At 38.5% G+C, this 253,475-nt stretch overlaps 3 protein-coding genes and 2 pseudogenes across 8 annotated transcripts; 2 read left to right on the top strand and 3 right to left on the bottom strand.

Moving 5' to 3' along the window:
- Positions 1-10,629: 10,629 nt before the first annotated feature.
- Positions 10,630-220,619, top strand: Ralgps2 (Ral GEF with PH domain and SH3 binding motif 2). Of its 5 annotated transcripts, none has more exons than XM_090340356.1 (20): positions 10,630-10,719; positions 137,123-137,258; positions 139,748-139,852; positions 141,880-141,930; positions 151,298-151,381; positions 151,718-151,807; positions 153,829-153,921; positions 160,303-160,429; positions 194,242-194,379; positions 196,040-196,130; positions 201,338-201,405; positions 203,769-203,904; positions 204,891-205,042; positions 206,119-206,173; positions 209,242-209,319; positions 210,911-211,016; positions 212,402-212,494; positions 213,420-213,525; positions 218,010-218,101; positions 220,304-220,619. In XM_090340356.1, the coding sequence occupies exons 2-20, from the start codon at positions 137,202-137,204 to the stop codon at positions 220,331-220,333; spliced, it is 1,752 nt and encodes a 583-aa protein (XP_090196482.1). In that variant the 5' UTR covers positions 10,630-10,719; positions 137,123-137,201; the 3' UTR covers positions 220,334-220,619. The 5 variants fall into 5 exon arrangements, with proteins under 5 accessions (XP_090196482.1, XP_090196483.1, XP_090196479.1 ...); XM_090340353.1 differs by lacking the exon at positions 10,630-10,719 and adding an exon at positions 96,482-96,624; XM_090340354.1 differs by lacking the exon at positions 10,630-10,719 and adding an exon at positions 96,482-96,662.
- LOC150057709 (small integral membrane protein 8 pseudogene) lies at positions 101,126-105,627 on the bottom strand (annotated as a pseudogene).
- Positions 105,626-106,823, top strand: LOC150057708 (protein mago nashi homolog). Its single transcript, XM_090341602.1, is given in 2 exon segments — positions 105,626-105,644; positions 106,603-106,823. Coding segments are annotated over 2 exon segments (240 nt in total).
- Positions 159,772-160,082, bottom strand: LOC150057707 (cytochrome c, somatic pseudogene; annotated as a pseudogene).
- Angptl1 (angiopoietin like 1) lies at positions 168,764-188,747 on the bottom strand. 2 transcript variants are annotated; one of them, XM_090340351.1, is made up of 6 exons: positions 188,424-188,747; positions 185,064-185,183; positions 183,177-184,025; positions 175,181-175,374; positions 172,168-172,438; positions 168,764-170,054 (listed from the first exon to the last, which is right to left on the bottom strand). In XM_090340351.1, the coding sequence occupies exons 2-6, from the start codon at positions 185,071-185,073 to the stop codon at positions 169,867-169,869; spliced, it is 1,512 nt and encodes a 503-aa protein (XP_090196477.1). In that variant the 5' UTR covers positions 185,074-185,183; positions 188,424-188,747; the 3' UTR covers positions 168,764-169,866. The 2 variants fall into 2 exon arrangements, with proteins under 2 accessions (XP_090196477.1, XP_090196478.1); XM_090340352.1 differs by lacking the exon at positions 185,064-185,183.
- Positions 220,620-253,475: the final 32,856 nt, after the last annotated feature.

Raw genomic sequence — 253,475 nt, 5'->3', positions numbered from 1 at the left:
GGAGGTGACCATTTCTGCAAAGGCCAGGGGCTGGCAACTGGTGTCCTAGAATATGACTCAGGCTGTCATGTGCAGCAACAGATGACCAAGGACACCAGGATAGCAATTTATCTCTCCCTTGAGCAAGGCAGATAAGGACAGCTGTAGAGCAGAGGGGCCGTTTGTGCTTATTTGTTTGTTTGTTTAACCAGGAGAGAGAAAATATCTTCCACCCTGAGTTCCTTGCTTATGAAAAAGTTGTTTCCAGAAAAAGAAGAAGAAATATCTCCTTTGGCTGTGGCTGAGGCTGACTTTTGCACCATCTCCCAAGTCATGGCAGGCTAATGACACATCCTTCCTCCCTGGGGCACTGGGTGTCATTCATGAGGTCCTTAGGTCAACCATCAACCCCCACCCCCAGCAGTGCCATCTTGCCCAGTTGTCTACAATGACTCCTACAATGTTGTCTTGTTTGTTTTTAAGTGTTCAGCTCACCAAGGATACATTATTTAAAAGAAAAACAAAGAACTGAGCATTTCAACTTTGAGTCCATAGAGGTAAATGTTCAAACTTGGAAGAAGAGAAAGGAAAGGAATTGCAGAGGTAAATAGTAGGATATTAGTATCTTTCCAAGTGTTCTGATGAATATTTTCCCCTGGTAGCTGGCAGAAACACACACACACACACACACACACACACACACACACACACACACACACCTTAAATTGATGTCCAAAACAACATACAAAGCCAAATGTCTGGGGTGAGATTAGAGAGATGATCATGCTCCAGGGAAATGTACACACATATAAATGTTTTCAGTTCAGTTGTCCATCCCACACATGGGCAACCAGGCATTAGACGTCCAAGAGGGGAAACTTGCATTGAGAACTAGCATTGTTTAGCGATCAGTATTTATTATGAAGGGCCTTTACACTGTGGTGTGCTCACTATCCAGCTCGACTAAATCAACTCAGAGCGCTACAACAGCAGTCATTTGGCTAGTAATCATTTACGACAAAAACTCAGGGCCTGGGTGCTATCCCTGGGCTTTTTTTGCTCAAGGCTATTGCTCTACAATAGGCATAAGCTACTACTGCCTGGCTTAGTAATCCTTTTGTACTAGAAATAGAACCCCAGGCCTTCCACATGCTAGGCAAGAGTTCTACCACAAGCTACATCTCCCACCCTTTTTATTTTGAGACACTATCTCCCTGTGGTGCACAGACTGACCTCCAAATTGTAGGCCTGGTACTTCAGGCTCTCAAAGTGCTGGCATTATGAGTATGTACCACCACACCCAGCTTGATTGGTACTCTTTAATCATAGCATACAACTGGTTGCCTACTCACAGAGACTGCCATCAGTCTCTCGTCTCTGTGTTGGAATAATGCAGTTAAGTTGTAGTTTTAGAGTTAAATCCTTTTCAGTGTAGTTCCTCATCCTGATAGAAGCATTGTTCTGAGATACCATCTTTCCTTATGGTTCCACATATTTTTAAAAGTTAACTATCTTTCCTCATATGGCTCGGAACATTGTAATTCCTTGGGTTGTCTGAAAGAATATCTTGGGGACAAAGGTGATTAGAACAGCTGCATTCTTTTCAAGGGACTTTCAGGCTACATACCCACTTTGTGCCCCTTCCTCTGCCTTTGCCATCCCTCTCCCCGTAAAAACACCCTTGTATTAGTGCAGCCCTCTAACTCAAGCACTTGTCTCCTCAATTCCCACAGAGGGAGAGACTTGGGAAATGAGAGCAAAAATCACCTGCTCTAGATTACAGAGCAAAATAGTAATTAAACTAAAGCAGAAACTGGAATTTTTACTGGTTCCAAGTAATCATTTACAGAAATATATTTTCAAATGCAATTAGAACCCACTGAGCTGCTGTCCGTGGGGACTGGGTTTAGTGTACTGCTAGTTATGGTGTGATCCTATCAGGGGTACATTTCAAAAACAGTGAAGGGAATCCAACTCATCCATTTAACTAAGGAAGTTCACTGGACTAGCTAATAACTTGGCTGGGCCTATGAATGAAAGATGACTCCTCTGATGGATCTTCTGTATGACATTCTCTCAGGCACCTCATCACAGCTCCCCTCCTTTGTGTCCAGATGAGCTGCATGCTCAGCAGCAGCTCTCCTATTAGAATTCAGCTATTTTATTTCTACTTTAATCAGAACAGATTATTTCTGACCAAACTAACACCTCCGGACATAATCTACATTGCACGACCTCTTTCAGTTAATGAGAAATGCTTCCCTCTGTTCATTTTATGTTTGTGCAAAGCACATTTATCCTGACCAACATTGTTATGCTAATTATATAAGTGCAGTTGGCTCTTTCAGGCAATTTCTATTATGAGAGCTCTTGAAAATGCAATGGAAAAAAGAGTAAAATGGTTCAGACATGTAATTAGAGAGATTCGGAAAGCCTTTTCCAGGTATTAAAAAATGTGTTTTAAGCTCAGGAATTTGGGTCTTTGTATCACAATGTTCACTATCCATATCTGAGCCAAAGAAACTCTTGAGTTCTACAGAGTGAAATCTCAGATGACTACAGGGGCCAGAAAGATATAAAACAGGAAGGGTTCAAGTTCTTGTGTATCTGCATGTTTGATATGTGATAACTTTGGAGACTTGGGCCTATAAGGAATACTTTCTCATTGAAGGAGCTGTTGGCTTCAGTTCAGGCATTTGATATCATAGGCAATGAGGCTCAAAGTGGCCTGAATGCTGGTCTATGTGAAGTATTTTAACTTTTAAGTATCATTAATTTTTTCAAAGGTACGGTTATAGTTTGGATATGAATTGTAATATCCCAAATTCCCATTTGTTGAAGGCTTTGTCCTTAGCTGATAGATCCAATCATTGAAAGGTAACTGGATCATGAGAGTTTTGACCTAATCAATCGACTAATCCATTGATGGATGCCTCCTTTGATGGCATTTGAGAGAGGTAGTGAGAGATAGGAGCCTGGTTGGAGGAGGAGGTCTCCTTGGGAGGGTATGGGTCCCTGTCTCTTCCTGCCTGGCTCTCTCTGCTTTGTGGCTTCTATGAGGAAACAGCTCTGCTCCTCTCTACCATGATGCTCTGTCTCACCACAGGCCTGTAGTGATGGACCAAGAGACCTCAGACTGAAGCCTCTGAAACCAAGAGCCAAAAAGAAACATTTCCTCATTCTAAATTGCTTTTCTCATTTTGTCATAGCAGCAACAAAAGCTGAATGGCATGAGCTGGGTCAAAGAATTTTATGCAGTGGTGGGTTTCCTAAAGAGATGGAAAAAGCTGGTGTTTTACTCCTCCATTCTCCGCCCTCATCCTAACGATTCTGAGAATAGACCGGGTAGGGAAGAGGGTGCAGATCCCCACCTGTTAAACAAATCTCTGACAGATACCAGGTCAATTCAATTCTGACCCTTACTACCTTTAGATAGTATCAGACCCCACAAGTTGAGGACACAAGGCCCCCAGGTGGTGACCTGTACCTCTGACCAACTGGCCATAAATTAGGGTACCTTTCACCTCCTCGTTATGTTGATTAATTTGCTCAGATGGTTCAGAGAACTGAAAGAAACACTACTTATGTCTTCCCATTTATTACAAAAGATCAACAGCCTGATGAAAAAGATGCCCAGGGAAAAGAATGGGACAAAGGGTTTCCATGCCCTTTTCATTGCACTCTTCTGTATTCTCTACCTGTTCCACTCTTAGAACTAATGCTTTAAAAAAAAATAGAAACATCTTATTTAGGCATGATTACTTACACCTTGGTCATTAGAAATCAACTCAACCTTTAGCCCTTCACACTTTCCCAGTGACTGAGGCCCAGGACTAGAACTCTCAAGCCTGTAATCCTAGAACACTCCAGTGACCAGCTCCCATTCTAGAGTAGTCTAGGGCTTTCTCAGTGCCAATCATCTCCTTGGCATGCTAAAGACCCACTTATCATTTGGAGAGTCCAAGTGATTTTAGGGGTTCAAATGCTAATCTATTTTTATAAAACCACACTGCCATTTTATGAACTCTGCTCTGTTCCCACAGGAGTCATTTCATAAAAAGGTTTGAAAATGGCCTACAAGTTAGGTGGAATCAGATATAGGTATCAGATATAGATAACCTTTCAGGCTTGCTAAGAACTCCAAGATTAAAAGAATCTGGGTGGAGTGCTCTGCAATCTTAAGGAGTTACTGTCTTCTTGGTCCCTTTTGGTGCTTCAAATCCTGAAGCAAACAAACAATATGATGATCCCTTTTCTTTCCTTGTCACTATCAGACAGAGATAGGTGACCACACCCACTACTACTCCAGCCTGGTGTCCAATCCTCACCCTGGAGTCACAGAGGAGTCAGTTTGTGGAGCCTGAGAAACAAACAAACAAAACCAAAAAACAACTCTGCTTCCTCTTTTCTGGATGTGAGGATACTTGATAGGAGCTAAAAAGTCACTAGGATTGGTTCTGTAACCAAACATAATGGATTTCCACCTTGGTAAGTATAAAGCCAAAATAAGCATGGCCAAGAAGTAATAGAGTGCTAGGTGCTGGTGGCCCACACCTGTAATTACCTAGCTACTCAGGAGGCCAGGCAGGAAAGTCCATGAGACTCTTCTCTCTAATTAACCACCGGAAAACAAGAAGTGGGTGCCGTGGCTCAAGTGGTAGAGCACTACTAGCCTTGAGTTGAAGAGCTCAGGGAAAGCGCCAAGGCCAAACAAAAACAACAACAAAAAAACCTGCAGCAGATAGGGAGAGCAGCACAGGAGTTATTTCCAAAACAATGTTCTCCCCCAAAAGAGAAGCACAGTAATTTCATTCAGGGAACATATGTGTAGTCAAGTGGGAAAGTGCTTTGGGGTGGGTACATTCCCAAACACACTAGGTTCAAAATGTGCATTACTGAGCATGCCCAGTTTAAGGTCATAATTGAAGAAGAAGAGATGGCAGATAGAAGTGCTTCTGTGAACTCTTGAGTTGCAGCCAAAGGAAATGACACCTCGACAGTGCATTAATGAAGGGGTTTTGCTTCTTTGACAATTGCTTCATTTAGCTTCTAAAAGCAAACAGGCTACCTGAGTAGTTTATTATCAAGCCCTACGTGATGTTGCTATTTATGTTTCTAAATCCCTGATTTCCAGCCTAGCCTCTCTCTTGTTAAATGCTAGAATCCTGCCTTCCAAGCTGCAAACAGCTCTCAATCTAGTTTCAACCTCTAAACAGTTGTTTTTGCCCACAGTTCATAACTGCAACCTTGCCTCTTATCCAACAGACTCCTTGTTTGTCTTTATGTCTGCCCAGGTCTTAGTCTTCCCTCAGCCCATGTTACTCGAGGCCTGGTCTTGCCCTCTATTTACCACAGGCTTCCCGGCTTACCCTATCCCGTCCTCAGTCCAATCAATGAAAACTGTATTTCTAGGACTATCTTCTTCCTGGCAGATTTACCTCCTCATCCTCTCCTCAGAAGGTTTTGGGTGGAAGGGAAGCAGACAGTATAGATGCATGACCCAAGAGAACAAGGAGGGGGAGAAGTTGTTGCTGACATGATAGTTCTTAACTGCAGCAGAAAATAGAAAGTCTATAAAGTACTCAAATCCATTGTCTGAGGAGATCGGGCAATTTCAAAGCTTTTCAGAGAAGAAAACCAAAGCTCAGAACTGAAATGAGAAGAGATGTTCTGTCTGTGGAGGGGAAGGAGGGACCAATTAGCTTCAAGATCAACCCTCCAGACTCTGCTCTGCCTTCTGCCAGGCAAGCCAAAAATGGAGACCATCTGTTAGGAAAAACTGGGGTCTAATGGGAATTTAAACAGGCCAGACAAATGCCAAATTACAGGAGGATATTGTAAATAGGTAGGGGAGTTCCCTGGGAGCTCAGGGGCTGGGCTTCTGTTTGAAGGCTCAGAAAAAGGATCAATACTGTTAAGGCTTCCATCAGCTCATTGAGAATAAAGAAATTGGGCTGGATAAACGATTAGTGATTTAAAGAAGCATGACAAATGTTCTCAGATTTAACAATTGAGAATGAGGACTTTTCATTATCTTATAGGTAAGTGATCCAGAGCTTGAGGTGTCAAGCCAAGGCCACAGTTGATGGTCAACTTGGCCTGCATTCATCTCAAGAATCTGGGTTACTTCCAGAGTCTACTCCCTCTCTGAATCCTAGAGTAGAGTCACAATTGGAAGAAAAGATTCAGATTCCTTTGGGTTATTGCCTAGAAGCCACTATCAGAGATATGCTGTGTGGCTCTTTCTAAAAGTTAGCTCATGCCAGGAGCCGATGGCTCACACCTATCTCACGAAGCTGAGATCTGAGGATCATGGTTTAAAGGCAGTCAGGGAATAAAATCCATGAGGCTCTCATTTGCAATTAACCACGAAAAAGCTGAAAGTGGAGCTATAGCTTAAGTAGTAGAGAGCTAGCCTGGAGCACAAAAGCTCAGTCAGGGAGCAGTGACTATGCAATGGGTGCAAGCCTCAGTGCCAGCAAACAACACACACACACACACACACACACACACACACACACACACACACACACACACACACTCTAGGCCATTACATGAAGACAGGCCTCAGTAAGGCTAGCAAAGTAGACTTCTGGCTTTCAGTTCCCTATATAACACATTTCCTAGTGAGAGAACAGCTTTAGTGTTGGTCTATTCCTAGTATATGGCACTCAAAAACTTTTCAGGTCACGTAATATCTATTTTTCAAGTTTTGGTTTCTGGTTTCCTTGTTCCTTAATCTGGTTTAATATTTTAGATTTCTTTTTATTACTCATTATTTCCATGAATTAGAGAGACACATAGGTAGATATAGTGAACCAGTGCTACCTATTGGAACAGAAACCAATTACTAGAAGCTTCCATGGGAATGAATGCTCAAAAGTCTAAACTATAGTTGATGAATTGCTGGAGGCTCAGTGTGAACAAATCTGAGAGTTAAAAATTCCATGGGACTCACCCATAAGGAAGCCTCCATTCTCTGAGATTTGTATGCAAGAACTTAACCAGATTTCTCATTAAACATCAGAGGAAAAAAATCTCTCACACTTCCAAAAGATAGAAAAGGTTACAATTTTTGAAATATGCCCAGAGAATTTCCTCAGGGGAATCTATTTAACCAGAACCTAACTTCATGTACTTTTATAAAAATTGACGTGGGGAAGAGAGAGAAATACTCCAGAAATCCTAGCCACCCTGTAACATCCTAATGTGAGAGGCAGATGACTGAGAGGCACTTGTGAAATTTATACAAGGAAGAAATGGAGTCCTTGAATCTAGATAGTCTGATTCCACCTACATTGTAGCCTCCTCACTCATTCCTCCTGCAAGTTATCACTCAAACATCCAAGTTCCACACTTTAACCAGCTTTGTAAACTGTGCCTGAAATGCCACAAAGACACATGCCATTCCTGTGCCCTAAAATAAGTAGTGTGGGTAACAGCTGTAGAAACATTCATATGCCCCTATCATAGGGTTTTGTGTCTTAGCTTTTGCACCTCTAAAAATGAGCAATACCTTGTCTGTAGAGACGCCCAATCAACAGCTCCCCTAGACATTTCTCAAAGATAGCTAAGCGCTTGGAAATTCCACTCCTATACCTACTGAGCTGCTTATTATTGTTGCTATTATGTTATTATTTTCTAATAGTTGTGCAAAGAGGTTTCAATTTAACATGTCTATTTATGTGTACAATGTATCCTGATCAGGGTCACCCTTCCATTATTCTCCCTTCCTCCCATCTTTAAAGATGTCATTTCTTCAGTGAGCTTTTTTGAATCAATACTGTGTGTGTGTGTGTGTGTGTGTGTGTGTGTGTGTGTGTTGCCAGTTCTGGGGCTTGAACTCAGTAACTGAGCATTTTTGCTCAATAATAGCACTCTACCACTGGATCCATAGCTCCACTTCTCGCTCTTTGCTAGTGAATTGGAAAGAAGAGTCTCATGGACTTTCCTATCCCAGCTGGTTTTAAACTTCTATCCTTAGCTCTCAGTCTCCTGAGTTGCTAGGATTTTAGGCCTGAACCACCAATGTCCAGAGAATCAGGCCTTCTATAAAGCTCCTTTCCAGTATATCCTTCCCTATCTATCTTTTCCACCTGGCAACAGAGGACATTTTCTCTCCTCTTGGAGCACACTGGGATGACATATAGCTTCTGGGGAAATTCTTCAAAGAAACACATTCTGCTTGATCTTTGACCTACACACACAAACAGAGCCCTGGGCAGGAAGGCCCTGTTCTTGGCCAAGTGAGCCGCAGCATCACCACCCACCACGCACAGCTGCTCTGCTAATTTTAGATTTCTGAGAAGCCACCTGTTTTCAAGGAGCTTGGGTGTACACAACACACCCAGTCTCACAAGGTGATCTAGGGTGGGGATCCACTCTTTCTTTTAACACTCATAACACCTTTGTAACCTACCAGAGTGACTTTTTTGGAGGCCACCCTCAATAAGTGATTAAAAAAAAAAGTAACAACACACTGAACCGCTTAAACTGCCAGGTTTCTCACCTGCTTTAGCCCTGAAGCCTGGACAGGTCTATCCAGGTGCCTGATTTCTACCTGGTGATCCAGGCACCAACTCACATCACTACAAAGCAGAGCACACCATCTTCCCCTATACTTTGGTCTTTGTCTAATTGTCTGTTTGCCTGCCTGCCTGCCTGCCTGCCTGCCTGTGTGACTACTTGAGACATACCCAAGTGTTACTTGACGTAGCAATACCAAGCTAACTCCAACTACCTTCATTCCCTCAACAAGTACTAAATCTTGAAGCTGCTTTTTCTTCTCCACAGTTTTTGTTGTTGTTGTTCTGGTCTTGGAGTTTGAACTTAAGGCTTAGGTGCTATCCCAGGGCTTCTTTTCTCAAGGCTAGCGCTCTACCCTTGAGCCACATCTCCACTTCGGGTTTTTTGGTAGTTTATTGGACTGGTTTCAAACCTCCATCCTCAGATCTTAGCCTCCAGAGTAGCTAGGATTACAGACGTGAGCCACCCTTGCCTGGCCTCCAGAGTGTTTTTTGAAAACATCCTCTCTATTCTGTAGCTTCTATCCTGTTCCAGATGCTCCCCAGTGCTCTCCTGAACATCTTTGTGGTTTGTTTACTGAAGCCATGCCTTCTGCCCAAACTGAGTATTCTCCTATCCTTCAGTGCCAATCTCTAACATAAAAGCATTCCAGTTCTGTCAGATTCTCCTTGATTCTTCATCTGCATATGACAGTCACCTGAGTATAGCATAAAACAAGATTGGAGCTCAGCTTCTTGCCCTAAATATTCTGACTTCATTAGGCAGAATGTAAACAGCATCCATCTATCCAGCAGCCCTCCCTCTTAATCCATGGTTTTACCTTCTGCTATTCCTGTTTCCCACAAACAACCATGGTTTGAAAATATGAAATGGAAAATTCCAGAAGTAAAACAACTGGCAAATTTTAAATTTCATGCCATTCTGAAGAGATAAAATCTCCAGCTATCCTGTTCCATCCTGTCGCAGGATATCACCCCTGAATCACCCCTTTGCAACATGGTTAAGCTGTCTACATGGCCCACCCACTCATTACTCAGTGCCCATCTGGCTGATCAGATCAGCTGTCAGGTATCGGAGTGCACTTATTACCGTGACTCTTATTTTCCTTAGTAATAAGGAAGCTTGAGAGCAAAGATGCCAAGAGGGCATCCGATCATGAGGCACGAAAGACACTTGACTCTAGAAGTTTGTGGCAATTGTGCTACAGGGATAGAGAGAGGCGAGGGAGAGACAGAACGAGACAGAAAGGGAGAAGTTCAGTTGTTCCCTCGGCACTTGCAGGCACTCCCTGGTGAGTGACCATGGACGATATTTCTTCACGAGTAAGAGATGGGTGCATTTCCTTTTTCAACTTCCCTAGGAAGTTCCAATGTTGAGAGTTGAGAGCCACTGGGTGGCAAGATCAAGTCCAAGCTCCTTCCTGTAGCATCCAAGATGTTCCCTGGCTGGGCCTGTCAACTTCCCCAGCCTGGCCGTGCCATTCCTTCCAATGACCAGCTTGCCATTCCCCGGCACCGCGCCCACGTATGCTCCGCCCACCCCCGGAAACGCCCCCTCCGCCCACCCCCGGAAACGCCCCCCAACATCCGGTGAAGCCATCTTGAGGATCTTCCTCGGCGCGTTCCCTCACCCCCTGTAAACTTCTCAAACGTGAGTGTGTGTTGATTACTGAGCAAACGTCCTGGGTCTCGGTGGTTTCTCCACATCCCTCTTCCTCAATACACACACACACATATATATATTATATATGTATTCATATATTATAAATATACAGGTATATTTTCATCCATGAGGCCCAAAGCTGCTGAACGTACAGCTGAGCCTCCCAAGTGCTTAACCCTGCCAGGTTCCAGGTGCCTCCTCTTGTTACTCTTTCCAGCTGAGGTTACCTGGCTTCTGGTCTCATTACTTTGGAATTTATTTTTATTATTTATCTATTATCGTCGGGATAATATATAGAGGGGTTATAGTTATATTCGCCACGTAGTAGGTGCATTACTTCTCACACATTGATATCCCTTCTCGTGGTTTTTGTCTTTACAGACATTATCTGTTCGACGCACCACCAGGTGGGCATTCCCCAGAAGGCAGACTCAACCCCTGAGGTACATGTCCTCACTTCTACCAATACTGATGGAGCCTTTCAACTTGTCAGTTTCAAAGTCCCTAAGAAGAGAATCCCATGGTCTTCCTCTGTTTATCAGCAATGGCCATGTATAGTTGTAGCATCTAAAGTCAAGATTTGTTGGTAGGTTTAGAAATGTGGGGCTGCTCCAGTCTGGACATCTGTTAAATGCCATTTAAAAATGTGAGGTTCTCACTGCTCAGGATAATGTTTCTTTAGAAGATCTCAGTTCCTGGGCAGGAGAAGTTGGCATTAGCATCAGTACAGGAGAGGTACTGAAGGTCTGAGTTAGAACCCTGAGCAGACTTTTATGCCTTCACAATTCATATAGCACCTGCCTGCAGTACCTTATCTAATAGTCACAGAATCACTGCCATGCAGATCAGGCTAGCTTTTATTTTGCCCAGCAATCCGAAGAAAACATGACTTAGTTCAGTGAGTAACTTGCCTGACCTTCTAACTGGCAAAAGTGATAGAAGAGAGGTCTTCTGATTCCAAAATCTGTGCTTGTTCCTCTTTACCAGGACACTAAAATTGCCTTAAGGAGCTTGCCAATGGAATTTGTGTGCTAGACCTCTTTTCTTTATTAACCATTGCCAACCAGGTCACTGCCACTGTGACCTGGGCAGCAGACTCCACCTATCAGTGCCTGCCTGCCGACAGTCACATTTAGTGCTCATAAATAGCAATGGGAGGGCAACACTGACTTGGCCATTGTGATTTCATAGACTCTCTCCTGGTCTCTCAGCCTTGCCACTTTTGGGCTATCCTCTTCCTTGTACAGAAGACAATGAGCACCCTGACTCTAACACAGTGACTGAATAAAACAGTTCACTTCTCTCAGACCCTCCTCCTCTGTTCTTTGCTTGTACGCTTGCCTAGGGCTTCATGCATGCTAGGTAAACACTTTACCACTGGGCCATGCTCTGGCACCCCTGGTCATATTTTCTTTTTTTTACATTGCATCTAATTGCTTTTTTAAAAATATTTTTTATTGTATTTAATAAAAGGGTTGCATGATATTTGCCAGATAGAAGGTGCATTAATTCACATACATTGATACCCTTCCACATGTCCTGGTCATATTTTCTTATAGGACCTATCCCATTCTTTTTCTGGGAGGGTACTAACATTTTTTTTATTATTATCCTTAAGTGTTGTACAAAGGAATTGCCATTTAACAAAGAAGTCTATGAATACAATATATCTTGATCGGTGTTACCCCTTCCAACATTCTCACCCACATCTACCCATTCTTAATAGCAATGACCAGATTCCATTGAATAGCTTTATCATCACTTAGTCACTCTACATATTTAACCTGATTCTACAGTTTCTAATGTTATAAATTATAAATACACTATATATCATTATACATCACACAAATTTTGCTATATATGAATAATAACTACCTAGCCATAGAAATACTGAATAGAAGGGAGTGCACATTCATAATTTTTGATAATTTGTCAACTAGCATCATTATCTATGTGTTTATAAATTAAAACCTTTTTTTTGTCAGTTATGTGGCTTGAACTCTGGGCCTTTGAACTCTTCAGCTCAAGGCTAGCACTCTAACAGTTGAGCCACATCACCACTTCCAGTTTTCTGGAAGTTAATTGGAGATGAGTCTCATAAACTTCTGTGCCTGGGCTGGCTTTGAACCATGATCCTAATATCTCAGCCTCCAGAGTAGCTAGGATTACAGGCATGAACCACCAGTGCCTGGCAGGTTAGAACTTTGAGAATGTGATATAAGGAAGCAAAGGAGAAGCTTTTAAAAAGAGAAGTTTTTTTTAAAAAAAAAAAACTAAATATTTATAAAGAAAAAATTCCATTACTGGGCTGGGAGTGTGGCCTAGGGGTAGAATGTTTGCCTAACATGCATGAAGCTGTGGGTTCAATTCCTCAGTACCACATACACAGGGAAAAAAAACTGGAAGTGGGGCTGTGGCTCAAGTAGAAAGAGCACCAGTCTTGAGAAAGCTCAAAGTCCTGAGTTCAAGCCCTCGGACAGGCAAAAAAAAAAATCACTACTGACCAACATAGAAAGTACCCAACGCAGTGACTGCCTGTATTCCTAGCCAGTGGGAGGCCAAGACAGGAAGATTGCTTGAGTCCAGGACTTCTGGGCTATAGTAGACTATGCTATGATGTTCTATACTAGGTTCAGCACCAGTGTGGTAACTCTAGGGAGAAAGGGACCACCAGGCTGCCTAAGGAGAGGTCATAAACTGAGAAAGTCCAAACTCATGTTTATAGAAGTAATTGTTTTAACAGGCCAAAATATATCAGATAATTATGCAGTTTTTAAACCAAGATCGTGTAACTCAGAGTTGTAATATTTTTTTCTTGATATCCACTTAGGAAAAATGATGGTTTATTGTTAATTGTCAGTATACATCTAGTAAAAAAAATGCCCAACCCTGTTATACTAGGACATACTAGTTATCTTGTGACATATAATTACTGGGATCATGAGGCAGTGACTAAAATTTTCATCCTCACAATTGAATGACCAAAAGAAATGCATCACACTGTAAAGTTTAGTAGAAAAGAAGGAGCATTTTTTCAGAGAGGGAAATTCTCAGGGATGGTGCAGAGCCTTTAGGGCAAGAGACAGGGCTGACAGGTCTGCACATCACGGATTTTGTGTCACAGGACCACCAGTTTGGGTGCTTGGGAAAGAAGCTTTCATGTCCTCTGTGATTAAGAAGCTCAGATTTTCTGAGTGGCTGGTGGGTGGGTTTGATGCTTGCTTCCTTGTTTCCAAGCTCTGAATTCTGATTTACCGCCAGATATTACTGCATTGCCCACATGTCCACTCAAGTGACAGGTTTTAGTTATTGCACTGATATTAAAAATTATAAAATGACTTCATTATATCAATAAGTGCCAAGAAATAAATCAATATTCCTTTTGAAATATTGCTTTAAAAATATTTTGAGCCTGGCACTGGTGGCTCAAGCCTGTAATCCTACTTACTCAGGAGACTGAGATCTGAGGATCCGGGTTCAAAGCCCATCTTGGCAGAAAGTCTGTGAGACATATCTCCAATTAATCACCAGGAAATGAGAAGTGGCGCTATGACTCAGTGGTAGAGCAGTAGCCTTGAGCTGAAGAGCTCAGGGATAGCACCCAGACCCAGAGTTCAAGCCCTACAACCCACTCCCCCCAAAAAACCCAGACATATTTTGAATGAGATTTTTCTGTATTAAGTTTATTTCTAAAAGAAATAAAAACTAGGGCCAGGAGTGTGGCCTAGTGGTAGAGTGCTTGCCTACCATACACAAAGACTTGGGTTCATTCCTTGGTACCACATACACAGAAAAAAGCTGGAAGTGGTGCTGTGGCTCAAGTGCTAGAGCACCATCCTTGAGAAAGCCCAAGGACAGTGCCCAGGCCCTGGGTTCAAGCCCTGGACTGGCAAAAAAACCCCCAGCAAACAAAACCCCAAAGCCTATATTATATTATTTTAAATGGAGAATGCTTCAAGACAGAAACAAAGGTAGTATGTTTCTATCATCATTTCTAGTTGACCTCATGGTATTGAAGTGCTGATCATTAGGTCAATAAGAGAAAGGAATAGGGGCATGGAAATAGGAAGATGATATTAACTTGTAAAACCCAAGAGATGAGCCTGGCACCAGTGGCACCTGACTGTAATCCTAGCTGCTCAGGAGGCTGAGATCTGAGGATCATAGTTCAAAGCCAGCCTGAGCAAGAAGGAGTCCATGAGACTCCTATCTCCAATTTATCACCAGAAAACTGAAAGTGGTGCTATGGCTTAAAGTGGTAAAGCTTTGTGCAAAAGAACTCAGGGACAGTGCCTGAACCCTGAGTTCAAACCACAGTGAGGGGGAGATAGAGATAGATAGATAGATAGATAGATAGATAGATAGATAGATAGATAGATAGAGAGACAGAGACAGAGAGACAGAGAGGGGGTGGGGGAGAGAGGGGCAGACAACACACAGAGACACAGATTGGAGAGAGACTTAGAGTCATGGAAAACAGCATAAATCCAGTGTGTGGTGGTGTTCTTTATATTGGTAGACACTTAGAAAAAGAGATTCCATTCTAGAACAGTAATGAAAAACATAAATTTTTTGGGTACTGACTCAACTGGGAATAAAAAAAATCTTATTCAAAGATATAAAATGCATAAGGGGAAAATTAGAGACTTTTTAAATGACAAATTTTATTGTGCTTCTGATTAAGAAAGTGGGAGAAAAAACATGGGAAGGGGTACCAATGTTCAAGAAGTAATGTGTCTACTACCTGATGAATGTAACTGTAATCCCTCTGTTTTATCACCCAACAATAAAATAAAATTTAAAAAAATAGGCAATTCATCCAATAGAGCATTCAAGAATAACAAAATCTTTAAAAAATGGTTATTGATACACTATTAATTTTGAAACTTATAACAGCTAAGTCTTCATAAAACTTATATAGTTTTGACTTGAAAACAGACAGAAGGGGGAAAAGCCACTAATTAAAATGGATATGCCAGAAATAGATTGAACCACATTGGTGAAAAATATATTTGGACAGGAAAGGCAGGAATGCTACCAGTATAACAAGAGAAAAGAAACATTATTTCAATAAAACTGTAAAAAAAACTTAACAGGAATTATATATCTTATATCTATACATATATTGTAAAATATTTAAATAATACAGATATAAATCTCAGACTGAATTATTGAGAAATTAGTAAAAGCTACCTGTGTGTGTGTGTGTATGTGTGTGTGTGTGTGTGTGTGTGTTATTTGTGTGGTTTTTGTTGCTGTTGCTGCTGCTTTATGGAGTCAGAGGGGAATTTTCCCCTCCTGTCATAACAGGTCTCAACCTTTATGTTCCTGTGTTCCTGGCTTTACCACTAGGCCAAACTCCTGTCACCTTTTATGTTTTAGGATCAAGTGTTTGTTGAAGAGCACTGGTTCCAGTTAATGGGGATGAGGTAGAGGTGATAGAAGCTAGACTACGGATGGGGTGAGGTATCTAGAGTTGGACAGAAGCTTTATTCCAAGAAAAAGACAGTTTATCCTCTGGTTTGAGGGAACTTTAGAGAGAAGGAGCTGACAGAGTTTAGGCCACAGTGGGGACTTGAATGGAGATGGCTATTGAGGTTAGAAAACTGGAAACCAAATTAGTGAATTTAGGGCCTCTTACCATTTTGTCTGGTCTGATGATGAGGAATGAAATGGCAGAGCCCTAGGAAGTCCATGTGGGCTGGGCACCATGCAGCCTTCTGGTACAGAAGTAGTGACCAAATTGATGGCAGAGGCCTTTCTCTGTCCCTCTAAGCAGTGAGCCCAGAGATCCAGGTATCTCTGTGTACCTTCTAAGGGCTAAGACTAAAGGCATGAGCTTCATTTTCTAGGATTACCACACTTAGGTCATTCTCTTTCTTTAGACAATGCCTCAAATCTGGTTTCTTATTTAGATAAATGATACTACTGTCCAGGATAATGGTGGAACTCAGTGATGCCAGGTCTGAATTGCAGTCAGGACTACTTGATTACATGTTGCTTTCTAGCCTGTACATCTATGGTCTTTCATAAAGAGGATATGCTGTTACTTGTTGATATTCTTCCCTGGGCCTTATGAGAAGCTCAAATGAGATATGACACAAAAGTCTCTGTGAAGCATAGAGCCTGATAAGCCCTAAGGTCTTGTTTTGGCACTCTTAAAAATCAACACACTTAAATCCTACAATGCATTAAAATCACATGACTTACTAGTTTAAAATGCTTACTTATATGCTCTACTCCATGGTTTAATTGAGATTGAGAAGCCCAGAGATGATGTGTGTGGGATGTGTGTGTGTGTATGTTAACAAGATTTGAACACAGGCCTTAGTCTTGTTAGGCAGGTGCTGTTCTGCTATGCCACATCTTCTTCTCTTTTTGTTGTTGTTGTTGTTGGTTGTAGAGCTTGAACTCTGGGTCTGGGTACTGTCCTGAGCAGCTAGGATTACAGACATGAGCCACCAGCACCCAATCTTCAACCTTTTTGCCCTAGTTATTGTTATTTTTAAGATAAGATCAACACAAGTATACCTATACGAGGAACTGCCTATTGGAAATTTTCTAATGTAATTTGGATATCAGGTTTCCTGCTTCTTCTGTTGAGATTAGATTTTTCTGTCTAGGGCTGGCTTGGTACTACAATCCAGCAGATCAAGCAAACCAAATACCATAAAACTCCAATACCATAAAAAAAATTTTGAAGGCAGCGGTTGAGCTGAGCACCTATAATCCTAGCCACTCAGGGGGCTAAGAGCTAAAGATTGTGGTTCAAAGCCAGCTGAGGGAGGAAAGTTCTTGAGACTTTTATCTCCAGTAAACTACCCAAAATAATGCTGGAAGTGGATCTGTGTCTCAAGTAGTGGAACACTGGTTCTGAGCAAAAAGAAGAAAAAAAAAGAATCTCAAAGACAGAGTCTAGGCCCTTACTTCAAGCCCCAGGATCAGCACACACATAAAATGAAGAAGTTGTTGAGAGATAGTGGATTTTCTAGCTGGTAATCTTGGTACTTCTTGCATCATACCTAAATCTAGTTAGTAAAGAGGAGAAAAGGGACTATCTCAGAAGAGATACAGAATACTTCTCTGCACATGTTAGAATTTAAGTAGATAGCCAAACCAACTTAGACATATACCAGCTAGAAATGGGGTATTCTGCTCCAGAAAGTGGCAGGAAAAGGGAATTTGATGAGTGTGTGTGTGTGTGCATGTGTGTATGGGTTTCCTCTTGCATGCAATCACATTCTAATTGATGCTAGCTTGTAAATGCCATTTTACCCAGCATCCCCAGTACATGCTGAGTGCTAAAAAGGAGAAACCTCCCCTGAGAGCATCTCAAGGTCTTTCCTTATCTCTATCTCTTCAAGCTTAGGCCACCACCTGGTACAAACATTTGACAAATATTTGCTGAATTGACCAAAATTAAGAGTTCAGTAGACACTTGGCTTTTTGACTTGTCATCTGTGGCCTTGGGCAAGTCATAAAAGCTGCTGAGCTTTCGTCTGTAAATGAGAGAAGTAACACACCTCTGAATGTTGTTTATCATTTTAGTAGCAGTGTAAGAAGCCTAGCATATATAATCTCTCTACTCTTTTTCAGTATAATACTAGAATTCCTAACAAGAACAAGAAGGCAAGAAAAAAAAATAAGATCCAAATAGGGAAAGAAGAAGTAAAACTCTCCCTCTTTGAAGATGACATGATCTTGTATTTAACGAACCACTAGAAAACCAGAAGTGGCGCTGTGCAAGTGATAGAGTGCTGTCCTTGAGAAAGCTCATGGACAGTGCCCAGGCCCTGAGTTTAAGCCCCAGGACTGGACAAAAAGAAAACAATTAAAGGAATCTACAAGTAAACATAACAGATGGTAACAGATCAAAAATTACAGTTAGACATGATGAATTAAACAAGACTATAAACATTCACGCAGTGAGACCAGAGGAGGATAGTCTTAGGAGAGGATCACAAGAGTTCAATATGTATTTACATGTGATCGTATAAAATAATGTTTATCAAAATGAACTCCCAAGAAATGGAAACAAGAGATTTTTTTATTTTACTTTTAGTGAGTTGTTTTTTGTTTTTCCCCTTTTGTCACTGTTATATTTCCATACTTTTTGTCTTGTATGTAAGTTTATTTAATTGGGGGGAGGTAAGGGGAAGCACAGAAACAGTGGGACAAAGGGTAAACTAGTTCAGCAGTGATACTCACCAGACACTGTGTTGAAAACAGAACTGTACAACTTCACAAGGAGGAGACTCGGGAGGAAAAATTGAGAGAAAATGAAGGAAGAGGTGACACTGTTTAAAAAGAAATGGACTCATTGCCTGAGCTATGTAGCTGTAACCCCTTTGTACATCACATTTACAATAATTATAAATCAAAACAAACAAAAAATGGCTGCATATGGTGGCTTATTCCCATAATCTCAATTGCTTAGGAGGCAGAGATCTTGAGGATAGTCATTTCAGGCCAATCTGGGAAAAAAGGTGGTGAGACACCCTCATTCCAAAGAACAAGTAGATGTAGTAGTATATGCTTGTAATCCCTGCTATATAGGAGGCACAGGTAGGAGGATCTCAGTCTGAGGCTAGCTCCAGGCAAAAGTGAGACCCTATATGAAAAATAACAAAAATATAAAGGACTGGAGGGCTTGGTGCAAGTGGTAGGGGGGCATGCCTGGTAAGTGTGAAGGTGCTAATAAGAGATTTTAAAATGTTAATAAGAGTCAACTGGAGGCTAGGAATGTGTCTTAGTGGTAGAGTGCTTGCTTAGCATACATGAAGCCCTGGGTTGGATTCCTTAGTACCACACAAACAAAAAGCTGGAAGTGGCACTGTGGCCTTGAGCAAAAAGAAGCTTAGAGACAGTGCCCAGGCCCTGAATTCAAGCCCTAGGACTGTCCCCCCCCCCAAAAAAAAGAGCCAACTGGCCCAGCCTTCTAGTTTGAATTTGAGGACAATATCCTAGAAGTGCGGGCTGTATTTAGGAGGGGGCAGAGGCAGCTGAAAGTAACTGCCAAGAAGTAAGTTCATAGTCCAGTATGCACTGGCAAAAATGGTGCTTCACATAGCAAGGACAAAATTATTTGCAATGTGGGGGTAGGGAAATGGGGAGCAAAACATGAGAAAGGGTATCAGTGTTTGTGAAGTAATGCACCTTCTATCTGGTGAATATAATGTAACCCTTCTATTAATTATAACAAAAATATATGAAAAAAATTATTTGCAGGGGCCGGGAGTTTGGCCTAGTGGTTAAAGTGCTTGCCTAGCATGCACGAAGACCCGGGTTTGATTCCTTGATACCACATACATACAAAAACGCTGGAAGTGGTGCTGAGGCTCAAGTGGTAGAGCTCTAGCCTTGAGAAAGTCCAAGGACAGTGCTCAGGCCCTGAGCTCAAGCCCAGGACTGGCAAAAAAAAAAAATTATTTGCAATGGCAACATACTAGCTTCAAAAGGCTGCTAGTGCCCTTGTGGTTGAGGTTTTATGACATGTTTCCCTCTCATTGTCGCACTTTTCCTGCATGCAGGATAGATCTTACGCCCAGAGGAAAATTACCTAAGGTGGCAAAGCTGCTCAGAAAATCTAAACATCTCTTCCTTCTTCCTCTTTTGGGGTTTGAACTCTGGTCCTTGTGCTCATTCACAGCTGGTGCTTTACCACTTAAGTCATGCCTCTAGTCCATGCCTCTAGCATGGACCTTTCTGCCCTGACTGAATTTGAACCTCTGTCCTCCACGTGTCAATCTCCAGAGTAGCTAAGGGTTGTAGGCATGAGCCCCCTGAACCTAACCTAATACCCCTTCACTTACATATAGACATGTCAGAGTTAATATCATTTGGTTACTTTTCTTCAAACAAAGAAAAGTCAAACTTGCTGAACTACCATGTCCTCTTGCTGAAAATGTTTGAAAGAAAAAGTCTTCTTTTCAAATTAGATTTGGAGTGTTTCCAGTGGTTTTGCTGATGATTTGTGGTGCTGGAGATCAAATCTGGGTCCTTGTGTAGTCAAGGCATGTACTCTTCCAGTGAGTTACAATCCTTAGTCCCATTTCTAGAGTTTTCTTGCCTTGGCCACAGGTCTGAGAGACGGTGTGTGAGGCTGTGTACACACACACACACACACACACACACACACACACAAATCATATATATCTCCCTCTGCTCTCATCACCTCCCACATAGTAGCTCTTCTGTGGCCCCTTCAGCCACAGTTCCCTGTGTGTGTAACTGCATAAAGTTCAAGGCTCACTTTGACATCAAAATGTCAAAAGTTTTGTCATCAAAATTGTTAGAATTTTCTAACAGATAGGGTCAGTCCCCTGTCAAATTGTTCTCCTTCTGGGACAATGAGGGGAGCACATCTCCTCATTTTAAAAATGAATCTAATTGTTTTCAAAGGGCAAATTTGCTCTATTCTCTTGAAATTGTAGACCTATTGATTTTGCTGTGGTTAATCAACACAGTAATTCAAGCTCTTATCCTAAAAAATGACTGGGCTCTGTCCAACACTGAGCAATATTCACAGTGCTTTTAGCCTCATGGAGAAATTGACTTCTTTACCTTCATCTATGTCAGCCTGAACCATAATATGTGGTTGCCTAGCAAGTTGGAGGCCCTGACCTGAAACTCCAGTCTCTCTCCCTCCCCCCTCTCTCTTTTTCTCTCTTCCTCCCCCCTCTATCACACACACACTCACACACACACACACACACACACACACACACACACACACACACAATTAAACTCTTAAAACTTTTTTTTCCAACTTTTTTTTTTTTGAACTCAGGTCCTGGGCCCTGTTTGTGAGCTTTCTCAAAGCTAGCACTCTACCACTTGAACCACAGCACCACTTCTGGCTTTTCTGTGTATGTTGTACCAAGGAATCAAACCCAGGTCTTCCTGCATGCTAGGTGAGCACTCTTATCATTAGGCCATGCTTCTGGCCCTCCTCAGCTTTTTTTTTTTTTTTTTTTTTGCCAGTCCTGGGCTTGAGCTCAGGGCCTGAGCACTGTCCTTGGACTTTCTCAAGGCTAGAGCTCTACCACTTGAGCCTCAGCACCACTTCCGGCTTTTTTTCTATGTATGTGGTACCAAGGAATCGAACCTGAGTCTTCATGCATGCTAGGCAAGCACTTTAACCACTAGGCCAAACTCCCGGCCCCCAGCCTCCTCAGCTTTTATGAAGCACTTACGGTAGTATTGTGCTGGCAGTATGGTTCAAGTAACTTAAGATGTGCCTCGCAAGTGCAAGGCCCTGAGTTCAAACTCCAGTCTGACATAAATAAATAAATAATTTATTTTTATTTTATTGTTATTGTAAAAGTGGTGTACAGAGGGGTTACAATTATATAAATCAGGTAATGAGTACATTTGTTCATGAATAGTATCCCCTCTTCCCTCATTTTCTCCCAGTTTTTTTCCCTCCCAACACATGCCTCCCCAACTAGTTGTATAATTCGTTTTCAACATAGTGTCTAGTGAATATCACTGCTGCATTTGTTTACCCTTTTCCTTCCCTTTTCTATGTCCCCCCTTACCATCTTCAAAGCAGATAAACTTACATGCAAGACAGAAGGTATAGAAATCAAAAATAGCAGCAAGGAAGGAAAAAAAGGCAAAATAACATAAAACTGCTTGTTTACATTTCTTGGAGTTCATTTCGATGAACATCATTTTATATGATCATATGCCCATAGCTATTGAATTTTTGTGATGCTGTCGTAGGAATATCCACCTTTGGTCTCACTGTGTGAGTGTCTGGAATCCTGTAAAATTTATCATGAGTTTTCCTTACCCCTTTGGAATCATGGATCTGTTGGAGACCATGTGTTTTCAGCTCCTCTTTGTCCTACAGACCTGTTTTGCTGAGGTATTACCTATGATGAAATGGGAAATACTGTCAATTATGAGCCTCAGGCCCAGAAACTGCACTTGCCCACAGAACCACATTCCCCAGTTACAGATGCACTTTTGTCCTATGTGTCTTAGCAATTTGTCTTATTTCTTTATTGATTTGAGACGGCTAGGGATACAGCTTAGTAGCAGAGCATGCCTAGTATGCACAAGACCCTGAATTTTAGCCCCAGCATTGGGGATAACAAAGTCAGATAGAGTAACCACATGAGATTAACCATAAGGGGAAAAAAGAGGAAAGAAATAACTGCACATAGACATTGAGAACAACAATCACAAAGATAAACCTCGTTTCCATATCCTAGAGTTCATTTTATTTAGTCTCATCCTACATGATGATATGTACATAGCTACTGTGATCCTCTGCTAGGAGAGTCCTAGATGTGTAATGATTATTACAAATGATGGAAACCATTGAGCCTATGTTCCTTTGGGTCTGGCTTACTTCACTTAATATGATTTTTTCCCAAGTCTTTCCATTTCTTTATGAATAGAATAATGTCATTCATTCTGATGGCAGCATGGAATTCCATTGTGTATAAGTGCTTCCATCTTCTTGATCCATTCATCTACTAAGGGGCATCTGAGTTGGTTCCATATCTTAGCTATGGTAAATAATGCTGCAATGAACATCATTGTCCTAGTAAGTTTAGTATGCCCTGTTTCTGGACATTTGGGCAAATACAAAGGAGTGGAATTGCTGGGTCATAGGGGAGCTCTATATCTAGTCTTTTGAGGAATCACCATACTGCTTTCCAGAGTAGTTGAAGGAGTTTATACTCCTACCCCCAGTGTAGTAGTAGCGTTCCCTCCTGGATGCATACCCTCCAGCATCTGTTGATTAAAATTCTTGATAATGGTTATTCTAACTGGAGTGAGGTGGAATCTCAAAGCTGTTCTGATTTGCATTTCTTTTATGGACAGGAATGTTGAGCATTTCTTCAGGTGTCTATAGGTCATTCTTATTTCCTCTTTAGAGAAGTCTCCCTTTAAGTCTTTAGTCCATCTTTTAATGGGTGGCTGCTTCTTTGAAGATTTGTTTTAGAGAGTATCAATTTCTTTTTTCATTTTTTCTTTTTTTTGGGGGGGGGGGCAAGTCTGGGGCTTGAGTTCTGGGCCTGAGCACTGTCCTTGGGCTTTCTCAAGGCTAGTGCTCTACCACTTGAGCCCCAGCACCACTTCTGGCATATTTTTCCCTATGTATGTGGTACCGAGAGTTGAACCCGGGTCTTTGTGCATGCTAGGCAAGCACTGTATCGCTAGGCCAAACTTCCAGCTCCGAGAGTCAATTTTTTTTAGCTGTAGATATATTTTAGATATGAAGCCTTTGTCTGTTGAATGGCTAGTGAAGATCCTCTCCCATTCTGTGGGCTTTCTGTTTAACTTGCTAGCTATGTCCTTGGCCATCTAGAAGTTCTACAGTTTAATGCAGTCCCATTTGTCCAAACTTTCTTTAATTTGTTGTATTTCTGGGTCTTTATTTAAAAAGTTTTGACCTGGGGCCGGGAGTTTGGCCTAGTGGTTAAAGTGCTTGCCTAGCATGCATGCAGACCCGTGTTCGATTCCTCAAGTGGTAGAGCTCTAGCCTTGAGAAAATCCAAGGACAGTGCTCAGGCCCCGAGCTCAAATCCAGGATTGGCAAAAAAAATAAAATAAAATAAAAAGTTTTGACCTGTGCCAAGGAGTCTTAGTGTATCTCCTACTCCCTCCTGTAAAGTTTTCAGGGTATCTGCTTTTACCTGAAGGTCTTTGATCCATTTGGAATTAATTCTGGTGCAGGGTGGCATATAAAGATCCAAATTTAGTTTTCCACAGATGCTTAACCAATTCTGCCAGCACCATTTGTTGAAAGGATGTATTCCTTCCATCCTATTTTTTTTTGGCTTAGATTAGGTTGACATAGGTCTGTGGGTTGATTTCTGGGTCTTGAGTTCTATTCCATTGGTCCTCCGGCCTGTTCTTGTGCCAGTACCAAGCTGTTTTGGTTACTATAGCTCTGTAATAGAGTATAAAGTTTGGTATTGATATTCCTCCAGCACTCTTCTTTCTGCTAAGGATTGCTTTTTTACTATATGGGGTCTTTTATTATTCCATATGAATTTTTGGATTGCTACCTCTATTTATTTAAAGAATGACATTGGGATATTGATGGGTATTGCATTGACTTAGCCCTTGGCAGGATTGCCATTTTCATGGTATTAATTCGTACAATCCAGGAGCATGGGAAGTTTTTTCACTTCCTCAGTTCTGCTTTAAATTCCTTTTTCAGGTTTTTAAAGTTTTCATCACATAAAGGTCCTTTACATTCTTAGTAAGATTAATGCCTAAGTATTTGATTTTCTTTGAGGCTATTGCAAAAGCGCTTTCCTGATTTCAGCCTCACTCTTCTCATTTTTGGCATATAGGAAAGCAATTGATTTTTTTTTTTTTGCCAGTCCTGGGCTTGAGCTCAGGGCCTGAGCACTGTCCTTGGACTTTCTCAAGGCTTGAGCTCTACCACTTGAGCCTCAGCACCACTTCTGGCTTTTTTCTACGTATGTGGTACCGAGGAATCGAATCCGGGTCTTCACGCATGCTAGGCAAGCACTTTAACCACTAGGCCAAACTCCCGGCCTGAAAGCAATTGATTTTTGAGGATTAATTTTATACTCTTCTAACCTGCCAAAGTTTTGAATCAGCTCAAGCAACTTGGGAGTGGAGTCTATAGGGTTCTTTAAATACAGAATCATGTCATCTGCAAGAGGGAAAGTTTCACTTCCTCTTTCCCTATTTGGATCCTCTTTATGTTTGCATCTTGCCTTATTGCTTTGTCTAAGAATTCTAACACTATGTTGACAAGCAGTGGAGAGAGTCGACATCCTTGTCTTGTTCCCGATTTAGAAGAAATGGCTTTAGCTTTTCGTTATTAAGTATAATGCTAGCTTTATGGTTTTGACTTCTTAAAACCTGAACACTAGATACAGTTTTGAATAAGTTGAGTTTCAAGGAAGTCTTTTCTAAAGCCTACAGTCCTGCATTCAGAGATGTACACCTGAGAAGTCTCTAGCCATCGGTGAGTGGCTAAGTGCCAGGATAGGAGCTGTAGTGGGAAGTGCTGGTAAGCCCCACATTCAAGGAAAGCAAGATTGGAATGAAAGATGTGCAAGGAAAACCTGGATACCATGCCACAAGTCACATGCAGACTTGGGATGACCAGGATGATCACTCACCACACCCACCACATGGTGTCCTTCCCAATCCAGGCTTCAACCCAGTTTGGCAGGTGAAAATGCCCACCACCTCTTCTGAGGACATTTCTCTGTCATGGTTAAATGATTTGCTGGCTAGCAAAACCAGTCTTTAATCTCCCTTTTCAGCTAAGGAAGCCAGAGTCTTTAATCTCCCCTTTCAGTTAAGGAAACTACAGCCATGCAATTAAGCACCAGCCCACAGAAATCTACCACTAAACCACCATTTGCTACACTGTCTCCTCAAGTTCCAGTAGGAATTAAACCTCTCACCTTCAACACAAACTTCAGTATTCTGCTCATTCAGATTAAGAGCTAATAATGAAAGTAAGGTTGCTCTTGTGAGACATGTTTTCCCTTGAGTGTTAAGACTTGTGGAAGAGGAAGGAGTGGACCAAAGGGGTTTTGAACCCAAAGCCTCATACTTGCTAGGCAGGTGTTCTAGCATGAGCTATGCCTCCAGTCCTTTATCAGACAGAGTTTTGTACTTTTGTCCAAGCACATGTCTCTCAAATAGCTGGGATTGCAGCTGTGCACAACCCTACCCAGAAGGATTTTTTTTTTGTTTTTGTTGTTGATAATGGGGCTTGAACTCTGGGCTTAGGCACTGTCCCTGAGCTCTTCAGCTCAAGGCTAGCTTTCTACTATGTTGAACCACAGCACCACTTCTGATTTTCTGGTGGTTAATTCGAGATGATTCTCACTGATTTTTATGTGCCTGGGCTGGCTTTGAACTGTGATCCTCAGATCTTAGCTTCCTGAGTACAGGCATGAGCCACCAGAGCCCGGCTGGTTTTTTGTTTTGTTTTGTTTTTGTTTTTCTTTTTTCTTTTTTTTTCTTTTTACCAGTGCTCGGAGCCTGAGCACTGTCCTTGGACTTTCTCAAGGCTAGAGCTCTACCACTTCAGCCTCAGCATCACTTCTGGCTTTTTACTATATATGTAGTACTGAGGAATTGAACCCAGGCATGCTAGGGAAGCACTCTACCACTAGGCCAAACTCTCGGTCCTTATTTTTCTTTTTAAGATAGTGACTATATTTTTCAGCTTGTAGATATTTTCTTAACTGACCTCAGTTCTAGAGTTGCACCCTAGGCTGCAGAGTCTATGTTCAATCTTTTTCATTCCTGCCCTCAGTGAAAAGTTCAGGTTAGGCAACTTCAGACTCATGCAGTCCTTATCCTACAAGGCATAAACACAGTTCCCAGCTCAGTCTTGTCTGGCCTTCCAGCTGGAGATGCAATGGATTCTTTATTATCTGATGTCCAGAAGCGCCTCTGCTTCTTGTTCACTCTTAAACTAGCTCTCTCTGTTGCTCAGTTCAAGTGGCAGAAGATAGTAGGGCAGAAGTTATCTGTCCAAAGTTCAGCCTGTTGTTTGCAAGCAACCGGGTGTCACAATCCCACATCAAAGTTGTGGGTGGGCTTTAGGTGTTACATGAGTAGGGAGCTTGAGTATTTGGCAAAAGCTTCATTCTGTCACTGTTCCCTATTTCTTCTTCAATATCTGCAGTAGTCTTCTCTCAGTACAGACTAGTTCTCTCTAATTCCAACTCCCAAATTAAATAATTCCCACAACCCACCATGTCTAGAGATAAGACTCTTCAGTTCAATAGAACAGTTATATCAAGCTTGCATATTAGAGTAGTTCTAAATTCCCAAAGAGATCCCCATTTGATGGTTTCCAGATAGGATGTCAGCCGTTTCCTGCATGGGGCAGGTAATGATGTATGGGCTATCCTATGCATAACAGGACATTTAACATACCGACCTTGTCCACTAACTACCTGTCACCCTACTGATTTCACAACTGTAAAAACACCCTAACCTCCTACCAAATGCCCCTTTAAGGTACATTGTTACCAAAGTTTGAGAACCACTGTGTTAAATATCCCAACTCTGAATTTGATGTCTGATTGCCAAAGAATTCTGATCCATGTTGTCATAAGTCAAAGACTGGAAATATTAGAGTGATGCTATGACTCATGCCTGTGTTCCTGCAGTCTCAGGAGGTTGAGGTATGAGGATCATGGTTGAAAAGCAACCCAGACTTCTCTCCAATTAATCACCAAAACCCCATAAGTGGATCAATATGTAGTTCAAGTGATAGAGTTCCATCCTTGAGCAAGAAAACTAAAGGACAATTCCTAGGCCCTGAGTTCAAGCTCCAGTACTGGTGTGGGCGCACACACACATATACACACTGACATACCTACAATTACAATTGTTACAAATATTATAACTATTTCCTTCACAATATATCCTAGAGGACAGATGTATGTCGAAGTCAAAACAATATTTCATTTCTTTATGATTTAGTCACCTATGTTTGTTCCTGAACACAAAATGTTTTTTAAGTCCCATTGCTTTGGATAAATAACTGCTTTTTTTTCCCTGCACAGTGTCACAATGATGAAATCAAGGATGCAGTAAATGTTTATTTCTTTTTCATCAGCTAACGTAATTAGTAGTCAAATGACAAATATTTACTTGTGAGTTGGCATGCTCCTTTGGACTCATAAAACCAAACACCAAATGCTCTTCCCTCAGTGCCCCAGGAACAACAAGGTAAGAGTATAAGAGTATGCAGCAGGGGGGGGGGTGTTGGGCGGGAGGGGAGGCTGCGGTTATAGGTAGAGAAAGAGAAAAACACTCCCCTACAAGTCAGGGTTTTCTCTCACAGATCTCTGCTTGGTCCCATCTGTCTGCTGTTTATTTTGAGATGAGATTCTTCCTTGGATGAAGGATGATAGTATGGGTGGCCAAATCTTGTATCGCCTGTACAGAAGAGCACTAGAGCACTGTGGTATTGGAAATAATGAAGATGTTAGTTCTAAGGCTTTTTTTTTTGCCAGTCCTGGGGATTGAAGTCTGGGCGTGGGTACCCTCCTTAAGCTTTTGTTTTCAAGGCTAGGTGTCTACCACTTGTGCCATAGTTCCACTTCCAGCTTTCTAAGGTTTTGTGGTTTTTTTGGTGGTGGTGGGACTTGAACTCTGGGCCTGGGCGCTGTCCCTGATCTCTTCAGCTCAAGGCTACCACACTATTCCTTGAGCCACTTCCGGTTTTCTAGTGATTAATTGGGGATAATAGTCTCATGGACCTTTGTGCCCGGGCTGGCTTTGAGCCACAAATCCTCAGATCTCAGACTCCAGAGTAGCTAGGATTACAGGAGTTAGCCACTGGTGCCTGGCGCTAAGCCTTTTGTTGTTATTGTTGTTTAGAATCGCTATTATGACACTTCAGTTTCAGCACCCCACATGATTGCTGGTTTCATGACTGCTGATATCTTTGATGTCAGCTTAGACCATATACTGCTAAGAAAGAAAAAAAACTGGAAAGGGTTTTTGTTTTGTTTTGGGGCGTGAGGGTGTGTGTGTGTGTGTGTGTGTGTGTGTGTGTGTGTGTGTGTGTGTGTGTGTGTGTGTGTGTGTGTGTGTGTTGTCCTGCAGCTTGAATTTAGGGACTGTGTGCTGTCTTGAGTTGTTTTTTTTGCGTTGTTTGTTTTTTGTTTTTGGCTCAAGGCTGACACTGTATCACATGAGTTACAGTTCAACTTCTGGCTTTTGGTTGGTTCCTTGGAGTTTCACACTTTCCTGCCCAGGCTGGCTTTGAACAGTAATCCTCAGATCTAAGCCTTCTGAGTAGCTAGGGTTGCCAGATTGATCCACCAGCACCAAACAGAGCCAGAAAGTGTGTGAGCTAATTTTCAAAATTTCTGTTTGTTCTGTGGAGGTTTTGTCTTTTATTCTTTTTTTAATATTGTCCCAAATTTAAAATTTCACATATGGCATTCATTTGCAACTCACTTGATGTTTCTATTATATACTTGTGTTATAGTATTTTTACTTTCTTAATTAAGATTTAATTGAACCTTACATTTTCCATGTATACTATGTTTCAAAATACAGTAATGGGATGTATAGCAATGTTTCAGTCAATAATTGACCACATATATGATGATAGTCCTGTCACCTAGTGTCATTTGTTGCCATGGTAGCATAGCACAACTCATTACTCACCTATTTGTGGTAATGCTAGTATAAACAAAACTGCTATACTACCAGTCACATAGAAGTATAGCATGCGTGATTACGAATGGCACATAATACCATAATGATAATAAATGATTATATTATTTGTTTATGTAGTGACTACCCTATATTTGTGTGTGTGTGTGTGTGTGTGTGTGTGTGTGTGTGTGTGTGTGTGTGTGTATGTTTGCAGTACTGGGGACTTACTTTAGGGTCTAGAGCTTGCTAGGCAGGAGCTCTACCACTTAAGCCATAACTCTAGGCCCTTTGTACTTTGGCTATTTTTGAAATAGGGGGTCTTACTTTATGTGCAGACAAGCTTGAGTTGTGATTACTTTATGTGCTTCTTTGTATTGTTGAGAATAACAGGTGCATACCATCTCCTCACCATTGATTTGGGATGGAGTCTCTCAAACTTCTTTTTTTTTTAATTTTTTACTCAAACTGGGCTTGAATTTCAGTTCCCCAATTGCCACTTCCCAAGAAGCTTGAATTTCCCACATGAGCCACCACACCTGTCTTGTATCATCATTTAATGCATATTTTTATAACAAACTACTGTAAGATAATATGCCAGGAGGTAGTGGTTCTCACCTTTAATATTAGCTAATTAGGAGGTTGAGATCGGATGATTAAGGTTCAAAGTCATTCTGGGCAGGAAAGTCCAAGAGACTCTTTTATCTCCAATTAATCACTAAAAGCCAGAAATGGAGCTATGGTTCAATGGTAGGGTGCTGACTTTGAATAAATAAGTTACAGGACAGTTCCCAGGCACTGAGTTCAAGCCTCAGGACTGGCACTGGCACACACACACACACACACACACACACACACACACACACACACACACACTATGTCATGTAACTCGGAGCATCCAAGTCTTATGTTTATAGCATCCCTTGATTGCATGAAAAGATGAATTCTAGTGATTGAACTAGACTTTTTCTGTTTGTGTAAGTACATTCTGTGGTGTTCATACAATGATGAAATTGTTTAATGAAGCATCTCAAAATGTGTCCCTGCCACATGTAACTCTTAGTCAATTTTTATTTTGAAAGAAGGTGATAAGTAAATAAATCATTCTGAATTAATAGTGCAAGTGATAGGGCTACATAGTAGAGACTGGAGGTTGATATGAATTATAGACTTAAAAGTAAGAATGTATGAGGCCATGCTGATAGAAGTAAATGAAGAACCAGGTGTGGTGGCTCATGTCTGTAATCCTAGCTACTCAGGCAAATTCTGAGGATCGTGGTTCATAGATAGCCTTGGCACTAAAGTCTGTGAGATTCTTTTCTCCATTTAACCACCAGAAAACTGGAAGTGGAACTGTGGCTCAAGGGATAGAGTGGTAGCCTTGAGCTGAATTGTTCAGGGACAGCATCCAAGCCCAGAGTTCAAGTCCCACGACCGAAAAAAAAGTAAATGAAGAGCTAACTAATTAGTGGGAGAAAAGAGAAAAATTTTCCTTATAGTAGAATTTCAATGGATAAGTGTAAACAAAATGATGGAACTTGAGAATTGCTACTTGGCAACCACTATATTAGTGATTACTTCTGTCAAAAATTATTGATGGCTGGACGCAGTGGCTCATACCTGTAATCCTAGCTACTCAGGAGGCTGAGATCTGAGGATCACAGTTCAAAACCAGCCTGGGCACTAAAGTCTGTGAGACTCTTATCTCCAATTAACCACCAGAAAACTGGAAGTGGGGCTGTGGCTCAAGGGGTAGGGTGGTAGCCTTGAACTGAAGAGCTCAGGGACTGTGCCTAGGACCAGAGTTCAAGTCCCACTACCGACAAAAAAAAATTATTGATGAATGCCAAAGCTAATGAGTGAAGTGTGATAAGAGGCTGGTATGGTTATATAAAACTATAACCCCAGCAGTTGGGAAGCTAGGAGAAGAGGATCTTGAATATAAAGTAAATCTAGGCTACATAGTGAAACTAAAAACTAAAAGAAAAAGAAAAGAAAATGAAAATGGAAAGAAAAAGAAAAAATGGATCTGCATAATTTCAAGGTAACTTTTTATAAGATGTTCATTGATAGGGGGTGGGGGGAGGGTAATGGGGACCAAGACATGTGAAAGGGTATCAATGTATGTGAATTAATGCACCTTCTATCTGACAAATATCACGTAACCCTTTTATTAATTACAATAAAAATACTAAAAAAATATGTTCATTGATGACAAGGGTGAAAAAAACCCTTATTTTGAGAATCTCAACAGACACCATCTTAACCATGTGATGAACATTTACATGACATCAAACAGGATACCTGAAGTCCATGTGCCTTCTGCTATTTTCACCTTCACATGGACATTATTCCACCAGGAACCTTCCAGAAGCTGTAGTGCAAGCTCAAACTTGATAAACACTACCTTTGTTGATCCCTAAGGTCCCTGTAACTTTAATACTCCATGTTTCTCATTTGTTACTCCTACTCCCTACAGCCCTGAGTCCAAAAGGCATTCCTCCCTCAATCTACTTATCATTAATCTGTTGCTGACAAAAGGCTGGCCAGCACCTACGTCGGTATGCAGAAACTTGGGAAGTATGGTTCTCCTCTTGGGCATACAGACTGAATCTCTGCCCACAACAGGTACAGATTAAATGAAAAACATTTAATAACCCCAGCTGGCTTAGGAAATGTTAAACAAGCCAAGTAATACATAATTAAGTTCCACACACTGCCTTGTGAAAAGACTTGAGCCAGTAGTTCCATGAGGAATGTGGCTATGACTCATTCTTGTATAACTTAATTACCAATGAGAGGAGAGTTCACCCTAGCCTTCTCCAAAGGATAGTTTCCTGGATTACTCAGGTAGTGTGACTGCCTTCATACCTAGTAAGTACTTTCACTAGTGCAGAGTTCACTGTTTGTTAAAGCTGTTGCTCAAGAGACTAGTAAGTTTGCTTAAAATTGGCAGATGTGAGCCAGTCACTTGTGAGGCTCATGCCTGTAATCCCAACTACTCAGGAAACTGAGATCTGAGGGTTGGAGTATGAAAGTTCATTAAGACTTTGCTCTCCAATTAACTACCAAAAAGCCTGAAATAGAGATGTGACTCAAGTGAGAGCAGCAGCCTTGAGCATAAAAGCTCAGAGTCAATGTTCAGGCCCTGAGTTCAAGCCCAAGGACACACACAAAAATTGGCTAATGTAAATAAAACCAAAAAAGATTTAAGATTTCTCTTGCTGTAGTTTTAGTTTTGATACTTCTTGATTGGTGCCAAACTCTGTCTGCTTGAATTTGTCCAGTTCACTCTTGAGCTGGGTTTCCTTTGTACAACAGCTTTAAAAAAAATAGTAAAGGCTGGGAGTTTGGCCTAGCGGTAGAGTGCTTGCCTAGCATGCACGAAGACCCAGGTTCAATTCCTCAGTACCACATACATAGAAAAAAGCCAGAAGTGGTGCTGAGGCTCAAGTGGTAGAGCTCTAGCCTTGAGAAAACCCAAGGACAGTGGTAAATTTTCTATCTTTGGTTGATTGGATTGGCACTATGCTCATATCTGGAAGTTTCCCACCCATACTCGGGTGTGAATCTCTTCAAGGCACCACTCCCAAAGCCACTTACTCAGTCCTGAAAATTATAATATGTATTACTATATACTTACTTTATGTATTATATGTTTTATGTAAGTTAAAAATATAATTCATTTATATTTTGTTCTAAAGTCAAAGATACAAAAGACTCTATATTGGAAATCTGTGTCCTGTCATTTTACTTTTACTTCAAGTTTTTATTCTGATTTGGTTTTTAAGTGGGATCTCACTTTGTTACTCAGACTTACATTGAATTCATGGGTCCAAATGAGCATCTTACCTCAGCCTCCTGAGAAACTAGGATTATAAGCAAGCACCATAGTACCCACTACTGTTTTGTTTGTTTGTTTGTTTTTTTACCACTTCTGGTCTTTTCTGTGTATGTAGAACCAAGGAATTGAACCCATGGTTTTGTGCATGCTAGGCAAACACTCTACCACTAGGCTATGCCCCCGACCTCCACTAACTTTTTTTTTTTTTTCCAGTCCTGGGCTCAGGGCTTGAGCACTGTCCTTGAACTTTTTCAAGGCTAGCACTCTACCACTTGAGCCTCAGCACCACTTCCGGCTCTTTGCTATGTATGTGGTACCGAGGAATCGAACCCGGGTCTTCATGCATGCTAGGCAAGCTCTCTACCATTAGGCCAAACTCCCGGCCCTCCACTAACTTTTTATGTTTGACCATATTCAGGATTTCTTTTAGAAATGATATAATCTATATTCAAAACATTTTCCCTTAACACCCTGAACCCAACCTCTTTTTTTCCACACCTATATTTTTGTTTATCTTTTAAATTGGTTCATGTGAACCAGCCTTTTTAAGCCTGTATGTCTTTATCTGTAATATGGCCAGTGGCAGCACTTTGCACATAGGGCTATACTTGCCAGCTTTAGCAGCACCCTTAGGCATACAGTGACAGTAGACATTCACTATTGATGACAGTTGCAATAATAGGAAATGCTCCTTACATTCAATATCTATATATAGTTTTGCCCCACCCCCACTTTTCCTAGTTCCCTGGTCTTTCAGAATGTCCAGTTCATTTTCTCCTTGACCTCTTTTCTAGATATTTGACCTCAGCTCTCTTTATACAGTCCCTTTTGAGGGAGATTTAGATGGAGCAAGAAGAACTAGGAGGAAATTCCCAGAGGATGGGCGAGCTGCTTTGTTCTTGCAAGGGTTCATGGACTAGGCTATAGAGAACATTAAGCTTATGGGTCAATTGCCAAGCTCCCATATCTCTCCCAACAAAAACTCTCTCAGTCTCTTCCAGCAATTAGTAGTTCATTTCCCTTGGGCCAAATGACAGAGATGGATATATTTAAACTTGCAGTTTCCCAGCTGTTTTCAGTGCAGTTAATTTTTCCATCACATTTTACATTTCAGTCCTTGGATTTCCACAGATAAATGGACAACTCTCATTTTCACAGTATAAACATTTGTATGAACACATCCCTCCATATTGTATCAGTTCTTAAACAAAAAAGATGGCTGTCTTGGAAAAGATTGTACCAAGGTTCAAATTTCTGCATTATAGTCTACAATCTTTCAACTGTGTTGTACCCTCCCCATCCTTAGAAAATGTGTACTCCACACCCAAGACAGCATTTAAGTCAAATTGTATGAGTAATTAAATTTTTTCACTATTAAGCCCCTTAAATTAAGAAAATCTAAAATAGGGCTCTGATGGCTTATACCAGTAATACCAACTGCTGAAGAGGATAAACATTAGATTTTTTTGTTCCATGTGCTTCAGTTCTTCTGCAGAAGCCTCCTCTGCAAAAATATATTGGGTTTTAGATTTTTTTTTCTCCTCCAGGTAGCAATTCCCAGACTTTGCCTTCCCTTTCCTGGCTTCAGTTCTTTGCCCTGGATTCCCAGAACTCATAGCCAGAGATATTGCCGTGAGCAAAACTGTTTTCAGTTCTTCTCTGACCCTATGCCTTTGGCCATACCTTCCTTATAGGACACATAGCTACAGGGCTGGGCCATTCCAGAGCCTTTTCCTGTTCATTAGACTATAATTTTCACATTCAGGATCCCAGAATGCGCTGGGGGCAGTGGCTCACACCTGTAATCTTAGCTACTCAGGATGCTGAGATCTGAGGATCGCCAGCTTTGGCACTAAAGACCGGCCTGAGACTCTTATCTCCAATTAACCGCTAGAAAACCGAAAGTGGGGCTGCAGCTCCAGGGGTAGGGCAGTAGCCTTGAGATGAAGAGGTCAGGGACAGTGCCCAGGCCCAGAGTTTAAGCCCCATGACTACCAAAAAAAAAAAAAAAAATCCCAGAGTGCTCTTCTTGAATATCCCAGAGCCCCGTTTCCTAGATTATTCTAGAAAGTGATCACACAGCTGCTGAAGGCTCTCTCTCCTAAAGGTTCTACTACCTCCAAGAACATCACTTTGGGGACCAAGTCTTCAAATTATGGGCATTTGGAAGACATTTAACATCCAAACGACAGCAGTAAGGTATCTCCTGAATTTTAAGACCAAAATTCCCCAAATTCTGAAAACAATGATAAAAACAAATATACACACGAAATGGACACACACACACACACACACACACACACACACACACACACACACCACTTAATCTGGAACTGAAAAACATTTCCTAATACTAGAAACTAGGCATAATGTGAGGAAATTAGCATACCTAGTTGTGGCTCTAAGTTTGACAAGAATGATAACAAAACGGGTTCAGTATTTGCTGGATTTGTAACCAGAGAATTTAAACACCAAGAATTTCTACAAGAGAAGGTCTGGTCTGGCCATTCTAGTTAGCATCCTTGGAAGGAACTACTTCCCCAGGGGAAATAGATGCATCAGACTATCATAGCCTGGCGACTGGAGTCATTAAGACCATACTCCAATTCCCTTTGCTAAAATTCCATACTGACTTTAAATTGTGCTTTCACTGTGTGTGTGTGTGTGTGTGTGTGTGTGTGTGTGTGTGTGTGTGTAGTTTTTGTGTAGCAAGATAATGAGCTGATTGGCCAGTGTGACATAATTTCTTCTTCATAAATTAGTAAATTGGCATTCTGGTTTGTGTATTGACATCTTGCAGGTTTTATAAGTGAGTGAGCAGCTAGAGCAGGCATTCTTAACCTGGAAACCAAGGATGGGCTTCAAGAGATCCATTAGGCTCTGAGTTGAATGCAAAAGTGTGTGTGTGTGTGTGTGTGTGTGTGTGTGCAGCATGCATCTATCAAGGAGAGAAGTCAATAGCTTTCACCATGTTCTCATAAAGATTTTCAAATACATTGGCAAAAAAAAATTTCTGAAGTGACCACAATAAGATACTGCTCTAAAGCAACAATATATAATAAACAGGACTCCCTTTTATTTTTATTTTACAAGAATATCTTATATTAAAATTTATTTAATAACATGGTTTTTATATTTCTTTTATTTTCACAGGACATATTGGGGACATTTTTAAACTATTTTTTCTTATGACACTGTTTTTTTTTTGTTTTTTTTTGTTTTTTTTGCCAGTCCTGGGTTTGAGCTCAGAGTCTGGGCACTGTCCTTGGACTTTCTCAAGGTGAGCCTCAGCACCACTTCTGGCTTTTTTTTCTATGTATGTGGCACCAAGGAATTGAACCCAGGTCTTCACGCATGCAAGGCAAGCAATCTACCTCTAGGCCAAACTCCCAGCCGGCATTGCTTTTTAAAACAACTTCATAGAGTATTCAATTGCTGAAACCTATTACCTAAGAAAGGCTTTAGTTTTTACCTTTTTTAGGGTAGGTACAGATATCTTATAAGTCTAGCTGAGCAAGAGCCCTGAATTCAAACCCCAGTGTTGGCACAAGAAAGCTTTTCTATTTATAATCTCTACGAGTCTTAAATTGTAGGTGAAATGGATAGTTTTACTAATAGTGTTCCAAATGTGTCAATGACTTCAAATTACTGTGATTGACAACTGAAGCTTATGAGGTAATAGCTTTGTAAAAGCAATACGTTATTTTGAATATAATATCTTACTAGAATTTTAACATAGCACCCTGGGAAATAGGGATAATTTCTATTTAATAGCTGAGGAAACTGAAGCACAGAAAAAGTAATCATCTTGGTGGGATCACATTCCTCTTAGTGAGGGAGCCAAACTGACAAGTTATATCTGCTGGCTTCTTCCAATAACCCTGGCACCCAATATCTTCTTTTTTCTTTAAGTAGTTGTACAAAAGGGTTTCAACTCAGCATGTCAGTGTGTGTGTACAATGCATCTTAATCAATGTCACCCTACCCAATGTCTTTATCCTTTCAGCTCCTCATGAGTACACTGCTTCCTTAAAGCCTTTTTTCTACCAAAAGTCAATTTAACCTTCTTGGAATTTCTTTGGCTCTGCAGCCAGCTCTAATTCCCATCCCAATACCTTTAGAGTATCTAACTTAAGCACATCACACTTTCCCCTTACTTTTTCCAAGGACCAAATACTAAATATTTTTGGTTTAGTAATCCATCTGGTCTACATCACAATTACTCAGTTCTGCTGTGCACTGTAGCATGAATGTGAGCATAGACAAATACTTGAATTAGTGAGAGTGGTTGCATTCCAATTCTTACTTAGAGACACTGAAATTCAAATCACATATAATTTTCTCACACTATAACATATTAGTCTTCCTTAGATTTTTCCAACTATTTAAAAATAAATCAGCTTTAACCCATGAGCTCTACAATAGCAGGTGACCCATGGGCCACAGTCTGCTGTTTGCACTGCATCCTATGTGTTCTCTACGACCAAATAGGAAAACCATTGAGCTTAACGCCTCTACTTAAGCTTTTTCTCCTTTGTCACAGAATCACATACTGGACTGCTGAAGAAATGACTCAGTGATAAAGAGTATAAGGTCCTGAGTTCAATCCTTAGTACAGCAAAATACAAAATTTATAAAGATATACATATAGGGCTGCACATAATGTAAGTGCTCAACAAATATTTGATTCATGCTATTGATACTTTCTTGCTCTCAGAGCCAGAAGAAGAAATAAATGCATTTAAAACCATATTTATTATGTTTATTCTTTTCTTTCCCTAATGAAATTCTGTATCTAAAATATCACAGCACTTTTACAGTTCTGAGTAGATAAGAAAGAGCCATGTGGTCGGCCAGCTTTGAGGTCAGATGGCATCTTGGCTGAAGGCCAACAAATACAGCTGGTGAAAATTCAAACTGTCATACACTAGTTGCTAGCCCTGGTTTTCTAGTTCCTTCCTAGTGAATTATTAGATTGTTTATCACAGTCATTTGCTGCATGAACAATCAGTTTTAAAAGTATAATCCAGAACAGAAGAGATGTCATGATTCAATGGGCTAAATTTAGTACTGTGAGAACCAGGCTTCAAGACCTGCTACCCTGCATCTTCTTGAGTCTCCTCTGTGAGTGGAGAGCACTAACACCACTGTCTTTCTGTGGGCAATTCTGTGACAGCTGTCAGCGTCTCCATTTACTTTGGCTCAATCTGATGAAAGAGCTCTGGTTATGGTATTATAAAACAGAAGCATGCTGTGCTCTTGTATATATAGGAATGAAAGCTGTTTTGTTTTTTAGTTTGCTTTAGGGCCATATCAACATATTATGATATTTACTACCAAGTACACATTTAGAAGTGATATAACATATGCCAATGAGCTTTTTTCTTTTTCCATTTCAGAGCAAAATATCTGAAGCTGAAACTATATAATATTTGGGTTTTTGCTTTTTGTTTTTGTCCTCCTTCCATTGGTCACTCTGCTGAACATGTAAAAATGGAAGAATTGTGTCATTTTTTTTGTTAAGGCTAGACATATGACATGGGTTTCAGGACAAGGTCTAGCAAATCCTTCTGGGAACCAAATGTAATTTTCTATGTTTGGGGGTAGCCAGCTGTTCTGCAGGGATTTGTTACTATCCTGATTTATTTCAAAACTTGGTAATTTTTAAAGAATTTTTTCACTACAGTTAGTTTTCACCCACTGTTCAGATGCCTTAAAATAACTTGGTGTTGAAAGTAGCTGCCACCTGCCTAGGAGGTGAGGACACCCCCCTCCCCCCCCCCCCCCCCCCCCGCATACACACACCCCAGGGCAAACAACACATGGTAAGAACAAGTGTTTAAAACTGGTAACACAGAAGACAAAAGGCAGCTTTATCACTACTTGTTAACTCCAGCAAGGACAAATATTTTTGCTTATAAATCCTTCTCTATTCTCCAGCAGATTAATGACTTATGGTTTCTAAGAAGACCGCCATCTTATACTTGGTATATAAGAAGAAGTGGAAGTAAATAGATATCCAAAAGATGTTCTTTCTAACTCTAACTGCAATTACCATGGGAGGGGGAAATAGCATTTGGCTTTGCTACTGAGCCTCAGTAACAACAGTGGAGGGCTAGGGATGGCTGCATACAAGGTAGCAGCTGCTTTGTGCCCAGAGATGCTACCTCAAGCCACAGATGGGCCAGGTAGCATTTGTGTACATAGTCCGTGACATTTGCTTATGCTCCAGGTGCCTGGATAAAATGTGCTTACAGGAATATTGACAAATTATTATTATTATTATTATTATTATTATTATTATTATGTAAATAGAAGATAGATGAAATACCTGCTGTGTTGTAAGAAGCTTCCAAGCACCAGTGATGACCATAATTTTGGTTAGCTATTAAAATCAGCAGTGACTATTATGGTGCTTCTCCTAATATAACCCAAAAAACAGTTCACATATATCTATGTGCATTAGTCACTGAATCCTTATTCAGTGAATCAGAATTGAAGCCATTAATATGCCAGATTGTATTGTTGTTAGTCCTCTGCTAGACATCTCTCTAGCTTCCTCTGGCAGTTTTAGAATAGAAAAGAAAATCCTTCAGAATTTAGATTCATATTGCTTGAAATTGAAAAGGCTGAAAAACCTATAGTTAGCCTACAAGTAAAAAAAGGAAATGAGGCTGGGCGTGGTGGCTCATGCCTGTAATCCTACCTACTGAGGAGACTGAGATCAGAGGATTGTGGTTCAAAGCCAGCCCAGGAACTAAAGACTGTGAGACTTTTATCTCCAATTAATCACTAGAAAACCTGTAAGTAGGATTGTGGCTCAAGGGGTAGGGTGGTAGCCTTGGGCTGAAGAGCTCAGGGACAGCGCTCAGGCCCCAGGATGGAAAAAAATGGTGGGAGGAATGAAGGGCAGAAAGCTTGGTTTGGAGCAGATTAGGTTGGCTTGCTTATTTTAACCATTTTTTGAGCCCTTACTATGGCCAGACACTAGAGATAGAAAATCCAAAGCTACTGAAAAAATTGAGTTCAGTTTAGGAGAGCATACACACTGATTAGAGCTACAAAAAAAACCACATTTGAGCCAGGCACCAAGGATTCTGGGCATAGTTGTTCAAGCTTGTCATCCTAAGCTGTATGGGAGGCTGAGATTGGGAGGGTTCAGTCCAACTGCAGCAGAAAGTCATAAGATTCATCTCTACAGAAAGAAGCTAGATGCAGTGGTTAGTGACTACCATCCCAGTGATGATGAGTAGCCCAAGGGAAGCAGATCTCAGCTCAAGCACGGCCTTGATAAAGAAAACCCTATCATAAAAATAACCAGTCAAGGGGCCAGGAGTGTGGCCTAATGTTGCAGTGCTTGCCTAGCATGCACAAAGTCCTGGGTTTGATTCTTCAGTATCACATACATAGAAAAGCCAGAAGTGGTGCCATGGCTCAAGTGGTAGAGTGCTAACCTGGAGAAAACTCAAGGACAGTGTCCAGGCCCTGAGTTTAGGCTCAGGACTGGCAAAAACAGTAAAAATTGGGGTGGAAGTTCAGTAAATAGAGGTCCTGAGTTCAAACCATAGTATCTCCAAAAGGAGCCACATGTGTAGGGAAGCACCTACTAAGAATGGTAGAGATACAAAGGAAAAAAGGATTTTTCTGTCTTAAGGAAAGGGACATAAGCAAAGTCTTAAAAAAATACATATGGCTCTTCTAAACTCACAGTATCCACATTCTAGTCAGACACAGCAATAGGAACAATATGTGGGCATGAAAAACAGACAAGCCCAAGTGGTAGTTGACAAGAAAAAAGCTAAGTAGGGTGGAATATACCACTTATACTTAGGAGGTGGAGGTAGGAAGCTCACAACTTGAGTGTGTCACCCATGTAAAGTCAGTGGGACACTATTTCACAAACATACAAATGAAAGGTGTGGGGACCTAGTTCAAATGGCAGAAAACTTGCCTTGGGTGTAAAGGGCCCAGATGCAAATTTTCTCAGATATGCTAAGTCCTATGTTTGTAGGCTGAGGATACTCACCAGTATCACATCTAAAACACTGCTCTTCTCTAAAACCTGGCTCCTTTCACTCTTGTAGCCATTTGACTATGCATCATTTACCTGGCTCTGTCACACCAGTTCCTACCCCATGTCACTGTACCTTCAGGCAGGAACCAGATTTTCATGGGGAGGGGTGGGGGAGGGGGGTACCTTCACTGACAGCAACCCACAATCCCTGCTCTCCATGTGAATTGACCTGGTCAGAATATCACTGACACAGATGCATAGTAGATTTTTCCCCCTGTTTTATGTTTTTTTTTTTCATTTTGAAGTTTAAAATTCATAGAAAAAATAAAATAATAGTGCTTAGAACTCAAATACTCTCCGAACATTCAAGTACTCAAGGTTCTCATAGCTGGTAGATTACTACATTTGCTTTAGTTTCTTTATTCTTTCTATACATATGAACAGACTCATACATGTATACATGAAAATTATTTTTTTCCTAAATAGCTCTAAATGTGACCTCAGTGGTAGAGCACCTGCCCAGCAAGCCTGAGGCCTTGAATTCAAACTCTGATATTGCAGAAAGGAAGGAAGTTGCTTTTTCCTGAATCATTTGACGAAAGGGTGTAGACATGAGGCCTCCTTACCACTTAACCCTTCTATGTGTATTTCCTAACAACAAGGACATTCTCTCTTATATGATAGAACCATCAACCTACATTATCAAATAACTAATCAGATAATTATATCCATCCAATGCAAATGATTCACCAATCCCATTCAAATTTCCCTACTGTCCCAATAATGCCTTGGGTAGGTCCAGGCATTCTCTTTCATTTTGTAATAAATCTTCAGTTTTTCTCTCTTCAAGTTATTAACTTTTTTGAGGCATGCACATACTTTTAGGATGCTTTGCAGAGTGGGTTTATGTGATGTATCTGTAGCAAGAATCCCTCAAGAGCAATGCTTTCTTTTCTTTCTGCATCATACCAGGAGGCACATGATATTGTTTTGTACTATTTTTCTTGATGGTTTGTAGATATGGTACCTTACAGATATCTCAGTTGAATCACTTTTCAGTATTTGGCAAGGAGATACTTTAAGGCCTCTATTGTAAGATGAAGCTTTTCTTTCTCCTCTCTAGATTTAACTTTTTATTAATGTAGACTTAGGTATTCCTATTTTACTCAAAGCATTTCAATCAGTGATTATTGCTGGGCATGGTAGTGCTTGGTAGTACTTGCCTATAGTCCAAGCTACTTGTGAGGCCAAGCCAGGAGGATCATTTGAGCCCTCAAGTTCCAAACCAGCCTAGATCTCAACATAATGAGACCCCATTTTAGCAACAATAAAATATAAAAAATAAAAATGAAAACCGGTAACAGTTTACTGTGATACTCAGATTACCCAAAGTTGATCAGTAAGAGCTCCTTTATACCCACTCTTCTGTCATTCTGATGTCTTTATCATGCTTTGAATATTCCTTTATGAACTTATTCCCTACAACAAGATGTCCCTATCCCATCTTTATAGTCTCTGCTAAAGCCCTAGAGTCAACTATTTCTCGGGTTCCTTTAAAAGAAAAATAGTATTTAGAAGCTAAGACTTGCAAGGCAGTTGTGTGCCTTGCTCCTAGCCATCTCAGTGGATGAACTAGGAAGTATAAGCATGTATCTGTATTGCCTATGTGTGCATATATATCCACATATATATACGTGTATATTATAAGTTTGCACACACATGTGAACACAGGTGAAGAACTACATATATTTATACTCTCACTATCTGTATCTGTGTTACCTGAAATTCTGAATTCACACTTGCTCCTCTACTTCAATCAAACACCAAGGATTTGTTTTAGCTTTTTCCCTTTCTCTATTTGTAATTCCCACTAACAGCAAGAAACCCAACACTTACCATTCCTGGATGTCCCTAGTACAATGACCAAAAATGTGTTCACTCACCCCAGATCCTCTAAACAGGTAACTCCTTTCCCTACTATGGAGGAATAATAAATAGTAAATAATGACTTGCAGGGTTCAGAAGGAATGCTCTGAGTGCATTCTACCTGCTTCTGCCATGGTCTGGACTCTTTTTAAGTATCAGGAGAGTCGAATCATAAGGTTTGCTTTTCTGGTGATTGCTTAGCAGAGTGAATGTTATTTTCTTCTTTGCCATGGTAGTGACCCATTGAAATGGAGAATATTTTTCCTGTTTGCTCCTCTCTATGTCTCTGATTACTCATGGGACAGTAAAAGGTTTAACTAGCTCTATTCAAACGTGTAGTGCTCCAAGCTTCTCCCAGGAAGAGTGCACTATATATATTACATAGCTGTAAAAACCCCAGCTGGAGGGCAGAGGTCAGCTGATCCCCCCATGCAGCTGCCAGATGGTTGGTTCTTCTAGGACATTCTCAGAGCCATAAGTTCACTTCCTAGATAAATGTCTTTAAGTCATCTTGGACTCTTCTACCCTTTGCCCCCATTGCATGTCATCATAATCTTGAAAGCCTCAAGTTTCCTCACATTGCAACTGTTTCAGGGTTTTTCCTTGACCTTGATACTGTGGCAGAAGGGGCTGTTCCCTCACAATGTCTTCACCATTTCCAAGAACAAGGGAAACCCTTTTCTCAACTCTAAATCCTCCGAAATCATTTATGTTTCCTTAATGAATTTTAAAAACCAGATAGTTATGTCACACCATGTTTACCAAATGAAGTTGAAAACTTAATTTCTAAAATTGCTTTCAACTTAAATTGTTAAGGAATGGAGAATAATGAAACCCACAGACTTTACACTCCAGAACTGACTCCCTTCAGAGCAGTGCAGAGAGCTGCCTGGCAACACAATACATCGTTGTGCATAGACTTTATTTACAGCCAAGGCTGGAGTAAAGGAACAGATGGTGAGAAAATCAGATTTAAAGAAGGGACAGATGCGCCTGCATGGCGAGCTCAGTAAATCTCTTGGCTTCTGGCTTGCACGTAAGGGTGAAGTCTAGCTACCATGCAATCAAGTCCCACTTTGCTATTGATTTGGACATATTTGGATCTTGTCTCTGAGGATGATTAATACATCCCATTAGAAGTGTTTAGCTCATCCCTCCCAGGGGGATGTGTTTTCCCAGGAATCTGTGTGTATCCTATCCTTTTATGGAAAGTAGTTTCTTGGTAGTGGTGTGATTAAAATTTCAAGAATATTTAAGTTGTTAGCTCTGCTTGTCTATAGAGGATGAGACCGCATTTCTGTGATCATGGAGACATTTATAATGAGCATGCATAAGAAAGAAAAACAAGCATAGACATTCCCTGTCTGACATATTTGTAAGTGTGCATACCTCTTCATGCTTCATCAACTCTGACACTTTTCTCTATGAAGACAAATTCATTTTAAGATGCTGAGTCCATAGTGAATATCCAGTCGCATGTAGGTAATAAGGCTGCTCAGGTTTACTTCTAAAAGTATATATTACTCTTCAGTTAAAATGTACAGTTCTTTCCTGGGGAGTAGGGAGGGGAAAATGCATAATTCTCCCCCAATGACATATGGTTATGCTCTTCTTTAGTTGTTCAATGCTGGTTTAAGTTATAAACATTTTTACTATGAAATGACCCCATTTGCATTTATAGCAATTCTGGGACCTTCAGAGCTACCCACTATCATTTCCCTACACCATGCCAGGGCAAGAAATTCCACCACTCCTGTATGCTAATGATTTGTCATTTCTAAGCAACAGCAGATTCTGTAAAAGTCCCTCTCAATTTGATTCTAAGTGAATAATGGAGTATGAAAATAGCCATGAGCTTAAAAAAAACAGTCAAAGTACCATACTACAAAGTGCTGTGAGACATAGTTTGAATGATACCATCAGAACTGGTTTGACTTGACTCCATGTGTCTCAGCCCAGCTGTTGCTGTTTAACATGAAGAATAATTTGGATGGCACTCAGATTATCTCTTGAAACCCAGGCTACCGATCGGCCTTCTGGAGCTACCTGGGGGTTCCAGGCAGCTCTGATGTCTGGTGCAATCCTCATAGCCAGTTGTTGCCTCATAACCAGGCAGTGTTGGTTGGGATCAGAGGCCTGGACTTGCTGGTACCTCACACCTCACAGCATTTGGGTTCTGAGCTACAACAATGTGATAGGCTAAGGACAGGGAGGGCTCCTGGCAGTACACGAAGGCCAAGCTGGGTATGAGGTGCCTCCATGACAATTTAAGTAAGTGCTGCTGTTTTGCTAGTCTCTTACTCTGAATTGGCCATCATCTTCAGTCACTCCAATTAACTAAGGAAACAGTCCTACCATGATATCCCTAGGAATCCTGTTCTCATGTGTACAATCCCAGTATACTCGGTTAGTTTTAAAGAGTTCAATGCAGAACCAAAACTGTGGCCAGCTCCATTAAATGTCTCTAATTCATTTTTTTGCGTGTGTGTGGCAATACTGGGGTTTGAACTTAGGGCCACTGGACCCATGCCCCCAGCCCTTTTTGCTTTAGTTTCTTAGATATGATCACATGCTCTTTTGCTGGACTGTATTTGTTGAGATGAGGGTCTCATTAACTTTTTGCTCAGGTTTTCGCTGAACTTCAATCTTTCCTATCTCTACCTCCCAAATAGATGGAATTATAAGCATATCACACTGTGCATAGCCCTTGAACTTACTTTTGCTGATCAAAGTTCATGCCTGGTTTCAAGACTGTCAGTTTTGAGTCCTGTATTCCAGGAACTGATAACTGATGTGAAATTGTAGCTACAGTCATCTGGCAGGAGACAACCTGCCTCCTTTTTAAGCATCATTTTCTCTGCCTGACACAAGTATCTCCTCTGTTCTGTGGAATGCAAACTATTATTCACATAAGGATCCTACCAGATATGGGAGTCCTCCTTGCCTCCATGATATAATTGGCGGGACCAATGGGAGGGTGCTGATGGAAGGCCTTAGATAGTAACCTTTCTTCTCTTGTCTTTTCAGTTTGCCCAAGCCTCTTTTTTGTTTTTCTGTTTGTTTTTTTTGTTTTTTGGGGTTTTTTTTTTTTTGCCAATCTTGGGCCTGGGTGCTGTCCTGAGCTCTTTTTGCTCAAGGCTAATGCTCTACCACTTAAGTGATACCACCAATTCTGGCTTTTTCTATGATCAATTGGAGATAAGAGTCTCATAGACTTTCCTGCCTGGTTTTATGTTTTTTTATTTTTAAATAAACAATTTCATTGTTCATCACATAAATGAAAGACATCATTACAGCATTCATTATTCTTGAGTTACAAAGTTATAAAACAAGATTTTAAAACTTAATATTGTGATAAGGTACTTCTAAACAAGGACAGATTTTAGAAACTTATTGTATAATTATGCATCAAATGTAAGTTTTATCCAAAAGTAAATATAACATGATATTTCCCTAATACAATAATCTACAGTTTGTAATCTGAAAATGAGGTTTAAGACCACTGAATTTGAATCTTGTAAAAAAAAAATCCTAGCAGAGGATCACAATAATTCAATAGCTATGTACACATGACCATATAAAATGATGCTAGTCAAAATGAACTATAAGATATGGAAACAAGAGGGTGTATATAGATATATAATATATTATATATATATATATTTGGTCGATTGTGGGGCTTGAACTCTGGGCCTGGGCACTATCCCTGAGCATTTCAGCTCAAGGCTACCACCCTACCCCCTGAGCCACAGCAACACTTCTGGTTTTCTAGTGGTTAATTGGAGATGAGAGCCTCATGGACTTTAGTGCCCGGGCTAGCTTTGAACTATTATCCTTAGATCTCAGCCTCCTGAGTAGCTAGGATTACAGGCATAAGCCACTGCACCCGGCTAATATATATTAAAATTTTTGTATTGTATTTTATTGTTGGGGTGATGTATAGAGGGGTTATAGTTACATTTGTCAGGTAATGGGTATATTACTTCTTGAACATTGATACCCCTTCCCAAGTTTCTCTAATGTACTATGTGAAGTGGGACAAAATGAGGGAGTGTGTAACAATGTTCGACAAGAAATCTCACGTTGTTACTGTATCTGACTTTGTTATCTAGTATATTTTATATACGTTTATTTGTTTATTTGAATAAGGGAAGGGAAGGGGGAAACAAGATGATTGGGAGGGGATGGGGGAGAGAAATGGGGACAAAAACATGAGAAGGGGGGCCGGGAGTTTGACCTAGTGGTAGAGTGCTTGCCTAGCATGCACAAAGACCAGGGTTCAATTCCTTGGTACCACATACATAAAAAAAAGCCAGAAGTGGTGCTGAGGCTCAGGTGGTAGAGCTATAACCTTGAGAAAGTCCAAGGACAGTGCTCAGGCCCAGGACTGGCACCAAAAAAACAAAAAACAAAACAAAACAAAACAAAAAAACAAAACCATGAGAAGGGGTATCAATGAGGGAGAAGTAATGTACCCACTACCTGACCAATGTAACTGTAACCTCTGCATACATTATCCCTACAGTAAAATAAAAAATAAGAAATGTATTCATTACCTTACTTATGTAACTGTAATCCATCTGTTGTAATCTTTACAATAAAATAAAATACAAAAAACCTAAAACTATCAATAAAAGAAATCCATTAGCACTGTTTTAATTATCACTAAATCTAGACCATTGCCCTAACCTTTCTCTAGAATACTAGGTTTAAATCTCCATGCCAGCAAATCTCCATGCCCTAAAAAGACTTTCAAAATATAGGTGTGAAAAGTTATTTCCTCCCAAGACATTTGACATTAAAGATCATTCTTTGAGGTTCTCTTAGATCATGAAAAACCAGTATTGGCAAAATGTGGAATTTACTCAGGGTAAAGAAAATCTTAATTGTTTAAGTTTCATTTTAAAAATGTAAAAAAAATTATTTTAAATTTTAAAAATTCTTAAATTTTAAAAATGCTGCTAATGGCTGCTTAACCCCTACCATTCAGACCCAAAAGAAATTTGTGTCTAATAGATTCAAATGCTTTGTTGACATTTTATTTGTTTTTGTTTGTTTCTCTAAGACAATGGATAGCTCTACAAGGTAGTAGTTGATATATCTACTTATTATCTGACAGCATTCTTTTTCCTTTTTGCATCACTTGGAAAGCTGCTCCATCCAGAGGCCTCCTGCATGCTAGACAAGTGTTCTGCCTTGAGTTATACCCTAGCCCATTTCTTCGTTTTTTTTTTTTCAAATCAATGTGATGAGGATTCCAACTGGATAATCCAGTTCTATTTACCTTGGGTCTACATCTGCAGTACTTAAGCTCTATTTGTTGCAAAGAGTAGAAACCCATTCATTTATCTCAGGTGCAGGATTTTATTGCAAGGCTTGATGCTATGAGGAGGACAGGAAGAGTGACTGTGGAGGGGAAATGGATGTCTCTTTAGACTCCAGTAAGCACTTCTGTAATAAGGCTCTCAAATCTGCAAACTGCCCATTTTGAGCCTTACTTTTATCCCTGTTAAGCACATAAGAAACTGAGGCTTAGGGCAATCAGAGGATGACTTGCCTGGTCTGACTCCAGATCCATATTCCTCCCCATTTTGATAAAGCAATGTCCCAGGGAGCAGGCTCTCTTGAGTTGCTCTGGCTGCTGCCTGCCACCTCCACATCCTCTCCCTGAAGATTTTCACCCACTATGCAGTTTGAATGCAAATTCAGGATGGTGTTGGCTAAGGCACATTTGGAAAAGGTAGTACTTGTGCTATCGATGGTTAACTTACTGGGGCCAAAAGATGAAAGTAGATAAAAGACTTTAAATTTCCTTTCATCTGTCAGGCCTTCTGTTATTTTCTACTCATTTTCATACTTTTCTCTCCAACTCTTGCCCACTCCCCTCTTTCCTTTCCAGTCCAGGGCTGGGCTCCATTCCTCCTCCCCATCCCCCTCTTTCTCTCTTTGTGTTGGTACTGTGACTTGAACTCAGGGCCTGACACTAACCTTTAGCATTTTTGCTCAAGGCCATCACTCTACCACTTGAGCCACTGCTCCACTTCTGGCTTTTGTTGTTGTTGTTAGAGATAAGAGTCTCATGGACTTTCCTCCTAAGGCTGGCTTTGAACTGAGATCCTTAGTAGCTGGTATTACAGGCTTGAGCTCCTGGCACAAGACTTTCTTTTTCTGCTGTTTTCTACCTTACTTCCTTCAGCCTCACACTTGGGCACCTGGGGACTGTTAAATGTAGACTATTTCTTCTTCAGGTTATGCCATCTCTTTCCTTCTACTGCCAACCTCTAAGCATGCAGTTGAATCTCTGTGTTTGTTTATGCCACCCTGGACAAATTGGAATGGGACAGATTGTTATGACAGTCACAGGTTGTGGCAGGTCTGCTTTTTCTTTGGGGTTTGGTTTGTCTATGTCTGTGTTAATTCTTTTTTAAATTTACATTATTATTATTATTATTATTATTATTATTATTATTATTTGCCAGTCCTATGCTTGAACTCAGGGCCTGGGCTTTCTCAAGGCTAGTATTCTACCACAATATCACTTCCTGCTTTTTTTGTATATGTAATACCAAGGAATTGAACCCAGGGCTTCTTGCATGCTAGACAAGCACTGTACCATTAGGCCATATTCCTGGCTCTAAGTTTACATTATTAGCATGTAGAATTATATAAGAAGCTGAAGTAGAGAATCTATATGTAGTAATTATTTTGATTGCTAAAGTAAATTTCAATAAAATACACGAGCAAGCTCTTTTGCAGAAGAAGAGTAAGCTGGAAGGACTGCCTGACACTCCTTTCCCACAAGCCTCAGTGGCAGTGTGCTCTACTTTTACTTTATACCAACTTTTACCAAACAAGAATGGATTTTTTGCAAACCAAAGTAACCAAATTGCATATCTTTATTGTAAATGTATTAATAGTAAATAAATATATAATCCCATCACACTGATCCATAATTAGTATTTGTATTTTTGGAGCCATGGCCCAGTTTTCTGAAGACATCTGTTTTCTAAAAGGCCTTCTTTTTCCAACTGAGATTATAAGGCAGTACACAATTAGGTTTGCCACATAAAAGACATGACTTTCAGGGCTGGGAGTTTAGCCTAGTGGTAGAGTGATTACCTAGCATGCATGAAGACCAGGGTTTGATTCCTCAGTACCATATACATAGAAAAAAGCCAGAAATGGTGCTGAGGCTCAAGTGGTAGAGCTCTAGCCTTGAGAAAGTCCAAAGACAGTGCTCAGGCCCTGAGCTCAAGCCCAGGACTGGCAAATAAATAAATAAATAAATAAATAAATAAATAAATAAATAAAGACATGACTTTCATTGAAATTTAAATTTCAGATAAAAATTAATTTATTTTGTAGTATAAGTATGTCTCAGGCATTGCATGAGCTTTACCTACACTAAAAATAAAGCATCTATCTGATATTAAAATTCAGTTGAACATTCTGTATTTGTATTCCTGCATGCTTTTCTTTCTTTCTTCTTTCTCTTATTTTTCTTTCTACCTATTTCCTCTTCAACCTCTCTTCTTCCTTTTCCTTTTCTCTTCTTGTTTCACCCCTTTTGCTTTCCCAAATTTGACAGTTACCCAAGATTTAAAACTTAGTACATTATCCTGATCTCTCCTTCTGCTCCTCCTCCTCCTCCTCCTCCTCCTCCTCCTCCTCCTCCTCCTACTCCTCCTCCTCCTCCTCCTACTCCTCTTCTCCTCCTGTCCTGGAGCTTGAACTCAGGGCCAGAGCACTTTTTGCTCAAGGCTAGCACTCTGCCACTTGAACCACAGTGCCACTTCTGGCTTTTTCTGAGTATGTAGTACCAAGGAATTGAACCTGGGGCTTCTTGCATGCTAGGTGAGCACTCTATCACTGGGATACACTTCTGGCCCTTGATCTCCATTCTTACATTAACTTTTCTCTCCCCTGCCTTTTCTCCCCCTCCTTTCCCCCTTCCCCTTCCTTTTTTATACTTCTTCTTCTTCTTCCCTCCCTCTTGTCCCCTCTCTTGCTTACTTTCTTCTTTCTTTTTTTCCCCTCCATTTCCCTCTCCATTCCAGAAAACATTTCCTGATTTGAATGATCTCCCTAGTATGGCTGTTCAGTCTCTGTGCTTAGTGAATGGTCTCACTTTTATTGCAAATTGCTTTCAGATTTGTTTCCACTGACACTGGCCAAGTATATGTAGATTTTGTGGGATTTAAAACTGTATATAAGATAAACTGTAGGGAAACCTGCTTAAACAGCCTCTGAACTGATGACTAATAGCTTAACAGTTGCAAACAGGAGAAACCAGTCTCACTGTGCACGTGATGTGAACTGCAGTGTCATCTGGGTAGAGATTGGTGACCACTCACAATCCTTTGTCAACAGAAAAAAGCCAGTGCTGAATGTTATTACCAGGGATCTTAAGGCCTACATACTTAACAAGTCCCTTCTTTTCACCTGATAAAGATTTTTTTTTTAACAACCACTGTGATTCCCATTTCCCTTTCACCACATACATTTTTGAATGCACTCACAAAGGTTAGAAGATAATTCATGATTGGTTTCTCTGAAGGCACTGAGTCATCCTTTCATGGGAAGGCTTTATTTCTCCTAGCCTGACAAGTATAGAGCTGAGGCTTGCGTGGGCTACTCCTTCAAGTCACTAAGACAAGCAACCACTATGGAGTCATTTATGTTATTGCGCTGGCCAAAGGATTTGCTGATTTATTTCACAGTAAGTTTTTTATTCCAGTTGGTTTTGCATTTTCTTTTTGTTTTATTTTGGTTTGCTTATTTGTTCATTTGTTTTTTGAGACACAGTTTCACTATCTGGCCCAAGCTGGTCTTGAACTCAGTATGTAGCCCATGTAGCTGGCCTGAGAACTCATGAGTCTCTTGCTTCTCCCTGCCTGGTGCTGAGATCACAGATCACAGATACCATACTCCCTCATGACTCTGTGTAGGTCTGTGGGTGTGGATGTGTTATTGTTGTAAGTTAAACTCTTGGCTTTGCATATGCTACGTAATTGCTCTTTTGCTGAACTATATTTCCAATCCCTATTTCATTACTATTTCTGGGTCAGTATGTAAAGTATAAACAGAGAAACAGAAGAAATATTATACTTGTCAGAGAACATTGTGCCTATGTTGGTGTGAGGATTTAAATTGCTAGGTACTTATGGTCAGCATCTTAGACAATGAAAGCTGGTTCAGGGCTGAGGGAAATGAGGACAAAAACATGAGAAGGGGTATCAGTGTGTGAGAAGTAATGCACCTACTATCTAACGAATGTAACTGTATCCCCTCTATACATTATCCCAACAATCAGACTTTTGACAAATATTTGATGAAAGCCTAGTATAGCAAGCATTGTGTCAGGTTCTTGTTTTATAAATATGAATGAAGCAGAATTTGCTAGCAATTAGTATGTAATTAAAATAAGCTATATAGTGGACTTACATCTCTTTTTAAGACTGAATAATATTTTATTGTATGTATATATCAAATTTTATTTATGCATTCATACTTTATTGTGTGTGCTGGCACGATGGGACTTGAACTCAGGGCCTCTTACACTCACTTAGTTTTTTTTATTAAAGAATTTATTAACATTGATTTTTACATCATATTTCAAATGACATGTTTAACAAACACGTGTTCAAGAAAGGAATCTCTATACAATCACTGGCACTTAGTTTTTAGAACATAATCAAAATTAGGCTGAGGGTTTGTATATTACAGATACATATTAATTTATGAAATAAAACATTATGTCTATAGAGTCATAGGTTTTTATGTCTATGTAGTTGTGTTTATATTTCCAATACCATGTCCATAGCATTGGCAGATATTGAGTCCTGGCTCTTGTACTCTTTGGATTTCATAGCCACATATTAAGGATACCATGCGCCTTTTGTTCCTTAGGTCTTGACTTGTCTCACTCAACATGATTTGCTCTAGATTCATCCACTTCCCTGCGAATGCCATTATTTTATCCTGTCTGTTAGCTATGTAGAATTCCATTGTGTATATATATATATATATATATATATATATATATATATACCACATTTTCTGTATCCATTCGTCTGCAGTAAGGCATCTGGATTGTTTCCATCGCCTGGCTATTGTGAAGAATGCAGAGATGAACATAGCTGAGCAGGTGTCCTTATCATATCTTGGGTCATGATGTTCAGGGTAGATGCCCAGAAGTGGTATGGTGGGATCGTAGGGAAGGTCTATTTTCAGTTCTTTAAGAAACCTCCACACTGCTTTCCAGAGTGGCTAAACTAGTTTACATTCCCACCAGCAGTGTAGTAGGGTTCCTTTTTCTCCACAACCCTGCCAGCAACTGTCACTGTCTGAGTTCAAAATCTTGGCCATTCTTTATGGGGTAAGGTATCTTAGGGTTGTTTTTATTTGCATTTCCTTTATGACCATAGATGATGAACATTTTCTCATATGCTTTTCTGTCATTTTAATCTCTTCTTCTAATAAGTCTCTCTTTAGTTCCCTTGCCCATTTAGTGAATGGTTTATTGGGTTTGGGGGGGATTAGTTTCTTGAGTTCCCTGTAGATACTGGATATTAAGCATTTGTCAGATGTATTATTGGTGAATATCTTTTCCCAGTTGGTTGGCTGTCTCTCTACTTTTGTGACTATGTTTTTATCTGTACAGAAACTTTTTATTTTTAGGTAGTCCCATTTATCGAGTCTTTCTCCAATCTGTTGTGACCCTGGGATTCTGTTCAGGAATCTTTTGCCCATGCCTATGAGTTCTAGTGTCTCTCCTACTCTATCATGTAGCAGTTTCACAGTTTCCGGTCTGACATTGAGGTCTTGGTCCATTTTGAGTTAATGCTTGTGCATGGTGAAAGACTAGGGTCAATTTTTAGTTTTCTGCATGTGGCTGCCTAGTTTTGCCAGCACCAATAATTGAATAGACTATGTTTGTTCCACTGTATATCTTTGGCTCCTTTGTCAAATACAAGTTGACTATAGGTACGTGGTTCTATTTCTGGGTCTTCTGTTCTGTTCCACTGTCTGTTTTTGTGCCAATATCATGCAGTTTTTTTTTTTATTATTATGGCTCTATAGTAGAGTTTGAAGTCTGGTATTGTAATACCACCAGCATTGCTCTTTTTGCCTAGAATTGTTTTGGCTATTTTAGGTCTTTTCTTGTTCCATATGAACCTTTGGATTGTATCTTCTATTTCAGTAAAGAATGTCTTTGGCAGGTCGGGAGTTTGGCCTAGTGGTTAAAGTATTTGCCTAGCATGTACGAAGATCCGGGTTCGATTCCTCGGTACCACATACATAGAAAAAAAAAAAGCCGGAAGTGGTGCTGAGGCTCAAGTGGTAGAGCTCTAGCTTTGAGAAAGTCCAAGGACAGTGCTCAGGCCCTGAGCTCAAGCCCAGGACTGGCAAAAAAAAAAAAGAATGTCTTTGGGATTTTGATGGGGATTGCATTGAATTTGTATATCAATTTTGGCAGTATAGCCATTTTCACTATGTTGGTTTTCCCTAGCCATGAGCATGGGATGTCTTTCCATTTCCTAGTGTCCTCTTTAATTTCTTTTATAGTTTCATTAAATAATTCCTTTACATCTTTGGTTAAGTTAATTCCTAAGTATTTTATTGTTTTGGACGCTATTGCGAATGGGATCATTTTCTTGATTTGCACTCAGGGCCTCTCACATTCACTTAGTTTTTATTTGTTTGTTTATTTATTTATTTATTTATTTATTTATTGCCAGTCCTGGGCCTTGCACTCAGGGTCTGAGCACTGTACTTGGGTTTTCTCAAGACTAGAGCTTGAGCCACAGCACCATTTCTGGTTTTTTTCTATGTATATGTGGTACTGAGGAATCGAACCCAGGTCTTCGTGCATGCTAGGCAAGCACTCTACCACTAGGCTAAACTCCTAGCCTCTTGTTTAGCTTTTTACTCATTCCTGGTACCTACCACTTGAGCCACACCTGCTTTGGCTGGTTAATTGGAGGTAAGAATCTCTCATATTTGTCTGCCTGGACTGGCTTCAAACTATAATCCTAAATCTCAGCCTCATGAGTAGGTTCTTGTTTTTGTTTTTGTTTTTTGTTTTTTGCCAGTCCTGGGCTTGAGCTCAGGGCCTGAGCACTGTCCTTGGACTTTCTCAAGGCTAGAGCTCTACCACTTGAGCCTCAGCACCACTTCTGGCTTTTTTCTATCGATGTGGCACCAAGGAATTGAACCTGGGTCTTCATGCATGCTAGGCAAGCATTCTGCCACTAGGCCAAACTCCCGGCCCCCTCATGAGTAGTTTTGCTTTGTTGTTGTTTACTTTTTACAGTATTGAAGGTTGAACGGAGAAGCCTCTTGTAGGCCAGTCAAGCATCCTACCACTAGGCTACATTCTCAGCCTTTTAAATTTCTGACACAAGGCCTGGGCCCTGATGGCTCACACCTGTAATCATAGATACTTAGGAGGCTGAGATTTGAAGATTGGCTGGGCAGAAAAGACCATGAGACTCTTATCTCCAGTTAATCACCAGAAAACTAGAAGAGGCTCTGTGGCTCAAAGTGGTAGAATAATAGCCTTGAGCAAAAAAGCTCAGGAACAGTACCCAGGCCCTGAGTTAAAGCCCTACAACCAAAAAAAATTTTTCTGAGACAAAATCTCACAAAGAGACCTGAATTGTGTCCTAGCAGTAGAGTGCTTCCCTAGCATACACAAAGCCCTGAGGTTGATTCCTCAGTACCACATACACAGAAAAAGTTGGAACTGGTGTTGCAGCTCAAGTGGTAGAGCACTAGCCATCAGAAATCTCAAGGACAGGACAATACCCAGGCCCTGAATTCTAGCCCCAGGGCTAGCAAAAAAATATTAATAATCTCATTAAGTTGCTGTGCTAGTCTTGAATGTGTGGAATTATAGGTATTTAGCACCATGTCGGACTATATCTCTGATGTATATTAATTTGCTACTATCTTTTGACTATTGCAAATAGTGCTCTTCTAAACAGTGGTGTATAAATGTAGACTTTAAATTAATCACCCAAAATTTATTGAATTTGATACCTGTACTAATACTAAGTTAGAAAGAAGTCTAAAGAAATGTGTATTGATATATTAAGAGGCAAAGATGCCTGATACATGTTATTCTTAAATGCTTCAGAAAAAATTGAGAGAAAAGAAAAATGAGAAAATATTTGAATACTATAATCCTAAAAATGGTTATGATGGCAGATGGTGTTTTATGTACTTTATATTTTTGAATTTTTATATTATAATTCTGTACATGTTACAATAATATCTCATTTTTGTTTTTGTTTTTTGCCATTCCTGGGGCTTGGACTCAGGGTCTGAGCACTGTCTTGGGGCTGTCTCCAGCTTTTTCTGTATACATTGTACTAGGAATTGAAACCAGGGCTTCATGCATGCTAGGCAAGCACTCTACTACTAGGCCACACTCCTGGCCCTTGTTTTCATTTTAATAAATATTATTTTATATGATCAGATGCACCTAGGCATTATGCCTTTGTATTCCTCTACTAAGAATATCTTCTTTTGGTTTCACTGTATGTGAATGTCTAGAATACAATAATGTCTTTTATACCATTTCCTCACCCACTCTATTATTCACTCCAGTATTGTTAGTTTATGAGTTATTATGTGTGATGGTACTGTGGATTGAACTCAAAGTCTGGATACTGTCCCTTAGATTTTCTGCTCAATGCCAGTGCTCTACCACTTGAGCCACAGCTCCACTTCAGCTTTTTGGTGGTTAAAGAAATAAGAATCTTACAGGCTTTCTGGTCTAGGCTGCTTTGAACAAGAATCCTCAGATCTCAGCCTCCTACATATCTAGGATTAAAGGTGTGAGCTGCCAGCACTTGACATATGTCTTTTATATAATTTCCCCCTTCAATGCAGTATGTGTTCCAATATTGTACATTTTACATATTATAATTGATTATTATATTTTACAGTAGGGTTACCAACTCATCCCTGTTTGTCTGGCCTTTCTCAGATAGTATGGCACTCCAAGTCCTGTATCCTAGGAAACCATTCAGTCCCAAGCAAACAAGGGTAGTTATTGGCCTTACCTGTTTTGATCTAGAACAATTCCTCAGCCTTTCATTGTCTTCTGTCTATGGTTCATTGTCTGTCTGCTATGGTTTAAGTCAGTTATTTTATAGTATGCCCCTCAGTCTGATTTTGCCTAATGCTTCCCCAGGTCCTGCATATCAGGCTGGACTATACGTAAAAATGTGTGCTTTTTCAAAGGCTCACAATAAGAGCCATGGGAATCCATCTGCCAACACTGGTAATGTTACTTTAGTCAGGGTCAATGTGTGGGCCAGTTCCACAATCATGTACTTAGTACTTCTCTGCCCTTCTGTGCTTATAGTCAGCTTCTATTACATTGTATATGCCCTTGAAAACTTTTGAAAGAGCCTAAGCAGAAGCTCAGCATTTTATAGGAAACATTTGACAGCATCCTTGAAGTAGGATTTCACACTCCCTTTTCCATTATCATTGTAGAGCATAATAAATCATTTCATCCTCTTTCTCTCTTTTTGGTCACCTTAAGTTTTTGAGATGAAATAATTTCTAAAATGCAAATCTTTTTATGAAGCCTTTCCTTTTTAGAGGGGAAAAAACTCTATCACATTAATAGTGAAGAAGGCACTTCTTTTTATTTGACTCTGTCTTGACACTTATTTTTGAAGTGAAAATTATTTGGGAAGAGCAAACTATTTATACGTGGCTAAGACCTTTACACTTTATTGACAGTCCCAACTGCCATCAGAATAATTGGGTATTTAGTAACCAGTGAACTCTCATATTCACAGAAGTCATTGTAGGTGGAGTTTAGTGGGGAAGAGGCAGTAAACAAGCAAAGGTCTCTGAGTATTTGAATGGCACAAAGGCTTGATGTTGGGCACATTGTGCTCAGGTACTAATCATAGCTTTTATCACCTAATAACATGCCACATAATCTATTTAGTTCTTCTGACTGTTTTTCATTTTCTGCCTTTGCCAGAATGAAGAAAACACCACAAAGCCAGGGGGCTTTGTTTTGTTCATAGACAATAGTACCTGCTTCAAAGTATTCATTCAGCTCTAATTTGCTGAATGAATGACTAAATGAACTTATTCATGAAATATCACTAATCTAATAAATGTCAGTGGCTTATGTACTTAACACAATTAAACTGGGAAATCTTGTATTTGTTTTACTACACAAAATTTTTGTTTTGTTTTGTTTTTGCCAGTCCTGGGCTTGAGCTCAGGGCCTGAGCACTGTCCTTGGGCTTTCTCAAGGCTAGAATTCTACCACTTGAGCCTCAGCACCACTTCCAGCTTTTTTATAAATATGTGGTACCAAGGAATTGAACCCGGGTCTTCGTGCATGCTAGGCAAGCACTCTACCCCTAGGCCAAACTCCTGGCCCATCACACAAAATTTTTTAATAGAATCTTATTTTTAAGGTGTTATACAGAGAGGTTACCATTTCATAATAAATATATTTCTTTTTTGGACAATGTCATCCCTTCCTTTGTTCTTTTCTAGTCCTGTCCTTGTGCACAAGTTGCATAGTTCATTTTCCATATAGTGTCATATGGAAAAATGACATATATATATATATATTTTTTTTTTGTGGGTCATGGGGCTTGAACTCTGGGCCTGGGCGTTGTCTCAGAACTCTTCAGCTCAAGGCTACCGCCCTACCCCTGAGCTATAGCCTCCCTTCCCCTTTTTTTGTGATTAACTGGAGATAAGAGTCTCATGGTCTTTAGTGCCCAGGCTGGCTTTGAACCATGATCCTCAGATCTCAGCCTCCTGAGCAGCTAGGATTACAGTCCTGAGCCACCTTGCCTGGCTTCCTCCCTTCATTTCTGTGCTCCCTTTTGCCCCACTATAAGTAAGAAAAAAGAACAAGCAAAAGAAAACCAAAAAACAAAACAAAACCACCACCACTATCTCCAACAACAAAAAAATCCCATGTTTCCACTTCCTGAATTTTATTTCACTTTATTATTTTATTTATTTATTTTTTGTCAGTTGTGGGACTTGAACTCTGGGCCTGGATATTGTCCCTAAACTCTTCAGCTCAAGGCTACCACCCCACCACTTGAGCCACAGAGCCACTTCTGGTTTCCTGGTGGTTAATTTTGAAGATAAGTGTCTCATGGACTTTAATGCCCAGGCTGGCTCTGAACCTCCATCCTCAGATCTCAGCCACCTGAGTAGCTAGGATTTCAGGCATGAGCCACGGCACCTGGCTATAATGTAAATAACATTTGAAATGTTGAGAGGCACTACTTCATTGGGTTCCTCCCCTGAGATTATCATCCTCTAGTCTCACTGCATGTGAATGCCTAAAGTCCTATATAATTTATCATGCCCCAGTGTAGTTTAGATCTATCTTTCACAGGTGAGAGAAAACTTGCACCATTTGTCTTTTGTTCTTGGTTTACCTCACTTAACATGATTTGTTCTAGGTACATCCATTTCTCTGCAAATGATATAACCTTATTCTTTCTAGTGGGCAAGTAAAATTTCATCGTGTATAAATATTACATTTTTTCAATCTATTCATATGAGCTGTTATAATTTAGAAATTGTGACAAGTGCAGCAATAAACATGAATGTGCAAGTGTCTTTACCATATCCTTACTTGTAATGTTCTGGGTAAATGCTTGAGTGGTATGGCTGGGTCATAGGGAAGTTCTATGTTTAGTTTATTGAAGAAACTTAAAACTGCCATCCAGATTGGTTGTACTAGTTTACATTCCCCACAGCAATGCAGTAGGGTCCCTTTTCCTCATATTTCCCACCAGCGTTTGTTATTGTTTAAGCTCTCACTGTTGGCCAGTCTAACTAGGGTGAGCTGGATCTCAGAGTTGCTTTGATTTACATTTTCTTTATGGCCAGGGACGTTTAATATTTTCTCATATGTTTACTTGCCATTCTTACTTCTTCCTCTGAGAAGTCACTCTTCAGTTCCTTTACGCATTTAGTAACTGGTCCACTGGTTTAGGAAAGGGTTAATTTTTTTTGAGCTCCTTGTATATTTTGGATACTTGGCCTTTGTCAGATGTATTGCTGCAATACAAGATCTCCCAGTCTGTAGGCTGCCCTTCTAGTTTAGTAACTATGTCTTTAGCTGTGCAGAAGCTTTTAATCTTAATGTAATCCCATTTGTCAAGTCTCTTTTCTTTCTGATTGGAGTTGTTTTTTTTTTTTTTAAGTTTCTGTTTATGCCTGTGAGTTCTCATGTTGCTCCTACTTCCTCTTGCAGTGTGCCAGGTTTCAGGTCTGACTTTGAGGTCATTGATCCACTTTAAATTGATATTAGTGTATGGTGATAAACAGAGATCCACTTTTAGTTTTCTGCATATGTTATTGAAGAGACTAGCATTTTTTCACTCCATATCTTTGGATCCCTTATCGCATATCAGGTTGCTGTAAGCATATGACTTTATTTCTGGGAATCGGTTCCACTGATCTTGGGACCTGATTTTGTGCTGGTACCAGGCTGTTTTTGTTGTTATAACTCTAGTAGAGCTTGAGTTCAAGCCCCAGGACTAGCAAAAAATAAAGTGTTATTGGAATTTTGATAAATCTGTAGATCACCTTTGACAATATAGCCATTTCACAATATTAATTTTACCTATTCATGAATATTGAAGATCTTTCCATTACTGATATCTTCTATTTCTTTCTTCAGATTTTTAGTTTTTACTATAGAGGTTTGCTTCTTTTGTTAGGTTCATTCCTAAATTTTTTGAAGCTATTGCGAATGGAATTGTCTAATTTCTCTCTGTGTTTGTACATTGTTGGTATATAGAAAGGCATTTTTTTTCCTTTTACCAATCCTGGATCTAGAACTCAGGGCCTGGGAGCACTCTCCTTGAGCTTTCTCAAGGCTAGTGCTCTACCACTTGAGCCACTGTAGCACTTCTGGCTTTTTCTGTTTTTCTGTGTATGTAGTACTGAGAAATTGAACACAGGGCTTCGTGTATGCTAGGCAAGCACTCTACCACTAGGTCATATTCCCGGCCCCAGAAGGGCAATTTTTATGGGTTGATTTTGTATCCTACTACGTTGCCAAAGTTACTGAGTCTTTTGAGTCCTTTAGCTATAAAATAATATCTGCAAATAGGAGTGGTTTGACTTATTTCCTTGTGTATATCCCTTTCGTGCCTTTCTCTTACCTATTTCCTTTTGGTAGAAGTTCCAGAATTATATTGAAAAGGAATGGAAAGAATGGACATCTTCGTCTTGTTTCTGATTTTAGAGGAAATGGCTTAGTTTTCCACCTGTTAGTATGAAGTTAGCTGTTGGTCTGTCATATGTGTATATATATATATATACAGCCTTTATTATTTAAGTTATAATCATTCATTGCAAAGATTCATGGAGCACTTTCTATGCAGCAGGCATTGCTAGGTTCTGGAGACACTCTCTTGTTCCTTTAGTTAGGCAGCAATTATTTATTCAGAGCCTCTGTCCTATGTCCACACTAAATTCCTTGGGACACAACAGCAAGGAAGACAGATAGTGACTTTGCACTCAAAGAATTTTGTCATGTAAGAACATCAGCCAGTAAAAGAGATGGGAGGGGGAGAAAGAGAGTGGGGGGAGAGAGAAATGAAGGAGGTGCTGAACTAAGAGAATGAGAGCCAGCCTCTTGATTCATGCCTGTAATCTTAGCTACTCAGAAGGCTGAGATTTGAAGATCATAGTTCAAAGTCAGCCTGGGTAGGAAAGTCTCAAACTCTTATATCCATTAAACTAACAAAAAAAAATCCAAAAGTAAAAAAAAAAAATCCAAAAGTATAGCTGTGGCTCAAGTGGTAGGACGCTAGCTTTGAGCAAAAGCTCAGGAAACAGCACTCAGGCCCTGAGTTCAAGCCCCAGGACTGGCACAGAGAGGGAGGGGGGGGCAAGGGGAAGAGGAGGGTGTTTGGTCAGAGAGGTTAAGACCAGGAACCCCAAAGAGCTGATCATAGAAAAATTACCCAACCTCCTATGACCATCGTCAGGACCCCTTACGGCCTCAGCTCAGAGCTTGAGCACATGAACACTTGCTAAGTGAAAAAGGAAGAGGAAAAACAAAAGGAAATACCTAGTTTAGTAAAAAAAAAAATTCATTTCTTGGGAAATTGAGACCGGCTGGTTAAAAGAGGCTATAGTCCTTAAAAATTTAAATACAACCTATCCTGTAACATCATTAAGAAAAAGTATGAGACTATAGTAATGACTAAGTTCACAAGGCTTCAATACATGATTCAAAACAAGCCTCAGAAATAGCAATCAAATGTGTCACTGCTATGCAACTTATTCGAAAGAACCTACAACAGAAGAAAAAAGAAAGGCTGTTTTGTAGTCTATGTATCTAAGCACCAAAGAATTTCAAGGCTCCTCTGAAAATCTAATAGTCATGTCTATTTGTTTATGATAATTTCTTCCCTGGAGAAATTGGTTTTTATGAGCAATAAATAAGTAAAGAAAATAAAAACAGCTACATGAGATTGCTATTTTGCATGCATACATGGTATTTAACCACACAGTCATGAACATGTATCTACTCCCACATCTATACACGCCGCCATATTTATATATACAAAATCAGGAACATTTACATATATTAAAGCTTGGATTTGGTCACATGCAGCTACCTCCCAATTCTGATTCTATTACTTTTACCTTTCCAGACCTAATTTTCATATATAAAAGGGAGGCAATTTCAACAACTTCAAAGTTTTTCATTAAATGAGACATGCTAAATGCGGAATAAAATAAACATTCAATAGATTGTATTTTTTGTGTTTTTACTTACTTTAAGATTTAGAGAGACTCAGGAATTCTCAGTGTTTGGACTATAATTGACCTGAGAAGTCAATCTCAAAAAAGCAATTGGAGAGGTGAAAAGAAAACTGTAGTCCTTGTTAAGCAGGGGAACTCATAGCAGTTTTATTTAAAAGAAATTCTGCCTCTGAATTATGTGATTTCACTTATGGGTCACTAAGTTTTTCTTAGCCCCAATTAATCATAGAATTCTGTTACTTGCAAGTTAATTTAGTCTAACTCATAAAAAGATGTTTCTATCCCATCGTTGTCCTTCCTTTGGACAAACTGTACTTTGTTCATAATCACCCTCCAAGTTCTCAGAACACAGCCTGCTATTCTGCATGGTGACTGACCACTGCTGGTCACAGAAGGCCTCCCGTGAGCCTAGATTTGAGTGTAGTGTTATTCTTGACCCTAATGTTGCTTTCTCATAAAATCATAAACCCTAAGCATCTAGGACTTGGAGAAAAGGAAAAATATATTTCAGGATATACATGCATGGACTGGAGGCATAGGTCAAGTGATAGAACCCACGATAGAACTTGCATAATAAACCCAAGACACTGGATTCAATCCCAGCTATGGAGAGAAAGAAAAAAAGAAATATGCCTTAAACTTGTTTCTTTCTTATGCAAAAACTCAGTGTCCCTTCCATTTCTAATTTAGCTTTCAAAAACAGAATCACAAACACCTTTCTTGTTTCAATGCTCTTCCATGTATTTAACAAACTTCACTTTTTGAAATGTATACACATGTTAAAAAATAAACACAACATTTTGCTAAGCACAGAGACCACTGTGCTTTGCAATCCAGGTTGAATGGTTTCTATATACCATGAAGTAAAAGCATGGTATCTTGACCTTGAGTTCAAGCCCCAGGGCCGGCAAGAAAAAAAAAGTTACATTTAGATATATATGCACATATATAGAACACACAGCTATAACTTTGAAATATATATGCATATAGAATAATGTGTATATATGTGTGTATGCAGTAATCCCTTGGTATCTGTCAGTATATAGTTCCAAGGAAACCTCCATTGGAGAGAGAAACAAACATGCTCAGGATGCTAGAGTTTGGTACTCTAAAATTCCTCAAATTTTCCTTATGCATATAGTAGGTTTAGGCATCTATACATTGAAATTTCTCACAAAACAACTGTGGTACACATAAATACTGCTCATCTAAAACTCTGTCTTGAGTACTGAAAATGCCAGATTCATTTTCCCCATACCAGCAGCCAACTCCTGCTAAGGACATGTTATTGCCTTTCTACATATCTAAAATTTTACTTTATTGCCAGACACCAGTGGCTCATACCTGTAATCCTAGCTACTCAGGAGTGGCTCAAATGGTAGAGTACTAGCCTTTATCCTCCAATTCAACCTTATTGCTTCAGCCTAGTAATCTCCCTTCCCTCCCTATCCCCCTCCCCCATCCTGGGGCTTGAACTAAGAGCCTGGTCATTGTCCCCATGCTTCTTTTGCTCAGGTTAACACTTGGCCACTTGAGCCACAGTGCCACTTCTGGCTTTTTCTGTTTAATGTGGTATACTAGGAATCAAAACCAGGGTTCATGCATGGTAGGCAAGCACATTCCCAGCCAAGCCTATTAACTTCTACCTTGATCTAGAGACCCTGTTTGCTTTTCTGGGAGTCAAACCATTGCCCCCAAATTCTCTGATGGCAGGGAAACACTTAATACATCATACACGATTTAAACACACGTTATGATCACACAAGACTGAGAGCAGCTCTACATTATCTGGGTTATGTAATATACATGCAGGATTTAAATTTTTTGGTTTTTAAAAAAATTTGTACTTTTAAATTTATTTTTGACCATATTTGATCAAAAATACATGAAATAAACCTCCAAATAAGGTAGGTTTAGTTGAACCTCTTTTGTTGTTAACCTCCATACATATCAAAATATACACCAGCAAATATAAACAAAACCATACATGTGTGAGCTGCCAGCCAGGAGAGACCATTGTGATACTAAACTGGACAGTGTGGTGATAGCTGGTAAAACAGGATCCTGGCTATACTTAGTCCTTCTCCAAAAAAGGAAATATTTAGTTTCAGAGGGATGTTTAGTAGTTAGCACAAGAAAGGTTAGAGAAGAAGGAGAAGCCTGCATTGGCCTGATGCTCTGCTCCAGCTGGCAGCTCCCACCCTTGCCATTCTGTCCTGCTTCTCTGTAAAAGGCCCAGATCTAGAGATTATTAAACCGATCAAATCTTCATTTCCTAAGGCTTGTTTGTAAAACTGCTATAATCTCATGGAAATTATTTTCTTTTTAAAACTATAATTTTAAAAAGATAGAGCCTCATGTGATTCATTTGCCTCAAAAAATACATGCAAGTTGCTACAGTAGCCTTCAACATTTGGTTCCCTCTTCTGGGAGGCAACTATCAGTTCCTTCTATATCCTTCCAGAGATGTTTTATTATTATTTCTTTCTCTCACATTTCCTCTCTTGGAGATACAAATGTGTGGTTGGGTCTTTTAAAAAAATCTTATTTTGGCTAGCACAGAGGCTTCACAGCCAGTACTCCTTGTGGTTCAAAGACAGTCGTAAGACTCTTATCTCCAATTAATCACTAGAAAAGGGGAGGTGGGGGCTGTGACTCCAAGGGTAGGGCGGTAGCCTTGAGCTGAAAAGCTCAGGGACATCACCCAGGCCCAGAGTTCAAGCCCCATGACCCACCAACTTCAATTTCAGCTTGATGAAGGTTGATACCAGCTTTGTCCCTTTTCCAATTCATTTTTTGTTCTGGCTAGGATGAAGCTTTTCCATGACAGCTGCTAGTCCCTGTCACCTTCTGATACATGATGGATGGGAGCAGGAGGAGCAACTGTTAAAATCAGTAATTGCAAGATTTTTTTTTCAGGCTTAAAATGCTAAGAACTGACCGTTGCTTTCAACTGTTCCCAGCTGTTAACTTGGTTGAAGTGGTAGGGGTATGAGTGTCCTTTAACAAATGATCTGGAACAGCAGCTCACTCGCTGTGCATCTTCTTCTACAGCCTTTGTGATGCTCCATTTTGAAATTCTTTGCCCTGAAAGTAATAGTCCAAGTCCATTCTAGTGTCTGCTGTCTATGGCTAGCCATATGATTGAGAGGAGTAACTTATCCTTAGTACTACATTCACATCTGCAAGATGAGGTTACCAGCTTCTTCCAGCTGCTGACACCAAAAATTCCATAAGGAAAATGGGATCTGTTGTAAATGTAATGAATCCTAGTCCTCTTTTTCCCCCCAAAGCTCCTAAGGCCTGAAGGAGTGAAAATAATCTGGCTAGGATCCTGAAGCTAATCTGCTCCTGGGAAGTTTGAGAGCAACTGCTGAAACATTGAAGTGTTTGCTGTCTTTAGGCTTTGAGTTTTTAAGAACTGCATGCTCCCCAAACTGCAAAAAAAAAAAAAAAAGAAGCTATTATTCTATTATTCCATGTCATCTTAACCAAAAATCTGTTGAAGTTTTGTCACCATTTTAAGGTGTTCAGAGATATAACCAGGTAGAACCTTCAAAGGTGATTAGATCATTGAATGGATGAGCTGACTTATGGCTGAATGGGTTACCTGGAAAGTAGATCTGTTATAAAAGGCACTCTGGCTTTTGTCTCTTCTTACCACATGATGACTTGTGCTACCTCAGGACTTTGCAGAGTCCCTACTAACTAGAAAGCATTTACTTGATGTGATACCTCAACCTTAGACTACCATGTCTCCAAAATCATTAGCTGGATAAACCTTTATCCCTTATAAATCACCTCGTCTGTGGTATTCACAACAGAAATGAACTAAGATATGTGAAATCTTAGACAGGAACATACTTTATCATTTTAAGTTATTATGAATAGTGTAAATTTTATAACAGTGTTAAGTTGTATAATATCCAGTCAATCTGTAATTCTTACCCAATTTGAACATTGTTTCTGAGCTATTAGAATGGCAATATTTCAAACCCGGTGCTGGTGGCTCACACATGTAATTCTACCTACTCAGGAGGCTAGGATCTGAAAACCATAGTTCAGAGCCAGCCCAGGCTCTGAAAGTCTGTGGTATTCTAATCTCCAATAAACCACCAAAAAGCTGAAAGTGGAGCTGTGGCTCAAGAGTTAGAGTGTAGCTTTGAGCAAAAACTGCTCAAAAACAATGCCCAGGCCCTAAATTCAAACCCCAGTAGCAAAATATACTCATACAAAATCCAGAATAATGTGATATATATGTTATTACATTTATTTGTATAAACCTCTGTTTGTTTGTTTGTGGGTCCTGGGACTTTAACTCAGGGTCTGGGCACTGTCCCTGAACTTTTTTGCTCAAGAGTAGCACTCTACCACTTGAGCCATAGCACCTCTTGAGGCTTTTTCTGTTTATGTGGTAGTGAGGAATTGAACATATGCTAGTCAAGCACTGACCTACTAAGCCACATTCTCAGCCTTAAACCTGTGTTTCTAAAATTATACTTTAAATTTTGCATTTTCTAACTGCTACATATGGTGTACTGTAATTGATTTCTTAAAACCAACAGCCATCTTAAATACTCTTTGCAACTCCATCAGTTTACCTATAGATTCTTTGCATTTTTTTTGCCAGTCCTGGGGCTTGAATTCAGGGCCTGGGCACTGTCTTTGGGCTTTCTCAAGGTTAGCACTCTACCCTTGAGCCCAGCACCACTTCCATCTTTTTCTGTGTATGTGGTACCAAGGAATCGAACCTAGGGCTTCATGCATGCGAGGTGAGCACTCTACCACTAGGCCACACTACTGGCCCATTCTTTGCATTTTTACTAGTTTCTTTTCTTCCAGTCTGTATACTGTATACATTTTCTTCCTATTGCCCTATGAAATAGAGGTGGTGAGAGAGATATCTCTTGGTTTTGTCTGGATCTTAAAGAGAATGCTTTTACAACTATAAAATATGGACCCTTACCCAGTCTGTCTCCCTTTTAGCCAGAGTCATTTGGGGGGAAATGATAGATGAAGAGACATGGAAATTATATCAAAAGGGCCAGACTCAGAAATTGAAATCAGGAAGTAACTGAAAAATCAGATAAGCTCTCCTCCTGCCATTCCTCCAGCTTTATTTTATCTTGCTAAGTGATGTTAATTTATTAAATTCATTAACGTTAATATTTGAAGATGTGGAAGGGGCTATACAAATCTACCTTTTCCATTAAAATATAGGAGGGGCCAGCTAACTCTACCTAATTCTTTGAAATGGTCAAAATTCAGGGTATCAATGTATGTGAAGTAATGCACCATCTGGCGAATATAATGTAACCCTTCTATTAATTACAATAAATAATATGAAAAAATTCAGTTAACTCTGGGTAAAGACAGAGTGAAAGGTAAGTCTGGTAAAAAGAAGTTCTGAAGGTTACCTGTGTTTTGAGTTGGCTTCACCCATTTGACCTACCTGGAACCATTGTGTAGTGGTTGAGAAAACCACATGTATTCCCTCCAGCCCAGAAAGAATGAAAACAGCAGATAACAGCTCCCATTTTGAGTCTTTAATTCTATATCCTGCTTAGGGAATAGGAAATGTTTCTCTTTCTCTATTTCTCTCTACCACTGTGATACTAAAATACATTCTTGCTAAAATGGAGAAAGAGAGAATGCTTTGAGCTGGACATGGTGGCTCACGCCTGTAATCCTAACTACTCAGGCGACTGAGATCTGAGGATCAAGGTTCAAAGCCTGCCCGGGAACAAAAGGACCTGAGACTTCTATCTCCATTTAACCTACAGAAATGGGAAGGGAGGCTTGGCTCAGGGGTAGGGTGAGCTGAAGAGCTCAGGGACAACACCCAGGCCCAGAGTTCAAGCCTCATGACCCACAAAAAAAAAAAAAAAAAAAAAGAGAGAGAGAAAGAGGGAATGCTTTGAGTGTTTTATTTCATCACTAAGTATGACAATTACCGCAGGTTTTTGTAAACACTGTATCGTGGTATTTATTGCTATATAACAAACCATTCCAAAACATAATAGTTTCAAATGACAAGCGTTTTATTATGTTTTATAATTTCGTGAGTTAGCTGAAGGGCTGAATTGAGAGTAACTGGCACCAGCAGAGCTAACTGCAGTTTGCATGGGAGAATCCAATGTGCCTCACTGCAGCTGAGCTTTCAGAAATACTGGGTCTTTTCCCTCCTCATGGTATGACTTCCTGCAGGATTTCTTTCTCTACACCAGAAGAAGCAGCTGGACTTTCTTGAATGATAGTTAACTCTTTCCAAATAGATGAAGGCAGAAACTATAGGCTTCAAAGCTTAGATGCAGAGTTATAACATTATGTTGGTCAATACTCAGGTTTCTCTTCAGATCATATAAATCTTTCACATTATACATTATATGTTCAAAGTGAGTCATTAAGAAATCTCACTTTCCTGCCAGGAGTTTGGCCTAGTGGTAGAGTGCTTGCCTGGCATGCACAAAGACCCAGGTTTGAGTCCTTAGTACCACATACATAGAAAAGGCTGGAAGTGGTGCTGTGGCTCAAGTGGTAGAGCACCAGCTTTGACGCAAGCCTAAGGACAGTGCTCAGGCTCTGAGTTCAAGCCCCAGGACTAGAAAAAAAAAGAAGGAAATAGAGTGGACTACTTGATGGGAGAGCAAAATACTATAAATCCATGCTTTACCATGCTAACCTATAGCCTATCTCTGGATGACTTGCTTGGAATTGTGACCATAAATTGCACTTCAGGCAACTCTTACCTCTTGGAATAATCATATGAGTATTCTTTAATCCGTTAAGGTGATAAACTATACCAATTAATTTTTTATATTAGTTTTGGAGATTGAGTGCAAGACCTCATTCATAAGCAGACAGTCTTTCACTAAGCCACACCCCCAGCCTGCTAATAGATTTTCTAAATCAATGAAGCTATCTTATATTTCAAGGATAAATCTCAAATATTTGCTCAGTTACAAGTGCAGACTTTTTTTTGGTGTTTTGTTTTGTTGCTGATCCTTGGTCTTGAACTCAGGCCCTGGACTGTGTAAGATAAAGTTTTGTGCTCCTGTCAGATGATCTGTCACTTGAACCATACCTCTACTTCCAGCTATTTTTGGTAGTTATTGGAGATAAGAGTCTCCTTGACTTTTCTGCCCAGGCTAGCTTCAAATCAAGAACCTCAGATCTCAATCTCCTGAGTAGTTAGGATTACAGGGTGAGCCCCTAGATTTCCTTAGTGTTTTTGACTTCATGTCTAAGAGACTGAGATTTTGTTTTTGTTTTTTGCTTTTCTAGTCCTGGGGCTTGAATTCTGGGCCCAGGCACTGACCACGAGCTTCTTTTTGCTCAATGCTAACACTCTATCACTTGATTCACAAAGCCACTTTTGGCTTTTTCTGTTTATGTGGTACTGAGGAATTAATCCCAAGGCTTCATACATTGCTAAGCAAGCACTCTACCTCTAAGCCACATTCCGAGCCCAAGATTGAGTTTGTTTTTCTTTTTACCAGTCCTGGGTCTTGAACTCGGGGCCTGAACATTGTCCCTGGGCTTTCTCAAGGCTAGGGTCTACCACTTAAGCCACAGCACCATTTCTAGCTTTTTCTATGTATATGGTACTGAGGAGTCTAACCTGAATCTTTGTGCATACTAGGCAAGCACTCTACCACCAGGCCAAACTCCCAGCCCCCCTGTTTGTTTTTTATTAGTATACTTCTGCTGGACACTGCTGTAATCCTAGCTACAGTCCAAAGCCACTCCTAGCAGGAAAGCCTGTAAGATACTTATCTCTAACTATCAAACAGATGAAAGTAGAGTTGTGGTCCGAGTGGTAAAGCACTAGCCTTGAGCAGAAAATCTCAGGGATGGCACCTAAGGCTTCAGTGCAAGCCTCAGAACCAACACACACACACACACACACACACACACACACACACACACACACACACACACAGCACACAGATACTTTATTTTCTTTTATCTTTTTGAGGCAGTTTTGTGAAGTTATGTTCTCTTAAGAGTTTTTCCATTAGCCTGTGATTTCAAAGCCATTGTGTATGCTATTGTTTATGGTCTTCTCTAAACTTTCTTTTTTCTCTTTCTAAACTTTTAATGTCTATAGAACCCATAATGTGGCCTCCCTGTCTCCTCTTCCTCCTCCTTCTCCTCTTCCTCTTCCTTTCTTCTTTCCTCCTCCTCCTCCTCTTCCTCCTCCTCCTCCTCCTCCTCCTCCTCTTCCTCCTCCTCCTCCTCCTCCTCCTCCTCCTCCTCCTCCTCCTCCTCCTCTTCTTCTTCTTCTTCTTCTTCTTCTTCTTCTTCTTCTTCTTCTTCTTCTTCTTCTTCTAAATCAATCTCAGTATTTAACACTTTTTCTCATTGGCTAGCACTCTGCCCTCTGCTAACTGAGCCATACCTCCAACCCCCAAGGATTGGTTATTTCTGTTTCTTTTCTTTTTTTCTCCCTTTCATTCTTAATGCTACTAATTGATGTTCTTTTTCTTCTGTTTTTCTTTTCTGATTCCTTCCTCCACTGTACCTTGTTCTGGGGATTTAACCCACGGTCCTATACATTTTAGGCAGAGCCACATGCTCTGTTTCCTTTTTTTCTTGATAATTCAACAAGAATTTTGTCAATTTTATTCATTTTTTCAAAACCTCAACTTTTGTTTTTATTAATTTTATCAAATGTATTTTTGTCCATAGGTTTCTGTGTTTCTAATTGAATTATTCTTTATCTCTTGTTTGTATTTATTCTACTTGAGTATTTCACTAATTTTCAAACTTTCTTCTTTTCTTGCTTTTGAATACTGCTACAATATTGCCATTATGATTCAGTTATAAATATTTTTATTATCACTACCATTCTTCCTTGGTCAATGAGCTATTTCAAATGCTCTTCCTCCCTCTTTTTTTTTTTGGAGGGGGTCATAGGGCTTGAACTCTGGATTGATCGATCATACAATTTGTCCCTTGTATCGCATATTAGTTTAAGATAAACTTTGGTTTCAGTTTAGCTGATTGAGAATAAGCATGAGAGGAAAGACAGACAAATGTTTTTTAAAATAGACTGTTTTTATTTTTCAATAATTTTATCATGATTTAAATGTACATATTTTAGAGTCTAAATAGCATTTAACTGGAGTTAAATCGCATTAAGCATCCAAGTAGAGTCACAAGACACTAAAATAAATATTTTGAAGCTGTTATAAGACCAAATGAAGTTTTTACTTTTTATTTAACATTGGTCATAATCCTGAAAACAAACAGTAAAATATATAAAGTATTCATCCTAAAAGGTGGTACCAATTTTTTTTGAGGGGGGGGTGTTTTTTTTGTCCTTTATGGGGCTTGAACTCTGTGCCTACAGGCACTGTCTCTGAGCTCTTCAGCTCAACTTCTGGTTTTCCAGTGGTTAACTGGAGATGAAAGTCTCACGGAGTTTCATGGCCAGGCTGGCTTTGAACCTCAATCCTCAGGTCTCAACTTCCTGAATAGCTAGGGTACAGGCCTGAGCCACTGGCCCCCAGTTTGGTCCTAATTTTTTAAATGTCTAATGTCTCTAGCCTTCAAACTAGAGATAACATGACACATTACAGCAGATGATTGTCTAGTCTCCCTTTATTAAGAGAACGTCCCTTCCCCTTTTATGAGAGCTTGGTGGGGCAGTTACTTACAGCACTCCTGCACTCCCCCACATCATGGTAACAAACAAACTTGGCCAACGGATCTAAGTAACCCAGCTCCTCTGATAATTGGGGAAATCTGCCCTCAAGACTTATGGGCAGGAAAGATATGCATCTGGAGTATCTTCTTATCTACAAAATAGATGAGGGGGGCTGGGAGCATAGCCTGGTGATAGAATGCTCACCTAGCTTACGAAGTCCTGGCTTCCATTCCATGGTACCACATACACAGAAAAAGCTGGAAGTGGTGCTGTGGTGGCACTGGTGGCAGAGCACTATCCTTGAGCAAAAAGTGTCTAGAGACAGCGCCCAGGCCCTGAGTTCAGGCCCTAGGACTGGCAAAAAAATAGGGCTGGGAGTTTAGACTAGTGATAAAGTGCTTGCCTGTCATGCACGAAGACCCCGGTTCGATTCCTTGGTACCACATATATAGAAAAGCCAGAAGCTGTGCTGTAGCTCAAGAGGAAGAGCTCTAGCCTTTAGGAAAGCCCAAGGAGAGTGCTCAGGCCCTGAGTTCAAGCTCCAGGACTGGTAAAAAACAAAACAAAAAAAAACAGATGAAGTTCACTCAGCAACAGAAGACCCAAAGAAAGGAGTCTGATGAGGTTGCTTGGGCTTCTAGATTTGGTATATGTCTTCCACTATGTCTTTGCACCCTGGCACACATCCGTAAGTTTGGTGTTTGTTTGTTTTTGTTTTTGTCCAAGACAGGAGCTTGAGGTCAGTATCTGATGCATTTGCTTATTGGCTGGCACTCTACCACTTGAACCATGCTTCCAACCCCACGTGGTATTTTAAAAATAATTTGGGTTGGATTTCTGGCACTTGAACTGAAAGATTCCTGATAAGTACAGATAACTTTCTAATTTATTTATAGATGCAGCCATTAACTCTGAAAGTGAATGTATTACAATAAAGTACATTAAAAGCATAGTTTGAGTATCACTTGAACCCAAACAATATATCATAGCAATTAAGAAGTAGCTTTTGGAGTCAAACTGTCTGACTGCAGACCAAAAGTCACCTGGGACCGAGAAACAATTGCCACTGCAGAGGGATGCATGCTCTCTGGTTGCCGTAGAGAAGGCCTAAGCACACCATGGACCAATGCTGACTTCCATACTAAAGCCTCTCTCATAGGCATCTTATGGGAAACATCAACCATATCATATATATAGGTTATAAAACTGGAAAGAGAGACCTTTTTTTGCCAGTCCTGGGGCTTAACCCAGGGCCTGGGCACTGTCTTTGATTGTTTGTGCTCAAGGTTAGTGCTCTGCCAGTTGAGCCACAGAACTTTTTTTTTTTCTGGTGTATATGGTACACCAGAATGGAACCTAGGCCTTCATGCATGCTAGATGAGTACTCTACCATTAGGCAAAACTGCCAGCCCTGGAGAGAGCCTTTTTTTGTGTGCCAATGCTGGGTCTTGAACTCAGGGCCTGGTTGCTGTCCCTGAGCTTTTTGCTCAAGACTATACTCTACCACTTGAGCCACAACTCTACTTCTGACATTTCAGTGGTAAATTGGTGATATGATCTTCAAATCTCAGTTTTCTGAGTAGTTAAATTAAATGTGTGGGCCATGGGCATCCAACTGGAAGAGAGCCTTTTTCTTCTCTATACACAGGAAGAAAATTCTCATAGAATATGTGAGGAAAGATGCCAATCTAAGCTTCACGGTGAAGTCACCATTTCAGTCATTTCCAATGCCAACATGGGTCCTGCAGACATTTGTAGTTTCCATCCTGGCTTGGTAATTGCCCAAACCTACTGACTGGCTCCTAAACTGCCTAAAGTAGAGAAACTCATTTGTGTTAGATGTAGATTTATTTCATTTGAAAGGCACAAATCCCTTGGAGATTAGCATGAGAACATAGACTTCTTCAGACAGTCTGTTCAGATGGTTGGCATAATGACCCTGGGCAAGTCATTTCATTTTTCTGTGTCTTAAGTTCCTCTTTTTGGAATCCAGTAATAATATCAATAATATCACCTCCCTCACTGAGCTTCCCAGTATCTAAAGAGTTGATTCATGTGCCACACACCCAGGAAATTCTCTCTGTCAGCTTTTAAGTTTAGGTGTTTAAAGGCCACTTAAGTAAGGTTTCTTTGTCACTTATTTAGCGGGACAGCTAGATAGTAGGACAGGTAGGGGCAGGGTATGATTAGAGGGGGAATAGAGTGAAGGAGGAGGAGGGAAGAGTAGGGTGGATGGAAAGGAAAGAGAAAACTAAGAATTTTGCAGGGGGAAACAGGTCTACTGCAGCAGACCTTGAATAAATGACATTTCTAAGGTTGAAAAGAAGACTTGGACAGGAAATGGAAAGGTGCCAGGAAAAATAACATGTATTTTTCAAGCTCTGTCTAGTGCGAACTTGCATCCAGAAAAGGAAGAAGGAATTCTTTTTCTTCTCTTTTACTTTTGGATTGGTATCATGGTTTAACTATATTATGAATGAAATGGATTGCTGTGGGCAAACCTGAAGTTCTAACCATTATTTATAATGTTGTTTCAACAGGAAACATTTTCTGAGTTCTAAATAATAAGCTTCAGTGGTCTTTTGGAATGGAACCTATTTGTAAGTTGGGGCCTGACTATTTAATAAGGGGAGGTTGCAGTTGGGCAGGTCATAATCAAATACTCAGGAGCTTACGGTTGGTAGACTTGTCTAGACAAGTGACATAGTTGGAACTAGAGCTCAGGATCAATGTCTCCACATTTCTAGTTCGGTAGTTTTATCTTCATAACAAAAAAGAAAAATGCGTTTTTGAACATACACTTCATGTACCAAATGGCACAATATGCCACCAAAAATGCTTAATTTTTTTAAGGTAACAGAATCTGAATTTCTGAACAGTATTGGCCACCTAGAGATTGGTAACAGGAGAGCTGTCTTGTCATTACATGAGCTGCAGGTAGGCATGAAGCAGAGGCTGGATGACATTTTGCCATTCTTTGTAGAGCAATCCAAATATCAAGTAAGAGGAGGTAAAAATGGGGAGGAAAGCAGGGAGACCCTCACTTCTCCAAAGGCAAAATTCTTTCATTCTACACTGCCTAATTTTAGAATTATAGTAAGAATCATCACTTCTTTTTCCCCTTGGTTACTTTTTCCCCTTGGTATTAGAATAGATCATGTTTTTCCTCACTGACCAAGATCAGCTTGTATAATCTGACCTAATTTGTTGGGAGTATGTAGGACCTAGAAACCACTGCATTAGGAGAGATAGGGATATGTCCATGGATTCTTTACTAGGAAGAAAGATCCTAAGATCAATATTATATTGTTTACTTTGCTTGACAGCTATGGGGCTACCCAAGGAAGGTGAAAAAATCATGATAGATCCACAGAAAATTCACTGGAGAGACTTGAGTGCTTGACTGATGATATAGAGCTCCATCAGGGAACTATCTTCAATGATTAATGGGGTACAAGTATCAGTGTAGTTAATAATCTGATCAGTTTTAATAACAGCACAAGAAGCCAGCATCATTGGTAGTTTTAGTGACAGGACAAGCCTTTCAGAATAATTGTTTCAGCAATAACAATGCAAACTACTAGCAAAATAATACTATTAATTAATCATATACTATGTGCCAGACACTGTGCTAATTACTTTATCTACATTTCCTCTGAACTTCACACTAACCTATTCATGGTGATTTTATCTACCTTTTTGAGAGAAAACAACATAGCCAGGCATGATGGTGCACAACTATAATCCTAACTACTCAGAAGGCAGAGACAAGAGGATCATAGTTCAGTGTCAGCATGAGAAAAGTTAGCAAGGCCCTATCTCAACAAAGTAGTACATACCTGTAGTTCCAGCTACTCTGGAGGAGAAGGTAGGAAGAGCTCAGTCCTGAGGCTGATCAATGCAAAAGTGTAGGACCCTATCTGAAAAACAAACTAAAGTGAAAAGGGAAGGTTAGCATGACTCAAGTAGAGTATAACATGAAACCCTGAGTTCAGACTACATTGCGAAGACAAAGTTGGGGGTGGGAGATGAAGGTAGAAAGTGTCATGGAAATGAAATATGAGCTATGAAAATAGCACATCTTTTTTTTTTTGCCAATCCTGGGCCTTGAACTCAGGGCTTGGGCACTGTCCTTGGGCTTTCTCAATGCCAGTGCTCTACCACTTGAGCCTCAGCACCATTTCTGGCTTTTTCTATGTATGTGGTACTAAGGAATTGAACCCAGGTCTTCGAGCACACTAGGCAAGCACTCTACCACTAGGCCAAACTCCCAGCTCAAAACAGCACATCTTTTAAAAATAGATTTTTTTGGGGGTGTGGGGGGAGGGTAATGGGTACCAAGAAATGTGAAAGGGTATCAATGTATGTGAATTAATGCACCTTCTAGCTGGCAAATATCATATAACCCTTTTATTAATTACAATAAAAATATATTTAAAAATAGATTTTTTTTGTCCACCTGCCAAATATGATTATGGATGAATATGAAGGAAACTTACCTTTTTTTTGGAAGGGCCTCTTGGGGTATGATAGTATTGGAACTATCTAGTTCTTTATTGAGTTTGCTGGGTGAGAAATTTAATTAGTATACTCAGAAGCTGACAAGACCTCCAATAAATGATCAAGAGGTGAATCAGAATGAGAATTTATTAGACTACCTAAACAATAGGACAGAACCTTATTCAGTCCTTGATTCTCCTTTCTCCACCTCTACCTCTCATCAGGGTAATAAATTACATTCCAAGAAATTTATGAATGTAAGATCAATATTTTCCAATCTAAGGATATTTGTTTTAACACCATGACTTCTCTTCAGCCGCGTAATTATTTTTACATACTCCTCTTTCTATGCTGTTTCTATTATGATACATTTCTGGATAATGGAGGTGGAGTCTCTTGGATTTATCAGCCCATACTAGCTCTAAGTTGCTAAATCCTATTATAGGATGAGGTAGATTGGAAGGCTTTTTATAGAAAGCAAATACTAATCTACTAGCTTAATTGTTTTTCCTAAGGAGTCCATCATCGGATTTCTTTTCTACTTCTTGTCCTAGATCTTGAATACTATTTTTAAAAGTTGACCTCTGCTTGCAAATTATATAACAAATTTTATGTGGTTAATTGACTAGACTAGGATACCTTATTTGAAGCCTAACTCCTTTGTTGCTTAGCATCCATTTGGCTGTCCCTAGGGGACTGGCTTCCTGCCTATTGGAAATAGTTGGATGCAGGTGACATCAAATTGAAAATATCAAAGGGAAAGAAGTTGAGATAAATACACATTTGTGAGAAGGATGAGAGAGAGCTTTATCCTTTGGGAAGCAGGAGGGTGTGAAAGATGATTAATTCTTCTGACACCATCAGGTGTCAGAGACAGTGCAGAAATGTCGCAGAAGAGTGAGATTTTACAAAATGCATTTGGAGTCTAACATGGGTTTATATTACAACCCTAGAAACAGTGAGGAGGGAATTTTGACTAAATACTATCCTGGTAAGTTTATTTGAATTATCTTGCTAGGCAAAGTGGACTCATTTTAGTTTCTAGCTTGGACATGGATAGGGCAGGGCTAGCTGCAGAGAAGTAGAAGGCATCTGAAGGATCTAGTCAAGGGATAAATCTGGACAAACACAGACCAGACAAAGCAGTAGTCTCATTGTCTTAGACAAAAAGAAGAAAGAAAAAAAAGAAAATGGAGACACTAACTTCACATTAGTATGTTAGTTTGAAATTAGGGCCCTGAGCTCACTGGGAGTTTCTTGATTTATCTGCCCAGGCTGGCTTCAAATCTTGATTCTTAAAACTCAGCCTCCTTAATAGCTAGGGTATATGGCCCACTAATGCCAAAATACCTAGCAAAAAGGGGGCTGGAGGTATGGTTCAAGTGATGAGTATCCGCTTAACACGCTGAGCAAGCATAAGGCCCAGAGTTCAAACTTCAATACCAGAAAAAATAAAAGGAAGGAAAAAAGGAGAAGGAGGAGGAAGAGGAGGAGGAGAAAGGAGGAAGAGGAGGAAAAAGGAGGAAGAGGAGGAGGAGGTGGTAGAGGTAGAGGAGGAGTAAGAAAGGAAGGTTGAGTTGTTTATTGTGGTGTACTAAGAGAATTATGAATTATGACCAACTCCCAGATCACCATGTTTCTACCATATGATTTCCACTGGTATAAATAATGGAGAATTAATAAAGGATCTTGGGGCTGGAAGTGTGGCCTAGTGGTAGAATGCTTGCGTAGCATACATGAAGCCCTGGGCTCGATTCCTTGGTACCACATACACAGAAAAAAAACAGAAATGTTCCTGTAGCTCAAGGGTAGAGCGCTAGCCTTGAGAAAGCCCAAGGACAGTGTCTAGGCCCTAACTTCAAGCCCTTGGACTGGCAAAAAAATAAAGGATCCCTTGATAATAAAAGTAGCATTGCTTAGAAGTAGTATAAACATCACAGTTGATACTCCAGGAAATAGTTTGATGGAAGGAGTAGTAAACTAGTCATCAAAGCTTAACAAACAGGCATGGCTGACAACCATCAGGATATAAAAGCAAGGGAGGCCAATGGTCCTGGAATGGGAAGCCTGAACTACTCTCTCGTGGCCTCTGTCTTGCTTAGTCTTGTACTCAGCAAGAAGTTTGCAAATAGCCTCAGGCATCACTCCTGAGAATGGGGGAGGAATGTTTACAGGCTCAATTACTTCAGGCCATCATTTTATCAAGAGCTGAAGGTAGTGAGCAAAATAAGGCTAAGTGGCATGTGGTCCAGCTGGAGATGGAGCTCAGTAATGCAGTATTTACCTAGCATTCATAGTTGTGAATCAAGACCATATTTAAAAATAAAAAACTATGTGCACAATAATTAAGATAATAAATTGCCAGTTTTGCTCTGTAATTAAAAACTGAAAAAAGCAAGTTTATCTTCATTGATCATAATAAAATGCCCCACTCAACTCAATAACATTTCTTTATTATAATTCTTTGTATAATAGGGATTTATGAGGGCGCCGAATTTCAGAACAAAGGAATGCAACCCTTATTCACCAAAATCATAGCAGAGAATTTCCCCAACCTCAAAAGGGAAAATACTCACATTATTGAAGGATTCAGGACTCCAAATAGGCAAGATCCTAAAAGGAACTCATCTAGACATATCATAGTAAAGACACTAGATCCGAATACTAAGGAATTGATCTTAAATGCTGCAAAAACAAAGAAAGAGCTATACTACAATGGGAAAAAATTCGAATTACAGCAGATCTCTCCATGCAAACCCTAAATGCAAGAAAAACTTGGAAAAACATCATTGATGTCCTGAAGACCAACAACTGCCAACCCAGACTGATATATCCAGCAAAACTAGCATTTACATTTGACGGAGAAATAAGAATATTTCACTCCAAAGAGAAGCTTTATGAATACGTGCACACTAAACCAGTGATACAAAAAATATTAATTAATGGAGAACAAATTGTAGAACATCAAGAAACAAATATCTATAATTCACTAAACACAAAAGAGGGAAAAAAGAGAAAGAAAGAAACTTAGAAGTAAAAATAAATAATGACAATGGACACTGACCATTTCTCCATAATTTCCCTAAATGTGAACGGGCTGAACAATCCAATCAAAAGACACAGAGCAGAAGACTGGATTAAGAAACACCACCCATTCATATATTGCCTCCAAGAGACAGAAACAAATTCCAAGTGAAAGGATGGAAACGAATTTTCCACTCCAATGCACCATGCAAAAAATTAGGAGTAGCAATCTTAATCTCCGACAAAATTAACTTTTCAGTAAAATCAGTACATAAAGATAGAGACAGCCATTACATATTAGTAAAGGGTACAATCCATGCCCATAATATTACAGTTATAAACATTTACTCCCCCAACACGGGAGCACCCAAATTCGTCAAACTCTCTTAGAATTACAGAACAAGATAGACTCAAACACAATCATAGTGGGAGACCTCAGTACACCACTCTCAACAAACAACAGGTCAACTCAACAAAAGTTAAGCAAAGACACCATCGACTTAACCAACACCATAGCCCAGCTAGGATTAACAGATATAAACAGAGTCTTCCACCCAACTGCGAAACTTTTTACATTTTTCTCAGCAGCACATGGAACACACTCCAAAATAGATCATATAATAGTTCATACAGAAAACTTAAGCAATACAAGAGGACTGATACAATCCCATGCATTCTATCAGACCACAGTGGAGTCAGACTAATTCTGAATAATGCAGTCAAAGTCAAAAAAACATTCAATCACTTGGAAGCTGAACCACACACTTCTGAATAACTCCTGGGTAACAGATCAGATCAGAAAAGAAATTAAAAACTTCCTTGAATGTAATGACAATCAAGAAACATCACAAAGGAACTTATGGGACACAGCAAAGTCAGTTCTAAGAGGCAAATTTATCGCACTAGGACCGCATATTAAAAAGACAGAAGAAGAGCACGTAAATAATCTAAAAAAAAAAAAACACCAAACATCTAGAGGAGCAAGAAAAAGTTAATTCTAAAACAACTAGAAGGATAGAAATAACAAAAATAAAATCAGAAATATCAGAGATTGAAATAAGATCTACTATACACAAAATTGATAAATAAAAAAGTTGGTTCTTTGAAAGAGTCAACAAAATAGACAGACCCCTGACAAGATTAATCAAAAACAGGAGAAGGGAGACTCAAATAAACAAGATTAAAGACCCCACGGGAACAATCACAACTGATTTCCAAGAAATTCAGTCCATAATGAATAAGTACTACCAGGGCCTATATTCAAAGAAACAAGAAAATCTAGTAGAAATGGATGATTTCTTAAATAAATATAGGCTACCCACACTGAACAATGTTGAGGTAAACAAATTTAACAAAACAATCTCTTACAATGAAATTGTGGAAGCAATCAGGGAAATGCCAACCAAAAAGAGCCCAGGTCCAGATGGTTTCACTGCAGAATTCTACAAGACGTTTAACGTTGAAATAACACCTATACTCTTGAAACTCTTCCGAGAAATAGAAACAGAAGGAGCAATACCAAACTCATTTTATGAAGCTAATATTACTTTCATCCCCAAACCAGGGAAAGACCCAACACAAAAAAGAAAACTACAGACCTATCTCTCTAATGAACACAGACGCAAAACTCCTCAAGAAAATATTAGCCAACAGAATCCAGAAACAAATTTAAAAAATCTTACACTATGATCAAGTAGGCTTCATCCCACAGATGCAAGGCTAGTTTAACATTTGCAAATCAATCAATGTAATACATCACATCAATACAGCTAAGGATAAGAATCATATAATTTCTCTGGATGCAGAGAAGGCATTTGACAAAATACAACATCCATTCATGTTGAAAGCACTAGAAAAAATAGGAATAAGAGGTACATTCCTTAAAATAGTTAAAGCCATATATGAAAAACCTACAGCCAGTATTATACTAAATGGTGAAAGACTGGAACCATTCACCTTAAAATCAGGAACTAGACAGGGATGCCCACTCTCTCCACTTCTCTACAATATAGTGCTGGAACCCTTAGCCAGAGCAATAAGGTAAGAAAAGGACATAAAAGGGATCCACATAGGGAAAGAAGAAATTAAACTATCCCTATTCGCAGATGACATCATCCTCTACTTGAGTGACCCAACAAACTCCACTCCCAAACTTCTAGAATTAATAAACCACTTTAGCAAAGTGGCAGGATACAAAATTAACCTTCAGAAGTCAGTAGCCTTCTTGTATACCAACAATACACAAACAGAAGGCCAAATCAAGAAAATGATCCCATTTGCAATAGCCCCCAAAAGAATAAAATGGCTATACTGCCAAAATTGATATACAAATTCAATGCAATCTCCATCAAAATCCCAAAGACATTCTTTACTGAAATAGAAGATATAACCCAAAGATTCATATGGAACAAGAAAAGACCTAGAATAGCCAAAACAGTTCTAGGCAAAAGAGCAATGCTAGTGGTATTACAATACCAGACTTCAAACTCTACTATAGAGCCATAATAACAAAAACCACTTGGTATTGGCACAAAAACAGACCAGAAGATCAGTGGAACAGAATAGAAGACCCAGAAATAGAACCACGTACCTATAGACAACTTGTACTTGACAAAGGAGCCAAAGATATACAGTGGAACAAACATAGTCTATTCAATTATTGGTGCTGGCAAAACTAGGCAGCCACATGCAGAAAACTAAAAATTGACCCTAGTCTTTCACCATGCACAAGCATTAACTCAAAGTGGATCAAAGACCTCAATGTCAGACCGGAAACCGTGAAACTACTACATGATAAAATAGGAGAGACACTGGAACTCCCAGGCACAAGCAAAAGATTCCTGAACAGAATCCCAGGGTCACAATAGATTGGAGAAAGACTCCATAAATGGGACTACCTAAAAATAAAAAGTTTCTGTACAGATAAAAACATAGTCGCAAAAGTAGAGAGACAGCCAACCAACTGGGAAAAGATATTCACCAATAATACATCTGACAAATGCTTAATATCCAGTATCTACAGGGAACTCAAGAAACTAATCCCCCCCAAACCCAATAAACCATTCACTAAATGGGCAAGGGAACTAAAGAGAGACTTATTAGAAGAAGAGATTAAAATGACAGAAAAGCATATGAGAAAATGTTCATCATCTATGGTCATAAAGGAAATGCAAATAAAAACAACACTCAGATACCACCTTACCCCAAAAAGAATGACCAAGATTTTGAACTCAGACAGTGACAGTTGCTGGCAGGGTTGTAGAGAAAAAGGAACCCTATTACACTGCTGGTGGGAATGTAAATTAGTTTAGCCACTCTGGAAAGAAGTGTGGAGGTTTCTTAAAGAACTGAAAATAGACCTTCCCTACGATCCCACCATACCACTTCTGGGCATCTACCCTGAACATCATGACCCAAGATATGATAAGGACACCTGCTCAGCTATGTTCATCTCTGCATTCTTCACAATAGCCAGGCGATGGAAACAATCCAGATGCCTTACTGCAGACGAATGGATACAGAAAATGTGGTATATATATATATATATATATATATATATATATATATATATATATACACAATGGAATTCTACATAGCTAACAGACAAGATAAAATAATGGCGTTCGCAGGGAAGTGGATGAATCTAGAGCAAATCATGTTGAGTGAGACAAGTCAAGACCTAAGGAACAAAAGGTGCATGGTATCCTTAATATGTGGCTATTAAATCCAAAGAGTACAAGAGCCAGGACTCAATATCTGCCAATGCTATGGACATGGTATTGGAAATATAAACATAACTATATAGACATAAAAACCTATGACTCTATAGACATAATGTTTTATTTCATAAATTAATATGTTTCTATGACATACAAACCCTTAGCCTAATTTTGATTAAGTTTTAAATACTAAGTCCTAAGCCTACAGAGTGGGAGAAGATCTTCACCAACCAAACAATGGACAAAGGCCTCATATCTAAAATATATCAACAACTCAAAAAATTGAATCACTCCAAAACTAATCTCCAAAGTAACAACCATCCCATTAAAAAATGGGCCAAAGACTTAAAGAGAGTCTTCTCTGAAGAAGAAACAAAAATGGCCTATAGACACATGAAGAAATGCTCAACATGAAGAAATGGTCATAAAAGAAATGCAAATCAAAACAACTCTAAGATTCCACCTCACTCCAGTTAGAATGGCCAGGATCAGGAAAACGAATAACAACAGATGCTGGAGGGGATGTGGCCAGGAGGGATCACTACTACACTGTTGGTGGGAGTGCAAACTCGTTTAACCACTATGGAAAGCAGTATGGCAGTGCCTCAAAAGGCTAAACATAGAGCTCCCCTATGACCCAGCAATTCCACTACTTGGCATTTACCCAACCATCCAGAAACAAGGGCATACTAAACCCACTAGCACAACAATGTTCATTGCAGCACTATTCACCATAGCAAAGATATGGAACCAACCTAGATGTCCCTCAGTTGATGAGTGGATCAACAAGATGTGGTATTTGTACACAATGGAATTCTATGCTGCTGTCAGAAAAAACGACATCGCCCCATTTGTTAGGAAATGGAAAGACTTAGAAAAAATCATATTAAGTGAAGTAAGCCAGACTCAGAGGAACTTAGGCTCAATGGTTTCCCTCATTCGTCATAATCAGTAGAAACCTTGGGCTCTACTAGCAGAGATCTGCAATAGAGCAAAATCTTGATACCTAAGGCCATATAGTATGAAGCTAATTGAAAGCACCTCCAGGATATTGAAACAAAAGCCATATAACAAATGATTGTTGTCCTTAATGTACTATGTTGTCTCTCATCTCCTTTGCTGTCCCTTGGTTATCTCATATTGTTATAGTATCTCACTTTGTTACCTGATATATTGAATTTATTTGTATTTGGTTATTTGAAATTTGATAGGGAAGGGGGGAAAACCAAGATGGGTGGGAGGTGTGGGGGGGAGGGTAATGGGTACCAAGACATGTGAAAGGGTATCAATGTATGTGAATTAATGCACCTTCTATCTGGCAAATATCGTGTAACCCTTTTACTAATTACAATAAAAAAATAAATAAATACTAAGTCCTAGTGATTATAAATAGATATTCCCTTCTTGAACACTTGTTTGTTAAACTTGTCATTTAAAATATGATGTAAAAATCAACATTAATAAATTCTTTAATAAAAAGCAAGTTTATCTTCATTGATCATAATAAAATGCCCCATTTAACTCAATAACATTCTTTATTATAATTCAGAATCCAATTTTGGATATTTCAAAATGGACTTGGGAATAATTCAGAGGAGAGTTACAAACTTAATTTTGGTTAGAAATTAGGACATTTTAAATAGGAATAAATGGAAGCATTAACTCAGTGATAATGAATGAATTCTAAGTGCTGGGTGTAATGCAGTGGCTCATGCCTATAATCCTAGCACTCAGGAGGTTGAGATATGATGAATGTGGTTCAAAGCCAGCCTGGACAGTTAAGTGGGTGAAACTCTTACCTCCAAATAACCACCAGAAAACTGGAAGTGGTGCTATGACTCAAGTGGTAGAGCACTAGCCTTGAGTAAAACATGCTCAGGAACAGTGCCCAGGCTCTGCATTCAAGCCCTAGAAGCAAGTCATACATTGGGAAGTCTCTCAGCTACCCCTTCTTATTGGAAGTAATCACCACTATTAGTTCTATTCACCTAAAAATGTGCTCTCTAAATAAAACATAGTTCCACATCTTGCTTTTCTAAGTACCCATTAGACATCTTCTATATGAGGGAATATAGCTCAAATAGTAGAGTGCCTGCCTAGCAAATGAAATGACCTGAATTCAAATCCCTGCTCCCACTCCCCAACCACTCCCCCAAAAGGAAAAGGCTATTAGAAATCTAGCTCAGCAGTAATGCACTTGCCTAGAAATCATTCCACGTCAAGTACAACTAGAGACACTTCATTCTAGTGTCTGTACTGTTCCATTGTATGGATGTAATTTGGGGACCTGTTTCCTATTAATAACATTATCTTCTTTTTTTCTTTTTCCCCCATACTGGGGTTTAAACTTGTAATCTTACACTTACTCGGCCAGCTTGCTCAGCTTTGGCTCTATCACTTGAACCACTTCCAGACTGACTTTTTGCTAGTTATTTTGAAGATGGGGTCTCTTGGACTTTTCTTCCCTGGGCTGGCCTGGAATTGTAATCATCTGGATCACAGCCTCCTGAGTAGTTAGGATTATAGGTGTGAATCACCAGTGTCTAAATGACATTTGGCATATTTCTAATCTTCTGCTATATCTATCTTTTTATATACAAGTGAGTTTATCGGTATGATAAAATTGCTATAGATGGAATTTTAAACATTCTTTGTTTCAAAAAAATTGTCAATCTTCCTGTTGGTGGAATTTTTACCAAAATCTTTCCAGTCACTTATTTATAATGCCAGTGGTTTAATCCCATATTTAGCTTATGAAAGAGTTATAGTAAAAGTCTAGAGTCTGAGAATGTGCTGTTTTGTTTTCTAACCTCCTATTGGCATTTGTGGGTTGGTTTTATGTTTTTAATTTATAAGGTTTTGTCTGTTGGAAACATTTCCATAATATTCTAGTCTTACTTAATGAATGCATTATTATATCTTTCTATGGATATTAAACTTTTTTTTATTTTGTGCCAGTCCTGGGGCTTGAACCCAGGGCCTTGGCACTGTCCTTGAGATTTTTTTTTTTTGCCAGTCCTGGGCTTGAGCTTAGGGCCTGAGCACTGTCCTTGGACTTTCTCAAGGCTAGAGCTCTACCACTTGAGCCTCAGCACCACTTCCGGCTTTTTTCTATATATGTGGTACCGAGGAATCGAACCCGGGTCTTCATGCATGCTAGGCAAGCACTTTAACCACTAGGCCAAACTCCCGGCCCCTGTCCTTGAGATTTTTTTGTTCAAGACTAGCACTCTACCACTTGAGCTACAGCTCCACTTCTGGCTTTTTTCTAGTTAATTGGAGATGAGTCTTAAAGGCTTTCCTGCCCAGGCTGGCTTCAGACTGTGACCCTCAGCTTTCTGAGTAGCTAGAATTACAGGTGTGAGACTTAAGCATCCAGCTTGGATACTGAACTTTTAGGTCCTCTTTGTTCCTGCAGGTTTAAGAAGATGGTGCAAGATGAGTATAAGGTGCTTTATCTATCACATTAGACATTTTCCCAAAGTGCTTGGTAGTCCTTAGCAGCCATTCATAATTAAGAGTAAGGTAGCTTTCCGTATTCTTCCTGGCTTATATTCCATTAAACAAAAGTCTGTTATCTGAGTAGGAGTGGGGTGATAGCTTGAAGTGAGAGAGAAGCTGAGTGGCCCATTGATGGTCTATATAGTTTTAGTTAATCTGCTTTAGAGGAATTTCTCTTTCCTACTTTCCTTGGGACTTGGGGTATCCAGTTCCTAACTTACCTAGAGTTCTTTTGTGCAAATAGCTGACTTATTTTCACCTCTGAGAAAGAGTGGTTTATCTCATTTATCTTTTCTTAGCCAAATCAATTACTATTTACCTTTCCTCATCTTCTAAAATCTCTCATTTGTTATCTCCTCATTTGTTTTGTTCTTTATTGTAATTTAGGGAAGTTTTGAAAGTATAGGTAATATGTATATTCAATTCATCAGAGAAAGTTTTCCATATATTTTTTTTAATTTTGGGATAGGATTTCAATATGTAGTACAAGCAGGACTTTAGCCCACGATCTTCCTGCATCTGCCTCCTGATTGCTGAAATAAAGTTGTTTTTAATATGTCAGAATCATACCAGTTTGTGGGTAAGCTTTAAAATTAATAATATTGATTGAAAGAAAAGTACTAAAGCATAAGTAAGTTTTTGCAAATATTTATGTTTTGTTGTAACTCAGCCCAAGGATGTTAGTTTTAAAATGGTATTATTTCAGGTTCAGTGTGTGTGCTGGTAAGATTTATGTTACAGTATACATAGGTGATAATAATTTTTTGAAAAATTAACATATACCAGGTTGTTTTCATTTCTGAATTCATTATGTTCCCTTACCTTGTCTTCCCCTGAAGTTGTTTTATAACTGGAGTCACAGTTTGAAAATCAATTGTAACTAAAAGATAATTGTAACTAATTTTATATCACTTAGGGTTCCCCAAAGACAATACTTTTAAGTAATAATACAGGTTCTAACTATATTTACTTCAAAAAATATACTTATTCAGAGTTTAGTTTTTCTTTCATTTTTATATTGTTATAACAGTGATATACAGAGGGGTTACAGTTATATGTCATGTAATTTGCTTTTAATGACAAATACAATTATCAGTAATCAGCAATGAAGAGCAAAACAGTGATAAGATTATATAGTAATTACAAAAATTTCTTTTGCTAATCAAAGACTTAGTGATACTCTGTTATACTCAATGCTTACTTCTTATTCAAAATAACAACAATTGAAATATTCCAAGTAAGAAGTTACATGAAACATATTGGTTGATCTAAAGCAGTACTTTAAAATGCTTATGTCACTATTTCCAGAAGGATTAAGAACATTCCTTTCTGGAATGTAAAACCACAGATAGAATTGCATCCCTCCAGGGAAATGGGCTCAGTGGTTATGTAGTAAGACTTTCCCATCTGTAATGTGATCACCAACCTTAATACTGTGCTACTTTGCTAGAAAATTATCTCCTGCAATATATTTTCAACACAGGTGGGGAAAATAAGAAATTGGACCTCAAGTCATGTTTTTTTTAACTTAATTTTTATGTGTTTAGATTTTGAAAACAGTTCAACTCTTTGGAACTCGTAAATAAGTTTCTATAACAGAAACAAATTATAGAAATTACTAGTTCCAAATTAAACATATTAGGGGTCCTATTGTAGACTGTTTATTGTTAGCATACTGTAGACTATATTTAATAAGTTCTACAAAACTAGTTTATGTAAAAGTCTGCTCTTTATTGACAACTCCTGAAAGACCTAGGGTTTTTGTTTCATCTTTGTGCATGTCCTGGAGCTTGAACTCAGAGCCTGGGCACTGTCCCTGAGCTTTTGTGCTCAAGGTTACAGTTATACATCTCTTGAGCCAAGCTTCACATCTAGCTTTTGGTGTTAATTGGAGATAAGAATCTCATGGACCTAGTGATCCAGACTTGCTTCCTACTGTGATCCTCAGATCTCAGCCTCCTGAGTAAGTAGGATTATAGCTGTGAGCCTTCTACCCCCACCCCAGCTCAGCTAAAGCCCAGTTTTATAAGGAGGCAATAAAGCATGCAGACTATGAGTCAGACAATGAAATCCTACTAGGCATACTTTTCTTTACCTTTTTTTGTGTGTTCCTGGAGGTTTTTGTGCTTGCAAGGTAGGTACTCTTGAGCCATACCCCTTAGCTCTGTTTGCTTTGGTTATTTTTGAGACAGAATCTCGTGTGTGTGTGTGTGTGTGTGTGTGTGTGTGTGTGTGTGTGTGTGTGTGACACACACCAGTCCTGGGGCTTCAACTCAGGCCTGGGCACTGTCCTTGAGCTTTCTCAAGGCTAGTGCTTACCACTTGAGCCACAGCACCAATTCCGGCCTTTTCTGTTTATTTGTTACTGAGGCATTGAACCTGGGCTTCATGCATGCAAGGTAAGCACTTTACCACTGAGCCATATTCCCCACCCCAGGATCTAATATTTTTGACTGGGTGGGCTGAGATTTTGATCTTCCCACATAGTTGAGATCACAGATAACCACTAATACACCCAACTCTTTTTCTGTTGAGATATAGCTTTGCTGGGGCTGGGGCTGGGCCCTAGGCCTCAGTCTTCCCACTGTTTCCTGAGTCAGGGGGGAATTACAAAGGTATCTTTGTAAGATATTATAATAGTGTTTACTTTTTCCCACATCGATGGACAAACAAGATTCCAAATTTTGCTATTATAAAATTCAGTGAGGGCTGAGAATGTGGCTTAGTGGTAGAATGCTTGCCTACCATGCATGAAGCCCCAGTTTCAATTCCTTAGTATCAAACAGAAAAAGTCTGAAGTGGTTCTGTGGCTTAAATGGTAGAGTGCTAGCCTTGAGCAAAAAAAGCTCAGAGATAGTACCCAGGCCCTGAGTTCAAGTCACAGGACTGGAAAAAAAATCGAGGAGTCTTGTATATCTTGTCAAATATTACATAGTACCTTTGTAAGGAAAAATATCCGTGTGTGGAATGTCTAAACCAAAGAAAATGTCCATTTAAACATTTTCTCTGCTCTGGCAAAGTGTCTGTTAAAGAAATATGCTCATTTATACTCTCAAGGTTTGAGAAGCTGTTACTCACATATAAATCTTACTAATTGAGTTGCCTGCTATGCAAATTGTAGCTTGTTTCAATGTGCATTTCTTAGATTATCAGTAGTAATGAATGTATTTTCATAGATTCTTTTTGTTGGATGTTGAAATTTTTTCCCTGGGTGGGAATTCCAGTAGAGCAGTGATGGTTGAAGCAGTAAACTCATGAGTTCTATATGCTAACTTAGATAAGAATGCAGGAGGTGAGATTAGTTGGGATACATTGCCATGAAGTGTCATGAGGAAATCCCACAATGTATAATGTTGGAAGAGGAGCCAGATGGAAGAAGAGAGAAGGTAGGCATTGGAAAGATAAGAGGAAGAGGGAGAAAGGATGAGGAGAAAAAGCTGTTAGGAAACTCAGAAGAGGGAGATATTGCAGGGCATGGTGGCTGAGACGTGATGCTCACAGTTTGAAGGCAGCCCAGGCAGGGAAGTCTATGGGACTCTTAGCTCCAGTTAACTAATACAAAGCTAGAAGTAGAGGTATAAGTGTGTCTCAAGTTGTAAAGCAGTGAAAAAGCCAAGTGAGGGAATGAGGCCCTGGGTTCCAAAACTTTAAAACAGAGAGAGGAGCTGATAGAAACTAAGCAATAGCTGCTTAGCAGCTGTAGTGTGTTCTCAGTTTATTTTGTTTGGTGCTAGTCCTGGGGCTTGAACTCAAGGCCTGACACTGTCCTTGAGCTTTATCAAGGCTAGTGCTCTACCACTTGAGCCACAATGCCACTTTCAGCTTTTTCTGTGTATGTGGTACCAAGGAATCCAATGGGGCTTTGTGCATGTTGATAGGCAAACACTCTACCACTAGGCCAGAGTCCCAGCCTTCTGTTTTGATAACTAGTGAAATAAACTCCTTTAATCTCTAAACCTCAGTGTCTTTGTTTATAAAGTGAAAAATTAAAGTGACTCTTCAATTATACGTTTCCTTATTTCTATAATTTTTGACCAAGAGATAAAATAATTTCATAGACATAGTAAACAGGTTGCTGGGAATGTGGCCTAGTGGTAGAGTGCTTGCCTAGCATGCATGAAGCCATGGGTTTGAAGCCTCAGAAGGCCAGAAGTGGTGCTGTGACTTAATTGGTAGAGCATTAGCTTTGAGCTGAAGAGCTCAGGTATAATGCCCAGGCCCAGAGATCAAGCCCCAGAACGAACAACAACAAAAAGAAATAGTAAACAATTTCAGAAAGTCTGTGGGATTTGACAGTAATTTAAAATTATGATGTTGGGATGTAGCTTAGTGGTAGAGTGCTTGCTTAGTACACACAAACCTTTGAGTTTGATCCCCAGAATCACCAAAAAAATTAAATTGTGATATTATAGTCTATGAATTACTTTGGCTGTTTCTTTAAAATTTTAAGATTATTTATCTTATTTTTGAGACAGAACCTTGTTTTGTAGTCCAGACTGGCCTTGAACTTAGTATGTAGCCTAACTTTGCCTAGAAGCCACAATCTACCCCGTTTCAGTCTTCCAAGTGCATACATTACCATTGTATACCACCAGTACCTGGTTCACATTCTAATCTGTTTCTCTGGTACTAGTATTTGAACTCAGGGCTTTATACTTGCTAGGAAAGTGCACCATCACAACAGCCACACTGTAGTCCTTTCTCCTTTACCTAGTTCTCTAATAAGATCACTGTATTTGGCCAAGGCTGTCTTTGGACCCTATTTTTCCTATCTCAAATTTCTCTGGAACATCATGTGAACTTCTCACTTGGTCACTGTTTGTTGAGACTGGGTCTTTATATCTTTTGCCTCTGGCTAGTCTTGAACCATGATCTTCTGATTCCCATCTCCCAAATAGCTAAGATTAAAAATGTGAGCTACCCTGCCCATCTCTAATTCAAATATATATATTTTTTAATTTTAAACTTTCATTGAAATAGATTCAAATTTATATAAAGATTACAGGGAATACATACTCTTTACCCAGGCATATACTGTTAATATATTATCATTTACATTTTCAACAAATACTAATATTATGATTACATTTGTGTATTTTTTCTGAGCCATATATATATCCTAACCTTTTGCAAGTAAATACTTCCATGTATATTTCCTAATTCCAGTGTTTACCAAGTCCTATGGGGTTTTTTTTTGTTGTTGTTGTTTGTTTGTTTTGTTTTTCCCAGTCCTGGGGTTTGAATTCAGGGCCTGAGCACTGTCCTTGGACTTTCTCAAGGTAGCTCCCTACCACTTAAACCACAGCACCACTTCCAGCTTTTTTCTATGTATGTGGTACTGAGGAATCGAACCCAGGTCTTTGTGCATGCTAGGCAAGCACTCTGCCACTAGGCCAAACTCCCAGCCCCGCTTTAGTGATTTTTAACATTGATGAAATACTTCTTTTTTGTTTTTTACCAGGCCTGGGGCTTGAACTCAGGTGTTAGGCACTGCCCCTGAGCTTCTTTTGCTCAAGGCTAGCACTCTGCCACTTGAGCCACAGTGCCATGTCCAGCCTTTTCTGTTTATCTGATGCTGAGGAATTGAATGCAGGGCCTCATGCATACCAGGTAAGCACTCTACCACTAAGACACATTTCCAGCCCTATGAAGTATGAATCAGTTCCCTATCTGTCTTCCCATTAATCCAATAATATTTTTCAGAGCATTCTTTTTCCTTTTCCAGAAAAAGATCCAGTCTAGTATTTTATATTACATTTGTTGTCAAGGTTTTTCAGCTGGGATATTTTCACATCCTTTGTCTAATTGATATCTTTCAAGAAAATAGCTCCTATTAGAAAAACAAAACATAACATTCTTCATTGGGGATCCATCTGACATTTCTCCATTTAGACTATGTGCTTGGAGAATCATGTCTGGAAACAACTAATGTCCTTTTGTTCCTTATCTATGATGTTAAGTTTGATTACATAGTCAGAGTTTTGTCTAATTTCTCCAATATTCCTTCCTTCCTTAAGCTAGTAAGAAGTATATGTGTGAAAACTCACTGTGACAATAACAAATATTTGCCACATTCTTCCTATATTTGGATCCTTTAATGGTTCTTACTTTACCCATTCTTAGCCATAATGGTCACAAAATGACTACTGTTTCCAACTCCATCAGTCTGTCATCTTTCTTCCTTGAAAACATTTCCAGCCTGGTGTGGGTGGATCACACCATAATTCTAGATGCTCAGGAGGCTGAGTTCTGAGGATGGTGGTCCTAGGGCAGCCTGAAAAAGAAAATATGTGAGACTTGTATCTTCAAATCACCAAAAAGTCCAAAGTGCAGCTCTTGGTTTTTTTGCATTTCTTTTATTTATTTATTTTTTAAAATAATTTTATTGTAATTAATAAAAGGGTTACATGATATTTGCCAGATAGAAGGTGCATTAATTCACATACATTGATACCCTTTCACATGTCTTGGTACCCATCACCCTCCCCCCCACCCACTACCCACTGCTCTTGGTTTTTTGACAGCTATGATGAACTGAAATTTGTTTCTTACAGTGGTGGTCTGTCTTTGAACTGCTATTCTAAATAGTTCTTTAGCTTGCCACTCAGAAATAATTTGATATTAATAAAATTATTACATAGTGGTGATTTCTCTGAAGTGACTTTTGGGCATATTGAATTTTTATTGATTTGTATTTTATTATAATGGTAGAAACTTCTCTATTTTATACATTAGCTTGTTACAATAAGACTTTACCTATTGCTTGTCTTTTGCCAAAAACAGATTGATTCCATAAAGTGACATACAGAATTTAACTGCTCTAAGTGCTCGGGTAAAGAAAATTTAGTGCTAGTAGTCTTTGCTTTCATTTACATAAAGGGCACTGAAATGAACATGTTTCTATATTTTTTGTATACAAATTCTTAATTAGGAGCGGAAATTTGAACTTAACAAAACTCAAGGTTAATAAACAAATTTGGAGTAATTATTCCAAGCTCAGAAATAAAGTAGGCACAAGAAATTAGTGTATCTGTGGCTGAACTCTTGAATCAAATGGCTTCTCTTCAAAGTCCAAAGGAAAACTTCACTGCTTTTACAGTAAACTGTGAACTTATTGGAAGCTGTAGGAACACAGGCACATCTGTTTTTATAAAACCCTAATTCAAGTTGAATTGCAAGACTTTTGTACAGATATAACTTTTATGTTCCTAAGCTTTCTATTTTAAATATAATTTTATCATTATTATTAAGGTCCTATACAGAGGAGCTACATTTTATAAGTCAGGTAAAGTGTTCTATTTCTTAAGAGCAGTTAATTATTTGTGGTAACAGTATCTATATGTACATATAAATCGCTGTAGGTATTATTGCTGGTATGCAGCCAACTGCCTATTCCTTAATCTCTTACTAACATTATAAAAAGAGTAAACATTTGCCAAACTCAATAACCCTAACTAAGGGGGCTTTTTCTAACTGCTTATTCATTTTGCTTTTTAAAAAAAATCAATTGTTTACTCCTTCCTTTTTTTTTCTTAATTTGCACTTGACATCTTTCTTTTTCTTTTTGGCCAGGCCTGGGGCTTAAACACAGGGCCTGAGCATTGTCCTTGAGCTTGCCTTCTCAAGGCTAGCACTCTACTACTTGAGCCACAGTACCATTTTTGGCTTTTTCTGTTTATGTGGTATTGAGGAATTGAACCCAGGGCTTCATGCATGCTAGGAAAGCACTCTACCACTAGGTTACACTCCTGGCCCCTAGTGTTTTTTGTTTTTTAGTAAAAGTGAATTTAAAAAAATGAAACATATGGCAGGTTCTGGTAGCTCACCTATAATGCCAGCTACTGGGGGGGGGGCAGAGATCTGAGAATTAACCATTGAAGGCCCTGGAAGACACTTGAGAAAAGTCCCTGAGACTCTTATTATCAGTTAATCATTGAAAAGCCAGAAGTGGAAGTATGATTCAAGTGGTAGAGCACCATCCTTGAGTGAAAAAAGACAAGGCCCTGAATTCAAGCTTCTGTACTGGCTCTTGCAAACAAATGAAACATTGAATAGTTAACCTATTCTTGTTTTGTGGCTGTTAACTTACATTTGGATGAGGTGAGTTAAAGAACTAACTGAGAGAAGGGGGCTGAAAGGGTATGGTAGCTTTCTCAACTGGAGTAAGACTATGGCAGAAAGTACCAACGATAAAATAGCTCTCTTATACATGATGGGTTCAGTAGTTAGTAAAGGGAGGAACAAAACCCAATGGGATTTTAATAAAAATAAAACCCAAAAGGGTTCTCGTTCTACCTTCTACTACCTGCTGCCTAGAGAACGAGAGAAAAAAAAAAAAAGGCCCGCAGATCATCAAATAACCAAATGGTCTAAAGACTGCTAGCATACACAAAGGTGGCTGCACAGAAAGCTTTCCACATAGCCACACTGCATCAAATGATTTTAAGTAGGCCACCCCTAAGTCCTCCCACCGCTTATATCAAATTCATCCCGCTTTCATTGTAGGAATTATTTAATAGTTTTTTTTTTTTAAGTCGTGTGTTTTGCAGTGATGTGAAACTACTGATCTTCTGGAACTCATTAACCTTGAGGCAGGCGGATGCCAAATTGCTGTCATTTGTTCAGTAAGCCAGCTCTAGTACCCAGCCTAACACCCACAGAGGCGTCCTTCCAGCACTTCCGGAACCTTAATGTGGGAGAGAACTGACCCCCGTGATTTACGACCCTGTGTTAGGGAGGGGTCACATTTGGAGCTGGATATCGGGTCCCGGGGCCAAGCGTGGGCTCCCGACTTTGCTCTTCAGCCTTCAAGGTGGGGTGCAGGGAGGCCAGAAACCCCAGGGGGTTGCACCGCGGAGGTCCGGCGTGGGAGCGGGGGTCGGACCGCCGCCCACCTGTCCGTCCCCGAGGGTGGAGCCTCTCCCCGCGGCAGGCGCTGTGCGGTGGGGCTGCGGCTGGAGGCGCGGGCGGAGGCAGTTGGTCTCGGCCTGGCGGCCGCGCGACCACTACAAAGCGGCGGGGAGAGCCCCTGAGCTGGCCCAGCGTTCGGGGTCGCGCGCGGCCGCGCTCGGTCGGTGCGCGCGCGCCCCCGCCCCGCCCCGCCCCGCCGACGCGCGCCCCCGCTAGGCTCGCTCTCCTCCCCCACCCCCGCGCGGACGGGGTGGATCCCGCGCACTTCCCTCCCCCGAGCGCCAGCGGCGGGCGCTGAATGAGAGGCGCCGGCTGCTCGGCTCGCCGGGCGCTACCCTCGGCGGTTGCGGTGGTGGAACGCGAGGCCGGCGTCGCCCTTCCATCTTCAGAGGTGGCGGCCGCGGCCGTACAGGTCGGTGCTGAGGCGGCGGGCGGTGCGGGGGAAGGAAGGTGAGCGCGCTGCGACCCCCCGAGCGGGCTGCGCGGGGAATGGCGGCGGCTCGGACGATGCGGCGCTGTGCGGTGCTGCTCTGCTGGTTGCGGGGCCCCTCCGGCGCGGGAGGGCTGCGGAGGTCAGGCGGCGGGGGCCGCGCCTCCCCCTCCCAGTCCCGGGCGGCTGTGGGGAGCCGCGGCCCGGGGCGCAGGAGACCTTCGGAGCCCGCCTGGCTCCGTCTTCTCCGAAGTGGCGGAGGCTCTCGGACGCCTCCCGCGCGGTGCTGACGGCGGCTGTGCCTGCCTTCAGGTGAGCCCGACCTCGGCAGCCCCGCGGGGACCCGCCGAGCCGGCCACACCCCCTCCCCTGGCCCGGGCGGCTGGCACCCTGGAGGCCTGGCCGCGGAGGGTGGCCGCCGGCGGTCGTCGTGACCTGTTGCGGGGCGCCGCCGCCGCCCTGCGGACGCAGCCGGAGGTCGGCTTGTCGGCCGCCGCGAGCGCGGCGTGCGGACACCGGAGGAGATGCCGGACGTGTCTGGCCAAACACTCGCGAAGCCGCGCTATCTGGGTGTAAATATCCGGAATTCCAGCGCCGTGTCGGGCTGGGCACGCTCGTAAACGCCGCGCTTCGGGGGCGATTTGGGAGAAGGTCGGGCCTCCGAGTAGGGCGGTGGAGAAGAGCCTGAGCCCGTGCGGAGCGGACCCCCGCCTCCCCACCTGCTCCCCGCGAAGCTGCTCCCCGGTGGCTGCGCGCTGCAGACGCAGGCCGGTTTCAGGGTACGTGGGCGTGTTTGGGAGACGCTGCGGGCCGGTAGGAGGTACCTTAGTACAAACGTTAATTCGTGTGAGCTGGGAGGGGTGAGGGCGGTGGAAGAAAGAAAGGACGCTGGTGGCTGCCCAGGAGGAGGAGCAGTTGACATGCAAAATTTCAGATCTGAAAGCGCTCAGAAAGAAGTACCTTACGCCCATTGTTTTAAGATCCTGGAGTGAAAAAACGAGTGGGAGCAGTTAATTGAGCTTTATCTTGTATTTTTGCCCTGGGTTCCGCCTACTTCCCCTTACTCCTTAGTTGCCATAGAGAGCTTTGTTTTCGTACCAGTGTTTGTGCTTGTTTATGTATGGACTTAAAAAAAATGTTCACCAGCAGATGGACTCACGGTCAAGTCTTTGAAGATGACCATAAGAATTTCGTAATCTGTACATGTAGAGTATTGCTGTGATACATAGATCATAGCTTGCGACCCATGAAGGAAGTCTGTTCCACCCAGATAATTATGCTTGTGAAGGCTCTAGAATCAAATATAATAAGTGTATTAGTTATTGCTGAATATCTTGTCCTAGTCATTAGAATTGTGAGGGAACTCATTATTTTAATAAAAATAACCTCTAAGCTTTGTAGTCAAGAAGTTGATCATGTAGCCCTTAGACTGGAAAATAACTTTTAGCCAGGTCTGTAAATCAAGTGTAAGGAAATTCATTAGATGGCATTTTTGAACACATAATTTAAATGTAATTTTTAACTTACTATTGTTTTCAAATAATGTTGAAATGGTAGGTCTATCCTTTCCCATTATAGTCCACCATTCTCTGATTTAAGAAATTTTATATTTCAAAATACTGTGCCTCTTTATATCGGATTGCAACAAAAATTTGAAGATAGCTGCTTGTTTCTCAAAATTGTAATGCACGTTTGGATGTTGATTTGTAATATTAGAATACATCTAAATTTTCTAAGATAATGCAATTGTAAAATTGGCTTTGAATCAGATAGATGTGAGTAATGCATTTATGTGTATTTAAATACCTAATAAATCCTTTTCAGCTTACTATGTTACTAGTTGAGTAATTCATTTTCTACAGTTACTCCCTCAACTGGAATGATGGCAATAAGTGAAATTGTTCTGTTAAACAGAGGTACAGCATATTCATTTATTCATTCTGTGTGTGTGTGTGTGTGTATATGTGTGTGTATATGCGCACGTGTACTCTTGTGGCATTTTGGTGTCCTTCACTCTTTTGATGCTTTATCACCTTGGCCACTTACCTTCTCTTCTAGCTTCTGAATTGCTAAAATTGGCGATAAGAGACTCTTGGTTTCTCTGCTTGGCTGACTTTGAACCTTGATATTCAGATGCCAGCCTTCTGGGTGGCTAGGATTGCAGCCATGAACCACCAGCTCCCTGCATTCAGTTCTTCATTTTGTTCATATACATACTAAGTACCTACTTGGTGTCAATCCTTAGATGTTGCCGTATACAGTGGGGGAAGAAAACTGTGCCTTCATGGAGCTTAGATATCAAGTTGACAAATCTGTTTGAAAATTTAAGTAGGAACTCTTCTGATGTCTTTTTTTTTTTGGCCAATGAAATAGGGTTTGGGCCCTGTCCCTGAGCTCCTTTTGCTCAAGACTAGCACTCTACCGTGAACCACAGTGCCACTTCTGGCTTTTTCTGTTTAGGTGGTACTGAGGAATCGAACCCAGGGCTTCATGCATGCTAGGCAAGTGCTTTACAACTAAGCCACATTTCTAGCCCTCTTCTGATGTCTTTTGATGAAGGAAGGACATTAGAATAGAAAGAAGAACAGAAGCAATAAGACAGTTTAAAAAATATGCTTCTTGGGGCTTGGAGTATGGCATAGTGGTGGAGTATTTGCCTGGCACACGTGAAGCCCTATGTTTGACTTTTGGGTACCACAAACACAGGAAAAACCGGAAGTGGTGCTGACGCTGAAGTGGTAGAGTGCTATCTTTGAGAAAGCCTAAGGTTCAGGCTCTGAGTTCTAGCCCCAGCACTGGCCCAAAATATGTATGTAAATGTGTGTGTATTTGTGTGTGTGTGTGTGTGTGTGTGTGTGTGTGTGTGTATGCTTCTGTTTATACCCACTATATTTGGTTTCCAAGCATACAAAATAAATGTTCTACCTGAAATCAGATGGTGCATAGCTTACATTGTCATTAAATTGTATTCTATGTGTTTTATATAGGTGTATATTGAAAATGTTCTTCTGGAAGATATAAGGCAAATTTTTTTTTTAATTTGACTTTTTTTTTTTTTTTTTTTTGGTCAGTCTTGGGCTTGAGCTCAGGGCCTGAGCACTGTCCTTGGACTTTCTCAAGGCTAGAGCTCTACCACCTGAGCCTCAGCACCACTTGGCTTTTTTATGTATGTGGTACCGAGGAATCAAACCCTGGTCTTCGTGCATGCAAGGCAAGTACTCTACCACTAGGCCAAACTCTTGGCCCCTAAGTTTCACTTTTTAAGAAGTGAATTGGTGCTCCATTGTTTCACAGGATTGAATAATCATTGTTAAAATTAGAAAAAAATGTCTGAAAGTGATTGTTTTTCCATTGTGGTTAATATATAACACACATAATAGGTCTTGGCTGATTTGAAAGCTTTTTAAAATGTTATTCCACTTGGCAGGACTGTCAGTAAATAACAGTGAAACTAAGCATTATTATCTCTGTGTTAGATGAGAAACTAGAGTTCAGAAATGGTAAGCAAGCTGCTTGTAAGCAACCCCAAATTTTTGTAGTTCTTTCAAGAATGTGATCTCCAGTTCAAGTCATCTGTGACATATATGATTTCAGCATTTAGTACACCTTCAGTGTTTTCTTCCAGAAAAAATTTTTTTTGCTACTCCTGGGATTTGAACCCAGGACTTGGGCACTGTCCTTGGGCTTTTGGGCACTGTCCTTGGGCTTTCTCAAGGCTAGAGCTCCAGTACTTGAGCCACAGCACCACTTTGGGCTTTTTCTATGTATGTGGTATCAAGGAATCGAACCTGGGCCTTTGTGTGTGCTAGGTGAGCACTCTATCACTAGGCCAAACTCCTGGCCCTTTTTCCAGAAGTTTTTCTTACCAGTCCTGGGGCTTGAACTCAGGGCCTGAACACTGTCCTTTGGCTTTTTCAAGGCTAGAGCTCTACCACTTGAGCCACAGCACCACTTCCACTCCCCCCCCCCCCATGTATGTGGTACCAAGGAATCAAACCTTGGTCTTCATGCATGCTAGGCAAGCACTCTACCACTAGGCCAAACTCCCAGCCTTTTCCCAGAAATTGCTAAATAGCTTTTAAACCTTAAACTATCAGTTGAAATTGAGCTTATTTTCTCAAAGTACTGCCTTCTTTTACTATATAAAATAAACATAAGTAGTTTGAGTTCATTTTTAACGGTACAAGTTTTGTTGTTTTTTTTTAACAGTGCTAGATATTTTTATTTTGCAGAACACAACAATTAACAAGAATAATTTCTATCCTTAAGGCACTTTTACAAGAGGATGGGAATAGGGAATACTGGCAGAATCTGTGGGGAAAGAGTGAGGTAGCAATTGCTAGCTGTAGCAGGACATATTTCTACAGTAGACTGGTGGCAACTGCATTTTAACATTTTATATAACACAAAATATGATTGTGTTCAATCACAACGCCTTCCAGTGGAAGGTTCTAATGAAGTTCTATCTGCAGGGATCAGTACTTCAATCCCCTTTAGACGTTTTCCTTCTCATATAACTATGTCCTTCACTGTTAATAGCTTCGTAGAGGCCCTTCTTATTGTCTTGTATTGCATGTAGTTAACCAAGGTAAGCCACGCAGAGTGAAAGGATTACCAACCCGAAAGCTATTACTGGTTTGTTAGGTTTAATGAAGAGTTCTGGATTCACACCTCGAAATAAGGTTGTTGTGCAAACTCCTCTGAGCCCTGCGTTTGGAAAGTCTTTCTCTTTGGTTGTTCCTTTTTAGATGATGGAGGCTCAGGAGCTGAAGAAAGACATTTTGACTGTCAATGACTTATTATCTTCTTCAGGGTCAACTCCTTTGCACGCTGGCTGGTACAAGTTTTTGAGAATAAGATTTATGAACATGAATCCTATTATTATTATTAATTTTTTTGTTTGAACTCAGAGCCTGGGCACTGTCCTGGAGCTTCTTTTGCTCAAGGCTAGCACTTTTATCAATTGAGCCACAGTGCCACTTTGGGCTTTTTTGTTGGTGTGGTAAAGGAATCTTAACTCAGGGCTTCATGCATGATAGGTAAGCATTCTACCACTAAGCCACATTCCTAGGCCCTAGCATATCCTTTTTTTTTTTAATAGAGAGTTATTACAGAAATAGGAGATTTGGGACAATGAATATATGATTAAAAATATGATGGTGCTGGTTTGATGGTTTCTATTCTAGTTATAGATAATCAGGGTCATCAATTGAGAGTACAGAGGAATGGGAGTAACACATTTGAGAAAAGAACAGACAATAGTATGAAAGAGAGGATTGAAATAGGGTTGTATATTGTGATTATCATGCAACACTAGTTTCATCAGAGAGAAGAAACTGAAATTTCTGTTCATGACTTTTAATAATGACTACTTCTGAAAACTTTATGAAGTATAATGTTTTACTATTGGTTTTTATCATGTAACTGAAGGCAACTTTAAGGTTCTTTAAAACTTAAGGCTTTTATGAATTAATAAATACTTTCTAGTGTTTTCTGAGGTTTTAAAGCAATAAAATAAGTGAATTCAATTTTTGTTTGAATTTCAATTTTTCTGTTGGTAGACATGATCATATGTATTTTCTCCATTAATCTGCTAATAGGATTTGCTATATTAATAGAGGTCTTCTGAGTTAAACCCTACTTAGCTATGATGCAGCTCTCCCTCCACTGATCAGTTTGATTTGCCAGTTTCTTTTTGTTTTGTTGTCATGGGGCTTGAACTTAGGGCCTGGGTCCTGGGTCCTGGAGTCCTGTGCTCTGTGCCCTGTCCCCTGTCCCCTGTCTCCTGTCTCTCAGTTCTTTAGCTAAGACTAGTGATCTACCACTTTGAGCCATAGCATCACTTCTGGTTTTTGAGAGGTTAATTGGAGATAAGGATCTCATGGTACCGAGGCTGCCTTTGAACCAGGATCTCAGATTCAGCCTCCTGAGTAGCTAGGATTACAGGCATGAGCCATTGGCACCTGGCTTTTCCCCTTGCCCCCATACCCCAGTCCCCTTTTTAAAAAAGTTATAATAAACATAGGGATTACAGTTATATAAGTCAGGTAATAAGCACATTTCTTTTTGGACAATGTCACTTTCTCTCTCTCTCTATCCCAGTTTTGCCCTCCTGTCTCCACCTGAAAGTTGTGTAGCTTTATTTTCAACATAGTGTCTACTGAGTACCACTGCTGCATTTGTTCACCCCTTTTCCATTCTGTGCCCCCTCTTTACCCTTCCAAAGACAGATTAGCGAACAAACAAAACAAAAAGAAAAGAAAAATAGCAATGAAAAAAATAAACTTGTTTCCATTTCTTGTAGTTGATTCCAATAAATATTATTTTATATGATGAGATGTATATATGCTTTTGTGTTTTTTTTTCCTGGGAATATCCTCCTTTGGTCTTACTGTGTCAGTGTCTAGAGTCCTGCATAATTTATCATGTTCCAGTGTGTATTAGACCTATCTTCTGCATATGAGAGAAAATTTGTGCCATTTGTATTTCTGAGCTTGTCTTCACTTAATATGATTTGTTCTAGGTCCATCCATTCCTTGAAAATAACATTGTTTATAATCACTGTGTACAATTCCATTGTGTTATAGGTAACACATTTTTTGGATCTACTCATCTGTTGTTGGGCATCTGAGCTGTTTCCATAGCTTAGCTATTGTGAATAGTGGAGTAAGGAACCTGGATGTGCAGGTGCCTTTATGGTATCCTGACATGTAATGTTTTGAGTAAATGCCCAGGAGTGGAATGACTGGGTCATAGGAAATATCTGTTTATGATTTTTTTTTGTTGTTTTTTGGTGGCAGGGCTTGAACTCTGGGCCTGGATGCTGTCCCTGAGCTCCACCACTTTGAGCCACAGTGCTGCTCCTAGTTTTCTAGTGGTTAATTGAAGAGTCTCACAGAAGCTGTTTTTTTGGTGGTTACCTGGAGATGAGAGCCTCAAAAAGCTGGTGGAGGTTCAAAGACAACCTAGGCACTAAAGTCCTTGAGACTCTTATCTCCAAGTAACCACTAGAAAACTGGAAGTAGTACTGTGGTTTAAGTGGTAGAGTGCCAGCCTTGAGCTGAAGAGCTCAGGGACAGAGTTCAGGCCCATAGTTCAATCCCCACAACTGACCAAACCAAAAAAAAAAAAAAAGTCTCACAGACTTTCATGCCCTAGCTGGCTTTGAACCATGATCCTCAGATTTTAGCCTCCTGGGTAGCTAAGATTACAAGCTTGAGCCATTGGTGCCCAGCTCTATGTTTAGGTTTTTAAGGAATCTCTAGACTTATTGACCAGATGGGTTGTACAGGTTAATATTCCCACCAACCTTTTTTTCTATAATCCTACTGGCCTTTGTCATTTTTTGAGTTCTCAATGTTGGCCAACCTAACTGGGGTGTGATGAACTCTCAAGCTTTTGACTTCCACTCTCCTTATGGCTAAGGATGTTGACCATTTTCTCATGTTTATTTGCCATTCTTTCTTATTCTGAAAAGTCTCTGTTTAGCTCCTTTGCCCATTTAGTAATTGGTTTATTAGTTTTAGGAAAGATTAACTTCTTGAGCTCTTCGTATATTTTGGATATTTGGCTTTGCCAGATATATTGTTGATAAAGATATTCTCCTAGGTTGTATGCTACCTTTTTTTTTTTTTTTGCCAGTCCTGGGCTTGAGCTCAGAGCCTAAGCACTGTCCTTGGACTTTCTTAAGGCTAGAGCTCTACCACTTGAGCCTCAGCCCACTTCTGGCTTTTTTCTATGTATGTAGTACCGAGGAATCGAACCTGGTCGTCATGCATGCTGGGCAAGCACTCTACCACTAGGCCAAACTCCCAGCCCCAGCTTGCTTCCTTTCTAGTTTAAATAACCATGTCCTTCACTGTGTAGAATCTTTTTTATTTTGCTGTAGTCCCATTTGTCAAATCTCCTATCTGCCGTGCCCCTGGGAATCTTTTCAGAAAGTTTCTGCCCATGCTTCTGAGTTCTAGTGTTTTTCCTACTCCCTCTTTCACTAATTTCAAAGTTTCAAGGCTGACATTGAGGTCTTTGATCCACTTTGAGTTGATATTCATGCATGGTGACAGAGATCCGCTTTTAGTTTTCTGCATATGGATGCCCAGTTTTCCTACCAATAATTATTGAAGAGACTATCTTCTTTCCACTCTGTCTTTGGCTCCTATCAGATACCAGATAACAGTAAGTATATAGCTTTATTTCCAGGTCTTCTAGTCTGTTTCATTGATCTTCAGGTCTATTTCTGTGCCAGTACCAAGGTATTTTTATTATTACAATTCTGTAGTAGAGCTTGAAATCTGAGAATGTGATACCACCAGCATTATGAAATCTGAGAATGTGATACCACCAGCATTATGGGTTGTTGGTTTTTTTTTTTTTTTTTTTTTTGCCTAGAATTGCTCTGGCTAGTCAACCTTTTTGTTTTTCCATATGTATTTTTGGATTGTTTTCTCTATCTCAGCAAAGAACTTTATTGCATTAAATTTGTAGAACATTTTTGGCATTATGGCCATTTTATAAATATTAGTTTTACCTATCCATGATTGTCTTTGATTTCTTTCTTCAAATTGTATAGTCTTTTTTTTTTTTTATTTTTGTCAGTCCTGGTGCTTGAACTTAGTGGTGGTGGGGGGGGGCTGGGCACTGCCCTTGAGCATTCTCAAGGCTAGCACTCTACTTCCAGCTTTTCTGTGTTTGTGGTATTAAGGAATCAAATCCAGAGTTTGGTGCATGCTAGGCAGACACTACCATTAGGCTACACTCTAATTTGTATAGTCTTCATAGGTTTTGTTTATTCACAGATACATTTTTTGAGGCTATTGACAATGGATTTGTTTTCCTCATGTCCCTCTCTGCTTGTATATTGTTCATGAACAGGGAGGCTACTAATTTTTGTTGGTTTATTTTGTATCCTGCTGCTTTGCCAAAGTTATCAATCAGCTCTAGGAGCTTGGGGATGGAGTCTTTTGGGTCCTTTAGATTTAAGATCATGTCATCCACAAAGAGGGGTAGTTTGACTTTTTCTTTTCCTGTGTGTATGCCTTTTATGTCTTAGCCTTCTTGTCTTACTGTTCTGGCTAGGAATTCTAGGAGTTGATTGTAGAGTGGAAAGGGGACATACTTGCCTTGTTCCTGATTTTAGAGAAAATGGTTTTACTTTTTCACCATTCAGTATGGTATTGGCTGTTGACCTGTCATATATAGTCTGTGTTATTATTGTTCTTTCTATTCCTAACTTCTTTTGACATGAATGGATGTTGGATTTTGTTGAAGGTTTTTTTTTCTTCATATATTGAGATGACCACGTAGTTCTTGTCTTTGGCTCTGCGAATGTGATGAATTAGGTTCACTGGTTATTTTTAGGATGGGGTCTCACTTCTACCTGGCTGCCTACTTAGAGGCTTTATGTCAATGGTGGGATTACAGGTGCTTGTCACCATGGCCAGCTTTTTCCCATAGAGATGAAGTCATGTAAACTTTTATGTCTGGGCTAGCCTTTTATATCCTTTCCCTCCCAATTTAGATAGGATTAGCTTGAGATGACAGGCATGTACCACTGTACTCTACTATGAGTTGAGAAAAATGTGGCCTTAAACTGTGATACTCTTTGTTCTTAGTCTTCCAAGTTTTAGGATTATATATTTGAGCAACTGGCACATAACTAAAGAATACAGTTAAAAGAACAAAAAGACAAACTATATTGGAAAGGTGCAGTACTTAAATCTGACATTGGACTTGTATTGAGAGAGTATATATATAATATATATATTATATATATACCTCTCATCAGTACCAGGTATGGTGCTGGCCACCATGAGCTAAAGTTTGGTTCTAGTTGCTTTTGGCAGACCATGGAAGTGACTTTTTGTTAATACATAGGCCAAAAAGGCAAGTTCTGTTTTGAGTGCTGGCTCAACGGGGAAGTTGAGATATGCTGACAATAGCAGTTACAAAAATTATCTGAAGAGGTTTATGTACACAAAAATGTGATTGAGGAACTGAAGAGAATAATTGATGATAGTGATCCAAAGAGGATGAAACTTTATGACCTCCCCATGACTGAGTAGTGTGGAAATAATCTAGAATTCTTATGAGTATTTTATTATTGTGTTCAGGACCTGAAGTGTTTAGTGTTCAGTCTTACTGGATTACACTTCAAAATTAAGCCAATCTGGACTGAATATTAGTTTGGACCTGGTGGCGGAGGGAAGTAGTTCACCATTATCAGGAAATTTTGTGTATATTGGGCAAAATGACTATAATACAAAATGATTGTAAATGACTGTCTTTAATAAGTAAGTACTTTTTCACCTTAATCATTTAGAGAATTCATTTTGGCAAATTCCTGGTCCAGTCTTTCACCCACTGGTTTAAAACAGAGTTGCCTGTAATTTTTCATATTGATTTGTATATTTTTTAAAAGACTGGATCAAATGGTCAAGGGGAAAAAGTACTTACAATGCCAAATTAAAATTACAGTGTAACCTTACTACATACTTATCAAAGTAGTATCAATGAAGAAGTCTGAAATACAAAGTTGAGAGCACTTGGAACTCTCAGATATTACCACTAGGTTTAAAGATAAATATAACAATTTTGGAAAATTCTTTCTTAGTATCTGCTAAAGGTGTGTATAGTATTTGATCCAGCAATTTCACTTCAAGGTATGTATGTACCAATCAGCTGTCTGTTGTCCTTTTTTCACTCAGTATAGAAATCGTTAGGCAAGAAGTTACTGTATTTAGCATTGGCAGTGCTAAGCCCTTGAGTGCCCAAAGCCTAGGGGGCTGAATTGGCAGACTCTAAGCCTTCAGTCCTAAGCCCTGAATGTAAAGGCTCTATTGTGCAAGGCCCCCATTGGTAGCTATTGAGATCCTTGGAATCTAGCATCTTTGATTTGAGTTCATGGCTCCTAGACATGCCTTAGGTGTTGGGATCCTCTGCTCCTACAGCCTCTAAATATTATAGCTGTTCACCATAGGGTGATAGGGCTCTCGGTCTTTAAAGCTTGGCAGCTTCCTAGAGACTAGGGCCCATCATCTTTGTATCTGTTCCACCACTTCTGCTTGCTTACTGTCATTTTTTGGACAGTTCTCTGGATCTCTTCTGCCACTTCTTGCTATACCGATGGTACTGATGCTGCTATTGCTGCCTCTGCTGCTACCACTTTTTGCCTTTGGTGCTTCTGTAAGTATTCCACTACTTCTCTTATCTGTTCTTTATGTTACCAGCTCAGCCTGTTTTACCAATGATAAAGATCAAAAGTAGGCAAGAAAAGACCACTTTAGAAAAGCCTTTTCTTGGGCCAAATATTGCAACACAGCCGCATTATTCCTAGTTGATTTGAAGTGAACAGCCTGCTTATAGCAGGAAGAGGATGTGTGTGAAGGAGTATTTCCCACCAGTCACAACACAATAAAGGGATTGGGTTTGTATCCATCATAGACCTTCTGCTAGGCCACCAGGGGAGGTGCTTTCCCTATGGCCTGAGTGAAAAAGGCCACTAGAGTTCTCCAAAGTTTATGATGGCATAAAGTGTGGCACAATCTGCTTTAAACAGTTGTGGCTCAAAAAAGGTCCTCTGGAGCTGAAGTTGTGCTTCTGTAGTAAGCAGCTGTGAGCAGTTGCTGTATAGCTTCCTCAGGCTGTCTGTGGAATATTCACAGCAGCTGGGCTTCCATGAAAGCATTTGAGCTACCTGTCAAATAGGGGTTACTTGGCTGATAACTCTTTTCAAGGCAACTGGGCACAAGGATGAAGGCCTAACACCTGTCAATTAGGGCACTAAATCACCTAGACTCCAACATTTTAGCTCATTTAGAGGAAAAATTAACATTAAAAGGGATGCTTATACCAGAAGACTGCCATTAACTTGAAGTACTTTAACAGTGCTCTACTTTTAGGTAAATTGAGTCATCTTATTTGTCTCATATATATGTATATATGTCTCAACTGAAACACATATACAAGAAAGTGGCTAAATTTTCATGATTTTGGAATAATCATAGTGAGACCCCACCCCCAAAAAAAGACAAGTTGGACTTTATCAAAAGTAAAAACTAGATTGTCACCTGTGCCTACTACTTAGGAGGCTGAGATCTGAGGATTCTTGCTATTCAAAGCTAGTCTTGGCAGGGAAGTCCATGAGACTCTTATCTCCAATTAATCACAGAAAAAGCTAGAAGTGTGGCACTGTGGCTCAAGTGGTAGAGCATTAGACTTGAGCAAAAGGAACTCAGAGACAATGCTTAGGCCAGAGTTCAAGCCTTCAGTGAGATTCTATATATATATATATATTTATTGTAATTAATAAAAAGGTTACATGATATTTGCCAGATACATTCACATACATTGATACCCTTTCACATTGGTCCCCATTACCCTCCCCCCACCCCCACCCCTCAACTTGTTTTCCCCCCTTCCCTATCCAATTTTAAATAACCAAATACAAATATATCCAATATATCAGATAACAAAGTGAGATACTGTAACAATATGATGTAACCAAGGGACAGCAAAAGAGATGAGAGATAACATAGTACATTAAGGAAAACAAACATTCATTATATGGCTTTTGTTTCAATATCCTGGAGGTCCTTTCAATTAGCTTCATACTATATGGCCTTATATATCAAGGTTTTGCTGTATTGCAAATCTCTGCTAGTAGAGCCCAAGGTTTCTACTGATTATGACAAATGAGGGAAACTATTGAGCTTAGGTTCCTTTGAGTCTGGCTTACTTCACTTAATATGATTTTTTCTAAGTCTTTCCATTTCCTAACAAATGGGGCGATGTCGTTTTTTCTGACAGCAGCATAGAATTCCATTGTGTACAAATACCACATCTTGTTGATCCACTCATCAACTGAGGGACATCTAGGTTGGTTCCATATCTTTGCTATGGTGAATAATGCTGCAATGAACATTGTTGTGCTAGTGGATTTAGTATGCCCTAGTTTCTGGATGGTTGGATAAATGTCAAGTAGTGGAATTGCTGGATCATAGGGGAGCTCTATGTTTAGCCTTTTGAGGCACTGCCATACTGCTTTCCATAGTGGTTGAATGAGTTGGCACTCCCACCAACAGTGTAGTAGTGATCCCTCCTGGCCACATCCCCTCCAGCATCTGTTGTTATTCGTTTTCCGGATCCTGGCCATTCTAACTGGAGTGAGGTGGAATCTTAGCGTCATTTTGATTTGCATTTCTTTTATGACCAGAGATGTTGAGCATTTCTTCATGTGTCTATAGGCCATTTTTGTTTCTTCTTCAAAGAAGTCTCTCTTTAAGTCTTTGGCCCATTTTTTAATGGGGTGGTTGTTACTTTGGAGATTAGTTTTGGAGTGATTCAATTTTTTGAGCTGTTGATATATTTTAGATATGAGGCCTTTGTCTGTTGTATGGTTGGTGAAGATCTTCTCCCACTCTGTAGGTTTCCTAATTAATTTATTAGTTATGTCCTTTGCCATACAAAGGCTCTGCAGTTTAATGCAGTCCCACTTATCCAGCCTTTCTCTGATTTGTTGTGATTCTTGGTCCTTGTTAAGAAAGTTTCTACCTGTGCCAAGGAGGCCTAGTGTATCTCCTATTCCTTCTTGTAAAGTTTTCAGTGTGTCAGCTTTTACCTCCAGGTCTTTGATCCATTTGGAGTTAATTCTAGTGCAGGGTGACAAAGAAGGATCCAACTTTGATTTTCTGCAGGTGCTTAACCAGTTCTGCCAGCACAACTTGTTGAAGAGGCTATCTTTCTTCCCTTCTATTTTTTTGGCTCTCTTGTCAAAGATTAGGTGGCCATAGGTCTGTGAAGCCAGTATAACCCTCATCCCCAAACCAGACAGAGATTCATCAAAGAAAGAGAACTATAGACCTATTTCTTTGATGAACATCAATGCAAAACTTCTCAACAAAATACTGGCCAACCGTCTACAACAGTTATCAAAAAAATTATACACTATGATCAAACAGGATTTATCACAGGGTGGCAAAGCTCGTTCAACATACGCAAATCAATTAATATAATTCAACACATCAACAGGAGCAAGGACAAAAATCACATGATTGTCTCAATAGATGTGGAAAAGGCATTTGACAAGATCCAACACCCCTTTATGTTAAAAGCTCTGGAGAAACTAGGAATCCATGGAACATTCCTCAATATAATAAAGGCTGTGTATGACAAACCCACAGCTAATACTATACTTAATGGCGAAAAGCTAAAGCCATTCCCTCTAAAATCAGGAATGAGACAAGGATGCCCACTCTCTCCACTCCTCTTTAACATAGTATTAGAATTCCTAGCCAGTGCAATAAGGCAAGAAGCAAGCATAAAGGGGATCCAAGTAGGGAAAGAGGAAGTAAAATTATCCCTCTTTGCAGATGACATGATTCTGTATTTAAAGAATCCTATAGTCTCTACTCCCAAGCTCCTTGAGCTGATTCAAAACTTTGGAAGGGTAGCAGGCTATAAAATTAACCCTCAAAAATCAACTGCCTTCCTCTACGCCAACAGTGAGAGGAACGAGGCAACAATCAGGAAAGCAACTCCCTTCACAATAGCCTCAAAGAAAATAAAGTACCTAGGAAATACCTTAACTAAGAATGTAAAGGACCTTTTTGATGAAAACTTTAAAACACTGAAAAAGGAAATTAAAGCAGAACTAAGGAAATGGAAAAACCTTCCATGCTCCTGAATTGGAAGCATCAACATTGTGAAAATGACAATCTTGCCAAGGGCTATTTACAAATTCAACGCAATACCCATGAATATCTCAATGTCATTCTTTAAAGAAATAGAAGAGGCAATCCAATATTTCATATGGAATAATAAAAGACCCCATATAGCAAAAACACTTCTTAGCAGAAAGAACAGGAGGAATTTCAATTCCAAACTTTAGACTCTTATTACAGAGCTATAATTCTCAAAACAGCTTGGTACTGGCACAAGAACAGGCCTGAAGACCAATGGAATAGAACTGAGGACCCAGATATTAAACCACAGACCTGTGGCCGCCTAATCTTCAATGAGATTCTTAACTCCAATAAACTACTCAGAAAAAGCTGTAAGTGCCACAGTGGCTTAAGTGTAGAGGGTTAACCTTGAGCAAAAGAAGCTTAGGGACAGCATCCAGACCTAGTGTTCAAGCCCCAGGACTGTAGGGAAAAATCTCAAGGTGAGCATCTAGGCTCCTGACTTCAGGCTCTAGGAATAGCGCACTGGCCCATGTGTGGGCATGTGTATGATGTATGTGCCCACACAAACACTTGTGCTTTAGAGGGCACTATCAAGAAAATGAGAAGCTCCAGATGTGGTAGCTGACATCTGAAATCATAAGCTACCTGGAGACAGATGTCAGGAGAAACAGCCTTGGCAAAACATTTGAGATTCTTCCCCCACCCCCTCACACACACCCGATCTCAGTCAATAAAATGTTAGGATGACCCTTGCCTTGTCCTCACAGCTACATGGGAAGTAGGAGGATCATTGTTCTGGCTGCTCAGGCAAAATGTGAAATCCTATTAAAAGAATAATAAAAGCAGAAAGGGTTGGAGGAAAGTGGTAGGAGGGAGAGATGGAGGGAAAGGGAGAAGAGAAAAGGACAGAGTAAACAAAAGAAATAGGGGAGAGAGAGAGGCTGTAAAATGGGGAAAAATACAAGCAATCTGATGGTACACATATTTAGACTATATAAAATATCAAAATATTTCTCCAGAGAAAGACATAAAAATAGTAAGCATATAGAAATTTGTTTATGATTGCTGTTATCAGGGAAATGAAATAAAATATGGATGAGATACCAAATTATGTCACTAAGATAGCTAAAAAATCTTAAGTAATAATATAGCAAGCATGTTAAGAAATTGATATCTTCATATATCAGTGGGAATGTAAAATGATGCACCTCATTTGGCATATGATCTACCTCTTCTTCAGACGATTAAACACACAGATACCACATGGTGCAGCAGTTCCTTTCCTAGATTTATAACCAAGAGAAATCATGTCATGTCACCTCAAAAACTCATACTTCAGTGTATTTAGAAGCATTACTCATAATAGACAAAAATGAGAAATAACCCAGATGTTCATCAGCTGATGAATGGGCAAACAAAACATGGAATACTCATACAATGAAACAATTAGCTATAGAAAAGAATAAAAAGAGCCTAGAGTGTGCCTAGTGGTAGAGTACTTGTCTAGCATGCACAAAGCCCTGAGTTGATTATTCAGCACCACATACATAGAAAAAGCTAGAAGTGGTGCTTTGGCTCAAGTGGTAGAGCGCTAGCTTTGAGAAAGCCCAAGAACAGTGTCCAGGCCCTGAGATCAAGCTCCAGGATTGGCAAAAAAAGAGGGAAAAGGAAATGGAGAGGGATAAATGAGCTGTGGAAATATTATACTAGATGAAAGAAGCCAATTAAAGAAGACCATATATTGTATAATTGTTTTTATAGAAAATATATATAGATTGGGGCCTGGAGTTTGGCCTAGTGGTTAAAGTGCTTGCCTAGCATGCACGAAGACCCAGGTTCGATTCCACGGTACCACATTCATAGAAAAAAGCCGGAAGTGGTGCTGAGGCTCAAGTGGTAGAGCTCTAGCCTTGAGAGAGTCCAAGGACAGTGCTCAGGCCCTGAGCTCAAGCCCAGGACTGGCAAAAAAAAAAGAAATATATATATATATATATATATATATATATATATATATATAGAGAGAGAGAGAGAGAGAGAGAGAGAATGGAAGTCTTACAGAGTCAGAAAGTAGTGTAGTTGTAGCTAGCTTAAGGCTATGCAGAGGGTATGGGACTAATAAAGGATTTCTTTTTGAGACAATGAAATGTACTAAATTAACTTTGGTTATAGTTATACATATTTGAATATTCTATAAATCATTGAATTGTATAAACTGTCAGATTACATGATATGAATGAGATCTTATAAAATAAAAAAATTGAATAATTGTGAGTTGCTCAAGTCCCTTATAAAACGGTATAGTAGTTGCATGTAATTTATGTAAATCCTCCTATATTTGTTTAAATAATCTATGGTTACTTATAATACCTAATAGTAAGTAGATACTGTGTAAGTAGTTATATTGTGTTAACAGTATAATAAAAAAATTTGGACATATTCAGTATAAAAAATAACCACAAGACTTAAGAACTGAAGATTTGTGACAGGACAGGATAGGAGGCTATATAGCAAGACATGCCAGTAGATCAGTTTATCTACATGGACTTGCATGTGCTCTCTATGCAGGAAATGTATGGATTTTTGGAACTTCTAGAATTTTTCAAATACTTTACACCTTGGTGGGTGATTGTACAAAGGCAGAACCTACAGGTATGAAGGCTTGATTATATTAAAGAAAAGAATCTTGATTTTATCTGGTTGCCAGTGGCTCACATCTGTAACCTAGCTATCAGGAGTCTGAGATCTGAAGAAGATGGTGGCTCTGGACCAGCCTGGCAGAAAGTCCCAGAGACTTTTATCTCCTACTTCACCACACACATACCAAAAAAAGCTTGAAGTGGAGCTGTGGCTCAGGTGGTAGATAGTACCCAGGCTCTGAGTTTCAGCTCTGAGCCCCAGCACATGTGTGCTTCCCAAATCCTTATTGTGTAGAAAGATGTGTTATAACAAAAATTTTAGTGCAAGGTAAGTTTGCCTATTGGACTAGATTTGATCCTCTGAATCTTCCCTCCTGAGTAGTTAGGATTACAAATGTGGGCCCCCAGCAACTTACTTGACATGATGCAAGTATTTGTTGTTTTGGGTGATTTTTTTTTTTTGCCGGTCTTGGGGCTTAAACTCAGGGCCTGAGTGTTATCCTTGGGTTTTCTCAAGGTTAGAGATCTACCACTTGAGCCACAGCACCATTTCCGGCTTTTTCTATGTATGTAGTACTGAGGAATTGAACCCAAGTCAGTGGCATGCTAGGCAAGCACTCTGCCACTAGGCCATACTCTTGGCCCCACAGTATTTTTGTTTACATTAGTGTGTTAGTTGTACAGGGATACTTTGTTGTAACCATTTTTCAGTCAGCTTCCTCTCATCTGTCACTCTCTCACATTTACCCTACCCCTTTAAAATAATTTTAACAGGTTTTAGGGCCCAGAGTTTGGCCTAGTGGTTGAGTGCTTGCCTAGCATGCACAAAGACCCAAGTTTGGTTCCTCAGTACCACATACATAGAAAAAAAAAAAGCCGAAAGTGGTGCTGTGGCTCAAGTGGTAGAGCCCTAGCCTTGAGAACGCCCAAGGACAGTGCTCAGGCACTGAGTTCAAGCCCCAAGACTGGCAAAAAAAAATAATTTTAACAGGTTTGATTGTTCTGTTTTCATAAATGCACATAAACTATGTCAATCATATTTATTTTTATGATTAGCTATTAAGTCATAGATTAAACCTAAAAAGGTGATACATGCTTGTAAATACCAGCATTTGTAAGACTGAGTCAAGATTGTAAATTTCGCTGGGTGTGTTAGCTCATGCCTGTAATCCTAGCTACTCAGGAGGCTGAAATCTGAGAATCGAGGTTCAAAGCCAGCCAGGGCACTAAAAAGCTGGTGAGACTTATCTCCAATTAACCACCAGAAAATTGGAAGTGTCACTGTGGCTCAAGATTGTGTGTTTCAGGCCTATTATAAAGCATCTGTGCTATAGCAACAACAATATAAATATGTAACTTACCTCTTATGTAACAATTGTTCTCTAAGTGTTCACTTCGCATTGGAAATCAGAATGAGCAGAATTAGAACTTTCTTTTATTATGAATATTTATTATTTACTTATATAAACTTTGTGATAGGGTCTCTCTGTGTGCAGTTCAAGCTGACCTCCTGCCTCTTGAGTGCTAGGATCACAGTTAGGTCTTTTTTTTTTTTGTTTTTGGTAGGTCATGGGGCTTGAACTCTTTGCCTGGGTGATTTCCCTGAGCTCTTCAGCTCAAGACTAGCACTCAACACTTTGAGACACAGTGCCACTTCCAGTTTTCTGGTAGTTTATTGGTGATAAGAGTATCATGGACTTTTTTTGTCTGGGCTGAATTTGAACCGTGATCCTCAGATTTCAGCCTCCTGAGTAGCTAGGATTACAGGTTTGAGCCATCAGCCCCTGGCCACAGTCATATCTTAACACACTTGGCTCACTATTTTTAAATTAGTTTACATTAGTTATACAAGGAGTTTTATTGTCATATTTGTATACATTCCTACCTGATCAGACTTGCATTAGTTAACATTAATTGTACATATCAATGAGTTGTTCAATTGATATTTTAGTACATGCAAATAGCATGCACTTATCAAATCCAGCCTTCTATTATCTGCCATCTCTGCTTTCCAATCTCCAGTAATCACTGTTCTTCATGCTAAGTTGGCTTTTTAAAACTCATGCATATTAGAAAAGGCACATTGTGAAAATGTCTGTACTATTCTGATTTACAGATTCAATGCATATCTCATTAAAACTCCACAGACATTTATTTCTTCACAGACCTAGAAAAATCCTAAAATTTATATGGGTGGGTACCCCCAAAGACCCTGAGCAGCCAGTGTAATAACGGACACACAATTTAGTTAGATATAAATCTATTTGCCTAGATATAAATCTATTTGTCACTGCTTTTATTGCCTATACTTTTGGAATCACATTAAAAGCTCATTACTTATCTCAGTGTCTTGAAGTATTTCCCCTTTGTTGTAGTAGTTTCTGAATTTCAAATCTTACATTTAGGCCTTTGATCCATTTTGAGTTCATTTTTGTGGACAAGAGATAGGGGTCAAATGTCAGTATTCTGTATGTAGCTACCCAATTTTCCCAACATTATTCAAGAGGTTCTTATTTCTCCAGTGCAGGTTTTGTGTGTGTGTGTGTGTGTGTGTGTGTCAGTCTTGGGACTTAAACTCAGGGTCTGAGTACTGTCCTTGGGCTTTCTCAAGGCTAGAGCTCTACTACTTGAGCCACAGCACCACTTCTGGCTTTTTCTGTGTATGTGGTATCAAGGAATTGAACCCAGGTCTTTGTGCATTTTAGGCAAGCAGTCTACCACTAGGCCAAACTCCTGGCCTGTATCTTTTGTTGTTGAAAATCATTAGGCTGTAGATTATACATTTATTTCTGGATTCTCTGTTCTATTCTTTTGGTCTGTAGGTCTTTTTCTGACAGTGTGGTAATTTGATTACTTAGACTCTGCTATTGTTTTGAAACCAGGTGCTGTGGTGCCTCCAACATTTCTCTTCTTACTCAGGATTGTTTTATCTGTTCATAGTCTTTTGTACTTCTCCATGAACTTTTGGTTGTTTTTCTAGGTCTTTGAAATTTTGCTGAGACTTGTACTGAGTCTATAATCTGGGTAATGTGGATTATTTTCATGATAATTCCTTCAGTTCAAGATCCTTCTGCTTCTTAGACTGCTCTTTGATTTCTTTCAATCCTTTTGTTTTCATTGAATAAGTTTATTACTAGGTATCTTTTTTTGTAGCTTTTCTGAATGAACTTGCTTTTATGATTTCATTTCAACTGTATTGTTATTGATGTGTAAAAGGTACTGAGGGGGAAGACCAATGAAATTATCACAGCTTTACCTAGGCTGGTTATCAGGAATGACAGAGGTGATAGCATCCAAGAGGGTACAGATAGTGAAGGATATACATGGGAGAATTAATACACTAATGCCTCCAAATTTTTAACAGAGATAAAATGGAATACATTCTTTGAAACACGTACTACAAAACTTCAAGAAGAAATAGACAACCTGAATAACTTGACATGTTTAAGAAAATCAGTTTGTGATTAAAGTATTTTCCCCAAACACAAGCTATAAAAAGCACTTTGGGGACATATGACTTCATAATTAAATCGTGCTAAGCAGTTAAGAAAAAAAAGCCCATTCTATAAAAACACTTCAAGAAAGATGTAAAGGAGAGAATATTTCCTACCATATTTTGTTAAGCTAAGCTAGTTTTTTTCTTTCATCATTTTTTATTAAAAGATTTTTTTTAATTAAAGAATTTATTAACATTGATTTTTACATCATATTTCAAATGATGTATCTAACAAACAAGTATTCAAGAAGGGAATCTCTATACAATCACTGGCACTTAGATTTTAGAATATAGTTGAAATTAGACTAAGGGTTTGTATGTCATAGATACATGTTATCCTGTGTATTAAAACATGTCTATGGAATCACAAATTTTTATGTCTATGTAGTTGTGTTTATATTTCCAATAGCATGTCCATTGGGTACATGAATAATGAGTCCTCGCTCTTTTACTGTTTGGATCTAATAGCTACATATTAAGAATGCCATGCGCCTTTTGTTCCTTTGGTCTTGACTTGTCTCACGCAACATGATTCGCTCTAGATTCATCCACTTCCCTGCGAATGCCATTATTTTATCTTGTCTGTTGGCTATGTAGAATTCCATTGTATATATGTACACACCACATTTTCTGTATCCATTCATCTGCAGTAGGGCAAGCTAAGCTAGTTTTATACTCTTAAACTCAAACAGAAAACTCTGAGAAAACATTTTACAGAAATAATCAATATGAACAAAGGTGCAAGTTTTAAAAGCATATTTTAACAAATTTATTGCAGCTTATCAAAAGAATAATGGATCATGACAACTGAGTATTATTTCAGGAAAGTAAGGATAAATTAATATTTTAAAACATTCATTATCAGAGGTGGGAATGGGGAAACTGGGGAAAGCAAAGGAAGGGTGACATTATCCCAAACAAGAAATGTATGCATTACTTGACTTATGAAATGGTAACCCTTCTATACAACACTTTAATAATAACAACAATAAAACATTATTTTAAAAAGAAAACTTTCATTGTGCCAGGTATCAGTGACTCATACCTGTAATCCTAGCTACTCATGAGACTGACATGTGAAGATTGCAGTTAAAAGCCAGGTAGGGCAGGAAAGCCTGAGACTCTTATCTACAGTTAACTGCCAAAGAAGCCAGAAATGATAGTAGAATGCTAGCATTAATCAAAAATGCTCAGACTGCCCTGACTTCAAGCCATCCCCCATATCCCCAAGGCGGGAATCGAGCACCACATACAAGTAAGTATGTGTTTTGGTACTGGTGTTTAAACTCCGGGAATTAGTATTATTAGGAAGGCACTTTCCCACTTCACCTAGTTCTTCAGTCTTGTTGACTGAATAAAACCGTACAAACATTTCAGTAAATGATACAAACCATATTTGACAATTTAACCTTCATTCTAGATAATATCTTTGCAAAACTAGGATTAGGAAAGAAGTTCATAAAATGGCATATTTAGCACTACAAAATTGTACTTAATAGTGGAAGATAGAATTCATTCTGTCTAAGATGAAGAACAAGATAGAGATGTCTACTCTTACCACATTTGTTCCATGATTTGGTGGATTTGCTTGCCAATATAGGCAAGCAAATCAGGTAGTAAGTACATTTCTTCTTTTGGGCAGTGTCACCCCTTCCTTTGCTTTCCCCCAGCAAGATATAGAGATAAAAGGTAACCATATTGGAAAGAAAGAATTAAAATTTGTCATTTTAATGGATAATACAATTACATATGTAGAAAATCTGATGGAAATTACAGAATTTCTGAAATAAAAGAGTAGAGAGTTGTACTTTATAGTCAGTATGTCAATTGCTGGGGCTGAGTGTGTGGCCTAGTGGTAGTGTGTTTGCTTAGCATGCAGGAAGCCCTGGGTTTGATTCCTCAGTGCCACATACACAGAAAAAGTTGGAAGTGGTGCTGTGGCTCAAGTGGCAGAGTGCTAGCCTTGAGCAAAACATGTCCAAGGACAGTGCCCAGGCACTGAGTTCAAGCCCAGGACTGACAAAAAAAAAATCAATTGTATTTCTTTAGCAATAACAAATTTAATTAAGTTGAAATTAATAAAACCTATGCCATTAATAATAACATAAGAATAGGGGTAGGGGCTTGGCTCAGCGGAAGCGCCCTTGCCTGGCAAGCGCAAGGCCCTGGGTTCAGGCCCCGGCTCTGGGGGGAAAAAAAAAGCTATACAAAAAAAAAGCTAATAACATAAGATACTCAGAATGATACAGCAGTGCAGAAAGATATCAAAGAAATGGGAAGATATTTCTTATTCATGAGTCAGAAGATTCATTGTTGGCTCAGATGGAAGAATTCATGTGGAAATGTAAAGAATCTAGAATTGAGAAAATTTGAAAAAGAAGAAAATTGGAGGGCAATTACTGTCTGATTTCTCATTCTTCTTTATTATAAAACATTAACCAAAACAATGTGTATATTGCTCTAAAAATGGAGAAATAGACTAATGGAACAGAGAAGCTTGTCTCTCCTTCTATCCATCCATTCATCCTGAATTTTGATAAGATGCAAAAACAGTGAAGAAATATTTGTTAAATAACAGTAGTACAATTGATTATGCACATGTGAGGAAACAAATGTCAATCTGTGTCTTGTCCTGTATACAAAACAAAATCAAAATGAATTATAGAAATGCCAAAGTGAAACTTACTGAACCTATAGAAAGGAGATTGTTTCTATTTCCCTGGCTCAGACAAAAGGATTCTTAGGTATGACACCTGAAACAGGACCCACAAAACTGCACTGTGCTAAAATGATGCCTATAAAGTTTAAAAAATAATGTTAGCTGGGCACTGGAGGTGTACTTCTATAACCTTAGGTACTCAGGAGGCTGAGATCTGAGGATCAAGGTTCAAGCCTATCCTGGGCAAGATTCTGTGAGACTCTTATACAGTGAACTTATGGCTCAAATGGTAGAGTCTTAGTATTGATAAAAACAAAACAAAACGAGACAATAACCTAGAGACAGTGCCAGGCCCTGAGTTAAAGCCCCCAATACCCTTACTCTCCCCAAAAGATTATCTTGAAATACAGGTTGCAGAATAGGAAGTAAATGTTTTTAAATCAACTGATTAGGGATATATAAAGAACCACCAAGCTCTTGGTACCAACCAACAACTTATAAAAATGTGAAAGGTTCAATAAACATTTGATCATATATATATATATGTAGTATGTGTATATATACATACACACATACTAAATATATAAAATGTTTAGTTTTATATAGTATTATCCACTGAAGAAATATAAAATCACATTGTGTACCACTGCATAACTAAAAGGCCATAATAACATACTGAATATTGCCAAAGATGTAAAAGAACTGGAATTATTTTTCATGCTAATAATGGAACTTAAGATTTCATGCTCTTCCTCTGCTTTTTTTTGTTGTTGTTTTTTTGGCCCATCCTGGGGCTTGAACTCAGGGCCTGGACATTGTCCCTGAGTGTCTTTTGCTCAAGGCTTGTGTTCTGCCACTTGAGCCTAGCACCACTTTTGACTTTTTTCCGCATTTGTGGTATTGAGGAATCAACCCCAGGGCTTCATGCATGCTAAGCAAGCATTCTACCACTAGTCCACACTCCTGGCCCCTCCATCTGCTTTTTTGCTCACTGCTAGTACTCTACCACTCGAGCCATATGTCTAGTCCAGGAACTGGAATTCTATACTTGACTGTTGGACTGTACAATAGTACAACCTCTTCAAGAGATAATTTGGTTGTTCTTAAAGTGTTGCAGCTGTTACATTCCTAGTCTTTGCTGAAGTAACAAGACTTGCATACTGATGTTCACAGCAGCCTTTTTTATGATAGCCCCCAAGTGCCCATGAACAGATAGGTAGATGATGATCTATCACAAATTTGAAGTATCATAGGACTTAGCAAGGTAAAAAGCATGATCTATTTATAGCCAAAGCAACAGATGAATCTCAGATATGCTGAGTGTAAGAAGCCATGTGGTTGCAGCTAAATAAACCCATTATCTTTATTAACATTCTTCATGGTTGTATGCTTAGAACAATTTATTATAGGTCATCCGTATATAAAGCTTTTGTAAAAGATGTTTTAAGAAGTTATACATGCAGGTGTTGGTAGCTCATGTAATCTTAGCTACTCAGAAGGCTGAAATCTGAGGATTGCAGTTCGAAGTCCACATATGCAGGGAAGTCTGTAGGAGTCCATTTCCAATTAACTAGCAAAAAAGCTGTGCTGGAGACAGGGCTCAAAATTCTAATCCAAAAAGTATATCCCTGAGTTAAAACCCTGGTAATAAAAACAAAGACATTCTTTTGTGCTGGTTCTGAGGCTTGAACTCAGGGCCTGGGCACTGTCTTTGAGGGTTTTTTTTGTTTGTTTCTTCCTCACAGCTGGCACTTTTGAGTGACAGTTCCATTTTCAGCTTTTTTTGGTGGATAGCTGTAAATAAGAGTTTCAAAGACTATTGACCATTTTGGCTTTAAACCATGATCCCTAGATTGAAGCCTCCTGAGTAGCTAAGGATTACAAGTCACCAACACCCTGCTCAACAACCTGTGTAACATGTGTCATTACTATACTTTTTTTTTTTTTTTTTTGCCAGTCCTTGAAGTCAGGACCTAGCACTGTCCTTGAATACTTTTTGCTCAAGACTAGTGTTTTGCCACTTCAGCCACAGCGCCACTTCTGGCTTTTTCTGTGTACGTAACATGGAGGAATTGAACCCAGGGCTTTGTACATGCTAGGCAAGCACTCTACCACTAGGCTATGCACCCAACCCCATTACTATAGCTTTTATTGAATAAAATTTTGTTTTTAGAAACTATCAAGAAATAGAATTCATTTGGAGAATAGAATTTTAACTGGGAGCGATTTGTCTCCATTGGAGACATTTATATATATATAGGTATATAGATATATATAGATATATATATAGATATCTCCATTACTGGCATCTAGTGAATGGATAGAAGTCTAGTGTCCTGCCCACATTACACAGCAAAGTTCTTCTTAATAAAGAATAAGCCACTAACTGTCAGTGTTGAAATGCCATTGTTGAAAAACAAAGACAGTTTAGCTGTTTATCATTTGACTCCTATTATACATTCCTGTGTTGAGTATGTTACTGGCAAAATACTAAATAAAAACCTTTGTTAAAATTGTCTTATGCTTTTGGGAATATGTAGATGATGTGTTGTTAATTCCTTTAGAAAAATCAGTTTATAGCTGAGCAACCAGAGACACAAATGTTTAAAAGTATATGCTCATATATGTAATTTTTATAATTTGGAGAGTTGGAAAATTCATGGCCCTGGAGTTTCACTTATAGTCTCTCAGTTAGAAAATCTTAATTTAGGAGCTCCAGTGGCGCAATCGGTTAGTGCGTGGTGCTTATAAGGAAATCTTAATTTCAGGAATGATGTCCATGCTTTTTCCTATGTTTTTGTTTTTTTGTTTTTGCCAGTCTTGGGGCTTGAACTCAGGGCCTGAGCACTGTCCTTGGGCTTTTCCCTCAAGGCTAGCGCTCTACCACTTGAGCCAGAGCACCACTTCTGGCTTTTTTTGTATGTGGTATCAAGGAATCGAACCTGGGTCTTTGTGCCTGCTAGGCAAACACCTTACTAGGCCCAGCCCCTCTTCCTATGTTCTTGTTAGGTGTTTTATGATCTTGAGATTACCATGCAGTTTTATCTTTTCTTTACATGCTTTGCTTTTTCTGCAACTAATGAATTAACACTTGGCATGCCACTTTCTTCAACCTTATGGCTTTTCAGAGCGTTTTCCTTTCTGTAAATTATATTTCCACTTACTTGAGCTGCCCTTAAATGTAACTTTCATCCCTATTTAGTTTCTATTTGTTAAAAGTGACTTTGGATATAAATTCCCTGTGAAGATATTCCTGATATCTCATTGGCCAGCAAATATGAAGGAATTCTTAGCAAATGAGATAAGTAAGGGATGCCTTCCTTTTTGGATAATAGGAAGAGAATAAAAGAAAGAAGTTTTTAGGAAATAGATCTTTGTATGTGTCTTGTTCTTGGGTCGGGGGGGGGGGGAGAGTGTATATTCATGTGTGTACCTAGGTACATAAGGCTATATAGGATGAGGCTAAATGAAAGGACTTCTAGGATATGGAAACAAGAACCATATAATGTGTGATTGTTGTTGTTATTCTCATCTCTTTCATTGTCCCTTTTGTTGTTATCTCATATTGTTACAGTGTCTTGTTATCTGGTATATTGTATATATGTTTATTTGAAATAGGATAGGGAAGGGAGGAAAATGGGGGGGGGGTAGAGGGAGGGAAATGGGGACAAAAACATGAGAAGAGGGATATCAATGTTTGTGAAGTAATGCACTTTCTATTTGGTGAATATAATTGTAACCCTTCCATTTACAATAAAAATGTTTAATAAAATAAAAACAAAACAAAACTTGATATTCTCAGCTCCCAATTATTTAAAGCATTTTATTATAAAGGTGATGTTCAGAGGGACTACCTTTTCATAAGTCAGGCAATGAATATTTCTTTTTAGACACTGTCATCCCTTCATTTGCTTTCTCCCCAATTAAAATGTTCTAATAGAGCTGGACACCAATGGGTGACTGATGTTTGTAAGCTACTCAGGAGCCTTTGAGACTTAGAAAATGCTAGTTAAAAGTCATCTCAGGCAGGTAAGTCCATGAGACTCCCATCTTGCAAAAATGTTGTTCTGGAGGGGTTTGTTTTTTGTGTGTATGTTTTGTGTTTTTTTGTTTGTTTGTTTTTTGCCAGTCGGGGCTTAAACTCAGTGCCTGAGCACTGTCCTTGGGCATTCTCAAGGTTAGAGCTTTACCACTTGAGCCACAGCAACATTTCCAGCTTTTTTCTATGTATTTGGTACCCAGGAATCGAACCTAGTTCTTTGCGCTTGCTAGACAAGCACTACCACTAGGCCAAATTCCCCAGCCCCTGGAGTTGAGGTATCGCAGCCTAGCAATTGAGAAACCTTGAATTAAAACTCATTACTACACAAAATAACTAAATAACATTTAAATGTCATATTTTCAAATAACTTATGCAAATCTTCCTGCATACTTTAAACCTTCTCTAGATTACTCTTTAATGCAATATAAATGTTGTTTAAATAGTTACTCTGTTACACTGTGTTTACAGAACAATGACAAAGCTGTAAATGTTTTAAGTACAGTCACAGTTTCCCTCCAAATTTTTATTTACAGTTAGTTGAATTTGAAGATGTAAAATGCAGTTATATTGATACATGCATTGTTACTTTGAAGGTCTTTAATATTAGCTAGTGGAATCTTTTTCTTTTCCCTTTTCTTTTTTTTCCCCTGTGTATGTACCAGTAATAGGACTTGAATTGAAGGTCTGAAGTTCTCCCTTGGCTTTGTCACTCAAGGCTCGTGCTCTGGCACATGAACCGTACCTCCACTTTTGGCTTCTTGCTGGTTTATGGGCATTAGTTCTTACTATGGATTTTTCTGTCCAGGCTGGCTTTGAATCACGATCCTTAGATCTCAGCCTTCTGAGTTAGAGAAATATAGCCTTCTGTCAGCTAGTGGAATCTTTAATATTATGAGTATGTAATATTTTGGCTAGTCAGTGCTGATTAGATTAGAGCATTGGTTTTCAAAAATTAGCACTTGTGTTTTTCACTAGTCTAAATGTCTGGAAGGGTGCATAACCTATGACAGTATAATTGTGCTAAGCACAGATTTGATCCTAGTCTACAATCTAGTAGGCTTATTTTAATGTGATTTGTTAGTCTCTACTATTCTGTGAGGTAACTTTGTTTCCAGCACTGTGTTCCTGCTGATGGAGGTAACTTCTGGTGACCAAAAAGAGGAAGGTTGCAATAGATCTAGAAGGAGAAATTTAGAGTAAAGACAAAAGTGAAGGATTTATGTCAGTTTAAATTGATGAAACAGTAAGTCTGTTTAATAATGTAAATGATAGTATGAACTATAAGTTCAGAATTTTAGGATCATTAAATATATGTAGGAGTAATTATACCTTAATGTTTTACATGTCATGGTAGTCTCAGATTTTAGTGTGTACAGGTTGTCTTGGAACATATCCTTTACAGTATCAAAGATTGGTTGTGCTTGAAGTTATCACATAGGTATACATTTGTTGAAACTTCAGGATTCAGTACAAATGAGTAATACTGTCTTAAATGTGTTTATCTCTTCTTTCATTCTGATGAACAAAACTTGGAAGATACTTATGATTTAGTCATCCATTAATAAGACTTCATATATTTTATTGTATATAGGATAAAGTATAGGCTTTTCTTTTTATTGATGACAGACATAACCCTTTGTGCCTATTTTCCCAGACTCAGTTCCTGATTATTTCTGTTAAAATTTTCCCTCCATAATGTATTCAAACTGTTGGTGCACATCTAATGGGAGGAGGAGTCCATCAATCCTGCCTAGCCTTTGTAAAAATTACTTTGTCATTTTGTCCACCTATTAAAACTGCTAAAAGTATAGAGAAAGAAACTAGTTATTTTACCTCTGCCACACCCTCATTTCCCTAATATTTAAACACTGAAATAAAGGTTGCTAGGGAAAGGTAGTTTGACTTTGCAGAGTGTGCCAAGGATTAGCAAACAGAACAATTAAGAACTATTTCTAAGAGCTGGGCACGGTGGCCTCACGCCTGTAATCCTAGCTACTCTGGAGGCTAAGATCTGAGGTTCTCCATTCAAAGTCAACCCAGGTAATAAAGACCTTGAGACTCTTTATCTCCAATTAACCACTAGAAAATGGGAAGTGGGGCTGTGGCTCATGGGATGGGGCGGTAGTCTTGAGCTGAAGAACTCAGAGACAACGCCCAGGCTCTGAGTACAAGCTCCATGACCACAAAAAAGAACAAACAAAGCTATCTCTGCTATTAACTGATTATGTGAGTTTTGCCAGATCACATGACTTCAGCTTTGGATAAGTGTTTTTATGTAAAACCTGGAGATTGGGATAAAATAGTAAATTCGCAACTTTGCCTCTTATCCTTTCTCTCCTTTCCCCTGTTATGGAGGCAGGAAGTGGGGATTCCACAATCTTTCCAGGTAGAGATTCCACGTCCCACCAGAGTCCACCACACAGAGACAGTCTCATATAAAAAGCAGAATTTATTGGGGAAATAGATGTTGAACTGACTGGCCAGGGACACAGTGCAGACTCAGGAACTGACACTGTGACCCCCGAGCGGCTCACGCTGGGTTTTTTAAGGGCCAAAGCCATGCCGTCAAGCCTAGCTGGATATAGGTGGCTGATGGGATTGTTACATATACAGAAGGGCCATATAGCCAGCTCCAGGTCTCCACACAAAGCATGCTCCCCCCCCCCCCCCAGTGGATATCCCTCCTCATGGGGGGTGGGGATAAGGTCAAGGTTGCCCCTCCCTAGAAGGGTAAAGGTGGCTGGGCTGCTTTACCATTGTTGACCTTCCACAATGGGTTGGGGAACTCTTAGTACATTCATGATGGTACCAGTCCCTGCTCCCCTTAGTACCATTTACTCTCTTCTTTCTTCCTCCTTCATTTTTTCATATGGCCAATGTGAAAGCTATACTTTCTCATTACTTTACAGTAAATTACTACAGTTTCTTGAAGATTAAGGGTAGAAGAGAAGTAGTAGTTAATGCCTTAAGGTGAAGGGGCAGTTATCTAAGCAAGGAAAGACCAGAGATTTGAAATAATCCTAATTTGAGATCTTGAAAGTACATTCTGTCTCTTAAGTAATAATCTTTTATATTATTTTCTATTGGCATGATAAAAAATACTTGTATGCTTGTAGTTTAATTCCAAAAAGGCTGTACTGGAGCCCAGTTTGGCTCTCTAGTCCAATGTCTTTATACTAGTGATCACTATTGCCATCTGTTGGTAAGAGTTGTACTTAATAAGTACATCTAATAGATGTATGCCATTTTCAGTTCTTGTGAAATTTTGCAAGTTTTGGAATACATGTGTACTTTAGAAGAACATAGAAACCCTTCTTCAATACTTACTTTAAAATAATTTCAAACTAGTAATAAAGTTATGAGAACTGCACAATAGGGTTCTCTACAGAAACAACTAATAGGATACACTCATATCTATGTGTATATATCATTTGGATGTCATATACATAAATTAGTTTTATTTTCTACTTTTATATATATATATATACATTATACCTGTATGTATATATGTTTATAAAGAATTGGTTTATATAGAGGCCAAGAAGTTGCAAGATATGCACTTGTCAAGCTGGAGAAGATCTGATGTGTAGTTCAGCTCTGCTAACAATTGGTTCCATTCTCTGACACTTCCATAAGATATTTAAAACTTGCTGATTTAATTGAATTTTCGTGTTTTGTTTATATAAGCATATTGGGATTTTTGTTTTATTTCAGGTAAGTAGTATAATGAATAAAATGTATGGCTCCCCCTCACCTCTTTCTGGAATGGGGGCCTGAGTTCAGGATTTTGGACTCTTGGTATACTTAAGTTGCCACTGCTGCCACACAGACCTTTTTTTTTTTAACTTTGATATGGAAACCTTTAAGATGTATTTTTTTAAATTGTTATTCTAAAGATGATCCACAGAGGGGTTACAGTTACATAAGTTAGGTAAAAAGTGCATTGCTTTTTGGACATTGTCACCCCCTTCCCTCACTTTCTCATAGTTTTTCCCTCCTGTCCCTAGACTTCTGGCTTATTGCTGTCTATTGGAGATATATCTTCTGGTAGACTTTAAATCTCAGCCTCCTGGGTTGGTAAGATTACAGACTCTGGGCTGGGAATGTGGCTCAAGTAGTAGAGTGTGAGCCTTGAGCAAAAGAAGCTCAGAGACAGTGCCTAGGCCCTGAATTCAGCCCCAGGACTGGCAATTAAAAAAAAAAATTTACAGGCCATCCTGAGCTTCCAAGTTTTTTAAGGTCAGTGATTTTAATCCTCTTTTTCTGCCTGTCCAATAATTTTTCTTATGAAGTTCTTGGAAAATAATCTTAGTAATTATTTCTATCTTTTATTTACACTTGGGTGTTTGATTACAAAGTTAGTAGTTTGTTTATTCTACTGGTGTTGGGGCTTAAACTCATGGCCTGGGCTCTGTCTCTGAGCCTCTCTGTGCTTAGGGTTATAGCACTCTAGGACTTGAACTTAGAGCTTTTTAAAAGCAGTTTATTAGAGATAAGAGTCTCACTGACTTTTCTGCCTGGGCTGTCTTGAACTGCAATCTTCAGATTTCAGCCTCCTGAGTAGCTAGGATTTACAGGTGTGAGCCACTGGTGCCCTGTTGGTAATTTTTTTTTTGTCAGTTATGATACTTGAACTCTGGACCTGGGCGCTGTCCCTGAGCTTTTCCACTCAAGGCCTACCCTTGAGCCAAGCCCCACTTCCCATTTTCTAGAGGTTAATTGGAGATAAGAGTCTCACGAACTTTTTAGTGCCTGGGTTGACTTTGATCCGAGATCCTCAGATCTCAGCTTTTTGAGTAGCTAGGTCCCTATAGGCATGAGCCACTGTGTGTGGCTTGGTGATAATTTTTTATATGGAATTTGTTGTTAGAACTTTATTTGTGGGATTCTCATATTACCTATTCATTTCAAATTTTTATTTTTTACCATCTGCTTTAGGTTCTAGGAATCTTGCTTGTAAATGTATTTTATGTGAATTTCTTGTTTTGAGGGCCTTGGGCCATGCATTAGCATATTATACATTCAAATTTTGTATCTGTGCGGGAACATACATGGTACTATAAATTTTGGTGTTATACATATAATTTTTCAGCCTCAACATTAAATCCAAGCCAATACAGACTAGTTTTCTCACCTTCTTGCATTCCAAGTGGCTTCATTTCTTTTACCTCTCACAAGAATATTTTATCACTGATTATATTTATCACTGATTAGGCTCTGACATCTCTTTTCTTTTTTTGGTTGTTATTGGTCATGGGACTTGAACTCTGGGCCTGGGCGTTGGCCCTCAGCTCTTCAGCTCAAAGGCTCCCGCCCTACCCTTTGAGCCACAGCGCTACTTCCAGTTTTCTGGTGATTAATTGGAGATAAGAGTCTGGACTTTAGTGCCCGGGCTGACTTTGAACCCACTATCCTCAGATCTCAGCCTCGAGAACAGCTCAGATTATAGGCATGAACCATCAAACCTGGCTTAATGACTTCTTTTTTTTTTAAGTCAGATATTGAGGTGTGTGTGTGTGTGTGTGTGTGTTTGTGTTTGCTTTTTTGCTTTTCGTTTTTGGTTCGTGGGGCTTGAACTCTGGGCCTGAGCTCTTCAGCTCAAGGCTAGTCCTCTACCACTTTGAGCCACACACAGCACCACTTCTGGTTTTCTGGTGGAACTTTCCTGCCCAGGATTGGCTTTGAACTGTGATCTCGATTTTAGCCTCCTGAGTAACTAGGATTACAAGTGTGAGCCACTGGTTCCTGGCTGAATATATATATATATTTTTTGAACAGTGTTACCCACCTTCCTCATTTTCTCCCAGTATTTTCCCTCCCTACCCCACCTTACCCAAGTTGTAAAGATCATTTCCAACATAGTGTCTAATGAGTATCACTGTTGAATAAGGTCACCCTTTGTCTCACCATTTCTGTGCTTCCCCCTTCTCTCCCCAAATCAGATAAACAATACAAAAGGACCAGAAATAAAAAACAGGGAAGAAGGGGGGGGGAAAGAACACAGAAAAAAGAACCACAAAAAACCTTGTTTCCATCTCTTTGAGTTCATTTTGTTAAGCATAGTTTTATATATTCATATGCAAATTGGTCTCACAATGTGTGTGTTTATAGTCCTATATTATCATGTCCAAGTAGGCAAAAAAAGTTACGCTAGGCTCTGCCCTCCCTTGACTTAACTTGAAGTAGATATGTATGAGAATGGGGTGGAAAGGAGAGCAAGAGTGTGCTTCTGTCTTAGAGGCCTTGTCTTTTCCTTCCATCAGTTATCAGAATTCAAGTTACTGTTCTAGACTTTGTTAGAACACAAAGATTATTTTGTAGGTCTTATTGCTAGAAGTAAGTAGAAAGCCTCATCATACTGTTAAGTCAGATAACTGTGAATTTGACCATCATTCTTCTGTCTTTGAGTTTCTAAAGTTTGTTTTTTTCTTGTATTTTATTGTTAGTCTAATACTCATTTTCAACAAATGCTAAGTAATTAAGGGTCAACTGTTATGCTTTATATGCCTGAATATAAAGATGAAAGCATATTTTTATTGTTTCATTTTTAAACTATAGTCATTAACATTAAGGAACTTATAAAAAATCAGAGCAGGTAGGTACCAGTAGCTCACACTTGTAGTCCTAGCTACTCAGGAAACTGAGATCTGAGGATTGCAGTTCAAAGCGAGCCTGGGCAGAAAAGTCATTTGAGACTTACCTAGTGATAAGAGTGCTAGCCTTGAGCAAAAACAAAAAAACAAAACGCTAATGGACAATACCCTAAGTTCAAGCACCTGGACTGACATTTTAAAAAGAAAAAAGAAACCGGAAAGAGAAATGAGAAAAGTGTACTGTAAATTTACAATGCTTGTTAACGGTGAAACACAAAGGCCAGAGATTAGTAAACTCCATGGAAGGCTTTGGGATGGGAACCCTTGTATAACTTCTTCTCCCATCCCCACCCCTCAGTAGTTTATTAGAGAGATGAATCTCTTGAACTTTCTTGCCCTGGCTGGCCTCAAGACTTGATTGCTAGATATCAGCCTCCTAAGCAGTTAGGATTACAGGTGTGAACCACTTGTTTCCCTACTTTACTTGTGGGTTTTGTTTTTTTTTTGATGTTTAATTGGAGATGATAGTCTCATGGACTCTGACAGGTTTTGCTTAAAACTGCCGTCCTCAGATCTCAACTTCCTAAGTAACTAGGATTACAGGTGTGCTAAAAAGGCTATCGTGAACTCTTTATGAGTGGAAAATAGGCAAATACAATCTTGCTTAGCATTGTACTGGTAATGATTTTGAGAAATAATTGTATTTTTATTAATTTTTTGTCAGAATAGCTTTGTGTTATGTCATAAGCAGATTATCTTTATTCCTCAACTTTTTATTTTTTATTTATTTTTATTTTATTTTTTTGTGCCAGTCCTGGGCTTGAGCTCAGGGCCTGAGCACTGTCCTTGGACTTTCTCAAGGCTAGAGCTCTACCACTTGAGCCTCAGCACCACTTCCGGCTTTTTTCTATATATGTGGTACCGAGGAATCGAACCCGGTCTTCATGCATGCTAGGCAAGCACTTTAACCACTAGGCCAAACTCCTGGCCCCAATTCCTCAACTTTTTAATGGCTATAATTATTGAAACAAATACTGGGTAATTGGGGACAAATCTGTAATTTTCTTGGATTAAAAAATAAGGCAGTGTGATTTTACCCATCAGATAGTCTGAAACTCTTCAACTCAAGGCTACTGCCCTACCTCTTGAGCCAAGCTCTACTTCCCATTTTCTAGAGGTTAATTGGAGATAAGTGTCTCAGGAAGTCCTTTTGTGCCTGGGCTGGCTTTGAACCTTGATCCTTAGATCTCAGCTTCCTAAGTAGCTGGGATTACGGGTGTGAGCCACAGAACCTGGCTTGCTTTTTCTTTTCTTATCTTTTTTTTTTTTTTTTTTGCCAGTCCTAGGGCTTGAACTCAGGGCCTGGGCGCTGTTCTTGAGCCTTCTCAAGGCTAGGGTTCTATAAGTTGAGCTATTGCACCACTTCCAGGCTTTTCTGTATATGTGGTACCAAGGAATCAAACCCAGGACGTCATGCATGCTAGGTAAGCACTCAACCCCTAGGCTACACTCCCAGCTTTCTCAAAGTAGTTTATTGGAGATAAGAGTCTCAAGAACTTTCTTGCCCTGGCTGGTTTCACTCAGATTTCAGCCTCTTGAGAAGCTAGCATTACGGGAAGGAGCCACCAGCTCTTGGCTTTAATCTTTAATATTTAAGAGTTACTCTGTACTAACTTTTAAGTATTCAATTGCAGTTATGATGTTTTAATTTTATTTTGTCTTTTTCCTCAAAACTTTACAGAGGACTGGGAGTGTGGCTAGTGTAGAGTGGCTTGCCTAGCATGCACAAAGCCTCGGGTTCATTTCCTTGGTACAACAGACAGAAAAAGCTTGAAGTGGTACTGTGGCTCAAGTGGTAGAACACTATCCTTGAGAATGCCTAAGGACAGTGTCCAGGTCCTGAGTTCAAGCCCCAGGACATACATGGACACGCGCGCGCGGACACACACACACACACACACGAATGTTTAGTAAGATTTAGGGGTTTTTTTTGTAGTGAGAAATACTTCTTTTTTGAATATATATATATATATATATATATATATTTTTTTTTTTTTTTTTTTTTTTTGCCAGTTCTGGGCTTGAGCTCGGGGCTTAAGCACTGTCCTTGGACTTTCTTAAGGCTAGCACTCTACCACTTGAGCCTCAGCACCACTTCTGGCTTTTTGCTCTGTATGTGGGGTACCGAGGAATAGAATGCTAGGCAAGCACTCTACCACTAGGCCAAACTCCTGGCCCCTTGAATATATTTTTATTGTAATTAATAGAAGGGTTACATTATATTTGCCAGATAGAAGGTGCATTACTTCTTAAACATTGATACACTTTCTCATGTTTTTGTCCCCATTTCCCACCCCCACCCATCTTGTTTTCCCCATTCTCTATCCTATTTCAAATAAACAAATAAACATATATACAATATATAGATAACAAGGTAAGTACTGTAACAATGTGAGATAACCAAGGAACAACAAAAGAGATGAAAAATAACAGTACATTAAGAACAGCAATCACACATCATATGGCTCTTGTTTCTATAAGATTGTCTTTTAACCTATCATTGCTATTTTCATGTCTTGTAATTGTCTTTTTAAATATTTTTAAGAGGTAGGCTTTTTCTTTTTTCTGAAATCAAATGCAGATACTTCCTATGTATGGGATATTATTTTACATTAGTTCTGTTAAAACCTAAAACTAGTTTGTTGTACTCAGATTAGGTGGCATAACATTATTTTTGTCAACCTAGGGGTGGGTCACACGTCTATGAATATACCAATAAGATGACAAAAGCTTTTTAGTCAGTTAGTGATGGTAAACCTTTATTATATAACATACTAAAGAATTAAGGATGAAATGCAGAAGAAAACTGTTAAACTAATTTTTTTTGGCTAGTCCTGAGCTTGAGCTCAGGGCCTGAGCACTGTTCTTGAACTTTCTCAAGGCTAGAGCTCTACCACCTGAGCCTTGGCACCACCTCCAGCTTTTTTCTATGTATATAGTACCCAGGAATCAAACCTGGGTCTTTGTGCATGCTAGGCAAGCACTCTACCACTAGGCTAAACTCCCAGCCCATGTAAAACTATTTTTAAAGTTTTCTTTATGAACTTCAGAGGCACTGTTAAGAATGGAAATGGAGAGGCAACTAAAATCTGTTGTTCTTAGTCTAGAGTCTAGTCAGATTTTTTAAAATTTGGAATTGATGCTCCAAAAACAAGGTACATGAAACCCTCCAGTAAGTATTTGTGGCAAATCAAAGTTAAGTTTCTGACCAAGAGCTAATAGACTCTTATGTTAATACCTTATATACAAAGGCATTAAAGTTGCTTCCAGGGCTGGGAATGTGGCCTAGAGGTAGAATGCTTGCCTAGCATGCACCAAGCCCCGGGTTCTATTTCTTGGTACCATCTACATAGAAAAAGCCAGAGCTGGTGTTGTGGCTCAAGTGGCAGAGTGCTAGCTTTAGCAAAAAGTGTCCAAGGACAGTGTCTAGGTCCTGAGTTAAAGCTCAAGGGAAAAAAAAAAAACATTGCTTCTAATTTTTACTGCTGCAAATAGTGCTTCTTTTGAAGTTTTATAAATGTTTCCAAAGAAAAGCATACCAATTATATTTACTACCTGTTTTCTCAAACAACTTAATTTTCTAGAGTATGTTTTGTAGAACTGTTAGCTGTCTTTCTAGCATACTATTTTAATAATGATTGCACAAATTATCTTAGAAAAGATTATGTGATTGACACCACAAAATGAGCTTGATTGGTGACAGATTCTTGCATTAAATGCTTCTCTTATTCATATATGCTTTCTTTAAGGTGTGTTTCGCTGTTTTTTTTTTTTCTTCTTCTTAATGCATAATTGTAATACAACCTTTGTTTTCATGGACTATTTGAATGACAGTTGCGAAGCAGAGAAAACTTGATTCTTTATTATTATAGTCTACCCATATCTCTAAAATCTCTTCAGTAATTAATGTAATTTGCATATTTAATATGTAAAGTAGGTTAAGGATACCTGGCCTTTAACATTTAAATTTAAATCTTTTTCTTAGCACTAGGGGGCACTCTTGATTTATGAATCCCTGTCATGTAGTCTGCATAGAATATGAAATTATTTGAAAATATTTAACTGTAAATAGTCACTGCCAGAATGAGACTTATTAAGCTTGTTTTGTATAGCACTTTAAATATAGCTGACCCCTAATACTAGTATCATAAGGATAACAAAGTATACAGAAAATGAGATAATTTGTATGTATTTGAGTGTATGTATCTATATATATGGGAGGGAATTACAGTATATCTGTGCTTTATTTTCACATAGATTTATTAAAATGAGTTCTAAATTATTTAAAAACTCAACTATTTTAAATTTAGTTCTTTAAAGTTCTCCAAGCAGGTGTTTAATTGGTAGACCTAGACATAAATTTAAAATATGACTGAAGGTTGTTATCATTTGTAATAATTTTTAAGCATTTGAAAACCAGAATATTTTGCTCCATTTAGGAAGTAGATTTTAGGTATTTACAAATAGGATTTTATTGATACCAGATGTACTTCTGGTTGCCAAGAGAGATACTTTTATTTCTACGCTTTTTGTCTTTTCTTCATTGTTGAGAAGACTATTAAATGTGAACTTCATGTGGATTAAATAGATAACATCTACACCCTCACTGCATCATCAAAAGTGAACACTTGGCTGGGCCCCTATGGTTCCTGCCTCTCAGGAGGCTGAGATCTGAGTATTGCAGTTTGAAACTGAAACTGGCCTGGGCCTGGGCAGGAAAACTGGAAGTGGAACTGTGTCTCACATGGTAGAGCACGAACTTGAGCATAAAAAGCTCAGAGACAACACCCAGGACCCTAGTTTACCCTCATCCTCTCCACTCTGCAAAGTGCACACTTAAATTTTCTCATGTAAAAGCACTGTAGAAATTTAACATTGAAAAACGTTCTTAAAATTTGTTTTTACCTCTGTCATTTTCAGAGGAAATACTATGTTAGAAAGGTAAGTTAAGGGGCCGGGAGTTTGGCCTAGTGGTTAAAGTGCTTGCCTTGCATGCATGAAGACCCGGGTTCGATTCCTCGGTACCACATACATAGAAAAAAGCCAGAGGTGGTGCTGAGGCTCAAGTGGTAGAGCTCTAGCCTTGAGAAAATCCAAGGACAGTGCTCAGGCCCTGAGCTCAAGCCCTGGACTGGCAAAAAAAAAAAAAAGAAAGGTAAGTTAATACTGTGTGACAAGTTAAATTACGGAAAGTTGCTAAAAAGTAGTGATTCTCATTATAAAGTAGAAAGAAAGGTCATGAAAAGAATATTTGATGAGTTTTTTTAGATAGCTTTAGTTGTGAACTTGGCTCTTCATTTATTGTCAGTCTATTTTCTCCAGTTATATGGCATATGTACAAATATAATATTATTAATTACTTTAGGGGCGGGGCTTGAACTCTGGGCCTGAGCTGCTTTTGCTCTACCATTTTTGAGTAGTTTATTGGAGATAAGAGTCTCACGGACTTTCCGGCTGGCTTTGAACCATGAAACTTAGCTCTCAGCCTCCTGAGTACAGGTGTGAACCACTGACCCCCAGCTACCAATTACTTTTATTGGTACTTATAAAAATCAATGAGCCAGTAGATTGAGGCTAGTCAATAAATCTTACAGTCCTATACATATAGATATATTGTGGTATTTTTGTAACATGTCAAATAGGATTTTAAATATTTACGATATGCTGATAAGCATGGTCACTAGTAATTGGTTTTGAGGGGTCATTTGGACCTTAAAGAATTTACTTTTATGGACATGTTATCTTACCATGTGCCTTTTATATTTGTCATTTAAGGATTTGTTGTTGTTGTTCTTTTTTCTTTTTTTTTTTTTGCCTGTCCTGGGGCTTGAATCCAACATCTAGGCACTGTCCCTGAGCTTCTTTCTTTCTTTCTCTCTCTCTTTCTTTTTCTTTTTTTCTTTCTTTTCTTTTCTTTTCTTTTGCTCAAGGCTATCACTCTATCACTTTAGCCTTTTCTGTTTATGTAGTACTGAGGAAGGAAACCCAAGGCTTCATGCATGCTAGACAAGCACTGTACCGCTAAGCAACATTTCTGAACCATTCTTTTAATTTTTATTTTACAATTTCTACGTTGTGATTGAAAAGTAGTATTTCTACTTCACTTACAAACAAAATAACAGTAACAACTATACTGCCCATTTGGTGTTTCTAATCATTTGAAAATAGCCTACACATGTTTTTTTCTTCAATCTACATTTAGTCACTTAGCTAAATTTGAAATGGTGTTTAGAAATTTGTAGTGGGCATGGATTTGTGTCCTTATACTTCCAGGAAGACATGCATTTTAATTTTCTGTGGTTTCTCCCCCTAGGAATAATGTATTTGTGGCCTTGGACATGAAGTAATCAGTCCTCTGCTGTTTACATAGATCAGGGACTGATGAGAGAAGCATGGACCTAATGAATGGGCAGGCAAGCAATGTTAATATCCCAGCTACTGCTTCTGAGGTAAGATGTTCAAGAAACCTCATTTTAAAATTTTTACCTGGATTTTTGAGTTTTCAAGCATTGAGGTTGGTCACATTTTCAAATCAAACTATGACAAAAGGACTGCTTATTTTTAACTTCTTAAATTTTTAACTAAGAAACTTAATATGTTAAACTTCGCATGTCCACTGTATATCATAGAAGCCCATCTATATACGATATTTGAAAGTTAATGATATGCAGTCATTGTAATCTAAATCCCTTTCTTGGGTATAGTGTTAGTATCACTGTTGGATTTGTTCACCGTTTGGCCCTCCATATCTGTGACCCCTCCTTACCCTCCCAAAGACTAACGAACAAAGAAGAGAAAAAAAAAAATAACAAAGATTGGCTGGGAGTTTTGCCTAGTGGTAGAGTGCTTGCCTAGCATGCACGAAGACCTGGGTTCGATTCCTCAGTACCATATACATAGAAAAAAGCTGGAAGTGGTGCTGAGGCTCAAGTGGTAGAGCTCTGGCCTTGAGAAAGTTCAAGGACAGTGCTCAAGCCCTGAGCTCAAGCCCACGACTGAAAAAAAAAAAAAGTAACAGAAAATCCTCATATTTCCTTTTCTTGGAGTTCATTTTGAAAAATATTATTTTATGTTATCAGGAGCATATAGGCATTGTATTTTTTGTGTTCTTCCCCTAAGAGTGTCCTCCTTTGTTCTCAGGGTATATGAATGCCTAGATTCCTGTATAATTTATCATGTGGCAGTGTATTTTAAATCTAGCTTCCACATATGAAGGAAAACATGTGCCATGTCTCTCTGATCTTGGCTTACCTCACTTAACATGATTTGTTCTATGTCCATCAATGACATAATGACATATTAGTCTTTCTGCTATCTTTGTAAAAGTCTATTGTGTATATAAGCACCACAGTTTTTTGATCCACTCAGTTATGTAGGGCATCTGGATTGTTTGTATAAATTGGCTACTGTGAATGATACAGCAGTGAACATTGATATGCAAATATCTTTAAGGTATCCTGGCTTGTGATGTTCTTGGTAGATGCCTAGGATTGGGATGGTGAAGTTAATCCCTCCCTCCCTCCCTCCCTCCCTTCGTTCCTTCCTTCCCAGGGGGAAGGGCTGTCATGGAGCTTGAATTCTGCCTGGGTGCTGTCCCTGAGCCTCTTTATGCACAAGGCTAGCACTCTTCCACTTGAGCCACAGCACCACTTCTGGCTATTTTGAGTAGTTTATTGTAAATAAGAGTCTCACAGGGACAAGGTTGGCTTTACTCATCTAAGCCTCCCTAGTAGCTAGGACTTCAGGTGTAAGCCACCAAAAACTAGCAAATTTAGTTTCTTGAGGTCATTAGTACTTTGCTAGTTTGGTCTTTTATTATTTTTCTACATTACTGAAGTGGAGGTCAAAACTCCTACAGCTTTTCATTCAAGATTTTCCTCAGAAGTGGCCCCAGATTTTCTTTCTAGTGAACTACTAATGACATTTTCCCGTTTATATAAATCATTACCATTGTCTTTCCTTCTAATTTTGCTTACCTGTATCAGCTTTTGTATCTTGAACCTTCCTTGCTTTTCTCTTACAGCACAGAAAAGAAATTTATTTTTCAAAATGCTCAAATGTTGTATTTCTTTGGTGATATGAGATTTGAACTCAGGGCCTTACCCTATCTTAATTAGGTTCTGTGCTACTGCAGCCATATTGTAGCATGCCTCCAGCCATTTTTACTTTCATTATTTTTCATTGTATTATAAATAATGTAGTATCTATAAATACTATCTATATTATATATATGATATGTAGATATATCTATATATATCTATGTAGTATATATATTATAGATAGTATATCTATATACTATCTAGTATATAGATATATACTGTATAGTATAGTATCTATACTGTATATATACTATCGATAATATATCTGTACATTTTTCAGAGCAAATCTGTGTCATTAAATGACTTATGACTGTGGATAAATAACCTCTCTAACTTACTTCATTTGAGAATCATTAAACTGGGTAAAATCTTCTATTTTTATAAGAAATGATAGGATTAGATAAGGGAATTGTCAGAAAACAAAAACACTTATTCAAGAACCTTGAATGCAGTATTAAATTTCAAATTAGCCTGATCTTTTATTTTCTAAATAAACAGCATGCTGTGCTTAGCTTTCTACAGTATTCACTCACTCAATTATTTAAAAGCACCTCATTTAGCTTTCTTGTACACCTCTAGCCCTCTATCACTTGAGCCACACTTCCAGCACTTTGCTAGTTAATTGGAGATGAAGTCCATAAACTGTTCTGCTTGGGATGGTTTTGAACCTTGATCTTCCAGGTCTTCACCTCCTGAGTAGCTGACCACTGCTCAGCTTCTAGTCTAATGAACTGGTCCTGGTTTCTCAGTTTTTAAGGCCAGTCTAGTTTCTGTCATTGATGGTGAGACAGTGTTAAAGTTACATTTAACATTGGTTATATTTTCTGGCATTTTAACAGAAAAGTAGCAGCTCTGAATCCTTAAGTGACAAAGGTTCTGAATTGAAGAAAAGCTTTGATGCTGTGGTATTTGATGTTCTTAAGGTTACACCAGAGGAATATGCGGTAAGCCATCTGCCTTTTTCTCTGTGTGTGTGTGTGTGTGTGTGTGTGTGTGTGTGTGTGTGTGTGTGTGTGTGTGTTGCATGCCTGTGCATGCATACACCTATGTGCTTGCCCATCCCTGTGCTCATCTGTGTCTTTGTCCTAGGATTTGAACAAAGAGCCCAGAAGCTGACCCTGAGATTTTTTGTTCAAGGCTAGCACTCACTTGAGCCATAGTTTGGAAATTTATGGCTTTTTGCAGGTTAATTGGAGATAAAATTTTATGAGCTTTCTTGCCCAGGCTGGCTTTGAACTACAATTCTCAAATTTCAGCCTTCTGAGCATCTGGGGTTACAGTCATGATCCAACAATACCTGGCTTTCCTTTCTCCAGTTTTTGCACATGATTTACACATTATTTCTATTGAGTTAGAACTTAACAGCATCAGTGGAGAAAAATCAGTATAAATGTATTGTGGATCTGGGAATTTGTGAGGAAGAGTAGCATAACTGCAAAGCAAGCAGACCAGGGTTGGAAGAGTAAGAGCAGCTTTATAATTTACATCTTTAATAAGGTATTAAGAAATACTTACTTTTGGGCTGGGAGTTTGACCTAGTGGTAGAGTGCTTGCCTAGCATGCATGAAGACCCTGGTTCAATTCCTTGGTACCACATACATAGAAAATCCTGAAGTGGTGCTGTGGCTCAAGTGGTAGAGCTCTAGCCTTGAGGAAAGCCCAAGGGCACTGCCCAGGCCCTGAGTTCAAGCTCCAGGACTGGCGGAAAAAAAAAAAAAGAAATATTTACTTTCATCACTATGTAAACTGATTTCTGATTTTCCAAACTAGCCTATACTTTCCAACATATCTTAGAAGTGCTTTTACTTTTTTATAAATTTAAAAATAGTTGAATGAATATGAAAGCATCATTGGAATGTCAAGAAGGAATTTTTTTCTAGTCTTGTGACAGTTGACATAATCTTTATTTGTTTATGTTCGAATTCTTTGATTTTTTTAAATAGAATACATCAGTTTTCTGATACTGAAAAAAATGTACATTCCAGAAATGAGCTGTACTTGTCATAGCATGTAATTCTGTGTTACATGTTGAATTTCATTCTAGGTGTAAGACCTTAAGTGAGACAAGTCTTACAGTATGTATGATCCATAGATAAGATATATTGTATTACTGTAGTTATATTACTTTTGTAAGTTAGCAAGAAAACCTTTTCATTGATACCAGATTTTATCTTACTGTTTGAGGAGTGTCAATTAAATCATTGTAACAAGAATATTATGCTATATAGCAGCAATAAATCTGGTTTTGTTTTTATGTTGACTTGATATTTTCTATTTTAAAAAATTCTCAGGCTGAGAGTATGGTCTAATAGTTGAGTGTTTGCCTAGCATGCACAAATCCCTGGTTCTACATACTCTATTCCTTGGTACTGCATTCTCAGAAAAAGCCAGAAGTGGTGCTGTGGCTCAAGAGTAGAGTGTTAGCCTTGAGAATGCTCAAGCATAGTGCCTAGGCCCTGAGTTCAAGCCCCAGAATTGGCAAAATAAAAAACTTCATTTAGCCAGGCACCAGTGGCTCATGCCTATAATCCTAACTACTCAGGAATCTGAGATCTCAGGATTGCAGATCGAAGGCAGTCTGGCAGAAAAATCCTCCTGAGACTCTTATCTCCTGTTAACTACACAAAAACTGGAAGTGGTGCTGTGGCTCAAGTGGTAAAGCGCTAGCTTTGAGTACAAAGAAGGTTAGGGACAACACCCAGGCCCTGAGTTCAGTCCCCACAACCGGCAAAACAAAGCAAAATGAAACAATGCATTTAAACAAATTCTCTAACTCAGTTAACTTCAGTACAAGTAGCCATGAGATTATATCTAATGACACAGGGACTAAATTGTCATTTTCTCTAAACTCTTGTAAAATTGACTGACTATTCACTAATTTGTTATGCAGTACAACTTTTATTTAGAATATTATGTTACATTGGAGAGTTAAAAAGGAGAAATTAACTTTATTTTAACGTTTTTATTTCAGGGTCAGATAACACTAATGGATGTCCCAGTATTTAAAGCTATTCAACCAGATGTAAGTAATTTTTTTTTGTGTGTGTGTGTGTCATGGGGCTTGAACTTCTGGGCCTGGGCACTGTCCCTGAGCTCTTCAGCTCAAGACAACTGTCCTACCCTTTGAGCCACAGCCCCTCTTCCCCTTTCCTAGTAATAAATTGGAGATAAGAGTCTCATGCTCTTCAGTTCCCAGGCTGGCTTTGAACCTTGATCCTGAGATCTCATCCTCCTGAGTAGCTAGGATTTATAGGTGTGAACCACCATGCCTAGCTCAGATGGGTGTAAGTGATTTTAAGAATATTCTTTCAAATATAGAAAATGATTAATTACAGGATCCTAAATTAAATTTAAGAATTGCCGGATCACATTTGATATTAATTTAAAGCTTGAGAATGTAACTCATCTATATCATTTAGGCCTTAGAAACTCATGTGGTGTCCATCCCTGTATGTTACTGAGTCATATATGGGATTGTTTGAATCATTTTGTTAGATGTTCTTTTTTATTGGAAGAAGAAAATAAAAAAAATGGAATGAATTGCCTTGAAGCTTTTTAAATGATAAATTAGCAGTTAGAAACTTTCATAACTTACTTCAGTACTCTTTTTCCTTATTTTAAGTAATATGACTATGTGCTGTCACTTTAGAGAGAAGAAAGGTAGGGAATACCTTACAAAAGTGTTTTTTGGCTAGTACTAGGGTTTGAACTCAAAGCTTCATGCTTTCTTGGAACACGTGCTCCACTGATGATGCTCTTATTACTTGAGCCGCATCTCCAGTATTTGCTGATTATTTTAGAGATGGATTATTATTATTTTAGAAATATATTTATTATATATTTTAGAGATTTAGAGATTTGGAGATTTTAAAATAGTCTTCCAGATTTCAATCCCTTCCATAAGATTACCTAGGATTAGCTGTTTTGTGCAAAATGATACCAAGCACTTAATACAGAAGAGGCTTATTTAGCTTATATTTTTTTGAGGCTGAAAGTCCAAGATCAAGAAGCCCTATCCTTTTGGCCTTGAACGCAGGGCCCTGTGGCTGCTTTACAACATAGCAGAAACGTAGAAAGGGAAAAGGCTGTATGTAGCAGGACTCAAGCGTATGTGGTAGCCTAGCTTAATAGCAACCTGCTCTTGGCAGAGCTAACTCATTCATTGAGAAAATTCCTGTTGATGGTACAACCTCACTCTGCTTCTTAAAACTTTTATAACTTACCAATACAAATACTGGAGAACAAGCTTCTAGCACATGAACTTTTGGGGGATGCAGTCAAACCATATCCAAATCAGAACTACACTAAGTATTGGAGAGGAGTTTTAAAACTGATGGCATTTCAATTTTTTTCCAAGTAAAAATATAAATATTTATGTATATAGTTTTTGCCAGTTCTAGGGCTAGACCTCAGTGCCTGGGCACTCTCCTTGAGCTTTCTCATGGCTAGAGCACTATCACTTGAGCCACAGCACCACTTCAGCTTTTTCTGTTATGTGGTACTGATGAATCGAACCTAGGACTTCATGCATGCTAGGCAAGCACTTTACCACTAGCCACACTTCTGGCCCTGAAGATGTTTTTTGTTCTTTAAAACAAAGCCACATAGAATCCTGAAACTTTGTAAGACAGATACTTTTTCAGGTTTTTGGTTTGTTTTGTGGATCTTGGGGCTTGAACTCAGCCTGGGCGCTGTTCCTGAGCTCTTCAGCTTAAGGCTCCTTCCCTACCCTTGAGCCAAGCCTCACTTCCCATTTTCTAGAGGTTAATTGGAGATCAGAATCTCAGATCCTTTTGTGCCTGGGCTGGCTTTAAACCTTCATCCTCAGATCTCAGCCTCCTGAGTAGCTAGGATTATAGGCGTGAGCCGCTGCAACCTGTGTTTTTCTAAAATAAAATAGAGTGTATTTATAATAATAAATGTAAATTTGTGCTAGTCTTTAAATTGTAATGACTATAATGTGTTTCTTTGTACATCTTATGTAATATAAATAGTATTAGACTATTTGATTTAAAAAAAAAAAGTGCTTCAGTCAGAGGAACATCTGTGCAAAGGCCAGTGAGTGCCGGCAGCAGGGGTATACAAAGGAAGATGAATTGTAGAATAAAAGTTAGATGTACACACAATACCAGGTCAATCTACAGTGTGAGGCCCTGAGGTAAAAGCCTCAGGATAGGTATAAAAAATAAAATAACAAAATATGAATGATGGAATTATTTTTGTTAATGTTGAACTCTGTGTGTGTGTGTGTGTGTGTGTGTGTGTGTGTGTGTGTGTGTGTGTGTGTGTGTGTGTACTGGTACTAGGGCTTGAACTTAGGGACTTTAGCTCTTTCCTAGTTTAATTGGCTCAAGATTGTTGCCCTCCCTGAACCCCTTGAGCCATAACTTTAATTCTGTTTTTTTTTTTTCTAATTGGGAAATGGAGTTTTTATGGAGTGTTCAACTTAAGGTGGTTTCAAACCACTATCCTCAGATCTCAGTCTCCTGAGTAGCTAAGATTACATGCGTGAGCCACCATGCCCAGCTGGGTAGACTAATTTCTGCAAAAATGATTTAATGATTCAATATGGCTTCTGAAAAATAACAGTTTCTGGAAATAGAATTTTTCCACCTATAATTTAGAGTGTTTTCAGGCTTCACTATTGGTAATACAGCAGTCAGGCTAAATTAGTGTTCATTTCATTCTGTACATTTATTGATTTCTTGGTGATTAATTTTTTTACTAAGTTATACAAAGAGGTTCCAATGCTATAAACGCATGTGATTTTTGATATTCAATTGAAGCTCAACATGTTGAAGTATTTTTTTCTCCTGTATTTCTTTCATAGGTAGAGATCTCCCAGTATAATTTCTCTTTTGATGTGCGCGCGCACATGTGTGTGTGTGTGTGTGTGTGTGTGTGTGTGTGTGTGTGTGTGTGTGTGTCTTTGTGTCAGCTGTGGGGATTGAACCCAGGACGTGGGCACTGTCCTTGAGCTCTCTCAAGGCTAGCCATACTCCCATCCCCTTGTTTATTTTGTTTTGATTGTTAGAGATAGAGTCTCAAACTTCCCTGCCTAAGTTGGCTTCAAACTGTAATCCTCTGGTTTTAGCTTCCTCAGTTGCTAGGATTACAGGTGTGAGTCACTGGTGCTCGCTCACTTTCCTTGATTGTATTTTAAAGTTTCTTCATGTTATTCTAGTCATAAGATTTTTTTTTTTTGCCAGTCCTAGGCTTGAGCTTAGGGCCTGAACCCTGTCCTTGGACTTTCTCAAAGCTAGAACTCTCTCTACCACTTGAGCTTCAGCACCATTTCTGGCTTTTTTCTATGTATGTGGTACTGAGGAATTGAACCCAGGTCTTTGTGCATGCTAGGCAAGCACTCTACCACTAGGCCAAACTACCGGCCCCATAAGATTTTTTTTTGGTTAGGTCTGTCATGAATCCTCTGATTCTCTGTGAAACTTTTTCTTCTAAAGTCACTGCCACATATGTTATACTAATGGAGTTTCCCTTCCATTGTACGTTTTATGTCATTCAGCTCAGGGTGAGTTACTACAGAAAGGTGATGTGTATTCCCTTTTCTCTTTAGTAATAAGGTATAACCTATGTTTGAAGTCTGTACTATAGTCATTATACTGTATAATGTTTACCTCTTTCAAGGTTTTCAAATTACTAAAATGATAGGCTCTTCCTGAAAGTCTTCTAATTGATATTATATCCAGTGATGAAAGTCCACATTTTAATTCTAGTAGTTCATTGCAGTCATTTGTATTGGTTAGTCTTCTGTTAAACTCCATCCATGAAGGAATTCAATTAACCATACACTGAAAATATTTGGGGAAATATTACATCTATACTAAACATATACAGATGTGTAGAGAATACTGACAAGGGCTTTTGTCCTTGCCATTTTCTTTAAAAAGACTATAGTAATTGAATCACAATGCTAATAATTTAATAATCAAGCATTTCTAATTATAAGGATTTCAAGGATCTTGGGGCATTTTAGGTTTTAGATTTGCAGATTGGAGAATGCTAAACCAGTATCTGCTATACACATATCCCCAAATTTGCACACTCCACAGTGTGAACCATAATTGATAACAAAAATTTCAGATAAGGGTTATTCAAACTTGTATAAATTAAAACATGGTTGGATGCTAATACTTCTCTGGAAATGAGAGAGTAATTTGTTAAAACCTTTCAGAGGTAAAACCTTTTAGTGATATTTGTCTTCTCAAGCAAAAAGGGATATTCATGCATTTATATAACATTTACATTGTTTAGGGTATTTTAAATAATCTATAGATATATTATGTACAAAGAAAGCCTATCACAGGTTATATGTGAGTACTATTTTATTTAAGAAGTTATGATATCTGAGGGTAGTCTTGGTAATAGAGACAAGATTATTAGTAAGCACACTAAATACAAAGAGTAAGTAAAGCCTTTCTGTGTAACTAAGATATACAAGAAATCAAGGGAGAATAATGGCTTAATGAGGAAAAATTCTCTTAATTGTAAATCTTATTAAAATGTTTCTGAAAAACATAATTAGGACATTTCTTGCTTTCTGAATAAAAGATTTCTATATCAAACCTCTTGTGTTTGCCAATATCCAAAGGCATGATACCAGGAATATTATAATTGTGGCCTAATTAGTGCAAGTTACTGCATTAAAATTAAGATTTAAGCCATGAATATATTGTAAGAGTACTCAAGATGTGAACTTGAAACTTTTCGTGTAGACTAGTTGGTTTAAGCAAGATGCAGCCATTTTTGCCAAGTGTGTTTTATTACTGTTGATGACCATGAAATTGTAGTATAATAGTAAGAAAAAGTTTAGATTAGGACTAGAGAAAATGAAGGAAGTTGTTTTGGAGAGTAACTATATTATGGCATCTATGAAAGGAGAAGGTAGCCAGCTGTTGTCTTATTAGATATCATTATAAAGCAAGTATAACATATTAGGACAAAGGAGTGGAAGAGTTACTAGAAAAGAGAAGGGATATTTTAAAATTAATTTTAATGTTTTTTTTCTTTTCATTTTTTCTTTATTTTTGTTTGTGTGGTACCAAAGAACTAAACCCAGGGTTTCATGCTTGCTAGGCAAGTACTGTACCTACCTCTAAGCCTTATTTCCAGCCCGAGAGGGGATAATTTTCATTTATTCCATTACATTTGAGTTGGATTCTTTGAAAATATTTTGTGGATTAGAAATATGTGAATGGTAGGAAATACTTCATCTTGGCAGAGACTTCTTTCCTTTCTTCTTTCTACCTAGTCATATAGGCTAGATGCAGATGGATAAATTGTATTCCTTTAAAGATTTCTACTTTTGAGTATAAAACTTCCTCAGCAACAAGTACCTTTTCATGAGGCTTCCCCGTCCCAAGTGTTTGCCCCACCTATCAGTCTTTTGAATTCTATCAATTTCCTTTCCTCCCTTGAACTCTGTCTACATGCTGGTCTATATTGGCCTTTTCTCTTCTTCTGTCTATAGGTATCCCTACATCATCACACTTAGAACAGTCCTCTTAAGAGTGTTGGCACCTACAAGAGGAAATTTAGATCAAGAATTTCACTTTACAGATCAGACCTACGAGACGTAAGAGAAGCTGTGACTCCTGTGAATTCTGTAATTCTTTCATAGGGTAGGTGGTCATCAGTTGTGGGGGTTTTCCTTCCCATGTGCTTCCAAAATAGATACAACTGAAAATTGTGCTTAATAATTTCATGGTTCAGAATGAATCCATGAATATTCTTTCAAATATATTTTCAGTAACTGTTAAGAAAAGACCTTCATATATCTGAGCTGTTACCTTTACCAAGTTCAAAATTACAAGCTAAATCCATTGGAACACATTTTAAGGGTTTGCAGGCAGTGTATTTCATTTAGCCTTTGCTAAGATGGAGGCTTTTTTAATATGTTTAGAACAGTCATATTCTTAAAATCAGATTCTATATGAAGGCAATTTGAGTCATTAAGTGTACTCAAGTTGGTAGTGTTCACATGAGATTTTCTAATGTGTTAGTCTGTGACAAGGATGACATGTAATACAAAGATGATAGTTTTGTCAGGTTTTATTTCTTAGAATGCATTCTAGTGTGGTTATGTCTTAAAAGGAAGATCCTAGAATCAGACAAACAAGGCTGAGACTATAGGAGAGTTAGATTTTCTCTTTTCCTTCCAAAGGGGTTCAATAATTTCAGTCTGTGAAGTGAACTGACAGTATATAGATTAAGGAGAAAAACTAAACAAGAGCTATCTATAATGAGACTCAAGGAAACGCCAAGTGATTGATGTTTACATACTATCTTGCATTACACACAAAAGAATATGCATTTGGGACTGGGGCTATCTTGACACCTGGAAAAATTTTATGTAGGTGCTTACTTTTAGAAGACTATATTGTAATCTCTGTTTGTGCCAAGTGTTGAATCCCACTCTCTTCTTGTGAAAACATGTCTTTTTAGCAAAAAGAGAATCTTAGAGCTTCTGCTTCCATCCAGTGCTTTCTTTACTAAACCTGCTATATTGCCCACGTTACCTTTAAACTCATAGGCTCAAGTGATCCTCCTCCCTCAACTTCTCAAGTAGCTGGGACTACAAGCATCTGCCACTGTACTCAGTTATCATTATTATTATTATTATTATTATTATTATTATTATTATTATTTTGGCCTGACCTAGGCCTTGAACCCTGGGCTTGGGTGCTGTCTCTGAGCTTCTTTTTGTTCAAAGCTAGCACTACCACTTGTGCCACACTTCCAGTTTTTTTGGTGGTTTACCGGAGATAAGCCTGCCCAGGCTGGCTTTGAACCAGATCCTCAGATCTAAGCCTTCTGAGTAGCTAGGATTACAGGCATGAGCCACTGGTGCCCAGCTCATTCTAAAGAAGTTATTACATAAAATTCGTTTTGAAACAAAAAGATGACCTTTCAGAGCCATTCCTATGACTTTTTCTCTTAATAGCCAGCTTGAAATATATCAAAAAAGCATATTAAAGATGGCCTGTTTTAATTTCCCTCAGCAAAGACAAGCAATTTTTTTCCTTACATAGAAATTGATTAACAGATGGGAGGTACAGGTGAAGTAGAAGTTTCCTTTAAGACCATAAATGCATGTCAAGGTTGAAGAAGACAGTAGTGAGTGAGTTCCTAGAGTCCTAGTTAAATTTTAGCTTCACAACTCATTAAATGGGTTTTTGCTATTTTTGTTTTTTAAATTTTAAATTTTGAGATAACTAGGGATTCATAGAATTGCAAAAATATCACCGAGGAGTCCCGTTTACCCTTTGTTTTTCTCAGCAATTACATCTTACCTGTATAAGAGATTCAAAACCAGGAAATTCATGTTGCAGCATGTCTCTGTAGTTCTATGGTATAATCACGCACACGCACACGCCTACTCCCTTAGAGCTCTTGCTTTATGTCATACTCATCCCACTCATCCCACCGTCCCTCATACCCTGTTATCCTTAACCCCTGGCAACTAATCCATCTTCCATCTTTCTTGTTTTATTTGTTATATCAGATAGGGTAGTAATGAAAATTGTTTCAAATAGGGAAAGATTTCTGAAGCAGAATTGCAACTTAATTGAGATTTTTTAAACTTTGGTTTTTACAGTTTCTTTAGAATGAAGAGCTAAAGTGGAACTTGAAACCATTTGCTCCCAGTCATATGACTATACATCTCTTTTCTTTTCTTCCTTCTGTTGACAACAATGGTTTCCTTGAAGTGAGAAAGTTTTTAATTAAATTATGCAGAAAGATTCCAGAGTTGGATGGATTTTCCTAAAACAATATGACTTTATTAGAGGGATCAAAAAAGCATTATAGAAGTTAAAGATATAACATGTAGGTGAGTGGGGTTTTTTTGTTTGCCAGTTTGGGGGCATGAACTCAGAGGCTGGGCTCTGTCCACTGAGCCTCTCTGTGATCAAGGCTAGCATGCTACCATTTGAGCTGGTGCCACTTCTGGCTTTTTCTGTGTATGTGGTACTGAAGAATTATACTCAGGGCTTCACCCTACCACTAACCACATTCTCAGCCTGAAGAGTTTTCTTAAATGAACCTTGGGTCTGTCCAGTATCACAGAAGAAAAAGATTCTTTAAGGAAAAAAATGTTAAAAATTAAGCCATAGACAGATATTGTGGTATACACCTGTGATCCCAGGAGGTTGAGTTAGCAGGATTGTGTGCTCAAGACCATCTTAGGTCACAATTTGTAGTATTTTGGTCTAGGTTTCTTATTTATAGTGACACATGATAAAGATAGTTTCCAATGAGTTGTAGTATATATTAAAATTTTTTTAATTAACATGTAATAATTTCTGTATTAGGGATGACTGTTGCTGCTGTTACTAAGATATCTTTTCTCAAGATGGGAAAGATTTAAAATCGACAATCAGTACATTTTATCACTGAAGGCAGAACAGTTAGGTTGACTTCTTTAAACAAATAACAGGCAGGCCCATATATGCCCTTGACTTGGAATATGGTTCCATACATTTTATTTGAGTGGTGGACTTATAGATAATTCACAACCCTCTACTTACCCCTACATTCTCTTTTTAACAACAAACACAATTCTTATAGTTAGGGTGGTTAAGGCTCTAATACATAGAAAAGATATATAATATGCCTAATTTAAGTATCAAAGCCTTGAAAAAGTTTTCTTTGACTTAGTGATTTCATTTTTAGGACTTTTATTTTTGGGAACTGGTTAGAAATATCAGAAAAAGTATAAGAATATTCATAGCATAACATTACTTACAGCAGGAAAATACAATGAATCTGTAAATGTCTATAATGGATTGAATTTTATGTCAAGTGGGTACTTTTAAGTGGTTTTTATACATTTAATTGATATTCTTATTAGTAAGTTTGATAGACTGATATACTTTGATTATAGCATTAACATAAATTTGATTATTATAATTGTATTTTATCTAAGTTTGCATTTATTTTGATAAATTATAGTGATAAATATTTGGTCAAATGAATTGCTGTGTACCAAGAACTTTGACATATAGTAATTATCTCTGGCTCTTTTTTCTTGGGGTTAAATCTGTTCTGGGAAGAATTTGCCAATGTTGACTATGAAATAAAATTTTTCCTATGTTCTGTTAGGCATATGATTTTAATCATTTTATAATAAAACTTGCCTTCATGATTTTACAGAATGCCTATGACAGTTATTTTTGTATGTACCTTTTAAATAAAGTCATTAAAGAAAAGACCACAGGAAATGATGGAAGAGGGTAATACTGATAAAGATGCATTGTACTCATAAATTGACATATTGAATTGAAACTTCTTTGTTCTACTATTTAAACAGTAAAAATTAAAAGGTAATATATCAAGATGTTTTTCTATTTAATTTTTATCTTTTTTTTTAGGAGCTTTCAAGTTGTGGGTGGAATAAAAAAGAAAAATATAGTTCTGCACCAAATGCAGTTGCCTTCACCAGAAGATTTAATCATGTAAGTTATTCGGGGGAGGGAGAAGGGAGGAGGGGAGAGAGGAGGGAAGAGGCGAGTGTTCAGGAACAGCACCTGGGCCCTGAATCCAAGCCCTAGGACAGACACCCAAAAAAGGAGGGGGAGGAGTTTTCTTTCCTTTTCCATTTTTCCCTTCCTTTTTTTTGTATATTCTTGTATTCTTGAGAATACAATATTTGAAGATTTGGCTATGTCTTGGTGATAAGGGAAGGAGAAAACATTTTTTAAAGTGATATGGGGACATCATCAAATAGTTTTATTAGTTTGTTTCTACCAAGTGTATAAACTTGTCCTTCAACTATTTTAATATTTTTTCAGGTAAGCTTTTGGGTTGTAAGAGAGATTCTTCATGCTCAAACATTAAAAATTAGAGCAGAAGTTTTGAGCCACTATATTAAAACTGCTAAGGTAAGTAAAATATTTTTTCTGTTGTTCAAAATACTACCCGTGGATATTTGCCTGTGATACTTTATTTGCTCCTAATTTTGAAACTGGAAAATAAAGCTTGTTAATTAGCCTCAAACTTACTTTCTTTCCTTCCTTCCTTTCTTCCTCCCTTTCTTCCTCCCTCCCTCCCTCCTTCCCTCCCACCCTTCCCTCCTTTGTTTCTTTTTTTTTGTCGGTTGTAAGGTTTGAACTTTGGGCCTTGGTGCTGTCCCTGAGCTCTTCAGCTCAAGGCTACTACCCTACCACTTGAGCCACAGTACCACGTCTGGTTTTCTGGTAGTTAATTGAAGATAAGAGTCTCCCGGACTTTAGTGCCAGGCTGGCTTTGAACCATCCTCATGTCTCAGCCTCCAGAGTAGTTAGAATTATAGGCTTGAGCCACTATACCTGGCAAGCCTCAAACTTTCTGTCTTTCTGTCTAAGCCTCTTGAATGCTTGGGTTATATACATGTGCCACCATGTTCAGCTTCAGGTTTTTTGTTGTTGTTGTTGTTTGGTTTGTTTGGTTGGTTTTTGGTGGGTCATGGGGCTTGAACTAGGCCTGTAAGCTGTCCCTGAGCTCTTTACCTCAAGGCTACTGTCCCATCCCTTGGCCTGGGCACTGTCCCTGAGCTCTTCAGCAAAAGACTACCGCCCTACCCTTGAACCAAGTCTCACTTCCTGTTTTCTAGAGATTAATTGGAGATAAGAGTCTCAGGTAATTTTGTGCCCAGGCTGGCTTTGAACTTTGATCTTCAGATCTGAGCATCCTGAGTAGCTAGAATTGTACAGACGTGAGCCACTATACCCAGCTTTTTTTTTTTTTAAATGAAAGTCTTATTTTCTCTTCCTTTTCTTGTATTTCTCTTACTTTCTTCCTCCTCCTCTTATATCCTTCCTCCTTGCTGAGTCACTAAATTACATTATAGTTACATAATTATAAATACTAGACTATTCTGAAGATGATGGGGAAAACTATATATAAGATTAAGTAAGAGAATATACAGTAGATTTTTTTGTTTGTTTGCTTCTTAAATAGATCACCAGTCATACGGAAAATATACTCAATACTTCTAAAAGAATTGTATACATGATATTAACAAATATATAAATAGAGAAGTTTTGTGTGACCTAGATATAAGTGCAGCAAGAGAAACAAGAGTGTGGCTTTCAAGGATAATCAGAATTTAGAGACAATAGTGAAACAGGACATTTCTACAAAAAGATAACTGAGATAAACTTGTATCAGCTCCAAGTTTATGAAAAGTTCACCAAAAAGTATGGTAATTTTAGCCACACTTATCTCCTAGGATTCTTTTAACATATGACTTCACTTGTGAATGAAATATGGTAGAATAAAGTGAACATACCATCTTTATAATAGTTTTATCTTCTATCTGAAACTTGTAACATAGAAATAGAACAGTATAAAAAAGGAGTCTGCTTACAGGTAAACTTGAGAATATACTTGGGAAAAACAAAAACAAAATATGGTGCCTGGAGTTTGGTCTAGTGGTAGAGTGCTTGCCTAGCATGCACCAAGATCCAGCCAAGTTTGATGCCTCGGTACCACATACATAGAAAAAGCTGCAAGTGGTGCTGTGGCTCAAGTGGTAGAGCACTAGCCATGAAGAAAGCCAAAGGACAGTGCTCAGGCCCTGAGTTCAAGCCTAGGACAGGCAAAAAAAGAAAGGAAGGAAGGAAGGAAGGAAGGAGGGAGGGAGGGAGGGAGGGAAGGAAGGAAGGAAGGAAACCAAAAAACCCAGTTAGAAATGTATTTATTTCCCAGAGGTGGGGAGCAATACCAAAGTAGAATATGGAAGTTTTATTGTATGGGAGGGAAACACTTTAAACATGGTGAGTACTCTTTAAATACAGATGTGGACAATGAAAGTAATAAATTACGAATTAATAATAAATTACCAATTTCCTCAGTTGCATGTTACTATGTTTTTCTTACACCCATTTATTTTTTTTTCTCTCCCTTTTTCTTAAATCTTCAGAAGTTGTATGAGCTTAATAACCTTCATGCACTCATGGCAGTGGTTTCTGGCTTACAGAGTGCCCCAATTTTCAGGTTGACTAAAACATGGGCGGTGAGTAATCTTCCTTAGTTGATGAAAGTTAGGCTTTTGGTCAGAAGTAAAAATAGATATATTAGTTCTTTTATACTTCTTAGTAAGACAATATTATGACAAGAGATAGGAATTTTTAAAAATTATTTTGTATTTAGTTCTCTCCTTAAGCACTCCATCAGCTTGTCATAGAATTTATAAGTAGAATTGTTTGTTGCTTGTTTTATTTTTTTCGGGGGGAGGTGGTTTTATTAACTTCCATAAGCATTTTTTACATTCATTTTTATATTCATTTGATGGGGAAGTATGAATGTTAAAAAGTTATTTAATCTAGACTGAGGTTTAAACTGTAGCTTTCATTTTCCTGATGTTATTTCCTAATATCATTACTTTTTTTAGTTTTAGAAATAAAATAAGGAATTGTGTGATGTTGCTGTACATTCTGATATTAATCATATTTGAGTGCATTTCTTTGACAAGAAACTATATGAATTTTGACACATATACATGCTTTCTTTCCCCCCCCCCCCCCCCTGCCATTGGTCCTGGGCCCAGGCACTATTTCTGAGCTCTTCAGCTTAAGACTAGGGCACTACCACTTTGAGCCACAGTACCACTTCTTGTTTTCTGGTTAATTGGAGATAAGAGTCTCACAGACTTTCATGCCCAAGCTGGCTTTGAACAGTGATCCTCAATCTCAGCCTCCTGAACAGCTATGAGTACAGGCATGAGCCACGACATTAGGCTACATGTTCAAATATTTAATGAGTATTTCGACACATTTCATGTTAGAGTTACCTGAATCTGTATTTAGTCTTTCAGGTATTTTTCGTTTAAATTTTAAGCATGTAAATCTTTAGACTCACTTAAATTTATATCTAATACTTTTTTAAAAAACATTTTACTGTTGGGGTGATGTATAGAGGGGTTACAGTTTACTCAGGACCTTGGTGTTATCCTTGAGCTTTTGGCTTATAACTGTAACACTACCATTTGAGCCATAGCTCCATTTCTTGCTTTTTTGGTAGTTTATTGGAGATAGTCCTACAGACTTTCCTACCTAGGCTAGCTTTGAACTGTGATCCTAAGATAGCAACCTTCTGAGTTGCCAGGATTATAGGTGGGAGCCACTATACCTGGCAGTTGATATTTTTATATCTATCGTCAAAGCAACATTTTCTAATGATACCTCCAAAATTAAAATAACCCAAAATCTGTTCATGAATGGATAACTGAAATGTTGTATATTATTCAGCCTTAAAAAGGAAATTCTGCAGTGTGCTATACTATGGATAAAGCTTAAGACATGTCTGTGTGAAATTAGCAGACACCAAAGAACTTTTATTAAATACTTGGTATAGTCCAATTCATGGAGAGGAGTAGAATGGAAGTTGTCAGGGACTGTGTAAGAATGGGAAATTATTGTGTAATAGGTATAGAGTTATGATTTATATCTTAAACCTTTCATAAGGCATTTGTTTGAATACTTTATCCTCAAATGATGGTGCTGTTGGAAAGTAATAGAGACTTTAGTAAATAGTACATTGTGGAAAGAAGGTAGATCATTGGTGACTTGCCCTCGACGGGGAGATATTGATGAATTTTTTTAAAAAAAGGACTTATAAATGGCCATGTAGTATATGGGAAAGTGTTACTAATCATCAGGACAGTGCAAATTAAAACCACAGTGAAATATCACAAATCTGTTAGGAAGCTCTTTCCAATAAGATAAGAAGTAATTAACATTGGCAAGGGTATTGGGGAAAAAGGAACCTTTGTACCTTGAGGGTGGGAATGAAAGTTTGTAGACTCCATGGCAGTTTCTCAGAAAATTTAGAGCAAAACTACCATGTGATCCAGCAATTCTTGAGGGTGTACGTGCAGTGAACCGAAATCAGTATTCAAAGAGCTGTTTCTGCACTTCCCTGTTCACGTCAGCATTATTCATAGTAGGCAAGATATGGAAGAAATCTGTGTCAGAAAATTCTGACTATATGCACAGTGCTGTTCAAACTTACAAGAAAAAATGCTGTAATTTGTTCCAACATGAATGAATTTGGAAAAGATTACCCTAAATGAATTAAGCCAGAGACAGAGAAGTACTGTTTCTTACATGTGGAATATAAAGTTGAACTCAATAGAAAGAGTAGAATGGTAGTTTCTAGGGGTTTGTGGAAACTTGGAGGTGTACAGTGGGCATACAGTTTCATTATGTAGCGTGGACATTTTTGAATTTTAATATATGGCATGATTATAATAAATAATTTTATATAGTATATATACAATTTGCTGAAAGAATATATCTGGTGTTCCTACTAATATGTACATACAAATGGTAATTCTGAACTGATGGGTTTATTAGTTATAATATATGCACATATCAAAACATATTGTATGCCTTAAATACATGCAATTTTAACTTGTTACTTATATCCTAATCATGCTTGAAAGAAATACCAAATATAAAATTTATTTATATTAAAATGTACAGGTTTAAGAACAGCCAAGACATTCCTAAAGAAAATAGGATTGAGGATATGACTACTTTGCCTGTACAGATATTAAGATTGTTGTATAATTTGAGCAGATTTAGGTATATCAGTGAAACCAGATACAGAACTTAGAAATAGATTTTTTGCTTTAGAACTCTGAAATATAGCAATGGTGGAAATATTATAAACTGATGAAAAATGAGTGGCCATTTATTTATTGGAGCTTCAAAATAGATTATTATAGTTTGGAAAAAAGAAATTGAGCTCATACACCATTTACAGAAATTACTATCAGATTAATTAAGACTTAAATGCAAAATGCAAAACTTCAGAGCTGTTAGAACTAAAAATAAAAATGATGGTTTAGTATGGCATAAAGGGGTTTCTTGCTTTGTATATGTAGGGATTTTTTTTAGATAAGGTGTGAAAAGTTGACACAATGAGAGTAAGATGATATGATGATGTATATCACCACTACATCAAACCAATTTTGCAATATTAAAGTAAGAATTTCTATCAAAAGATACTTGAAAACCAGGTGTTGGTGGCTCACACATATAAACCCTAAATACTCAGGGGGCTGATACCTAAGGATGGTTTGTTGGAAGCCAGCGCTGGCAAAGAAAACAACTCCTGTGAGACTCTATAACAAGGAGGTATGGTTCGAGTGGTAGATCATCAGCTTTTAGTGAAAAGGATTAGAGAGAGCTTGAGGCCCAATGAAACAATTGTCAGGCTAAGGTTATAGCTCAGTGGTAGTATGTGCACTTACCATGCTTGAAGCTGTGGATTCCCTACACTACCAAAATAAAAACCAGTGGTTGTTGGAATTGGAGGCATGGCTCAATTAGTAGAGTGCTAGCCAGTGAGGAAAATCATTAGGTACTGAGTTCAAGTCCTGGACTCAGACCTAAAAAAAAGCAGTTGCCAAAGACTATAAATAATGCTCTTCAGATAAATAAAACCAAAAGAAAGGATCAACTCCAATTTTAGGGTAGTGGTTACTGCTTAAAGATAAGGGAATTAGAAATGCAAGGAAAACAGGTTTTTTTTAATTGATATGAGTTTCTTAGATTAGAAAATGATTCATTTATATTAGTTATAAAGTTGAGAATTAACCAGTTTAATATAGTGATAGCAGGGGTAAATAATTGCCATGATGTAAAGGATTACCAATCTGCACTTTAGGTCTATAATAAACAAATGCTTACTTATACATACATTTGTGCATACTATTGAGAATACATATCAAAATATGAGGAGTAGTCTGAGAGTTTTGCATTTCCAGTGGTGACTGTCAAGTTTATGAAGCTACAGCGGTCTAGCCAGGAACATCTGGAAATTTGTGGGGGCCTTTCTTCATTTATACCAATAAAGCATTATGAGTTTTGCCTGAAGTTTCATATTCTGAGCCAAAAGAGGGGTAATGGTGCCAAAACTGGAGTTAGAGCACACAGTGTTTTTCTTTCTTTCTTTTTTAAATGTAGAATAAAATGACACTGTAAAGATAATAATGCCAGCAGCAGAAAAAGATTTGGGAAGAAAATAATTCCCTTAGTTCAAGACTTAGGATTACCAAAAAAATTGTTTTAGATACTATACAGTATTAAAAAAGAAAAAACAAGATTTGTTCAGCATGGGGAATAGAACTCAATACCTCATGCTAAGCTCTATTTGGTGAATCACATCTCCCACATCTCTCACTTTTAGCTTATTTTTTTAAAGTTTACTTTTTTTAGCCTATTCTTCAGATAGAGTTTTGTAGTCATTTTGTCTGGCCTTGGACCTTGACTCTGCCTCCTGAGTTTCTGGGATTACAAGGGTGTTCCACCAGGTCTGGTCCTAGAATATAGAGAAAATTTTGAACACATGAAAAACTGCCTTTTTATCTAACTCCATTTCACTTAAGTTTTGCCTTTCCATTTAAAGTTTATGCAATTAAAAATACACAAGTTTGCTTTCATTAAGTAATGCAAAAAGGCAAAAATTAAAAGGGCTGGAAAACATCTTTTGCAGAGAAAATGGAAACCTATAAGTAAAAACGTGTAATATTTTAGTATTTCCCTTTAGGACTTTGTGGATCACCTATTAAATGATAGTCACATAGTTAAACAAATCACAAGGACAAATAAGAAAAAAAGAAAACAATAATTCTCAACTGTCTGATATCACTAAGAGAAATACCTGTATGGACAACCAGGTAGTTCAGTGTACTTTCTATAAATAATACTACTACACCCCAAATGGATTTTAGTAATTTGGTTATTGATTAATTATGAAAATTATCAAATGTCAGTCATGTATATATTAGACCAAGTAGTTCTTTTTGGTGTTTTTGTTGGTCGTGGGGCTTGAACTCTGGGCCTGGGTGTTGTCCCTGAGCTCTTCAGCTCAAGGCTACTGCCCTACCCCTGGGCCTGAGCATTGCCCCTGAGCTCTTCAGCTCAAGGCTACTTCTCTACCCCTGTAGCCACAGTGCCACTTCCCATTTTTTAGAGGTTAATTGGAGATAAGAGTCTTACAGACTATAATGCTGGGCTAGCTTTGAACCAGGATCCTCAGATCTCAATCTCCTGAGTAGCTAGAATTAAAGCTAGGATTATAGGCGTGAGGCACGGTGCCCTGCTTAGACCATATAGTTCTTTACATGGAGCAGTTAGGAGTGCCAAGTAGTTCCCACCTCCCCTCATTACTATAGCTCTTAAGAATAAGTTCTGACATCAGTCATTAAAGCAAGCATAATCAAAAGGTCATGTAATATTTAATTACCTTACGTCGTATGGCCACATCATTTCCAATTCCTTTCTCTAAAAAGTTTGCAAAAAGCACCACTATCAATCACATATACATAGTAGTTCCACCATTTTGTTTCTGAATAGCTGCATAAAATCCTGAATTATAATTTTGTCTTAGTAAAGAATTAAAAATAAACTATCTATCATGGTCACTTTTACAAGCATCTGAACTTAACAGACCAACTATTAAATGTGACAAGTGTTAAATATTCTTTATTTGACATTAATACATAAGCCACACAAAAATGCCTTTCAATAAGTAAGAGGCAGATTCAGAGACAGGGAATTCTAATTAAATTGGTATAGTCAAGACCAAAAATATAGACATTGCCTCATTTTCAACCATTGCCTCTAACAGGTTAATGATCACAAATTCAAACAGGTTAATTTTTCCTGCTGCTGAAACTATGAAGGGATTTTTAAAAGATCATATTCACTTAACCACAAGCCAGTTTTACTTAAATCGGGACTGTCCAAAAATATTCTGTCAGCCATTTACGATCTGAAATTTGATTATTAGAAATCAGTTGAATTATGATATGCATTATAAAGTTATTTGTTTTGCAGTAAATAGATAAGTATTATTACTCATTTGTAGCTCTGAGATAAGCTATCAAATCTGCCCTTTCTCCCTTCTTAATGCCAGTGAAGATCATTTGTGTTCCAGGGATGTACTTTTTGAGATTCTCCAAGTACTCCATCAGTGTATCCTCTCCTCAGGTGATGCCTTTGTTCTTGTTGGCATCTTTGTAAGTGAATCCAGCTGCTTGACCTGTCTTTCAACCCGACAGACTGTGGAGGTTAGGCCCAGTCATGTGCTCCCTCCCTTTTCAACAGTGTGGCACTGGGCACACTTCTGAACAAAAATCTTCCTGCCTTTTTCAACATCACCCATTTTAAATTCACTTTCTCGTCGCTACCACAAGGAGGATACCAGATATGAAGGCAGACGTCCGTCTAATCTAGCCCAAGGTCACACCAACCAGTTTCTCTCTTTTAAAATTCTTTTTATTGTTATTATAAAGGTGATGTACAAACAGGTTACAATTACATAAGTCAGGTAATGAATGTAGTTTTTCTTTTTCACAGCAGGTTTTTCTGTTTTGTTTTTTTAGTTATTAAGTCGAAAAGACAAAGCTACCTTTGAAAAATTAGAATATGTAATGAGTAAAGAAGATAACTACAAAAGACTCAGAGATTATATAAATAGCTTGAAGATGACACCTTGCATTCCATATTTAGGTAAGTTATGTCACTATGTGCTGCTCTTCATTAATCAGTAATTTATATGAAGTTCAATAGTAGATATATGTATTCTTAAATCTCTGCAAGATTGCTAATCTAAAAAACCAACTAGAGGTTGTTATCTTAATATCTGGGATGTATTTTCATGTTAATTAGCTTTTTGCCATTCAGGTTTTTCTTAAACTTAGGTTTTCTTAGCAGTGGGCCATCTTTTAAAATGACAGTGTTTTAGCCATTTTGGTAATGCTTTTAAGGAATGAAAAAGTAGGCTGTAATGAAATTTATTCCATTAGCTGAAGACTTTGACCAAAGTTCTTTCGTACTTGGCAGATTTTTTTTTTTCCATTGATTGTGGGACTTGAGCTCTGGGCCTAGGCATTGTTCCTGAGCTCTTCAGCTCAAAGCTGCTGCCCTATTCCTTGAGCCACAGTGCCACTTCTGGTTTTCTGGTTGTTAATTGGAGCTAAGAGTCTCACAAACTTTTTAGTGCATAGGCTGGCTTTGAACCGCAATCCTCAGATCTCAGCCTTCTGAGTCGCTAGGTTGACAGATATTTTAATGTGAAATTTGAAGTATAGTTTAAATGGGTATTGGTGGATTTGTTTCGCTGGGTGAATTTATCACCTTATTCTATACCTTACAGCATTTATAAATGCCAAGAACTATTTAACCAGTAACATAAGATTATTTTCAACAAAATATAAATAATGCTTTGTTTTGTTTAAATGAAAAGAAACCCCAAAAGCTGTTCATTAAATTTGATAATTTGTATCTTCTAGAAAAATGAGAATTTTTTAATTAACTGAGAAAATGACAAAATAAATCCTAAAGCTATGATTTTTAGCTCAGAGATCCTTTCTTTATATTGTTCAGCTTGGTATAGAACTTAAGTTCTTTGTGGATGTGTTTGTGCAGACATAAATCTCCTGACTACTCCAGTATGCATGCAAAGAGAGAATGGGAGGAAACTATTAGCAAAGTAGTTTAGTAGAATTTTAATGTCTATACTTTCTCTGTTGCAAATCTGGTACCTGAAAGAAACAATAGTCATTCTTTTGAGTTGAAGTAGATGAGGCAAACATTGAGATCTGTTGTTAATTTGAATAAAGTATTATGTCTTCATTTTGATCTCTGATGACTCTATTTCAGGTCCCTTAGTTCTCATGACTTAGAATCTTATTTTTTATTGTCATCATGTATTTTACCTGGTATCCTGTTCTCCCCCCCCCCCCGCCCTTTTGCTTGGCATCCTATTTACCTCACTCTTTACTCAATAGAAATTTGGTCCCCATTGATCTCACCTTAATTTTGTGATTAAGATGTTAGTACCAGTATTTCTTTGCTTACCTTCTATACTTTTGGCTTGTTTTTTTTTTTTTTTTTTGGCGGGGGGGGGGTCCTCTTCTGACCTCTTTCTTGTATTTTTTTTTTTGTCAGTTCTGGGGCTTGAACTCAGGGTCTGAGCACTGTTCCTAGACACTTTGTTCAAGGCTAGAGCTCTACCACTTGAGCCACAGCACTAAGTGCTAAGGAATTGAACCCAGCTCTTCATGCACGCTAGGCAAGCACTCTATCACTAGACCAGACTCCTGGCTGACTTGGGTATTCCTAAGAAGGTATTAGTCTATTTGTTAAAAAAAAAAAAAAAAAAAAATCTCAGTGTAGCAGTCTCATTCAGGCTTTTCTCACATTTTGCTTAATGACATATCTAGACTAAATCTGTACATTTAGCTTACCTTATTCTTAGGGCATCATAACATTTTACATGCTGATTTATTGATTGAGGCATCTATAGGTGACTCCAATTGACATGTGCAGAAGGGAACTCATCATTGTTTTTCCCTTGTCCCAACATGATCCTCATCTTACCTTCTACCATAGCTTAAGTGAACACATCAGTAGAGCTTGATATGTTTATTTTACATTACAGAAGTAAACATTTAATATATATTGATTTATTTAATTAAATGATCCTTTTCTAGCTTTCCTGTTGCCACAGTAACTGTTTTAGTTTCTGTTTAAAAGAACCAGTGTATTTGGATGCATATTTATATAGGTCAGCTCTTCATAGCTATCCCTAGTGATTCAGCTGGCAACCATCATTTGCTTCATACTGTTCTTGGTGAAATGAATTTTGTTCAGGACTATCTAATTTTAACAATGTTTACCTGTAAACTACCCGGTTTTCCTCCTCCTAACCTGCTTTTTGTGTTCTCTAATAAATTGGGGTATATATGTCTGAGGATTATCTAAGAATTAAAAGCCAAAATGGGGAAAATGGTAGAAAATTTGATGAGAAAATGAGAAGCATATACAGCATCTATATAATTTTATATTTTGCTAATCATCTTACAGTTCACCATGTACTGTTTTGCAGAGTCTATAGATTGTGAGATTATTGGACCATTTGGCAAAAAAAAAAAAAAAAAACGTGATGGACTTAAAAAATAGAATATTTGTCAGATAAGTTAAAAATCATCCTTTTAATGTAGTCACAGTTTTTGTTGGGGGGAGGGGCAGTCATGGGGCTTGAACTAGGCCTGGCATTGTCCTTGAGCTCTTCAGCTCAAGGCTACTGCCCTACTCTTGAGCCAAGCCCCACTTCCTGTTTTCTTGAGGTTAATTGGGGATAAGAATCTCAGGTCCTTTTGTGCCTGAGCTGGGCTGGCTTTGAACTTGATCCTCAGATCTCAGCCTCCTGAGTAGCTAGGATTACAGGCGTGAGCCACAGGGCTGGCTTGTAGTGATAGTTTTTATAGTAAATCTACCAAGTGACTTAAATTCAGTCTGTCAAGCCAGAATTGCCTTTCTTAAGAAAGTAAAAACCAACCTCTTACATAACTTATTGACTGCTTGAATTTCATTCTTTTGATTCATCATCTTTATGTTGAATTCTGTTGAAGAATAAAGATACAATACTTATTTCCATCCTGCTAGTTTAGACTTTTTTCACATTTTAATTTAATTGTCTTGGCTGTGTGTGTGTGTGTGTGTGTGTGTGTGTGTTTACTTACTTTGGTTTCAGAACCCTTTCCCATTCATATGAAAATAGGCCAAATGGAGTCACCAAGAAAACTAAACATTTCTATGATGCTACACATGTTGTAGGATAGAACTTGGCTTGAAGACATTTGAAAATAATCCTTATGCAAATCATTAGTTTCATTTCACTTTTCTTTAGGTATGCAGAATTTGCACAATGCTATCCTTTATCCATTATGCCTATAGAAATTCTTAGAAAAAGAAAGTCTCAGTTGGAAACATATATAGTGCATAATGGCCAATCACTGTTTCTTAACATAAGAGAAGTGGTCCAAACTATTTCCTCTTCTAAAAAAATTAATTGAAACTAGCCATTCTGTGTGAAGCTTTAAAAAGATCAGATAGGAGTTTATGTAATAGTAAACTATTTTCTACAGTGCTGACTTATTTATAATTCAATGTGGATTAAATTAGAAGTAGAAGAAATGTTTTTGGCTTTCTACTAGGCATCCCTTGAAAAATTGTCTCTTTTCTTTTGGTTTGCATTCAAGGTAAAAATTAGTCAGTTTGGACAATACAATGAAAAATTCTTAGAACAAGGATGCAATTTGTCTAGGGAGGAATTGCTCTGGCAAATCTCAAGGAAAAATTGTTTTATATGAGAAATCATTGCTTTAAATCTGAAAATCATTAGCAGCAGTCATTTGTTCTTGTCACAGGAGAACAATTTTAAGGGCTTGGCATGAGAAGGTTTGCTTTGCTACAGAGAAAGAAAACTAAAACAATATAAAAATAATTTGGTTGTATGAGATATAGTAAGTATGTTCTAAACCTCATTTCTACTGGAGAGAGTGTGTGTGTGTGTGAAATGGCTCAAACAGATGAGAATGCTATCTGGGAAAAAGAACATAGCTTTTAAACTATGAAAATATGCAAATTTAGAGTATGGTATATTATTTCCTAGTAAGTAGAAATATGATGTTATGGTGAGTTTTTAAAAATCCTCTAGTGAGTTTTGTAAAATCCTCTAGTCATTTTGTAGGATTTAAGTTTAGTATTTTGGTGTTAAATATAAAGACTCACCCTTATACAACTTTCTCTGCTTCCTTTTAATTTTCAGTTTAAAATAATCAGGGAACTAACTTCAGCAAATGACAGAGTACCAACCCTTACCTAAGCAAAACTGCAGAGCAGTATGGCAGTTAAAAGTTAAATTAAAAAGTAGAGTAAAATATAAAGTACAGTCGGTTAAGACAAAGGCGATCTTTAGTATCATCTTCTACCTCTGAAAAAAATATAAACTATGTGGTTGGTTACCCCCCCCCCCAAGTCATGGGGCTTGAACTTGTCCTGGGCTCTGTCTCTGAGCTTTTTCACTCAAGGTGGTACCATTTTGAACCACAGCACTACTTCCAGTTTTCAAATAATTGGAGCAAAGATTCTCATGGACATTCCTAACTGAGCCAGCTTTGAACTCCAACCCTCAGATCTTAGCCTCCTCAGTAATTAAGATTACAGACATAAGCCAATGGTGTCTGGCTTATACTATGTTTTATTTCTATATTTTGATTGATTTGTCTTGCTGCAATAAGAATATATGCCTTTATTTGCATTCTTCAAGGCTTTATATCATATAAGGTAAACGTTCAGTAGTTATTGGTTCATCTAGTTAAATGTTCTCTTTCCAGCTTTTATCATTATGCTTAATTTTTTTCTTTCTTTTTCTTTCTCTCTCTTTTTTTTTAATTTGTGTTGGTACTGAGGCTTGAACTGAAGACCAAGATGCTCCTTAGCCCTTCTTTCCTTCCTTCCTTCCTTCCTTCCTTCCTTCCTTCCTTCCTTCCTTCCTTCCTTCCTTCCTTCCCTCCCTCCCTCCCTCCCTCCCTTCTTCCCTTTTTCCTTCCTTTCCTTTCCTTCCTTCTTCGAACCTTTCCCCTTTTCCCTTTCCCCTTTCTCCTTTCCCCCTTCCCCTTTTCCCCTTCCCCTTCTTTCTTCTTTCTTTCTGCCAGTCCTGGGCTTGAGCTCAGGGCCTGAGCATTGTCCTTGGACTTTCTCAAGGCTAGAGCTCTACCACTTGAGCCTCAGCACCACTTCCGGCTTTTTTCTATGTATGTGGTACTAAGGCATTGAACCTGGGTCTTCGTGCATGCAAGACAAGCATTCTATCAGTCGGCCAAACTCCTGGCCCTTCTTTAGTTTTTTCTACACAAGGCTGGTGATATTCTTCCACTTGAAGCATACCTTTATTTCTGGCTTTTTGCTGGTTAGAGATAAGAGTCTCTCAGATTTGTCTGCCCAGGCTGGTTGTGAGCTTTAATCCTTATTTCTTAGCCTCTCACACAGTTAAGATTAAAGGCAGGAGCCACTAGTGTTTGGTACAACTTTATTTTCATTTTCATTTGAATATAATAAATGAATTTGTTTCCATCAAGTTTTTAAATATCCCTAGTTTACTTTTGATACCTCAGCTGACAAACCAGCATTTGCTTAGCACTGCTTGGTGCTCAATTCATAACTAGAAATTAAATGGACATTGTCACTGCCTCTATGTGACTTACTGTGGCTTTAATAAGAGGGGACTGTGGGTAGAGGTTAATATCTTTACTTCCTGAATTAATAATTGTCATTCATTGACTTCATTGTCTTTATATTACACTGTTATAAAGTTATCACAGCTAATGAAAACTTTAAAACAGAGGTAATTTAATAGTAATTTTCAGATTGTCTGAATTATTTTTATTTTTAATAAGTTTTACAGACAAAAGTTAGGGTAAATACTGAGCTCTAAAACTTTTTAAGAAATTTTTGCTAATCCATATACAGTTATTATCCCAAATGATAATTCTCAATAGTCACATATCTATTTAATTTCAACAAAATTCAAAGGCTTTCTTTAATTCTGTATGAATTAATTGCATTATTTTTCCTTTTCTTTCATTAGAAATGTAAGAAAACACTGACAGATTTTAATATACCTAATGGAAAAATGTATTTACTATGCGTAGTATATACTATGGATAACCCCGTTATTTTGATTGTTTGTTGAGTAGTATATGCTCATACAGCAATAAAATGTGTTCATTTTCTTTTGGATCCTGAAAATGAGCTCTGACCAAATGGCAGCTAACCCTAGCTTTTTCCTTGGCCAAAAAACAACAGCCCCATTTTTCATTACATCACTTATGTCTTTGTTTTTTTTTTACCCTTACTCTCTTCTATGTACTTGGAAGTGCTCTAGTATCTATTTGATATATTTCCTTTACTTTCTACCAAAGATACATGATATAAAAGAATAGACACTAAAAGTAGCATTAATCTCATTTTATGTTCATAGTGTTTTAAAGTACTTATATTTTATTTTTCAATAAAAGAGAAACTAATTTGCTGGGATGTAGCTTAGTGGCAAAGTACTGCTTACAAATACAACATCCTGGGTTTGATCCCTGTGCAGAGGCAGAGAGCGGGTTGGAGAACACGCTGCTATACAGTAAATCTATATGCTAATCAAAAGCAGCATCAGATTCCCCAAATTTAACAGCTTCAGTGGTGGTGTTTTCAATTACCAGTAATCTTTTTGAACATACACTACCAGAAAAATAATTTTGATTTAACATTAATTTAATAATGTTATAACACTCAGCACTTAATCAAATGTGCCTGATACTTTGTACTTTACATATACTGAATACATACTACTATTACAAGAAGTATAACACTCATATCACAGGTTAATGTACATTTAACTGATAATTTCATTCATACTCTACCATGATTGGAACCTGATATTATCTAAAAAATTTTATCTATAAAATTTCATTTTTTTTGGCAGTCCTTGGCCTTGAACTCAGGTCCTCAGCAGTGTCCTTGGGCTTTCCTATACCACTGTGCCACAGCATCATTTCCGTCTTTTCTATGTATGTGGTACCAAGGAATTGAACCTGGGTCTTCATGCATGCTAGGCAAGTTCTCCACCACTAAGTCAAATTCCCGGTCCTGAAAATTTCATTTTTTATTTAAAAAATTTCAAAGTGGTGCCTAATTTGAGCATTATCCAAAATAACAAGTTTTAAAAATCTACTTCAAGCTGGGTGTGGTGGCTTCATGCCTGGTTGAGATCTGGAAGATTACAATTTGAGGCTAGACTTTCAAAAAAATAGCAAGACTGGGAATTGGGAGTTTGGCCTAGTATTAGAGTGCTTACCTAGCATGCACGAAGACCCGGGTTCAATTCCTCAGTACCACATATAAATAGAAAAAGCCAGAAATGGTGCTGTGGCTCAAGTGGTAGAGTTCTAGCCTTGAGAAAGCCCAAGGACAGTGCTCAGGCCCTGAGCTCAAACCCAGGACTGGCAAAAAAAATAAAATAATAAAAATTAGCAAGACCTTGTGTCATAAATGAACCAGATGTTGTATCTCACTCTTTATAATGCCATACTATTCTAATTTATATGTGGACATTATTCTAGTTTTAAAAATGTGTGAATATTTGTAAGACTTGTCTTTGATAATATTTTGGATTTTTTTTTTCGCCAGTCCTGTGCCTTGAACTCAGTGCCTGGGCACTATCCTTGGGCTTTCTCAAGGCTAAAGCCACTTGAGACACAGCACCATTTCTGGCTTTTTTCTATGTATGTTGTACCAAAGAATCAAACCTGGGTCTTCGTGCAAACTAGGCAAGCATTACCACTAGGCTGAACTCCCGGCCCAAATTTTGGGTATTTTAAGTGAAATGTTCGTAGTCCTGTCCAGTAAATAGGATATCGCCATGAAGTTTTATTGAGTTAAGATTTACAACTGTTCGATGCCTAATTCATCCTCAAAATTTTATAGCATAATTTTTTCCTCAATTCTGGGGCTAAGTTGGAGGAGGGAACCACAAAAGTAGTTTAACCATGTAAAATGAAGATTAATAATCAGGTTGCAACTTTTTACTTTTAAGATGTAATACCTGAAAAACTTGCCTAGCTGATGAACTTGAATCGTTCAAATGGTTATCTTCCCATTAAACCATTCCTATAGAGCCTTTACCTCATCATTTTTATTCTTGAGCAAAAGTATCATGAGATTTCTTTTAACTTGACAAATGAACAAGTGGATTAAAGGAAGGTCAACTCTAATTAATGGATATATTTCCAGGACACAGGTGTTTATAAGATCCCTAATAAAAATAAAAATTGTAAATCCTTAGGACCTGTGCCCTTCTCTCCCTCCCTCCTTCATTATCCTCTCCCCCCTTCTCTCATTCTCTTATACATACTCCACTGCTCTCCCTTCTCCCTTCTCCTTCCTTTCTTCTCCTTCCCCTTTTCTCCCTTCTCCCTCCTGGATCCTTCCATCCCTCCCTCTCCCCTTTTTCCCCCTCTCCCTCCTTCTCCTCCCCACATCTTCATTATTCTCCCCAAGAAATTAGCAGCTTGGGTTAGCCAAGGCCCTGTGAATTCTACTCTGAAGCAAATTGAATCATCCATATTATGAAAACATCTTTAACAATTGCATGAAATTAAAATTTTCGCCCCCAGTACTGGCCATCAAACCCAGGACCTCTTACTTTCTAGGCAAGCACTCTACTGCTTGAGCTAATCCTCATTCTGCAAACATGATTTTTTTTTCCAAAGTAAGGATTGGAAAATTAGGGGGAATGGATAGAAATAAATTCACTTAGAATCCAATATGTAAAACATTGGCACATTGACTTTATAACTATATTAAACAGTATTACTGCAAACTATAGTAATTTTACTATATAAAATGCATTTCAGAAGTTTTAGTGTTCAGCATATAATACAAAGATAATATTGAGAATATATTTGTGTTTTATTTTTAATTTCCTAAGTAAATAAGCTTTAATATTTATATTTCTTATTTAAAATGATACACATTTTAATATTCAAAGTCACAATTATTTGGGGGAAAGTCATTTATAGTTCAGATTCAGTCATTAAATGTGAAAGACAAATATGATTTGAAATTTTCGTTCAGTAAAAAATGTAATTTTTATAGCAAAACTAGAGATTTCTCTCTAATTTCTTGTCTATGTTTATAAATAAAATGCATTACTTGGCTGAAATCTTGAAATTGCTTTTTCATTGCTAGTTAGAATAATTTCATAGTTTTTAAATAAATGTGTAAAAATCTGGAGCATGTATCGTTTTGATTGAAAATAATACTAAGGTTGATTTATATTGTGACAAATATTTACATTTTAGAAAACAAACTTTACCTGTATTTAATCAATATAATTTTCAGTTAGTCATACAAATCATCTTGAATAAAATATTGAAGAAAGATGAAACTACATTCATAAATCCTTTTTATAGTTATGGGGAAATTCATTTTACAGATTTTATGTATAGAAATAAATTGTGCAAAGTAAGAGACACAAAACATTTACATTTAGAGGGAGCTAAAAATTACAGAAATTTTGTGCCATTTAAATTGGAGACTGTCTCTCTTCAGTCAATAGGCTTGATCATCATCTGAACTGCTCTCAAGGAGTATGACCCGCCTCTATATTCAGCCCAAAAAATTCCATCTTGATGCTTGCTTCTGTAATGACCTCCTCTGTACCATACACCATTGAGATTAGAATGTGCACAGGCATTGTACCACCAGCCTCCTTTATGAAAGTGAGCGCAGTTTCCTTGGAGGAAAAACACACAGATGTCAAAGTAAAAGTTCCTTGCCAGCAGTTAAAAAGTTATACATTCAGAAAAAAGCTTTAATTTGATCTTCTCTTGACTAAATTGTTACCTTTATTATAGTTTTATTACACTTACTCTGTTGTATCCTATACTTGAAAGAACATTTGAATTGCCCTTTTTATTTTACTTTTTGCTGCATTGTGTACATCTTTTTGTTTTTTGTTTTTTGCTTGGTTCTGGGGCTTGAACTCTGGGCCTAGGCACTGTCCCTGAGCTCTTCAGCTCAAGGCTAGCACTATGCCATTTGAGCCACAGCACCACTTCCTAATGTGCACTTCCTAAAAAGAAAGAAAAGCTTCTAGCCAGCAGGGTAAATGAAATAAAATGTTTGTTCGTAAAGTACACAGAAAAAAATATTAGGAAAGGAAAGGTTAGAGAATTAGTTAAAGCAGAGGGTAAAGTGAGAAAATTTGAATTTCAAAATAGCAAAAAGAAAAAAAATTCTACTTCAGCATAAGGAGTAGAAAAATTACCACTTGAAGTCAGCTCAGACAAAAAATATGAACCCTCCCTCATCTTAACAACAAGCAAACAAAAACCAAACACCTGACTACATTGGTATTATACATTACTATTCCCCAGTTACATGAGGAAACACAGGTAGAAGGATCATGGTCCAAGGCCCCAACCACAGGCAAAAATGTATACCCTGTCTGCAAAATAACTAAAGCAAAGAAGACTCAAGTGATAGACTTCCTACCTAACAAGCACAAGACTTTGAGTTCAAACCCCAGTAACACCAGGAAATAAATATAAAAGTAAACAACATAGATCCACCAATTAAATGGGCTTCCGTAAACCAAAAAGAATATGTTCCATAGGGTCACATTCTTTCTCTTTTACCATTGTAGAATAGATTGAAAGAGAAACCTATATCCAGCTAAGATTTTTTTTAAGTAATTGTATTTCTTTTTTACTTCAGTAATACTAGGATTTGAACTTAGCTTCTTATACTTGCTGGACAGGAAGACTCTACACCATTTGAGCCATACATCCAGACTTTGTGCTTTTATAATTTTTCAAATACAGTCTTACTTTTCTGCCTTGTTGGCCTAGATCATGTTTTTTTTTCCCTATGTTTTTAAGTTAAGATGATAGATGTCCCAGCATGCCTAGCTTTTTATTAGTTGGGATAGGGATCTTTTTGCCTAGGCTACCTTGAACTGTACTCTTGCCTGCCTGCCTGCCTGCCTGCCTGCCTTCTTTCTTCCTCCCCTCCCTCTTTCCTCCCTTCTTCCCTACTTCCCTCCCCCTTCTTCCCTCCCTCTTCTCCCCCTTTGTCCCGGGGCTTAAACTTAGGACCTGGACAATCTTCTTTATTTCTGCCTTCCAGATAGCTATGATTACAGACATGCACCACCATGCCTATCTTAATTTTTTAAATCAGTGACAGAAATTTTGTGAAAAATTAGATATTGTATGGGTGGTAGGCTTAATTTGCTCTTTCTAATGATAACAGTTTTCCCTCTAAACCAAGTTATTTTGCTATTGTTAAGCCACACTTTACAATCACTTTTCTATTTCTCTCTAAAAAAATGTTAAACAAAATGGCTTACATCCTTCACTCCCCATAGATCTTCATACAAGTGTTACCTTCTCACAGTAGCTTTTTCTAGCTAACCATTTACCACCTATCCCAGGTCCTAATCCTCACATTGTTTTGCTCACTTTATTTTACTTTTCTTAGCGCTCTCTATCAACACCTAATAAATCTGTTAGATGTAATCTCCAAAGAAGAGAAGCTTTCTTAACTGTGCTATCTCTAGCACCTTTAGCAGAGTTTTACAGCATAATTAAGGTATCTAGGTATGTATATCTATGAATATAAAGCAGTTTTATTTTTACATGAATGTGGCTTGGTTTTGTTTTTCTCTAGATCCTTGATCTCAAATAATCACACCTAAAAATCCTTATAGAAGAGATCCTAAAAGCTATGCTCACAATAACTGCATTCATATGACCTTTCTAAAATGATTTCACTATCATATACTTCAATAACTACGTGTTATTTAATTCACAGAAAGTGGCAACTATGCAAATAGATTTTCTTACCTGTGTACATATCTTTATCTCTATCCAGTGTGGTGAATTGTTTACCATTATGCCACATCATAGAATCCCCTGCATTTCCTTGATAAGTTCCCAGGCGCAGTCTGTAGAATTCACTTTCAGGTTCCAGGCGAAAGCTACTGTATTCTGCGTACACCTTTTTATCACTCCAGTCTTCTAATTCAATCAACAACTTATAATTATCTTGATTACTAAGCTTATATATATTTTCCAGTCCAAGCCAATATTCTCCATCAATATTACCAAACCCTTTCTGTTAATAAACATAAGATTGCATAAGTAAATGTAGAGACAGAAAACATTATTATAGAAAAGTAAGCTTTCAATATTATACAGATATTGACTATTTAAATGATACTATAAACTTCGGTTTAGTACGTCACCTGGTTTTTATGTGTTCCACATTGTCACTTTGTTTTGTTTTGCTGTAATGTGTCATTATTTACTTACATAGCTATATTAAAATCCTATGAATATAACAAAGGCTAGTAAAAACTAGAACTGGATCCTTAAAAGGAATCCTGATCTCATACTGCTCCAAGGAACATTTTTTCCCCCTTAGTGTATATGGATACTGTTCTTACCTTAGTCCAGCAAAGGATGTCTAATATTATTAAGGTAATTTAATTAAAGCACTACCACGTATTTTAGAACAAGGTACTTTCTGTAGTTCTAAGTAAAATTAGATATGAATAAGTAAAGCATCTAAGAGTTTTCTTTGAAAAATTATAATACTTGAAGAATGAATTAAATGAGTTAAATAAATTACTGTTTCAATAAGCATTTTTACATGTTAGTTATGCAGCAGCATACACTTAGGAGACCTGATTGTATATCTTCAAAAAGATTGCAGTAGAGGATATTTTTTCCTCCTAGCTTTTGTGTTACTTGTTCAGAGATTTTACATGGAAAAATTTTATTGACATGGAAAAATTGACAGTAAAATTTCACTTGAGTTAGAGTACGTTTGCCTTTTCATGAATTAAATATGTATGATTTTGACCAAATATGGACATTTTTTAAAAACTTTAATCAAAGGACATATCAAAGAAAAAATCAGTGCACTGATAGCTCATACTTAGCCACTCAGGAGGTTCATAGTTCAAAGTCCTTGAGACTTTTTTTTGCCATGGGTTTGAACTCAGGGCTTGGGAACTATCCCTGAACATTTCTGCTTAAAGCTAGTATTCTACCACTTTGCGCCATTGTTCCATTTCCAGTTTTCTCATGTTAATTTAGAGATGGAGTCTCATGGCCTTTCCTATCCAGGCTAGCTTTGAGCCACAATCCTTGGATTTCAGCTTCCCAAGTAGCTAGGATTATAGGCCTGAGCCACCAGCATGTGAGCCACTCACATGGCCTCTTGTGAAACTCTTACAATGATTACCAACCCCTCCCCCCCCCCAAAAAAGTAAAGCTGCTCTGTGGTAGAGCAGTAGCCTTGAACAAAAACTTCTGACATCGTCCCATTTGTAAGGAAATGGAAAGACTTAGAAAAAGTCATATTAAGTGAAGTAAGCCAAACTCAAAGGAACATAGGCTCAATGGTTTCCCTCATTTGTCATAATCAGTAGAAATCTTGAGCTCTCCTAGCAGACGTTTACAATAAAACAAAACCTAGATACATAAGGCCATATAGAATGATGCTAAATGAAAGGACCTCCAGGATATAGAAGCAAAAGCCATATAACGAGTGATTGTTGTCCTTAATGTACTATGTTATTTCTCATCTCTTTTGCTGTCCCTTGGTTATCTCATATTGTTACTGTATTTCACCTGGTTATCTGATATATTGTATATATGCGTATTTAGTTATTTGAAGTCGGATAGGGAAGGGAGGAAAACAAGGTGAGGGGTGGGGGTAGGAGGAGGGAAATGGGGACCAAGACATAAGAAATGGTATCAATGTATGGGAATTAATGCACCTTCTATCTGGCAAATATCATGTAACCCTTCTATTAATTACAATAAAAATATACATGAAAAAAATTCTGACATTTGCATTATACTGTTTGGTTGATGCAAAGAAACTCTCTCTCAAAGGCAGCATACTTTTAGTGGAAGTTGTATGTATTTATGGGAAAAATGAATCTGGCATCTGCAGTACTATATTGAATTTACCATATCCTGAGTATGTATAGAATCACATATCCTGAGATAATATCAAGAGTCTGTCTTACTCACATTTGACTTCAGTTTTGCATGAGGGATTAACCATCTAGAGGATACCATCTTTCTTACCATTTTTAAACTGAAGTAAATATATATAATATATATACTTATTTACTTTTTTATATATTCATTTAATTCATTCAGAAATTTTGCATTGCGAACATCAGAATTATTGGGAAAGACAAATTGTTTTATCTTTTCTGAATTGATAACACACATTCTAGTTATAAATGAAAAGCAAGTTGTACGTCATGCCCCTCATCAGCATGTCTTGTGTCATAAGCTTAAAACATGGTTATCAGAACTAATTCAAGAAAGGGAGAGATTTTTCATTCCTTTATGCTTATTTATTGTTAAATAAGTTTGATGATACAAATGTGATCTTAAACAAAAATGCAGTTTTCTTAGGAAGTGGAATTACATGTAAGTCTATGTATGAGTCAATCATCCAAACTGAAAAGGAAACATTTTAAAGCATATCTTTAGTTAACTTTTTAATTTTGAATTTAAAAATGCAAAATAGGGCCAAGAATTTGGCCTAGTGGTAAGAGTGCTTGCCTAGCATGCACGAATGCCCGGGTTCGATTCCTCAGTACCACATATATAGAAAAAAAGCTGGAAATAGTACTGTGACCCAAGGACAGTGCTCGGGCTCTGAGTTCAAGGCCCAGGACTGGCAATAAATAAATAAAAATGGAAAATCTAACATGTGGATAATGAAAATCTCATGGAAAAGTGTATACATCTTCTTTACTACATAGGGTGCTAACGCTTCAAAAGCTACCTGGTGCCACCTCCCCTAAATCTGAAATCAATGATTTACCTTATAATTTTCCCAGTTTCTGAAAAAGTTGACAGAGCCATCTGCCCTTTTCTGAATAACAGTCCAGCCCCCAGGATCCAAACTGTTCTCACACCATAACTGCATTGGTCCATTGCTGTTTTCAGGCTTAATCATGTAAATCCCACTGACTGAATGTCCAGCTTCTTTTGCATGCTGACAGTCTTTGAATGGTCCTGTAATTTAAATATTATTATGAGGAAACTATAAAATAAAAGATACTAGTTTAATGAAGATTCTTACCTTTTATAGAAACCACTTTGTATGGTATACATAATACCATACAAAAGTTGAGGTAAATTATAGTTTGAATGTACTTACTGGACAAGTACTTTAATACTATTCATACCTATAGTTTTTCCATTTTTTTTCTAAATGACAACTCATTTTTTAAAATAATTTGTAGTTTCTTATTCATATCTTTATTTTTGAGATGTATAGAAAGACAGCTAAACATCTTACACCAGTGCTTTTTACTTGAGTCTTTTTTGTTTTGTTTTTGTTGTAGTCTGGGCTTTAACTGAAGGCCATGCATGCTGTCCCTGAGCTTTTTTGATCAAAACTATTACTCTACCACTTGAGCCATACCTCTGCTTCTGGCTTTTTTGTGGTTAATTGGAAATAAAGTCTCATGAGTTTTCCTGCCCAGGCTGACTTTGAACTGTAATCTTCATATATCAGCCTCTATATCATTATAAAGAATTGTTGGAGAATATGAGCTCTTCTTTGTAGATTGTACCTTGATGATAGATACCATTTTTCTTTTCCTTCTGACTTTTGTGTTTTACTGTTTCTGTCCTAGGTCATCAGTAGTTTTTGTTAGTTGAATTTTTCTTCTTTCTCATTTTGTTGGTTGGTTGGTTGGTTAATTATTGCCTTGAGCTCAAGGCCGGGGGCCCATCCCTGAGCTCTTTTGCTCAAGGCTAGTGTCTACCACTTTGAGTCACAGCATCACTTTCAGTTTTCTGGTGGCTAATTGGGGATAAGAATCTCACAGACTTCCTGCACAGGGTGGCTTTGTACCTTGATCCTTACATCATAATTTGTTGGAGCGGGGGAGTTGGTACTGGGGATAGAAGCCAAGATGCTTTACCACTAAGCTACAGCCCAGCTCTTCTTTCTCATTTTAAATACAAGAAGGTTTAAAACTATACACAAAAAATCAACAGCAATTACTCTAGTCAGTACTTTTGTTTTCTAAATAATTTGCGGTTTCAGATTTTTAAAAATATTCATATTCATACAATGTCCATAAAGTACTATATATTTGAGTAAGAAAAAATATGCATGGGGCCAGGAGTTTTGCCTAGTGGTAGAGTGCTTGCCTCGCATGCCCGATGACCCAGGCTCGATTCCTCGGTACCAGGTACATAGAAAAAAGCTGGAAGTGGGCCTGAGGCTCAAGTGGTAGAGCTCTGGCCTTGAGAAAGTCCAAGGATAGCGCTTAGGCCCTGAGCTCAAGGCCAGGACTGGCAAAAAAAAAAAAAAAAGAAAGAAAGAAAGAAAGAAAGAAAGAAAGAAAAAATATGCAACACTAAATGTGTATAGTATATTTCTTGGATTATATTACCTTTTTGTCTTCTGAGATTTTCTTTTCATTTTTAAGGCTTTGAAGGTAACTACTATAATTATTTTAAAATTCTTTTTATATTTCTAGTTTGCTGATAGGGTTTTTGTGTTAGTTTTGTTTTGGTTTGGTTTGGGTTGGTTATGGGGCTTGCACTCTGTGCCTAGATACTGTCCCTGAGCTCTTAAGCTCAAGGTTACTGTTCTATCCCTGAAGCTACAGCACCACATAGGAGATAAGAGTCTCGTGGACTTTAGTGGACTGGCTTTGAACTGGGATCCTCAGATCTCAGCCTCTTGAGTAACTAGGATTACAGACGTGAGTCACTGTGCCTGGCTTTTTGGTTATTTTTTGTTTGTTGGTTTGGGTTCTTTTTGGTGCTTGTCCTGGGGCTTGAACTCAGGAACTGGTAACTGTCTTTGAGCTTTTTTTTTCCCCACTGGCATGAGCCACCAGCTCCCAGCTCTTATGAGTGTGTTTGTGTGTTTTTTTCTGGGTTGTTCATGTTTTTGTTCTTAGACAACAGTCTCCATAGTACTAGGCCAGTCTTGATCACCCTGCCTCATCCTCCCAAGTATTATGATTATAGGCATATACAGCCACACCAGCTTTTGTGTGTGTGTGGAGCAAGGCTGGGGACGTGGGGGGTGGGGGGGAGTAGTCATGGGGTTTGAACTCAGCCTGGGTGTTGTCCCTGAGCTCTTCAGCTCAAGGCTACCACCCTACCCTTGAGCCAGGCCCCACTTCCTGCTTTCTAGAGGTTAATTGGAGATAAGTCTCATGTCCTTTTGTACCAGGCTGGCTTTGAACCTTGATCCTCAGATCTCAGCCTCCTGAGTAAGCTAGGATCACAGGCATGAGCCACCATACCAGCTCAGCTTTGGTTTTTTGTTTTTAAGTCGTGAGTAGTTTTTTTTGTTTTTATTTTTGTTTTTTTAAAAAAACAACCCCTTTTTCTGTATGTACTGAATTGATGATGCTAGGGTTGATCTTATTTGCTAAATTGATTATATTTTATATTAGTCTACAATGGATCTCAAGATTTTCCTGCCTGTCTCACTTCCTAGGTGCTGGGATTACAATTGTGTCACCACCATGCTCAGCTCAATTCAGCGTAACAAGTAATCAGCATCAGTTATCATTAGTTCTTTTTATTTCATTCTTTGTCTTAACACTGGATGAAGCTTAGTTAATAATTTAAAGGGTAATTCATACATATATACCTGCTTGATGAAGAAACTTAATATGACTGACAAATGCGCAGTCATCTCTACTGAAAAGAAATAATACATTTCAAACTGTCACATTCTATAGATACATTAATAATAGCTGAGTTTAGCTGGTAACATTCTTTGTATTTAGCTAATCTTACTTATGGCACAAAACATAAATATGCTTGGGGGGAAAGCTCAGGCAAACCATGACCTCTTTTACTGATACTCTTTTTTTTTTCTTCTGTCACAAGTGAATCATCCTGTATTATAAGAACAGATATTATAGTTCAGTCAGAGAAAGCTTGTATTTCAGTTCCATAAATTTCTTCTTACTTGGGAGTGAGATGGAAGGGAAAGAGAAGGACTTCCAAACCGATATTGAGGCTATTTTGTGTAATACAGATAATGTATTTGTTTACTCATAGTCAAGGACTTTATCTTTTGGTATGTATCCATAGTTTGAATCCATTTAGGTATTTATAAGTATCTATTGAACTAAATAATTCCTGGTAGTCATGGCTGCCAGAATTTCCTCATTTCTGTACCTCTTCTTTATAGATATATGCATATGTATTCTGTTTCTATGTATTATACTCTAGAAGTAGTAATATTTTAGACTCCAGGGTTAGACTTGAGAGGGAAGTTAGAGATGTGATAAGAAAAGGCCCCAACTGGGTAGCAAAGTATTAGAGTTGAGCAAAGCACCCAACTCACTCTCTCAGCCCTGCATACCTGCCTGTCTACTATATCTATCCATCTGTTTGTCTGTCTGTCTATTTGATATTGAAGTTTCAGTTTAGGAGTTTGCACTTAGTAGGGAAGCCCTGTTCCACTTGAGCTACACTTCCAGTCTTCAGAAGAGAGCTTGATAAGACAAAGCAGTTACAGGTTTCTTTTGTTTGAAATGAAAGTATTCTGATGGGGTTTAGCCTTCTTCAAATAGACTTTAGAGACCCTGTTAGCAATATGGAATCTTCTGAGATAATTCTTTTAATTATGGTGTAAGTTAATTAGAGGATAAACATACCAGCATAATTTCTCAGCCACAAATTTCAGGCAAATATTTAATATTAAGAGAATCTTGAGGGCTAGGAAGATGACTTAGTGGTAGAGTACTTGCCTAGCCATGAAGCCCTGGGTTCGATACCTCAACATCACATACACAGAAAAAAGCCAGAAATAGCATTGTGACTCAAGTGGTAGAGTGCTAGCTTTGAGCAGAAAAAGCTCAGGGACAGCACCCAGACCCTGAGTTCAAGCCCCAGGACTAGCACAGAGAAGGGGGGGAAAGGGAGGAAGAAAGAGAGAGAGAGGGAGAGGGAGGGAGATAGAGATATCTTGATATTGGTACTGAAACCAATTCTACCTACAATTTGAACTTTTTGTGCTTTTTGTGTTTTCATTTGTCGTAACATGACAAGTAAAGGCACATAAAAAGAAATATACCCCAAAATGTAACAAGTATAGATGGTCAGACCACAACATCTTATTCAGTCATCCAGCAACTTCCATCAAAAAATAAAATCTCATTGGGCACCTAGTTGCTCATGCCTGTAATCCTAGATACTCAGGAGGCAGTTCGAAGCCAGCTTGGACAGGAAACTCTGTGAGACTCTTATCTCCAATAATATACTCAAAAAAGCCAGAAGTGGTACTGTAGCTCAAGTGGCTCTTTTGCCTTGAGCAAAAGAAGCCCAGGGATGGTGGCTAGGCCCACAGTTCAAGCCACAGGATCAACAAAAACAAAACAATAAAATCTCCACCAGACAGGCAAGTAGGCCTCAGAAAAGCCTGCCTAGAACACAGGTTTCTGAATTTCAATTCAAAGCCATGTCTTAGAAGGGATTGCCTCAACTCTACTCATCTCTAAGGAATGCACTTTTTGTGGTGGTTGGGATGATGTGGGTACACCATCACACCCAGCTTCTTCATTGAGATGGAGTATCATATGCCTTTCTCTCCAATATCAGCCTGCCACTTAGCTATGATAACAGAAATGTCTGTGATGTTTAAATAATAATTGAGAAGTTATCACTTGGGAAGAGGTCTCTAGAACTTTTCTGCCTAAGCTAATCTCTACCCACAGTCCTCTTGATCTCAACCTTCCAGTATCAAGGACTATAAGCATGAGCCACTATCACCTGGCTCATCACTTGCTTAATTCAGTTATATCTTTAGCCTGTTGATTCCTTTGGACCTAATTATGCTGAAGGGAATCGCAGTATATAATTTATTAAATATTTTCTTGAGGGTCTTTGAAATAAAGACTTTCAAAGATTATAAAATGTTATCAAATCAACTACCATTTATTTGGCATCTACTAGACTACTAAGAAGGAATTTAGTTATACTCATTCATACAGTCTGAGTCATCATTTGAGTCGGTAGAAGTAAAAAATATTGAGAAGATAAGTAGATTCATTTTATTGAAACAGATGGTTTTTGTGAGTGGAATATAAGTAGAAAGCTTCATTATTTTGAAGAGGATATTATTCTTAGACTATGAAAATTAGACTTCTTCTTTTGTGAGAAATTACTGAGCAGACATGTGTCTAGTGGGTAGTTGAAGATGTCTTTTGCCAGTGTAGAATGTATTTTTATTGAAAAAGTCAAGTTAGACCAGTTGACAGGTATTACACAGTTCTTAGGAAGGACTAGAAGTTTGGGTACCAGTAACTGTTGTAAGCGCTGAAAGTGTTAAACTCTCATAGGTAATTTGAATATAACTTACAGATCTGGCTTAGAATTAGAAATGAGAAATAAGGGTAGAACTCAGTTGAACTGCATGTATAAGTGTCAAACATGATCCAAGCTAATTCAGATATAATTGATAAAATAAATCAAAGTAGAAAAACCCATTTGATCTATCAGTTTTACTTACAGAAATTTATTCTAAGGAAATAGTTACAAAGATAAAAAGGAGAAAAAATATAGGCAGGTACAGGTGGCTCATATCCATAATCTTAAGTACTCAGGAGACTGAGACCTAAGGATCAAGGTTTGAAGCTAGCTCAGGCAGAAACATTTGAGAGACTCTAGGTTCCAATAAAACACTAAAAACTAAACTAAACAAAAAAGCCAGAATTAGAGCTGTGGGTCAATGAGAAGAGTATTAGCCTTAAAGCACAGAAGCTCAGAGACGGTATCCAGGCCTTAAATTCAACTAAATTCAAGCCTCATGACAAGCACAAAACAAAGTCAGGGGAAAATATCTTTTAAAAGTTACAAGAATATTTATTACGTTGTTTATGAGAAAATAAACACAACTTGAATGTTACTACCAAATGTTAAAACTGATTATGTCTGAATATTTGGCCTATCTCATGAAACATTTTATTTATTTATTTAGTCAGTCATGGGTCCTAAACTCTGAGCCTGGGCACTGTCCCTGAGCTCCTTTGCTCAAGGCTAGCACCCTACCACTTTGAGCCGCAGTGCTACATCAGTTTTCTAGTGGTTAATTGGAGAGAAAATTCTCATGGACTTTGTTGTTGCCTGAGCTGAGCTGGCTTTGAACATGAAGCTTTTTTTTTTTTTTTTTTTTGCCAGTCCTAGGCTTGAGCTCAGGACCTAAGCACTGTCCTTGGATTTTCTCAAGGCTAGAGCTCTGCCACCTGAGCCTCAGCACCACTTCCGGCTTTTTTCTATGTATGTGGTACCGAGGAGTTGAACCCTTGTCTTCGTGCATGCTAGGCAAGCACTTTACCACTAGGCCAGATTTCCAGCCCATGAAGCATTTTTTAAAAGATGATTGTAACTTTCTAGATTTTCTCCAGCAAATAAGTATTTTGCAGTGGGTTGTTCATTTGCTTGCTTATTTGAAGACATGTCTTGCTATATATCCCAGAATGGCCTTTCTTGAACTCAGGATACTCCTGCCTCAGCCGCTCAAGTGTAGGATAACAGGAATACACTATGATGCTCAGCTTGTATTTATGTAGTGATATTTTCCGTACTTCTAAATGCTAGAGCACTGTCCTTGGGTTTTCTCGAGGCTAGAGCTCTAGCACTTGAGCCATAGCATCATTTCTGGCTTTTTCTGTGTATGTGGTAGCAAGGAATTGAACCCAGGTCTTTGTGCATGCTAAGTAAGCAGTCTATCACTAGGCCAAACTTTGAGCCCCTGCTTTTGTATTTTGACATTTAAAGTTATTTCATAGTGTATGTATAGGTTTTTTTGTTGCCTTTTTTGTTTTGTTTTGTTTTGGGGTTTTTTGGCCTTTTGAGCTTGAACTCAGGGTCAGGGTCTTGGATACTTTTTCTTCAAGTTTAGTGTGCTGCTACTTGAGCCACAGTGCCACTTCTGGCTTTTTCTGTGTAGGTGGTGCTAAGGAATCAAACCCAGGGCTTTATGCATGTGAGACAAACACTCTACCACTAGGCTATGCTCCCAGTTCCATAATTTATACTTTTATACATACTAACTTTTCAATAACTGAATAACCATGATTAACTTAAATTTTTTCTTTGGATATTTGCATTTCCCTTCATTTTAAAGAAGCAAGTTGACTTAACCCTTTAGAAGAAAATGAACACAAATATAAAATAAATGAAAGGTATTCATTCAGAAAGTGAGTGATGAAGCCAGATGCTGTGGCTCATGTGTATAATCCTAGTAACTCAGGAGGCTGAGATATGAGGATTGGGGTTTGAAGCCAGCCCAGGAAGAAAAGTCTGTGAGACTCTTACCTCTTGTTTACCACTAAAAAAGCCAAAAGTGGCGCTGTGGCTGAAATGGTAGAGCCCCAGCCTTGAGCAAAAAAACTAAGGAACAGTTAGAAGGCCCTGTGTTCAAGCTCTAGTATTAGGGCACCAAAAAAAAACAAAGTCCTCAGAAACTTATCAATAAATATACTAAAATGAAACAAAGAGGAATTTGTTAGTCCTCCATTTTCTGGGCACATAAATCCAGGATAATGATAATGAAGAGGAAGGAAAGAAATAAAATTGAGAAATAGAGGTAAGAGGGTCTTAGGATTGATTCAAGAGTGATTTTTTAATGGTAGTGAAAGCATATTATTTGATTATAGGAGAGAGATTGTTGTTTAACTCCTGACATTAAACAAAAATAGAAATTTTAGTTTACATTAGAAGATCATTACTGAAATGAAAAAAGTGCTTAGTATAGGCATTGTTTCATAAGTACTAAAATATATTTACCCCCATACTTCCACTCTTACTAATAAGAGGAAACTCACCTTCATTGATGAAAGTTACAGGTGGTATTTTGAAAGGACTCTTGGTGGGAGAAGTTGCCAGGTCAGGTGGTGGTATTAAGTCTCTTGGATAACCTGGGTCCCTCTGTATTTCATTGCCTCCCAGAAGACTAGGAGTGTACTGATGACTGGTAGGTATGTGCTGTGGCACTACCTGGACAAGAGGGGGAGACACATGGGTGTCTTGTCGGGAAAATATCCTCATGCACTGCTCCTCCAACAGAGTGATCATCACAGACTGGTTATTGACAAGATGGGTCAAGGAGGCATATTTGACTTCTAATTCCCTGTACCTTGTTGCCATCTTCAACATTTCTGTGGTGACATTGAGAATTTTGTTTTCCAGTTGGGAGAGTTCAAGTGAATTATCCCTCTTACGGATAATCTCATGTAATAGTTGCATATAGAGTTGGGTAACACGAGAATTCATATTACGACTTTCTTTTCTCAGCAGCTTTACCTCATTGACAATGTTTCCATCTACATCCACTACCAGTTGGAGAACATCTATCTCTCGTTTCTGCCTGGAGAGTACATCCTTAAGGTTTTCAAGATCCATCCTGGTGATCATGTCTTTAATGGTACCTGAATCTTGCCCTTTGGTATTAACACAAATTGGTCCTGTTATTTTTTGTTCAGGTACCAGGAATGTGTATGCACATTTCTTTGTTTCCTCCTTTCCATCTGCAGCACGAGGGTATCTCCTCTGCGTTATTTTTTTAATTTTGAATTGTCCTCCTCTGCATTGTCCAGTGCCCATTAAAAGGAAGAATAGCACACCTAGGGTCCAAATAAAAGCCTTCATTTCGAAATGAAGTTGTATAACGATGTCTTTTGAAAAACAAATCAATGAAGAGAAAAAGTTAAAAAAAAGAATTCATATTAATCTACATGTAAAGTCAATAATAGAAAAAGCATCTAAGGGAAAACAGTGTTTAGTAGATGTTAATAAACTAGTATTAATTTCTTAATATTAAGTTATAGTATTTTTAACAGCTGTTCTAAGATTAGATTTCAGAGAATAGCTCTGCCAGGTATCATTTTAGAACTGATGTTTTTTGTTTCCAAGTTCATTGAGCAGACTTTTTTTTCATACCCATCCTATGCGAAGGCTCACTGCCAGGTGATTTTGAACCTAATAAAATACCTTTCTTTAGAAAGCTTACTTTAATCTATTTCTTAAGAGTATAAAAATGAAAAATTTTTGCCAAACTAGCATTTCAATTACCAGGTAGCTTTACTAGCAAATGTTTTAGATTTCTACAGTGCGATTTCAAATAAATTGGCCCTCTGAAATAAAAAATCATGCATTTTACCTATAAAATTAAACATTTGAAATCCACTTTCATCTTAAGTGTTTTTGTTTTTTGCAGTGTCTGCTTTGGGGATAGATGACATGTTTAAGAATGATAGAATGAATGCTCTCAGTCATTGAGTAATTGTGTTTCTTGAGCTATAATCATATATGCTCTAAGTTTATAGATAATTTAGTGGGCATATTAAGAGATTCAGAGTTATATTTCAGTAAAATATTAGTAACTTTACCACAGGTATTATCAAAGAAATAAACTATCTGTAATTAAATATAAAGAACATCTTTGCACCCAAGTGCATGTTTCTGATACTAGAAACAGTTCAGAACTTAGATTCCCTGGCCCGCCATATTTATAGCAGCAGCACCTTTGCCAAAACGTATACTTGGAATGTTTTATATTCACTGTAGAGGATGAAAAATCGTTGTTCTATAATTATAGTCTTAATTCTTCTGAGGAAACAGTAGAACTAGTTCCAAGAGCTAGGAGTTCGTTTTTTTCTTTAGTTACTACTCAGAAGAGTAGAAACAATAATGGGGAGTTGGAGTTTACTCACTCAGGATCATAAGCAAGCTGTTGAATGGCGTCACCTTCTCAACTCATAAATTTGATTCTGTCTGCTGTTTTTAAGGATGATAGTGAATACCCCAAAAGCTCTTTTCATCTGCTTTTCTTCCTGCCATAACAGATTTGTTTTTTAATTTGAGAAGTAAATTCCAAGTTGTTTTTGACTACATAACAGGAACATTAATGCATATGTATTGGGTGCTTTTCAGTTCCAAGCTCTTAACATGTATTACTGACTTATCACCATAGCCCTATGAAGTAATTATAGTCCCTATTTTCTTATGAGGAAGTTAAATACCTTATCAGTGATCACACAGCTTTTAAGAGGTAGAGCCAGACTTTGAGCCTAGACAGAAATCGTCGAGGTTGATATTTTAAATCATTACCTATATGGCACCATAGACTTAAGATATTTTTTCTTTCAAAAGTACGGCAACAGTCCCTGGCATTTATGAACTGCTTAATACATGTTAACTGTTGGTGCTCATAATAACAGTATAAAGTAAATGGTGTATCATGTTACAAAAGAATAAAGTCTTAGATTAAAACACTCCCGTTCTTATTCTAGTTGTACCCTTAAGACACAGGAGTTCTTGTGTATTTTTCTTGCTTTTTGTAGTCTTTTTCTGGCTTGCATCTGTTTTTGTTGACCCATTACTTAATTATACAAAGTACTTGAAATTCATTTTTATTACAATTTGTTTCCATCACTTTTATAACCCCTGTTTGGGGGAGGGGTTGTCTTTATTTTTGCTCTTACTCCTTTCCCTTTGTCTGTATTCTCATATTTTTGTGATCTAACTTGCCTTATCAGTGAATAAGTCTTTTTAGCTATAAAATTGTAAAGACTGCTGCTTTGTCAAAAAGTATATCTTATTTTTTGTGTTTTCAATTGAATAGTATGTTCAGAATTGATAGAGAATGAAAATAGAGAGTGGAATGAATATAGAGAATTATTTTTTCTTTTACTCAACAAAGATAGGATGAAGATAATATAACATTTATATCATAACCTATTGCCAACTGATAGTCAAAAGTTTTCTTTAAACATGCTTTTAATTTTCAGCATTTTTATACTTGGCTATCTTAAAAGACATAATTCTGTTTTGTTAAAGAGCATGTTTTATTATGAAAGAGTTGCTTAGACAGAAACAAAATTGATAAATTTCTTGCTATATCTAGATTCATGGATTTTGGCTGTAGTTTGACGATAGTCTAGTGGTATTGTGCTTGCCTAGCATGCATGAAGGCCCAGGTTTACGTACTTAGTACCACATATATAGAAAAGGCTAGAAGTGGTGCTGTGGCTCAAGTGCAGACCACTAGCCTTGAAAAAGCCTAAAGACAGTGCTCAGACCCTGAGTTCAAGCCCCAGGACTGGGGGTCGTGAGGGGTAGAAAGAAGCCAGCTGGGTTAAGTGTATACTATTTCCTTACATATTTAATTTAGTACTAAAATTCATTTGTTTTCATAACTTTTAATAATAGAATGGAAACTCTTGATCATGAAATTATTGTATTTAAATAGTAAAAAAGATTTCTTTTGTGCATAATGCTTTAGAACATTGTCGTTCCTGTAAAATTAAGTCCTTAGAAGTTAGTATGTAAAAGAGGAAACTAAACATTGTTTCTTATTTTAGTTTTTTGTCTCTTAAAACATAGCAAAAAAGCCACATTGCTTAACTAGTAGACTAGCTACGTCATTAGTAAAGAATTTTAAATGTACTATTACATTTTCTAAAAATAATTCTTATTTAATATTTTTCCACATATGTTCAGTTTTAAAACTGAAAGACCCATAAATCTGTGTTACCTCATAAAACCTTTCTGTATATGTTAAAATTTTCCTAGGTCCCAAGAGAATGTTATAAATTAGTTACACTATACTTAAGTTTAAATCTATGTCTTTTCTTGGCTCGTTTTTAGAAAAGAAAAAAAAAAGCTTTCTGCATTTGGATTAATTTTTTTTAATACTCTTTTCATAGTTGCCACATAGCTAGCTGTTAGAGAAAATTAAAGCCAGGATCCTACTTCCCTTCAGATAGTAAACTCATAGAGGTATTTAATTGGCTGTGTCATGCTCTGAAAACAGCATGAGGCAGTGAGGTTAAATTTGTTGAAGTTATGAGTGAAGTGTGCCCTAGGCAGAGATTTGAGAACAGTCTCATTCTCTGGATACAGTTAAGAAAGGAATTAATTATTAATCTGTATTGTTAGGTTTCATATTGACATTTGGCTAAGGCATTATGAAGAACTGAAGCTTATGTGAGGTCTTGGGCCTTTCATACCAAGCATGAGCAGGGAAAGTGACCAGTATTTTATATCCTGTATGGCTTGGCTATTTTATCAGAATCTTTTGTAAAATAATGTCTTAACAGAACTCTTCCCAATATTTAAGAGATAGAAAATCTATAAGCAAAGAACATAAAAACAATTTTTTAAATGTAAGCTTTATGATTATTTGCTTACTAAAAAAATTCTTACTGTTAAAAGGTCAGTATTTTCAAATCATAATAAACTCAAGTGTCTAGGTTAGTCCTGATAAATTTTCAACAATTCTCATAATAAAGCCCCCCCCAGATAGAATAGTCAGTTCTTATATGGTTGCCAGAATTATTTTAGTCTTAAAATGGTTATTGACCTTATAATCATTTTAAGTAATTATGCATTCCAGGCTTATATTTTCTATCATTAATGCTGGCTACTTTTAAGCTTGAGATTTTTGTGTATGTAATAAAACTTTTCCAAGTAATTACACTTTTGCTTCCCAAATTACTATTACATGTAAACTTGAAGAACTATTTAAAATTTTGAATTGTTGAAAGATTTATCATATATTTACCTTAAATCTGTATAAGAATTTTGTTTGGTATTTGGTATGCTGTAATTGAAGTTTATGTAACCCTTTTTACTTTTTAGCTTTCACTACTTCAAGATCCTAAAGATTCGGTATATTTTCAATATCATATACCCTAACTGTAAGAAAAACTCATCATGTTTACAACTGTTTTCTTTAGTAAATATCTTTGCTGTTGATTCTTATGCTAAATCTTCAATATATGTTACTAGTTAAAATTTTTGTCTACTGTTCCTACACCAATTGTTTAGAAACCCAGCATGTATTAATAATGAATACACAAGATTGAACATCAAGATAATCCATTAACCATCATAGAATAGTGACTAGTTTTTACATGAAAAACAAGGCTTTTTTTCAGATGAGATAAATTATAAAATATTTTAAAGATCTTTAATAGAGCTTTTGAAGTTCCTACAAACATAAATGTTCATTTTGATACATATTCATATATACAATATTTTGAATAAAAATAAAAGAAATATTAAAATACCTTTTTGTGATGTTGATAAAGCGAATCCAGAAAGTTGCTGCCCTTTTTCTTGATTTTTTAAAAATCAGTAAAGACGTTTGTTCATCTCTGACTTTAATGGCAACTGCATTTTTGTTGTGGATTGTCCATCCAAGCACTAATAAGGACCTTTTCTGTTTGCAATACTAATTGATTGAATTTGACAAACCACCTATGTAATTTTAAGTAGTGTACTGAAGTTCTGGTCTGTGGGCTGTCTTTAATCCGGCAGTGAAAGCATTGTGGCTACGCTCTGTCTGCCACATGGAGAAGTGCGCTAACCAGCTGCAGCTGACACAGGCGCATACACAGTACCCCTGAATACTGATTCCCTCTTTTTCTCTGTAGGCTCAAGTTCAGCCCACATATTACGTCACCAAAAATTTGCTGGAGACTAGCAGGGGAAATCTCCTCCTTAGGATTTCCTCTCTGTAGCCTTAAATAGGGTGGGGGTAGTGGGATCCTTGGAAGATTGAGTAGCTCTGAACAAGGGCAGATTGTGTATAGGTTGAAGGAAGGGCACCATCTGGAAACAGGCTATCATAGTTTAGCAGGCAATTATAAAACAAACATCTTAAGTCTGTTGGCTAGAGAGCTTTTTTAAACTGAGTACTGGGGGCAAAAAAAAAAAAAAAAACCCCAACAGTACTCACTTCATTTTAAAAGTAGTTGCAAGCTAATGAGTTTTGGGGGGATGGGGTTGAAAAAGGACTAGATTTATCAGGAGGCACCCACCTAAACAATACAATTCTTTATAGACCAGAAGAATTTTTAAACATTTTACTTGAGTTGGTATTTCAGAAGATTTAAAACTTAAAAGAAACTTATTGGTATACTATATCTTACTATGTAATGTTTCTCAGCTAAAACTGCTTTTATATACAAACAGATCCCTCTTGTCTAAATAAGGCCATTCTTATTATTACTTGATGTGTTGCCATTTGAAAACAATCGTAACCCTAAAGTGAACAAAAAAAAAAAAAAAAAAAACAGGGACCTCCAACTCCCACTAACTGTACCTAGAGAAATCTTTGTCCTTTTCTGGCTTGGTTTCTTCTGTTGTGTAAATACAGTGCTAGAGAGAATAAGTATTGAATGCCAACCAAACGTTTCATCAAATCAAGAAATATTAATTCAGTGGAAAATGAGGAAACATTAACTTGACTTTGTTATCAGACATAGTATGCTGTCCTTTCAAGGGGTTACATTCTTGCTGAATGCTACTTCCACATAAAATTTTGGGCTTCTACTTCTGATAGATTAAATGTGCTTTCTTCATTGTATTAGTTTGCTGTGTTTTTCTCATAGGTGCTATGGATTCATCCCCATTATTTAAAAAGTGTGAGCTTAATTTCTACCTTTTTCATAGAATTGATTTCTTAAAGTTCTGTGTAGTACATTTCAAGGTAGGACTGTAAGCAAAGTAAAAATGAAGCAGATTACATAAATATGTGAAGTACAGCAAAAGATAACAGGAAAATGAAGGGTATGATGAACTAGCATTGTGATAGTTTTGTTTTTTTTTTTAAGAGATAAGCTTTTCGGGGGTACCTCATTGTGAACATGAAGAATCATGAGACCAGTGTTGTGAGTTACTTCCATTTCTCAGAAATATACAGTCATTTAGATTTTTCTTAGGCTCTTTTCCTGATTTCAAAAGCATTGTGGACACATAGGCAGCCAGCCTTTACTCTAATAAAATATGTTGTTCATCATTGCTTTTATTCACCAGTTTAATTTTGGGTAAATTATGAGATTGTAAATGCCGTTTTAATTTGGGCACTTTGGGGGGCCTTTTAACTTAAACAGTGAGTTCTGTGAATAACCAACCTAGGAAATTGGAATGGCCGATATTTCAGGACAAATAATGGTTGGTTTAGCTTCTTAATTTGAAAATGAAATCTGGCACTTGAATTTTACACAGAGACTTAAAAAGGTCAGAGACCACAAATTAGATAGTAGCTGAAGCTACAGAACCAAGATATTGCAGAGAAATTACATGTTAACTGTGTAGATGATAGGCCATGGAAAATACCAAGATTTTCAGAACATAAGGACAAAGGAGAACTAAAGGACTAAAAGGTTATGGAAGTTCAAGCTGGGAAAACCAAGACGAGAATGATTAAAATACTACTGAAAGGCTTAGAGAAGGACAAAAATGTTTAAAGATTTATAATGGGATTGTCATTAATGCCTATACCAGAGTAAATTTAAGCATCATTACAAAGAGGTCAGAGTGTTTAGTGAATGGAAGAGTGACTAAATAAAGCACAACAAAACATTGTCTACAATATATTTAAAACTTGGAAATTAGACTCCTAGCCTAACTCCCCCTCCCCCAGTATTACTTTTAAAATATACTTTGTTGATATACATGCACACAGTACCTCAAGAAACCTATTTAGGGATGCTGCAGTCCTTACATTATCCAATCTTTTCACAAAAATTGACAACAGATATTGTATTAAAGAATTTATGCTTTTTTCATAAAATCAATGTAATTTAAATCATGAAATATACAAGGGGACCAGGACAATAGGACCATTTCTAGAAATCATAATAATACACATATGGATAGTGAGCTTATAATTGACCAGTTATAAAATTGTTTAACATCTGTGGGGCAATAATCAGTGGACATATGTAATTCATTGGCAGTGCTTTGTCAGTGAATAATAATAATTGTCAATAATTTGTATCATTACTGAAAGAGGCCAAATAGAAACACTGAAGACAGAATAGGTAGTGTTTTCCTTCATTTTAAAGTCTTTCACAATTTTATATTATGTCATACATATATATTTGGTGGGGGGTGAGTCTTGGGACTTGAACTAGGCCTGGGTGCTATCCCTGAGCTCTTCAGCTCAAGGCTACTGCCCTACCCTTGAACCAAGCACCACTTCCCCTTTTCTAGAGGTTAACAGGAGATGAGTCTCAGGTCCTTTTGTGCCCTGGCTGGCTTTGAACCTTGATCCTCAGATCCTGAGTAGCTAGGATTACAGGCATGAGCTACTGCGCCCAGCTTATATGTCAGATATGTTAAAAGTAAATAGTAAACAAGCATACCACTCTTTCACGGTGTTCCTTGGAGGGAGATAACAAGAGTGTTTAAGAGGGGATCAGAATTGAAAGAAGTGTTACTTTGACTCTAAAATAGGATATTTATTGGGAGTATTAGCTGTAGGGCTGAATGGTAGAAAAGACTACGTTGTATGTTTGGGAGAAAGCAATAGCAATTGCTTCCAAATATCACAGTATGAACTTGGAGAAAGATTCTCTTCTGAGATTAGAAGTGAGAAATATCTTGGCTTTGGCTTTTCTTGGTGCATTTGAAGAAATGGCGAAATCAGTATTTAGGAATACTGTATTTACTCATGAAAAAGAAATCCTACTGTGATGAGTTAAAGGATTGCCATGATAACTTTTTTTTAATTTTTTTTTTTTTTTTTGCCAGTCATGGGCTTGAGCTCAGGGCCTGAACACTGTCCTTGGACTTTTCTCAAGGCTAGAGCTCTACCACTTGAGCCTCAGCACCACTTCTGGCTTTTTTTTCTATGTATGTGATACCGAGGAATCGAACCCTGGTCTTTGTGCATGCTAGGCAAGCACTCTACCACTAGGCCAAACTCCCAGCCCTTGCCATGATAACTTTTTATAGTGTGTTAAGTGCCACCTATTTTAAAAACAATACACAAGATTTTCTTCAAGTATGAAGTAGAGCAAATGCCTTAAATGAGCTACAAATATTATACATATGAAATGTTACACAAAAAGTTAGACATAAGATTATAAGAGTGAATGGTATGGATAATATATATATATATTAATACTGTGATTTTATTTTAAATCTAGGTTGCAAATATATCTAGGGATACAGGATAATCTAGTACATTCTGGAAGGTTGCATGGCTTTAGACACAACCTTAAAATATCTGTAGATTTTAAGGCGGGCGTGGGGGCTGGGAGTTTGGCCTAGTGGTATAGTGCTTGTCAGCATGCACAAAGACCCAGATTTGATTCCGTACCACATATATAGAGAACCCAGAAGTGGTGCTATGGCTCAAGTGGTGGAGCTCTCGCCTTGAGAAAGTCCAAGAACAATGTCGCTCAGGCCTTGGGTTCAAGCTCCAGGACTGAAACAGACAGACGGACGGACGGACGGACGGATAAATGGATAAGATAGACAGATGAGAGAGAGAGGAGAGAAGAGAGATAGAGCTCATTAAGCCAGGCTCACTAATCCTAGCTACTTAGGGAGCTGACGCCTGAGAATCAAGGTTCAAAGCCAGCCTGGGTACTAAAGAACTTAGACTCTTATCTCCAATAAATCAGTAGAAAATGGGAAGTGGGGCTGTGGCTCTTCAGTAGCCTTGGGTCAAAGAGCTCTGGGACAACACCAGGCCCAGAGATAGGGAAGTTGCCTTGAACTGAAGAGCTCAGGGACAGCGGCCCAAGCCAGAGTTCAAGCCCTATGAATCACCAAAAAAAAAAAAAAAAAAAAAAAAAAAAAATCTGTAGATTTTAGGTTGCTTATCTAAAAAATATTTCCCTGTCCCTGTCCCCCTTCCTCTCGGTCTCTCTTTCTCTTGATATGAACTTAGCTTTGAGCCTGCTAGACAAGATTCTCTACCACTTGAGCCATCACCGACACACACACCTCTAACCCTTAGACCACACAGTTCCTATCTTTGAATTTGTAAGAAAATATTTAAGGTCCTGGATTTGAAATGGATGTAGATGTGTCTAGAAAGCACTCAAGGTGGGAGAAAATGGCAAACATAAAACAAGTATAGCTGGGTGTGGTGGCTCATGCCTGTAATCCTAGCTACTCAGGAGGCTGAGATCTGAGGATGAAGGTTCAAAGCCAGCGTGGGCACTAAAGACTGTGAGATTCTTATCTCCAATTAACTACCAGAAAACCAAAAGTGGTACTGTGGCTTCAAGGGTAGGGCAGCAGCCTTGAGCTGAGGAGCTCAGAGACAACACCTGAAATAAGTGTTCATAGTACTTTTGATTCCATCTATAGGGGGCTTATGAGATATACATTTTTTCTTCAACTATAGTGCTTGGATACATTTTACATGTGCATATAGTAAACACTTAGATAATACTTTTAAATGAAGATAATACTTTTAAATTAGTGACTTCATGTTCACAACTAGCACAGCCAAATTATTTTGGATCATCTGTATAGGAACAAAGAAAACACAAGGATTAGTTATACAAGTTTTAGTTATATTATTTCAGAAATCCATTTGTATATCTTTAAATCATATGATGTTTCTACCAGATGGAGACAGTTTTCAAAGTTAAGACTCAAATGTCATAATAATCCTCCATCCAAGGGTATATAACTAAATTACTTACCTTTGTTAGACTGCCTAAGTTAACTTATTCCATTAAGGTAATGGTTGAATAGTTGTAAGAACAAATGCAGAGATTAAAATACTTGTCTCTACCAAACTACAAAGGTAGAACTAGTTCAACAACTCAGCTACTTTCCATTAAGTCCCATATATGCTAAGGTTAATTTTTATTTGCAGCTAGAAATAAAAGAAGATAATTAGGAACATAGTTTAATTATATGATGCCAACTCTGGAAATATAAATCTTGAGTCATATTAATATGTTAATAGCAATATATTAATATGTTAGTAACATTAATGCTAATAACAATATATTCATATTAATATGTTATTAACAATATATTCTGATTATGGCATGTTCTGAAAATATCTATAAATGAGCTTTTTCTCTTTGTTTCACTTTACAAGTAAGAAAACATCTCATTTTGTTTCAGGTATCTATTTGTCAGATCTAACATACATTGATTCAGCATACCCATCAACTGGCAGCATTTTAGAAAATGAGCAGAGATCAAATTTAATGAATAACATCCTTCGAATAATTTCTGATTTACAACAGTCCTGTGAATATGGTAAGTTTCTGAGGGATGATGTTAAGGCCTTATGCTCTGAATTTCATGATTGACCACTTTTCAGGGATTATTTATTTCAGCATTTACTGATTAGCTTTCCCTCTTTCTGTCTCTTGTCTCTGTCTCTGTTGAGTAGGTTAGCTTCTAACTCCTAGAGGTGCAAGTAATCTTCTTGCTTAGCTTCTTGTCCATGCCTGGCTTAGAGTCCTTTTTTATGATTGTTATTTAAGGATTGAAACGTTTTATATTTAAAATTTGATATTGGAAAACACTTGTTTATATCTAAAATATTTCAAATATGTCTTAAAATTAACTTTGCATATGTATATTTGTACTTGTAAGAAAAGGCAAGAAACTTAATAAAATGTGGATGATGTGGTACAGAATTAAATATTCTTTTATTGTGCCCTTTTTTTGTAGGGGGGGACAGTCTTGGGGCTTGATCAGGGTGTGGGCACTGTCCTTGAGCTTTTTATTGTTCAAGGCTAGTACTCTAATCACTTAAATCACAGTTCCACTTCTAACTTTTTGGTGGTTAGAGATAAGAATCTCATAGACTGTATTATCCTGGCCTACTTCAAATCACAGTAGTCAGATCTAAGCCTCCTGAGTAGCTAGGATTACAGATGTGGGCCTCTGGCTCCCTACTTGTCCTATCCTTTAAAAAATGCCGATTTCTGTGCTACCTTAAATCTGTTTTTGAAATTCATAATGGGTAGTGACCCACAGAGCTGGAAAACATGTTGTTTAAAAGAAAACTTAAAGCCGGGCACAGTGGCTCCTCCTGAAATCCTAGCTACTCAGGAGGCTGAGATCTGAAGATCAAGGTTCAAAACTAGCCGGGCACAAAAGGACCTAAGACTCTTACCTCTAAAACACCAGAAGTGTGGCTTGGCTCAAGGGTAGTGTGGTTACCTTGAGCTAAAGAGCTCAAGGACAATGCCCAGGCCCAGGGGTAGGGCAATATCCTTGAGCTGAAGAGCTCAGAGACAGCGCCCAGGCCCAGTTCAAGCCCCATGAACCACGAAAAAGAAAAAAGGAAGAAAGAAAAAGAAAATTTAAGCTGGGAACTGGTGACTCACACCTGTAATCCTAGCTACTCAGGAGCCTTAGATCTGAGGATTATAGTTCAGAGTCAGCCAGGGCAGGAAAGTCTGTGAGACTCTTATTTCCAATTGACCACCAGAAAATTCAAAAGTGGTACTATAGCTTAAAGTGGTAGATCCACTAGCCTTGAGCAAAAATTTCTCAGGAACAATGTCCAATCCCTGAGTTCAAGCCCTATGATTAACCAAAAACAGAAAAATAAAAATTAAGTGCCTTCACTTATTATATGTATTTGAAGCTTAAGTATAATCACATTGAAGTCTGATTTTTTTAAATCATGAAATATGGGGGAGTCTCTGATTTTTTTAACTATGAAATTTCTTAAATATGTAGAGCTTCTTAATTGGAGTCCTTTAAGAAAAAGTCTGTCCTAGCAGTATGTGACTTTTCTTTTCTAAATTACATTGCTTTATTTAAATAAATTAATCTCAATAATGTTCTTCAGTTAGTTTCAGTTTTGGTATCATTTGCCCTTAATTTGCCTTATTTTCCACAGTTAGCTTTCTGGTTACGTTATACTTCATTGGATAATTACTTATCACATTTTGCCTAGATATTCCCATGTTGCCTCATGTCCAAAAATATCTGAACTCGGTCCAGTATATAGAAGAACTACAAAAGTTTGTGGAAGATGATAATTACAAGTAGGTTGGATCTTCGAAATTGGTTTGTACTTTGTCCTGTCTATCCTTCATTATTCTATGCCCATGTATTTAAACATCCAAGACCTACATCCAGTGTTACATTAACAGATTCATATTTCCTTTTAGTCACTTGCTGAGGATCGCGGTTCAAAGTCAGCCTGGGCACAAAAGTCTGTGGGACTCTTACCTCCAATTAACTACCAGAAAACTGGAAGTGGCACTAGTCTCAAGTGTTAGAGCACTAGTCTTGAGCTGAAGCACTCAGAGACAGCACCCAGACTGAGTTTAAGCCCCACGACTGACAAAAAAAAAAAAAAAAACAAAAGAATATTTTATCTTTGTCAGCCTGTAGACAGCTGTTTAATGATTCAGATTTAAATTCCTCGCTCCCATATAGTCTAGTCCGTCTTTATGGAAATATATCTTTGACTAAACTAATTAAACAGCTTATAAAATAGAAAAATTGCTCCTTTTTAATGGTAATTTTTAGACATATCTTAGACATTGTTTTCATGAATTGAAACACTATTGAGATGTCTTGTCCAATTATAGCACTATACTAACCTTCTCTAGTTATTAAAGATTTTAAAGGTCACTTTTCTAGACCAGGCATTGGTAGCTCATATCTGTAATCCTAACTATTCTAGTGGCAGACATAGGGAGGACAGCAGTTCAAGGAAATACTCCCACTCAATCAATAGCTGTCGTCCCAGTTAAAAAGAAAACAGAGAGGATGATTGTGGTTCCAAGCTAACCCAAGCCATGGAAACATGGCTCACATAATAGAACAAAGGCCTATCAAAGCATAAAGCCAAGAGTTCAAACCCCAGTAACATGCTCCCCTCCTCCCAGGCCCCAAAAAATATCACTTTGCAAATAGCTGATCTATATGTCTCTCTACCATTCAAGTATAGCCCATTTGCAGGGGTAGTTTTTATAAAATTAACCCTTTTCATCTTTCAGTTTTAGTGTTTTATATCATTACTGCTGGAGTAATGATATAAAATAAGCCAGGGGGGCCAGGAGTTTGGCCTAGTGGCAGAGTGCTTGCCTAGCATGCACGAAGACCCGGGTTCGATTCCTTGGTACCCCACATACATAGCATAAAAGCCGGAAGTGGTGCTGAGGCTCAAGTGGTAGAGCTCTAGCCTTGAGAAAGTCCAAGGACAGTGCTCAGGCCCTGAGCTCAAGCCCAGGACTGGCAAAATAAATAAATAAATAAATAAATAAATAAATAAATAAATAAATAAATAAATAAATAAAAAGCAAGCAAAAAGAACTATACTTTTCATGAAGTTTCACAATTTTAGTTTGATAATTTGTTTTGTCTTTGTGATTTTGTTTTTTTAACAGGAAATATTTTTTTGTTAGTTTTTTTGTTGGTCATGGGCTTGAAATCTGGCCTGGGCGCTGTCCCTGAGCTCTTCAGCTCAAGGCTACTGCCCTACTCCTAGGCCTGGGCATTGTCCCTGAGCTCTTTGGCCCAAGGCTACCGCCCTACTCATGGAGCCACAGCCCCACATCCCATTTTCTAGTGATTAATTGGAGATAAGAGTATCACTTTCTTTACTTTAGTGTCCAGGCTGGCTTTGAACCTTGATCCTCAGATCTCAGCCTCCTGTGTAGCTAGGATTACAGGTGTGAGCCAACATGCCTGGCTAACAAGGACATGTTTTGTTACTCCAGCTATTCTCAACTCTTGAGCTCAAGCCTGCTGAGTATCTGGGACCCTAGGCACTTTTCACCATGCCCAGAACTTTCCTTAGCTTTATTCTATTAGTTGTTCTCAAGCTTTCAAATTGAATTTGATGCCTTTTGGCATAAAGAACCAAAAAGAAAGTTGTTGATAAGTAGTATGTTAGAGGAGAAGGAAGGAGGAAGAAAGCTCTATAGAGTTCTTCTAAGCAAAATATAATTATATGTATGTCTGAAACACCATAGGGAAACAGACTGGTGAAATTAATGTTCATTAAAAACATGAATTTGATGTCTTCCAAAAGTATTTTTCTAATAAAAGACATATTTTTTAAAATTTGTCAAAGTCAAAAATTAATGTTTTTCAGAATAAAAATTTTTCTTGCCCTTTTTGATTAATAATTTATACTCTTTTGAGGAATCGCCCCACTGCTTTCCATAGTGTTTGAATGAGTTTGCACTCTCACCAACTGTGTAGTAATGATCCCTCCTGGCCACATCCCCACCAGCATCTGTTGTTATTAGATTTCTTGATCATGGCCATTCTAACTAGAGTGAGGTGGAATCTCAAAGTTGTTTTGATTTGCATTTCTTTTATGGCCAGAGATGGCGAGCATTTCATGTGTCTATAGGCCATTCTTATTTCTTCTTCAGAGATATATTTTAGATATGAGGCCTCTTTGTCTGTTGTAGATCTTCTCCCACTCTGTGGGCTTTCTATTTAACTTGCTTGCTATGTCCTTTGCCATACAGAAGCTCTGCAGGTTATTGCAGTCCCGCTTGTCCAAAGTTTTTTTAATTTGTTGTGTTTCTGGGTCTTTATTAAGAAAGTTTCGATCTGTGCCAAGGAGACCTAGTATATCTCCTATTCCTTCTTGTAAAGTTTTCAGGGTATCTGCTTTTACCTCAAGGTTTTTGATCTATTTGGAATTAATCCTGGGGCAGAGTGGCATATAAAGATCCAAATTTAGTTTTCTGCAGGTGCTTATCCAGTTCTGCCAGCACTGCTTGTTGAAGAGGCTATCTTCCATTCTATTTTTTGGGGGGGTCCCTTATCAAAGATTAGGTGGCCATAGGATTGATTTCTGGGTCTTCAGTTCTATTCCATTGGTCCTCAGGTCTGTTCTTGTGCCAGTACCAAGCTGTTTTGTTTACTATAGCTCTGTAATAGAGTCTAAATTTTGGTATTGATATTCGCCCAGCTCTGTTCTTTCTGCTAAGGATTGAAATTTTGGATTGCTTCTTCTATTTCCTTAAAGAATGCATCAGGGGCCGGGAGTTTGGCCTAGTGGTTAAAGTGCTTGCCTAGCATGCATGAAGACCTGGGTTCGATTCCTCGGCACCACATACATAGAAAAAAGCCAGAAATGGTGCTGAGGCTCAAGTGGTAGAGCTCTAGCCTTGAGAAAGTCCAAGGACAGTGCTCAGGCCCTGAGCTCAAGCCCAGGACTGGCAAAAAAAAAAAAAAAAAAAAAAAGAATGCATCGGGATATTGATGGGTATTGCATTGAATTTGTAGCTAGCCCTTGGCAGGATTGCCATTCAGATTTTTAAAGTTTTCATCATTAAGGTTCTTTACATTCTTAGTTGTTAATTCCTAAGTACTTTATTTTCTTTGAGGCTACTACAGAAGGCTAACTGGATTTTTTGACGTTAAAAGTTTATTAAGTTGAAGTGTGAAGTCTTAAAATTTTTTTCACAATTATATTTGATGGCAAAATTTTACTGAATCCAATAAAAGTATTATATTTGTTAAGAAAATTACTATTGCAGGGGCCGGGAGTTTGGCCTAGTGGTAGAGTGCTTGCCTTAGCATGCATGAAGGTCCGGGTTCTATTTCTCAATACCACATACATAGAAAAAGCCAAAAGTGGTGCTGTGGCTCAATTGGTAGAGCTCTAGCCTTGGGAAAGCCTAAGGACAGTGCTCATGCCCTGACTTCAAGCCCCAGGCCTGGCAAAAAGAAAAAGCAAATTATTATTGCTGATAGTATTATTTTGATTTAAAAATTCAAGAATATTCATGCATGTTTAATATCCATTAGTTACAGGAGTTTTATTGGATGAGTTACTGATTTAACTACAAATTTAAAAAGCATGTTATTCAGTCTAACCATTCAATGACTCAGTTAACACAACTTCTAGAAAGAAAGGTGCAGCAAGGCACGTGAGGATGGAGATTTAAGACCAGGTAAGAATGTCCATAAGGGGGCCGGGAGTTTGGCCTAGTGGTAGAGTGCTTGCCTAGCATGCACGAAGACCCGGGTTCAATTCCTTGGTACCACATACATAGCAAAAAGCCGGAAGTGGTGCTGAGGCTCAAGTGGTAGAGTGCTAGCCTTGAGAAAGTCCAAGGACAGTGCTCAAGCCCTGAGCTCAAGCCCAGGACTGGCAAAAAAAAAAAAAAAAAAGAATGTCCATAAGACTTACCAAATGTCCATATGGCAAGAATGTCTGTAAGACATACCAAAAAGACAAAACTGGAACCATGGCTCAAGTGGTAGAGTACTAACTGAACAAAGAAGTTCAAAGATAGGACCCAGGCTCTGAGTTCAAGCCCTAGGATCAGTACTTGCATGTGTATACACATGTGTATGTACATACACACACACACACACACACACACACACACACACACACACACACACACACACACACACACACACACACACACACACACACACACACACACACACACACACACACACACCAAGCCTAGGATCAGTACTTGCATGTGTATACACATGTGTATGTACATACATATACATACACACACATACACACACACACACACACACACACACACACACACACACACACAACAAGCCTTTTTTTTAACTAGTACTTTTTAGCAGTGTTGTTGCATACTGAACCCAGTGCCTTGAAAAGGATCATAGTTTGAGGTCAGTTTGGGCAAAAGTTTGAAAGACTCTTATCTCTAAAATAACCAGCAACAAGTCAGGCTGGAGGTATGGCTCAAGAAGAACACTATTTAAGCAAGTAAATAATGCCCTGAATTAAAATCCTATCCTAGTACCTCAAATAAACAACAACAAAAAACTAATGAAGAAAAACAGCTAATGTTTTATTAAAGTGCTTTTAGGAGCTATGTATATATGGTCATACATTTATGAAATGAACTCTCAGATATGGAAACAAGAGGTTTATCTTTGCTTAATGAAGTTATTTATTTTCTCTTTCCTCCCCCATATGGTTATATATATTTATTTGTTTATTTGAAATAGGGAAGGGAAGGAGGAAAAGAAGATAATTGGGGGGTATGGGGGAAAGAAAATGGGGGCAAAAACATAAGGGATATCAGTGTTCAAAAAGTAATGCAGCCATTACTTGATGAATGTAACTGTATCCCCTCTATACATGATCCCAAAATAAAATACAATAACAAAATTAAAAACATAAAATCCTTTTAGGTTTTTGTGTGGGAAAATACATGATTTTAATATTATTTTATCAAATAATAATCACTTTATGTATGTGCTTTTTTTTTTTCAGGCTATCATTAAAGATAGAACCAGGAACAAGCACACCACGTTCTACCGCTTCCAGGGAAGATTTAGTAGGTCAGTGCATAGTTTCTTTCTCATTACCAATTTATAATCCAAATAATTTGAAAGCACATCTTATGTGCAAAATTTTTTCTTTTATTAAAATCATTCAGTCCTTTCTTAGTGTTTTGGTTTTTAATTAAGAAGATACTTGCAGGTTATTAATGCTTATTAATGAATATTATCTAATCAAGGACAACAAATGCAACATGATAATAAGTAAGAATTTACAAATAGTCTCTTCATTTGAAAAATTCTTGTTCTGGGGGGTGTGGGGGGGGAGGGAAATGGGTACGAAGACATGTGAAAGGGTATCAATGTATGTGAATTAATGCACCTTCTATCTGGCAAATATCATGTACCCTTTTACTAATTACAATAAAAAAAATTTTAAAAAAATAAAAAATTCTTGTTCTCTACCGTGAATATTGATTACACTAGAAATTCTATGTTGTCTGTGAGAAGTTATTACTGTGTCAGTTTTGGTGGATTAAGTTTATTGGGACAAGAACTAAAAATATAAAAATCAAATCATAGTCCATGCTGTTGCTTTATAATGATTTTTAATTTATTTTATAGAGGATATTTATAGCACAATTTTTAATGAAAACAAACTACTGAAGAAATTACTCCTTTTTGTTTTGGCCAGTTGTGGGGGTTGAAGTCAGAACCTGAGCACTGTCCTTTGACTTTTATCAAGGCTAGTGCTCTACCACTTGAGCCACAGACCATTTCTAGCTTTTTTTCTATGTATGTGGTACCCAGGAATTGAACCTGGGTCTTTGTGCATGCTAGGTAAGCACTCTACCACTAGGCCAAACTCCCGGCCCTGAAATTACTCCTTATTTAAGAAATATTGAAAAGTACCTATTTAAAATTTCTAATGCAGATTGTCAAAATAACCTTTCTGTTGTTTATTCTAAATATTTGAAGGCTTACCTCATATATGAGGAATCAAGGAAACAAATTTTGACAGTTTGGATGAGGAAGAGCCTTCAAGTACAGAAAATATTTTAATCTAAGGTTTCCTTTTCCTTTAATGGGGTTTGAACACAAAGCATCACACTTGCTGTACTAACACTTTTTCACTTAAGCCATCTCTCCAGCCTTGCATTTTGCTTGTTATTTTGGAGATGAAGTCTAGCAAACAGCATCCAGTTTGCTTGGGCTGCCCTCAAACTTTGATCCTCCAAGTCACAGCCTCCTAAGTAGCTACCATTGCAGGCATGTGCCACTAGCTCCCAGTCATATCTAAATCCTTTAAATGTGCTTTGTATTTTGATTTTGTGAAACAGAGCCAGCTGTCCTGGGTCTCAAAGTCCTCCTACTCTGTTCTCTTCCCCAATGCTGGTATTTTAGGTGCTAGCCACAGTGCCCAGCTTTTTTTCCCCTCCACTTTTAGTGAGATACTTTAAAAAGCTTTGTACTTTTTTTTTTTGCCAATCCTGGGGCTTGAACTCAGGGCCTGAGCACTGTCCTTGGACACTTTTTACTCAAGGCTAGATCTCTGCCACTTGAGCCACAGTGCCACTTCTGGCTTTTTCTGTGTATGTGGTACGAAGGAATCGAACCCAGAGCTTCATTCATACAAGGTGAGCACTCTATCAATAGGCTGTGCTCCGGGTATACTTTTGTACTTTGGAGTTGTTTTTTATTCCCATAAGCTTGAACAATATCATTATAGATAATAATTTTTAATATACCATACATATTTTTATATGAGGGAGCTGAAACCATGAGTAAAGAACCAGTGTGTAAGCCAGGTGCCAGTGGCTCATGCCTGTAGTCCTAGCTCCTCGGGAGGCTGAGATCTAAGGATTGTGGTTCAAAGCCAGCTCAAACAGAAAAATCCATGAGACTGTTGTATCCAATAAACTACTAAAAATAAACTAGAAGTGGAGTTAAGATTCAAATAGTAGAGCATTAATTAGCCTTGAGCAAAAGAAGCTCAGGAAAGCACCCCAACCTTGAGTTTAAGCCCCAGAACCAGCACAAGGGGGAAAAAAATGTATAAAATCAAAAGCACTGAACCTAGGACTTGGAAGGCTTGGATAATTAATCCAGATTTTGTCTTTGAGATAAGAGCCTGAGTCTTATAATTCTTCTGTCTCTTCCTATATAAATAGAAAAGATATTTATACATGTAAGATAGGTAAAAATCAATATATTTTTATATAGTTTGAGAGTCTATTGTACAACTTTGAAAATAATGCATGAGGTTTTCATACCTCAATTAAGCAGAAGCAAACACTGCTATTACCTTAAAATTTAAACCATACTTTATATTTTATGTCAAGATATTAAAAGTAAAACAGACTTTTAAGACATTATAAAATTTTCCTTCCCTCCCACCCTCTCTGTTTTAATTGAATGTGCAGGTCCTGAAGTAGGAGCATCACCACAGAGTGGTAGGAAGAGTATGGCTGCAGAAGGGGCCCTGCTCCCTCAGACGCCCCCGTCCCCTCGGAGCCTGATTTCACATGGACACAGGAAGTGCCATAGCCTCGGTTATAAGTTAGCATCTGACTTTTGTTTGTAGTTGGATGTACTTCGTATTTATCAGTAAATAAATTCTATATGTTTATTAGTTAAATAGAAAATAGTGGGTTTTTTGCTAATAACTCTAGTAAAACAACTTGTTTGCCCACATTTTCTTTGTTTGCTTAAATTTGTAAATGAGCTGTTCACAACAGTACTTTTATGTGTGAAAGAGACAAGTGAACATTATAAAGAGAGCAATCATAAATTGGGATAGCAAAATACCAGTAGTTTTCCTCTAAAGTCATAAACTTTTTATCTAAACAGTTGTCTTAACTAACATAAGTGTTAAAAACCCAAAGAGATGGGCCGAGAGTTTGGCCTAGTGGTTAAAGTGCTTGCCTAGCATGCATGAAGACCCGGGTTCGATTCCTCGGTACCACATACATAGAAAAAAAGCCGGAAGTGGTGCTGAGGCTCAAGTGGTAGAGCTCTAGCCTTGAGAAAGTCCAAGGACAGTGCTCAGGCCCTGAGCCCAAGCCCAAGACTGGCAAAAAAAAAAAACAAAAAAAAAAACAAAAAAAAAACAAAGAGTTACTCTCTTACTAAATATAAAGAAAGGAAAATTGGTTTGTTGTTATTTAACTTCATTAGTTTTGTAAAAATGTTCTCAAAAAAGGGGCCCATGATTACCTGTATTGGGCTTTTGTGAGAATTTAACAGTTCTTTAAAAATGAATGTGAATGCACAAATGTGTTGTCTGTATTATCTTTCTTCCAGTAAATGAAAGCTGTAAGATACACACACACACACACACAGAATGTGAAAAATATTTTTTCATGGACCCAAGACTATAGATGAGATTAAAGTTTATTTTAGTTACCTAGAGATGACATTTCCTATACAATTTTCTTTCTACTGTTAGAGTCTTTCTTGATAGTAACTGTGTTTTTATAAAAGTTGAGAAATTCGAGATGGAAGATATATAGTAAAAAGCTATGAAAAATATTTTTTATTTCCAGTTTTATTCATAAAATGAACACAGCAGAGTTTAAGAGTGCAACGTTCCCAAATGCAGGCCCAAGGCATCTGTTAGATGATAGTGTCATGGAACCCCATGCTCCATCCCGAGGCCAAGCTGAAAGTTCTACTCTTTCTAGTGGAATATCAATAGGTAAGAAATATTTCTCTCAGAATGCTCCCGCTTGTATAAGGTGAAAATTTAAACAAAACTCATTTGAAATAAAAGTTATAGCCAGGTGTCGTGGTTTGTGCCTGTAATTCTAACTACTCAGGAGGCTGATATCTGAGGATCTTGGTTGGAAATCATCCCAGGCAGAAAAGTCTATGAATCTCTTACCTGCAGTTAACCACAAAAAAAGCCAGAAGTGGTCCAGTGGCTTATGTGCTAGAGGGCTAGACTTGAGCAAAAAAGAGTTCAGAGACAGTAACCTAGGCCTTCCTTGAGTATAAGCCCCAAACCAACAAAAAAGGAAAAGGAGAATGAATTGTTTAAGGAAACAATGAGAATAATAACTTAGGAGAGGGAGAAGGGATCATAAATACCTACTGTCTCAAAGAGGGAAATGCTTAATTATCTATATCCGATGCAAAAATGAGAATGAAAACATTTAGCATTCCTTCACTATAAAAAAATTACCAGAGATAAATCAGTTTATAAAGTGAAAGGGTTTATTTTAGCTCATAGTTGTAGAGGTTTCAGTCCTTGATCAGTTGGTCCTCTTAAAGACAGAAGCACTGTGACAGAGCAAGATTGCTCACTTAATGTTACTTTGTTTTGTTACCTCAAATAGTCTTGTCAACTGTTCTCTAATATATTGCAGATAAACTTAGCAACAATAATACTAGAATAAAAATATATAAATGGACTATAATAAAGATTGCCATTCTACAATCACTAGTAAAAATTTTTTTTTAAATTATAAAGTCCAAAATGAGTAAACTTTTTTTTTTTGGTCAGTCATGGGGCTTGAACTCTGGGCCTGAGTGCTGTCCCTGAGCTTTTCAGCTCAAAGCTACCACCCTACCCCTTGAGCCTCAGCGCCACTTCCAGTTTTTTAGTGGTTAATTGGAGATAAGTCTCATGGACTTTAGTTCCCCGGACTGGCTTTGAACTATGATCCTCAGACCTCAGCCTCCTGAGTAGCTAAGATTACAGCCATGAGCCACTGCACCCAGCTTTAAAAAAACTCTTGATGTTTAAAAAAATAGAATAACTTTTGATTTTAGGTAGCAGTGATGGTTCTGAACTAAGCGAAGAAACCTCATGGCCCGCTTTTGAAAGGTAAGAGAGATTATTTAAACTGCTTTGAATTTATTTTGTCAGTCTGAGAGGATATGATAATTTGAAGAAGCATTTTTTACATGTCTTTAAATGACTTAAGTTTCTTGCCAACAGAAGAAATTAGATGTTGATACTTTCAATCTGGGATTGTAAGTAATGAGAATGGCTCTTGGTGGTCTGTTAATTTGGTTTGGTGTCTTTACAAGTGCATTTGAATTTTATATTGTAACTTGAAATTTTCCATAATTTTAATGGTATCAAAGTTTCAATAATAGCATAATTAACTTTTGTGTACAAAATGAAATTATTACTTTAGGTCTTGGTAGCAAGTAATCTTGAAACACGGGAATGACTGACTTTATTCTCTACTGCTTTGTCAAAGACAAAATGAGTTCATGAATTTTAAAGTATACGATGAATAAGGAGGATAAACTGGAATTGCACAGTATATATTATAATATCTTACAAAGAAATACTATAATCCTGTTATTTTGAGCTATAAAAGCTATCATCAGTGCGAAGAAACTTCAGTATACAAATACAGTCTTCAAATACAAATGCTCCTTGAGAATGTGTCAAAAAATTATGTACCTATCTAAATTATCCAAATAATTATATGCTTATATCTGTGACTACTTCTGTACTACCCTTCTTAGACTCATTAGACATTTGACTTGGCCAGGAGTTTGGCCTAGTGGTAGAGTGCTTGACTAGCATACACAAAGCCCTGGGTTTGATTCCTTGGTACCACATATACAGAAAAAGCCAGCAGTTGCAGTGTCTCAAGGACAATGCCCAGTCCCTGCGTTGAAACCCCAGGACTGGCAAAAAAAAAAAAAAAATTGACTTTTTTCCTTTTTTGGTACTACTATGGAGGCTTTGAAATCAGGTCCTTGAGCTCTCCCTTTTTCTCTCACAGCTGGCACTGTACCATTTGACCCATACCTCCAATTCCAGACATTTGATGACTCTTGACCATACATGGCTCCATTTTGTATATACACTAAGCAACTAAGTAACGAGGCTATAGCTCAGTGATAAGTGCACTTGGCTAGCATATGTTAGTCTCTGGATTTCATCGTCCGTACTTTAAGGGAGTGGGATGGGACTAAGCAACAGGTGGTATATTTAATACTTGAAGCAAGTGTTATGCTACTGAGCCATACCTCTAGCCCTTAACATTGTTACTTAAATTAACTATTAATGTCATATATTTAGTTATATAACTCCATATCAATTACTTTTTGATAGAAAAGAATTTCAAATTGAATGCTCTTTGAATTGGTTGATTTCAACCAATGAAATTACATAAAGGTTTGTTCATCTTTTGTGATTAAGACTTTATTCATTGGGGCTGGGAGTTTGGCCTAGTGGTTAAAGTGCTTGTCTAGCATGCAGGAAGACCCGGGTTCGATTCCTTGGTATCTCATACATAGAAAAAAGCCGGAAGTGGTTCTGAGGCTCAAGTGGTAGAGCTCTAGCCTTGAGAAAGTCCAAGGACAGTGCTCAGGCCCTGAGCTCAAGCCCAGGACTGGCAAAAAAAAAAAAAAAAAAAAAAGACTTTATTCATGAGGTTTATGTTTCGGTGTACTTTTTAAACTCCTTTCTACTCTAATTATAAATGTTACCATGTTCTTTTTATTAGTGGATTCTTTGTTTTACATTTTGGTTCTCTTCTAATCTTTACTTTCATTCTCTTGTACTTGAGTTTTCTTGAAATAAGGAAAACACAAAAGTTTTCTTAGGTATGTTCTAAATTTGTACAAGTTATCTTTCCCCCTAAGAAAAAACTAATAGCCATCAGGTCTTGATTTTAGAGTGTATTGAAATTTTCAGATTGAAAGTATTAACAAGATTGTTGGTTTGATTAAGTTATGAGTAACCCAGGATAATATCGTTTTCATCTGTTCAAGTTATGAGTAACCCAGGATAATATCGTGTTCATCTGTTCTTATCCCAGCAACTGCCTATGAAGACAGTTGTTAATGATGTTGCCTTCACACCCCAAAACAATATTTTTCTTTTGTGACAAATGTTTTGCTTTGCAGATAATTTTGGTGGTGGGGGGGAGATGTGTTCTTATGCCAGTGGCTTTCGGAATATTTTGAGAACCTTTTTGTGACTGCTTACTTTTTATGAAATAAGAAGTGAATTACAACCAGGATATAAAATACTATCTGTGGATAGTGAATTTAAAAATAACACGGACTTTCGGGCCGAGTGGGAGTGCAGAGAGAGATATCAAATACTGAGCTATTTCCTCAGCCCCAAAAAATAGTACTCTGAATTTTAAAAGACCATGTTTGTAAAACTCTTTATTTCCTAGGGAGACATGATACATCATTGCTTAAGTTGCTAAAATAATGCTCTTTTTTCAAAATACCATTTGTTACCAATGATATTTTAGGCTTTTCCCAGGCAAAGAATTATCAGTGTTTCTATATGTGTACGCACATGGGTGGGTTGGCATAAATTTATTTCCTTTGTAGAGCATAGCATTTAGTTTGGATAAAACTCTGCTCATAACCATCCTGATCATTTTTTGGCTTTTTCAATTCATGCTGAAATAAAATGACTGAATTTGTTATTTAATTTTCCTCCTTTACTAAAGTCTTTGATTTACTATCAAAGATAGAGGTTTTCCTCCTTTGTTTTAATTTTAGAAGCTATATTGCTTTTAGGTGTCTTCATAGGGACATACAATAAAAAATACTTTCATATTTAAACTGGAATCTGAGAAATAAAATAAAAACAAAAAGTTTTTATTTTTCACATTTATATAATTAGCCATAAATTGCTCTTACATTATCTCTCATAAATCCGCTAAAAGAATTTAAGTGTGTAACTGTGTAGTATGTACTAGATACTGTATCTATAGTCAGTAATTTTGAAAAACTTGCTGCATGCTTTAAAATAGAAAGAGGAACTGTTTTATACTGTCCTTTTGTAAGATTTAGAAAGCTATATTGCGCACACACACACAAAAATCAAGTGTACTGTTCTAGGTATTGACGATTTTGTTAATAAAAGTATATGTAACACATACAATTTATAATGGAATCCAACAGGAACAGATTATACCATTCTCTCGGCCCGGTGACAAGAGTGGCACGAAATGGCTATCGAAGCCACATGAAGGCTAGCAGGTACAATTCCCCTGCAAATCAGGGGGTCTCAGAACTCCCTTTGGTATTGGTGATTCGCTTACATGGGTGTGGTCTGACATCTCTATTCTTTTTCATCTAATTGGTTTTGAAACAAATTGCACACAGATCTTTCTTCCAAGATTTAATACAGAGATAATCTTGAGCTATTCTTTTTAATCCACAGAGCTAATTGCCAAAACTTACATCTTTATATTACATTTTCTAAGTGCTTCTAAATTGGTGGCTTTATAACTGCATAGGTCTTTCAAATGTTGCTAGTCATTGGATGATCAGTTTATTCTTAAGCTGCAGTGGGGTTTTTTTTGTTTTTTTTTCAGATAAAACAAAGTTTAGACAAGTGTACTTCAACTCATGTTCAGTTCTGCATCTAGCTAAATGGTCTCCTTTTCCTTTAATATTGCCAGTAGAAGAGACTAAAGATGGGTTGATTGAGAGTGTAGCAATAGTAACCAGTTCAGAATACAGCAAAATAGTAGAAAGAAAACTCATTTGGTGTCTGATCTTCTTGTGCATGCCCCCCTGAATATGAAAAGCTGTAGCATGAAATTTCTAGGTCAAGTCACTTTGAAGACACCTAAATAATCATGAAGGAATAAGCTGGAAAACCTGTTTTTCTTTGCTGCTGCAGGAATTTTACATCTCATCAAATCACCAGTGGTTGTCATTTTTACAGTGTTATTTTAGTTGATTCATGTATAGATCATTCTTATTTTAAACACAGGTTTTTAGTTGGGAAACGCTTTAAAGAGGTTATTGTGTGATTTTTTAAAAAAAAAAACATGAAAAGGGAAGTCTTGATCTGGGGAGTTTTTCCTTTCTTGGAGGGCTGTTATGTCATAATTAAACACCATAAGTAACATTTAAATGTCATTCAAATTCATTGCAAAAAAGCCAGTTTTGAAAAATGTTATTGTTCTTTAAAAAAAACTGTTTAGGCATGAATTTTCTTTTTTTTTTTTGCCTCTCTTGTCTTTGCTGCTTTCAGTTTTATATACTTAATAATTCTAACAAATAAAATCATCTCTCCTACCAGGATTTACTTTCTAATGAGGGAAAAAAACTTACAGTAATGGCATGGCATGTTAAGAAGACAAACAAAATTTAGTCATTATACTTGGTTAAAAAAAAAACTATTTATTTGAACATCTTTTGACTTAATAGTTTCCTAACTTTGAAATCTTATAAATTTCAAGTCAATAAACATTTTAAATTGTCAGTGTCTTCTGGCTCTGGAGAAAGTAGTAAAGCTTTCAGGTTAAGAATAATAAGGCCAGGCTCAGTGGCTCATGCCTGTAATCCTAGCTACTCAGGAGACTGAGATCTGAGGATTTCGATCCAAAGCTAGCCCAGGCACTAAAGAATATGAGATTCTTATCTCCTATTAACCAGTAAAAAATGGGAAGTGGGGCTGTGGCTCAAGGAGTTGGGCAGTGGCCTTGAGCTGAAGAGCTCAGGAACAATGTCCAGGCCCAGAGTTAAAGCCCCATTGCTGACAAAAAAGTAATATTAAGTATTTATAAAGACTATAGACAGAAACTCTAACTTGTGTTTTCCTTTATTTCATTCATAGCTCTGCAGAATCAGAAGACTTGGCAGTACATTTATATCCAGGAGCTGTTACTATTCAGGGTGTTCTCAGGAGGAAAACTTTGTTAAAAGAAGGCAAAAAACCTACAGTAAGATACCATTCCATTTATTTTAATACACATCTAAGAATGTCATTGACACTAAAATAGTTGATAGAAAAGATTAAGTAATGTACTTCAATGTAATTTAAAATATACCCCCACAAAAGTACATTTTTCTCATGGGATTTATTAACTTAGCCTACCTGCTATATAGATTTCAGCTAAATGTTTTATGAAGTGTGCTTACATAAAGATAATCTTATAATTCTCTTCACCCATTAAGGTAAATATTACCCAAACCTCTTAAGAGAACCCTCATGTACTTCATAAAATATAAGGGTTGGGCATGGTGGTACAATGCCTATAATTTTAGCTATTCAAGGGGCATGGTTTGAGGCCACACATGTAAAAAAGTTTGTAACACCTCATCTCCACACATTAGCTGGTGATAGTGGTTCACAACTGTGATTCTAACTATGTGGGAGGCATAAGAGGATTATGGTAAAAGTCAGCCCCTCAAGAGAAGCATGAGACTATCCAAAAAATAATAAAAAGCTGGTAATGTGACTCAAGTAGTAGAGAACTTTCTTAACAATCATGAGTCCCCCAAGTTCAAAACCCCAATACTGACAAGGAAAGGAGGGAATAACAGAAGGAAAATGGGTTATATCAAAGTACAGTATTAACATAGTACATGTATTTTAGGAAAATTACTTAGTGGAACAAAGCCTTTTGTGTGTAACAAAGTAGCCCAGTATCAGTATAGTAGTTTACTAAACTATGTATTTTTTTATTCCTGTATTTTATTGTTGTGATATATAAAAAAGTAAACATATATACAATATATCAGGTACCAAAATCAGATGCAGTAACAACCTGAGATAAACCATAACTGGGGGGGAAAAAAAGAGAGAGAAAAGAAGTAACTTCACATAGTACATGAAAGAACAACCATCTTGGCCAGAAGTTTGGCCTAGTGGTAGAGTGCTTACCTCATACACAAAAACCCAGGTTCAATTCCTTGGTACCACATTTATAGAAAAAGCCAGAAGTAGTGCTGTGTCTCAAGTGGTAAAAGCTCTAACCTTGAGAAAGCCCAAGGACAGTGCTCAGCCCCTGAGCACTGGATCAAAGTTCAAAGCCAGCTGGGCGCAAAAGGACCTGAGCATCTTATCTTCCAGTTTTCTCTAGAAAATCAGGAAGTGAGGTTTGGCTCAAGGGTAGGGTGGTAACCTTGAGCTGAAGAGCTCAGGGACAGCACCCAGGCCAAGTTCAAGCCCCATGACCCACAAAAAAAAAAAAAGTGCTACAACTCTAGGTTAATATGGTCGTGGTTAAAGAGTGGGTCATTTTCACTAAAAGGTAAACTGCGAAGCTGTAGTAGCATTTTAATATGTCTTATATGAATATATTCATGTGTTTATCATCTCCAGGTAGCATCTTGGACAAAATACTGGGCAGCTTTGTCTGGAACACAACTTTTTTACTATGCTGCCAAATCTCTGAAGGCTACAGAAAGAAAACATGTGAGTATTTATACTCAGACTTCAGTACTGGATCATAGCGTCTTGTTCATAATTGTAAAGAAAATAATAGGGGGCAAGATTTTATTTCATATTCTCATACAGAAATTTTTACACTTAATCTTGGTATCAATACAATAATGGAATTATTTTTGTCTAGTGAGACCATTCCAGAAAGTCTTGGAATAGTAATAGCCTTTATATTTTTAGGTCTCTTTTCAATGTCATTCTTCTATAGCAAATGTCAGAACACATTATAAATACCTTAAAAAATAAAAAAAAGCACTGGAGGATTCTTTTTTTTTTTTTTTTTTTTGGTAAGTCATGGAGTTTGAACTCCATGGGCCTGGGCGTTATCTCTGAGCTCTTCAGCTCAAGGCTACTGCCCTACTACTTCTACTTTTCTAGTGATTACTTGAAGATAATAGTCTCATAGATTAGTGCCCGGGCTGGCTTTGAGCCACCATGCCCAGCCCAAAATTATATTTTACTGAAACATTGATTGCCCCTAGAATTATTATACTCAGTAAGAAACAAAGATTGGTAAGAACTGTTGTACTCATAAGCTGGGCATGGTGGCTCATGCCTATAATCCTAACTACTCAGGAGGCTGAGATCTGAGGATTGAAGTTCAAAGCCAGCCCAGGCACTAAAGTCCGTGAGACTCTTATCTCCAGTTATTCACTAGAAAATCAGAAATGGCACTGTGGCTCAAGGGGTAAGGCTGTAGCCTTAAGCTGAAGAGCTCAGTGTCAGTGCTCAGGCCCAGAGTTCAAGCCCTAGAATCAACAAAAATAAAAGGTCTGAAGCTGACCTGAGCTAGCATAAAATCTGAAATCTCATCTTTCATTAGGAGGAACTGGAAAAAAAAAAACCACCACTTTTCTTACTTGAATTAACCATGAAGTTCACTTTCTTTTCATCTCAGTTCAAATCAACATCAAATAAGAACATCTCTGTAGTTGGATGGATGGTGATGATGGCTGATGACCCAGAGCATCCAGACCTCTTCCTGTTGACTGACTCTGAGAAAGGTGAATAGTAGAAATAAGTCTGTCTTAAGGTACTAGGGATGCATAACTCTTTGGCAAGCCCCAAACCCAGTTTAATTGAAAGGGACTACAAAGACCAAGTGTCACCTTTGGGAACTATTCTCAAAACATATTTCAGCGAGCCAGTATTTTTAATATATTTTTATTGTAATTAATAAAAGGGTTACATGATATTTGCCAGATAGAAGGTGCATTAATTCACATACATTGATACCCTTTCACGTGTCTTGGTACCCATTTCCCTCCCCCCCCACACCCCCCACACCCCCCACCCGTCTTGGTTTTCCCCCCTTCCCTATCAAATTTCAAATAACCAAATACAAATAAATTCAATATATCGATAACAAAGTGAGATACTGTAACAATATGAGATTCCCAAGGGACAGCAAAGGAAATGAGAGATAACATAGTACATTAAGGACAACAATCATAACACGATAAATGAATAAATACTGTCAAAAAAAAAGGACAATAATCATTCGTTATATGGCTTTTGTTTCAATATCCTGGAGGTCCTTTCAATTAGCTTCATACTATATGGCCTTATGTATCAAGGTTTTGCTCTATTGCAGATCTCTGCTAGTAGAGCACAAGGTTTCTACTGATTATGACAAATGAGGGAAATCATTGAGCCTAAGTTCCTTTGAGTCTGGCTTACTTCACTTAATATGATTTTTTCTAAGTCTTTCCATTTCCTAACAAATGGGTCGATGTCATTCTTTCTGACAGCAGCATAGAATTCCATTGTGTACAAATACCACAACTTGTTGATCCACTCATCAACTGAGGGACATCTGGGTTGGTTCCATATCTTTGCTATGGTAAATAATGCTGCAATGAACATTGTTGTGCTAGTGGATTTAGTATGCCCTAGATTCTGGATGGTTGGGTAAATGCCAAGTAGTGGAATTGCTGGGTCATAGGGGAGTTCTATGTTTAGCCTTTTGAGGAACTGCCATATTGCTTTCCATAGTGGTTGAATGAGTTTGCACTCCCACCAACAGTGTAGTAGTGATCACTCCTGGCCACATCCCCTCCAGCATCTGTTATTATTCGTTTTTTGGATCCTGGCCATTCTAACTGGAGTGAGGTGGAATTTTAGAGTTGTTTTGATGTGCATTTCTTTTATGACCAGAGATGTTGAGCATTTCTTCATGTGTCTATAGGCCATTTTTGTTTCTTCTTCAGAGAAGACTCTCTTTAAGTCTTTGGCCCATCTTTTAATGGAATGGTTGTTACTTTGGAGATTAGTTTTGGAGTGATTCAATTTTTTGAGTTGTTAATATATTTTAGATATGAGGCCTTTGTCCGTTGTTTGGTTGGTGAAGATCTTCTCCCACTCTGTAGGCTTCCTAATTAACTTACTAGCTATGTCCTTTGCCATACAAAAGCTCTGCAGTTTAATGCAGTCCCACTTATCCAGCCTTTCTCTGATTTGTTGTGGTTCTTGGTCCTTATTAATTTCGACCTGTGCCAAGAAGGCCTAGTGTATCTCCTATTCCTTCTTGTCAAGTTTTCAGTGTGTCAGCTTTTACCTCCAGGTCTTTGGTCCATTTGGAGTTCATTCTAGTGCAGGGTGACAAAGACGGATCCAACTTTGGTTTTCTGCAGGTGCTTAACCAGTTCTGCCAGAACCACTTGTTAAAGAGGCTGTCTTTCTTCCATTCTATTTTTTTGGCTCCCTTGTCAAAGATTAGGTGGCCATAGGTCTGTGGTTTAATATCTGGGTCCTCAGTTCTATTCCATTGGTCTTCAGGCCTGTTCTTATCCAGTACCAAGCTGTTTTGATAATTATAGCCCTGTAATAGAGTTGCCCACTCTCTCCACTCCTCTTTAACATAGTACTAGAATTCCTAGCCAGTGCAATAAGGCAAGAAGCAAGCATAAAGGGGATCCAAGTAGGGAAAGAGGAAGTAAAACTATCCCTCTTTGCAGATGACATGATTCTGTATTTAAAGAATCCTATAGACTACTCCCAAGCTCCTTGAGCTGATTCAAAACTTTGGAAGGGTAGCAGGCTATAAAATTAACCCTCAAAAATCAACTGCCTTCCTTTACGCCAACAGTGAGAGGAACAAGGGAACAATCAGGAAAGCAACTCCTTTTGCAATAGCCTCAAAGAAAATAAAGTACCTAGGAATTATCTTAACTAAGAATGTAAAGGACCTTTTTGATGAAAACTTTAAAACCCTAAAAAAGGAAATTAAAGCAGAACTAAGGAAATGGAAAAACCTCCCATGCTCCTGGATTGGAAGAATCAACATTGTGAAAATGACAATCTTGCCAAGGGCTATCTACAAATTCAATGCAATACCCATGAATATCTCAATGGCATTCTTTAAAGAACTAGAAGAGGCAATTCAAAATTTCATATGGAATAATGAAAGACCCCGTATAGCAAAAACACTTCTTAGCAGAAAGAACAGCGCTAGAGGAATTTCAATTCCAAACTTTAGAGCCAGTATTTTTTTATAGCTTATTTTCTTTACCACGTAGACATGAGCTTGAAAATGATTTTTTTGGGGGGCCCAGTCCTGGGGCTTGAGCTCAAAGCCTGAGCACTGTCCTTAGACTTTCTTGAGGCTAGAGCTCTACCACTTCAGCCTCAGCACCACTTCCAGCTTTTTGTCTGTTTATGTGGTACCAAGGAATCAAACCTGGGTCTTCGTACATGCTAGGCAAGCATTCTACCACTAGGCCAAACTCCCAGCCCTAGATTGTATTCTTTAAAATAACTTTTTTTCTGTTACTTTAATTGGTTATTTGGCCCAAATTCCTTTCCACATTAAAGGTAAAACAATTATATGTAAAGTATGTAAATTAGAGTTTGTGAAGTAAATGAGAAAAATCGGAGAGTGAGTTGTATATGATCACATCATACCTCCTGACTTTTCTTTTATCTTCTACAAATACAAATAGGAAAGACTCTAGAGTAGTTGCTGCTGTTCATTTCTTCATAACAACTGCCAGTGATTGGCAAGCACCACAAAGGAAGCCCAAAAGAAAATGGACATCTGCCGAGAGTCATACTACAGCAACTTAAAGTTGATATCTAGTCAAGTTCTAAGTCATCTTATTATAATATAAAGGGGACTAGGGTAGGGGGAAACCCTGAGTCATTGAAGACAAAGTTAAATTTAAAGCAAGGACAGTACATGAAAGTTTATTTTCTACTCACCTTAATATATATGCAGCCAAATAAAATGTTCTTACTATGAATCCTTTTTGGCATATGCCAAATGAGAATCTATACAGGAGCTTGCTGAGCATACCAGATAATTTCTAATTTCCTAAAAGAGAAAAGATGTCTCTGTAGATTTTTCCAGGAAGACCACAGAAGAACTGGAAATCTACAATCTTGACAAATGTATTGTAACTAAAGATTAAAAGTATAGCTAATATCCATAATTATGTAATCTATGTTTAATAACCATATTAAAGCATGTAAAAACTTAATATGAATATGTAATACTTAGGTTACATAATAATAAAATATTTTTCATTCTTACTAATGTAGACAAATCTTTTACTTAGACACTTCTTTTTTTGTGGGTCTTGGGGCTTGAACTCTGGGCCTGGGTGCTGTCCCTGAGCTCTTCAGCTCTAGGCTACCACCCTTACCCGTGAGCCAAGCCCCCACTTCCCGTTTTCTGGAGGTTAACTGGAGATAAGAGTCTCAGGTCCTTTTGTGCCGGGCTGGGCTGGCTTTGAACCTTGATCCTGAGATCTCAGCCTCCTGAGTAGCTAGGATTACAGGCATGAGCCACTGCGCCCAGGTTTAGATACTATTTCTAAAAACATTTAAGCCATAATTTGTTCTAGTTGAAAAGCAGTAAAACTAGCTTTCTGAATATAAATGTGAAATGTCTATGTAAAACATTCACATGCTAAGTCTTTGTTCATACTGGAGAGTCAGGTGGTAAATGAATAGAATTCTGAAACTGAACTCTAGACATACACCTCACTCTATGCATACGTATCACTCTATAATAACTGACCATTTCTTTATGGCTTAGTCAGGCATAGTCCTTAAATTTTTTTGCTTATTTAAACATATTTTTTTCATAAGCCCAAGTTTTTTGTTTATGAAGCAATTTTCTTTTAAAACAATTTTTCTGTGCCCTTCTACCCCAGAGCTTTCAGTTTAAATTTTTTTAGACTTTATTAACATTGATTTTTACATATTTCAAATGACATGTTTAACAAACAAGTATTCAAGAAGGGAATTTCTATATACAATCGCTAGCACATATATTTTAGACATAATTAAAATTAAGCTTAGGGTTTGTATGTCATAGATACATATAATGTTTTATTATATAGATTAATGTCTGTAGAGTATATAGCCCATTATAGGTTTTTATGTCTACGTAGTTATGGTTCTATCTCCAAGACCATGTCCATAACCTTGGGTACAAATAGTCCTTAAATTTTTATTATGTTCCACTTGCGTTTTGTAATTTTAGGAAATTCATACAAGTTTCAAGCTGGTAGTAGGATGAATGCAATGCTGTGGTTTAAACATTTGAGTGCAGCCTGCCAAAGTAACAAACAACCGGTAAGAATTTTTTTTAATTCTCAGCATAACCCATAACTTGGGAATATATTGAAAAGTTCCAAGAGAGGTAAGTAGAAATATTCTTTCTTTCCATTCAGGTTTCAGAGCTGGATAGCTTAGGCTGGTTTGGAACTCGTGGTAGCCAGGCTTCTCTCAAACCTTTAACCTCTTGTCTCAGCCTCCCTAGTGCTAACATTACAAGATGTAATCCCATGTACGTTTCCCTAGCTGAACTAGTCAAATGGTGTCATTTGTTGTTTTATTAACAATCTGTAAGACATGAAGGATCTAGACTACAATTTCAAATAGTGTTATACAAAGTAAAATACAGAAACAAGTTTGTCTAAAGTATACAGAGGCGCTGTCTTGAATTGTAAAAAGGAACAGGACATAGAGATGCTGATTGGTAAATGGAATAGCAAAAAAAAAAAAAAAAGGTGTTGAAGCCACAAAGATAGCCGGCATTATTGGTAAAGTATAGCTCTCCTAGAACATAGTTCTAAAAAGGGTAAAAATTACTAAGTGCCAGTGATTGTATATAGAGATTCCCTTCTGATTCCCTTCTTGAATACTCGTTTGTTAAACATGTCATTTGAAATATGATGCAAAAATAAATGTTAATAAATTCTTTAAAAAATTTTAAAGGGTAAAAAGTAGCACTGTCATAAAAAGTACTCTGATTTATCTTAAATTTAAACTTGTTAATCAACTAAAGGTGGGTTTCTGTATTCACAGTGAAACCAGACTTTTATCGTGTTTTTGTTCTACTGAAACAAGGTCTTTTTAAGTGAAAGGCTTTCAACTACAAAGGAAAAGGAATCTCTTCTGTTTTCCCCAAGTCTTGTTACAGAATCAACCAGCCCCAATTAACACAAACAACTTACAGCTATCGGCTTTCATAGAACCAGGTTCTGGTTAGACCTGTTAGACCTATATGACAATCATGAACTTATGATATTCACAGTATAAAAGTTTAGAGTGACCATTGTCAGTAGCTAATTTTGAAAGTAAAATGTACTATAAAAGTTCAAAATGCTTGCTGGATGCTGCACGTAGCTCATACCTGTAATCCCCAGGGAGGCAGGAAAGTCAGTGTGGCTCATGGAGCTACTTTTGAGGAAAAAAAAAAAAAGCTCAGGGACAGAGCCCAGGCTCTGAGTTCAAGCCCTGTGACCAACAGAAGGAGGAGGAGGAAGAAAAAGAGGTAGACCACTGTCTTATGAATAGCTCTGCTAGCAACAACTTTGGAAACCTGCTTTAAGAATTGAGAATGTTTTTAAAATGGAACCCATATTAGTCCTTTAACCAGAAAATTCAAGTAATGTTTTAAAATAGAAAACATTTCATAGACTGAACAGTCTTGAAGTCAAATTACGTTGCTTTTCTTGAGTTATAAAGTATCAGATCAAAATTTAATAATGAAATTTGCTCTTTCAGACTTAAATTTCATAATAGTTTCACAGAGAAGTCCTTAATGTTATAAAAATCATGTTTTCAAAATGTGTCTATAGCAATTCTTTGTAACATAATGATGAAATAAATCATGTCAAGTATGTTTTTCTGGATTTTCACCCAACAATAACTTTGCTTACATTTTTTGATTCTTTCCTGTCAGTAACCATGTACCCCTTGTGATTCTTGGACAGGAAGAAAGGGCAGTGTGTACACCTACCAGTTTACTTTACTTGAAAGAACTTAAACTTACTCTCTTTTAAATTTCCTACTACTACTGTGTCTTATTATTTGTAAATACTGAAATTTCTCTTGAGTAATATTCAAGTCTAAAAGAATTAAGCTTGCCGGACCGGGAGTTTGGCCTAGTGGTTAAAGTGCTTGCCTGGCATGCATGAAGACCCGGGTTTGATTCCTCGGTACCACATACATAGAAAAAAAAGCTGGAAGTGGTGCTGAGGCTCAAGTGGTAGAGTTCTAGCTTTGAGAAAGTCCAAGGACAGTGCTCAGGCCCTGAGCTCAAGCCCAGGACTGGCAAAAAAAAAAAAGCTTGCAGGGCACCAGTAGCTCATGCCTGTAATCCTAGCTACTCAGGAGGCTAAGATCTCAGGATCGCGGTTCAAAGCCAGCCTGGGTATGAAAAAAGTCTGAGACTCTTGTGACTCAGGTAGTAGAGTGCAAAGATTTGGGCTTGCTTAAATGACAAGGAAAGGTTAAAATAATCTTAATTTGTAATGATTAATTTTTTAGGTTCCTACAAACTTGATGACTTTCGAGTAAAAGTCTGAAAAAGTAGAGGTAAACCACTGGAACCGAGGAAAGAGCTCCAGTCACAAACCATCCTGTGCCAGGAAGAGCCCTGAGCTACATCACAGCCTTTGGAGTTCTGAACCAAAACAAAAAAGCACTGATTTCAGAGAATGAAGTGAGATATTCCCAGAGAATAATTTGGAGTTGCAAAAAAAAAAAAAAAAAACTGCCATAAACCATGCTTCTTAACTCTGAACTGACTTGTGGAAACCACTGCCTTAAAAGAATGAAAGGAAAACCAACATGAAACACCAAATAGTGTGTGTGAATCTTCTGGCGGTGCTGTGCTTGGAATAGATTGTAGCTAAGTTGCATTTCTTTTAATTTTATACTAATTTTGGAGGGGGAACCACCTTTTTAGATCCACTTTGAAAAGGAAAATTATATTTCTTAGGAATTACATGAGAAGCTGGTTTTGCCCTGCAGCTGACATGTTTAATTTAGTAGGAACTATACCAGAAGCTTACTTAGTGTGTACTCTCCTTTGTTTTCTCACAACAGGAGTGTAGGAATGGGAAATGTTATTAAGTCATGTAAGTTATCAGAGTTTGGTTGGGATAAGGGACTCATTTTGTTTTGGATGAGGGAAGATCTTTTTCAGCTCAATAAACTTTGGAAATTAGGACCATTTAGGGAGCATTATTTCCACAGGAGACACAAAAGCTGAGTGTTTCTATGCCGGAGTATTTTTAAGTAGGCTCCAGAAAACTTGGTTGTTTCTGTTAATGTTTAGTTTCATTTATGTAGTCAGTGTTAGACCATAGATCTCCTTAGTATAAAACTATAATCCCAAACTAAAGTTTCCTGAGATCTTACAATAATTAGATTTTTATTTCAAGTTAATTGAATTAGCTCTTCTAGTCACAGTTTTTTTTTTTAACCGTCAAGGGTGATACTGATATTTTGCCAGGATACTTTCTTTCACAGTGTTTAATGTGCATAATGCCAGTTATTTTTATATTTGTTTTTGTTAAGTATGAGAGTCAAGACCTATTCGTTTTAAAGATGCCTCATATGTATTTTACCATAAGACAAAATAATCTTAAGTATAAAGGCTGAAATTCAAGTTTCTAGGAATTTTAAGTATCAATTCTTTCCTCTTTACATAACTTACCATTTTGTGAAAGCTGACTATAGGTCTCTGACATAAACTGTACTTTTCTGTAAATTGACGAAGCCATTTTGAGAGAGGTAGTCTATGCAATAATGCATTTAATTTCTAACATTAAGTATTGACCTTAAGAGTCTTGGAGGTGAGATACCTTGAAATTTTTTAACAAAAAAAATTCAAATAATGACTTCATGGTAAATGTTACAGATTTGGAAGGCATCATAAATTTTACTAATGGCCCAGAGTAAGAAATGTTTTTTGACTGTTACCTGCTAATAGACTTCTCTCATTTTCCATCTCAAAAATTTGCATACTTTTTAAAAACTTGAAGTATTGCAGCCTCAAGCCCATTAAACTTAACTAGAAAATACTTTGTATATAATAATTAGCTTAGGCTCTGTCCAAAGAAAAATATGAGAACTGTTTCCGAGTGTTTTTTACTTAGAATTCAAATGTTTCTCATATAACAATTAGAAACACACTTCAGGTTTTAGTGACATAGGCTGGAGAGGGTACAGTGTTGCCTGTGCTGAATGATTTTTTTCAGTCAGTTATCTTAAGCTTAACCCATGTTGGGTACACACAGAAAGATACCATCTGCACAGCCAGCAGTATTATTATTGTAGAACTTGTACGTCTTATTTTTGTTTTGCATTTAAGTTCCTTAATTTGATTATTTTTACAAACATTTTTGATAGTATCTACGCTTTTTTATGAATATTGTGAATTAGTACCCTGTGGATTTTTTGGAGGGGTAGAGGTCATGAATAAGCTCAAGGTGTAGATATAGGTAACTGCAAGTCAGAGCCTGAATCACACAGTTTGCCAAAGATGGAAGATGTGTTTGATACTTTCAAGCTGTAAACATTAACAGTTGCTTTGTAGAGTAAATATAGTGTTCAAATTTGGTTAAACAATCCATAAATTACACTAACTGTTCAATGGGAATCTTCATTTTTCTGTTAAATTTACTGATTCAAAAGATTAACTATTGCATTCTAAGGTTATTTTATCATTTGAAACCAGTGAGAAATGAATTAGTATAGGTTAGGGGTTTTTTACTCTATAATTCGCAAAGAAAACATAAATCACCAAATTATATTATTTTCGATATCTTACTACCTGAAGCCTAATCTTTTTCTGCCTTCACCTATAAATTAGTGGCCCAGAAGTTCAGAAGTTCAAAATTTCCTAGGTAAGAGGAACTTATTCATAATTTAGTTGTTCATAAACTAGCTATTTAAATTACATGTTCATTGGCATTGTCATATGCTGATGTAAGTGTACATATAAAACTACATAATGACCTTACTAAGCACTGTTTTGTTTCATACCTCATTTTTAGAATATATTTTTCAGAATATTCTTTCATTATAACCTGTAAGTTATAAGAGTTGAAGTGATCAAACATATCTTCCTGTTCCATTTTCTTCAGTTTATAAATACTGTTTGTGTAAGCATTACAAAAAGGGATCCAAACAATTTGAGTTGTTTTTTCTTCTCTCTCAGCATAGGCTTCAAGGAGAGCTTTTTCCTGTGAAAATTCTATACAATTATTGCACAACCTTCTGTATAGAGTGTTGATATCGGGTCTTTTATTTCAAAAATCAGGGTGCTTATAGCTGCAACGTTTCTATAGAGTAGCTTTTCCATCTTCTAGAAGATTTATAAAAGAACACAAGAAGCACTATTGCTATAGAAGAAAAAAAGACTGGGGAAAATGTTTACAGTCTAGTATATCTATGTTACTTGAAACTGAGCTCTCTGAGATCAGCCAAATCTCAGAATTACTAGTATTTATTTTACCAATGACTTTAGCATAAGTGTTTTCCCCCTAAGGTTAAAACTATGAGTAGCATCTTGCTAATTGGAAATCAATACTAGTAGATTTAACCAATCATTGACTTTTTAAGAAAATAGATTCTCAGTTGATACCTTCCTAGTTTTTGAGGCTATTCCTTTAAAACTAGTATTTAAACCACCAAGTAGCTTACGACAACAGGGGATGTCAGTGTTGCTTAATAGAAGATAATCTTTAATAAAAAGTCTTTTGCCTCAAATGCTTCTAATTTGGATCCCTTTTTGAAAAACAAATGTTGACTATATTTGGCACAACAGTACTACTGTTGAGTGATACTAGGCAAGTGGTAAGGTTTGTCTGGCTTCTGTTAGTGACCTTTTAGAAGTTTTTTTCTTCTTTCATATAATTTCTTCCAAACTTAAATTTTTATGATTTCATAGCTAGAGATATATTCTGGGTTTTTTTTCAAAATCTGAGATACAAAAATTGCTATTAAATCCATTGGTAACTTAATTTCTTTCCATGTAAACCTTTTCAAAATAATACCTTTAGTTTTCCTCCCCTAAAAAATGGCTTGTGTCTAAAGTGACTCTTGTCTACTTTGAGGGTTCTAAAAAAAATCTGTGCATAAAACCCTTCTACTTACTGAAAGTAATTTCCTTCACCTACATCTCAAGTTGTAGTCTGAAGAAATCTGATCAGTGCCTTAGCAGTCTGGAGACCAATTTTGAGGGCATCAAGTATGACAGTGATCATTTGCCCTCTTCCCTCAGTAGTGTGCTGACCCTCTCTACCAGCTTAATCCTTCAGCTAGTCTAAGGACATCTGGACTGGTACCTGTGGGTACTTGTGGCTGTCGCCCTTGGTTCTTGAGATCTTTTTAAAAATAAGCTGTCTCCTTTTGCTCTTCTTTCTGGGCAAGAGATAAAAAGTCCACCCAGTCAACCTTTATAGAAGCACTCTGAAAAATAACTTTGAAGAGAGGGGCAATTCATTCATCTCAATTCATTTTTATTTATTTATAGATGTAATGAAAAGCCCTATGGAACATCCCTAAAAGAGTAAGATTTGGTAGAGTTTATCAGAGCTACTGAAATCTTGGCGTGAGTCTTTGGCCAGAAATGAAACATTTTAATTTGTTCTTATGTAAGAATATGAAACTTATTTTAATTCGTTCTTATATAAGAATCTGAATAGATAAGAAGGTATCATTTAACTTACCAGTTATTGTTTACTTGAAACTGTTGCGGCAAGAAAGTGATAACCCATTAGTATATAAAAGACTAAAACTACCTTTCTTGCTTGAAGCAAAGTTTGGAAATAGTTTGCTTCTATAAGTGTATTGAAAGACCTGGCGCTACTGTTGTTTATCTGAGTTTGGATGCTACTTTCACATTCTACATAAGGCTTATGTAGACAGGTAGACATAAATGGTGTTTAAACTCAAATGATAGGGTTAAGTGGTCCTTGAGGCTTATTAGCAGAATTTAAATCTTGATTCAGACAATACAGTGGTGGGATTGATTACAAGACTACATATTGCTTTGGGATGGAACTATCCATATCTTAATAGAAAATGAAGAAATCCTAAGTAGGAACTTTTAGATAAAAGGTAGCAAATATTGTTTCCTCCAAAGGCAGCCACCTACTAGAACTGCTCAGAGAACAGTCCAGTAATTATTAATATAGTAGATAAAATAGCTGGTAAATTACCAAACTCTCAAAAGTGTTTGAATACCTTAATTGTTGACATTTGTTGTTCGTCAGCCTACCAAAGTGTATATAGCAGGGGAAGGAGAATCTGGTTCACAACATAATCTAAAGGAGATCAAATACCAGTAGAGATAAGTACCCAATGTGTTTTCCTGAAACAAAAGCCATTTTTATTCTTTATCACAGTTAACTTGAGGTACTCTAATAATGAAGCACTTGATTGCACTATGACCTCCTTGAGTGATGTGCAACTTGGTTCCTCTCTTTTTTTTCCCTTTAATATGCAAATGTGAGTGTGTGATCTCTGGTGTGTTTGCATAAGCTAACTTTAAATGAATTTAAGAAGTTTTCTGAAAAATGTTTCTAATCTACTGAAATAAATCACTTACAATAGATTGTGTGAAGATGTTTTATTACCATAATTAACTTTTTTGTGCCAGTCCAGATACTCGAACTCAAGACCTGGGTGTTGTCCCTAGCTTTTGGGTGGTTAGAGATAAGAGCCTCAAAAACTTTCCTGCACAATCTTTCTTCAAACACCAGTCATCACATTTCAGCCTCTTGAGTCAGCCAAGCGTCATCCCATTTCAGCCTCTGGAGTCAGCTAAGCCAGTATTACAAGCATGAGTCACAGGTACTAGACTAATTTATCATGAATTTTTAAAGTTCATATCAACTTTAAATCGATTTTTATTTTCCCCCCTCAAAAGTAGTCAAAAGTGGGGCCGGGAGTTTGGCATAGTGGTGGAGTGCTTGCCTAGCATACACGATGCTCTGGGTTTGATTCCTCAGTACTGCATACACTGAAAAAAAGCTGGAACTGATGCTGTGGCTCAAGTGGTAGAGCATTGGCCTTGAGGAAAGCCCAAGGATGGTGCTCAGGCCCTGAGTTCAAGCCCCAGGATTGGCAAAAAAAAAAAGTTGTCAAGAAAAATTGGTCGCTGTTGCAAGAAAGTTCTGTCTGAATAAACTTTCTTTTCAAGCCCATGATGAGAATGTGCTTTGTCACATGGTGTATTAATAGGCCTATAATCTTAACTACTCAGAAGTCTGAGATGTGTAGAAGGTTGCAGTTTGAAATCACTCGGCAAAAAACTATGTTAGACTCAGTTTCCAAAATAATCAGAGTGTACTGGTGGCATTAGCTTAAGTGGTAGATTGCCAGCAAAGCTAGTTTGAGGTCCTGAGTTAAACCCCAATACCATAAAACAAAACAGAAATTTTTAGTTATAATCACAAGAATAATTGTTTCTTCCAGTGCTTAATCTTACCTATTTTTCTTGTCTTAATTTGGTTGGGATTCCAGAGCAATATTAGATTATTCGATTATAAAGAATTGGACTACTCAGTCTTTAAAGAATGGGTGTGAGATTTTTCTGCCTTGATATAAACCTCTATTTGTCTTTTTGTGGGATACATGTTGACACTCTTAGGCAGAAAATGAGTAGTCAAGGCCACAAGTGTGACGTAGAGTGCTTGCCTATTATTCATAAAGCCCTGGGTTCGATTCCTTGGTACCACATACACAGAAAAAGCCAGAAGTGGTGCTGTGGCTCAAGTGGCAGAGCGCTAGCCTTGAGAAAACTCGAAGACAGTGCCCAGGCCCTGAGTTCAAGCCCCAGGACTGGCAGAGAGACAGAGACAGACAGACAGAGGGGGGGAGGGAGAGGGGGAGAATGAGAATGAGTGTTTATTTACTCCTGGCCACCACTGCTCATCTGATATCAATGTAATTATAATACTCAGCCACAGCAAAAATCTAACATGCCAGCAAGTAATTAAGTTTCTTTCTCAGTGCCACTTGTTCTTAATTTATTCCTTAGGAGATAATTGTCATTGTCTAGAGATGTCTGGTTGTCATAAGTGAAAAAAAGGTGGTTCTAGCACCTAGAGGCAAGGGATGCTGATAAACATCCTGCAGTAGGATAACTTCACCCCAACAAGAATTACTAAAATGCTAGTAGTACCAATACTGAGAAACTCTGCCTTATGTAGTTGAGTTGCATCCCATAAATTCAGTATGTTGATCTTGATTCTAATAGTTTAATTTACATTTAACTTTTAAATCTTCCTTTCCAAAAAACATTCAAGTAATACAAAAAAAATTACAGTGAAAGTTGCATGTCTCCCTGCCAAACTCTCCATTCCATATTTAATAAAGCATTTTCTTTGACTCTTTCTGTAACCCTAGCTGAATTTATATGTGTATATATAGTAATTAACAGGTTACATTATATTCACCAGATAGGTGCATTACTTCACATACATTGATAACCCCTTCTCACGTTTTTGTCCCCATTACCCTCCCCCCACCCCTGCCCCTCATCTTGTTTTCCCCCTTCCCTATCCTATTTCAAATAAACAAACATATATACAATATATCAGATATCAATATGAGATAACCAAGGGGCAACAAAAGAGATGAGAAATAGCATAGTCCATTAAGAACAGTCATGGGCCAGGAGTTTGGCCTAGTGGTAAGAGTGCTTGCCTAGCATGCATGAAGACCTGGGTTCAATTCCTTGGTATCACATACATAGAAAAAGCTAGAAGTGGTGCTGTGGCTCAAGTAGCAGAATGCTAGCCTTGAGAAAAGCCCACGGACAGTGCTCAGGTCCTGAGTTTAAGCCCCAAGATGTTGGGGACCGACTGTGGGGTCAATGACCTTGTACCTGACCTTGGACCTACACAACTGTATACACAAGGAAGTAACTCTTATCATGATGACTTTAAGCAATGTCAATCAGTTCTTATCATGATGACTTTAAGCAATGTTAATCCTTTCTCATTTATCCTATATGTGATTTGTTTACTATTTTGTATGAATGTAGCCTCTGGCAACTCCCTAGTTTTAAGAAGAGTATTTAAGGTCGGAACTTAAAATAAACGAGAGAGTCTTAGGTGGCAGTCTGGAGCTCACAGTCTTCTTGGACTGCTGACTTGGGCTGTAGTCCTCCCGAACTCCATCTGTTTGTCTCTCTTCTATTTTTTCCTAGTCCTTGCCCCTATTTCAGGAATCCCAATCCGCGAACCCTGGTTTGCTGCCGGCTGGCCCCGGCACCAAGACTAGCCAAAAAAAAAAAAAAAAGAACAACAGTAACACATTATATATCTCTTGTTTCTATATCTTGGAGATCCTTTTATTTAGCCTCATCCTATATGGACTTATGTATGTAGGTTTTGCCCTGTTGTAGACCTCTGCCCTAGCTGAATTTCTTTCTGACTTAGACTCTAAAGGCTATTTGATTTTCTACCTCTCCAAATACAACACCATCACATGTATTCTAGTGACAAAACTAGCTGGTATTTTTTGCAGTAACAGATGAGTTGTTTCATATGTCAAAGTTATTTGCCTAACTTATAGATAAGCTAAGCTATATGAAATTGTCCTACCAAATAGCAATTTCATATAGTTCACTCTAGCATTTTGTTGAAAGATCAATATGTCACATCACTTTCTGTGTGGGTGTGTGGGTGTGTGTGTTGGGACTTGAACTCAGTGCTTGGGCACTCTCCTTGGAGTTTCTCAAGGCTAGCACTCTACCAGTTCAGCCACTCCATCACTTCTGACTTTTTCAGTGTATGTGATACTGAGGGATCCAGGGCTTTGTGCATGTCAGGCAGGCACTCTATCACTAGGCCACACCCCTGGCCCCATTCTTAAGGTTTTTAAAAAGCAGTTGCATCTGTAATTCTACTAAAGAGACTGAGTTATAGAGGATGGTACAAAGCCAATCGGGGAAGAAAAGTTTGAGAGATTTCCTCTAACGTAATTCAGGACCTAGGGCTTGCTCACATCTCAAAAACCGGGAGCTGGGGAGGGAATCTTAGAAACATTTTACTGTAATAAACAATGCCTCTAAATTTGAGGAAGAGACTTTTTCTTATGTGTTCATCGTTGTTTGGACTTAACTACTAAAAGCTGAAAGTAGCTCAGTTTTTACCCTTTCTCATTTTAAGTATTTGGTTTGCTCACTTTCCTTGCCTGCTCACTTTCTCTCTGATTTATTCTGTTAGCTTTTGACTATGTCCACCAAAGTGGTATATAATCTTCAGTGGTTGTGTTTTCATTCCCTCAATTAGAACATCAAAATTAAACCAGCCATGAAAGAGGATTTGGGGAGTTAGAGTGTAATTGTATGAATAGATTTACCCATATTTCATTCATCCTTGTGCCCTAAGCAACTGGAAGAATGCATAGGATCCAGTAAGTGTTAAATGCTGAAAGTTTAAGTGAGGCATACAATCCCACCAGAGTCCAGTGATTTCTGTGACTATAGAAGAAAGAATTATAGCTAGTACTGGTGGTTCACACCTGTAATCCTTGCTACTCAGGAGGTTGGTATCTGAGGTAGAAGCCAGCCTTGGCAGCAAAGTTCATGAGACTCATTTCAAGCTGACGCTGGATCTGTGGCTCAAATGGTAGAACACCAGCCTTGAATGAAAATAAGGACAGTTCCTAGGCCATGAGTTCAAGCCCCAATACCAGCACAATAAAGAAGGGAGGAAGGAATGAAGGAGCAAAAAGTGATAGTTTTTTTTTTTAAACTGGGCATTGGTGGGCTTATCTCTGAAGATCACAGTTCGAAGCCAGCCCAGACAAAAGTCTGTGAAACTCATCTCCAATTAAATCGCAGAAAAAGCTATAAGAGGCTCACATGGTAGAGTGTTAGCCTTCAGCAAAAGTACAGGAACAATACCAAGGCCCAGAGTCCAAGCCACAAGTCCAGGGGAAAAAAAGTCAAAAATCTCCTTGTAAGTATTTTATAGGTGGATTCACCTAAGGTGGTAAACACATGAATAAACAAAAAACTTCATGCAAGAAAGTCTATTTAGAGCCGAGCGGAGGCTCATGCCTGTAATCCTAGCTACCTAGGAGGCTGAGATCTGAGGATCAAGGTTTGAAGCCAGCCTGGGCACAAAAGGACCAAAGACTCATCTCCAATTAACCTCTAGGAAATGGGAAGTGGAGCTTGGCTCAAGGATACGGTGGTAGCCTTGAGCTGAAGAGCTGAGGTAGAGCACCCAGGCTAAGTTCAAGCCCCATGACCCACAAAAAAAAAGAAAAAAAGTCATCTTAAATCCAAAGATACAAATAGATTAGAAAAAATTTAGTTTTCATACAAATACTAACCAAAAGAGAATGAGTTTTATGTTATCAGCTCAATCCTTTAAATAAAAAAGGAATTACAGGAAATAAAGGAGATATATTAAAAGATTTGGACCCATCACCAGTGGCATATGCCTGTAATCCTGGCTACTTGGCAGGATGAGATGGATATGTTAACATGTGCCTGTTATCCTAGCTTCTATATGAAGCCTGAAATGAGAAATTATGTTCCAGGGTGGGGGCAAGGCTTAATCAAAAATAGCCAGAGTGGCAGGAAGTTTGGCCTAGTGGTAGAGTGCTTACCTAGTATGCACAAAGACCCAGGTTTGACTCCTCGGTACCACAATCAGAGAGAAAAAAAGATAGACCCAAAGTGGTGCTGTGGCTCAGGTGGTAGAGTTCTAGCCTTAAGAAAGTCAAGGATAGCTCTCAGGCCCTGAGTTTCCAGCCCCAGAACTGGCAAAAAAAAAAAAAAAAGGTTACTGGCTCAGCAGTAGAGTATCCACCTCGCTGGCTATTAGGCTTTGACTTTCAAACCCCAACACTGCTAAGGGCAGGGAGAGGGGGAAATGGGGAAAAGGAAAGGGTTTGGTATAGTAAGATTGCAAAACAAGTGCCTTATAACCAAATATATTTCAAAATATAAAGAAAAATATTACAGAATTCTAGGTGGAACACAGATCGGTCAGTAAATTATCTATAAAATGTCACTCAAGCTGGGCACCAGTGGCTCATGCTTGTAATCTTACTCAGAAGGCTGAGATCTGAGATCATGGTTTGAAGACAGTCCAGGTAGAAAAATCTGTGAGACTCTAATCTCCACTAAACCACCAAAAAAAAGCTAGAAGTAGAGCTGTGGCTCAAAGTGGTAGAGCACTAGCCTTGAGCAAAAGAAGTTCAAGGACATTACCCAGGGCCTTAGTTCAAGCCCCAGGACCTAGCATGAAACAAGTAAAAGCTGTCATGTTACTAAGTATTAGTGTCATGTTTCTAGTATTAGTGATTTCAAAAGCAAGTAAAACTGTTTAACTTACAAAAGCACCAAAATAAAATACTTAATTAAGGAAGGGGACTATAAAATCTTGCTAGAAACAAACCACTGCATATCGCTGTGTGTTCATGAGTTGGAAGATGTCAGTTAACAGATGACTGTTAAGATGTCAGTGCTAGCCAAAGCAATCTACAGATTTACTGTTTTACAAAAATAGAAAACCCTTTCTAAAATTTGTATGGACTCTTAAGAGACCCCCAAATAACCAATCTTGAAGAGGAGATCAAAAATGCTGATGTCAACAACTATTAACTACACTATAATCAAAGCTTTATTGAATTAGCATACAAACATATAAACAGACTAGAACAGAAGGCCAGAAATAACCCCTCACAGATATGGTGAAATGTTTTGCTTCTGCCAATACCAGACATTTGAACTCAGGCCTGCTCATATTCATTCAGCTTGCCTGTTCACCTGGTGATGTTCTATAATCATTCCAGAGTTGATGACTACAAAGCTACATTCTACATCACATTGTGGTGAGTACTGAAAAAAGTGTTGAGAATATTGAAAACTTGGGAAACTTGTGTACTGTTGAAACTTGTGTATTATTGATGGGAATGAGGAATGGAAAAGATACAGTATGTAAAATTTTACATCCTGTTAAAATGGTATGGCAGTTTCTATAATAATAGCCACATATCTAGCAATTCTATCTATCTATGGATTTTATACCCAAAAGGGTTGAAAATAAGATCTTGAGGAACTATTTGTATATCCAACTTCCAGCAATGTATTCAGAGTAGTAAATCTAGAGGCAAGTGTCCAAGAAGTGAATGAATCAGTGAAGCCGAGTATATACATATGATGGACAGTAACTAGCCTTGAGGAGGGAAAAGCTAGTAAATGCCATAACATGGGTGAACCTTGAGGATATTGTACCAAAAGAAATCCAGTCAAAGATCAGTGTTCCACTTTCTAGGGTGCTTGGGTAATAAAACAGTGATGGCCAGGGCCTGGGGGAAAAGGAAAGAGGGAGTCATAGTTTGATAAGCATAGAATCTCAGTTTAATAAGAGTTAAAGAAATGGATAGGGGGGGGGGCTGGGAGTTTTGCCTAGTGGTTAAATTGCTTGCCTAGCATGCACGAAGACCCGGGTTCGATTCCTTGGTACCACATATATAGAAAAAGCCTGAAGTGGTGCTGAGGCTCAAGTGGTAGAGTTCTAACCTTGAGAAAGTCCAAGAACAGTGCTCAGACCCTGAGCTCAAGCCCACGACTGGCCAAAAAAAAAAAAAAAAAAAAGAAATGGATAGCAGGGATGATTACACAACAGTAAATGTTGAAAATCACTGGGCTTTACACCGAAGTATAAAGAAGAGTATGGAAACTTATAAGTGTTTTTTTTGCCACAGCAAGAAAATTAGAATGAGAAAATCAATAAATGAGACCTTGAAAGATATTTAGCAGCAACACCCACCAGAAAAGATGTAATACATGTTGCTCTAAACATTTGCTCACTGGAGAAAAGGCCCCATGATGGCACATCCCTGGAATCTGAGCTATTAGATAGACTAAGGCAGAAAAAACATGACTTCAAGACCAGCCCAGGCAAACTTAGTGAGACCATACCCACCTCAGAAACAAAACGCAAACAAGAAGTCATGATTCAAGTTGTCTCCTGGCAAACAGGAGATTCTGGCTTTGGTCATGAGCATGGCGGGGGAGGGCAGATCTCCAATTTCAATTTATATATTAATAAGTAATATTTTACTGGGTTAGAAATGGGAGACAGTATTTAAAATGCAGGCTTCTGAATCAGGTAAGGCAGGAGCTGTGGACACTTCCCTGGCTAGTGCACACTGCAGTTGGCAGGAACCCAACTTGCTCTCTGAGGGCAAAAAAGTAACAGTTGCTTAATTGCCAAAGCTAAGCTTGTCAGTGTGGTTCAGAAATGTTCAGCATCTGCATTTAAGTTGTTGCAGTAGAAATAAAAGTTATTTTTCATGTCAGAAAAACCTCAAGGTTCAAATGTAAAAACTCAACTCTTTTTCCATTAGATGTAGAAGGAAGAGATTTGCAAACAAAGTATAGCTTCAATTGGGGGACCATAACCAGCCTTATTTTATACAACTGGAATCGTAGTTTAACAGTTAACTCCTGGGTTGCAATTTCCTTTTTAAAAGAGAAATGGCTACCCATTTAAGTATGGTGTCTCCCTGGAATTTTGAGTTAGACAACTTAAGAAGTCCAGAGTAAGGCTGGCCAGATTTAAATGGAGACTTCTGATGCTAACCTGACTAGTTAGGGGGCATCTAGTGACTGCCACCTAGCAGAGCAAAACAATTGCACCTGATAATAGATGTTCCATGGGAACTCTTGCTTTTTCTTGAATTAAAACTGCTCCCCCAGCCTGCCCCATCATCAAGTTTTCTTTATTGTTTTGTATTGTTGGCTCAGATAGGTCCTTTGTTCAAAAACAACAAAAAAAGTCAGGAACTAGGTGCTTGCTGTCCTTTTAATTAGGTTTTTTGTGTTTTGTTTTGCGTGGTTTTGTTTTTCTCAATGCTGGAGCCACACCTCCACTTCTGACTTTTTAGTAGTTAATTGGAAATGAGTCCAGTGGACTTTCCTGCCCATCCTGGCTTTGAACTGCAACCCTCAGATCTCAGTCTCCTGAGAAGCTGGGATTACAAGTGTGAGCCACTGGCGCCTGCCTGGCTCCTGACCATTTTTTTAAAGCTGACTGACCCCCCCCCCCCCGCCCCATCCAACAGGTACAACAGAACCTGCTTCCTCTATCTGAACCAATAGCAAGTAATGTTATCAAATGATGACCATATCTCATAACATAGTGAAGCTTAAGTGTTTTGAAGCAATGAATAGGATTTTCCTGTAACACTAATCCACAGCAATTGAGAAGTCATCAACTGAGACCTGTTTCTGGAGGAGGTAATGAGATTTCCAGCCTAATTGGAACCTGGAATAAAGCATTGCCAATAAATAGTATATAACTCAAGTAATCTCTCTTCTACTTTTATTTTTAAGCATGTAATTCTTCATGGTAGTCTTTTTTTCTTTTTTTTTTTTTTTGTCAAAGTGTATGTCACTTTCCTAAGTCCCAGACTGCACAGATGAACTACATCAGAATTTGGAGGTCAGAGGCCAGTTTAGGACCTAGACACTAAATGATTCTTTTGAAATCTCACGCTGTGACTTGGAAGTTCTAGCCTAGATAGAGTCATAGTATTTAGATTGCCAGTTTCTAAGTATTACAGAGAGCTTCCTTTAGGGAAGTGGTTCTTGCAGGAAAGGGCTATAGAGAGTGAGTTTAATGCCATGTCTTGGTCTAAGGAGAGGCTCCAAACAAGGTCTCAGGCAGTACTGATGCTACTTTTCTGAAAACCACACATTGAAACCCACTGGAAATTATAATGAATGATGTTGTAGAGAACACGATTATAGGAGCTCAGTCACAGGAGGACATAAAAAAAGCCGTCACCCCCAAATCAAGACACCAGGGGTCTGCTGAAGACAGAGACAGCAGGGCTCATGGCTCTGCACAGGTCTCCCCAGCAGTAGTGGGTCAGCAGGTGGGGAAGCTGGCCTGAGAACCTTCGTACTCCTATTGGATGTGGAGCAGACCACCCACCCTCCCCAACACTTAGTGCTGATATCTGCAAAAGGGAGCAATCACTGAATCCATTGCTTGTACCAACCATGTTTACAAAGGAATTGACTCAGGTCAGCCAGTTCCCTTTACTCTCCCTAGCAATAACAGCAGCAGCAGCAACAACAAATGCCACTTTAAAACAGTAAGAACCATTGTATATGAAGACACTAGGCAGGGCCATTCCCTTACACAATCCCCACCAATCCCATTTCTTGACCACATAGGTGTTGTAGCACAAAATTCTAGCTGAGGGAAATCAGCCTGAGCTGACAGGAGGAAGACAGAAGGAAAGCCAGAAGACCTTAGGTTCTCAGTGATTTCCCTGCGCTGCCACTGAACTGACGACTTCTTTAGTATAATGCAAGCTTTCTGAACTCAAGACCTCATGGTCTTGCCACACGTCCAGAGACAAATCTTTTCAAAGAAAAAAATAATACAGGTGCGGGAAAGGAAAATGAAGAGGAAAAGCAAGAGGAGAGGAAGAAATGCAAAGAGGAGATATAAAGCAAGGAAAGGGAAAATGGAGAAAAGCATAAAAGTAAAATGGGGAAGGAGAGGAGAGGAGAAAAAAAGAGGATGGGAAATGGAAAACAGGCCATTTTTAGGAATTTTATATGTATTAAATAAAATAAAGAGGGGGGGCTGGTTTTAAAGCCTTGTGTGGTGACCCATGCCTGTAATTCCAGCAGCATTCAGCAGCTGATGCAGGAGAATAACAAATTTGAGACCAACCTGGGATACATAGGGAGATCCTGCCCCTACAGCCAAAAATTAACCAAAAACATTTCTAATAGACCATTCTTTTTCTATTTGTGCCATTTTTCTTTTAAATTTTATCTTTAGTTATATGAAAGGGTTTCAGTTCCACATGTGAGTTTGTAAGTAAAATGCATCTTGATTAATGTCACCCCTATCCCAACTTCACTTTATATTTTTCTTCGTTTTTGTTTTTGCTTTTGCCCATCATGGAGCTTGAACTCTTGCCCTGGACACTGTCCCTGAGCTCTTCAGCTCAAGGCTAGTACACAGCACTACTTCTGGTTTTCTGGTGGCTCATTGGAGATGAGGCAAATTGCCTTTCTTGTCCAGATCCTCAGATTTCAGACTCCTGAGTCTGAAACTCAGAACTACAGGTGTGAGCTACCAGCACCTGGTTCTGCATTGCTTTTTGTTGGTTAATTGGAGATGGAGTCTCTCAGGTTTTTCTACTTGGCTTTGAACCATTGTCCTCCAGATTGCAGTGTCCTGCAGTGTCCTGAATGGCAAGATTATAGACATGAGCCACTGGTGCCTGGCACTGAGTTAGAAATACATTTTTTTTGCCAGTTCTGGGGCTTGAACTCAGGGCCTGGGCACTGTCCTTGAGCTTTCGCAAAGCTAGTGCTCTACCACTGGAGCCACAGCACCAATTCTGGCTTTTTCTGTGTATGTGGTACTAAGGAATTAAACCCAGAGCTTCATGCATGCTAGGCAAGCACTCTAGTACTAGGCCATACTCCATGCCCTGATTTTTTTTTTTAAAGCATAGCCAGGTAGTATTGATTGAAACGGGAAATAAACATTCATTTCTTGTGATTCTTTTTCCTACTAATGAATATGAAAACAAACCCTCCCAAACCACATTGGGCTGCACAGGTGAGCAATGATGCCCTGGCCAGGCTGTGTCCTTCCCTTTCTAGAGAGAGCCCTTCTGCTCACAGTCCTGTCAATAGCTTCTCTGCTAAAAGTGGGACACTGTGTTCATTTCCTTTGGCAAACCAGACCCAAGGCTTTGCTGCTTCTGGAGTTGCCTGGGAGATGGATACTGCCTTTTATGGTCTGAGGGACCATGTGGGCTGGGTAGCAGCTGGCCCTTCTGCTCCCTGGAAACAGTGTCAGTTCTTCAGAGAGGCTGGATTCTTCACAAATGATTAAAGCCAGATTGTGTCCCTCTTTGCTTTTGTTTTGATGTGTCTTAAAATAATTAAGCCTCTACCCTCAAATATTTCCATTCTGCATCACAGGCGAAGCGGCATCTTGCTCTCACTGCATGCACACCAGGACAAGGCAAAGCGCTACTATGGTATCCAGTAAACAGCTGCCAAACAAAGCCAAAGTTCTTTCTCAGATCAAGCTCTTTGTACTTGCTGTTCTCTCATCTACACAGGCCTGCATAATGACAGTTCAAAAATGTGACTTCCCTGCACATCCCTGCTGAGTTTAAAAAGAGTAGCCCCTTGAATGGTTGCCAGTAACTTCTTTGCAACACCTTATTTATCCAACTATTGGTCAGCAAGTTCATCCCAAAAGATGAACTTTTATTCTTGGAAAGTATGTGCTTGAGAATGTCAAATAAAAACCAGTGAACTCCTGCCCTGTACCAGGGACTAAGGAGCTGGAGATCAGGATACCATAGCAAGCAGGATCACAAGATGGAGAAGCAACAGCTTTCAGAAAGCTGTAAGCACAGCATGCCAGGTAAATATCCACTGCATGAGACAAGCAGCATGTGTCACCCAGCAGATGAGCGAGACAGAGTCGCTGAGGTCGCTGAAAAACATGAACAGCCTTCCTGTCTGGCAGGAACAACCTGGCCAGCACCCACCTCTGCACCTAGAGTGCCAGCTCTGCTTACGCAAAGGTGTGAGGCCATCAGTCTCTTGTCTAGCTCACCTCTGGCTCTGCCTAAGATTACTAGGCACTATTCTAAATTCCAAGTGTTTTCTGGGAAAGTTAGCTAATTTGATTCAGCATATATCCATCAATGTATTGGCTCTATTCTGATTCATTGTGCAAACAATATCATACTTATTCCTTACAATGATCTTTTGGGGGGCACAGTTTCCTACTGTAATTCAGAATTATCATCATAAAGCCAGAACCAAAATGCCCAAGACTTCCACTACCAGGGTAAAGAGTTGAGAAGATGAAGTCCCCATCAGAAGGCAAAGATATCAGGCCTGTCCTAAAGTGAGAGCAGGAAAAGGACAGTAAAGACCCACAGAAGGATGACTGGACCTCTGACATACATGCCCAGGAACCGATGGATTGGCCTGTCAGCAAGATATGCTGGCCATTCTAACCACATAATGCCATGTCTAAAGTGCCGGGCACAGTGGCTCATGCCTGTAATCCTAGCTACTCAGGAGGATGAGATCTCATAGGATCATGGTTCAAAGCCAGCCTGGGCACTAAAATGTCTGTGACTCTTATCTCCAATTAATCCCCAGAAAACTAGTAGTGGCATTGTATCTCAAGGGGTAGGGCGGTAACCTTGAGCTGAAGAGCTCAGAGACAAGTCCCAGAGTTTAAGTCCCACAACCAAAAAAAAAAACGAAAAGAAAGAAAGAGGGGATTCCAATTCTCACTGTTCAACAGCCTGTGCTATTGGACTCTGCATCCTTCCAAGCCTGTTCTTTATCTTTAAAAGCAGCATGAAATGTTGGGCACTAGTGGCTCATGCCTATAATCCTAGCTACTCAAGAGACTGAGATCTGAAGGTAGAAGTTCAAAGCCAACCAAGACATGTGAAAGGTATCAATGTATATAAATTAATGCACCTTCTATCTGGCAAATATCATGCAACCCTTTTATTAATTACAATAAAAAATATCAAAAAAAATATCTAAATTGTAAAAAAAAAAAAAAAAGTTCAAAGCCAGCCCAAGGCCAGGAAAATCAATGTATCTCATATGTAAAGAGCCACCAAAAAGCTGGAAGTGGAGCTGTTCAGCTCCCAAGTGGTAGATCACCAGCCTTGAGTAAGAAAGAATACGAGAAAGTGCCCTGGTCCTGAGTTCCAGACCCAGGACTTGCACCACAGTAACAACCAAAATAGTATGAGCTGTTTTCCTTCTTGCAGACAGAAGTTGCCGTAAGGTTCGATAAGATGATGGATGGCAAGTTTGAAGCCTGGAGCCTGATGTTGGAAGAACTTGGTGTGAATCATCTGCTCCTGCATCAGGTGGACTAGCACATACAAGTCAGGCACAGGTTTGAGTGAATATGCCCTCTATTAAAAGTGGTAATTCTGTTCTTTCTAATGAATGACTGAAAGTGAATCAAGTTTGAGCTAGACTCATTCTCCAGGGCTTTGTGTCAGGTAAGTGAGACATAAGACAACTTTCTAACAAAAGAGCCAATTATGGTATTATGTTGATGACGATATACTTCACAGTATCTAGTTTTATAACACTGTGTACATGCTTACCTCCCTTCACCCTATGTGGTTATACTATTGTGTTCTGTCATGTCCCGTATCCATGCTATAGCAGAATCCCTGGATGGGAACTTCAGATGCTTTTGGATCCTTTTGTGAAGACAAAGAACTGGGAACTCACATCAGATTTTCCATCATTTATTCTATCCTCCCAGGCACTAGATGCAGACAAAAATCTGTCCAAATGCCAGTGTGCCATGCATTTGACATGTCATGGTATCCAAACTATGCCAGTCCCAAGATAAGCAATGCTTATTCACATTGTTATGAATGGTAAAATTGAATTTTTTTTTGATGGTCATGGGACTTGAATTCTGGGTCTGGGCACTGTCCCTGGGCACTTCAGCTCAACCTGCCATACCCCCTGAGCCACAACACCATTAAGAAAATAGAATTCTGTTTAAAGAGTATTTCCAGGCTGGGAGTTTGGCCTAGCAGTAGAGTGCTTGCCCGGCATACACGAAGACCCAGGTTAGATTCCTCAGTACCGCATACGTAGAAAAAAGCTGGAAGTAGTGCTGTAGCTTAAGAGGTAGAGCACTAACCTTGAGGAAAAGCCCAAGGACAGTGCGCAGGCCCTGAGTTCAAGCCCCAGGACTGGCAAAAATAGTCTTCCCAAATGCTTCTAGCCAGTGTTGCAATCTAAAGTCTGTCTCTTGGTGAAATCTGGTTTCCCACATATACCCACCTCCCAGGTCACTAGTGGGCCATGTGGTAAGGCTTATACTGACTTCCACAAGAGTGCTAAAGGTGTGTAGTTCCATAACGGTGCTTGGTAATAATACGTATAATTATGTAGAAGGAACACTGCAACTTCTAATCAACCCCCAAATAGCATCATATTCAGTGGCCAAAAGAGAACAGGTTAAATGTAAACAAAGCTATGTAACAGTCAGGTACAGTAGCACAAGCATGAAATCCTGGCAAATATTGGTGGATTATACTTCAAGACCAGCCTAGGCATATTAGATCTCAAGAGTCCATCTCTAAATCAATAGCTGGGCATACTGGTATACACTTGTCATTTCAGCCACAAAAGGAAGTATAAGTAAAAGAATTGAAGCCCAAGTAATCCTGGGAATAAGTCTATGCCTGGTTAAAAAAAAAGTCTAGAGGGTGACTCACCTGTTAGAGTACCTGCTTAGCAAGTGTTGAGGCCCCAAATACAAACCCTACTACTGATAAACACACACACACACACACACACACACACACACACACACACACACACACACACACACGTGCGCGCGCGCGACCAAGTAGAGAAAGGTGTGGTAAATGAAATTTCTTGCCTGTCTCTGAAGGAAGTAGCATGGAATGGCAAGTCAGTTTAGTAAAAACCAAAGATGGTACAACATATTTAGCTCCTGTTTTAAATTTTCACAGTTGAATAAAGTACACTTCCCATTCTCACTATTTCAAAGATCTTTGCTTACAGAACTATTCAGCCACTTCCCGAGGATCCTAGTCGTCAAGATCCGACACAATTAATGTATGAAGAAGAGGTAGTGCTCCGGGCAGCAAGCCACACAATCTGAGAAGAGAGGTAAGCCTTTAAAGAGGATCAAGGTTCAAAGCCAACCTAGGCAAAAGTATGAGACCCTATGTGAAAAACAGACTGAGGGTGGCTTAAGTGGTGTGAAGTACTTGTCTACGTAGCTTGATGCACTGATCTCAATCCCTAGTACTACTAGAGAAGGAGGGGGAAGAAAGCAAAAGGAAGAAAAAAAGGAAGAAACCTAAGAAAGGGCTGGGAGTTTGGCCTAGCCTTGCCCAGCATGGGTTTGCTTCCTTGGTACCACATGCATAAAAAAAGCCGGGATCCAGGCTCAGTGGCTCACACCTGTAATCCTAGCTACTCAGGAGGCTGAAATCTGAGGATCAAGGTTCAAAGCCTGCCCAGGTGCTAAAGTCAGTGAGACTCTATCTCCAATTAATCATTGGAAAACCAGAAGTAAGTGCTGTAGTTCAAGGGGTAGGGAGGTAGCCTTGAGCTGAAATGCTCAGGGACAACGCCCAGGCCTGGAGTTCAAGCCCCACAACCAACAAAAAAGAAAAGAAACCAGAATTGGTGCTGTGGACCAAGGGATAGAGCTGTAGCCTTGTGAAAGCCCAAGAACAGTGCTCAGGCCCTGAGTTCAAGCTCCAGGACTGGCAAACATTAATAAAAGAAAACTTAGAAAACCAAGGAATACACAAAGTAATATTTTATTTCCATTCTAGTGTTTGAACTTAAGGCCTTATGCTTCCAAGGCATGTGCTCTACCACATAAACCATGGACCCCTCTTTTTGCTTTATTTTTCAAACAGGGGCCTACATTCATATCATGATCATCTTATTTACACTTACTGTACAGGTACATGCAGCTTTTATTGGCTAAAATGGGAGGATCCCACACACTTGCTTAGGCTTGGCCTTGAACACCAGTTCTCTGGATCTCTTCTTCCTGAGGAGCTAAGATTACAAGTGTGAACTACTAATGTCCAATCATATATAGTAATTTATCATAAGCAGATGGGATCCCTGACAGCTGTAGGAATGAGTTTTCCTGGCACAATGTTAACACTACTGTGTCAGCTGAAGCCTCAGATGGCATCGTGATTGAGTATAATCGGGTCAGATCTGGCCCTCACTTTCAAGGTTCAGAAACCCCAAGCAATTAGTCTTCAGAAGGTAATCAGGCCTCAAAGAATGGACTCTTGGCAAGCAAACTCTCACAGTGGACTTCTGGGGAGAACTAATGTACTGTGAGGGACATACCTTTTGTTTTTTGTTTCTTGTGGTCATGGGGCTTGAACTCTGGGTCTGGGCACTGTCCCTGAGCTCTTCAGCTCAAGGCTACCACCCTACCCCTGGACCTGGGCTTTGTCACTAAGCTCTTCAGGTCACAGCTACTGCCCTACCCCTTGAACCACCGCACCCACTTTCTAATGGTTAATTGGAGATGAGTCTCACAGCAGTCTTTAATGTCCAGGTTGGCTTTGAACCGCAATCCTCTGATCTCAGCCTCCTGAGTACCTAGGATTACAGGTGTGAGCCATTGCACCTAAGGGACACATCTTTTCAGTTACTAGCCAGGGCTCCCATTTTGTGCTGTTCATGTGCCAGAGAGGCTGGAAGGCACTAGAAGCAGAGGAAGCTGTAGTCTGGATTACCCTCTCCACGAGGCCCTTGCACTCCTAGATCAACAACCAGCTCAATCTTTACTCTCCATTTTTTACTAAGCTTCACACAGGGGCTTCCATGCCTATCCACTTAATTCTCAGATTATACAACTTACTTTGTCACTGCTTGTCATTTAAATTTCCATATACTTGGGATTATCAAGATGTGGCAAACTATGAAATTCTGGCACACACTGCCTTTGCAAAACCTCTTCTGTAGGTGCTTAGCTCAGTTATATTGTGAGTATTCTTATAGCCTCCCTCTAAAAGCCTGACACTATTATTCTACTCTGTCCCTCAATCCTAAGCTACTCTCAATGACACACATCAAATTTGATAGATTCTAGAAGTGCTAGAAGATTCTAGAAGAGTCATATTGGAAAGAGACTATTTAGCAGAGCTAGCCCCACATCAGTCCTCAAACGTGATTGAACTGTAGAGATACCTCATCCTTGGAGCTCATGGACAGAGAACCTCCTATCTCCTTCTATTCTGTCTTAATCAGCTTGGGTTGCTATAGCAAAATACTGAGTAGCTTAAACAACAAAATATATCTCTCAAAATCCTAGGAAACCAATGAATAAGATAACATCACATTCCATGGTGCTAGGGGCCAGGAGTTGGCCTAGTGGTAGAGTGCTTGCCTAGCATGCATGAAGATGCAGGTTTGATTCCTCGGTACCACATACATAGAAAAAAGCTGGAAATGGTGCTGTGGCTCAAGTGGTAGAGCTCTAGCCTTGAGAAAGCCCAAGGACAGTGCTCAGGCCCTGAGCTCAAGCTCCAGGACTGGCAAAAAAAAAAAAATTCCATGATGCCACTCTCTATGTTCTCGCATGATGGGGACAGAGGAAGCTATCAACTGTTAAGAAAAGGACACTAATTAGTCATGAAGGCCCCATAACCTCCAAATGCCATCTCCAAATATATCCTACTGGGCTTCATCATTTGAATCTGGAAGGACACATTAGTTCACAATCAATATCCACTGAGCTCTTCCATTCCTGATTTTTTTTTTTACTAAGTGGGGGGAAAAGGCCATTTTCAGAAGGTACACTGTTTGGGAATGGAATCCCCCAAAACTGATAGGACAGAAAGTTTCTAGCCAGCTAATTAACTGAGTGTCAGGAAGAGGGTAAAGGAGATCAATGGCCCTAGATATTGAGACAAGATCTACTGAGGATGGTTCAGGGTCTTTTCAGGCCACAATTAATTAGAGACAAGACCAGACCTTTCCATTCTTCCTCTGCTTTGCTGGACTCCAAAACACTGCCTTCCTCCAAGAAAAAGAAAATTAAAAACACAAAATTCTCAAGTGGTTTGATATAACTCAGCATAGCAAATTTTTACTTTCCATTAAAAGTCACCAGCTGTCATGTGCTTAGCTTTAAATGGAAATAACTTGCTCTCCGTTGATGTCACAAGTGACTTTTATTTTCTCCTAGTGAAAAATGGATTTGCATTAATGTGGCTTTGGTGACAGGAAGCCCCTGGACAGAGGCCTGCCTTGGAGATCTGCCCCTGCCCTTAGGACAGCTAATTGTTCTACCATCCAGTCTGGGAAGATGGACAATGTGATCAGAAGTGGCTTGGCAGAGATTTAGAGAAGGTGGTGATAATGCTCTGTGTTCCTGTGGTAAGAGGCCCCCAGTGTGTCTTTCCACCAGACAAACAAACAAACAAAGTCATAAAAAAATGATTTTTAAGTGCTGAAGAGGTTTTGGAGAGAGTAGTGTAGTATGGTTACTATTTTTTAGAGAGGCAATCTTTCTGGGCCTGTGGTGCACATGCTCTCAGAACCTGTCACTTTTAAGGCCCAGTCAGAAGTCTCTTGGGGGCCCCACTGAGTGCACAGGCCTCCTGGCACCCCTACCAGTTGGCACAATTCCTTCATTACTCTTTAAGAACAAAGTAAAACTCAAAGACCCCCTAGATGGAAGCTCTCTGGAACCTGAACTGTGCCTGAATGGCAGGCAGGGCTCTGATCAGGCTCTGAGACAGTCCTGACATCCAGCAGGAAAAGAATGGTGTCAGGGCCTACAGACATGGGAGTACTCAACTAGGTAACAGAGCTGGACACTAATGAGCAGCATGTACAGGCCCCCAGTGCTGGAGATGAAACTGTCCTTAGGCTCTCACCGCCCCTGAGTTACCTGCTGTGAGCACACACATGCACATACACATGCATGCCAAGATGCACACATGAGCATCATCACTTGCCTACCTCAGGAGAGCTCTAAAAAGTGGTATTCAAACCTAAGGCTCTACTCAGAGGCCAGCTTAGTCCAGTCCAGTGCAGGCCAACATTTCCCAAGCCCCTGTCTCTAGCTCACAGCAAGGGCTTAAAAGTGTCCAAGAATTCATGAATAATGTTTTTGACAGACACCAAAGTTTTTTCCTCCTCCTGCGTGTGGAAAGCTGGGGCTGCCCCCAGGGAAGATTCTCCTGGCAGCTCCTGTCTGAGCAGCTGGGGCTAGCGCCAGGAACACTAAATTCTGGGTGCATTTCTAGCCAAGGCCTGGTTACTTTTGAATCCCTTTCCTCCCCCATCCTTGCAAGCAGGAGCCAGCCAAGGTATTCGTCATATTTCCAAGCTACCCTGCTGCTTGATTTATGCACACACAGGGCAGGGGTCAATGCTGCAGGGTGAATGGGGGCACTGGACCCTCCTGTCCCTCTAGGGGTCACCCAAAGGGTTCCTGGCTTTAGGATCAACTTCACTGCACATAGGGCTAAGGAATGCCTAGACTCCATAAGCCAGAGATAAGCATCTCTCTCCTTTTATCCCTTCATTCTCTTTGTCTCAGCCTGTTTCAGTGTCTCCCAATCCCTCACTCTCTCCCTTCTCTCTCCCTCTCTCCTGTCTGTCTCTTTCTCTCTGCCATGAAGGCTTCTTTCACTGGGCTTCATCTAAAAGCTCTTCCCCAAAAATTTCCAACCTTTTCCTTCAGGACATTAGATGTGGTCTCTTTGGCCAAAGAGAAAACGAGGAACAGATGAGGCCCTAGCAGGAACAAAGAGGCCAAAACTGAAATGTTAATCACTTCAAAATATGTGCCGCTCCCTCCATCCTCGCCTGCTCTCCTCAAGGCTCTTTTGCACGGAGACTTTTCCCTGGGGGTGGGGGCTTGCCACAGACATTCAGGAACATACTTGAGGGTCCAACTGCAATGGCAGGATGACTGTCAGGCAATGTGGTTAATGTGCCTGTTGTGACTGTCACCGGCTGTTTGCTCATGGTTAGCCTTCTACTTCTACAGCATTCTACAAGTACAGGGTGCTGTCATCCAAGATGAATAAAAATGCCTCTTTGATTCCACTGGGTATAAAAACATGAGCTCATTGGAATATATTTAGAGCGAGATCTGGCAGCCTAAGCATGTTTACAATTCTTAGATTGGATGCTCTAATGTGAATCAGAGGTGCTCTTCCCTGCTCACCTTCTATTCCTTTTCTTTCCTCTTAAGAAAGCAAATATCAATTCTGAGAGTTTATGCTCTCTATATGGGAGTACCCAACACTGACCTTGCTAAGCAACTGACCACGTCCTTACAAGTTAATACATTAGGACATGGCATGCAAATGTATTAAGTGAAATGTGGTAGTTTTAAGGGTATAATAATTATACTAAGTATAATTTCTTGACAAAGTCAAAGTTTAACAAAATAAACACTGATTAAAAAGTATAGGGTAGGGTCAAGGAGAAAAGGGTAGACAAAGAGGAGAAGAAGGAGAAAATGCAATCAAGAATTCAATATATATCCTACAAAATTAAGAAGAGTGAGGGAAAAGATGGGTTGGGGAGGATGGGATAGAGGTTGAACGGGGTGACACTGATCAAGATGTATCATATATATAAACAAACTGCTTTGTTAAATGGTAACTCCTATTCATTAACTCATTTACTTCATGACAGAATTAAAAGGAACTTTTATTCACGTATATAGTTTTCTCTATATATACATGTGTATATATACATGTATATATTTGGGGGCAATGAAACAAATTACAATGGAACAAATTATACTATAAAGGGTTGAAGGAGTTACTTCCTACTTAAAAGGAAACCCAAAACAAAACATCTTTCTCCTTGGGTGCCCCAGTTCTGAAATGGCACCCACTCAGCACTAGCTACCTGTGTTAGATCAAGACTTGAACTCGGGGCCAATGCTCCATCTCCTAGCTTTTCCACCCAAGACTGGGACTCACGGACTTTTGCCTGGGCTGGTTTTGGACTTTGATCCTCAGATCTCAGCCTCCTGAGTAGCTAGAATTACAGGCATGAGCCACTGGTGCTCATCTTCTCTTGTTTCTCTTCTCTCCACATTGGTGCCTCTCACATTACTCCTTGCATTTTCTATGTATGTGGTACTGAGGAATCGAACCTGGGTCTTCGTGCATGCTAGGCAAGCACTCTACCACTATGCCAAGCTCCCAGCCCCTGCCTTCTCCTTCAGTGTCTTCTTTCCAGAGCACTCTCCTAGTAATCTGCATGGCTTCCAGGCCCTCTATGATACAATCCTCCTCTCTTTAGTGCTTCTGGTCCATGTGAGATCCAAGAGGCCTCCTCCTCTTCCATCCTATCTTGCCTTTGCCTGCCCCTCAATGCCCGTCAGTCCATTCCTTGCTCCCACCTGCTTTCTTGGCTGGCTTTGACTAGCATGGCTTATTCCTTCCATCTGTTGTTCTGTCTGCCTTCTGCTCTTGACTCTTGGGGATTTGAAACTTTCATCATTGTGCCCAATGCCATCCCATCATGGAATCAACCATGAAGAGTAATACGGATTCTTTACATTCATACGTCGTTTAACAATTTTTCTTTACATTCATACGTCGTTTAACAATTTTTCCAGAGTACTTTCCTGTGTGCTTAGATCAATTTTTATGCTCTCAAAATTGTCTTCAAGCTGGTCGCAGTGGCTCACACCTATAATCCTAGCTACTCAGGAGATCTGAGGATCAAGGTTCAAAGCCAGCCTGGGCACAAAAGGACCTGAGACTCTTATCTCCAATTAACCTCTAGAAAATGGGCCTGGGAGTTTGACCTAGTGGTAGAGAGTGTGCATAAGAAAATCCAAAAGTGATGCTGTGGTTCAAGTGGTAGAGCGCTAGCCTTAAGAAAGCTCAAGGCCAGTGCCCAGTCCTTGAGTTCAAGCCCCCCCCAGGACTGGCAAAAATAAAATGTCTTCAAGTAGTGCCTGTTCTGTGTATACTCTCTCGCTGTGGAGGTACAAGTGAGGTAGGAGATCCTGCATCCCAAATCTCACAGCCATGCAGGGAAAATCTGAATCTCTTCCTGGCTTTCCAGTACCCTCATCTAAATCCTCCCACCTGCTAGCTCCCCTGGGTTGGGTCCAGAGTCAGCACTGGTTGTTGCCCATAGAGAAATGGAGCTTGTGAACTACTTAAAATCTTGCCTCCCTCTATTTTCCACACATGCTTTCAAACCAAGGAGTACAGCATGGAACCACACTTTTGGCTTAAGATGAGCTACTTGGGGCTAGGCAATCTTCTATCATCAGTAGTTGCTACAGAGGAATCAGACTCAATGTGTGGATTTCATGTCTCTGGAGAAAATACAAATCCACTAATCCCCTTCGACTTTAATCAAGCCTGGGAGGGGAGAGCTGCCAGGGGACCCTTTCCAAAATGTAATCAGAGGGAGAAATGCAAAGCCACCTGCCTTCTCACTTGCTGGCCAACAGACCATGTCCTTAGGCTATTCTCAAAGCAGTGACCAAACTTGTGGCTCTTCCCAGCCAGTCAAGTCAGATTTATGGATTGTTTCTCAGAAGTAAAATGGTATGCATAAGGCTCAGTCCCTGGCACTTGTGTAGTCATCCTCACTTTTTGCATACATTTAGTCTGGCCCTACTCAGGCACTTGAGGCCCTCTCCATTCAAACAGAGATGTACATCTCCACTATCCTTCCCAGGGCTTTCAGGGACAAGGCTAGAAGGACTGGGGCTACCAGTGCCTGCTCAGATTGTCCCATAAACTAGAATAAGCACTGAGCAGGCACTGTCCCACAAGCAGCAGAAGAGTTCAGTCACCTTTCCAGATCTCATGCCAAGAGCTCATCAGGGGGTATATACCAAGCATGCTGACAGCTGGTGGCTTATGTGTGTCATCTAAGCTACTCAGAGGTTGAGACCTGAGAACTACAGTTCAAAGCCAAGGCAGGAAATTCCATGACACTCTTATCTCCAAATAACCACTAAAGAGCTAGAATTTAGAGCTGTGTCTAAAGTAGTAGAGGGCCATCCAAACAAGAGTGCAAGGTTCTATATTCAGGCCCCACTCCAAACAAGAGTGCAAGGTTCTATATTCAGGCCCCACTACAAAAAAAAATATTGTTCAAGTTATACTTCAAACTTTACAATCAGACTGACTTTACAATCACAGAAAGGCAGGGTTGTAGCTGAGTTACTAAGAGCTGAGTTCAAATCCCAATTTACTACTTAGGAGCTTAGTGACTAGCTGCATAACTTTCTGAGCCTCATTCTTCCTACCTGGAAAAAAATGGTCTTAATTCTCCTTCCTCATAAGATTAAAAATGATGGTGCCTGAGCCAGGAGTTTAACCTAGTGGTAGAGTGCTTGCCTAGCATGCATGAAGACCCGGGTTTGATTCCTCGGTACCACATACATAGAAAAAAAGAAAAAGCCAGAAGTGGTGCTGTGGCTCAAGTGGTAGAGCTCTAGCCTTGAGAAAGTCCAAGGACAGTGCTCAGGCCCTGAGCTCAAGCCCAAGACTGGCAAAAAAAAAAAAAAAAATGATGGTGCCTTTGTGTAACTCAGCACAACACATAATTCATAGGACACATTATTAGTCGTTTGCAGGATTACAACTTACATGAAGAGGCTCAAGAGTACCAAGAGAAACCTGGTGCAGTGGCTCATGCCTGTAATCCTGCTCAAGAGGCTGAGATCTAAGGATCAAGGTTCAAAGCCAACCAGGGTACTAAAGTCCATGAGACTCTCATCTCCAATTAACCTCTAGAAAACCAGAAGTGGTGCTGTGGCTCAAGGGGTAGGGTGGTAGCCTTGAGCTGAAGAGCTCTGGAAGAACACCTAGGTCCAGAGTTCTTTCCCCACAACCCCCCCCCCAAAAAAAAGTACCAAGAGAGGATGCTGGACCCACCCATTTAAAAGGACTTCTACCTTTTGCCTTAGTTTGATAGGTGGGCAGGGCCTGGGTGTTACAGCTATTTTTTTTTTTGGCTTATATCCAGCATTCTACCACTTGAGTCACAGCTCCAATTCAGGCTTTATTTAAATGACTAATTGGAGATAAGAGTCCCGTAGACTTTGCTAACAAGGGTGGCTTCAAACTGAAAGCCTGTGGTGTATTTCAGCACCTATTTTTGTCCTTATAGAAGGCAAAAAGAAGACATAGAACATATGTCTTCAGTTTTGCTGGCCAGGACAAAAATAACAGGATCCTGGTAAGCCATTCATATTTGCAGCCCTCAGAACAAACCTGCTAAAGAGTTCTTTGGCCATAGATATGTCCTAGCCTGCCTCAGAGGCGACCCTTTTCTGCTACCCTATCAGTTTTCATGGAGTGGTGCAGGAGAACTCTGTGCTCATGTTTACAATGGGCACAAGAGGCTGAGAGAAGCACAGGCACTGGGCTTTCCAGGAACAGGAATCTGGCCCCAGAAACGGAAATCTAAAACCCCTGAGGTCAGGCTGCTGAGCATGCATCCTGGCTAGAAAGCCCAAGGTCAGGACAGACACAGGGGCATGGCTTCTCCTCGCTTCCTGGGCCAGTGGTCATTGAGCTAGCCCATCATCTCATCCTAAAGCATGCTCTTGCTGGGCCTGAGGCCATGTCCTCCTACTATCATCAAGACTGCCTTGGCTGTTTTCTAATAATCACCAAAAAGAATTGTTTTACAACATTACAAATTCTAAAATAAGCTGGATTTGTAATAGAACTTTGCTTTGAGTAAGATGCAGTGTTTTTCCTAGAGTTTCATTAAAAAATTCATATAAGGTATGCCTAGGGTAACTAAGTTCTTGAAATGGAAAAAGTTCATATCATAGCAAATAAAATACTGAACTCTTCCCTTAATTTTTTCTTCATACCACTCTCTTGCCTGTTGGAACTCCTTCCTGGGGACAGTTAGGTCCCCCAAATGGAGGGGCAGAGGGCACAGAGTGGCTCTATTTCACACAGGCTGTTGGCAAGGACTTGGTTGGCATCGATCCATTTTCTTTTCACTTTAAATACACTTGCCTATGTGCCCAAAAAGAACTGGTGGAGGGGCTGGGAGTTTTGGCCTAGTGGTAGAGTGCTTGCCTAGCATGCACGAAGACCCGGGTTCATCCTCGGTACCACATACATAGAAAAAAGTCGGAAGTGATGCTGTGGCTCAAGTGGTAGAGCTCTAGCCTTGAGAAAGCCCAAGGACAGTGCTCAGGCCCTGAGTTCAAGGCTCAGAACTGGCCAAAAAAAAAAAGAAAGATACTCATTATCTGACTCATGTAATTGTACCTCTCCATCACCTCTACAACAATAAAGTAAAATTAACTATTAAAAAAGAATTGGTGATGTGGACGGCAAACATGAGTTCAAAGACTGAGCCTCATTAAAACCCTAAGCAGCTGTTCTGTCTTCTACCCTAAAACTTTCCTCTGCAGTTTGCGGGGGTTTTTTGTTGTTGTTCAGTCACTATTTCCAGTGCTGCTAACAAGTCAGAAAGAGGCTCTGGCCAGCACCAACAGCAGAAACAGCTGGTGGCTGAGGCATTGGCCTGGGAGCCATTCAGTGCCGAGGGACCAGTTCACATGCAGGGCTGGCTTTTCCTCCTCAGAGGGGTGACTGAGTCAGAGCTCTTACCACACAGGCACTCCAGGATTCAGTGTGGAAAGGGACATTCTTTATTGGTCCCTGTCTTTGTCACCAGGCCTGTCTCTTACTGGCCGTCACCTCACTTTACCAGGGAAGTTTTCCACTTTGTAAGAGGTTGCTCCCCCCCCCAACACACACACACACACACACACACACACACACACACACACACACACACACCCCCCATTGTCAACTGTCCTTGAGAAACCTGAGGAATCAGTTCCACAGCTGCTTACTGAAGACTTCACACCATCACACCTGTAATCCTAGCTACTCAGGAGGCTGAGATCTGAGGATCAAGGTTCAAAGCTAGCCCCGGCACAAAAGGACCTAAGACTTATCTCCAATTAACCTCTAGAAAATGGGAAGTGGGGCTTGGCTCAATGGTAGGGTGGTAGCCTTGCGCTAAAGAGCTCAGGAACAGTGCCCAGGCTGAGTTCCAGCCCCATGACCCACAAAAAAAAAAAGAAAGAAAGAAAGCTTTATACCAGGCGCTTCTAAATCAGAAATGAGCTAATCTGCAGGCCTGGTGCAGAAGGATCTCAAACTGCAAGGGAGAGGATCGGAGGGGACAGCAGGGAAGCCTTAAGGCACTGTGTGTGCTGTAGTCTGGGACAGAGTCCTTCTACATGTGAGTTGCATCTTAAAAAACAGGAAGGAGCCAGGAAAAGAGAACCACCTGTAATCGCAATTACTCAGGACGCAGAGGGAGGAAGATGGTGGCCCAAGGCCATCATGGGCAAAAACACAAGACTTATCTGAAAAACAACTAAAAAGCAAAAGAGCTAGGGCCTAGTGGTTCAAGTGGTAGAACATTTGCCTAACAAGTACAAAGCCCTAGGTTCAATTCCCAATACTGCCAGAAAAAGGGGAGGATAGCATTTTCAGAACACCAAGAGAAAGAAACTGACTCAATTGGCTTTTCTGACTGTGAAAGCAGGAAGTGACAGGAGCAAGAGAAAAGAAGCCAAGTAAGAAATGGCCTCATTGACAATATTAGGCCAACAAATGTTTACCAAGTACCTGCAGGGCTGAGATAAGTTTCCTGATGTGAAATGTCTGTGCCAATTTCTGTGGTGTTTACCAAGTACCTGCAGGGCTGAGATAAGTTTCCTGATGTGAAATGTCTGTGCCAATTTCTGTGGTGTAAATTCTTCTTACCATTTAAGGTTTCAGTCTATCAGTGATTTAATATCCAACTCATACCAAAAAAAATTAACTATTAGTGCCAGGCATGTTGGCTCACGCCTGTAATCCTAGCTACTCAGGAGGCTGAGATCTGAGGATCGCAGTTCAAAGCCAGCCTGGGAAAGAGACTCTTACTCTAATTAATCATTAGAAAACAGGAAGTGGGGCTGTAGCTCAAGGGTAGAGTGGTAACCTTGAGCTGAAGAGCTCATGGACAGCGCCCAGGCCAGAGATCAAGTCCAGTGACCCCTCCCTCAAAAAAAAATTAACTATTAGCTTGTGTGCTGGTAAGAGCCACCTCCAAAATGCTAGTCCATTAGACACAGTCACTTCTTTCCCTGTCACAGAATTCATTCCTATGCAGTCCTTAGAGCCAGAAGACCATGGTACTTAAGTGACTTTAGCCTCACTTGCCTTGCTCTGACAATGGATGTTCTATCTCTACTTCCAGATACAGGTATAAATGGTTTTCCTCGAGTTTCATAAAAACCATTCATATAAGGCCTGCAAAGGGTAACCAACTTCTAAACATGAGGAGGCTCCTATCACAAAATATTATACTTTGCCCTTCTTTAATTTTTTTCCTCAGCCATTTCCACCATCCTGGGCCTTGGTCTGCCTTATTCTCTCTCCAACCTTTATTGAGTCCTCTTCCATCAATAGTCACCTCAAAAATGCTTCTAGCAGAGTACATGTTTGGCTGCCCTGTACTGTTGGTATATATTCAAAGACACTACTGGTTATTTCTGAAGGGTTCTATTTATTAGTTATTAACATAGACGATAAATTTAAAAAATATACTTACAACCACTAGCTATCACCCTACACTTAGAATGGCCAACATCACAAACACCAAATGTTGGCAACAATGGAGAAGAATGGGAATCTCCTTGCTGGTGGGGCTGCAAAATGACACAACCACATGAGGAAACACTTTAGTGGCTTCTTACAAAACTGAACAGAATCTTATTAGAAAATTTAGCAATCAGGCTCCTTGATATTACAAACTGAAAACTTAAATCCACACAAAAACCTCTACATAGATGTTGACAGAAGCTTTGTTCATAATTGCCAAGACTAACAAGCCACCAAGATGACCTTCACATAAGTAAATAAACAGCCAAACAATGGAATATTACTCCATGCTCAAAGGAAATGAGCCATCAGCCAGGCACCAGTGGCTCATGCCTGTTATCCTAGCTACTCAGGAGGCAGAGACCTAGAGAATCTTGGACCAAGCCAGCCTGGGCAGAAAATTACAAGACTCAATCTTTAATCAACTAGCAAAATGCAGGGCTGG

Source organism: Megascapheus bottae, chromosome 10 (genome assembly GCF_031878675.1).
Source record: "Megascapheus bottae isolate mThoBot1 chromosome 10, mThoBot2.hap1, whole genome shotgun sequence".
Taxonomy (NCBI): domain Eukaryota; kingdom Metazoa; phylum Chordata; class Mammalia; order Rodentia; family Geomyidae; genus Megascapheus; species Megascapheus bottae.
Note: the sequence above shows the minus strand (reverse complement) of the source record. Positions and strands in the feature narration are given on the sequence as shown.

Coding starts and splice junctions, on each gene's coding strand:
- Ralgps2 (XM_090340356.1), top strand. CDS start 137,202: ATGGACCTAATGAATGGGCAGGCAAGCAATGTTAATATCCCAGCTACT. Junction 139,853..141,879: donor TTACACCAGAGGAATATGCG/GTAAGCCATCTG, acceptor TTTTTATTTCAG/GGTCAGATAACACTAATGGA. Junction 206,174..209,241: donor TCATGGCCCGCTTTTGAAAG/GTAAGAGAGATT, acceptor GGAATCCAACAG/GAACAGATTATACCATTCTC.
- Angptl1 (XM_090340351.1), bottom strand. Junction 172,439..175,180: donor GAAACTGGGAAAATTATAAG/GTAAATCATTGA, acceptor GTTTATTAACAG/AAAGGGTTTGGTAATATTGA. Junction 170,055..172,167: donor AGATAAAGATATGTACACAG/GTAAGAAAATCT, acceptor TTTTCCTCCAAG/GAAACTGCGCTCACTTTCAT.